Source organism: Phycodurus eques, chromosome 7 (genome assembly GCF_024500275.1).
Source record: "Phycodurus eques isolate BA_2022a chromosome 7, UOR_Pequ_1.1, whole genome shotgun sequence".
NCBI lineage: Eukaryota > Metazoa > Chordata > Actinopteri > Syngnathiformes > Syngnathidae > Phycodurus > Phycodurus eques.
This window is the reverse complement of record NC_084531.1, coordinates 5,565,186-5,853,543: the sequence shown is the minus strand read 5'-3', so window position 1 is coordinate 5,853,543 and position 288,358 is coordinate 5,565,186. Positions and strand designations below refer to the sequence as shown.

At 41.7% G+C, this 288,358-nt stretch overlaps 8 protein-coding genes across 15 annotated transcripts; 4 read left to right on the top strand and 4 right to left on the bottom strand.

Moving 5' to 3' along the window:
* Positions 1-6,915: 6,915 nt before the first annotated feature.
* Positions 6,916-60,939, bottom strand: LOC133404842 (ephrin type-A receptor 4-A-like). 3 transcript variants are annotated; one of them, XM_061681232.1, is made up of 18 exons: positions 60,625-60,939; positions 59,153-59,220; positions 56,341-57,004; positions 37,900-38,055; positions 33,126-33,461; positions 24,885-25,009; positions 24,638-24,797; positions 23,658-23,769; positions 22,297-22,355; positions 21,806-21,919; positions 21,184-21,369; positions 17,832-17,893; positions 16,344-16,553; positions 16,087-16,236; positions 12,764-12,960; positions 10,760-10,918; positions 9,014-10,157; positions 6,916-8,200 (listed from the first exon to the last, which is right to left on the bottom strand). In XM_061681232.1, the coding sequence occupies exons 1-17, from the start codon at positions 60,719-60,721 to the stop codon at positions 10,043-10,045; spliced, it is 2,970 nt and encodes a 989-aa protein (XP_061537216.1). In that variant the 5' UTR covers positions 60,722-60,939; the 3' UTR covers positions 6,916-8,200; positions 9,014-10,042. The 3 variants fall into 3 exon arrangements, with proteins under 3 accessions (XP_061537216.1, XP_061537217.1, XP_061537218.1); XM_061681233.1 differs by having other exon boundaries at positions 22,297-22,352; XM_061681234.1 differs by lacking the exon at positions 6,916-8,200 and having other exon boundaries at positions 10,105-10,157; positions 10,738-10,918.
* An 81,116-nt stretch (positions 60,940-142,055) lies between these two features.
* Positions 142,056-169,634, bottom strand: pax3b (paired box 3b). The gene is made up of 9 exons (XM_061681231.1): positions 169,517-169,634; positions 169,031-169,266; positions 168,801-168,927; positions 168,546-168,693; positions 153,792-153,987; positions 150,980-151,145; positions 150,466-150,674; positions 148,100-148,379; positions 142,056-142,154 (listed from the first exon to the last, which is right to left on the bottom strand). Exons 1-9 carry the CDS (start codon positions 169,572-169,574, stop codon positions 142,120-142,122), a joined length of 1,455 nt encoding a protein of 484 aa, XP_061537215.1. The 5' UTR covers positions 169,575-169,634; the 3' UTR covers positions 142,056-142,119.
* Positions 169,635-174,633: 4,999 nt separating this feature from the next.
* LOC133405257 (E3 ubiquitin-protein ligase RNF182) lies at positions 174,634-176,601 on the bottom strand. The gene has a single exon (XM_061682076.1). It carries the CDS (start codon positions 176,382-176,384, stop codon positions 175,590-175,592), a length of 795 nt encoding a protein of 264 aa, XP_061538060.1. The 5' UTR covers positions 176,385-176,601; the 3' UTR covers positions 174,634-175,589.
* Positions 176,602-178,724: 2,123 nt separating this feature from the next.
* Positions 178,725-198,892, top strand: sgpp2 (sphingosine-1-phosphate phosphatase 2). The gene is made up of 5 exons (XM_061682529.1): positions 178,725-178,991; positions 179,499-179,660; positions 189,172-189,351; positions 196,269-196,358; positions 197,979-198,892. Exons 1-5 carry the CDS (start codon positions 178,767-178,769, stop codon positions 198,519-198,521), a joined length of 1,200 nt encoding a protein of 399 aa, XP_061538513.1. The 5' UTR covers positions 178,725-178,766; the 3' UTR covers positions 198,522-198,892.
* A 790-nt stretch (positions 198,893-199,682) lies between these two features.
* farsb (phenylalanyl-tRNA synthetase subunit beta) lies at positions 199,683-217,949 on the bottom strand. 2 transcript variants are annotated; one of them, XM_061682448.1, is made up of 18 exons: positions 217,793-217,949; positions 217,206-217,261; positions 216,199-216,353; positions 216,015-216,087; positions 215,812-215,927; positions 214,978-215,128; positions 214,783-214,891; positions 213,046-213,116; positions 212,905-212,966; positions 212,147-212,198; positions 211,995-212,056; positions 211,647-211,854; positions 211,472-211,552; positions 211,297-211,389; positions 210,964-211,081; positions 210,380-210,532; positions 201,190-201,337; positions 199,683-200,870 (listed from the first exon to the last, which is right to left on the bottom strand). In XM_061682448.1, the coding sequence occupies exons 1-18, from the start codon at positions 217,911-217,913 to the stop codon at positions 200,105-200,107; spliced, it is 2,595 nt and encodes an 864-aa protein (XP_061538432.1). In that variant the 5' UTR covers positions 217,914-217,949; the 3' UTR covers positions 199,683-200,104. The 2 variants fall into 2 exon arrangements, with proteins under 2 accessions (XP_061538432.1, XP_061538433.1); XM_061682449.1 differs by lacking the exons at positions 212,147-212,198; positions 212,905-212,966; positions 213,046-213,116; ... (5 more) ...; positions 217,206-217,261; positions 217,793-217,949 and having other exon boundaries at positions 211,647-211,799.
* acsl3a (acyl-CoA synthetase long chain family member 3a) lies at positions 216,805-257,197 on the top strand. 5 transcript variants are annotated; one of them, XM_061682454.1, is made up of 17 exons: positions 216,805-216,929; positions 217,494-217,608; positions 218,376-218,582; positions 223,219-223,636; positions 228,014-228,191; positions 235,826-235,935; positions 236,171-236,309; positions 240,997-241,147; positions 243,164-243,287; positions 244,627-244,698; positions 245,680-245,819; positions 248,470-248,642; positions 249,191-249,265; positions 250,002-250,193; positions 251,349-251,463; positions 255,402-255,559; positions 255,637-257,197. In XM_061682454.1, the coding sequence occupies exons 4-17, from the start codon at positions 223,262-223,264 to the stop codon at positions 255,792-255,794; spliced, it is 2,160 nt and encodes a 719-aa protein (XP_061538438.1). In that variant the 5' UTR covers positions 216,805-216,929; positions 217,494-217,608; positions 218,376-218,582; positions 223,219-223,261; the 3' UTR covers positions 255,795-257,197. The 5 variants fall into 5 exon arrangements, with proteins under 5 accessions (XP_061538438.1, XP_061538434.1, XP_061538436.1 ...); XM_061682450.1 differs by having other exon boundaries at positions 217,494-218,315; positions 218,412-218,582; XM_061682452.1 differs by having other exon boundaries at positions 217,494-218,315.
* Positions 257,198-257,750: 553 nt separating this feature from the next.
* kcne4 (potassium voltage-gated channel, Isk-related family, member 4) lies at positions 257,751-260,407 on the top strand. The gene is made up of 2 exons (XM_061682006.1): positions 257,751-257,856; positions 258,606-260,407. Exon 2 carries the CDS (start codon positions 258,622-258,624, stop codon positions 259,153-259,155), a length of 534 nt encoding a protein of 177 aa, XP_061537990.1. The 5' UTR covers positions 257,751-257,856; positions 258,606-258,621; the 3' UTR covers positions 259,156-260,407.
* A 23,275-nt stretch (positions 260,408-283,682) lies between these two features.
* On the top strand, positions 283,683-287,404 carry scg2a (secretogranin II a). Its single transcript, XM_061681491.1, has 2 exons — positions 283,683-283,761; positions 284,888-287,404. The coding sequence occupies exon 2, from the start codon at positions 284,896-284,898 to the stop codon at positions 286,732-286,734; it is 1,839 nt and encodes a 612-aa protein (XP_061537475.1). The 5' UTR covers positions 283,683-283,761; positions 284,888-284,895; the 3' UTR covers positions 286,735-287,404.
* The last annotated feature ends 954 nt before the right edge of the window (positions 287,405-288,358 follow it).

Below are 288,358 nucleotides of genomic sequence, written 5' to 3'. Positions count from 1 at the left end.
AGCACTCAAACAATAATCTTCCAGTTCCAAAGCCCATGTACTTCTGGATGGGCAAAAAATGGATGAAAAACCTTTGTGAAAGTGACACTGCTGTGGCACCATTCGTGGAACAAAGCACTGTTGTACGATCGATCCATCCATCCATCCATCCGTCATCTATTGGCGCTATTGGTACTTGTCTATCAAACTGTATATTGAGTGCACAGCTACTCTTGTCATACCAAAGGCTGCTTTTAAAAATCATATAAACACAGAAGAACGTTATTCAAAAGTCATTTTCATCTGGTAGGACAAAAAGTCTTTAGATCTTTACAAAAGTGCTATTAGCAACCATTGGCCCACACATGGGTTGAAATGTTTTTTGCAGGTTTGAACTTGGATCACATTTTTGACTGCAAGCCAAACTTTTCAAAATGCAAAGACTAAAGGCATTCCCATGTATCTTATCTAACAGAAAGTGCAACTTGAATTTTGTGGGTGTTCCGTTTTCTTTTTTTTTTTTTTTAGGGATCTTACCTGCCGTCAGAAAAATCACTAATACCCACGGTTCATGCCAATATTTTAACGACAGATCTTAAATTGTGCCAGTTTCATCCATCCTTAAACAAAAAATAGAGATTCCTATTGATATCAATTTCTATATTTCAACTTTGATTACAGTGTCATACATATAATAAGGAGAAATTCAGACACAATATACCGTGTAATTGTATTTTAATCCCATTCTCCATCATGTGGAAAAACCAGGTTTAAGACTGGGGGGAATGCATGCCGGTGTACATATCTCAATGTAAGTGTGTGAGTGTGTCCCAGGTGCATGTGTCATAGCCCACATGAGAGCAGCGATTGGAATCTTACTGCTGTCATAGGACTGAAAGCAAAAGCTGCGCTGAACAGAGAAAATCCCTTAGCCTGACCCTCTCACCGACATTAACCAGCTCTCTCTCTTCTTTAATCTACTCTCCTTTTTCTCACCATTTCAAACCAGCAAATGATAGATGGCGCTTGTGATAAATATATAAAATAAAGCAGAAGAATATGTTTATCTTCCAAGTCTTCTGAATTCTCACAACTTCTCATCTCCAAATTTATTTCAGTTTTTCTTTTCCAAGTGTTCCTTGGAATTTCTATATATACCGTCCATATCTTTCAGTCTGTCCATCTCAGTCATGTCATTATCAGGGGGATGATCTTTCCCTGGGATAATCAGGGTTCTGCTTGAGCTGATAGCCTACTGGACCTTCATCAAGCAGCTGTCCAGAAATGGTTGGGGAGGAAGAGTCATTGATGGTGGTTGAGGGGGTTACTTGATTAACAATCTTGCCACCATGGAAGCCAATCCACATCACCCAAATACTTTCCATTTAGAAATGATGGAGCTTAAGGAATCAGCGCAAGAGCCCTGGAGACTTGTGAATACTTGCTTGCATGCTTTCTCTTAAGATTAACATGTTTATCTATGTATTTTTCGATATGTTCATGCACGAGCAAGGTCACGGGTCAGTGTATCAGGTGCAGCTGACAGTGTGGCCCGGGAATGTGGATGAGAAGCAATTGAGTGGTCGGGGAGGTGACCTCTCGTGGCCTTCATTTGGGGCAAGGCCCCCCGCTGGCACTCTTCAGCCTGGAGGTGAGATTAGTCTGGCGGGACTGATAAAGCTCTGCGTTATTCCAACAGGGAAACACTCAAGGAAGGATTATGCTCCTGGAGAGAAGCGCTTCTCACACAAAGCAGGTGGGGAGATGCGAAAACGTCTTTACTTTAAAGCTCCTGGTGGTGTTGGTTTGGTGTCTGTAGCCTGGAGCTTAAACATACCAATTTACAGACAAACAGCTGGGATAGTCATTGAGTGTTTGGCTGTTCAAACATAGTAGCATAGTTTGGCAACCAATTCCTGTGTTTCTCTCAATTTTGTGTTCTTGACCTTTAGACAGATGTTCGAGACCATCAAGTATTTGGAGAAAGATGTTTTATAAGGTGCAGAGTCATAAACTGTGTGGAAAAAAATGTCTGCTCTTCTCCCAGATCTCCCATCACATCCTTTTATTGTTCCTTTGTATTCTATCATAGTCATCTAGTGAGTGTAAAAGGACCAGAAACTTATTTATGACAAAAACCTTCGACAAACACCTGTTCATACACACAGTACAATCACTGGACACGTCATTAGGAGCAACCCCACAATGTAATGGGTGCCAATACTGGAGTTGTATCAAAATGTCAGGCTTTACAAAGAACAGACCTCCACCAAGTCTAAACAATGATCCCAGATTGTAGCCGATTTCTCCTTACTACTGTAAGAAAGAGAAATGCTTGCAGAACACTATTTTGTGGAAGGATCTCAGATTTCTCCCGTAAAATTCCCCATCACTGAACCAAGATGACAACATTGGCTTATTTGGGAGTTGTTCTTATTTTGTTATAAGCACAGTAATGCCACCAACTTTACCTTTGTCTTATTTACAACTGCATGCTAATATTCATTAACAGCCACACTCTTTATTTGCCAATCTTTGTCATGCACATTACCTCCAACTAATGGAATTGAACGGGACATTATTGATCAATATTGACGACTGTTGTAAATTGCAATCAGGTTTGTTTAGTGTGTGTGTGTATATATATATATATATATATATATATATATATATATATATAGAGAGAGAGAGAGAGAGAGAGAGAGAGAGAGAGAGAGAGAGAGAGAGAGAGAGAGAGAGAGAGAGAGAGAGAGAGAGAGAGCTGCAGCTTTCTGAATGAGCTGCAGCTGTTTCATGCCCTTTTGGGGGAGTCAAGTCAGAAGACCATTACAATAATCAAGTCAACTTGAGATAAAAGCATGGATGAGGTTCTCCTGGTCTGCCTGGCACATGCAAGCTTCACTCTGGATATGTTCTTGAGATGGTGGAAGGCAGTTTTAGTAATTGATTTGATATGACTATTGAAAGGCAGGTCGGAATCTATCAATTTACCAAGGTTTCAGACTTGGTCTTTGGTTTTTAAAGAGAGTAACTCCAGGTATTTATTCACAGCAATTCTCTTTTTTCTTTATTGCCAAAAACAATTATCTTATATTATATTGTTGTGGTTTAATTGACTTTTCTTTTGTCTCATCCAGTTATTCATCTGTTTTAGACAGTGACACAACACCTCAATTGAACTGTAGTCATCTGGAGACACTCTAGATATAACTGTGTGTCATCTGCATAGCTTTGATAGTCAAAATTAAAGTTCTGAAGAATTTGACCCAAGTGTAGCTTATACGGGCTAAACAGGAGGACCCTTGAGGGACTCCCTCAGTCATTTCCATTCGATGAGATTGAACACTTCCAATGGTTACAAAATAACTCCTTTCCTCCAGGTAGGACCTGAACCATTTAAGGACATTTTGTCCTACCCATGTTTCCAACCTGTTTAGCAGTATATTATGATCTCCCGTATCAAAAGCCGCACTGAGATCCAACAAGACCAGAATTTACACCTTTCCCGAGTCAGTATTCAACTTTATGTCATTTAGCACTTTGATAAGAGCAGATACTGTACTGTGATGAGTTCAGAAACCTGATTGAAATTTGTCAAAAAGTAAATTTAAGATCAATAAATTGCTGAGTTGATTAAAAATAACGTCCTCAACCATCTTGGCTATGACAGGGAGAGTTGAGATGGGTCTATAGCTTGCTAACATGGAAGCGTCCAGCGTCAAATTTTTTAGAAGAGGCTTAATGGCAGCTACTTTAAGAGCTTTAGGAAACTCGCCTGACTAAAGTGAGTAATTGAATATTTGCTGCAAATCAACTAGCACAGACTTGGTAATAGCTCTGAAAAAGTCAGATGGTATTGAGTCATGACAGCTCGTTGGTGGTTTCAGCTGCTGAATCGTTTTCTCTACAGTTTTATTGGTCAACTGTGTCAAATTATGACATGGTAAAAGAGTTTCTGCTGATAAGCACCGCATACTGTACATCTTTGATTCCTCAGTAAAGCTGTCAACGTGGTGCCTGGGGGCTTCTTAGTGTTTAACAATGTTTCCGCTGTGCTATATGCACATACCAATTGACAAGTGTAATTCGGTGGCTTGGTGATGAAGTGCCACCACGAGGACAAATAGAATCCATGCTGTTTTCTAAGATGCTTTAATGGGATTTGTAGTTTTGAGTCACTTATTTCGATTTGGGGCTTAAAGTGCAGCCATCCCCAGCTTCACCTCTTGTCATCATGGTAGCGAAATCTCCTTCGCCATTGGCCCTGAAGTATGTGGGGCGGGATGAGAGCTGGCTGACTTGCATGAAACAGCCTAATTTGAACAGGACAAAAAATTGGGGTTTTAAAATAGGCTAAATCTTGTTCCTTTGGGTATTTTGACAAAAGGTATGTCACAGTTATAAGCACACCTGGGAATTGTTTTAAATTGTGTCAAAAAATGTATAATGTCTCCTTGAAAGTTTTTGCTGACAAATACCATATAAAAACGATGTCGTTTCCAAACACCTTTTCTTGTCTTGTAAATTGTGTCTAAGACGTCTGCACTGTCTTCATAGTTGTCACTCATCCCTGACTTAACACAAAATGTTTGCGCTGCACCATTTCAGAACTCAGTTTTCCTTTGTTTGTTTAGTTCACTGACAGCCACCTGTCTCCTGTTCACGTCCATTACTCAATGGAGAAAATAAATGCCTTCACGCTGGGTTGCCACTAAGAGGTCTTCTGCATCCCCTTTCATATTACTGGGTGTTTTCAACCATAATCTCTGCCTTTAGTATTTGACGACAACAACCTCTGCGCTGAGCGATTTTACTTGGAGACATTGCATACATTCCTACTTTTTTTTTCCTACCCGTTCCTGCTCCTTTGCAGCTGCAGCAGGCTCCCGTTTCTGCTCCTCGGCAGCTGCGGCAGGTTCCCCTTCCGGCTCCGGCTCCTCGGCAGCCGCGCCAGGCTCCCGTTCCAGCTCCTCGGTAGCCGCGCCAAGCTCCCATTCCGCCAACCATCCTCGTTCCGGCGGCACTCGTCCAGCGGCCGCCACCAGACCCTATTGCCTGGCCCCTGTATTACCATTGGGTTCGGCACCGTGGCCGTCCGCCTGAATGGCCCTGTAAAGACCCTGGTGCTTGGCGTCCTGGACGACCTCCTGAACCGCTCATCCAAGCACCTCACCTCGGGTGGCCTGTACGGCCACCAGACTGACCTGAGGGGTGGACCTTTCCATGATCCTTGTTTTCGGAATTAAATATAATTTTTTTTATATACTCCTGCACTACTGCGTTGCCTCCCTGCTTCCCTGCACTTGGGTCCTCCATGTTTTTGCCTTGCCTTCCTCGCCTTTGACCACCCCGAACGTGACACAGATAGAGGTCTTTTATTGACACCTAAAGTTAGAAAAAAAGATCATGGCCAAACAGCCTTTTATTATTATGCCTCTATGCCTGTGGCTCAGCCTTGCTGAAAATCTGAGAGCAGCTACTCGTGCGAACATTTTTAAAGGCAAATTTAAGACTACATTTTTGAGACTGGCTTTGGATTAATTTTTATTTATAGTTTTTCATAAAACCATTTCCTCTTTTAATTCCTCTTTTTGTGCGTAATCAACTTCCGTATTCAGCAAAACAAGTCAGCTCGGGTAAATGGCATAGCCTGATAGCAGGTGACTGGGAGAAAATACCCGTTGGAAACTTTTACAATGTCTATTGATTTACACAAGATGTCTGCAACAGCTACCAAAGATGACAATATCCGATGTTTTGAATTTCATTTGTATTTACATATACCATATATTTGTATAAATAAATTATATGCATGTACTGTATGTAACTTTTGTCCGAGGACACCAGCCATAAAGATTGATTGATCGATGGTGCTACACTGAATGTTATCTTTATAAAGGCCGGTCTTGTGTTGGATCTTGTAGGTTGTGTACATGATGCTGAGCAGTGCAGTTTCTTTATAAAATACTGCTCTACCATGTTGCTCAAAATAAAGAACATATTTTCGACCTGATCTGATCAAGCAGTCATATTCCATTTAAGCTTGCCAAATCTCTGTAGAAGGTAGACATTTCCTGATAACTATCACACAAACTAACTAATATTAATTTATGTATGCTTTGTGCTGATGTTTTCAGAATAAATTTGCAAAACACAATTTAGTTGGACATTCAACTCAACTTTTTTTTTCAAAACAGTCCTATCCCCATAACCCCCTCTCTCTGCCCTTCTCGTCTCCCCTTATCAAATCAAAGACTGGACAATCAATTGTTTATCCTTGCTGGAAATGAGCACGGGAAGCAGATGTTTTTCTGATTAAAGACACATCCACACGTGAACTAAAAATTGGCACTGGGTGCCAAATCTATGGGACAGTCATAAAGATACTGAGGAAAACAAATCATTCAGACTGGCCACTTTTGTGTTCCAATGTTTAACAGCAGTACAAGTAAAAGCTAAGAAACTGCTTGTAGTTCTACGTTGACCTGTAGTTTTTGTTACATAACCCCTAATTTTTTTAATTCAATGCAGTAAGGCCCAGGTTTCAAACTCAAGGTCCAGCACACCACATCCTTTTATGAGGCCTGCTAAAGCAAATCACGTGCATCTACTTCATGTTTCTAGTAATAAGTCTTGTAATCGGTACCAAAATAGCAAATTGTCTTGAGCTTTTCCAATTGTTTTTACCCTACTCATTCTTAAAATAAATTTAACAATTTTTTTCTTGACATCTGATATCAAAACTGGCTATCCATCAGTTTTCTGTCCATACATAATATGATGAGGTGATTTATCATTTAGTGTATACAGTTTCATTGTCACAATGGCCCACTAATGTGGCCCACGACAAAAATAAATGTGTTATCCCTGTAGTCAGGCAATTTGTGTGTGTGTGTGTGTATGATTAAAATTCAGTGGGGACATCATATGGTTTCTACTTTATTAAGCGCGCTTTGGCACCACTTCATTTTCTTCACTTGAGGCTATTATTTTACAAACTAGATATAAAAGGACATAAATAAATGTCATAATTTACATGTACCTATATCTCCTTGACAAACAACAAACAAAAATGTGATCATGTCCAAAAAAAGAACAAACAATTAATGTTAGAGCTACATTGGAAGGTATACAATAACAAACATTAACCTATGTGTTGTGTTACTTTTTTGTTCATTTTCTGTTTTTTCAAATCATCAGACAATGAAGTAGACAAAAAATAGATTTTACAGTACATTCTGGTTTCCTTCCTAACATATCTTGCATATTTCCAAACAGGTCCTTTTAATTTGATCACAATAACCCAAAAATTACACATTGCCAAGAGGAATGAGCAACAGCGCTGTATTAAGGACGGAGGTGTTTCTGTGAAGTGTCACTTATATAAGTTAAAAACATTCACATAAGTATAGTTTAAAGAGAAGAAGGAACAGCGCAAGTGAAGTCTATTGGGTTATAACTATAGTTCTATGATGCGTTCTTGAATAAAAATGAAAAATAACAGTCTTCCCTTCTTTGACACCTTGTCCTATAACTCATTGTTGTTTACTGCATGGGTCGTCCCCTTTTCATATCCAGAGACTGTTTTATCATCACAAGCTTGACAAATCCAAACTTTAGTCAGAAGCTTTTAGTCACACTTGTCAGTGATCCTGTATCGTATTGTAATCTATGAATCAATGCCAAAGCACAAATACGTTTCTTTCCAGAAAACTGTAACAGAGTTGAGCCCACAAAAACAGGAGTAACATATTGTACAGCATGTTTTCTTTAGCAAACAAATGTATGTTGGTTTTTCACAGGGTCCACAGTGGCCTGTGAATGGACAAGGTTACTGTTTTTTCAAGTACGTAAACCACACACAACACTTGCATTCATTCACAAACTCAAATCAGACTCCTCTTATTTTACATGCAAACAAAGAAGAAAACAATGATTAAAAATACTGAAACATAAAGAAAAAAAACACATCCGAGCATCCACTGGAGCAGGACTTTCTAGATTATATTACATTCTCTATGTAGTCTTTTTCGATGCTCTTAATCATTCAAATTACTCCAGTACAGTGCTGGAAGTCCATGGTGGGAAGAACCTCATCTCAGTATCAGGAGAGGCTGCAGTAAGAAGAGGTGAGTGTCAGAAGAGAAGGAAGACAATGAGGAAGGAAAGGAATTCTGGGGGTGGCGAGTGGAGACAAGATCCTGAAGATGGACGACAGCAGCTGGGGAGCAAAAGAGAGAGAGGGGATGCATCAGTCATTGCGTTTGTCAAAATCAATGATTTTTTTTTTTATTGCCGGACAGCTTCAGACGACATTCAACTCAACTGAAACCAAAACTAGAGCATTCAGGGATGGTGAGTGGCCAAATTACTTTTGGGCACACAGCAATAGAAAGATAACAAGTTTGTTTATTGAAGTCTTTGAGTTATATATCCTGAACTCTGTAACATCTAAAATAAATGTCATTATATTAGTATTTTTTCCTTTAGCAGTATATCTAATCACATCATTAGATTAATCATGCCAGTGGTCGAAAATGTTTTGTTAGTGTCAAAACTAAAACATTACAAAAGTCATTATGAACTATGCCTTACATTTGGTTATTTTATCATTTTAATTGTACAAGTTTAAAGTCTTATTATTTGGGTTCTGGGCAGTCCTTGTTAATAACGCAACTATATGAAGGTAAAAGTTCCGGGAACTCTGTTTTCTTCTATTTCCCCTTCCTGTCAGTGTTTTTGTCCACATAGTGTATGCCACAACATTTTATGTTGCCCGGGAAAGCAAATCATGGGTTGTAATAAATAATAATGTTGAGATATTGTAAACATTTTATTGTTACCAAAACCTTTTTCACACTTCTTGAACAATAGTTGAACAAACTACTTTCCTTGACTTCTGATTTCAAAACTAGTGACGGAAACAATACACTACAATATGACCTGCAACAAAAATTAGTCTGACAATAATGTGACATTACATTATCACATTGCAATTACAGCAAAGGGAAGAATAACAAATGCCAATCCTCACCTTGATAACATCTTGAATAATCCTCAGTGGAGGTTGATGATTGTGAGTCACTCAATATCCATATTGCATTTGTCGCATACATCCTTTTGATTAAATCCCGCCATATGGTCCTTTGACTTGCTGCATGAATAAACCCAATTAAATCCAGCAAAACAATTGTCCACTGAGACTGGCGAGGGACGGTGAGAAAGTCCTGCAGCAAGATGTAGAGGCCGCAAGAGCTTTGATTCTGATAGAGAGATGCATGGGATGATCCACGCGGTGTGTTTGTCAGAGAGGAGAGAGGAAATTTTTTGGGGAAGACGGGGCATTTGCTCTGGAAGATCAAAAACATTCTTGGCAATGTCCTGAGGGCAACAACAAAAAAATGGAAGAAAAAAAAACAAGTCCATGATAGATGACGGAACATAATACATCCCCGCAAAATGAGCGCCCCCGCACCACCATCTTCCTGACAAAGCCAACACTGGACGTCTCTGAAAGCTGAGATCCTCAATTGTGTGTGTGGGCTATCAAACAGATCCAGCTGAGACAGAACAATAGCGGTGGGGACAGCGTGTGAGTCCCACGGAGACAATGCATGTACGATAAACACAGTCACAGGAAGGAAGATCTACGCTCTGCATCATTCCGCAACGAAAGTTCCCCCAAACAAAACAAAAAAACGCTTTGCCCATGAGAAGAACAAAAGGTTTTCCATCTGTCTTGCTTTTTCTTTCAATCCAATAAAGGCACTCCATATTGGCCTCTCGGAAGCACTTCCCGCTTCCATCTATACACAATTTTCTTCTTCACAGAAATAACAAAAAAGGGCAGAATAAACGTCTGAATTTTGAAGAAAAAGTGTCATCGTCCCCACTTTTTGCTTCATCTTTTCTTTCAGACCAAATTTAAAGTGCACATATGAGGTAAACTATTTCTTCATAGTTTGTCTCTTTTCAAAGGTACTCTTTTTTTTTTTTTTTTTTTTTTAATTTTCATAGGAAATGAAGTCATTTTGCTCCCTTTTCCTTCTCAGTTTTGAATCGCTCAGACAGGAACCATTCTGCCTTGCAACTGTTGCATCTGGGAGAGCATTCCCTGGACACTTGTCAGGATCTTGCTCTGGTGTGCTGCTGAGGAGATTCCAATGCGGGTCAGGTCGCTGTAAGGAGAGGAAGCACACACTTAGGACCAAGGACCCACAATAACAAAAACAAAAAAAGACTAATGATCCACATAATGGCTTTTTCAGCTTTCCAGTAGTCTGACAGTCAAATTGCTGAATCAGGAATCCAGCTGCCAACACGACAGTTCCAATCCTGTCATTTTAAGAGAGTTGATGAATGATTGGCATAACAGAGACGTAAATTAATTCCACAGACATGATTAAAGGAATGGCTTACACGAATACGTGTATGTGTCTTTGCGTACGTGTGTGCATTTATATGCACGTATGCAAAGACACTGTATATACTGTATGTGTGTGTGTGTATATATATAAAAAAAGAATGAGGGTTGAGTTTCTCAAAGCAACAGTTGCACACAAATTAAAAAAACACTTCAAAATCACTTTCCAAAGTTCTTTGCAAGTACAATATACTGAAATGAGACGAAACATCTCACATAATACACATAATCACATAAGATCCCATAATATCACTGGCCAGCCCAAACACCTATTATATTGTGTTAGCCCTACCACTTTTCCTTTCTTGCCCTGAAATATTTGTTTATTTTCTCACATGTGCTGTCCTTGCAACTCACTCTTGTGTCACGTGGATCACCGCCTCTGGATTTGTGTAGCTGGCGGCTGTGAAGTTGTCGATGTATCTTTCCATGCCAATGGCCTGAAGCCAGTCCTCTACTGTGCCCACGGCTGAGGACCCCTCAGGGCTCCCGGGATCCAGCAGGGTGGTGGTGGGCCTGATGAGTAGTGATAGGAGAGGAAGACATTAAAGAAAGTGGGAAAATATGATTTAATAACATTTCATCTGTTATTATTTTGATCTGGCACAATTCCAAAATAGAAGCTCATTTTGTGTTGACTTTAAATAATAATCACTATAATAACAATATAACAATTATTCTATACTATATATGAAATAGGACTTTTCACATTGATGATTATTTTAAAGAAAATGTGATATTGTACTGAACATGTTATTTACTGAGACACCATGGCATGTACCATTTCTTTCCACCCACTCAGTCAAGTCACCAATATTTCCTCTGAGGTGTGAGTATTTGAATAGTAGAATGCTTCTATTTGAAAGAAAAAAAAAACGTTTTTTTTTTGTTGTTGTTCTGTATTGTAGTAGTTCTATCAGCTCTATCAGCCATAAAACCTTTACACAAGCCCAGTTACATATGCATACACACACCTTTCCCTCATTTACAGTAACATTTAAAAGCTGCATTTCTAGAATTCAGTTGTGCTAATTACTCAACAAGGAACTACTTTCACTCAATTTGTGTCCCATTAGGTGAGCATGGGAATGTGTGCTCAAACACTCATTAAATTTAAACAGTCTTCCACTGGGCTGAGTCTGTTAACACATGTAGGTCATTTGTGACACATTTAGCCGCTTAAGAGTAATAGCGTAGGAGCTGTCGGGTCATATTTGTTTTTAACTTACCGTTACATCATAATTCTCCACACAGTTAAAACAGCAACATTCCAGAGCGTGCAGCACCATTAAAAATAATTTGAAGAGTAATCCATTATCTAGCGTCTTTGGGCTGCTCAACCGCACGTTAGTGGTAGATAATATTTAATGGTTAGTAATAGCAGGGTATGTAAAATGGTGTGTGATAATAAAATGTCACAGAAACAAAACTGTCAAGTATGAGGTGATGTTTCTATTTCTTTTTCTTTTAACTCATCATAGATACAAAAGTACAGACAGCTCTCCCAATACGGTACATTAATAATGTGCTTCACCAAAACAACAAAGGTCCAAAAAGACATGCTTGGATGACTTTGGAGAACCCCTCACCTCAAACCCCATCAAACACTTTTGAGATACGTGAGCCCGGCCGCCCCATTAAACACTCAACACCCCTGACCTCGAAAATGCTTTTCTGGATGAATGACCAAAACAGACACACTATAAAACTTGGAGAAAGTCACTATATTTTTATGATATTAAAAGATTGTCAGTTAGACATCCATCCATTTTCTGAGCCGCTTCTCCTCACTAGGGTCGCGGGCGTGCTGGAGCCTATCCCAGCTATCATCGGGCAGGAGGCGGGGTACACCCTGAACTGGTTGCTAGCCAATCGCAGGGCACATAGAAACAAACAACCATTCGCACTCACAGTCACACCTACGGGCAATTTTAGTCTCCAATTAATGCATGTTTTTGGGATGTGGGAGGAAACCGGAGTGCCCGGAGAAAACCCACGCAGGCACGGGGAGAACATGCAAACTCCACACAGGTGGGGCCTGGGATTGAACCCGGGTCCTCAGAACTGTGAGGCTGACGCTCTAACCAGTCGGCCGCCGTGCCGCCGTCAGTTAGACATTGGTGGAAATTTTCTCTATGGAGCCATGTTGCTTACAGTATTTTTGTTACTGAATCTCACAGTGCAATGGAGGTTATGATAGAGTCAAATATCAATGCATATTAATAATGTTGACTGGTGAATACCAATGGACTTGTCATTATTCACTGGTTCAAGTGACTATTAACAGTTGTCACTAGGCCATCATATACATCTATGGAACATACCTACAGATATAGACATGTATCATTGCCCCCTCCTCACCTGACAAAACTGTCTCCTCCAGTCTTCTTCAGAGTGTTGGGGTTGCGAATCAGCTTATCCAACATGTTTACAATCTGGCCAAACTTTGGTCGCTCTGCCCTTTCTCTCTGCCAGCAGTCCAACATGAGCTGGTGGAGCGCCACGGGACAGTCCATTGGTGGGGGCAGCCGATAACCCTCATCAATGGCTTTGATCACCTAGAAAACATAAAGCTACACGTCAAGTCATGGATGAAGAGATTTTAAGATAATTTTAAAACTCCTTGGTTAATTGTTGTTCACCTTACATCTGACCTGGGTCCTCAGAACGCCTGTGTGGAGTTTGCATGTTCTCCCCGTGCCTGCTTGGGTTTTCTCCGGGCACTCCGGTTTCATCCCACATCCCAAAAACATGCGTGGTAGGTTGATTGAAGACTCTAAATTTCCCATAGGTGTGAATGTGAGTGCGAATGGTTGTTTGTTTATATGTGCCCTGCGATTGGCTGGCGACCGGTTCAGGGTGTACCCCGCCTCTCGCCCGAAGATAGCTGGGATAGGCTCCGGCACGCCCGCTACCCATGTGACGACAATCGGTACAGAAAATGGATGGATTATTAGTAGTAGTAGTACTATGGGCCTGCTGCATAGCCAAGTAGTACCACTAACAGTGGCACTGCTTGTGAAGCAATATTACTGTCCTGAATACTTATTATTAACATAAATAAATAAATATATATTATTCTTTCTTATTCTGCTGGGTTTTTTTTCTGTCTCAAATTTCACGAGCACTGTTTTCCGTATCTGCACAAATTAGATACCCAAAGATGCGTCTCAACCGGACTCGAATCGTAAATATTTTTTTCAGAATTCTGTTCTGTTTTTTTGTTGTTGACAAGCATCTTTATTACAGTGTAGAACTTTTTTTCTGAACATGTACGCTAGCCCAGCTGTGTTGATTTAAAGAGGGTCAGTGAAATCGCAAATAAAGAGTGGATTTCCATTAGTGTGTATTGCGTTCACTAGAGTGAGGGTAAAAAGTAATGGCGAGGGTGGAAAAGTTATTTTAAAAATTCTAACTCGTCACCGTGGCCACAATATTTTCTCAATTTGGAGAATATTTGGAGATTATGTAGTCACAAGGGTTCTCTCTCAGAAAAAGCCACTTTTGTGTCACCCAAAATATTTTTTTTTACCTTTAATTTCACATGAAGTCAAGGAAAGTCAATGATTTCCCTCTATCGACAGCCACATTGACAGCCATGAAAATTTTGAAAGGTCGAATTCAGTCATTTTTTTTCACCTATTTAAACCCTTGCCGTTCTCACAAGAATTATGTGGAATTCATAACTTGAGCAGGTTGGTCGTGAGAGCGATTTGTTCAAGGTAAACATTCTGCGGTTAAAACAAAAACCAAAAAACACAGTAGCCAATTAACTGACCCACTAACAGGTGTGGCCAATCAGAAGAGCCACCGGTCACATGACAACAGCCCCTCTGCCTCCTGTTAAGGATGACACACTCACTGGTGCACTTCAGTCGCTTTTGACACAATGAACAGTCGTACTTTTTTTATTTACCTATAATTTCCACAGATGTTGACAGATTCACACCATTCCTACTTTAAACTGTTCAGCTTGTTCTTCTGCAACATTCTTCCCTAAAAAATCTAAATAAAAACCCAAAATCAAACTTTGGGGGGGAATTTGCTCTAATTTGACCATTTTTTGAGCAATTCAAACCATTCCAACTTTAAACTGCTCAGCTAATTCCTCTGCCATTTTTTTTCAATTTCAAAATAAAACCCCCAAAAATATTTCCTGTGAGATTTACCTGCAAGAGTCAGCAGCAATTTTTTGCTTGAATATTCTAGTTATATTATAAATATAATTATTAATTATTATTATTATATATGCCTGGTATATCACTTTACGATGAGAAAAGTGAAGTTGATCGTTCAGTGTTAAAAATATGTGGTAATAAATGTTTGTTATTCATGGGTCATTAACATAAAATGTGATCAACAATGGTAAACGTAAAAAAACAGCAATTTTTTTATGCTGCCATGCTTTTATATGGCAAAATGTCTCCCATGTTGAAACAGATACTATTTTCAAAAAGTTATTGATGAGTTAAAATTTTAAGTAAAGTAGTGGTAAATGGAATCCTTATTGACAGAGTAAATTGTGGTGGCCCACTGAAATAAACTTCTTGCATCACAGTAAAAACATCCACAGCTTCATAAAAATGTTGTGAGTTGCTCGTTTCTGATGTGTTGCCCTTCAAACTCTGCTGATACAAGTCCATAAATGAAACTAACTACTCATTAAACCCAGTAAATCCTTGTCTTTATACAATCGTGATTATGGTAAAGATATGCAATAGTTCTGACACATTCACAAATTCATACATATTTTAGAAATAAGGCAGCGTGGTGGATGACTAGCACATCTGTCTCACAGTTCTGAGGACCCAGGTTCAAATCTGGCCTCGCCAGTGTGTTGTTTGCATGTTCTTCCCTTGCCTGCGTGGGTTTTCTCCGGATACTCCGGTTTTCTCCCACATCCCAAAAGATGCATGGTAAGTTAATTGAAGGCTGTAAATTGCCCGTAGGAGTATGAGTGTGAATGTTTGGTTGTCTATATGTGCCCTGCGATTGGCTGGCGACCAGTTCAGGGTGTACCACGCCTCTCGACTGAAGCCAGCTGGGATAGGCTTGAGCACTAATTAGGATAAGCGGTATGGAAAATGGATGGATGGATTTCAGAAATAAACCATTTATTTTGGTGTCTGCAATTGTGTCAATGCAAAATGGCTTCCTCATCCTGGCACTTCAGCTCACAGATCCCGTTGGTCCTTTGGTTTATGGCAACAAAATATTGAGGCTCTATCCAATGGCATTAACGGTAAAAACAGCTTTTGAGACAAAGATGGACCAGTTGTAAAAGAACACAAAAAGGCACTCTGAAGACACTAAGATCCATTTGTGTTCATTTTCATGAAAAAGGCATATTAAGCAGGAGGAGAAAAATCCAATCCAATCCAATCTCTCCAAATATTTAATTAGCATCTTCAGAAAACATTGCAAATCATGATACACCTAACAGTAAAGACATTTTGGCATTCAAGGTTTGAAAAATATTAATTTAAAATATTGTTTTCTTAGAAACAGTTATCACCATTTGAATAATACCTTCCAAGAATTTAAATACTTATATTAGTAAAATTAATTTATTTTCAAAATTTAATTCACTGGGTTATGTCCGTACTGTTATTGATCAAATTACATGAAAATAACTCTTATAATTGTTAGTATTGTTCTCGACAAATGAGAGAAATGTGACTTACATCTTGGTTGCTCATGTCCCAATATGGCCGCTCGCCATATGACATCACCTCCCACATGACGATGCCGTAGCTCCACACATCACTAGATGAAGTGAACTTCCTGTAAGCGATGGCCTCAGGGGCCGTCCAGCGGATAGGGATCTTCCCTCCCTGTATTAATAAAAAATGGCCTTATAAACAAAGACTGACAAATCACACAATAGCAATGACACATAGTCAGGTCATTGTCACCCATAAACATACACACACTCACTCACCCTGGTAGTGTATGCAGCCTCGGGGTCGTCCTCCAGCACACGAGACATGCCGAAGTCAGACACCTTGCAAACCAAGTTGCAGTTGACAAGAATATTGCGAGCTGCCAGGTCACGGTGGACGTAGCTCATGTCTGACAAGTACTTCATGCCCGACGCAATACCACGTAGGATACCGACTAGCTGGATCACAGTGAAGTGGCCGTCATTCTTCTGTACACAAGAGGAACAATTTGTTGATAAATTCAACTGTGTTATTATTTAAAAACACATTTGTCTAAATAAAAAAAAATACAGTAATCCTTTGTTTATCACGCGGGTAGATCACCCTGCGCAGTGAACAATTTCTTGATAAATTTGACTGTCTTACCATTAAAAAAAACATTAAAAAAAAAAGAATCAGTACTGTAATCCCTCATGTATCACAGGGGTTACGGTCTAGATCACCCGCGCAGTAGACAAAACTTTGCAACGTAGCGACCAACTATTTAGGGTATTATCTATATGTATTTTAAAATTTCACCTCATCACCAACCATCAACACTGTATATGCACGTGAGGTGCAGGCCACACTGCTCTGTAGAGTGACGTGGAGGTGAATGTAAATGGATATAATATTGTTCGGCTATTTCCTGGCTATAGCATTAGCCACTGTGGTGTACAGTGACTTGCGGGTGTGCTAAGAATGTGCTTTTGATTACTGTCTGTTGTTACCCTTTGTTTAATAAAGCGATTGAAAGAGTACCAGCCAGTTTCCATCCTCCCTCTATCTACACCATCTGTGATGGATTTAAAAAAAATTCTAACTAGTGGTGGTAGGCTATATTTAATTAGCTGTTTACTTGACCACAGACGTGTGGCTGAGTAAATGTACTATACAGTACTACAATAAAAAAAAATTGCGATGCACTGAACCCTCAATAAGTGAACCGCGATATGACAAGGAACGACCGTAAATAAAAGCATGTTACTTTTTACCATTCTATTTTATATGGGTTGTGTAATTGCTACCAAGTCCATTTGGTTGATATCTACATGTTTGCGCCTGCATACACACCCCACAGTGGAAAGACAGATCAGGGTATAGTCTTTCAAACAATACTGGGTTTGCTGAACTGAACCGTACCATTTAGTGTAAACTGGACTGTTGATTAACCCCTAGACTTTGGCCAGGATGCTTGATGTGAGTAATGATCCTCTAAAGCCTTAAGTTTAGTGAACCTTGCTAACACAGAAGTGAAACAACCGTAAAATTCTTGTCACAAAGATGGTAAGTCGATCAAGTACGACGATAAAGATTAGGGTGAATGTTTGTGAACAAACGCTTGTAATTTGGGCGGATGACATTAGAGAGATAAGATCTGATCAGCATACTACAGCTGTATCTCACACGCGCGCACACACACACACACACACACACACACACACACACACCCAGACACACACATGCACACATATATATATACACTCACACAGAAACGCATGACTTACCCTCAGGAATGCATCCAGCGATCTGTTTTCCATGTACTCTGTGATAATCATCACTGGCTTACCTAGAGAGAGAGAGAGAGAGAGAGAGAATGAAAGATTGAGAGAATGAAAGGCTGATGATTATAGCGGCAAGTGATGCACATGACAGCCCAGCAGATTCTCAGTGGAATTTAAGTGTGTGTGTGTGTGCGTGTGTGTGTGTGTCACGGCATCTATCTCTGTCCTGCGGTGATTTAATTTGCTCAGAGAAACGGTTGCCCAGACATCCTCTTTCTTTCGCTGCACATGCAAAGGCACCTCCTCTGAAGCAAAACGTAACTGCACACTCCTCTCGTCTTAATGCAAATATGAGCAGACATAGGATACTTTATGTGAAGTGTCATCACAGTCACCCAGCCAGAGTCCATCTGACTCACTATTCATGCCACTTACTGTCCCTTTGACCTCTTTCTCCTCGCCAACATTTGACACATCTGTCAATCTACTGTGTTGCATATTTTCCTCTCATCTCCATATGTTATATCATTCCCTTTTCCCCATGACCCCAGCCATTCCTCTTTGGCCTTTTTCACCCCATCCTTCTATCTTGCCAACTCTTCTTCTCTTTGGGGAGCATCTGTGTCTTTATCTGAGCAGGGCAGGCGACGGGTAGGGTGGCCGTTCCCTGGCGGGTCTCTGTCTGTCTTTGTTTCCCAACTGATGAGGGGGATAGCAGGCAGGAGGAGTGAGGCATGAACGGAAGAAAGAAGGGAAGATGGCTTGTTTTTATCCCCAAACCACAGCAAGCAGATGTCTAACTGACCATAGCAGCAACCCATAGCTAAAAGTGTTACAATAAATTGCACAGTTTTGTGTTCCACTTCAAGTGGCACAGCTAAGGTGGCGTTGAGAAGTGCTGAGTTAAGGCCTTGGCTTTGAATGCAAAATCTCTAATGCGTTCTTGAAGAATACTCATAGTATCTGAGTAGCTGAGCCGTTGGCGGCTGAGGTCCTGAAGGTGACGTTCCCCTCCACAGCAGGCCGCTTGCCTTGCCAAGGGGCTGTCATTCACCCCTTCACCCGCTGTGTGACTGGCACTCCATTAATCATGAGGCACTCGGACGATGCCCCCGAAAGAGGAAGTGGATTTAAAGTTGGGGGATAGCAGGGGCCCTCTCTGTCAGCCATCTTTGTTCCCTTTGTTAAGCGCCTTTGCCCTTCGAGGCGCTAGTGATTGACAGCTCCCCAATCCAGTCTGAAGAGCGTCTGACCTGCGACCTTAAACGCTCGCCTTTTCAGCTCCGCCTTATTCCTCACATCTTATTTGCATGCTAATTCCATGTTTGATGAATACGCCCTGACGCCTTTGGCAATGAACCCGAGGCAGGGACCCTCGAAAGAGGGCTGATTATCACCTGCCAATGAAACCGGGTAGGGAAAATCGGGCAACAAAGGGGACAATATTTGAAAATCAACAGGCGAACGCTCCTCAGACTCCCACTCAAACTAAAAGACGAGCTTTTAATAACTCACCTGGCTTTCATTTAGAGGCTTGCTTTTTGTTGATTAGATATTTTAATGGAGACTGTATTGAAGTCTGAAGGCATCAAAATGGGCTGCACTCTGGCAGTCCTCCGTGAAAGGATTATATAAAATTATGTATTTCAGATGCCCATCGAGATGTATTCATAATTAATATGCCTTAACTGGCTCTGCTGGACATGCCAACAAGTTCATGCCACATTAAGAATTCCTTTTAACTTTATTGAAGTACAGAGGGGAGTACAATTCAAATAATGGGTTTTTAATAGATTCCACAGAGACACTCTAGTGTGAAGGACTCATTTGCCCAAACTTTGAGTTAAGATCTCAGAAGTGAGAGTGGAAAGCGGCCGAGTGCTAGTTACCTGGTGCCTTCCTTGCGACGGCTCACCAGCCTTTCATTTTGGCGGTTATCACTACGTACGGCTCATCTCTCTCCCTCATTTAACTCTTCAAATGCGTTGTCAATTTCTGCCTCTGGTTCAGTCGCTTTCTTGGCCTCGCTGTGTTCTTTTGTCGTTTTTCCTGTTGTTGTCTTCTGTCGTTCTTCCAATCCATCACCTTCTTACCGCCCGGCTTTCTTTTTCTTTCTGCTTCTCTATTTGCACCTTCCCTGGATTGTCTCCAATTTCTTTTCCTTCCGTTTATCCATCTGTCTACATTTTCTATGCCTGTCTCACGACTACTTGTTGAGGTCTGAGGGGTCATATAAGGGGTGATAGGTGTTGGAAGACATAAGGAATTCTGCCTGAGCTGCTGTTCACTTTCAGGACAGTCTAGGCCGTGCATGCATCTGTCTTGTGTGCATAAAAGGGTCAGAGACAGTGTTATCGAGTAGAGATAGGAGCAGGCTGCTGCTATGTCACGACACATTAAGGCACTTCATCCGTCTAACCTAAGCCGAGGCTGGCCATCGGCCCTCCCGGACACATGCACAGAACACAAAGTGCACAGACGTGTTGACAAGAGTTTCACACAAACACACAAGCACCTCAGTCTTAATAAACAGAATCAGGACAAGAAGTAAATGGTAGACCAAAGCTGGGCGGGCGAGACATGAGGGAGATAACACCAAGGGCAGAGGGAGGGAGATGTGACCAGTGTTTTGTGACCATGCAGCAGCAGATAGAGGAGGGATAGGGTATCACTCCCTAACCCCAAACACATTTAGAGCTGACACCATGATTAATGAGCCTAGTGCCGCACTACAGGGACTGTTCCTGGGCCATTAGGACCCCCTCACCATTTGCCCACCTTGCTCTATTTTCCTTTAGCCTTCCCACTGACAATGTAGCCCGTCCATCTGGAAAAAGGCCACCTGGTGACAAGCCTGACTGTGAATTGCACTCATAATGTTGGGATGCAATGGCATATGTAGTTTTAGTTCACACGATACGAGGGCACACTACTACAAACTCATATTTGTCTAGTAAAGTTCAATTAATGAAATAAATCAAACTATTTACCTATCTGCAGAAAGCCTGAACCTACTGAACCAGTCCAAAGCTAAGAGCTTGCAGGCAGACCTTCTGGCACCCAAAGAAGATATTTGTTTGAATCAACCTTCCACCAAAGTCACCCACAATGTAGGCTGGAATGATTTATTATTATACTTTAAGGTTGGGTGGGGGGCAATGTATATAGAAGTCCTTTTTGTGTATTAACATATATTGTGTATTGGACATGTTAACCAACTGTGTTTCCATACAAGTGTGTGTGTTTGAGGGACTTGGGAATAATTGGAACGCTGCAAATAAGTCAAAGTCACATGAATAAAAAATGACTAAAATCCGAGTTCTAACATCAAGAGAAAAGTCAAATAGAAACATACATTTGGTGACTACACCCTCAAGGTGGATGATGTTGGGATGGTCAAACTGGCCCATGATGCTGGCCTCAGCCAAGAAGTCCCTCCTCTGCTGGTCGGTGTATCCAGCCTTCAGCGTCTTTATTGCCACACAGATCTCTCTCTTGCCAGGCATTTTCAAACGTCCGCTGCAGACTTCACCAAACTCCCCTGAAACAAACATGGTACTATTAGAGTGGCGCCAGTGTTTGTTTGCTTGAATGTCTATGATGGGAGGGGTCCTCTTTAAACACTGATCAGGGTCGCTAATCCCTTATTTCTCCCACCCCGCAGCCAGTATTGCGGTGAGGTAGAGACAAGAAATGGATATTGATTCTTCTCCTTATTGTTTTGTCATTGGATGACTTCAGCTACAGGAACAGTACAAACAACATATTTAGCTTCTACCCAAAGACCTCAAAAGACAGACTAAATGTTATCGTCGAGGAAAGATTGTTTTCCTCTTGAAGAAAGACTGTATTTGCATGAAAACAAATATTACTGGTTCTCTCCAGAAAATATGTCTATGTATGGTGACACATCTCAGCAAGAAAAATATCTCATGTAACTTGTGAAAAACGAATAGTTTGAAATAATTTCTCCTTACCGACACCAATAACTTTCTCAATCTTGATACAGGATGCATCAATCTCTTTGGCAAACTCGCGTACAGCTTGGTTTGGATCCTCATAGGTAAAGGGGTCGACATATGTCCTCACTCCTTAAAAAAGAAAAAAAATGAAAAATTTAGTCTGGAAAGAATTCTTCATCTGGTCTTTATTTTCATTATGCTGCAGGCTAACCCCACATTTTCCCACGATCCTTTCTTCCCCCCATACATTGATTCACACTTTTGTGTTTCAGATCACTATGGCTGACTGATGAAGATGGAGCTTGTTAACTTGAAATGTTCATGGGACACCAATACCAATGGCCAGTTGATGAGCATTTTGGAGTAAGGTAGGGTGCAAACCTATTCCAAATTGTTTATACTCTCCATCTCATTTATAGGCTCCAGTTGTAGTTTATAGTGCATGTATGTCAACACATACCTAAAAGCACCAATGTTTTTTCATTTATAGAATGTGTAGGAGTTACCTTGATGTAAGTGCTTTTCTTCATCTGACTCCTGCTTTGCCTTGCTGTACTTACTCCTTCTGGGGACAGAACATAAGGACAGTTGGTGACATGTGTCATGTTAAAATAATGTGTTTGCTCCAAATGGCACTATTAAATATGTATGTCACTTAAATTGCGGTTCCCTTGATTTATGTTCTTATCAAATGGGTTTCTACCGTTGTGTCAATTGCAATTGCGTCTCTCTCTGAGGGACAAAACAGGAATTTAAAGTGGAGGATTGAGGAGGGGATATAAGATATAAATAAATTTTATAGAACAATGTGTTAAAACCCCTCAGGATTAGTATATTGATGCGCTGATGTCTGTGACCGCATGTGTGAGACATTGTCCTCCTCTGCAGTTGTGTAATGAGGGTTAACAGCTACGTGATTACAGTCCCTCCCCACAATCAACGCATGGCCGCAGCAACACAATGACGCTGGTCATACAGTATAAAGAAGGCAAAGACAACCACCTGCTTGCTTGTAAAAAGAACCAATCACACGGAAAGCCAAGACACATAAATACACACAATAAACCCAATTTAGTACCCAAAACACAGATTCACACCTGAAAACCAAAATTTGGTTGGATATAAAAATGGTCACACACCAATCAACAAGTGAAAGTAAAGTGCACACACATTACAATGAGTTTATTATAAATTAATGTTCAAATGCCACCAAAATTGCACTCACACACACACACACACACGCACACACACGTTCACACACGATGAGCATGGTTAGGACCCTGAGGTGAGGCAGCCCCATCTGCATGTAATCCCATCTGTGTGGCGGAGCTTTGTCCTGCTTGCTGGTTAACACCCTGAGATTGGGTCACCACAAATCCACCTGATGCCTCTCTGTCTGACTCTTTCTCAATTTTGCCTGCCACTTTTCATTTCTTGCTTATCTCATTGTCCACTGCCATTCTTCTTCCGCCTTTTCTTTTAACCCATTTCCCAGTCTCTCATTTTCTTCATGCTCGTAAGCAAAGCACAGCAGGAGACAATAAGCAGCGGCCCAGATTGTAGTCAATATGGGATAAGCAGAGGAAAGAGGACAAGAAGTGAGGATGGATGCAGAGGACAGGGATCGAGGGGTCGCTGATTGCATCTCTTCAGCTGTCGTGGCTGTCAGTCATGTCTCCTGTGTGGCGAGTCATCACTCATCTCGCATGAGCATGGTGCAATAGCTTTCTGACTCGGTGTGTGTGCGTATTTTGGTCTGACACCCGGCCCCTGACAGCTACTTTTCCTGGCGCTAAGCGAGACATCGCTCATCGCAGAGGAGACACGGACTGACAGAGAACAGAAGAGCCTGACAGATGAAGCCCACCTTCGGCTGATGATAAAAGCGCTGATGAGGAGAAGGAGGAGCACCACGCTGCCGACCACAGACACCAGTAACACTGTAGAGTTTGTTCCATCACCAATTATAGGAGCTGGCACTGAGAGAGGGAAGAGTGAAATGGTGAGTAAAAAAGAGCAATACATTTTGTGTCATTGACATTGTCATGGACTCCTCGTGCACTCTCTCGATAGCTCCCAAACTCTGTATACGCACACAGGCACACACGCGCGCACACACACGCGCACACACAAACACATTACTTTGTTTTACAATTCCACCATAAAGTCTACTGCTGTTGGCCTCATTGAAAGACAATGACAGTCCATCAGGTTGGGTGCTTGACCGTGTCATTATCATGCGCTGCTGTTTGGATCTGCATCACAAAGGGGACACCTGGTCCCTCTATCAGTTCTCTAACCATGCACACCATAATATGGCTTTCAGTTTTTCCCATTTTGCTTGCACTGTTAGCTCTAGGATTGCGATAACTGACATATTACATGTTGTCTCGACACATCTCACCCCAAAAAACAGTGGTATTCGCTATCGTTCAAAACATTTGGACCTGAAAGTCTTTCATGTGAGAGTGGTGTATATAAACACTATCAAACATCTTAGCGTAACCTTTTAGAGGCTTTAATATGATTAAATTTCATCCTGCTCCAAAAAACAGTGACCAACTGCATTTTAGTTGAAATGATACAATTATTCAAAAATTCATAAAGGTTAAATCTTTACTGGTATACCCACTGAGACCCATTGCACCATGAATAATGGCAACTCCTCAAGTTGCAAGTCAGGTGCTGCAATACTGATATTTCTCTTTTACACACAACAGCTATTTTGATAAATGGCCCTCAGAAAAAGTCACCAAAAGTCACCACCAGTCAGAATCCACTTTTGGAAAAAACAAAAAATTTATGGTCTTGAAGAGAGCACATAATACAGTATGTGGCTTCACTCACCGGAGTTTGTCATGAACTCAAAGGGGCCGCTACATTCACCGTAGCCGGCCGCTGTGCGTGCGCGCACATGGAAGACATAAGAAGTTAGGGGAGTGAGACCCTTGATGTCTGCATTCCTGGATGAGGTTTTTATGATCCTGTAGCTTTTTTCATTCTGGTCCTGCAGGGGAAAAAAGAGTAATAAGACAGGAGAAACAACTAGAAAACAATACTGGGCAATTTGCCAATGTTTCATTCAACCGCTTACCTTTTCATAGTATTTGACCTCATACTCAAGGATCACCCCATTGGCTCGTTCTGGAGGTTGCCACACCAGCGAGATGGTGTGTCTAGTGATGTTCTTTGCTTGGACAGATGTTACCGGCGAGGGAGCTATACAAAAGAAAAAGCAATTTAAGCCCGCTGTTTTCAACTTCTCTTTCATGCTGCAGCCTTGGAGACAATAAGTCTGTTTCTGCTTCCCTCTTAAATCTTCTGCTCTTTTATCCTGGACACCACAAGGCATTCACTTGTGTTTGGTTTTGTTTTTTATAGAAAAAGTGACGCTGTACAACCACATAGCTAGATTGAAAAAAATAATAATAATATATTGCACTACTGCTGGTTCGAATGCATGCAACTGACCCAATGTTCCCTTAGCTGACACTCACCCCTACGAGCGGCCAAAGTAATAACAACCTTGATTTTCTGCATATCTGCAGGTCACCTTGGGAAACCCTGTGATGCTACAAAGTAAGTCCCGGAAAAGAACAAAATTGAGCTCTAGGCTTTTGCCTTTTTTGTCTTCAAGAAAGCAAATCAATTGGTTTTCATTAAAGCGCCACTGAGCGATCTTATCCTGAGCCATTTCTGCAGCAGCTGATAATAAGGCCATAATTCAAGCACAAGAGCTACAGTATCTGCATTCAACCGCCTTTAACACGTGAAGGTTAAAGCAGAGATAATGGCTCACTCTCAAACCCACACTTCAGCATGGCACTGATGCACAAATCAAACTTCAATCTTCAGGGAGCGCGCCAACATTGAAACTGGGTCATACAGTGGCAATAAAAAGTCGATACACACATCTGTTCAAATGCTCGGTCTTTTTTTGTGATATAAAAAAAGGTTGATGATTTCACCAGTACCTGAGGAGGTTAAACTGCTTACAACATACAAGGCCTTCACAAAGAAACTGAAAATGTGGTTAGTTAACACCTATAGCTGCCAACACGAAAAGACAAGTATGTTATGATGTTTTTTTTTTTTTTTTTTGTTATGGTCAAATGATTTGTGGTTTTATTCTCTCTTAATAGTATAGTAAGTCTTTATGTATCCTGTATTATATTGTCTTGTAGATGTATTTTACTAATTTTTTACATCGTGGCCAGGGGACTACAGATGAAAACTAGCCTTCTGGCTAATTCTGGCTTTTTTAACCATGTGTATTTCATGTGTTTTATGAAATTGCATTGTCCCCTTTAAAATAAACTGATTAATAATAATAAATAGCTTTTTTTTATTATTTGACTGTAACCTGTATACCTCAATTGAAAAAAGATTATTTTTGAGAGGGGAATTAAAAATAAACAACTGAGATAATGTGGTTTGTTTTGCACACAAGTTTGCACACCACACCAATCACATTCAGCATCTGATTAACCCCAAATCACATTCAGCTGTTTTAGTAGGCTTTTCTTGACATTTTTGCAGTCACATCTTACAGCACAAGCCATTGTCCTCAGAGAGCTTTCACAGCATCAGAGGGATCTTATTGTTCAAAGTTACCAGTCAGAAAAGGCTATAAAAAATTTACAAGGGATTAAATACACCCTGGACGACAGTCACAATCAAGTGGAGAAAATATGGGACAACACTGACATTACCGGGAACTGGACATCACTCCAAAATTGATGAAAAGATGAAAAGTAAACTGGTCAAGGAGGCTGCGAAGAGACTGACAGCAACATTGAAGGCGCTACAGAAATTTCTGGCAAGTACTGGCTGTTTTTGAACATGTGACAACAATTCTCTGTGTTCTTCATAAGTCGGGGATAGGGTGGCAAGATAGGGAAGGGAAGATGGAAGCCTTTTCTTACAAAGAAACATGAACACAAAACAAATCTCCGGACGCATGTGGGAAAATGTGTTGTAGTCTGATGGAACTTTTTGGCCATATTTTTCTAAAAGGTATATTTGGTGCAAACACAACACCGCTCATCACCAAAAGAATACCATACCTACAGTGAAGGGTAGTGGTGTCATGCTTTGAGGTTGTTTTTCTTCAGATGGAACATGGCCTTAGATGGAATTATGAAACGAATACCTCTCAGTGTTTGAACAAAAACTTCAGGCTTCCGCTAGAAAGCAAAACATGACAGGAAAAGCCTACTAAAACAGCTGAAATTAATTTGAGTCAGTGGACTTGACTCAATTCGACTCGAGTTGCCAGTTTTATGACTTGCGACTTGGTTGCCAAATACTGCAGAAAGACTTGACTTTAGCCTATGGTAGCCAAGAGATTTGACTTGACTTTGACTTGAACTACATGACTTGACTAGTCATCTCGTTTAGAGTTGGAAATCTGTATTTTTAATTGAGACACTTTGCCTTTTTTTAAAATGATGAAACTTTTTGGGGGGTCATTGACGCCAAACTGGCAACACAGTCTGTGTTGTTGCGCACTTGCCAGTGGGACTTAGTCACCTGCATGAACAAGGATGGAAGAAGCTCCAAAGATAATACAATTTGGATTCAAGGATTATGTTGTCGATGAAATCTGCTAAAAGAGGATGTCAACCTGCATGGTTTGCGACTCGTGCATTAAAGAAACAACAAAAACGACGTGGAACTTCATCAATCACTACAAAACTCACAGACGGGTAAGCTAATTTAACAGTTTTGCTAGCTGATCAAACATTAAGTTTCATAGATAATTGTCCGAACATTTTGTCTTGGTTCATAAGGCACGCAAAGTCTTTCTCCCTTTTTTTTCTCTAGTAATGCCTAAAATATAATGCCAACCGTGGAATTCAGAAGCAGTGAAGCAGCATTGATAGTATTGTGGAGAACACACACAAAAAACAAAAAAAAAAGGTATAGAGACATTGGCGGGCATGACGAAAGTTGTCGGCGCTAGAAGATGCCAGGTGGTTACAGGTCTGCTGAATGGGATTCACGATCGAAGATGTTGACAAAAGTGCCTTCCACTATTAGTAAGTACCGTACAAATTGTGAGCGTGTGTATAATTTTCATACTACTCAAAGTGTTTATTGAAGTTTCACCATTAAAATGTCTTCTGTTTATGTAGGCTCTGTGATAAAGCTGTCTGCGCTGTTTTTAAAATTGAGACAACAGTGTCAGAAACATAACCTTTAATCTTATGACAATTGTCAGTTGTCCAGAGTCAGTGCTTCTAAATAAATTAACAAACTCGACTGAGGGATTTAATTAAAGTGCAGGACACAGGAGGAATACAGATTTTGTTCACATCACTTTTTTTTTGAAGGACTGCAAGATTTTTATGTCATGTATTATTTCCTTAATTATTAATCTCTTTCATGCTCCATTAGCCCATTAGGTACACATCTAATTATAATTGACCAACAGAAAACAGTTTTGGCTTTTGTTTAATGGTGTTCTCTTAAAAACCGTACGAGTTACAAGGCAGTCATCATAAAGTACACAGCATAGTTTGTTGAGAAATAAAGTTCTTCAATTGAGTTTGAAATACAACTTTAAAACAATTTGGTGCAATAAATTAAATCGATCATGATCTCAGTTGTTGTTCATTTAACTTGTATAAGGTGTGAATACTTTTTTTGTGTTATGATTTATGAAAAAAACCAAAACATTTTATTACCACTCCAATATATAATTTTTTCCCCCGCAGAGACTTGTGACTTACTTAAGACTTGAAGGTTATGACTTGAGACTTGCTTGTGACTTGCACATATGTGACTTACTCCCATCTCTGGGCAGGTGTGTGTTAAATCACATTTACCATGAGTTTGAATGGGACTGGTGAATTGTGAACACAGCAACATTGCTGGTTATAACAGGGTGTGCACACTTGTGCGACCACATTATCTCAGTTAATTTTTATTTCACCACTTTGAAAATATGGTAAAAAAAAAAGAATTTACTTATCTTGGTCTCATTCTTTATTTTTTTTGCATTTTATTTTTTTTGCATTTTAACAGTCGTGTATAGACTTTCCATATCCACTGTACATACCCAATGCTACAAAGGAAAATACATGAGTAGAGAAGAAAAGTTGCTGTACTCCATGTGTAGAATAGTTTCTGTGGAAACCTAAGAATCTTGGACACATTTAGACACTTTTGACCAACCAACTTTGCTGTCCTTTAATAAGACCTTAAAGTTTTACAGAGAATACTTTTTGGGACCTGTGCTCCTCAGCGACACTGTACCCTTCCTAATGTCTGTCTTTTAAAACATTACAGTGGAGTGATTAATGAGGGGTTCACCATCCACCGATCACGATTGGATTATCTATGACATTATATACATTCTCATCACTTTGACCATGAGCCCCAGGGAGCTGAGTATTTAAGCTTACGCTAACAAAACCCTGCTTTTAGCTGCAGATTGAGTTCAAACAGGCCTGGAATTTAAGCACCAGCCTGGGATTGAATTTCAGGCAGGCGACATAGAAGCAGGAGGGGGCATTTTCAGTGGGACTGGTAGGATCTGAGATGGAGATGAAGAGGTATGGGATTGCAGACATCTCTTGGTAAATGGATTAACCCAAGGTTGTGTTGGCCTAATGTGTTGCATCTCTGTTAAACAATTAGACGGCAGCCATTTGTATCTCTCGATCAATCTTGCCCAGCCGGAGAGAGCCAATTTGAAGCCCCCCTTGGGACTGAGAGAGGACACTCCAGCTACGAAAGAAAAAAAAAACAGAGGGTTCACTGACCTTCGTTCCACTCTCGTAATCCACACATCCATCTTTTCTCCAAAGATGACAGATATTGTGACTTAATTGTGTTCTGCTTCTCTTGTTGCATTTTTATTTCTCCCTCAACTAATGTGAGGATGAAGATGAGTGGACATTTGAGTGGTCCCTCCTGCGATTTCTTTCCATGAGACCGCAAGGTTACAAACACCCCTGACACAAAAGAGGTGATCCAAAAAGGCTGTGTTTCATGATGTACTGGAGAACGATTAAAAGGAGAAAGAAAAGAAAAAGAAAGCCAATATATGGACAAATTTTAAATATCGTTCAACCATATAACCAAACATGCCTTTCCTGAATAGAGAAACTTGATGTGAGGCAAAAATCGGGGCAGACATGCTAAGACTACTTAGACTACCTATAATGATCAATTACAGGTGACATTCTTGATGCGTTTGCATTTGTCATAAATTGTCTCTACATAAAACACAGTTTGTTGAGAGTTTGACTTTGCAGCCATTTTAATCGTTCACTATTTGTGCTGTGTGGAGCATATGTGGTCGGCACGAGCTGTTGTGCAAATATGCCTTCGACTACAGTTTGACATTAAAAACGAGAGCTGCTGGGTAGCACATGTGGTTGCCAGATTGAAGTCTGGCTGCCAGATTGGCGTCCCTCAGTTTTGGTGTCACCAAGGGAAAAAAAGCTGGGGAGGGAGCTATATTTCACAGTGTTAAGAAAATGGCTTCTGCTTACAAGATCCTTTCCCACCCCATGTAACGGCTGCTTCCATCTCCACAAACACATTTGCACATGTCCGTTTTGCCAGCAAGATGGAAATTTACACGCTGGTTCGCTGACAGGCAAGCCCCCCACACAGACACTTTCTCATGCTCTAATTCACATAAGGTTGCCAAGAATTTATTATCGAGACATAAACACCTTCATTTTAGATTTTAGATTTTTTTTGTTTCTCTCTCTCCGTGTCATAATACACACACACAAAGTGTTTGAAACCATAAAGGGGGGAAAACACTTCGCTTTACAGCCAGGGGTCAGTTCAAAGTTTGTCGCCCCCCCAACAACCGAACCCCCCCACGCCTCCCACTCCTCTTGCAGTTCGGGTGATGGGGTTACACTCCCACTGATTTATGCCACTGGAATCGAAGAATCTGACTGGGTCGTACACACACGCACACACACACACACACACACACACACACACGTTTAGTCACAGAATCATGCACATGCAATCAACAGTGCTAATGTGTTAATTTTCCTTTGGCGTGGTTCTCTGAAACACCTATATTACTTTTCCTCGTAGTCAGAAATCCACAAGTGTTCCTTCGTTCCAAGCTGCCTCCCTCACCTCTTCCTTTGCCCCTGAAATTCAAACTTTAATGGGGAGGCAGCAGAGGCTGGGCTGTCTTTTCCACAGCAGTTATAAATCCTAATAAATCTATCATAATAAATGCGTAATCCACCGTGTCTGGATGAAGGGAGGCAGCACGGGGAAAGGGACAGCCACAGATGACGAGCTCTATTACTAGAGGCTGAAACCAGAGATTCCAAAGCCTCTACAGAGCATTAGCAGAAAGAAATCCAATCATTCTAGAGATATCCTCTTTAATACACACACACAGGCACCAGCACAGGCACATACATATACTAAAAGAGACATGGACACACAGGCAACATTGTTTGAGGGGCAAATGTGGATGGTCTCTTAATGTATAAACAGTGTCTATATCTCACTTTTCACATCCGTTCAGACATACACACACTTCACGCTACAAGTACCTTCTAAATAATCCTTATGGAACAGTTGGGAAACATGCACCGGGGACAAGCCAAAGGCAACATCTGTATCGTAAAACCTGTAGCCTGCAGATTTGTCTACTTAAATCACAGAGGGACGTCACTCAGTCCAATTCCATGTGTGGGTGTGCACTTTTTGGACTGTTTTGTGCAACTGTGCGCCAGTGCGACCACCCTTTCATGCTATTGCAAACCCGCGGCCTTGACTCCGGGGTGCACTCCATTACAGCTCCTACACATGGCTGTCTGGCAGCGCTCTCAACGCTCCCACAGGCAGCACAGCCATTCATCTCTATTTTCCTGACCCCATCTGATAAATCAAGCCTCTGTGTCCTCAAATTGCCGGTCCAAACAGCATTCAAGACATTCACTTTTCCCAGGGATAGAAATTAGTGATAAAAAGTGACACAAAAAGGGCACTTAGCTTGCCACCCAAGAGCAAAGCAGTAAAGGAGATCCAAGTAATGATCAGCTTTAAGTGGTGGAGAGCAGGGAGGGATGACGAGAAAGCACCGGGGTCATAAAATCCATTTGCACAATAACCAGTTACAAAATGGCTGAATGGCAAAACAACGGGAGGGTTTGGATGCATCCTTGGGCCTACAGGGCTCTTCTCGAACTCAAGAGAAGATGTTGCATTCATGGACATATTATGCTTTAATAATTACACAAACAATTTCGATCAGCATTTATAATGACGCCTCAGTGGATCAACATAGCTCATCTAATCCATTAGCTCCAGCTCTAAAAATAGCACATTGCCACTTGTCTCTTCCTAGGCTTCACATGCATAATTATGCAAAACCCGTGAGAAATATTAAAGAAAATAATTTCACACTGAAAGGAATCCGTCATCCTCCACATCATCCAGCTGTCACCCAAATTATTCCCACCTTTAATAATAATGTTTTGTCAACGGACGAACACATATGTTACATAGTTACCAATCTCCCCTTCTGTGCACACAAATCAACACAATGGTACACTGCAAAAACTCAAAATCTTACCAAGAATATTTGTCTTATTACTCATCAAAACTAATTAGATTACACTTAAAATAAAACTCATCACCAACAAAGTAATTGGTTTTTAGACCATTTTCATTTGTTTCAAGCAAAATGTCACTTGCAATAAGTAGATACATTTGTCATTGTAATAAGAATTATTTTCTTATACTCCACTAAATTTTCATTCTGCTTGTTTCAAAATGATCTTGAAACAAGTGACTTTTTAGGTGTTGAGTCTTATTTTAAGTGCACCAGTAACCTGTTTAGTTTTGAGTAGAAATAAGACATCTTGGGAAGATTTTGCAGCACTTCCTCAGCAGAAAGAGCTACACACATGTAGAAATTTAGTAGGACAATCTTTGATCTCTACTCTGACATGTGAAATGTTTTCAAACAAATGTACGTTCTCCTATTTTAACGTCAGCCGTTTACTGACCTTCCTTGATGCATTTGTATTTCAATTTTGCAAATATGTCATTGAATCTACAAACACTACACTGGTCACTCAGTAAATCAGTGTTATCACTGTCCGTTGCGGGTGACATAATATTTTATTAATTTTCTAAGGATTTAGTCGAAACAATACTGGCTGCCTATGGGAAAACCTTTGTTTATACTGTACATGTTGACCTTACATTGAACTTACGGAAGATGCAGCATCCAAAAGCAGCAGGCTGAAGCATCATCTTACTTCCATTAATACAACACTTCCCTCAAGCTCACCTCCCACAAACTCAATCAAACCATGTCTGATTAGCTTACCGGCCTGGTTGGTGGTGACGGTCACAGACACCGCCTGTTCTGGCCCGGGGCTCTGTGGGGAGACGCCATTTACTGCCCACACCTCGAAGGTGTAGTTAGTGTGGGCCTGGAGCTCGTTGATGGACACTCTGGTTCCCTTCAGACTCAGCTGCTGGGGGCTAAAGTGGATGGCGTTGCCGCAAGGCTGACACCGTCGCCCATCGGGCCCACAGCGTTTACACACTACGTTGTACGTTAGATCCTGGCGTCCTCCTGAGCTCCTTGGCGCGGTCCATTCAAGATTGACAGAGGTCTCATTCACATTGGAGATGAGGTGGAGAGGCGCTGTTGGAGGCCCTACAGAGAATAATGGAAAAGTTGATGGTTAGAACAAACCAGGCTGGGGTAAATTCTAAGCAGGTACCAAGTTCCACTAAAATGTCCTTGTGATGAGGTTAGAGTGGAGAAGAAGACATTATTCTTATAACCCTAAATTTTATATTTCCTGAATCAAGATTACAGCAAATTGCTTGTGCTAACAACTGGGGAATATCTCTTTGGTAATAAATCAGCCTGCCAATTTGTAATAAAGGTACCTATATTTATATAATTGGATTGATTGTGAGATAAAATGCATAGTATCATACTGAGAAGTGTTTCTAATATTTTGTGTAACTAATGTTATTGTAACACCTTCAGCAAATTCAAATTGCACACTTTAATCACAGTAAAAACACAGGACTGTTTAGACAGTGTTACATCACATACAGGTGTACTTAATATCGTGAGCGAGTGAGTCTATATTAGAGCTGAAGCTTCTTAAATTGCCTTTTAATGCTCAGTCTATCAAAACATGCGAGGTTCCAATTTCACCTGTGCATCCTAACGGAAAGTCAATCAACCAACAGATTTTTTTTCATGTGTCAAATCAGCGGCAGACAGCAAAAAGCCAGTCTGTATCTAACAGACTGCCTTTATAGCTGCCAACAATAACTGCAGAGCACGTTTGTGTTGGACCTTGTTATTAAGCATCCCAACCCCACCACCACCACAACTGCTTTGATCTTAAGTCTACAAGCTCTGCTTTTTTATGCAAGAGGCAATGCAGATGTGACACAGACTCCCCTCATCATCAATTTCAATTTACATGTCAGCTCTACTTTAATGAATGCGTTTTTTGCGTGTTGCTTTCAAACATAAGATTCAGTAATTGACTTTACTCTCCCTGCCCTCTCTCCATTTTCCTTCTGACTAATGAAGCGCCGGCGAGCGTGCTGGGGGGGATCGATGCACGCTGAAATATGAAATCTAGTCAGTTGGCAGACTAATCATTTTGCAAAGGAAATTAATTATGTGTTATTTTTAGAGGAGCACAATGACAATGAAAGATGTCACTGAGACACAGAGAGGGGAAGACTGTAAATGCCCTGAGAGGGTGTATGTCTGCACAAATATTGCTGAATTACAAGACTTGGAAGAGCAGGTTTACCCATGGTGCATTTGGAAATGTCTGTGGACTGGGTGTGCATGTATTTGCACTTAAAACGTTTACAAAGTTAAGCAAATGTAGAGGAGGATGGGGTATGCTGTGAAGTAAGGATTTGGAAATTGATTAGTATGGTCGGACCATGCTTGGAGGAAAGAGATAGAAATTAATGGCATGCGTGAAAGTGCAAAGTACGACTGAGTACATGATCTTATTATAAGCCTTCAGCACCAACAAAATAGCAACCAATTCTTATTAAAGAAAATTACAATAAAGTCCTGCCCTCTCACCCTCCAGATACCCCTTTTATTTTCTCTTCATCCACTTTTCATCTGCAGGAGTTACAGATACGGTTTCTAAATGAAGTGCCTACACACTACTGTGATTATAATAGCACCTTTGTCAGCTTGTTAGGCTCAACTAACCACACTGTCCAATTCTATACGTAAAAGTGTGCCATCATTTCACTACCCATCTGTTTTTAAACACAAACGCACAATTATTTTGGTTGACACTACTCTAGTCAAAACTGAACATTATGACCAACTTTTCAAGTAGACAGATGTGTGGCGGTTCTTGCTTCACACGTCACTGCTTTTCAATGCTATTTCAACCAACTACACCTGTTGCTCTCCAAGAATGCACCAATGGGAGCAAGGGTGAGTGGGAGAGCTGCTGGCTGTGAGTGACAGTGTGTAATTAATCCCAAGAGAGTGTGTGGAGAGGGAAATGGGACTTTGCATGAACATCCAGTCAATAAGGCCTTAACATGCATAGTCACACATCCAAAAGTTTCTCCAAAATATAGTTTAAACTTAAAGCTTGCCCCTCCTCCCCTTTCCATCCATTTATGGGCAGGCAATTTGCTCTAAGCATTAGTTTGTTCTTTCCTGTCAGGCCATACTTCATCTGTCTTTCTCATTTTTACTCTTTAACGTCTCCCTTCACATGCCCACACCTCTCTTTTTCGTCTACCTTTTATCCTCCTGTCTCTTCCTATCAGCATTTGTTAGCTAATTGTTGTGCAGGTCCAAGGTAGAGGGCAGGCAAAATTGGCCTGAGCATCAAACGCCATTTGGGATATATTCAATGCCCATCTCTGGTCTTCCCGATTCCATCTGCATTCCTCTAAGTCAAACCACCGCTAAGAAAACTGGGACAAATCTGAGAAACACATCACCGGCCAAAAGAAACCCCAAATTGTAGAACACCCCCTCCTTGTAACCAGCAAGCAGCCGAGAAATCAACTCCCATGGGTGTCTGTCCACTGCCTTCATTACCGCCCTGTGCTGATTGTATGTGTAGTTTTATAAAAGTATGTACCGTATACTGTATATAAGCATTGCAATCACGGGCTACTCTCCCTGGAACATAATGTGGCTCAATCTTGCCTAAGCTTTACATTTTACTTCAGAGATGTCCTCTACCTGTTACAATTCTCAAAAGTAACCCGATCTTGTTTTTGGAGCGATGACTGATACAAAAAGGAAACATTATTGTTTCTTGTTATCTTGTTACATTTCCCATGGATGTCAAGAAAGAGTCTCATCAATAAAAGGAAAAAAACAGCATACATTTAAATTTGTTTCCCTTGGACAGCACAATACTAAAATGCTTCAAAAAAAAAAGAAAAAGCAGCAGGAATGCAGTGAGACAATACAGAACACACAAATGCTGGAAAAGAAACAATCAATGATTTATTTATTTATTTATTTATTTATTTATTTAGTACAGTTTGAACACCAGAAAAAAAATAAAACTATTCAAAATGTTTCTGAGTGGGTGTTGAGAGGAAGACACCAAATTGTGGGCTATAGAGGGGAGCATGAGTGACAGCTATAATTACACAGCCTGACCATCGGGTTGAGAAGTGAAAACAAAATGCACAAGGAAGGAAAAGAGCAGATGACAAACGATGGCTAGATGGTTCAAAGATCAAATGTTGAGCGGCAGACGAAGCGGGGGCCAAAGGTCAGTTGCAGTTTGGAACGCAGAAGATTGCGATGCACGGTCCAATAAAAGAAACCAACTAATGAGCTGTGGCAGCTGTCGCTTGCAGCAGCCACAGTTGAATGCCACACTGACTAACAGGACAATTGGGACGATGTCAGCCAGCAACTTAGTGTAAGTGATGCCACATAATTGGCTTTGGAGGACTTTGGATTTTATTAACCTACATTGGGATATAATTATATTGATATTTGTACAGTAATTGAAACCAAATATATTGGTGTATTTATGTATTTGTATTAAACACATTTAAAATAGTACACCCAAATGTGAATAAATCACATTAACTCCAAATGTGGTAAGGTATGGATGACTTTGGGCGTAACTCCATGTTCTCTGCTATTCAAATGTTTAATTGGACTATTAAAAACTGCCAATCTGGCTAATACAAAAATTTCCAACACTTCTTTGTTAGAAAAATATTTCACAAATCAAGCATTGTTTGATCACATATTTATCAAACTCTAAGGGTATGATTTAACCGTTTGGCTTTGTTTCAGCTTAGAGAGTCTAGGAATCTGCGTCTTGTCTGATCCAATAAACCGTTGAGCTGACTGATGAATCCACATGAACTTGACAGTTTATTTGGGCCTAATGGTGAGCCAGCTATGAGCAAAGCAACTTAACAGATGTTTTGGTTGGTAAAAATTGCTTTATGACACATACTCAGTCAGACATAAACACCTGTCACATGGAAGCAAAATTGCTGTTATTTCCTGTGGAGTAAGGGAAAAGGCCCTTTTGTTTTGTGCGTTCTTACTTTTTCTTAGGAAATTTCGACTAAAATGAACTCCAAGTACCAGTCCTCAGAAGGGAGTATCAGGAGAATGCATGATTCTCGGTAGTATTTGTTACACCAATCATTGTGAGTTTGGCATGGAATAATAGAATAACTGACTCATGCTGCTGGATCAAAAAAAATGAAGACCCAGAGAGGGACAAGAAGGGATTTATTGGACTTTGCTCTCTATTTGTCTTTCTCTCTCACACTCATCTTCCGTTTTGCAATGACTGCGGAAAAACGAATATCGAATGTATCAGTTTGTACCCAATTTGGATGCCGAGTACTGTGACTGATCACTAAATTCAACCTGAAATCAAAATACATCTAAAACAGCCCACGCAAGCGTTCTGTGTGTAGACTTTGTGTGAACGGCTGGCCCAGGTTAACATTGCATTGGATAATTCATTACTGTGGCAAAAGCAGTATTTGTGTGTATACCTTTAGACCCACTGTACTTGTTTCATGGTTTTTGTCAACATTTGCAGGTTTTACCGGAATTTATTTTATGTACTTACGGGTGCAGGGCATGGATGCCGGGTCCGTTTCAGAGCGGAAATATCCCTTGTCGCAAGCACAGGAGGTGGAGCCCTCCCTGACAGAGTAGCTATGGAGTGGACACTTGGAACAGCCACCATCAGTGGCCAGGGCACGGTAGTAACCAATCTTACAGGCTAAAAGAGAAAGAGCAGAATGTTTTTGGTTAGATGTGATCAATGGTATGCGGTAATTTTGCCTCTAAGAAGAGCAAACGTCATCGAAAGACAAGAGGATGGATATAGTTAGTTCAATAGCAAGGCGAGCTATGCAAATCTGCAAATGAGAACAGGAACCAATTGTTAAAGGGGACATATTTTGCCAAACCAACTTTTTCTAGTATTTAGAATGTAATATTGTCTCTATGGTGCCTTAGTAAAAATGTAAAATACGAATTAAAATCATCCATGCATTTCTGAGTTCCAGACATTTTTCTGTCGAGAGGTTTGAAATCAGGTCATTTGAATTTTTCAAGCTTATCTATGTCACTAGCGAATATTTCCGTCTACCTCTCCGCTCCCGAGCCAGCGCTGTCAACACAACAAACATGTGTGCTCTCACAAGTGGGTCTTCTACACAGAAGCAACCAATCAGAGGAAAGGGGGCAGGCTTACCCAAATATGGACAAAGCAGATAAAAAACTGGTTCTAACAGAAGTAGCTGTCAGAGGGACCTTTGCTGTACACTCGTATGACAAAACCAAGTTGGTTTTTGAAATGAAATTGACACTTTTATACTCAGTCCATGTTAGAGAGTCACTCTACGAAGGTCTAAATAGACAAAATACGGGACCTTTAAAGTGAGAAGATCAGCAAATAAGGATAAAATATTTTAAAAAGACACTCAGAGTGACCTGTGCTGCAACAGTTGCTATTGCATTGCACTTGACTCCACATATGTTGGTTGTTATTAAGCAGAGGAAAAGATTATCTGATTATGCTATTTTGATCTTATGACATTAAAATATATTCATAAGTATTGTCAATTCTTGCGATTAGTCAGTTTTCAGACTGCAGGCCTAACACACACACAAACACACACACACATACACACGCACGGACACACACGTACACGCGCAGATGCACGCACACACCTCCATCTGAAATGGTTAGCCAAGTAACACTCCTTTTGGCGACAGTGCTCCCCTTTCTCTTCAGTGACATTTTGATTGGGGGAGGGCTCTTCTTTCAAGGAGTTTCTCCATCCATCCATTTTGGTTTGTGTAATGTTCCGTGGCAGTCCACCGAGCTTATATTTCACCCGAGTGCTGTACCAGAGTAGGCGGACAAAGGACCAAGTCTCTGAAAGGTGCAGCACAGACGGTCACAACAGCGATTGGACCAAATAACCTGTCGATCTAGGAGGCTGCCATGTGTGAAGGTATTGAGAAAATAAGATTGCTGGTTTAGATTTGGGTAAATTGATCATTGATTGTACATCTGTCTGGGGGTGGTTTGTTGAATAGCATCGCTCCAACACGTAACTGCAAACTCTTTTCGCCCCCAGTGAGATTCAAATCGCGATCCTGTGGTCCCAAAGCCAAGTACTTACAGACTGAGCCACCACTGGCCTAAATCTAGATCAGGATCTACACCAAATTGTAATGAGTTCATCTTTAGCCCATGCTCCTCCCCCCAAAATGTTTTGAAGAAATCAGTTTTTGGTAATCCATCTGACTAACAAATGATGACAACCTAGTCGGCAGAATAAGTGAAATCAAATTGCTACACATGTGTAGTGGTACCCAACAAGTACTTAATACAAACCAACAGTCACTTTCCAACTTTTTACTGCCTTCCCTGGAAATGGTGCCTATGCTCATGCACTAGACTATAAACGCACATTCCACCAACCAACTGACATTGCTGTGGACAAAAATAGAAGAGGAAATCCACTAACCCAATAAAATAGTGGGAAATCCCTCTCTTGAAGGCGCAATAAAGTCTCTATTGGGCTGCTTCTCCTCTCCAGCTGCTGGATTAGCATAGCATGGTGAGCTGGGCTAGCTGCTACCTGCTGAGGCTTTCTTTGGAATGAACCCACTCAGTTCATCAGGAGTAAATCCCTGCTAACGCTTAGCTGAGGGCGTCTTTGATTAGGGCCTGCAGGGGTGCATGAAGCTGAAATTTATTTTCTTCACAGTTGCAAAAAAGAGGAGAGATTAGTCAGGAGGTGCTTTGTGTTATCTAGCTATCTTAACGCCCAGGCTCCAACACTAGCTTCAGCTATAAGGGCACTTTGGATTTGTGGTTTGTTTCAGGGGTTGTGACCGCTTCAGGTGACAAAAGCCATAGCTGCTTTCAGAGCTTGTACATGTGCGCTGACCAGAAAAGTGTCTTGAGTTGAGAGCTGGGTCAATCAGCTATTTGAGATGGTGCCCCTCAGCTAAAATCTGGAGAGAGAGTTAATTGACATGCTTCACAGTCTTCTGGTCTGAGCCTCTTTAAAATGACAAAGTTTTAGAGCAGGATGCCTCAAACTGTGCATGGTTGATGAGTTTTCTGCTCTTCAATTAAGCAATCCCAGGCTGATCCTTGAATCCCCACTGGCTATTTGAGAATACGTTGCCCAACTTCCAAATCTGTTTGCCATCGGACTTGTCTTGGCATCATGTTTCTGTGTTTTCTAAGTCCTGTATATTTTAAAATGTGTTTAAAAATATGATGTCAACATATGAAAGTTTGTTTACAACAGTGGCTGCCCTGCAGAAAGGAACAGTGGAGGAAGGAGAAAGCTTGACGTCCAAGTAAAGATGGGGAATTTGCTTTCTATTAGGAGAGGGCGCGTGTGTCAGGAAAAAGAACCGCAGCAGTGGGTGGTCTAAAAAAAAACTCTGGCTTTAAAGAAGAATCCCCCCAAAGAGCCGATGGATTTATTACTGTATGAGCCAATGTGACAAAGCTATACACAAGCACAAATACAAACGCTCAACAACAATCTCATTATGCAATTTTTTTCATTTTATTTTTTTTTATAAATCTGAACAAACAGATCACCATCAAGCCTTGACATACAGCTCTCGAAATCAAAAACATGTTTTCAAAATAAAACCTTTTGGCTCAGACATTGTCTAACTTTCTCAATATATATATTTCTCTCCTTTATGATTTATCTCTGCAGGATTGCTTTTAGATATAGATGGTTTGTCAGGTGCTAAATCCCTAAACTGAGAGATCAAAGGCAGACAAAAGACTGGTGACTTACTCTATTCTGAAAAGGCAAAAGATGGAATGCCTCATAGTGTGGGACATCACATGCTTTCCCCTTTCTCTCCTAGAAGCCTTTTCACTCCTCATCTTTTCTCTTTTGTCAGGCTTTCTCCCATCACATCCACATCCCAGTTGTTTGTAAAATAAAGCACATTTGGTAGAAAGGGGGGCCCTTGGTTTGTGGTATTTAATGAGTAGTTTTGTCCATGTGATAGGGGGGGCTTCTGCTTGTAATGAATTGCACTGCATGAGGAGAAGAATAATTTGATGAAAATGGTGCATGGACAAGAAAGACAAAGAAAAAGACAATGATAGCAATAGACAAACAAGTCAACTACATAACCCAGCTAAATTTTCCTTTATGGCACCAGCCTACACAGCACGCTTTGAACATTGATGCATGAAAAAATGAAATGTCAACCTACACACTCACCCACTGAAGCCCGAGATGAGTGGCCTGCATGCAAAGTAGAGGCAAACTTTTCTCCTGCCTACACAACAAAGTATTCAATACACCAGGGATTGGAAATGTGAGAGAAAACTCATGCAACGATCAAACTCAGGAATATATTACCCAGCACGTGACATTCCGTAACCTGTTTTGCAAAGCACAGCAATTGCCTCTGTTATGATAAAAAGAGAATTAAGTTGAAACTGCAGTGTTTACATTCTTTCTTCATGACCACGATTCATCTTCTTTTGGGTGTTGAAAACCTATTCACTGTTTTTTAGTTATAACAGACAATGAACGCTATTCAGAAAGGTAGTCAGAAGCATCTTCACACAAAGCTGCTCTTTCAAAAGATGTCGCGATCGGCTTTCACGACTCGAGGGCAAGGAAAGCCTCTGCTCTTGAGAATTCACCACTCTCTATTCAAGCTGACTTTATGCCATATTCTTCTGTGTCTTTGTGACTCTTCTACTCGTTTTTCTGCAGGTGGATAGCAGGTGAGACTCCTGTTCCAAAAGTGTTTTGTTTATCCTCCAGCGGCAATTCCCATCTGCGTTTAACCAATTGTACTAGATCTTGGAAGTATGGACTATTTCGACACAGATGGATAACATACAACAATCACACCCACCAACCTGAGCCACTGGTTGGTAGTGGGGATTAGCGAGGGTGACTAGCTGCTGAATGTTAGCATCTGTCACAGGAACAGCAGGAGAGTGGAGCATGTTAACTCATTAATTCTTTCAGAAGGGGTTATTAATTGCCTCCGGCCCTGACGGCGACTTGCAGCCACACGGCCAGTGAAACCCATCAGAGTGATGAATGAGGGACACACGGTCAGCGAAACTGATCAACATGATTGATGATACTTTCTACACACGTCTTAACCTTGACCCGGCGGCAGAAAAATGTCTACCGGTAGCAGCATCATCATGTAAGATACAAAATTAATGAGTCATTAATGTGGATGATATTAATAGCAGCGCTAATTTAGGCCAACAACAACAGACAGTGAGGTTATCAATGTAAATAATTGTCTGCTGGTAATTGCCAAAGTTGTGCTGATGGTGGGCAGTACCAGGATGGATGCCATATTATTTTTTTCTGTCAAATGATTTACATATTTTTGAAACAAGTGTTACCAAAGACCCTGATTAAAAAGTCTGCTTAAACGCAAATCACAGAACCCAATGAGTGTGTAAATAAAATTTGAAAACAAAAGTACAAAAAAATATTAAAATCAAGGGCATATTCTACACTATATTCAAATGTAACATGATGGACATACTTTGCAGTATGGCATTCTGTTTTTTGTAACATTTTCTTATCCCTCTCAAAACATTTGCATTTTATTACAAATGCACTGCGGAGCCACCTCATATTGTTATTGTTTGGATTGCATAAAGCTGGAAAAAATACATATATTGTTCGGAAGACTTCCTGTGTACCAAGCACTCCACCTTCGTATTGACACGCAGACCCTAACTTCCTCCCCAATTCCTCTATAGCCTTGCCCTAAGAATGAATATTAGTACAATAGTCTTATCATGAAAATCTTAAGTATTCCACCCGACCTCTTTAGAATGGTCAAGAGAGACCCCACCTTCAAATCTGAGGCATAGGTCATTGAAGGTAAATGTGAGAAAGAAACAGTTGAGGAGAAACATTTGGATTAAGAAGAAGAGAGCAGCCGTGTTGTTAAGGGAGATTAAGAGCTAGCAAACAGACACATAATTGTTTGAGTTCACATCTCTACCAATGCCAAACTTTCTAAGGGAGTAACCACCTAAAGCTGTCACACCAGCTAAAGAAGCACATTTTATGGACGGCAAAGTACACCGCGGGAGTCATAGGATTCTAATTCAAGACAAAGATAAGACCATGTATACAAACAGTGCCGACGACACACAGTCTACACACTTTCAAATTATCAGTGAGTGTGTAAGCCATCTACTATAAGTCCACTGATTGAGGGCAGTGGAGGGCACAGAAACTTAGTATTGTCTTTCGGCAATTTATCTGCAGCTAGATCTCCCGGGAGTGAAAGAATGGTGCACATGTGCATGCATGCTTGATTAGGCAGTACAGCTAAATGCTTTCCTGACATTGTTTACAATTAAAAAAGCTGCATTTTAATTCTTCATAAACAAACAAAACAGAGAGGCGGAAGGTAGATGAGTATGCAAATGTGGTTCTGCTCAGGGACGCACACATGAGGACACGCCACTAAACAATGGAGATAGCCAAACTGCTCGACTCACACCATTTCAAGGAGAATAGGACAGGAAAAGGGAGGATGTGTGAGAACACACAAACACACACTAAGAATAGGTCAGTGCAAGAGGAAGTGATAGCAAGCCACATTCAAAGGGGCCTCATATCCAGTTCTGTAAACAAATGTAAGCCACATGTTGAGCTGCAGCACAAATAACAAAACAAATCACTATAATGACCAAGGCCACATATGGGCTGAATTTTATTTTGGCCCCCAAAGAAACTTATAAATATACTTATACAACTTATCAAGCATTTAACCGTATAACATTCAAAAGATGACATTGACAATAAATAAAATACATACACATAATATAGCATTCATCCATCCATTTTCTGAGCCGCTTATCCTCACAAGGGTCGAGGGAGTGCTAGAGCCTATCCCAGCTATCATCGGGCAGGAGGCGGGGTACACCCTGAACTGGTTGCCAGCCAATCGCAGGGCACATACAAACAAACAACCATTCGCACTCACATTCACACCTACGGGCAATTTAGAGACTTCAATTAACCTACCATGCATGTTTTGGGGATGTGAGAGGAAACCAGAGTGCCCGGAGAAAACCCACGCAGGCACGGGGAGAACATGCAAATATTGATATACTGTGCGATTGGGGCATGTGACCTACCATATAATTGAGGTCGTGCAATAAAGTGGATGCCCAGCATGTTCATCCTTTTCCACTAGTTAACTAAGCAGGAAAACGAGAGTATGACATCATTGCCTGTCGTCAAATGATTTATTAATCCCAAAACAAACAACACAATCAATAACCTAATAACACATACGCTTAATAAAGTTTACAAAGTTATATTATACCGTTTGAAAACAAACACTTCACAATCATCCACATCTGTCACAACTAAAACCTGGCAAAACACATAAAATGTAACATTTATTTCTTGTCTGTTGTCTAAGGCAAAGGTTTAACAAAATGAGTCTCAGAGATGGGTAGATGTTTTTATGAAGGGGTAATCATAGGTTGATTTACAGATGAAAATGTGTATTTTTAAGATATATTTGTTTTGGTAATCTATGTGGAGCTCCCAGACGACAGCCTGTCTGGGGATTTAAAACACCTTCCGTTGTGCATGTGCGTGCGTGCATGATGGTGTGTGTGCACTTCGCAGTCCATTGTGGCTCTGTGACATATGCATTTGCATTTACATGCTTGCATGTGTGCGTTTGTGTATTCCTTATTGTACATCAAATTTCCTGGATCACTAGTTCCTCAAAAGTTTATGTCAACCCAAATGACAGTTCGCTGTCACTTCATTAACCTTTCACTCCTCCTGATGTCAACCAACACATCTTTCTTTTCCACTTCACAGGTTGAGGTCATTGCTGTTGTGGAAGCAATACTCCCTCTGACTCAAAATGGTGCCTGGTAATTGTTTTCATGACATGTTTGCAGTACTCAGTGGGTGTGTGCGTGCGCGCATGTGTGCATTCCAATGTTTACTGATAGTGCATGTCGCCATTAACCACTTGCCTGTGGGTCTATTCTTTCCCTCTCAAACTTCTGGTTAGTTGAGCCTGTCCTTGCAGTGAAGAAAAGTTCACAGGTACTGTTTATACTGAGTCACTTATTACTAATTACTCATGTGCTACAATGTGTGAGCCTTTAGCTTTAATGAGAGAAACACGAAGGGTAACTGTGTGGTCAGATAAAGTAGACAGTGAACACCACCAAAAGAAGACCAGAGTCAAGTTTAAATTTGTAGATTTGGGTGCTGAGATTATGGAATCATTAAAGATTATTGGAGTGTCACTGCCATTTTGGGGGAGGGGGGGAACATACCCTTGCTGAAAAGCAACATATGTTAAGTTAGTTGACTCAGTTGTGTGAATACCAGTGTGAATAGTTGCCTGCATCATGTCAACGCTTTGATTAATTGGTAAAAAAAAAAAAAAAAGTATATAACAGTAATAACAACTCAAACAACAAATTAAAGCGCAAAAGAGGATTGTGGTTGTAATTTAAATGTTTAGAGTGCAGCAAGGAGGAGAATAAAAAGAATAAGAGGAATACAAAGTTCCTTGTAAATGTACATTGAGTTATGGCAATTTGGTGGGAAGACAGAAAATGGATGGAGTAGTGTTATTAATGCTTGTCCAGTTTACTGTAAAAGTTTCAAGTAATGGTTGGCTTTTACTGTGACAACATACAAAATAAATGTCCAAATACATCCAAGGTGTGGATTAATCTAACACATGCGATGGGCATTTGACAAAATGTTCTCTGTCAATTATGGGGATAATCAATTATGAATTTATCTGTTAATTGTTATTTTCAATTGTTATTTTGAATTATTTGAAATATTTTGAGCAGAATAATACTTCCAGGACCTGGAAAAGTATGTGGATGCTGTTCTTCTTAAGACCTCAAACTAGCTGACACAAAATCAGCAGCACCCTTGATAGTTTCAGCCATTTAATGTGCTCCATTTTGTCACATTGTGTCCTGAGTCAATTAATCAACAATCAATTCTTCCTAATTGACACAATTCTTAAAAAGAAATTAATTAAGGACTTGATAATTGTGCTCATCCTAATAGTAACGCACACTGTCAATTCAAAGCTAAACGTGTAAATGACAGTTCAATGAGAACTAGCCAAACAAATTTTAAAAGATTTTGCTCAATCAATGCACTGTATATATCATCAGTGTCCATCTCAAATATGCACTTTATATTATCATTTATGTTGTTGTGTTCCACAGCACAGATTGCATATCTACTAAAAGTACCATCTTGGACCATCGTGTGTTTATTTCTACATAAACGGAAGTAGGAATATCATGTAAATTGGCAGGACCAAAACGACAAACATACTGTATATGCTTCGGTATCTCCCTTTGGTTTAAATTGAAATGTCTGGATTCACAGTACATTTATTTCTGATGTGAACTAAATATAGATGTCAATCCAGTTCAATTACCCTGCTAAAATTAAAATAAGAATATGTCGCATAATCTGCAGCTTGTGCGGTGTACACTATAAGGTACAGGTAGCGGTAGTGACCGTAATATCGGCCGCAGGCACAACAGGTCACGACCCAACTACAGCAGGCTTGTTCAGACAGCAATCAGCATCAATACCCATAACCCCCCACTTCACCTTTCACATCTCCAGCCATTTATCAGGCCAACTAGACAGAAGTCCATTCATCATGGTCTATTCTTCCTTCCACGCACTTCCTCCATCTCACACATTTATGTTTCTTCATGGATACATCTACAGTATATGCAAGTGTCGTATTTTCAGCAGCCTTCTTTTTTTCTTGACTTTCATCCACGTGCACTTTTTTCTTCTTTTCTTCATCACTTAGACTGTTGCATACTGTGTGCCTGCGAGGGATTGTGGCTTTCCTCTTCCCCTTCCAGCAGTATTTGACAGCTCACTGAGGATCAGAAGGGATCATGGTTTCTAATCCCAGAGACGTGCCCCTGCATGGACACACCTCTGCCTTTGGTCACTGAGCTGCAGCTTTGGATCCCCAGTGCTGAGAGCCCTACACATTTCCAAATGACATTTTCAGCTTTTCAGTAGAGCACTTCCACAGAAAAGGAGCCCCATCCTATGCATGTAAGTACAGGTATGGACAGTTTATAAACACATACTCATATTAAGAGTAACTCAATCAGCTTCAGCAGGATTCGTGGGTTTCGGTGTTTCATGTAATCGAGGGATTAAAATTCAGTTCCAATAACAAAGAGTACTTTCAGTATATTTGTTTGGGAAAAAGAAAAAGCATAAACCTTTTTTCACAGTTACATAAGCAGAGCTTGACTGTGTTACATTATGCGTGCCTGATGTTAGCTGGTTATTTTGGTTTAGATTGTTTTAGCTGATAATGTGAAACTGAAAATACTGACTGGTCTCTAGTGGGCAATTTTATCAATGTATGTATAATGGTAGCCTACAACATATGTCATAATTATAATAACGGTAGGTTAATTGAAGATTCTTAATTACCTTTAGGTATGCATGTGAGTGTGAGTGGTTGTTTGTTTATATGTGCCCTGCGATTGGCTGGTGACCAGTTCAGGGTGTACCCCGCTTCCTGCCCGATGACAGCTGGGATAGGCTAGTGAGGATAAGCAGTACAGAAAATGGATTATCAATATGATTTATCTGTCATTAGTTGGGGTAATTAGTTACAGTACAGCCTCATATTGTAAGTTAGGCAGGTGGTTCCGGTTGGAACGCCCACAAATATTACAAAATAATGTACCTTGCCTAATATAAGTTTAATGCAGCATCTCAACAAATGCACTTTGCACTCTAATTTAACAAGGTGATTAGATTGGGTTTTGAAATGTAGTCCTAACACAGCCTTGCATTTCAGAGCTTGGGATAATTAACCACTGTACCATTTCCAACTACTGCCATGATTAGAAATGGGGTCTGAGTTCATTAAAATGGATCCCGTATCCTGTGCCAGGGCCCATCAGATTACAGAGCAGTCCTTTATTGCAAGTTTTTTTTTTTTGTCATCAGACCTAACTGATTGGCACAGAGCAGTCTTTGATTTGGCCACTGAATCTGTGCCCTGAAGGGAAGCGAATGACAACGGAAGGGGAGCGAAGACCACCTTCTATCACCAGGGCAGGATGGGAAGAGCTTAAGATAGAAATCAGCAGAAGAAAGAGACAGTGAGCGATGTAAAAATTTCCAAGGTGTTTGCAATCACCCTCCTATTGTCAGACTTTGAGTGAAACTTGGCCATGCATCTGATGAGCTGCTGGGCTGCTTTGTCTCCAGCTCCACATCACACTGTGCCTGGGACACTAGTAGAAGTTATGATACAGCTTGTACTATGCCCGCTGCAACAAATGCATGGAACAAAGATAACATAGATGAGATAATGGCTTAGATGCAAACATTCCCTCTTCATACACACTTAAACTGGGCATACAGTTCACTATGCAAGTTAAGCTAGTTTGAAAGTAGATGAACAAAATGTAGACATGTTGTGCTATGTGTCTCTCTACAGTATATGCATCTATGTCTATGTCTTTCCTCTGCCCTGATTAAGACACAAATGACGAGAATCACGATAGTTAGCACTGTGAGCAATTTTTTGTTGTTGTTTTTTATTGCATTAGCACTGTAAATACACAGACGGCGAAACCATCTTCTTCATCTTTGTTTGAATGTCAGCAACAGGTTAAAACACACTTAACAGACATTGACGGGACTTAAGTAGAATGGCAATGACCCAAATGTACAGTGTGAGCAGTAAATTTGTGGCTCTCATTTGGTCTGTAGCTACTGTGTGAACACATCAATCGTTAGCTTTGATTTTCCGTCGCGGGTGATTTACTCATGCAGCGTGAGCTGAAACGCAAAACTGCTGCTCCGAAAATCGTACAGTGTGTGCTCAGCTTTACGTAGCACGTTGACCCTGACCACAGGGAATGCAGGTTTGATCGTCACAGAAGAAGTAGTTGTCAGACTGGAACTAAATCTCTTTCCACCTCACTTACTCTTGTGATTTTTGTTTCTCTTTGTCTCTCTTCCTGCTTCTCCATGTCAATCCTCCATCTTCTCAGCTCTTTTGGGCTAGAAAGAACTGTTCTTCCTCTTTCGCCCTATGTCTAAATTAATCCATGCCCATTTGATGGTTGTCCACTTCTTCCTCTCTTTCTATGCCTATACATAAGTCCATCTCCCTTTATAAACACCTCTCCTGCTTGCCATCTCTCAACTGAGGGAGAAAAGGGTTTAGCGGAGAAGGAGGTAGAGAAGCCTAACGTGAGCTAAAGAGAAAGGGCAAGAGAGCAAGGAGGAGAGTGTGCACAAGTGCGGCATAAAATGGAGGGAGAAGGAGGAAAACAGCCGGAGGAATGGGGGAACAGCATTGAAGGGGACTGAAAGAACTGCAGGGTTGTGATGGTACAGCCTAGGGTATTGATTCAGGGCCTTTTGACATGCTAATTTGCTTGCTGACTGCTTTAATCGCTACCCCTTCCCATCATGAGCTTCAAAGAGGATGCTTTTCAAAAAGACGGGCGAGAGGACAGGAGACGAGAGTGAAATTGTGCCGTATTTCTTCCTCAATCTGATGTTTTCACAGCATATGCAGAGCCAGCGCCTGAGTGAAAACATCCATCATGTAAGGTGTCAAATTTGTGATAATAAGTCTTTGGAGGCTGAACTATTTTACATAAAAATGCAATTTTGCCAATTAGTCTAGTTGACTGACTAAAAATTGTGCAAGCAAAAAGACTAATGAATGACAGTGAAACAGTGACTTGTTATTGGGTTATGATTAGATCTTCATGCTATACTTTTTGGGTGATTATTTTACAGGATGACCCAGAAGTGTCATCACTCTCCTTAATGTGATTGAATATTTATTTTTAATTGGATGTTGCACTTTTGGACAGCACTGTCTAACAACAGCACAATAAATTATGTATTATGTAAATGCTAATGATCTGCGTATGTGTTTTTTGTTATGGGCCCAAAAGCCCTATTAACGAATGATGTTTTGTAGTTAAGTTTTATACATTTATTTTATATATTTAGCAATGCGTTCAGATATGTTTGGAAATAAATGAGTTGCTGTGTAACAGACCCAGAAATGTTTATTATTAAAAAAAAATTTATTGCCAAAAGCAGTAGCCACCAGTGGTTATATTCACGACACCTTTTATTGTTTGTATGTTTAACTGTTAACAGTCGTTACATGGATATGTTTTTATTTTATTTTATGCTTAGATGGCAATTAACAATGCCAAAATATACCAAACCTTTATGGAAGGTGGATTGCCATTATTTCCCATGATATGGTTTAGTTTTGGTGGCACGGTGGACGACTGGTTAGAGCGTCAGCGTCACAGTTCTGAGGACCCGGGTTCAATCCCCGGCCCCGCCTGTGTGGAGTTTGCATGTTCTCCCCGTGCCTGCGTGGGTTTTCTCCGGGCACTCCGTTTTCTTCCCACATCTCAAAAACGTGCATTAATTGGAGACTCTAAATTGCCCGTAGGCATGACTGTGAGTGCGAATGGTTGTTAGTATCGATGTTCCCTGCGATTGGCTGGCAACCAGTTCAGGGTGTACCCCGCCTCCTGCCCGATGACAGCTGGGATAGGCTCCAGCACGCCCGCGAGAGGAGAACCGGCTCAGAAAATGGATCGATGGAAGGATGGTTTATTTTAAAACTGCAGAAATTGATTTTGTTCCACTTTGAAAAGTCCACCTCATTTTAATTGAATTGAAAAAAACAAATAAATAAAGGCCGGGGTCTAGGCACAGCATTCCAAAGACAGCCATTTGACTGGAACTCCTTTTTTGTACTACTGGCATAAAATAAGATAAATATGTTTATACTTGTGCCCTGTGATTGATTGGCTGGCGACCAGTTTAGGGTGTACCCCACCTCTCGTACGCCCAGAGTCAGCTGAGAAATGCACCACCACGGCCATGACCCTAGTGATAAGTGGTACGGAAAATGGATAGATGTTTATACTTGGCAGCATATACACATTCTAGGCTGCGTAGCAGGCGCTGTGGGAGCTGCAAAGCCATCAGCTCGGGTCACACTCCATCACCGATGGCTTCCTGCCCTTAACAGGGCACCGTGAGGAGAAAGAGAGGGTGGTGAGTGGCAGGAACTGTGAAGGAAACAAATGCTGCAGGACAGCATCCCATGCAGGAAAAACATTTCAGCACCTCAGCTAATGATAGCTGAATTACCACCACCACCCGTGCCACCCCTCCTCCTTTTGACCAGTCAAGGAAACACTGTATAACTGCATCAGGGATAAAGAGTTTTTTTTTCCTTTAGGAGCTAAACACGTTTCCAAAATACTTTTTTTTTCTGAATTAAGGGACAGTGGAGGATTATATGTGAAACATTCTGTCTCCCATTCAACATCTGTTGTTCTTTTCCTGCTGTCATTTGGTTGATCCCTTGTGTCTATTCAGCAGCACAAAATGAGCCTCTCTGGTGGCAGGGTGAGTGATGAGTACATTCACCTCCACTCTGCCGGGCTCCGTTCTGCTCTCAGTATCTTTGCGGGTGTGCTAACGCATACTAATGTGTGCATCTGCAGTGCATATTTGCAAATATGTGTCTACTTGACTATATTATACAACATGCCATTTTTAGATATGAGAGGATGGATGTTAGTTTGTACAAAAACATTTTTTCGCATGACTTGGCTGGAATTTGGATTATTGCACATGTTTTTGTGTCCACTGCTACATTGTGTTTGTGGAAACAATGACAGGTGATGTTCCAAACATCGAATGTAATCTGATAATTCAGCCCACTTCCATTTTACCAAACCTTAATCACCTGGACAGCCAGAAGAGAGAGATTGTAAAATCAAAGCAACCTAGAGGAAGAAAAAAAAAAGACCTAAATGTGTATCAAGAACTTAATTGGAGGGAGCTTGGAGGGAGAGACATAAAAAGAGAAAATGCAACAGGAGAGCAAAATAATACAAACAACCATACAAACTAGGATACAAATTGTTAATCCGTGCGAATGAAGAATACAGGATGGAAATAGATTAATTGAGGTTTTTATTTATTTATTTGTTTTACATAAAGCAACCAACTATCGGGCTAAATAGAAATATGAGGTGAATTTAGATTGATACTCCCAAATGCATATTTAACACTGTCAAGAGGAGGAGAGTGGGATTGGGGGTAATTCTCTGAGCACTGGGGAGCAACTCCATCCCTAAAATCGCTTAACAGCTGTTTAGGGTGATAATATCCTCTTAATACTTACAAATATTTTGTGGCTATAAGGCAGAATTCTACAATGTAACACTTAGCAACAAATATATTTTATTTGTATTTGTATTACGGATGAGCAATGTATCACCTTCGATATAATCGTGAATGTTGCTTTAATGATTTGCAATTTTACCTTGTCGAGGATTCATACTGTCTCGAAAGGAAACCAACCAAACAGGTGCGAGATGGGATAGGAGGAAAAGAGAAAGGAGGAAGTGCATAGTCCTTCATTCGTCGAATCAGCTGACATGATTCAGTCATGTGACTTAGTGGCTGGCAAAACAAACTCTCACTCTCAAACTAATGGGCAAATTCCGAGGAGCGTTTTCAGGAATTTAGCATCTTATCAATTGGGTGAATTGTCGCTATGGACCTCAATGGAACGCATGTTTATTTTTTTTGTTTTTTTTTTTTTATTATTTTTTTTGTTGCCCAACAGGAAAATGTGTTATCATAGGTCATAGGTAACTAGTAACTGTATCGGAATACACTTCTAAAGTAACCCTGTCAACCTTCTTCTTTACCTCTCTCACCAAGGCTCTTCTCCCCCGATTGCTCAGTTTGGCCGGACTGCCAGCTCTAGGAAGGGTTCTGGTCGTCCCAAACATCCTCCATTTAAGGATTATGGAGGCCACTGTGCTCTTAGGAACCTTATGTGATGCAGAATTTTTTTTGTAATCTTGCCCAGATCTGTGCCTTGCCACAATTCTGTCTCTGAGCTCTTCAGGCAGTTCCTTTGACCTTATGATTCTCCTTTGCTCCGACATGCACTGTGAGCTGTAAGGTCTTATATAGACAAGTGTGTGGCTTTCCTAATCAAGTCCAATCAGTAAAATCAAACACAGCTGTACTCCAATGAAGGTGTAGAACCATCTCAAGGATGTGTACATTAATGAGAAAAAAAAGTAGGATTTTATCAAATGGCTGTAAGATAACAAAGAGTGAAAAATTGAAGAGGGTCTGAAAACTTTCCGTACCCACTGCATATACAGTATGTGTTGACTGGAGGTGATGAGGGATTGTACAGTATTATGTGTTAGTGGGGTTGTGACAGCGCTGACTAAAGTGTCTGTCACCTTCACACCTTAACCGCACTTTGTCCACAACAAACACACTGAGCGACAAACGCAGTTTGGAGATGAACAGCTTCAATATAACCACAGAAAGCCTGATAATTTTCCTGAAAACAAACAGACAGAACATGATGACAATGATGATGATGATGATGGGGATGATGATGTCTGTGGTGCAGAAACCCAATTGCTGCCAGAGCACTATATCCTTCTCCTCTCCCTCCGTAACGAGACAAATTGTGACTCCCATCGCTCTCGAGTGACATATGTAGTCCACTAATCTCCCCTCACCCCACCGGCACATCAACATCCATCCAAAAGTATGAACCCCGTCACCAGATGAGGAGCGAGAGGACACCCTGACCCCTACCCTTCCACAACAGAGCAGGGAAAGGGATCCCAAATGCAAACATACAGACTCCTCTCTTTTTTAATCAGGGGCCCCTTGGACCTCCGTGCCCCGGTTCGCCCTCTTGCTTTAGCCTATAGGCGACACCCTCAGCCCTCTCGGCCCACCTCCAGCACAGACACACACTCTACACAGCTGTCAAAACCCTGATGTCTTAATCAATCCTGGATCCGCAACCCTGTCAGACACAGTGCTAAGATGGATGCACGAGGGGATCACCTCTGACCTCTGCCAGGGTTGGAGAATGCAACTCCTACATGCCCCCCCCCCTCGCTCTCTCTCTCTCTCTCACACACACACACACACACCCACACACAGACACACACATAAACACCCCAATGAGTACCACCAGCCACACCGGGCTCTGTGCTGTCCCCAAACAATGACAGAGGAGAGTCCATTCATCCTGCGGTGGGAACCAGAGGCCAAAGTACCGTCAATCTGGCGCACACACAAATAAAATAAAACCATGATTATGAATACACATTCACAAATATAAAATTCGTACTGAACCTGCAGCGAGATTTTAACTGCATTAACTTCACACTCTTTATATCTCAAACTGCTTCTGTTAAATAGAAGCGAAATTAATCTTTCATAAAACCTGTCACACTAGGCAGTGTTACACAACTCATCGATGGCATGTGATGACTAACATTTTTGTCACTTAAGCACAAGCAAGCAAGCTTACAAACAGCATAAGGTTACCTAAATAACGTGTTATTCGATAGTCATTAGGATTCCAAGGAAAGAATGGCACAGCTAACTTAAATATAATGAAAGCAATGCAGTGATATAGGCATTAATGGATGTGGTGCCTTGAAAAGCAATGCTGCCAGTAAAGAAACTGCACATACTGTACATGTATAATGACCCCACATGCGTCATATGATCATGGCTTCCAAATTATTTATTACCTTTTGTGAAGTGTATGGCATATTTTCGACTGAAATTAAAGAGATTTACAGTAGTATTTAGAGGCTGAGCAAAATGGGGCATTTAGGAATGGGGCCGAGGTTCTCGTTTTGATTGAATTGAACAAATTCCAGTGAAAGCCATTTAGCATTCATTTAAAGTGTGTAACGAAAGACCAGTCCAGGTCTCCTTTTTCCGACCCTCCATCTATCCATCACTCTGAGGAAAGAAACACAGCCTTTCTGACAACTCAAATCAATTTGTTTTTGTACGTGAGCACAAGCACATGTAGACACACAGAACCATCTGTGACCACTTGGATGGCTTTTCCAGGGCTCCCAAAGCAGCTCGCGCTGCCCCTAAATCACAAGTCCTGTTTGTCATGCAATTAGTCCAAGATAAAGGCTCCCCATAAATAAGGAGATGTGTCCTTGTCTGCCCCCTTGTTAATCACCCATGCTCAGCCTATGACCTCTCACTGCTGAGGCCCCTGTGCTTATTGAGCGTGTTAGTGGGTGTTGTGCGGACTGCACCAGTAGGAGTTGTGACAGAATTAGCAGTGGTTTGTCTTGTCAGCTGAAAACTGTGCCTCGACATGGCAACATGCGGCATACAATCTGCAAAGCAATTCTACTAAAAAGAAAACCAGTACAACAAACTTCAACATTAAAAAAGAACGTAAAAACTCAAATTGTAAAAAGAAAAGGTTCTCTGTAAAAATAAATAAAATGTTTAAAGGCTTGTGTGTGTGTAAGTTAGTCCATAAATTAATTGTCATGCATGCAGTTCTGCCCTTCTGATTAAAAACCTGAGGAGAGAATCGCTTCTCTGACCTTTGAACCCCATCAAACAGCCCATTATAGGATCACAGCTTGCTGGGCCAAGAATAATTGTCCTCGAAGGCCTGTTCCCTTACAACCAAATAGCACTAGTTCAACTCCATCTCAGACCTGTGTATTTTCACGACTCTTATACTTGCTCAAAATGATAAACTCTCAACTACATTTTTGTCTCAAGCTCTGATGTCCAAATGGAGCCTCCCATCAATTCTCAAGAGATGAATCCAATTGCACAACACAGTGGGCCCACTAATTACTTCATCTACTCTCATTACTGCATCTATTTCCCATGCAGATGTTGAGAAGAAAACGCCATTGAAAACGCTAGAGACAAAAGATATCTGCCAGAGTGAGAGGTCGAGCAAACGGTCTGGATCAAGACAAGCGATCAGATATAAAAGTAATGGCAGGCGCAAGAGACGCGAATATATTAAATGTATAAGCTTGAGTGGAGTGACTGATCAATAAATGGAGAATGTTTCAGTTTCTTACCTTGGCAGGCTGCATTTCGCTCCTCGCACCCAGGGTTGCATAGGCAGTTTCCAATGGGCACCAACCACTCTCCATCGGCTCCACAGTACATTTTGGGAATCTCTTTCTCTTCTGAATTATCCACGCATGATCCACGAACTTCCACAAGCGAGGATGTATCGGCTCCAGTGATGGTATCAGGAAACTGGGCCAAGTTACGCACCGCCAAAGGACATTTCTTGTAGAAGACCCTGACTGACACAAGTGCAATGCATGCTCCGACATCCTGAAAGGCCAAATAGAAGCCCTTCCGGGTCAGGGCACCTACATCGCGCACCTCTGTATTAAGCTTCATGATGCGATCACCGATGTCCACCTGGGTGAAGCTTTCATCAGCGGCAATAGTGTCAATTTTAGCAAACTGGTTTTCACGGATGTAGCGCTCTTTGTCGTTGTTGGACTCATAGTAGTAAAGATTGAAGGTTTCCTTGCAAGTTCCCATGAGCCCAGGAAGGCTGTTGCAGTCTCGGAGGGTGAACTTGATCTCGATGTAGATGCGCTGGGCACCTCCACGAGGAATCCAGTCTGTTCGGAGCCAGTTGTTCTGGTTTGGCTCCATGACATTACACACCTGGTACGTCCGGATGGGAATGTTCTTCTCATCCATGATGCTCACCTCCTCCCACTGGTTGAAGCACACAACGAATAAATGTCACGAGAGGGCTTTCACCAATACTCTAAAGTCATTTTCATTAACACTGCCATAAAATGTGTTAAATTTTATGGAAGTTTAAGAACATTAGTCAATTACTGTTCAACTAATTTAATTTATTATTCACGTATCACACATAACTACTGTGGAAGATGCTCAATGCCCAGAATTATAGATACTTTGCAAAAGAGCATACAGGGAAGATTAATCCATATTTCAGCCTCAGCATGGCTATTAATTGATGGCAAAACTTAATGCATATTTCATGAATTGCACCTAATAAACTTGTTAGGTTCTAACAGACACTCATTACAATATCCATATTCATGGATTTTGCTGCTTGACTGTGAGAGAGGAAATGTACATGTACATAAATACGTCAAGTGATGCTTCATAAACTCATAACACACGTAACAAAATGTACCGTATGTGGCTGGTCCCTGAAATAATAGTGATACTGTAATACGTGCCCTATTTTACATCTGTAGACATGATAGAAAGTTGGAGACCGAGACGCACGTCCACTGCTGCTGTTAGTATGAACTCATTGTAGGAGGAGACATGGATTAGGGCTGCTTGGATTACATTATTGAGCATGACTTATTTCCTCTAAGCAGGGAAAGTGTTTTTTTTGTTTTGTTTTCTTTTTTTTTTTTTAGGGATGATAAAAGTCTGTTCTTTAATTGCACTACCCAGGAACATGCAGGGATTCAAATGGGATGTTTTCTTGTGAGCTTGGCTGTCAGCATGAGCAGGTAGAACGTCTGCTGCTGTCTCTCCATCACTGAAAAACTAAGAAGGCAATAATCATAACAGAGGAGTGTAGGATAACCATCGTGCTGTCAGATTTGTGTGGTACCTTAACATAAACACACCGTATTTAAAGCTTCAGGATGGTTACTGCAAAACATACAGTAGCTGGGACTGTACGACTGCAGAAAATATCCATCATTCCCCGCTGCTCTGAGCTATTCCGCTCTCATCATTTTGGATGCTTTTGTTGTGGAAATCAAGCAGAACCGCGATAAGGCCACAGCTTTCCCCAATCGTACGGAGAAAGCAGAATTTGACCAATTGTCTGTCTCTGGCGAGAGGGAGAATACATGTTTGCTGAGGCTGCCAGGGCCCTGTCAGTCACTTGTTTGTGATCCAATGGCAGAGGGCGGAATATGAGCACAACGCTGGCCAAGTTCATTGAAAACAGCTTCGGAGCAGAGCCGGCAACAGCTGCACCATACGGAATTCTGTTTCCCCTGAGCTCATATTCATTAAATAACATAATAGATACTCATTTGTATTAATTTTCAGAAAACAAAGGATTCACTTGAGCTCATGGTCAAACATGAGTAGCGATTATATATTCTATTGAGAAGGAGGATATCCAATGAGAGGTTAAGCACGACATTTTATCCGTAAGCGGGCTATTTTCCAGCAATGTTGCCGTCACTGTGGATGCCCGATTTTTCCTCATTGAATTCCTTGTAGACATCTCATGAGAGCTGGGATCGTACATTTGGTTGACCCTCCCCCCTGTTGCGCAAAAGCAACCCTCTTCCTCTCATCCAGCGGCTATAGCTAAACCCCACTGTACTTTCTCCGATATTCATTCGTTCCAGAGAACCCAGTCTCCACTTGCAAGCCAACCCACCCCCTCTCCCTTCCATTCTGGTCGAAAAGGATATAAAGTTTCTCCACAAAGGGCGATTCAATTCCACGTCTATTCAGGAAACCTGACGCCCACTGCAGTATTGCCCCTCTGACCATTACAGAGGAGGGCAGCAAGGAGAAAGGGGCGCATGTCTGATGGGGTAACGACAGGGGGTGCTCCAGAAGGTCTTCATGAAGCATAAGGACTGTTTTTAATCATTGTGTTTTTTAGTACTCCAGACAATGCCTCTTGATCTGAATCTCAGCACAAACCTTACAATAAATAATCAGGGATTGCTGTGAAGGCTTCACCCTAATCCCTTTTTTGGGTTCACCTGGATCACAATTTCCAAAGAGTAATGTGTATTTGTAATATTTAGTGATCTACAGTAATTCAAGAGCCATTGCCAGTAGATGAATGTTGTTTTTCAGAGCAAAAAAAGTTCTGACAAAGGGACCGCTTGCTGCACTTACCCCTCCTTCTGTTGGGTTGGCGACCCATCCTAGCTCCCCTTGAGCAGCTCTGGAGTCCAATAACGTGACTAGAAAACAGGAATAGGAGAAATGAGTGTTCATTCTGAGTCTGGTCATATACATCAGCACTGGCATGTATAAGGTAAACCACTGAGTTCCAACAATGTAAGAGGAAATGTGCTCCTTCTCGGGAAAGAGCCTAAAACATGGTCGAAGAAAATGTAGCTTTAAAAAAACGAAAGTCGTAAGCAAGGAGCTCATGAATGCGAAAATGGCGAGTGCATGTATATCAAATGTTAAAATGATAGATAGATAGATAGATAGATAGATAGATAGATAGATAGATAGATAGATAGATAGATAGATAGATAGATAGATAGATAGATAGATAGATAGATAGATAGATAGATAGATACTATTCATTTAACGTTTGAATATTATTTAAAGATAAAATTAAATTTACACATAACAAATAACAGCCGCCCCTTTCTTTGAAATAACGATTTTTATTGAGTTCCTGCATCGAGAGTGTTTAATATAGTCAGAATCAATGGCCAAAACGTGGGAGCGCCACGATTAACGAGAGAAATTGACGTGTAAGACAAAATTATTATATAAATAAAATGACAAGGAAAAAATAATTCTGGTATTTTATTTGTTTTTAATCTAACGTCTAAATCTAAAACCCATTCAAATTAGGCACGCGCATATAGTTTAAGATGAACAACAGTATACATTTGTTTAAATTCTGCCCCGCGCGAAACACGTTTGCTTTGTTGCACAGGTTATTAGAAGTATAAAGAGAAACATGGGGGAAGAAAATCTCCCCACGACCGAAACAAGAATGTTTTTTTTTTTTTTTTTTGCGTTTCATATTTGCAGCGTGACGCATAGCCTTAAGACTTGAAAACTACATGCCAGACCCGCCGGACCCGTGCAAGTAGGCAGCGGACCAGTCGCGGACCTTAAAAACCTTACGAGCTGCGCTGAGTTTCATCCTCTAAATGTTTCATCTGGCGTTTACAGTGCGTGTGCACCTTACAATCTCTAAAATTAGTCAAACCACAGATGAAATGGTAGCCACCATAGAACCAGAACGTGAAGCCGAGGAGTAAAGACGCCGTCCCGTCGGATTTAAAAACAAATAATAAAATAAAAATACATAAATGCGCAGCAAATTACGCGTCAAATTCGCTTGGAATGATCCCTCAAAGTGTTTTGTTTAGGGAGGTTTTTGGGGTGCAAACAAGCATTCGTCATCGGGTCTCGATAGGGGGTCCGAGCCGAGCCGAAGCGCCCCCGTCGGAGAGCCGTTAGTTTGACTCTTGCGCAAGCAAAGCAGTGGGAAAGCAGTGGGAAAGTTGCAAACTAAGCGTGTCTGTGATTTGTCACCAATTCAACTAATCGCTCAGGTGAACGCGCGCAGAGAAGATGAGCGAAATGAAGACTTTTTATGCCTGCGGGTCTCTTACCTTCATTCGACGGGTATGTCCGTGACGGAGAAACAAGTGGAGAAATTCCAGAAACAAGAAAGGCAACCGTGAACAAGATCCCCGCCATGAGTGCCATTTGTGTCCCCTGTCTTCTGTTTCTTCTTCTTCTTTCTTTCTTTCTTTCTTTTTTAAAAGTTGTCCAGCTGTCTCTCTCTCTCTCTCGCTGTCTCTCTCTGTCTCTCTCCCTCACCTTCTTCCCCAGTGGAATAAGGGACAGAAGCGGACACGAGCGCACAGACGCACCACCCGGCGCACCACGGGCTGGAGGCGGGTCTTCACAGACTTGCACCTCCCGTCAATCCAAATGGAAAATGGAGAGAGAAGGTGGCGGTATGGAGGGGAAGGGGAGAAAGGGGGGGGTGTCCCAAATAACCCCCCCCCCCCCTCACAAATCACCCTCTTTTCACCAGTTGGCAGGGACGAGATGGAGATGGAGAGAGGTGACATTTCCACGCGACATTTGTCACACAATCATAAAATTCGGTGGGTCACCGGGTGACATTTAAGGATAAACTGCGCCGAGTGTTGTCCCGACGGTCAACAAAACATTTCAATGCACAATGCAGCCATCTCTGTCTGGCAACGTTACTTCCAGGTTGACAGTGAACGGAAAGTGTACCGCCATCACTCTATTAACTACAGAACACACGTTGGCCCGCGTAATCCTCATCCAGTGGAAGCGAGTCGCTTCATATGCAATGCAGGAGTTGACTGAGCTGATCCAGCTTGTTGTCTGGCTCCAGTCAAGCGCAGACGCCGGTCCAAGGTGAGCCGCATCGGATCAAGGTCGCCACCTAGCGGGGGATATTGACGCCTCTTCTGCCTGCAAAAATTGGATGCACCAACAGCATAAGCGTGACCTACACGAGACACCGCATTGCACTTTGTGGAATTGACAATGCCTATTTTGGGATGGATGATGCGCCTACATTGGATTACCATCACTTGCTGTTGTTTTAATATTTGATCAATCATTTGTGTTTATCCAAACTCCGTGGATGACGACATGACGCCAAAAAAAAGAGAAAATGTCATAAATCACCAGTGGTAGAGTAATAGGGGTTATGCGTTAGCAAACTCTGCTTTGGGCAAAACACTTCCTTCTGGCTCGGGTCAATGGCGAAGGCCGATGGCAACGGGCTGAGACAAAGCATCAGTAGGAACTTTGAACATCTACAATGTCTTTTGTTTAACACAAGAGCTACAAAAGACCACAATATCTGGTCTCGTGACGTTTCGCATACAGCATAGTAGATTGCTTTATGTTGTGTTGCCCACTTTCTGGAACTACCACACTGTTAATCAGTAGAACACAAACCACCTCATGAAGAGGTATGTTTGTGTTAGTCTGTCCATCTCTTCGTTGGAGTTTGTCCTCTTCAGTTTTTTAATGTGTCAAAATCCATCTATCCATTCATTTTCTATCCTGCTTGTACTCTTTAGGGTTAGAGGTGAGCTGGAGCTTATCCAAGTTGACTTTGGAAGAGTGGGATGGTACACCCTGGACTGGTCGCCAGTCAATATTCAATGTGTCAAAATCATTAAAAACAAATGGTGGCACAAGTGCGTGGGTTTCCTCCGGGCACTCCGGTTTCTTCCCACATCCCAAAAACATGCATGGTAGGTTAATTGTAAATTCTAAATTGCCCATATGTGTGAATGTGAGTGCGAATGGTTGTTTGTTTCGATGTGCCCTGCGATTGGCCGATTCAGGGTGTACCGCCGGAAGATAGCTGGGATATAGGCTCCAGCAGCCCGCGCCCCTAGTGAGGATAACCGGTAAAGAAAGTGGATGGATGGATGGATGTTTCCGTAATGGTCAATACATCAATCCTTCAGAAGATGTTTGTGATACGATATTTATTCTGCTGAAATGTAATTATTGTTATCCAGGAATTTTTAAATGTACTATATTAGGAAAAAAAAGTAAAGTGCAATATTATTTCTTCATTAAGATGCATTCCTAAACAGAAAAGATTGTGGTGGTTGATTCTTATGCTTGATTAATTTCTGACTTTTCTGAGAAGTCCAGCGAGGTGGTATACAAAGATAAATTCCGTTTGAAATACATTTTTCATTTGTTCAAAATAGTATAACATTGAAAGCTCAGTGAAAATGAAAAAGTCCAAATTTTAAGCACTTCATGATTCGTGATGGTCTGTGAGAAAACTAGGTGGTGGTGATCTAAAACATTTGTTAAGTACTGCATATAAATATAAGTAATTGGAGCACAATAGTTTAGCCTCTGATGTACAGTACATGTATGTAACTATTGCAGCTCTTCAAATACACAATTAAAGTACCTCTGTTTGTAAGAGTAGAGCGGTTCTGATGCTTTAAAGTACATTTGTACAATGTGCAGAAATTGAGAACAAACTGGTTTTATTTGGAGATATTTTCTACACAGGACAGTAGAGTTAACAATATACTGTAAAAAAACAGCTGTGCCCGGGTTGGGGAGCTTTGATGAGGAGTGCGCTCCCTCATTGATGTCCTCCTACACGGGTTGTCTGTTGCTCCCAGGAGGTGTGCCCATTGCAGCGAAGGGTGATGGTGTCACTGTGTGGCCAGGATACAAGGTTCTCCAAGGCTACATACTTCAGACTACAGATAATTTCCCATAACACCACATTCATGGGAATCGGGATTGTGTCTATTTAACACATAATGTGGCCTTTATAGAGATAATTATTCAGCTGGGGAAAAAAAATCACCTTGCGAGAATACCCTTGAGCAAGTCATTCGATATCATCTCCAAGGCATTAGCAAAGGTGTCAAACTATTTTTTGTTGCATGCCACATTGTGCTTACTGTTTCCCTCAGAGGTCCGTGATGACTGTGAAACCATAAAAATGTTTAAGCGCCTCATCATATTATTTCATATACACACCAAATTTATGAACTAATTTTGGAATCAAAATTCAAGGATAGTAGTTTGTTAAACAGTTGTTCAAATTACTGTAAAAATGAGTTTGGTAAAACAAAAAAATGCTTGCAATATTTCACCGATATCATTTATGACATACATACAGTATGACAATTTGAAATTTTGGTACAGATTTTAACAAGAAACATGGAAGTCGGCACAAATGATTTGCTGTCGCGGGCCACACTTTTACACATTACTGTAAATTCTACAGTTATTTACAACATATCTTACAGTAAAATACTTTAAAGTGATTTTGCAGTAATTAACTACAGTTCCCACTGCATCATGGGATTTTGGTTGACGTCACAAAGCGAGTTACTGTATTTTGCATGCAGCAGAATTGGTGAAGCCGTGTGCTCCCAGCATGAATTGCGCCATAAAATGTTGAGCTGTTGCCACAATAAAGATGTTAATCCTTAATATTCATGAACGATCAGGATTAATGTAACATTGATCATGTCTGTTTATTTTACCTGTAGTATGTTTAATTTGTATCAAATGTAACCCTTGCGTTACATGTATGTTGCACTTTTTTTGATGAAACCCTGACTGTGGGTTGAGTACAAAAGAGTGACATCGCTGTATGTTAAGTGAAGCTCAACTAAGTACTTCCTGCCTTTTTCTGCAAGCCAAAAGAGCTCTCACTTACCTTGTGTAACTCATCAGCACCACAGTGAATAGAAACATTGATTTCATAATCAGAATCATCTTTATTTTTCCAAATATGTCCAAAAAAACACAGAAGGAAATTTTCTCCGGCAGTTGGAGCTGCTCTAGTCTGACAAAAACAGTCAATTGACAGAGAACACTTTTGAGACATAAAGACATTGAGAAAAACAGTCACTGAGAAATAAAGGGTTGGTAGTTATCTGGTAATGCGACAATTACCAAGGAACAATTATTATTATTATTATTATTTATTTATTTATTGACAATTGTGCAAAAGGATGCAGAGTCCTCTAGCACTTAGAGCAGTTTGAATGACTAATAGAGCAAGAGTCCGGTGCAATGACCATTGTGCAAAGGGCGCCGAGACTTCAAGGAGTCTATGCAGTTTAAAGTGACTAGTAGTGCGATAATCTGGGACAATGTCGACTGTGCAAATGTTGCAGATACTACTCAGTTGATTGTGTAAATAGCGCAGATGCTACTCAGGCACATGATTGGTCAACAACAGCTATGCAAATAGAGACTACCACAGTGGGTCCACGAATGATGTATTATTGGCCCGACAGAAATGTGACAACAAACTAAGACAAAAAAGTTGGCAGCATGTTGCAATGGAATTGTAAATTAGCTGTTTAAGAAGTTGATGGCAAGAGGAAATAATCTGTTGGAATGTCTGCTAGTTCTAGTTTGCATTGATCGGTAGTGCCTACCTGAGGGAAGGAGCTGGAAGAGCTGGTGACCAGGATGTGGAGGGTCTGAGAGGATTTTGCACGCTCTTGTCTTAGTTCTGGCAGTGTGCAAGTCCTCAAGGGTGGGTAGGGGGGTACCGACAATGTTTTCAGCAGTTTTGATTGTCCGTTGCATTCGGAGTTTGTCCTTTTTTGTAGCAGCACCAAACCAGACTGTGATGGAAGAACACAGGACTGACTCGATGACCGCTGTGGAGAACTGCCTCAGCAGCTCCCATGGCATGCCGTGCTTCCTCAGAAGCCGCAGGAAGTACATCCTCTGCTGGGCATTTTGGGGACAGAGTTGATGTTGATTGCCCACTTCAGGTCCTGAGAGACTATAATTCCCAGGAACCTGAAGGTCTTGACGATCGACACAAGGCAGCTGGACAGCGTGAGGGGCAGCTGTGGCGAAGGATGCCTCCTGAAGTCACGATCATCTCTACAGTCTTGAGCGTGTTCAGCTCCAGGTTGTGTCGGCCTCCCCACAGCTCCAGCCGCTCCACTTCCGGAATCTTCATATTAAAATACATCTCTGTGCTGACTGTGGCAGACTTTATTTCGCTTCCAACTTGGGTAATGATAGTGAGAGAGCACGGGATACTGTGGCTTGCTGAAACTGAGCAGGTGACTGAAAGTCATTTTCTACGACAAACGATACAAGTGTAACTTTGTCTTTGTTGTGGGAAGCATCTGGCATCCAGATTCGGCACATCCAAACCTTCACAGTCCTGTGCCGTTTTGTACAGTAGTTGTTGCACCGGGCTTCCAAGATTTGGCTGTGTATTGCTTATTTCTACTGATTGTTTCATATGGGTGATGTTACTCCTAATAAAGCTGCCTTGACTGCAAAGCATCAACGGATAATGTGAAGCTTTGTCTTCTCTCTAAGATTCCTCACAGAGGCGGGATAGTTTGCATAAACATTTGTATTTCTCAGAAGGGGTGTTTGAATGTTTAGGTGCAGTCTCTGTGGGATCCTGGTCTCTTTAGCCCAATGTAGTCAAGAAATGTATTATTACAACATGGCAAAAGAAGCAACTTCAGTCAAAAAGTTTGACAGGTTTCTAGAAACTGTGCTTTTGATCTTTTCTTAGCTGCTAATAGTCATAGACCAATAATGCTGGAGGTTGGCTGATGCCCGGGTGTGGCCCTTGTGTGTGGTGGTCCTAACGGAGCGAGAGTGGGGAGGTTTGTGCCTCTTGTCTCCCTTTGTTTGTGTCACAGTGTTTTTGATTGATTACACTCTCGTCATTTCCTTTATCTTCGTTTCAACACAAAGCATCTTTTTTTTTTTATAAGAGGGGCACACGCTCATCTTTCCCTCCTTTCACTGGCCCACTCAGCTTTTTCCAGATGGCATCTGCTGCCCACACATCTGCATTGTGTGCCAATCACACACACTGACTCCCAATCCTTTGTTGGAAGTGACAGAAGCACACACGCCCTCTCAAATTAACTCACAAGCTTATTTTTTTCACGTTGCATGTCATGTGTGATGATATAATTTTGGGGAAAAAAGTATATTAAAAAAAATAATAGTTAAAACATTCAACATTTGCCTTGATTTTCTGCAGAAAATATAGATCAAATTATTTGTGTTGGCTCCTGTCGCTTGTGGACAGCTTCCAACTAAAATGCAGAGAGGTAGAGCACTACAGCTGATCTGAACAGCAATTCCCACTCACAGCAGTACTGCACCACAGACCTGCAATTGAATTGTTATGATTCAAATATTCCAGGACACCAGGCAATTTCCAATTCTTTTTCTCATCTGCTTTTCTCAAATCTGCTTCAGGGTCACCATCATTTACTGTGTTAACTCTACAGGGAATTTTAAGCAACATCCATCCATCCATTTTCCGTACCGCTTATCCTCGCGAGGGTCGCGGGCGTGTTGGAGCCTATCCCAGGTATCTTCGGGCGAGAGGCGGGGTGCACCCTGAACTGGTCGCCAGCCAATCGCAGGGCACATATAAACAAACAACCATTCGCACTCACATTCACACCTACGGGCAATTTAGAGTTTTCAATCAACCTACCACGCACGTTTTTGGGATGTGGGAGGAAACCGGTGTACCCGGAGAAAACCCACACATGTACGGGGAGAATATGCAAAGTCCACACAGGTGAGGCAGATTTCAACCCTGGTCCTCAGAACTGTGAGGCAGATGTGCTAACCAGTTGTCCACTGTAAGTTTAAGTAACATTTTAAGTTTATTACTTCACATAACTGCCCATGTATATTGCTATTTTCTTCTTTCATTCTTGTTCTAACCTTATTTAGGCATTGAGGGTTCTTTTCAAATTAGCGTTGCAAAAAAAAAAAAAAGTCCATCAAAGACAAGGAAAAAGCGAAACATGCATTCTTTTATTGCTTGCAAAGCTGAGGTCTCGTGAGTTACGCCAAAGTCTTGCTTCATGTCTTACTCAACACTTGTTCTACCTCTAAGGTTCTGTACGACATTAAAGGCAAGTTTTTCAAATATTCTGGTCAAATTCTGTAAATATGTGGGGCTGAATGTGATGTGATGTGAATGTGACAATTAAGACATTTAAGTGGAATATTTTTGTGTTCAGCTGGTGATATTGATCGAAACGTAAGCGCTGCAGGCAAAAAGCCGTCCCAATAATGTCAATAGCATATCGGCACAAGTCAAAAAGCACCTGGAATCTTATCCAATCAGTCACACAGCGTCACACATTGATTGCCAACTATGCAAGATCCACTTCATGCCCACCCCCTTGTCTTCATACAGTTTTAGTCATTGTCTTATGTAAGCCCCCTAACTCCCTCCTGCTGGCCTGTGACCCCCAGGCTGCTGACCCTCCCCACTACCTTCGGATCCCCGTCACACAGAGTTCCTGAGGCCACAGTGAGGACGGCGGTCCCCAGAAGTCAAAGCGAGTGGGAGTCAGTGAAGAAAAGGGAGAGATCAAAGCAACAGCAGGACAGCTACGGTTAACCAGAATGTTCAAGATGAGATCAGATCCACTGGACTGGAAATCAACACACATACGCAAATCAGCACACAAAGCCTTCTCCTTGTTTTGTGTATAACAGTGAGTCTATCGCTGCACGTAATCATCCAAATCTACTTACTTTTGCATTCCAATAAACGTTTTGTTCACTGGTCCGAGAAATTTAAAGACTGTGAACAATGTCGGTGTCATGATCCCTTTCACATTTTAATTCTTAAAACCTTCAAATTTTTATCCTGCACCAGTAAAGTATGCGCATGCGAACATAATCCATTGAGCTATAGTAAATAAGTCCATATGGGGTAAAATAAACATGACAAAGAAGAAGAAGAAGAAGAATCACCTTTTATTGTCATGAACATGCATGCATGTAAACGAAATTTGTTCTCTGCATTTAACCCATCACAGTGAACATATACATGTTAGTGGAACACACTGGAGCAGGGGGCAGCTGAAGCTGTAGGACGATCAGTCAGAAAATATAGCCATGCCATACACATTTTACATTCCATGTCTTCCGAGCTCTTTTTCTCAATACTTATTATCACTCCCAAGTTTCACTTATTGCACTTTTCCCGTTGTCCATTTTACTTTTTGTTTTCAACACGTTTGACTTACGCACACTATTTCATGAGCTGAGATCAACATGAATTGTAATATCTGCAATTCAAATCTTGTTTTTTTTGTTTTGTATTGGCTTCACAATGCTTAAAGAGGATTGTCCTTGCAAATGAAGCCCATGTATACCAAGTTACCTCATTTTAAATCGGGTAGCCTTCTGTAAGATGAATTGTCGGGCAGTGCTTAAGCATTAACTCAAAGTACACATCAGCTATCTCTGGGCAACTTTAACATTTCCCTGTAAAGGGTTGTGCACTGAAGTCATTTGGCAGCTGCCTAAGGGATGGGGGTTGGGGGTTGGTAGACGCAAGGAGATATTTTTATAGCATGGCGTCAGGCACTTTAGAGTACCTCTTAATTGTCACATTTATACAAGTATCGACAAGGAGGTGGACAGATGATAGTATGCAGAAGATATGGATGATATGTATCTCTGCATTGTATGTCTTTGCAAAAGAATGTCATAAAAACAAAGTCAAGTACGAGCTGTCCCTCTCTGATGTAAGTTACAGTTTCAAAAAAAGTGCATACAGACAATTAGGAGGACCATAGTGTGATTGCGTACGTGTAACGAGTGATGTCATAACCCAACTTTGTGAGAACCAAGAGGCATAGAAGGCAGTGGGAGTTTAAAAGTATCAATGAACATTTGGTCTTTCAGATGCTCCTCCCACAAAACTGTGTAACCAAAAGCTCCTGAAGAACAGTGGCCGTTTTCATTTTCGTCATTCAACAGGTTTCAATGCCCAATTACAATTTCATACTAATATCCAATTTTGTTGACTAATGTTAATTTACATCAATATTTAAGTGCAAGTCAATCCATATCCGATATCCTGTGTAACCAGCACCAGAGACAATCAAAATATACACACACCCAAAAAGAACTACTGACATCAAATATATAAATATATTGTGGTCACAACGTCAGCCTCATAGTCTGGAGACTATATTTGCATGTTCTCTCCATTGTTGTGTGGGTTTTCTCTGGTACTTGCACACCCCAAAAACATACTTTTTGTTGGATCCATGAGGACAGTATAGGAAGTATAGAAAATGGATGGATAGATGGATTACATGTCTTTTACAGTGGCCTAGACTCTTGATTAGATCATTAAACTTAACCATGTTGAAACTGATTGGATGGCAAGAAAAACAGTACTGTAGTTATAATCATTATGGGTGCAGAATTTCATAGTTTTCATCATTTAACAATGAATTGGTTAATCATTTCCACATGGCATTTCTTTGCAAATATAATGTTTAAATCTTGGCCTAACAATTAGTTGTGATGTATCAACTATTGAGATCGTGTTGTATTCCTTTTTTTTTCCCTTGACAAAATGCCAAAGGACTATTAAAGTCATTTTTCACATTCACTTGCAATTTTTGAGACATGTTCAATGCCTATTTAAAGGGGGAAGTTGGGAATTAAAAACAAACAAAAACAAAAACAAAAAACATGACTGGAAAAAGCATGACAGATGATGAGCCAATCTTTACTGTGCACTCATGGACACACTCATTGCGGGCACACCACTGCAGCCTCGTGCTCACCTGTTACCTTGGACTTCAGGAGATTTGCTGAAACTAAGGCAGAATATCCACCTTTGGAAATAAAAAAATGTCCATCTCTCGTTTGACGATAACTGGGCATAATACTAGAAAACAGAAGCAGATTGAAGAAGCAACAAAAGAAGGAATTTGGACAGATCCCCTAACAAAACAAGGGTCACCATAGAAGTTGCCTTTCAGAGGTGGAAGGAACTCAGGCAGTTGAGAAGATTCAGAAGCAACGGGGATTTGGCAACAGTTCCTCTCGACAGGTAATTTTATCACCTTTTTTTATTTTAAATTGAATGTACATTCCAAAAAATAGAACTCCTAAAATTCAGTGTTACGCTGTATTATGAATGAGTCAACGTAGCAGCCATGGGTAACAATGGAAAGAGAACTCTGCAGATACAGAAAAATCGTCTCACCAATAAAAAACAAATAGCGTTCAGTTGTAAATTTGCTCTGACACCGTGTCACACAGAAGGCAAGTACTGTACTGATGATTCTTAATAAAAGAAAGGATGACCTGGACTTTGCTTTTAAAATGAGGATTGACGGGTATGAATCTGTTATTTTTGCGTCGTCAAATTTGAGCAAATGTTCCAGGTGCAGTAAAGAAGGGCATCTTGTTAATGCGTGCCCTGATAAAGTTGTATCAAGAGATGAGAGCAGAAAGCAGGTTCCAAATTACAAGGAAACTGAACAAGTGAAGAACAATGACGTAAAAATCCAACAGAGAGCACAGTGAGAATTGAAAAAAAAGAGCAAACGGTCTTTGATGAAACAAGTAAGCCCAATGAAGTTAGTGAACTAAGTCGTTGAAAAGAATAAAGATACATAATGTGCCAAACAAGGGGTAACAAACAAAGGGGGGAATAAGACATGGCCAACAAAAGGAGAGCATGTGGCGACTGCTGTGTGGTGGAGACGGTGCTGCAAGAGGAAAATAATGTTGACATGGCAGAAGGTGAAGCATTGTTCAAAGTATCGCATTTAAAAAGAAAAACGAGAAACACTTCAAAGTGCTCAGGAAGAAAGAAAAGTGCAGTTGATAGAAATATTGAAGAGAATAGTGAACTAAAAAAAAAAAAGATGGGAGCTAGTCTAACTCAGAGTTTGGTTGTCATTTAGACTGAGCAGACTGCGATGGAAGAGCACAGAATTTAAAGGGACCGATATAATGTGTATATACAGGAAACACACAGTGAAAGCGAGAGTGGGCCGCTTTGTGCCAACGTAGCAGGCGTGGTTAACATCGGCTTGTTTACAGTGCTAATTCTAATTTTGCATTGCCAGCTATTTTGTTGAAGCTATTTATGCGTACTCTGTGTCTATTTATCACAGCTACGCACTCTCATGATCTCATGCCATCATGGCCATGTTTGAGAATGGTGCTCGTGCAGCTACTGTAAGTGAGAGGCATGGCTTTGGTCAGAGGCTTGAGGGAGGGGATAAGTGAAGTGAGGCTACATTCAACTCTTTTAACACTGCAAACTTCTCTTTTAATATTAGTCTGGGCTCATTGAAATAATATGACTCAAATTTAGTTGTGATTTTGTACAGAAGTACAACCTCAATTCCAACGAAGTTGGGACATTGTGTTAACCATGTTAACCATTGAACTTTAAATATCTTGTCTTTGTCGTGTATTCAATTAAATATAGGTCGAACATGATTTGCAAATCATTGTATTCTGTTTTTATTTATTTTTACACAACACCCCAACTTCATTGGAATTGGGGTTGTAGTTAGGGGACAAAAAAAACAACTATTTATGAAATCTGATATTTTACCCCAATGTCGGCAATAGGGACAATATACAAATCTGGCTTGATAGAGAAGCCATTTAATTGAACTCCTTCTCTTGTCTTCATCAACCTACGTTACCCTACTGCTGCTGCTGCGCCTCAATTTTTGATAGATGGGCTGACTGAGGTAGGGCTGAGTATGGTAATCACCTCCAGGTAGGAATGGTTGCTATGGAATCCCATTGCTGCACAGTGACAGCAGTGCGACCTTATTGAGTTGCACAGAGGGGGAGAGAACTGTCGAACTGTCGAGGGCACTGACAATTACACACAGGACACAACACACTATGGCTTACCATTCCTGGTAAGGGATTCTATTAGCTTAATTAGTCCTCACATGGCATTTCACCCAAACCTCACCTCTGATTTAAAGTGACCACATACATGAAACCAGATTTTTCTTGTGCAGCAAATTGGTGGGAAAAAAAATTACTTGATAACATATAACATTTTAGTATCATATATTAATTTTTACATAAAAATGTATCTGAATGGAAAGGAACTTTAAAATAAATAGATACATATCTTACACAGCTATGTTGACAGATAAAAAAATATCCATCCATCCATTTCAATACTACTTTTCCTCCTTAGGGTCACAGCAACTGCAGGCGATACAAGCTGAATTTGGGCAAGAGGTGGTGTACACACTGAACTAAGTCATTCCAAATCAAGCACACCCAATTGTCCATAGTTACTGACATCGGCCTCCATATTGTCTTGCAATAAGCTCATTCAATTACTGAAATTCACAGATGGGCAGCAAGAAGAGAACAGTGAGAAAAATGCAGTCACACCAACCATCAAAAACACACAGCAGCACACTTGCAGCATGTGTTGATTCCAAACTGTGGCAGACTCACACCAAACATCAAGCTGTTAGCCACAGATGTTGTGTGCTACCCCCAAATGACCCAAACTCATCTAAGCCTTCATCTACACGTGCAGCCAATAAGGGTAGAAAGCAGAAAACAGGTGAAATTTTTTTTACCTTTGCTATTCCTATTCTGATTGCCCTGCTCACCTACAAACACTTATACACATTTTACTCATGAACACACACACAAGTAGCAACTGTGTGCCAAAATAGCAATTACTATGTCGTTCTGTGAGATAGAAGCAGCTGGCCCCTGGAGCAGTCTGCTGCTATTACTTAGGTGTAATCACATTGCGGTGTCTCTATCCAATTTGGAAAAGAATGGCATCATGTATTTGTGGGCTGGGGAAGTTCATCTGCATTGGAGATGAAAGTACGAGTAGAGTGTGTGTTCTCGTGTGTCGAGTTGTGTGTGTGTTTGTGCACTGAATAGATTGAATGTCATTTTTTTTCTTGCAAAATAGACAAGATGGGATTGAAAATATCCTGCTGGGGTGGGATGGAGAGGCGAGCCACACATTTTGAATATAGAAATAGGTTCTGTCTTAAAAAAAAAGAGAAATGCATTCTCATCTGGTTTGACTGTGTTGACATTAATCACACTTGTACAGGAATATAAATATAAAAAACAAAAGGTAAGCAGAGCTGCATGGTTAGCACAGTTTAGCTTAAGATAGCAGCAGTAGTAGTTCTAGGGAGGTCCATTGGGGTACCAGTGTCCCCCCCGCCCCCAGCACTGGGCTTGGCCTCCCCTTGTGGTCTCCCCACACATTTTCAATCTAATGAAAGCCGGACTTGCAATTGGCACAGCTTTTTGTGGGCCAGGATGAAAAAATATGCTGTAAAATATATCATTCTTGATTTTCGGGGTATTTTGACAAAAGCATGTTATTAAGACGTGGGAATTGTTTTAAATTGTGAAGATGGATGCATCATATGTCTCATTGCGACCGCCAGTCGGCCTCTAGAATATACACAGTGTCTTGGAGTTGTTGAGCAGAACAAGGGAAAATAAAATGATCATCGCTGTTTGTGGGCATGCACACGTTTTTAATAACACCTGCTTCCAATGCCGGACTGTACGAAAAAAGAGCAGGCCTGGAGAATGGTGAGCAAGGAAGTTGGTGTATCTGGTAAGTAGATTTAAGTTACTCGTTTGCAGCTGGGCGGCACGGTGGCCGACTGGTTAGAGCGTCAGCCTCACAGTTCTGAGGACCCGGGTTCAATCCCCGGCCCCGCCTGTGTGGAGTTTGCATGTTCTCCCCGTGTCTGCGTGGGTTTTCTCCGGGCACTCCGGTTTCCTCCCACATCCCATAAACATGCATTAACTCTAAATTGCCCGTAGGCATGACTGTGACTGTGAGTGCGAATGGTTGTTTGTTTCTATGTGGCATGCGATTGGCTGGCAACCAGTTCAGTGTGTACCCCGCCTCCTGCCCGATGACAGCTGGGATAGGCTCCAGCACGCCCGCGACCCTAGTGAGGAGAAGCGGCTCAGAAAATGGATGGATGGATGAATGTTTACAGCTGCCAGTTGTACATGACTTTACTTGTACTTTATTTTACTAGCAATAGAATTCAGCACATATTATACTTTGTGTGTGTGTGGAATTTAGCGCTCCAGCAGATCAACCAGCTACTGCTGGTCAATCGACAGGAGGAAATGGAGTTGATTAAGCTCGCAATACGGCATGGCATTAAAATTATGCAAAACTTTCGTTGTTCGGTTGAACATTGCGTTTTGGGCATGAGCGCATTAAATCCACCACTAGAATGAATGGCAGGGTAGTTATTTTCATTGATTCTATCGATAAAGTCATCTCTCGCGTAGAAAGCAGAGTAGTTTGTAATGAACGGTAAAGGCAAAATACTTTTTTACTGTGAGAGAGAGAGGGGGGAGAGAGAGAGAGAGAGAGAGAGAAAGAGAACGATATCAGCATTTTGGGGAATGGAGGAGTATGGGAGAAATGTGCAAGAAATGGTCTAATAAATGGCATCATTGGAGTTGGGTCCAAGTAAACGGAAAAATCAAAGTGGCAGCTTTTAAGAATTTTTATTAGGAGAGGCTAAATTGTAAAAAGTAGGAAAAATAAAATACATAAAAGACATTTTCAGGGTGTTGTTCCTTTGTTTATTGCTTTAGTAAAGGGAAGATACATTTTACAAACTGATGGAGAATACAAAGGATTTAATTGAGAAATTGTGTTATAATGATGTACATTTTTCTATCATAGGAGTCTATCATAGGAGTTATTGTTTTTAGTCCTATTTTAACACAAATGTGTTGTGTTTGTTGTTGTTGTCGTTGTTTTTTGTCTGTTTTCTTATATTGAATAGAGTTTTCCTGAATTGTGTGTTTTGATATGATACTAAATATTTATTTTTCATGTTCCTTTTTTCTTCTTCGATGTATTTATGTCTTCTGAATGATATACTTTAGTTTGATGAACTACAAATATGTCAAATAAATGCACTTTTAAAAATAAAGCATCTCTCTCTCTCGCTCTCTTCGACACACACACACACACACACACACACACACACACACACACACACTCTCTTTATTAAGAAAGATAAATGGTGTTGGTATCTACCAGGGGAAGCTCCTCCTCTTCTCTGGTACTTGTGCTGCGAATGAAGCAAATTCACGTTTGGTGTGTACATAACTGCCGAGGCCAAGCAGGAACCTTTTTTTTACCTTGCAAATGATCATTAAGGTGATCATGCACAAATGTACATGTCTATTTTTAACAATTGGGGCATTATCTTGCACTCCTCCTTGAAATAACAATGGCAGATTAAGCCATTCATCCATCCATTTTCAGTATCGCTTATTCTCTCTAGGATCGCGGGTGTCCTGGAGCCTATCCCAGCTGTCATCGGGCAGGAGGCGGGGTACACCCCGAACTGGTCGCCAGCCAATAGCAGGACACATATAAACGAACAACCGTTCTCACTCACATTCACACCTACGGGCAATTTAGAGTCTTCAATTAATGTACCATGCATGTTTTGGGATGTGGGAGGAAACCGGAGTGCCCGGAGAAAACCCACGCAGGCACGCAAACTCCACATACGCGAGGCGGGATTTGAACCCTGATCCTCAGATCAGCCAAATGTGCTCACCAGTCGCCCACCGTGCCGCCAGTCTAAGCTACTTCAAGCATATTGAATCCACTCACAGCTAAAACCAAGTGGGGTTTTTCTACCCCATCCCCATGTATAGAGATATGCCATTGGAGTAGAATCCAATGTGTCCCCCTTGCAACCTAACCTCCGCTTCAGACCGACCCTCACACTCTCTCTCTCTCTCTCGAGTTCCCCCTCAAAGGTTGCAGGTAAATGGTGTAATCTCCTGGGCCATCGCCCCCTCTCTCTGCATGGATGGCACTCAAGCACCCCATCACAGCATTTAGACCCCCACACTCTTCAGCACTCCCCCAAATGCCCTAATCTCTCTCTCTCTCTCTCTCTCTCTCACTCTCTCTCTCTCTCTCTCTCCCTCTCTCTCTCTCTCAGTATCTAATCACAGTCCATTAGTCGGCCCATTAAAATTCTTTTGTCCAATTTGAGAGGAATGTTACCCTTGTGGAAAAATAGAGTGAAGCCACAATAGGGCCTTTAGAAATCAGGCTCGACTTTTATTACCCAGAGTCATACAGGAGTGCCACCCACTTCAAAACTGTTTTCCACTTCCTCTCCTGTTTGTGTTCCGTTTCGTCAATCTGGAAACAGAGTTAAGGAAAGGTCAGAGGAATCGTTCTTGCGTTTGCACAATGTAAGTGTCACTGACAAAGTAGGCATCGTCAGGTTTTGGCAGTGCTGTCCTACATGTTTCGAGGGTACGAACAGCACGCAATGCAGTAGGTTGCGCAGCATTGTAAGAATACGTCATCACGTGGCACAGGAGACACGTTCAGTTACTGCAGTACTTACTGTATTTCATTTGATTGATTTCAGCGGGGCGGAACGGTGGATGACTAGTTACAGTGTCTGCCGCACAGTTCTGAGGACCTGGGTTCAATCCCCGGCCCCGCCTGTGTGGAGTTGGATGTTCTCCCTGTGTCTGCGTGGGTTTTCTCCGGGCACTCCGGTTTCCTCCCACATCCGAAAAACATGCATGGTAGGTTAATTGAAGACTCTAAATTGTCCGTAGGTGTGATTGTGAGTGCGAATGGTTGTTTGTTTATATGTGCCCTGCGATTGGCTAGCCACCAGTTCAGGGTGTACCTCGCCACCTGCCCGATGATAGCTGGGATAGGCTCCAGCACTCCCGCGACCCTTGTGAGGAAAAGCGGCTCAGAAAATGGATGGATGATTTCTGCGGTGTCAAGTAATGAACTAAAATTACTTTGTTACGGTTCTTAAGTAGATTTTTCAGGTATTTGTACTTTACTTGAGTGTTTGTTTTTCTGGCTACTTTTTACTTTTACTCCTTACTTTTTAAGATAAATATCTGTACGTTCTACGACGATTTTAAAAAATGAGCACGTTACTTACGGAAAACAGCCAACCGGCTCCAGCGTTGGTTTTTTTAAATTTTTTTATTTTTTTATAATAGACCTTAATTCCTATAAAACGGGGAAATTCAAATGGCGGGCATCATCACGCAGCCATTTTTTCTCACATACGCCGCGGTCACAGTCGAGTTTCAGTATTAAGGTAGGTAGCTCCTGTTGTGATCATGTGACCATTGTAGGCCAATAAAATAGTTTAGCAGAAGAGAGTCGCGTGATTGAAGACACTGCCGGCCGGAATTGCTTGGTCTAAAGTTCCAAAAGCTGAATCAGAAAAGAAAGTTTTTAAAAATGAATGGATGGATGAGTACTTTTCTGTTCTTCCAGAAACCAGGTCAAAACCGTTGTGTCATGTTGAGAGACCATTAATTTATTCATAACACTAAGCCGCTCTTCTAAATGATAGACGATTCCTTCAATCAAACATCCAATGATGGATTTCTCAGTATGATGTATAACTCTTCTTTACCCCTGCAATCTAAAGTATTTATACATCCAATTTCTCCATCCATCCCATCTGCTTTTTCTGTTTAGGGTTAAGGGTGACCTGGAACGTATCCCAGCCGACTTTGGGCTACACCCTAGACTGGTCACCATTTAATCTAGGCACAAATCAGGTACAGAGGGACAAACAAGCGTTTACACTCACATTCACACTGTCACTGACTGGAAACTGAATCCACACCTCTGCAAACTGCAGCCACAATAATACATCCATCCATCCATCCATTTTCTGAGCCGCTTATCCTCACAAGAGTCGGGGAGTGCACACTTAAAGGAACAAAGGGGTCTTAATGGTTCATATTTCACTTTAACAAGTTGATTTTATGTATTTTTGCTCACGAAAATGAAACTGGCAGTCATTTCTAATAATATAGTATCAATCCATTTTGGAATAATTAGTAAATAACTAATTGCACTTGGAATGCCCCTTTTTTTCATGTCTTGGTGTGACGTCAGTGGGAGAAGCTAGAGACCAAATTCGCTACAAAGCCGGTGTGGGAAAAGGAATGTACTGTATAATTGGAAGAATAAACTCATATTTTATATATTGTCATTGTCAGGTGGAATCCAGACTCATCAACACAACTAATCATATACTATTTCTTTCCACTCTGACATGAATACAACAGCTATAGCACCCCAAAGTTATATTAAACTTGATACAATTTATGAAATTAGCGTTGGAAGCGACAAAAAATATATAAGCCATGCCGGTCTGAGATATGTCACCAGCAGGCCGGCAGCGAGACGTGGGTACCTCGGATCTTTTTGACGGTCGTTTGTCAACTGTAAATTTCAGGAAATGTTCAAGATTTGCAAGCATGCATGTGTACTTGATCGATACAAAAAGTCTAAAGCCTTGGACTCATGTGAGCGGTTAAAATTGTTTTTTTTTCCGGGTGAGTGATCAAAGCATGAACTTGCGCAATCTGCTCGTTGCGTGACAACTGCCAATACACAGACATCTGCGGCTACACACATGCATACAGCACATACAGCACTTACAAACACTTGAATGGAACAAGGGTAAAAGTGATGAGAAGTGTCCTTTTCATGATTAGGACATTAGTCAACTCATAAGAAAATTGTCAATTTAAGTTATTATCATTAAAATTATTATTATTGTCTGTATGAATTACTGCAGTATCAATTCGTTGTGAATCTTAGGTAAATTATGTGTTTGATGTTGGTTTTTTTTGTTTTTTTTTTCAAAAGCTGATACTTCATTATTTGTGCGTACACATGTTCTGAGGATGTTCTCAATTTGTTTGCAGAGTAGGAACAAAAACAAGAACAAACATATTGATAAATCACTGTTTTGTGAATCAAATATGCATACACACGATTCAAGCACAAATCTGTGCATATACATGGTTAGTAAATGAGGCCCAAAGTTTTTAATTCCTGAACAATGTCAGCGCCAATGTTCACAGCAACAGAGAGCGCCTTCAATTCCTTTGTCTTGCAAGCTTATGTCTGATTTCTTTTTAATGACTGTGATGCTGAATTGTCATTTGTGAGATTTTGAATAGTTTGTCATGCTGTGGGAAACCAGGAAAAGTGTGATATCCATTAAGTCTTCATCAATGTGACTGGCACAACCTCACAAGCAGTGTTATCAGTGAGCTTACTTCGACAGCGGCTGGAGATGACAGGCGGGTATGACAGGTCAAGACATCCTGATAACGGATGACATGTGAATGTTTGGCAGGCGGGGCTGCTCAGGGGAGAATTGATCTTATCCGTGTGTGCTGCAACATTGACAAAACTCACTCATGACTGTACAACTGTACAACCGTACACATGTGACTGCTTGTTTCTCTGAAGAAGTGTGGGGTAGTCCGTTTTACCTTCTCATTGATAATTATCAAAAAGAGTACAGCAGTCAAAGGAGGGACCTCTCCATTTCCACTTTATAGGTGTGTGTGTGTCTGTGAAATTATATGATAGGTGCTTTGGTGGGGCATCAGTAACGCTCCGTTCTTTCAGTATTTTTCTATTTGTCTACTGGCACTTCTAAATAAATTCTAACAAGTAGGTATTGAGTGGAAGAGAAAACAGCTAATGTGTGTTTACATGAATTACTGCAAGGCGTGCAAGTACTGTATTCATAAAAAATCCAAACTTTAACTTTCCCTTCATTTGCAATGTAATGATTTTTGATTGCGTATCAAGTACATGTGACCTTTTGAACTGATTTAAAAGATTTATTCTTTTTGTATCTTCTGTTCTTATAGTACATTTATTCATGATCACCTCAATTGCATTGTGATTATATATATCCACAACAGAACAAAAGAGTCAATATCAAGGGAAAATCTGACAAGAAAAGTCAGCGAATATGTGAGAAGTTGGGAAAGGTCAAAAAAGAGGAGAAAATTGTGTGTGTGGAGGTGTGCATGTTTCCGAGCGTGCGTGTGCTCTATATACAATATTAATCCTAGATGTAATCCTAAACAGGAAGTTGACCCATGCATTACAGTAGGTGTTAAGGCTCCACTGCACCCTGAAACGCTGATGTTGACTGTTTCACTCAGTGCCCGCTAATATGGAACCCTATTGGGTTTCTCTTCAACCGTCATCAGCAGTACAAATCCAGTCACCCTCAAGGGCACGTTGGGTAAAAAAAAATTGTCAGGTAGGTATTTTAAAGAAAGATATATGGTAGTTACAAGAAGGTGCAATGTTGAAACCCTACAATCCAGTTGGAACCTTTCTAGCTTTCTTTGTATAATAATGCATATGTAATCATTGTATAATATCCCCCACATTAGTGCACACACACTGGAATGGTATGGAGCATTTCCTCATGGGGGGACTGATCTGGAACACCTCAGTCACAGGGGTGGTATGCAGGGGAGAGTGGGTGCTGTTGGTGGGTTGGTTGGGGGGGTCGAGCAACAGTCCCATATGTTCCCTGCTTATGTTTTTCTGCTGGTAGGGTGACTCAAACCTAGGGCCAGTGGGCATGAGCTTAATTATAAGGGACCATTAGTACAACATTGTTTTTAACTAATGCAATTGACTGGGGACCTGTACGGGGCATACCATCCCTCTCATCCAAAATCAGCTGGGATAGGCTCCAGCCCACCCGTGATCCTGACGTGGATAAGCGGTATAGAAAATGGATGAATGTGTTTTACTGAAAAAAGATGTAACAGTGCTGTTTTGGTCATTTGATCAAATGACAATGGGGCCTGAAAATACAAATATTTCATAAAAGGCCTCGGAATATCCATCCATCCATTTTCTGAGCCACTTATCCTCACAAGGGTCACGGGAGCGCTGGAGCCTATCCCAGCTATCATCGACCAGGAGGCGGGGTGTACCCTGAAATGGCCGCCAACCAATCGCAGGGCACATACAAACAAACAACCATTCACATTCACACCTGTGGGCAATTTAGAGTCTTCAATCAACCTACCATGCATGTTTTTGGGATGTGGGAGGAAACCGGAGTGCTCAGAGAAAACCCACGCAAGCAAGGGGAGAACATGCAAACTCCACACAGGCGGGGCCGGGGATTGAAACCCAGTCCTCAGAACTGTGAGGCAGACGCTCTAACCAGTCGTCCACCGTGCCGCCTCAGAATATAAATCATTTAAAATGACATAATGTCAGACAGGAGGACAAGCAATTGGTGCACATGAGTGCTAATTTGCCATGTTTGTCGTTGGGCTTGTATCTCTGTTGGAAAATATCTGTGTGGCGTGTGTATGTTTTCCCCCTGTGTGGGTTTTCCTTGAGTACTCAAACTTTCACTTACATTCCAAAATCATGTTTCTCGGCTTATTGAGACTGTAAATTGCCCATTGGTGCGAATGTGAATATGAACATTTGTTTGTCTGTGTGTGCCATGAGACAGATTGGTGACCAGTTACCTGATGAGGACACATGTAATGGAAAATAGATGCATGGATAGTTTAAGTAAAAATACACCTCACACACAGAGAGTTGACATTTAAGTAGATTTTTCAGGTACTTGTTTCTTTCAAAGTGTGTCCTTTTTTCTTTTTTACTTAAGGTAAATGAGTTGAATCAGTGCTTCTTAGTTTATCCAAATAATTTCTTACACAAGTACCTGTAATTCTACTTCAGAACAGAGTGTGAGCACATTTGCCACCTCTGGAAGTTGTAAGAAATACTTCTTTACTCTCTGCGCCAACGACCATGACACAGGAACCGAGCTGTCTCTTCAAAGAACAAGACACGTCAACACTATTTCTTGAGCTGGCCTCCTGGACAAAGTCTGGCCCACTGGGCAACAACCTGTCAACAAGGCCTCGATCCTTTATCAAGCTCTCCCGCATTTGTTGGACCTCCCACCTCCCTCTTCATTTGCAGATAACCACCACAGAGTGGTGTGTTTTTCAGGTAGAGAACAACTACAGGCCCATGCTGCTAATTTTCACGCTCTCATTTTGGTGTTAACCTTATCTATTGTCTTCCTGTGTCTTCAGATTAGCATCGCACATTGCTATGAGCCACTTGTTACATTTGAATAATTAAAGGTTGTTTATTGAGTAATGTATAGCTGTTTTAGTTGCTTGATGACAGAGATTGTCACCTTTTAAATTTCCTCCCCAGAGAGCATATGATTTGATCACTGTGGATTTTTATATTTTTGTTTGGTTTTCTAACAAGAACTTTGAAGGCAAGAGGTCTTGCTTTGATTACCTTTGGCCATTTGCAAATTAGCAAGACCACACAAAAACTACAGAGCAGATCTGCAGGGGTGGTACATGTATCAAGGATATACCTATTACATCTGAGAGAAGGTCTTGATCAGTGATCACCAACCCGTTTGAAACTGAGAAGTACTTCACAAATTACCGTAATTTATCGTGTATAATGCGCATGAGTTCTACACAGTGGTTGTAATTCTAGTTGTCTTTGAATCCCTGTTGTCTTTTTAAATTCTTGGCTACAGAATGCAAAACTTTTTTTTTTCCAAGTAGTATTTTTTATTTATTTATTTTATTTTCGTGACATAATGAAAAAATATCATGACTCTAAATATCTACAGTATATTGTACAGTTGGGAGTTACCTAAAAAATTCATTCATATTTTCAATATGGTCCGTATTGTGCATTTTGCATTTTAAATAAATCATGGGAATTTTCGATTTAAATTAAGGTGATGCACTTAAATATTTGTCATATCTCATGAGATCGCTTTAGGTGTGTTGTTCTTTTGAAGATTCCTTAATGTAATATAGTAGAGTATATAGATATACTGTAGGTAGCTCTGAAAAAGACTCAGACTGCTGTTGAAGTCAGGGTTTATTGGAGACTGGGGGAGGATTTCCACAGAAGCTCTTGAAGAGCAGGAAGTACTAATGACTTGATAATGGCTTGAGGATTGGAGTTTGTGTGAGAGCAAAGAAGGGGACGTTGTAGGGAACTGACTGATGTGTGACTCTTTCTCTGGTGTTAAAGTAAATGATTGAACCAAAGAAGGTTAGCGATAAATATGCCGAAAAACAGAAAAACTACAGAAAAACAAAACATTTTTGAGCCATTCTTGTGAAAATGCATGTATAGTAACTCCTTGCACTCTCCTAACTGGTGCAAGGATCCAAGTTTCCCTGCAGGAGTAATTCAACTTTGCATTTATCCTATTGTGGATATGTATTGTTCATTAATTCTAAAAGAAAACCCATTAAAATACAACAATGCTTCCTGTAGACATATTCTGCCTACAGTACATATCCGAGGACTGTTCGTCCTTCATAATGTGGTTAAATATGAAAATAATATTAGAGATCTGTAATTAAACACAAGAATCGTCTGCCATGGAAATCTGACAGAAATGTCAAAAAGTTTGTTTTAGTGCAAATATTGTATTTGTTGTGGTAACTGAATCTTATTTTGCTTTTTATTAAGGAATAGTTTCGACTTACCATGTGTTTGTCAGGGGACACAATCATTTGTAGGTGGTATCCTCACCTAAGTGTCAGTACACACAAGTTGGCTGTCTGAGGTAGCAGGCGGCACACACACACACACACACACACACACACACACGTGCGCACACACACACACACACACACACACACACACACACACACACACATATACGCACGCACACAGTTGCCTTTACATACAATATTTGTTCCTGTGTATCCTTGCATACATCGTTTGTGTATTCTTCAATTGAAATGCAAACTTAGCCCACATGCCTACACTAGTATGTCTCTGTGTTTGGCTGTTACAACTAAAATCATTGTCGCCTTATCTTAAGAATGGAAAAGAACAAAACATCAAACAATTCTGAAGAGTACTGATCTAAATCCTGTTGAACAGGTGCACAAGTCTCATAAAGTGCTCTATTTTCATAGACTGCACAATTGCAGCAGAACACCAAAACTGCCATACCTTGATTTTTGTGCAAGCGCGAGGCTATCCACACGTGTTTGCCAATTTGGCAGGCGCAGCAAGGGTCTTTCCTTCAACATGGCACATTGACAATTTGGTACCAGACCAGTCAACCGGTCTAAACGTACGCCTTCTGAGACCACGTCTAACGGTCAGCACAGCTAGTCCAACGCGATTTTGGTGAATTGAATTCCTCTGAATCATTGTACAAATAATTTCATTCAACACATTATAGCTATTATCTTCATTATTATTATTATTTTTAAATCATCCCACTGGTTAACACGCTGCTATGGGCAGAGAAGTAATTTTTGTTCAAGCTAATTCCATGAGTTTGTTGGACCACAAAACCACTAAAATACAGCGCCGCCTACTTTTTATTAGTTCATTTTCATTACATCTTAGTTTTTATGACTTTTGCCAGATTTAAGTTATTTCAGTGACCATTGTTGTTCTTTTTCTTCTTTGAAGGGAAGGGTACCAACAACTTTGTCCACCTGTGTATGAAGCATAAAGCATACAAAATGAAGTAGATGTTTAAAATTAGTTTTTGTTATTGCTTAAGGATGAGAAGAAGAGCACATGCATTCCTTATTCAATCATACATATCCCACCCATGTTTCTCTCTGCTACACCACTTTCTGAGGGACAAATCCTCTCTAACTGTTCAAAGCACTTGTGTGTTTGGTTGTTTGTTTGGTTGATTTTTTAGAAAAGATCTTCAACATCTGGTGTTGACTTCAAATCCAATCCATGGGGTGGAAGAACCTCCTACTGCTGTCATAAATGTGAAAACAAATTGCAAATAAACTCACACTGACCCCAAGTTAGGAAGTCAGATTCTCAGTTTTGACAGGGTTAACAAGAAATATTTATTGACATTTTTTGTGTCAGACGTTAGAGACAAAGATAACATTAAAGATGAGGTCAGTGTTTTGACCTTTACGTGCCTATCTGTGGTGGCTCATCACTGACTTTGATCCGGGTCATGGTGGAGTGTCAGGAGATGTCAGAAGGCTGTTTACCTACCAAGATGGGTGAGAAAAGGGTCGCTAGGAATGAAAGCATTCCATCTCAAACCACCTCCGTCCTGCAAACACAAGCTTTCTCTCTATGTCGGTCTTCACCATCAAGCATAAAGCTAACGAGTAGCTCTTGATATTTTGTGTTATTATTTTGTGTGACTGGCGCACAACACCTTGGAATGGTCAGGTTAATCAAAAGGCACATATGGATAGACGACTATTAGCATTCGCTCTGACAGAACTCACATTCACTTTGTCACTGAGTGGGAAGTGAACCTACCCTGCCTGCATGGAAATAACCACTACACTACCACGAGCCCGTTTAACTGTGTCAAGAAATTTATATGGACCTAACCTTTAAAAATATAATGTGTGGCATTTCTGTGGCATGCCCACTTAATTTGTGGAGTCGGATGTATGGGACGTTTTTGAGTGTTGTTGCAGAGTTTTCTGTCCGTTTCTCTGCAAATTAAACATCACACAAAAACTGCTCCAATACCCTGAAAACACTCTGCAGACCAGAGGTACAGTTCTGAAGAAGCATTGAAATCCTTATCAATGAACAAGCAGTTTTGAGGTGTTGTTTGTTGTCTTTGTTGCTCAGATTTTGCTATAACAGACCTCAACAACACACACGCATGCCCATACAGTACAGAGCTTTTTTATTCACTGTCCCAGCTGGGTCCAGTTGAGTTAAACCTTGAGGGGTGAAATTCTCCGTGGGTGTTTGGCTTCAGGGACAATTGCAGTTACAGAAAATCTGAAAGGAGATCGCACCCTAAATCCTGTCAGCCACACCACACCACACACACACACGCACACACACACACACACACACACACCCACGCACACAAATATTCTCCTTTCATTGAACCAGGGCATGTTTTAATGACTGACACACCTGCACTTTCAAATAAGTCAGCTAAGACACGCTTAAGAATACAAATGTATAAGTCTATAGTAAATGTTGGGTTTTACAAGAACATGTTTGAAAACTATTGTACCATACCATGAAATTGTGCAGACACACGTGCCTATGGCCCCTAAGCCAGAACAAACTTTTAACTGAGGTCCAGATGCATGAATAGAGAGGTTTTTGAAGTTGGATTTCCCTTCAGAATTTCTGGAATTATTGTTCTTATTTTTAAAAATGCCAAAAAGAACAGATAACTTGAACTGGATGCAACAACTGTACTGTATACTTGCTTCTGTTCGTTTGTCGCTTCGCATATCTGTCTGCCAATTCATAAACAGTATGTATGCATTATGTACAGTATACAGTATGTTTGTCGTTTCACATACACACACTATGTTGCCAAAAGTATTCACTCATCTGCCTTGACTCACATACTGACGAGGGTGGACTGACATCATATAAAATCCTGTGGATTAAGAATTGTATGTCACTTAAATTCATTTGTGAGTCAAGGCAGGTGAGAGAATACTTTTGGCAATGTCGTGTATGTCTAAGAGTGAAAATACACAGGTGTGATCCTTGATGATCTCATAGCTGTCTACGATTGTGTGTCCTACTTTCTGTCGATGCATGTCTTTTGTATTTAATTTAATACGAACCAAGTTATGTGATTGAATTAACAGTTAAAAAATGGTTGTTAATTCAGTGGTATAGTTCTTAACTATGGTTCTGTTGTTGGCCAGCAGTTCAATCTGTTTTAGATGTAGCTTTGGATGAGTGTTAAGGTTATCTGTGACCAAAGGTTTGATGGCCCTGATTCGTACAATGTAGTGAATGAGCTATGCCACCCCCAGTCCCAACCCCCACACCCCTCCACCCCCCATTCTGCCTGCACTCACAGCTTGTGTGCCATTTTAAACAATGGTTTAAATTCCCCCAACTGTTCCCCTACGCCCCCTATTACCCACAACTAAACAAACCTGTAAGCCTACTGCTTTGTACAAATGTAGTCCAATATGTAGTGCAACTTACAAAAAAGTCGAACAGCAATTATTTATAATTTAATTTAAAGGATTATATGCCACAAAATTTCAAATGTAAAATAGAACATTTTCTTCATCACATTACTGTATAGTCTCTGCCAAACAAATCATGCAACTAACTTGCTATAACAACATCTAATGGGACAAACCAAAAGCAGCAGCAACTTAACCTCTCTGTCTCCCATTTTCACCCCTCATTTTTTCTTCACTGTGTTCTGGACAGTTTTGGTCATTTTGACATATTTCCAGAGTTTCTGGGGTCGCATCAATAAATTTGCCTCTACCCCAACCGAGAGTGAGCGGTATACCAATCGGCCAGACAGCAACTAAAACTGTGAAAATGCAATCAACAAAGGGATGTACGTAAACCCCAAGTGTAAATCCAACGCAAACAGTTCGTGAAAGTCCCTGCAGCAGAGCAACTCAGTTTTAGTTGGCACGTTAGGCAGTGACAGTGCAGAATTTCCACGCTCCTTGTGTGCAACATCCTGACAAGCAGGACTACCGCCGGAGTCGCATTTATCCAGAAGACATTACATCGAGCCTCTGCGTCAATCTTAGCTACTGTACATCCACTGAGTGCAGCTAGCAGCATATACAGTACAGTAAATCTCCTTCTAATAACAAAAGAAAGCATAGTACGTTTTTTTTATTCCCACAACTATGTACATGGATGTATTGAGTTGTTGTCCACACATGACAGATGCACCGCTGCATGTTGAACAGTAGATAATTTAGTTGGTCAGAAATTAAAAGGGACCCATTGGGTTCTAATTATATGTTATACTTTGGGACTCCACGGAGGCAGTTTTGTATAATTCACCATAGAGATACTATTTTTTTTTTCCTTGAAACATTCTCAGTTGGGACTCTAAGACATCCACTAAGAACAAAATGCCTCTTTTTCTGATGGGCTAACATTTACAAGCCTGCAGTATTGTTATTTCTCTTTAGTGGAATGTGGCTGGGACCAAATGTCAAGCAAATGTTCAGTGCAATGCAAAGTCTGTTGCCTGTTCTTTGACATTTAAAAAAAAAATATTTTGGATAATATTAATTTGATGTACTTTGGCCAAACAAATGGTTTGTCATGAGCTGCCCTGCAGTACTACCGTTGGAGCCTGGGTAACACTTTGCGCCCTCTCTCTCTCTCCCCTCCCCTCTCTCTTTCCAGCACCTTCCTTGGCCGTGCACCTGTCACCAATCAGCCCTCGTTACCACCTGCTTTTAAGCCTGTCTGATCCCGGAAATCCTCGCCAGAATATTGCAGCTTCTTCAAGTGGTACAACGGCTCTCCACTCGCCTAGTAAGCTATGTATTCCTTGTCTCCTTTCTGACCTCCGTGCCTCTCCTTGTCCTCGCCAAGTGAATTCCTGCACCCACGCCGCCAAGCCAGCCGCCTGTCCTCGTCACTGGCTGCCACGCATTCTCTGCCTCAACAACCCGCCAGGAGACCTCAAGGACCATCTACATTTCCCTTTGTTCCAATAAACTGTTCATCGCAATCTCTCAGCCTCCGCCTGCTCTTGGGTCCAGTCTCCATCCGTTCATGACAGGTTTATTCCTGCACAGACAGAGATCCAATCCAGAAGGTACTGTATGTAAAGCGATACGATTTGAATATAGTAAGATTAGAATGCTGGGATAGGCTCCAGCACGCCCGTGACCCTAGTGAGGAGAAGCGGCTCAGGAAATGGATGGATGGATGGATAAGATTACAATGCTCACTTTTGACAGTGGAAGAGACTTATTAATTTAACAAGATGTTTACTATGTTGTTTGTATTATGCAGTGGTATCAAAGTGCATTGCATCATATGTGTTTGTTAAAATGTACCTTAATTAAATACATGAGAGCAAAATATTAGAAACACTTCTCAGTACAATGCACTGCAAACTGCAACCAAAATAAGTATGCCAAATATGTCTCTGACAGTGTCAATCTCTTGTACAACAAATTGTTTTCTTATGTAACAGAGTAAAACAATAAGTATGCAGATTAACCACATAAGACAAGAAGGACGCAGACGTCACGGCTGTCTGTGCTGACACACATGCCGAATACACACTGTGCAGACAACATCACATTGAGCACATGTTTCTAGTCAGTTGGAGGAGAGGAGAGGAAGCTAGTCATCTGACACATATGACTGAACCAATGCATGTGCTAACTTTAGCTCTGAGCACCTAATACCAATGCTGGCTAGTAGTCTAAAGCATGTACTGTATGTACCCACAACAAAAGAGGTATGCACCATTATTACATCTCAACATCTGATAGCATTATTTATCTCTCCAACCATTATCATCCCATCATCTCATTTAGTAAGGACAGCATGAATAATAGGATTTTTAAAAACGTATTGTTTAAAATCAGTGTTGGTCAAAACGAACAAAACAAAATTTAATGCAATCTAGCTAAAAAACAAATCATCTTCAGTTTCTAAGAAAATATTGAATTATTAGCCCGTACATAGCACAGATCTAAAGTGAAGGTAACTCAAACAGCTCCAGCCAGAAATAATGTTTACAGTACTTTTGATTAGAGAATCCAACGAGTAAAACATTATCCAGTTTAAGAGGAACCATTTTTGTAAATTAACTGTTACCAAGTTTTGTTAGTTTCCACTGTTCTTGCTTGTGCAGCTATGCGGAACTAAATATGAAGCCCTGGTTTTAGTTTCTATTTCAAGCTCTTTTCCTACTTGGCATAACTATTTCTGTCACTTTTCACATGAACGAGCTGGGCGGCAAACGATGAATTCCTTCAAGCAGACAAACTGTCTGGAAATTGCCAGCCTCTGACAGCTGACTTTTAGCTGCATCAACATGGGTCACTTAGTGAACTAAGCATTCAGTGTCAAAATAACTGAAAAAGTCTTCTAAAATTGGTCATCTTAATCATTCAGAAAAGATCATTTTGTTTTGGTGTGTACAGTACACAGTATAATACATATTTACAACACTGTTTTGAATTAAACTACATAATATTGTAAATAGTGGTTTGTTAACATGACGTCAATTAGGAACCTAAAAATCCAAACATTTGATTGATTTTTGTGTTTGGTACTCAATCAGTACGCTTTAATGCTTAAAATATATATATTATTTGTATATAGTAGGGAAAGAAATTGATTAAACCAAAGTTTCAAAATGCATTTTAACATCTTAATCTGACGATCTATGATTTTTAAAAAGTTATTAAGATGCACTATTTGCATATGTATACTGGCCACTCATGCCAGAGTAGCATCTGCACCACTTGCACACTGACTGAGGAGTATCTGGAACATTTCCACAATCAACATTGTCCCAGATTATCGCACTACTAGTCACTTTAAACTGCATACATTCCTTGAAGTCTCAGTGTCCTTAGCACAATGGTCTTTGCACCGGACGATTGCTATATTAGTCATTAAAACGATTCTAATTGCTAGAGGACTATGCATCTTTTTGCACAGTTGTCAAAAAAAAAAAAATGTCATTACCAGATTACTAGCAACCTTTTATTGCTCAGTGTTTTTATCAATGTCTTAATGTCTCAAAGGTATTCTCTGTCAATTGACTGTCTGTTGTCGTACTAGAGTGGGTCCAACTACTGGAGACAAATTCCTCGTGTTTTTTGGACACAGCGTATTTTCATGACCATAAGGCGCATTTAAAAGTCTTACATTTTCTCCAATATGGACGGGGTGCCTTATATAGGTATTGAGTATATATGTGCATTGTGCAAAACAACATCAGTTTGGCTAAGGACCCCCGAAAATGGCACCTACGAAGAGACACGCTTACGAAGCACAGTTTAAACTGCAACCTATCAGTTACGCAGAGGAACATGGGAATCAAGCAGCCGCGAGAGAATTCAAGATCAACGAATCCATGGTTCACAGGTGGAGGAAGCAGGAAAACGAGCTTCGCCAAGTCAAGAAGACGGAAGCTGAGCCGCGGAAACAAGGCGAGGTGGCCCGAGTTGGAAGACCAAATCGAGCAATGGATTAATGAGCACAGAACAGCTGGGAAAAGCGACTCTACAGTCACCATTCGACTGAGGGCAATAACGGTTGCAGAAGAAATTAAAATCGAACATTTTCAAGGACGTCCGTCTTGGTGCTTTCGTTTTATGAAACGGTGCCATCTATCCAGTCAATCGTCGGGCGAGTTACGCCACCATATGTGAATGGATTGTGGATGCCTGGGCTAAGGTACCTGCTTTGACTGTCGTCCGAGCTTTTGCGAAAGCCGGCATCATTGCTGTAGTGTCACTATTTCAACATCAAATGGTTTTTCAGTAGCTAAGCTACTTTCGTGGTCACAGCGAGAGCAAAGTAGCGTTCACAGACGGTACACTTCCCCCGGCAGTTGTAAACACTGAATGCAATGTAACGTTACGTAACTTATCTCAAGTCCGCCTTCAACACTGAGACCAGTGGCAAAATGTCCACCACAGACTGTAACTATGCAGACAATATGGCAAAGGTGGGTACATCTTGGCAATTCCCATGGGGTATATACCTTGGCAAACTACAGCTTCTTCTCGAGCCCATTCAGTCCACTTATACGTTCCAGTGTTGGTACTTTGCAACCCCAGGAAGAAACTACCAAGAGGACACACAGCCAGCTATGTCCTGAAGCCAATCCACAGTCGAGCTAAGATAATCATCATGACTTCAAGTTCAAAAAGTCAGTCAGTACGCAGCAAGCAGTGCAATCGTTAAAATAAAAATAAAATAAGAATAATAAAACACTGCGTGTGTGCAGTGGCGCTCCTAGCTTGAATAGCACCGTGTGCTAGACCCCCCTTGGCTCTTAACTATTGTTTGTTTGTGCAGATTATTTTTTTCTACAAAATAAATTGTTGTGGTCTATTTAAATAATTCATTTATATGTGAAATTATAGATATATATTTTATTGTTTACTTTTTTTACAATGCCAAAAAGCAAGATGAGGTCTTTTACATGTTTGGAAAAAAAGGGTTAAATAAATGTCATTTTATAGAATTGGGTTAAGTCAACTCAAGGTTCTTTATGATTAACCTCTACATCAACAAATGTTAACTATTGCATTGTTTCCGCACCAAATCAAATCATATCGAAGAATCATATTGCTCCCATACTGAACTGTAGCGTATCATTCGGCCCTTAAAAATATCGTTTTTTTAATCTAATCATAACCTGTGTATCAAGATATGTATCGAATTGGCCTCGTGCCAGAGATTCCCAACAATACTGCGTACCACCAATGGTACTAGTACCACACTATAATCACGAGTATAAAGCATGGAAGAATGGGTGGATGGATGGATAGAGTGGTTAGCACATCCGCCTCCAAGTTCAGAAACTGCAGGTTTCGTATGGGGCCTTCCTGTTTAGATTTTGCATGTTCTCCTCTTGCTTGCATGGGTTATCTCGGGGGTTCTCTGGTTTCCGCCCATATTCCATAAATGTGCATGTTAAGTTAATTGAAGCCTTAGTCCGAAGGTGTGAATTTGAGTTTGAATGAATGTTTCTCTGTCTATATGTGCCCTGCGATTGCCTGGCAACCAGTCCAGGGTGTAGTCCGCCTCTCACCCGAAATTGGATGGGTTAGGCTCCAGCACACCCGCAACCCTAATTAGGGTAAGCGGTATAGAAAATGGATGGAAGGATGTTAACATGGCCTTTAAGAGAAGTGTGGAAAAATGGAGAGACCAAACTATTTCAGTGAACTGACTAATTTGTGTGCAACTACAATGTGTATACAGTTTAATCTCTTCTGATCCTGCAAAGAATTTATTATGAAAAAAAAATACATGCTTCATTTTCAGCAGAGCTGTCAAATGTCCCATCTGCTACTTAAAGCTTCTGAGATGATGGCCATAAAGAGATGACAGCCTCTTTGTGTCACTGAACAGCCTCTGTGTGATATCAATTCATAGAGCCATTAACGCAATTGTGTCACATGACATGTATAAAATACAAAACAATGCTGCCGCTGCCACAGCCTGTGTAGACTGTGACAGCTTGACAAAGTGTTGGAGGCTGGGGACAGACAAAAAGGAATCGGCAGGGAAGGGAGGGGGAAGACAATGGCGATGACACGTTTATTTATTAAATCTTAAACCTTCTCGAAGATAACTGCTAACACAAATACAATAATTAGTTTTAAATATACTGTAGAACTCACATTGGTCACTGATTGATCAAATGTGCATCAATTTTAATCCCAGTGTAGGGCTGGAGTTTTAGTATCTCCACTCCCATTACAGATACAGTTTTACCATCCCTGAACTGTTCTCCTTCCTCACAGAAGACCCGTTAAGGCAGGCAGTGTACATTTTCCAAGTTTTTTTTTGGGGGGGGGGGGGGGGGCACAAATCCTGTGGTTTTAGCATCTAGATTACATAAGTACCAGGTAGGCGCATGGTGCATTTTACCACATTGGAAATACAAGCATTGTCCCCTTCAGAACAGATATGTCTCTCGGGGGAGACTGACAAAGTGGGAGTGTGACTGAACACAAGCATGCTGTGATAACGTGAGAGACTGTGTGATTTCCGGAGACAAAAACATGGTGGCGCCTCTTGCATAAACCCAGAAAAAAGCAGCTACGACAAGATAAAGTCTTTTTCCTTTTTCAGCGGCGGTTTCTCGCTTTGTTTTTTTCTCTTCTACTTCAACAGCTTGGCTAACAGAGATAACAAGCAGAGAGCCATTTGAGATTCTCACCGACAGCTATGTCAACGTTAACCCGTCTGTTAAGGAGAATCCCAGTTCCTGTGCAGAGCAGCCACTGAAGAGGAAGAAGACAGTCGTCTACCTAGATCTTCTCGGTTCACTAGAAACACAGGCCAGTGTCCTCCTCTCAGTCGACAAGATGACAGACAGTTGTAAATTACAATTGCTTTGCCAAGAAATCACCAAGCTCAAAAACAGCTTGGAATCTACACAGCAACAGGTCAAGGATCTAAGATTAGATAATGTTGAGCTCTGATCAAACATGATGTCAACAACAGCGGAATTAAAAACTCTCAGACTGGAATATAAAATCATGAAAGAAACCACACTGGGGAAAAAACATTGAGACAAATCTGGTACCTCCAACAACATGATGCTTTAACACGTCCCTATTGAAAGACCCAGACTTTGATTCCTCTGTGAGGAAAGAATGGGACGAATTTTTGAAATTCAATGACTCACCAACCATATCCTCATCTTTGCTGTGGGAAACAGGGAAATCTGTAATGAGAGGTCAAATCATATGATACTCTTGGTACAAAAAAAAAAAAACGAACTAAAATTAGAAAATGAAATTGAGGGGGAAAAAATAAACATCTCTGTGCCCTGCGACTGACTGGTGACCAGTTCAGGGTGTAGTCCACCTTTCACCCGAATTCAGCTGGGATAGGCTCCAGTGCCCTGCGACCCTAACCGGGATAAGCGGTGTTGAGAATGGATGGATGGGTGGAATAAACATCTCACAGAAAAATATGCAATTAATCCGACAGATACACTGAGAAACCAACTTCAAAAGGCAAAACATCAATTAGACATCATCATATCAAAATGAACAGAATTTCTACAATGGTTAAGATACACTAACTTTGAGTACAATAAAAAATCAGACAAATTTCTCGCAAACGCACTTCCACGCAATAAAAAAAATCATTAATTATCGCCATTTAAGATTCAAATGGCAGCTTTACATAGTCACCGCTAGAAATAAATGAAATATTTTACAATTATTATAGCAGCTTATATGCATCTTCGAGCAACCCAGACCAAAAAGAAATTGAAACTTTTGTTAATGATCTAAAAATTCCTCAATTAAACACAAACTAAAGACAGTCCTGATGCTCCTTTAACCATCACAGAATTACATAATGTATTAAAAAAATATGCAATCAGAAAGAGCGCCTGGCCTGGACGGAAATTCGGTCGAATTTGTTACTTTTGGCCAGTCCTATTTTTCCAATTTTTCACAACAGTCAAGGTGATAAAAGATAAAGGCCAAATTAGTAGCCATATGAACACAGCTGCAATCAAATTACTACTAAAATCAGGCAAAGACCCCACTCTCCTGGCTAATTATAGGCCTTATCACTGATTAATGTAGATATCAAGATTATCTCAAAAGCCCTTGCAGCGAAACTTGAAAAAGTACTCCCGTTGATAATCCACTATGACCAGGGAGGTTTCATTAACGGTAGAAGTTTGACAATTAATGTCAGACGTCTTTTAAATTTAATAAGCATGTCACAGTGTAAAAATCTAAAAGCAATCATCATGTCACTTTGACGAAGAGAAAGCTTTCGAAAAAGTTAACTCGTCTTTCCTATTTGCAGTACTTTGCAAATTTGGCTTTGGAGACTCATTTATACATTGGATAGCAGTATTATACAACTCACCAAAAGCGACAGTCACCATGAATGGGATCCCATCACAAAGTTTTACTCTACAAAGAGGAACTTTCACCAATGCTATTTGCAATATTCATCGAACCACTTGCTACCCCTACACGTCAGAGTTTTAATATTAAAGGTATCTACTCACCAGTGACAGAACACAAAATTTGTATGCGGATGATATTCTTCTTTATTACAGAAACCCAAGTTATCTCTTCAAGCAGTCGTCAATCTCATTAAAACATTTTCACAATTATCAGATTACTCTATCAACAGGAGAAAATCAACAATACTCAATAACAGCAAATTTGTGAAACCTGCAGATCAAATCCCAGATTACCCCATTCCTATAGGAAATATTAAGTATTTAGATATTAATATTTCACCAAAACTCAAATAAATTTGGGGTTCGCTGGGGAGGGTGGCGTTGGGTCCCTGCGGCCTTCTCCGGGTGGCCGGTTTTCAGGGTGCCTCGGTGGGGCCGGTGGACCACCCTGGATCCCTCGGTGTGGGAGGTGTCCCGTCCACCGGGCCATCCTCGGGTGGATTCCTGGGCCCGACATCGCCTCTCAATTAGGCGGGGTGGGGTCCTCAGCCCCCGCGGTGCAGCCACAGCAATTACAGGACACTTCTGATGGTTATTGTGCATGCGAAAAAGTGTCAATTCACTTGCGTGTGTCTGCAGACACACACCCCTGGGACTTATTCGCTGGGTGTGGGGCCACTCAACTCATTGCCACAAATAACCTATAACTATGTAAATTTCTTTGTTATCCCCTCACTTATACTCTGGTCCTACAGATGTTTATAATTTACATAGCCACTCCCACCACACTTCAGTTGTACAGCCAGGTCCACAACCCCTGTGCCTGCCCTGTCCTATATTTTCCTGTCCTTCCCTCACAGGGTGTAGCACTACTGAACCATACAACACTCGAATCCAATGTGTCATTGTACTAGTTATATAATGCTTTACTCTCCTCATCTTGTTTACAGGTAGTGCTTTGTCTTTTGTTGTCTTTTCATATTTTTTTTTCTCACTCCCCTTTAAAAACTTTGTTCTGAACAACTATAATTATCAATAAATGTCCATCAGAATACAAAGAAACCACAGTGGCAGCTTAAGAAGTCCATTCTGACACAGTAAAACTGTTCCGGCATAAAAGGGATAAAAATCTTCCTTTATGCTTGACCTAAGATAGGTTGGTGAGGATGGAATTGTTGAGCATGTGTTTAGCATGTTTGGCTGACAGAATTAGAAAATGCTAAGTGGAGTGTATTTGTTCTGTCCAAACTTGCATACATGGGCTTTCTCCTTGTAATCCGATTACGCCTACATTCCAAAAACATACATTGTAGTTTAAAAAAATACAGTGGAAATGTCCATATCTTTGCATGATAATGTGATGATGAGATGATGAATGTTTTGTCTATATTAGCCCATGCAATTGACTGTCAACTGTCAATGGTGTACCATGCCTCTTACCCAAAGTCACCCCGTGTAGCTCAAAAGATAAAGCGATAGGAAAACGAATGAATAACTGACGGTGACTCTTTGACACTGGAACAGATTATTTCTATAGGCATTATTTCCAATGGAGAACAGATCAAATCAATTCAGATACAAAGCACAATGCATTGCAATTTAGTACTCACCTTACAAATACGTCAAATAATGATACACTCTGAACCAGTGACCTTAAAAAGTATATTGTATGTGTATTATAGTTAACTTTACTACCTGGCGAAAACATGGTTTATATTTGAAAATAATTTCCTCATTTAGGATTTCAAACTACATTGGAATAAATACAGAATTTGCCTTTGGCAGTAAGAACTACGAGAGCTGAGAAACACAAAACGACAAACAAACACAAAACGTATGTATGTGGTTATATGTCTGGATGTTTCTTTGAAGAGTGATACATGGTTCTAAAATGCCATGGACACAAATACATGATACATAAATCTAAATGGTACAAACATAAGAAAACTAGCCAACCGCACAGTTGAGCTGCCAACATGCAACCTAAATGCACAACTAACACATCTCATGTCCTTGTCACATATGCGAGAGCTCTGACAGCAGCGCTACGGTTTTCTCTGTTAATGATAACTCAGTTCTTTACCAGGGTTGAAGTCATTTGCCAGGCATGTTCTCTCTGGCCTCGATCCATCGTTACAAAGCACATAGATGCACTCACAAATGTCACACTAAACCTAAATGATAAGTCACTGAGGCTGCTTCACCAGCTACACACTGTACACGCGACTGCAGAAATATTGCTTCAAATGTAACATTCATGTGTCAATTTTATTTTTTCAAAAGGGAAGACAATACAGTCTCAAGAAAAATAAATAGTAAAAAGTGTATTGTTTTTATTTACACATTACATCCAGGTTTACTGGAGTGTTAAACGCGCAATGCATTGTCGGTTAATTATTCATAATGAGTGCGCGTTCATCAATCGGTCAAGGAGGGTAAGGACTGACTCACTGAAGCACTTACAATAATTAGCTTAAATAATATTTACAATAAAAAGTGAGAACTCTCACCTTCGTCTGTGAGCTGGTTGAACGCGCTGCACGGCTGACGTCACCTAGTAAGAAAAAAACTTTTCTCTGTCTTCACTTATCTGTTTATGTACACGCACGCACAAAGGCACACACAGTTGCTTTGATGGACCACAATCGGCAGAGGACTGAGAATGGTGTGCTTGTTTACATTTCGGAACTTACTATATTGTGTTGGCACAAGTCTGCACTAGGTTGCTGGTTTAATGTGGCTTCAACTACACGAATAATTAAGTTATTGGTTCATGTTGATAACATGATTCTGTAACTAGTGTGGCATACATTACCAAGTAATGGTTACGGTTAAGCTAATGCTTTGTTTGTACTGTGGATAAGTGATATTACTGCTAGCTGCTGAAAGTAACTAAAAAGTTACTTTTTTCTAACTTAGTTACTTTTGAAATCAAGTAATCAAGCATGTGACTAAAACGGACCAATCACGACTGATGATTTCCGCGACAATTTTTGCTGTGTGCGCGTCAAGTGACGCAGAGGGGCCGCACGGGCCAATGCGTCAGTCACGTGATGTAATGCGGGCATTGTTGGCCGTGCGAGCGCTTGAGTATAAAGAGGCCTTAAGGCTCAAGTCTTTACCCTCAAGTCCCGAGTCAAGTCCCAAATCGAGACATGCAAGTCCAGAGTCAAGTCCCAAGTCGAGACATACGAGTCCTGTGTCAAGTCGCAAGTCCTGGAAAGGAAAAGTCAAACATGGAATCTATTTTACTCGAACAAAAAACTGTGCCAAACCAAGAGTCAAACTTATCCATCACCTTTAAAGTTTGGCATCAATCTATTTTAGCACTGTGTATTCCTCTTTTCAAAGCTTTGTTAGCAGTAGTATAGTAGTGTGACAAGGTTTGCATGAGTGCATATGTGATCAGAACTCCCTATGAGCCACCCTGCCAATGTCAGACACAAAAGCAGGCATATCTTCCATGTCAAAAACCAAGTGTTCCTTATTGACATTTTGTGAGCCACATCCCCCACTTAGCTTTATTCCTGCCTTATTTAACATCTGAAAAGACTTGCCGTCTGCTCGGCGTTACCTCAAGTCTCATAAGCCCTCCCTAGTCATTTACCAAACACTTAATCACGTTTCGGGATGTCGTCCCACTCCATCCAAATAACTAATCCTTTCCAAGCCACATAGCTTTTGCCTTGTGCTCAGTCTCAAGCTTAAAGAGGTTTAGAGCCTTGCTGAGAGACCACGATTCTGCAGTCTCAGGTTTAGAGTGAGTCTTCTTATGGGATTGTTCATGACATTCCTAACTTGGAGAATTTCAGCTAAATCGGTCTACGAATTACTTCAGAAAGAACCCAGCTGTGTGTGTTTGTAAGGGAGTGCAATGTATAAGTCATCAGGAAAAATCTTTGGGTATGTTTGTGGGGGGGTTGGAGAGGTCTTCATCAGTAAAGTCTGACTTTTATTTGTTATTGTTTTCATTAATGACTTTATCCATCAGGCCTCGGAACACACTACCGAACTGTCTAACACATGGATAATGGATAATGTCCTTCTCAGTTCTGGTGTGCAAGAGAGGAGGGGAACTGGGGAAGTAAAGAGTTCTTCACATCAACTGTCTCTTTTGTTTCTCATGCAATATAATTGCGATTTGTTTAATAATTAGGACTGTCAATCTGCTTGCCATTAATGGGGAAAACTGAGATTTGAACCAAATATTCCAAGCAAACAGACAGTTATGAAACTTTAGCCAACTTCTTTCAAAACAATTTAAATCAAACAGGTCTCAATAATAGCTAAAAAAAAAAAAAAAACACAGCTTTTTGATTATCATGACAGTCATATGTTCAATAATTCCTCAACTGACTGACAGGACTTGACACTTTTAATGATCCTCAATAGGAAAAATGACTTTTTAAAGTGAAGCCAGTAGTCGATTGTTACTGCTTAGAGGACATTCCACTGTAAAATACTCAAGCAGGAGGGTTTTTAACTTTGTATGATACAGTCTCCCCAAAAGCACCTAATGATAAAAATATGGCCAATGCCACATTTAGGTCAGAAGTAGACATTATAACAACATTGTAACCACTAGTACAGTCTGATGACACTTAATAGGAGAATATTATTTAAGAAAATCTGCTTTGGGAAAGAAAATAGTGCCGAGTTTGATTATTTAAGTTCATTTCACACACAACCCCACCCCCCCACCCCCCCTTCTTCCACCTCGCTTTTGTATGAACACTGAAAGCCTGCTTCGACACTGTATTTTAATGTTGGTCACAATTTTTTGGAGATGGTATTTGGTGTAAAAGGTTAGAGAACCACCATTATAGGATATTTATGGTCTTTTTACAAAGTGTCTTTGCCAACAACTGGTCTGGCATGCAGATTGACATAGTTTCTTATTTTCACGGTCCCTGTCATAAAAACAAACAGTCCTTTTTCTATCACGTCTGACTCTGGGTGAAACACATTGGACTGGTCACAAGTTGCAGGACACATAAAATACAGAGAAACAACCATTCATACCTATTAATTCCTCTAACATCCATGTTTTGGGAATTTGGGAAAAAGCTAAAATACCTGGAGAAAACCCCCGCAAGCACTGGAAGAACATGCGACACTGCACAGGAAGGCTAGGGCTTGGAATCAAACCCTGAACCTCAAAGTTTGAGGCAATGTGCTAAAATGTGTTTCTCCCCAAACCTACCAGCAAAAACACACTGCCCACTGCTCTTATACACACACACACACACACGCACACACACACACACAGAGGCTTTATGCACACTGTGCCCCTTTGTTATTAAACAGCTCCCCCAGTCACACTCTCCATACTTTTCCTCACTACCACCCACGCACACACAAACACACTTTTCACCTATCCAGGCACTGGCTGGAAAGGCTGTTGGGTGGGAACAAAGTGAACAGAGGATGGTTATTGAGGTTGGGTGCCACTCAGTGTTTTCCTTCCTCTCTCCATGCACACGTACACAAAGAGCCATGAACACAATTTGCGTCTTACCCCTGAGGTGTCTTTATAGTCCCAGGAAGATGGGTGTAAGCCTTCTATTGATTGGCTTTTGTCTGTGTGTGTGCATTCCGTTCATTCAGAGAGATAAGAGTGCCACTTCATACATTCCCGCTGTCCCCCTGCCTTGCTTTTCTTTTCCTAAACTAAAATCCAGTTATTTCTGCCTCTTAGTCTTAGTCTTACTACACTACGCTTGGTTATGGCATTGGCATAATTTTCCATCTCTTTTTTGTTTCATCATCAATTTACACTACATTACAGTTTCCTTGATCCATTGGCCCTGGAGAAACACCATTTATCAAGGTTGACTGATGTTTGTGTCTCTTATTTAAACAGGAAAGTCACACCGTGACTGAAAAATGGCATTCCTTATGGAAGAGAGAGGAGTGTTTGTGTGCGTTTGGGAGCATGTTATGGCTGTTGTGTCATGATCCCATCAACCTTCTATTCCCCTGCAATCTGACCTGTGATATAAAAACACAAACTCCCAATGCCAGTCTCACTTTGAAGTATTTTCTTTAACGGGCTTAAAATAGTCTTATACGTTGGAAACATGCATATATACTTTTCCATTGGTCCATTCATACACACACATACACCCTGCCCAGTTTGCAGGTGCAGTCTCCCACTGATATAAGTAAGCCCAGCAGGTTCCAGGGTGTCTAGATGGACCTGGTTCTATCTAATGGATGCATGTGTTAACATGGGAAGTAACACAGCTGTATATGTAAACATTTACACAAGAAAGCACAGGAGAGATTGCTGCCAGGCTCTCGCCGGCCGGCGTGACTTTTCTGCATTCCACCGCGGAGGACAGCATCGCTGACACCAGCACCCGCCAGCGGGTCTTCCTGCTCACTCACCTTACTGTTATTGACATCTGATTAGTGGAAAGCGGCTTTCAGTGTCTTGAGAAGCGCTATATAAGTTTAATGCATTAATATTAGTATTAGTATAGTATTGTTATTATGAAATAATAAGCTTTAATAATCGCATTAGAGACACGGAGGGAACGATATGTATGTGCGCGTATATACATTTATTATTAATTTACATTTATTTTAAATATGTGTGCTTGTTTTCATCTGCTTGACTGACTCAACATTAGCCGTTAGCTTGAAGAAGCGGCTGCTAGTGAAAGCTATCCCCTCGAGGAGATCAGGACGGTTAAAATCACTCATGAGTACGTTGACCGCGTAGTACGTTGTTCCTTGCGCAAACGAATCACTCATCGTACTAGTACATCGCACCTTAGCGGATCACAAACGAAGAAGTTCATCGAACGAATGACTCGTGTCGAATGGATCACAAACGATAAGTTCAACGAACCAATCACTCTTCAGTTCTTCAGTTCCTCAGTACACCAGTACACCAGTTCACTGAACAAATCACTCTTCAGTTCTTCAGTACACCAGTACAGCAGTTCACTGAACGAATCACTCAGTTCACTTAAATCCTTCCCCCGCCTGCACGGGCCTGACGCTGGCTTCTCATTGGTCATTCGCCGAAGTGAGTGACAACGCTGGCGAATTGCAGATCACATGGCAGTATGTTTAATGAAGTCCCGCCCCCGCCTGCACACTGGCTGCACATTGGTCATTCGCCAAAGATTCAGAAGTGAGTGACAGAACGCTTCATTAGTTCCGTTTCCGCTCCCATCCATTTTCTGTACCTCTTATGCTCACTAGGGTCACGGACGTGCTGGAGCCTATCCCAGCTATCTTTGGGCAAGAGGCGGGGTACAGCCTGAACTGGTCGCTAGCCAACCGCAGGATATTACTGTTATTTTTGTTTTGGTTTTCTGTCTATTCATATTTATTGTATTAATGTTTTTGTGTACTGTTTAAAAATATAACTGGGCAAGAGGGGGGGTACACACACACATCTCTGAGCGGTGACGTTTTAACAATGTTGCCGCGATCGAGTGAGCTTTTTAGCTCCAGCCCTTCGCTCGCTAACTCGTTAACTCACAGGCTAGCGAATGTAATACACAGTTAACTTTCCATTTGTTCCAGTTGTGTGGCGCGGTTCTACCACTGGCTAGCTGCGTCGTGAACAACATTTGTTGTGCGATATTATTACATTTTCATTTTAATTCCCTTGCCCAGTGGTGAACATGAAAGAAATGAAGATGTATCTTCCCCACACTACGTTCCTGTTCTTTTTTACCTTAGAGACATAGAAATAGCTAGAACGTATTTGGTAAGTGATTCTTGTCAGCAGAAAAATGGAAACAAATATCTGAATGTAGCCCATAAGCAGCCTGCAATTTTGATTTGCATTTTGTGGATATCAGAAACACACATACTGTACACTCAAGGGCAACGTTAGGTACACATGTGCAATTTAATGGGAACCAATACAAAAACTGAAGTACAATCAATGCCGTAGACCAGTGGTCCCCAATTACAAGGCCGTGACCTGGCCACAGAAAATGTGATCACACAGCAAAAATTGTTGCTGCGCTAGAATGCCGCGGAGATCATCTCTCATGATTGGTCCGTTTTAGTCACATGCTGTGATGACGTACTCAGGGTGCCCCTTGGTTCTACAAAGCACCTACGCCGCCGCCTTCTTGATCGATTTTCCAGCACAATTAAACATATCATCTGGTCATCTAGGTCCATTTGCTCTAGTAGACACTGTTCCACGGTCGCCATTGTTGTTGCTTTCTTCCTTGTTATGGAAAAGAACGTCAAAACGGCTACCGGAAATGGCCAAAAAATGCTGGAGAAACTCCATCCTGTGGTGTCCTAGCCTATACCAGCCATAGCGACACCCCTGACTTGGAGGTGAACTGCAGTACATTTTCAAAACTGCGCGCCTGGGTTGCGCTCGAGTATAAAGGCAAACTGCGTGCGGTCAGGTAATCAAAACAAATCAAAACAAACACGAATATGGCACTCAACGAATTGCTTTTTCACATTTGTTAACAGGGCTCTATTGAGTTTTAATGTAGTTATATTTGTAAAGGCAATTGGATGTCATCACATACAAAGACACACAGACACACACACACACACACACACACACAGAGTGAAATAAGAGCAGGAACGGGAGACGGGATCATTGCCTTCAGTTGTTGTTGATTGTGTGACCTCCCTCTGAGCCCAAACTGCACCTGTTATTGCGGCTGTTGGTTGATGAGCCGCCTGATAAGAACATTTTCTGCATCTTATCCCTTGTTGGTAAGAAAGCGCCACTGTGCGCTTCTTTGCCTTTAGGCCCCCAATCACTGGCTGTATCACCCTTTCACCCCTGTCTCCAAAGGGACACTCGCCCACTCTGACCAACTGTTCATCCCTGTCTGAGTCTGGGGCGCTATTTAATTGACTGCAATGTCCATGAACAGTGGAAGCAGAAAGAAGCATTGCTCTCACCATCAATAATTTCGGATGCCTCGTATTATGTGCCATTGATTATGTGTGAATCATCATTTGAGGCCGGAGCTAACTCTTGATCCGATTGAGTTAGCCCATTGGTTTGGATGGAAGGCATCCATCCATCCATTTTCCTCCGCCTATCTGAGGTCGTGTCGTGGGGGAAGTAGCTTTAGCAGGGAAGCCCAGACTTCCCTTTGCCCAGCCACTTCATTTAGCTCTTCCGGGGGGATCCTAAGGCATTCCCTGGCCGTAGTCTTTCCAGTGTGTCCTGGGTCGTCCCTGGGGTCTCCTCCCAGTGGGACGTGCCCACAACACCTCACCAGGGAGGCGTCCAGGACGCATCCTAATCAGATGCCCGAGCCACCTCATCTGGCTCCTCTCAATGTGGAGGAGCAGCGGCTCTCCTCTGAGCCCCTCGCAGATGACCGAGCTTCTCACCCTATCTCTAAGGGAGAGCCCGGACACCCTGCGGAGGGAACTAATTTCGGTCGCTTGTATCCAGGATCTTGTTCTTTCAGTCACGACCCACAGCTTGTGACCATAGGTGAGGATAGGAACGTAGATCGACCGGTAAATTGAGAGCTTCGCCTTTCGGCTTAGCTCCTTCTTCACCACAACGGACCGATACAAAGTCTGCATCACTGCAGACAAAGCCCCGATCCGCCTCACTCGTGAACAAGACCCCAAGATACTTGAACTCCTCCACTTGGGGCAGGATCTCATCCCCAACCTGGAGAGGGCACGCCACCCTTTCCTCACTGAGGACCATGGTCTCAGATTTGGAGGTGCGGATTTTCATCCCAGCCGCTTCACACTCGGAACCGCTCCAGTGAGAGTTGGAGATCACGGCTTGATGAAGCCAACAGAACCACATCATCAGCAAAAAGCAGAGATGCAATACTGAGGCCACCAAACCGGACCCCCTCTGTGCCTCGGCTGTGCCTAGAAATTCTGTCCATATAAGTTATGAACAGAATTGGTGACACAGGGCAGCCTTGGCGGAGTCCAACCCTCGCCGGAAACAAGTCTGACTTAATGCCAGCAATGCGGACCAAACTCTGACACTGGTCGTACAGGGACCAAACAGCCCGTATCAGGGGGTTTTGGTTTGGTACCCCATACTCCCCCCACAGGACTCCCAGAGGGACACGGTCAAACGCCTTCTCCAAGTCCACAAAACATATGTTGACTGGTTGGGCGAAAACCACACTGCCGGATGCTGGACCAGAATTTCCTCGAAGCTGTCCGGAAGTCATTCTCCATGGCCTCACCGAACACCTCCCACGCCCGAGTTTTTGCGAGCGACCACTAAAGCTGCATTCCGCTTGGCCAGCCAGTACCCATCAGCTGCCTCAGGAGTCACACAGGCCAAAAAGGCCCAAGAAGACTCCTTGTTCATCTTGACAGCATCCCTCACCGCTGGTGTCGGGGATTGCTGCCACGACAGGCACCGACCACCTTACTGACACAGCTCCAGTCAGCTGGCTCAGTAATGGAGGCACGGAACATGGTCCACTCAGGCTCAATGACCCTCCCCCGGGACGTGGGTGACGTTCTGCCGGAGGTGGGAGTTGAAACTCCTTCTGACAGGGGATTCTGTCCCCGCCTCTGGCCACAGCCCAGCTCACATTCCCCCGACCACCTGTGGCCCCTCCCACAGGTGGTGAGCCCTTGGGAAGGGGGACCCACGTTACCCTTCCGGGCTGTGCCCGGCCAGACCCGGCCACCAGGCGCTCGCCTTCGAGCCCCACCTCCAGCTCGATGGAATGATGAATTACAAATCATTAGAAGCAGTTTGGGCGGCATGGTGGCCGACTGGTTAGAGCGTCAGCCTCACAGTTCTGAGGACCCGGGTTCAATCCCCGGCCCCGCCTGTGTGGAGTTTGCATGTTCTCCCCGTGCCTGCGTGGGTTTTCTCCGGGCACTCCGGTTTCCTCCCACATCCCAAAAAAAACATGCATTAATTGGAGACTCTAAATTGCCTGTAGGCATGACTGTGAGTTTGAATGGTTGTTTGTTTCTATGTGCCCTGCGATTGGCTGGCAACCAGTTCAGGGTGTACCCCGATGACAGCTGGGATAGGCTCCAGCACGCCCGCGACCCTAATGAGGATAAGCGGATCAGAAAATGGATGGATGGATAGAAGCAGTTTGATAAATCCCCACTTTGGAGAACAGTTCATGGGTCTTTTTTCCTTATACTTCTCGATGTAGAGATAAATCTCCCATTTCATAGGACACACATTCAAAGAAAAGAAAGCAAAGAAAGTAGAACAAATAAGATCAGAAATTGAGTGTGTAAAAATGTGAAATGTCACAGGGAAAGGTATTGAACACATGAAGAAAGGGAGGTGCAATAAGGCATGGAAAGCCAAGACAACACCTAACATCTATCAATAATCAAACAGTCAATCCAGCCCATTGTCATTGCAAATACATATCAGCTGGTTCAGTCATAATTGATAGGCTAAAAAAAGGTCTCATTACCAAGGTGTGAGTCAAGACACATTTCATGATGGGTAAGAGCAAAGAGTGTCTCAAGACCATCGCAAAGTAATTGTTGCAAATATAATGATGGCATTGGTTACTGGCGCATATCCAAGCTCCTGTACGTTCCAGTGAGCACGGTTGGGGCCATAATACTTAAGTGCAAAGCCACGATAAATTCATAAAATTAAGTGCTCCTCAAAAGATTTCTGACAGAGGAGTGCAAACAATAATCAGAAGAGTTGTCCCAGAGCCAAGGACCACCTGTGGAGAGCTTAAAAAAGACCTGGAATTACCAGGCACTATTGTCACAAGGAAAACATTGAGTAATGTACTCATGGCCTGTATGCACGCTCACCACACAAGACCCCATTGGTGATAAAAAAAAATAAAAATAAATAAAAAATAAAAAAATAAAAAACATGTCAACGGTAGTTTAAAGTTTGCAGAACGGCATTTGGATAAGCCAGTTAAGTACTGGGAGAATATGATCTGGTCGGGAGAGAGCAAAATTTAACTGTTTGGATGCTATAATTCATACCACGTTTGGAAGAGAAACGGCACTGCACATCACCCTAAAAACACCATACTAACAGTGAACTTCGGAGGTGGGAACATGATGGTGTTGGGTTGCTTTTCAGAAAATGGTACTGGTAAACTTCGCATTATTGAAGGAAGGATGAATGGGCAAATGTGCCAAGACATTCTTGACAAAAATCTACTGCTATCTACGACGATGATGAAAATGAAACGACGATGGACATTTCATTAGGATAATGATCCAAAACACACTCCCGAGGAAATTCTCAAATGGTTTCAAAGACAAAAAAAGGAAAATAAAGCTGCTAGAATGGCCCAGCCTATCACCTGGTTTGAATCCAATTGAAAATCTATGGAAAGAACTAAAACTCAAGGTCCATAAAAGAAGCCCACGGAACCTTCAACATTTGAAGATTGCTTGTGTGAAGGACCATATTGGACCAAAATCACACCAGAGTAATGCATGCGACTGTTTGTCCATACAGAAGGCGTATTGAAGCTGTCATTGCAAACAAAGGTACAAGTACAAAGTATTAAATAAGTACCATTTGGTGTGTTCAATACTTTTTTCCTTTTTTATTACACACAGCTTAATTTCTTAATGTGTTCTACTTTTTTTGTATATATATATATATATATATATATATATATATATATAATTAAATTACAGTAAACGAGCGGCGGAAGACCGACTTATGTTCTTTATCGCGCTGATAAAAATGTGAAATATAACCCAGGTGACATGTGAACAGCTTATTCATTTGGTTAAGTGAGCTGAAGATGAAGTCGTGTGGCAGAAGGACCCTGCCAGGGGCTCGCACTGCCCACCGGTTTACCCACAATACCTTTGCTTGATTAAGGTACCCCATCTTCTTTTATTACATTAGTTTGTGAACTATAGGCCCAATTAGAGAGATTAAAAATAATATAAGCACACCAAGCCATCCTTCTTTTAAATGTTGAAGCAAAATTACCTTGACCATTGGTGCAAATGCCCCCATTAAAACATGATAACATTAAAATTCTGGATGTCGCTTCCAAAGCAGTTCAGAAGGAGCTCCGGTCTCATCCATGTTCTTTCCTCCTCAAGGAGAGTCTGGCCCCAAAGCATGGAATCGTAATTATTCAGATGACTGCCGTAACCCTTAACACTGGAATAATCATTTTGCAGGTTGTCCCATTTATGCAATTTGTCACTGGTAATTACATTGTTATATTATGCTTGCCTTCGGATCCATGAAGCTGTATTTTCTACATGTGTGTGTGTTCAACGGGGAACAGGAAACATCCTTCCCAGCAGAAACAAAAAAAAGTAAACACACTCCAATCCGGGTGTGAACCAAAAGAATAATTTTCTCTCATAATCTTTTATTCATGTCTTTGTCAGCTGCCATGGTGTGTGCTGTGCACCACTCAGAGTGCGTGAGCCCATATTGCGGTCCCAATACATCACACACACCTTACAGCAGCATCATAAATGCCAAGAGATGCCAGGTGCCATGCTCAAGGGCCCAATCGGCGTTGCTTCCAGATCATGTTTCTGCCAGTCCCAATAATGTGTGGGCATGATTGCAACACTGCCAACCTGAATATACTTATTTGTCAATATGTTCTCAGTGTGCCAATGTTGCATTGTGAAGGCATGGAGGCACACAAAACATTGCTTTCATGCTCCAAGATCCCTATGAGGATGGTCATGTCTTTTCCAACCACTTGCATTTTTTTATTTTTTTTTATTAGGGTCCTGGCAAGCTGTCGGCAATTAAACAGTTGAACAATGGAGTGATGGGATATTTACATGATTGGCATGCTTCAGTACTTGCCTGTAAATTAAAAGTAAAGAATGCAAACATCTGCACTCCTCCTTTAAGTGCCCCCCATAGTTGTGGTTATGAAAGGGGTATTTGATTTCATAAGTAAACCCAAAAGCAATAAAACATGTTGTGATGCTTTACATCACTGGCTGCAAGTGGTAAGTGTGAGTATTTGAAGCCCACATCACACCAAATGTTTTCTTCCCTCTCAACGACCTTCCATCTGACCAGAGGCAGGATGCTGGTGACATAGAGTTGAGAAAAAGGGGACAAAAGGCTGTTACGGCGGCAATTACAAGTACTTTTCGAAGAAAATGTTAAGCCCACATTCTTGGGAGTTCTGACATTTTACAGACTGACATTTCAGAAAAAAAGATGTTAATTAACTCTGCAATATGAATGGAAAAAAAAAAAAGAACAGTCACTGTGTGCTACCATTGATAAACAGCACAGTTCATGACATAATTTGTCCAGGTGCATGAAAATGCATTTAAATTGTACTACCCAATTAATTGTATGCAAGGCCCAGGCCCCTTTAGTCTTATGCTGTTTAGATAGACACTGTACTTTCGCTTCTACATACAGTAGCTCAAGAAATTATTTTACTTATTGGTTCAAATTCCATGCAGGCATGTGTCGATCCCCATAGAGAAAAAAAATCTTTATATTGCATATTCGTTATTAAATGTACGTATACTAACTGAAAGCAGAAGTTGTTGGTGATTACCCCAAATCCACATCAAATATAAATGATGGTATAGAATATTGTATGGTTCGTCGACATTGAAGTTTTAACTCAAGTTATTTTTGGGGAGGGGTGGTGGTTTCTTTAACAATGCTGACAACACATTCAATTTGCAAAGCCATTAGAATGTGCAGTTCATCCTGATGACAAGATGTGCTGCCAAAAATGTATCTTCAGTTAATTGGACAGTCAGAGTTCGTAGGAAAGACAGGCAATGTTTGGTGTGTTATTAATATAATACTTCAATTGCTTTTTGCCCTCAAATATTACGTATGTAATTGCATGCTGCAATAACTATTTAGATAAAATGGGACAAAGTCCAAAAACTGGATTTGGAGGTTTAATCAATACAGAAACCCAAAGACGACAAGAACCATAAGCACTCTCGTCAATATACTCCACAAATCCATTAACACAATTACTATTGCTGCCATTTCCTTTTTCCCATTTAAGTGTTGCTCTTAGTTCCTCTTAAGTAGGCAACTGTGGGAAATGGGGACAAGCATGACTCACATTTTTCTGGTCATTCTAATGTCACCTTCCACTGGTTCACCTAAAAAGCAGCAGACGTACAACATTTGTCTTTCCTTTGTTTCCTCCTAGAAGCCATTCATGTTCCCCTGCACACTTGACATATGAAGCTGTAGAGATTGAAAAATAGTTGAGTGATATTACAATAGACTTTTACGCAGCCACTACCCTTAGATGGCTTAAACTTACATTAGCAACCAAATAGAAGTGAAAAGTCAAGATCAGGAGTCATCCAATATGGTTTCCTTGGGTAGCCCCCAAGGACCACATGAGGAGCCCGTGGGCCTGATTAAGAAATAGCTCACCAGTGAGCTGCATCTAACTTTTTTGTTGCCATTTTTTAATTCCCTCTTGCATTTGCATAAATCTGGAAATGACCGGTAAATCGAGAGCTTTGCCTTTCAGCTCAGCTCTTTCTTTACCACGACAGACCGATACAGACTCGACATCACTGGAGACGCTGCACCGATCCGTCTGTCGATCTCCCTCATCATTCTTCCCTCACTCACGAACAAGACCCCAAGACACTTGGAGGTGTTGACTTTCATCCCAGCCGCTTCACACTCCGAACTGCTCCAGCAGGAATTGAAGATCGCAGCTTGATGACGCCAACAGAACCACATCATCTGAAAATAGCAGAAACGTAACACTGAGGTCACCAAACTGGACCCCCTCAATGCCTCAGCTGTGCCTAGAAATTATGTTTATAAAGATAATGAATCTTTCTCTTTCTCTGAATAATTGATTTTGATTGTGGATGTGGTTTCTCTCTAGCTCGTAGAAATGCAGTTTTTTCTTTTGAACTCTCAGCTGCTTCGAGCTCTTGTTCATGACAGTACTTTGAGAAGCTACTGAGGAAATGTTCCAATGTTCCTCTTCCAGAGCAAGGAAGGCAGGAAGGTGTCTCGTTCTTTCTCCAAACATGGGGGTCTGCTGGGCTTGGTCAAGCATTATAGAAAGCTTTAACAAGGAACCGGACGAGGTAAATTTCTGCCTGCGTGATGTTAGCCCAAATAATTATACGCTGCAATATGCTTTCTCACCCTGACCACACTCCCTTCTGCCAGAGCACCATTCTAATGATGTGCACTTCTTCCACGCCTGCTTGGACCCATTCAAAAGTGTTGTCTTTCCTTGTCCGAGAGCTCGCTGACATGGGTCTTAAGGAAGTATCCTTACAGTGTCCATGGCTGTGGTACCCACTGGTGCCTTTTAACTTAGGCATGACTCTGCCATTTGATCAATCAGTCATTTACTCCTAATCCTCACCTCGATACCTGCTGATGACACCTTCTAGTCCCTATAGTCCCTGTACTGGAGTCCTTTTCTTGTTTGTGCCCTCATAAACTCTTCCCGGAAGCCACTGAATGGGAGTAGCAAGATGCTACTGTTCCCATACCATACTGCACTCGTGAGTCTGCTGGAGGCCTAGCCACTTGCAGAGAAACCCACTGATCTTCCTTTCAAGTGACCCCACCGTTGTTAGTGGAACAGCACAGGACTCTGGGCAGAATGGAGTGTTGATTCAAATGTGGCAGGCCTGACATTTGTAAGGCAGGCTTTCAGGTCTTTGTTGGACTTTTGAACAGCGACAGTCTTTCAGAGTTTAAATAAAGAGCTTCCCCTGGCTCTTGACCGGTTGCATTGTGATTATGGAGATAGTAGCTCCAGATATTGACAAGGTGAATTTGACAACTGCCTTCCTCTTCTTCAGCACCACTGACCTCAACTTTGTGTGCTTAAACTAATTTGTGCCCTGGTGAAGATTGTTTTTTTAATCCTTGTAGGATCCACCTGTTCCCTGCTCCCTGGGGTGGATGATATCATGATGGTAAGGTCATCCAAAAAAAAAAAACACCTTTTATCTGGGGCTTTCATGTACCTGAACATGGTTAAGGCCTCTGCATTCCACTTCAGGTAACTTAGCCACCATATCTATAACAAGGGCAAAAATAATATGGTAGTAGACTGTTAATGGTGCAGCCTGTTATTATTCCCTTTCCAAACCGCTGCCAGTCTGATGTATCTGACCCAGATGTGACCATCAACCTAAAACTCCAGGATCTTTATTTTATTTATTTCATTTTGTTTTTACTGGGGACATAGTGGCGGTGTAGTGCAAGATCAACCAGTTTGTGTGGTATGGACCCATGGGCATTGGTCACATCCAACCACAGAACAATTACAGTATGTTGCTTCTGTTCTCATGGGCTTCTCTGATGAGCTGTGTGACTAGACCAGTGTGTTTCAAGCAACCATGGAGCTCCAGGAATGTCCCTTATCTGCACTGAGAGGTCAAGATAACTGCTCTGGAGGATAAACTCAGCCAGTCTGTAAAAGGCAGCACTCAGCGGAAGTGAATGATGTTGCGACAATTGCTTGTAACGCAACAGGGGAGAAGTCTTTGTCAGGTGTTGAAGGTCCCGTATTTTGTCTATTTAGACCTCCTTAGTGTGAATCTCTAACATGGACTTGGTTTTGTCTTGCATGTGTTCAGAAAAGGCCCCTCTGACAGCTACTTCTATTTGATCCAGTTTTGTATCTGCTTTGGACACATTTGGCTAAGGCTGCCCCCTTTCCTCTGATTGGTTGCCTCCATGTAGAAGACCCACCTGTGAGAGCACACGTGTTTGTTATGTTGACAGTGCTGGCTCAGGGGCTGAAAGGGAAGGGAATCTTCGCTACTGAGTCACGTAGATCAGGTTGAGAAATTCGAATGACCTGATTTCAGGCCTCTCAGCAGAAAAAGGACCGCATGGACATTTTAATTCATATTTTACATGTTTACTGAGGCACCATTGAGACAATATTACATCCCAAATACAATAAAAAGTTGGTTTGGCAAAATAAGGCCCATTTAAACCTTACACTGTGGCACAGGATAAATGCCCTTAGACACAAGCACCATCAAGCTTCTGTTAAGGTTCTGATACTACCGGCGAAGACGGTCAGTGCTGCTTATACAGATCAGAGACACAGAAAAAAAGCCATAAAAACTGACAGACTTTACAAGTAGAGCAAATGGGGATTTCGTCTCGTTAGTTGTACGTTGAGGGTAGCAAATTTCAGCAAGAACCTCCCTCCAGCAATGGTGACTCTACAACAAATAAATGGCTGTCCATTCAAACCAGCAAGGTGATGCATCTGGAGGGATAAAACATTCATCAGAAGATGATTTTTCATTAAGCGCTACGACAGCACTTCCATCAATATTTCAGCGACCCCGCCTGCCCACAGTGTGTCAGCGAGTACGAACGACCCTGTGTTCTTGCAGTTTTTTAATAACCACATGTCTTCACAAGGAGAGCCTGGGGAATGATTTTTTTCTCTGTGAGAACTATAATGTGTTTTTTTTTTTTTCTATGGAATCAGATTGAGAAAATTTACTGCAGCGGAGATACACACATACACAGTGACATACGATTAAGAAGTATGACCTTGAATAGACATGAATGATAAACTAATGCCAATTAATGTCAAAATACACCTGCATTGTGAGTGTGTGACTAGACCCAATTGTCATGTTGGGACAATATGAACATTTTGTATATTTACATGATAATGACATGATATTGAAAATGGTGGCAGGGGTGGGGATTCCTTGCAGTTTTTCTTTTTTTTAGGAGACAGCCGTACTTTTAATGTACTTTTTAATTTCCCTTCATTATCAAAGGTTGCAAAGTAGGGAAGTGTGGTCTGAAGCGAAGGTAAATGTTTTGAAGGAAAATATGTGGTGTGCTTCCACTCGATCACGTGTGATCTCTCGTCACGTTCTACCAGTTCCTCAGTAGCAAATCTCGTTTTGCTTCTGCATGGCGGCTGCAAGTTTCCCCTCTGATCAGCTGTCACACCTTTTCAGACTTTGCAGCACTGCTTTTAGACCGTTTCATCAAATATTCATAGAGGAGAGACAGCAGAGGCTGGTCTGCTATCTACAGTACTTCTTTATCCTCCATCCATTTTACTTACGTACATGGCTCTCTTCATATGGCCCTTTTTCAAATTCAAATTCTTTATTTTTGGAAAGGGACAGTGTACATTAATTAACATTTTAATAAATGTAAATGACCCTAGTTAGCTGAATGGCTAGTTTTCATCGGCAGTCCATTCGCCTGATGTTACTGGGCATCCTAGACTTTAAAGAAATGTAAAAATAAACAAATACAACAAACATCCATCCATCCACTCATTTTCTACCGCTTATCCAACTCTTCCGGGGGGATCCCGAGGCGTTCCCAGGCGAGAGAGAGAGACAGCAGAGGCTGGTCTGCTATCTACAGTACCAGCCGAAGGATGTAGTCTCTCCAGTGTGTCCCGGGTCGTCCACGGGGTCTTCTCCCGGTGGGACGTGCCCGGAACACCTCACCAGGGAGGTGTCTGGGAGGCATCCGAATCAGATGCCCAAGCCACCTCATCTGGCTCCTCTCAATGTGGAGGAGCAGTGGCTCTACTCTGAGATCCTCCCGGATGACCGAGGTTCTCACCCTATCTCTAAGGGAGAGCCCGGACAACTCATTTCGGCCGCTTGTATCCGGGATCTTTCGGTCAGAACCCACAGCTCGTGACCATAGGTGAGGGTAGGAACGTATATCGACCGGTAAATCGAGAGCTTCGCCTTCCGGCTTAGCTCCTTCTTTACCACAACGGATCGATACAAAGTCCACATCACTGCAGACGCTGCACCGATCCGCCTGTCGATCTCCCGTTCCAATCTTCCCTCACTCGTGAACAAGACCCCAAGATACTTGAACTCCTCCACTTGGGGCAGGATCTCATCCCCGACCTGGAGAGGGCACGCCACCCTTTTCCGACTGAGGACCATGGTCTCAGATTTGGAGGTGCTGATTCTCATCCCAGCCGCTTCACACTCGGCTGCGACCCGCGGCAAAGCGCTGCATGGTCTGAAGGCTGCAATTACACAGTCCGAATGCTGGTTTGTGGTGTGATCTCTTCAAAAACTACCTACTGAGCAGATCAGTTTGGAATTGGACATTACATTTGCTGAAATGACATAACTATTGTACACATATAAACAAACAACTATTCATACTCACATTCACACCTACGGGCAATTTAAAATCTTCAATTAACCTACCATGCATGTTTTTGGGAGGAAACCGGAGTCCCCGGAGAAAACCCACACAGGCACGGGGAGAACATGCAAATTCCACACAGGCGAGGCCCGATTAGAACCCGGCTCCTCAGAACTGTGAGGCAAACGAGCTAACGAGTCGTCCACCATGCCGCCTAGCACCATGATGTGCTTTCAAAAAGACTGATCTGAAATGGCTAGCTCAAAGTCCTCTAATAATCATATATATCGAGACATGTAAACTTCCATGTTCAACCACCTGAACTTCCGTTCAACCACCTTTTATCTTAGTTGCATGAAGTGAAATACAGTGGTGACATTTTCTCACTAGTCTTTTCTAAATATAATCTACACTTGGCACATAGCCTTAGGTGACTCCTATAAAGTACATCAGTCAATAACATTTCAGCATGATCCAGTGGAGAAATATGGCTGCCATTGACCAAAAAGTCACGACTCAGTCAATTTCTGTGCAGTAACTCCTTAATTATTGTCCAATGTCATAAACATTTGTGAATACCTACAGAAGACATGTGTCCTCCCAAGCATTTTGAGTCCCAACACAAATGAAAATTCCGCTGCACACTTTCAAAATCAGTACTTAATTTTTTTAAACCTACACTAAAGTTACAAGATGCAAAAGAGACGTGGGAGGTAAAGTTTGGTCATGTGGCATGTAAGGGGAGTGAGAGAGCTACAAATTGTATAATGTGTGGTTGAACACATACGTTCTTGAGCAAAGAGGCTGGAGGGGAGGGTGATGGCAGGTCATATGAATATTTGATCTAGCTATGAGAGCATGTGGCAAGGGCTGTCCCAGAAGTCCTTGTGGCAAGTAGCGTTGTAAAAATATTTACTTAAAACATAGCATGCAGGGAGTAAGAAGAGAAGGATAAAGCACGTTTCTTTCCTCACAGTTTTCTATCCATCCTTTCTTTCTCTTTTGTTACTTATGCATCCCAATCCCATCAGTTAAAAGCGGGTCAGAAATGTAACTAAGCCTGCCGGAGGGAAGCAAGGAGGCGATTTAAGAGTGATCGAAGGGCATAACGGGAAGAGTGTAAACAGAAAAGTGGTGCCACGAAGGAGGGGTGAGATAGAATGACACAAAGAGAACAAATGGTCAATTGTGAAAGGTAAGGGGTATTTATGGAGAGATGAAGGAGAGGAGGGAAACAAGTTAAGCGCTGTGTGCAGAAAAAAAGCCAATGATTAATTCATCTTTCAGAGGTCCAAGCTCAGCGCAGGTCTGCTCAGCAGCAAGCCCTCAAGGGTTTTACATGATGGAGGGGCGGCCATCACCGTGTTTAAACTCGAGACTACCCTTCTCCCCCTCTTGCTCCTTTGTCCTTCTTCCATCCATCCCCTCTCACTCATTCCTCATTTAGGTCATTGTTTTATGAAGTTGTGTTTATATACTCAAAGTGAGGCAGATGATGAAATAATAGCAGAGGAGTAAGGTCAAATGGGAGAGTGGAGAGGAGGATTAGCTGGTGTATATGTGTCAGATGATGACCTTTGCTACATTTCCAGTTGATCTGAACTCATGTTTACTCTTTGCATTAGAGCTAAGGGTTAGAGGGGTCAAACATATCTGATTCAGACTTGCGTGACATTAGAGAATAGAATAATACAGTCACAAACTATCGCCCAAGTAAATAATCAAGTAATGGAAGATGTGGATGGTTTAAATGTGCTTTATCTTCAAAGTCACACATTAATCACATTACATTTGAGTTAAAAATGAAGAGTAATGGTGTAGTAATAGTGTACGGCTTCAAAAGAAGTGACTAAATGTGGCTGTGCAACAGACAGGTGAAGAAAAATCTCAAATCCTGTCGATTTATTCAGAAATTTTAATATAGTTGGCTAAACACCTTTCCAGTATTTTCTTTTAACCACAACATAGGTCCTCATTAGGGTCAAGGGTCAGGGTATGCAACCATGGCCTGATCACAAGACAATCGTAGGGTATATACTGTATAGTTCTGGGGTGTCCAAACCTTTTCTTCCGAGGGGTGCATACCAGAGGTGGACCAAATCATTGCTTTGCAAGTCACAAGCAACTCTCAAGTCTTTCCTCTCAAGTCCCAAGTCGAGACATGCAAGTCCTACACTTTGAGTTTCGAGTCCATTTGAGTCATACTTACTTTATTGCCCCTTCAAAACCGATCGATGGTACGTTTTCAATTATTCTATGAAAATGCTACAGTATGACTTTAATTTTTTCTCACGTTATTTCTGAAGTGACGTTTAACAGACCTGTCACAAATGAGAATTTGCATCCATTAGTGCTACAATTAGTTATCGAGTAGTCTACTTACAATTCTATCCGAATAATCAAGTATAAGGATAAAATATATTTTTGCTTGGTTAAAGAGCAATTATGAATACACAAGATAAAATCAAATATTTATTTATATATATTTAAATCCAGTGAAGCTTCATGAAGCTTTCAGGCTTTCCTTCAATTTGTGACGGAATAAATTATTCAGCGCTTCAGTGAGACCATTAGTGACATCTGGTGAATGAATGAAGTCACACAGCAACCTATGTCACTAAACTGTGTGAAACAAGACTCACTCGTTATCTTTCAGCAATAAAAGATTTGCCACTACAATCACACAATAAACTACTCGCCTGACTAACCCACATTGTTCAATAGCTCGGTAGTTCCTAAATACACAAGTTAGGCCAAACGAGCGGTCAAATCAAACAACACCAACCAATCCGGTTCGAGCTGTCGATACGCGTGGTGACGTATGAAGCGTCAAACTTAAACGGTCACATGATATTTGGGGGACGATACAAGCTTGGAACGAAGCACCATTTCGACGGAGTGTGATTCAGGAAGTCTGACACGAGCTTCGAGGCTTCGGGTTCATTTTAACATCACTAGTCAATTCCTGACGGCACGTTGGCCGACTGGTTAGAGCGTCAGCCTCACAGTTCTGAGAACCCGGGTTCAATCCCCGGCCCCGCCTGTGTGGAGTTTGCATGTTCTCCCCGTGCCTGCGTGGGTTTTCTCCGGGCACTCCGGTTTCCTCCCACATCCCAAAAACATGCATTAATTGGAGACTCTAAATTGCCCATAGGCATGACTGTGAGTGCGAATGGTTGTTTGTTTCTATGTGCCCTGCGATTGGCTGGCAACAAGTTCAGGGTGTACCCCGCCTCCTTCCCGATGACAGCTGGGATAGGCTCCAGCAAGCCCGCGACCCTAGTGAGGAGAAGCGGCTCAGAAAATGGATGGATGGATAGTCAATACCTCTGTCACAGCGTGCCCGACAGGGCAATAACTATTAAAAGAAAGTAAGAACCAGTTACACTTCAGCAACAATGGTGTGGGATGCTTTGACCTAATTAATAATAATTAAGACATTCAGTATTATTTTGTGACTCATCATATTATGCTGTAGTAAAATAGTGAATTGGACAAATAGTTATAGAAATAGAAAACTCCGAAGTGATGGTTTCTCCTTGCTTCGGTCAAAGCAGCAAGTCTTTTCAAGCCAATGGGTTCAAGTCTTTTAATATATTATCAAGTCGAGTCTAAAGTCATGAAAGTCAACAGTCATCATGACTCGAGTCTGCCTCGAGTCCAAGTCATGTGACTCAAGTCCATACCTCTGGTGCACACAGAAATATCAGTGGATGAATGGGCGCCTTGAAATTCACTGACTTTAAATTATTGGACACCCCAAAACCAATCATCACGCAGTTATTAAATTGTTTCGATTTTATAATTATGAATTTTTTTTTCGTGAAAGGTGATAAGGTAAACAGTTTAGGCTTTTCCAGGATATTTGGGGTTGCCCATGTCCCTTTATCCCGCAGGAATAATCCCTGCACATCTCCACATTCATAATCAAAATCAATCTACAGAATATAGTAAGATGACAATCTTTATCAAACAATAACCTTTATTTAAGCAGGTAAAAAAAAAAAAATCATTGATATTTGAAGCCTCTTTTGACCTGGCCAAGACGACAGCACAAAATCTAAATTGTTACACCATACACACGAGAAACAGATAAAATACAATCTCAAACATTAAAGGGGTGTTTACTTCATAGGATCGTGTCATGTTTTACAAATCTTGATACGGAGCAGAACAGCGAGTAATTTGCTTCTGAAATTCAATTATCTTTATTTATCAAGGCTTTATGAACAGAAATGTTATTTGAGTTGTCAACATTGTTTTGGCATCTTTGCAAATCTAGAAAATCTCTTTCAATGTTTTTTTTCTTTTTCTTATAATTATTAGTGGTCGTCGTAGAAGTTGTCAGGGACCTCACATCGATGTGTAAGGCTAGACGCACACCAAGCATTCCGTTTGGCCGAACACAAATGAAGTGGACCGTTCTGAAAATTTTTTTTTTTGGCCGCGCACCAAATGATTGAGCACTGCACATATACAGTATTAAGGCTTGGACTTGGGGTATATTTCCTCACTCACTATTTTTTATTGATTATCAAATCAATTCGATCTCTCTCTTACTCCTTGTACTATTCCAAAATAATAGTCTAAAATATGAAAATGTCAATTTGATTATTTGAAAATTATCTATAGGCCCCTGTTTAGGTACTGTTCGCAGTTGCGTAAGGGTCGGGGATGATTTTGAAAAAATATAACATAGATATGACATTTAGAATACATTGGTGCCTTGAGATATGAGTTTGATTCGTTCCTCGACCACGCTCGTAAATCAAAACGAGACAAATAGCACTCAATAATATTAAACTTTATAAAAACATACAGTAATTACAGAATTAAAAAGAATTGAAACAGTTTTTGCCACACTTTGTCCATCAATGCACATTGTGCTGCCACCTCAAGAGTGTCACAGGTCCCCTGCTGGACCCCCTGCAGTTTTCCTACCAAGCGAACAGGTCTGCGGATGATGCAGTCAACATGGGACTGCACTTCATCCTAGAACACCTCGACAGTGCAGGGACCTACGCGAGGATCCTGTTCGTGGACTTCAGCTCAGCGTTCAACACCATCATCCCTGAACTCCTTTCAACCAAGCTTCTCCAGCTCAGCGTCTCACCTGCCATCTGCCAGTGGATTTACAGCTTTCTGACGGGCAGGACACAGCAGGGCAGGCTGGGGGAGGCCACCTCATCCACACGCAGCATCAGCACTGGGGCGCCCCAAGGTTGTGTCCTCTCTCCGCTGCTCTTCTCTCTCTACACGAACGACTGCACCTCAGCGAACCCGACTGTCAAGCTCCTGAAGTTTGCAGATGACACCACTGTCATCGGCCTCATCAAGGACGGTGACGAGTCTGCATATCGACAGGAAGCGGAGCGGCTGGAGCTGTGGTGCGGGCGACACAACCTGGAGCTGAACACGCTCAAGACTGTAGAGATGATCGTGGACTTCAGGAGGCATCCTTCGCCACAGCTGCCCCTCACGTTGTCCAGCTGCCTTGTGTCAACCGTCGAGACCTTCAAGTTCCTGGGAATTACAATCTCTCAGGACCTGAAGTGGGCGAACAACATCAACTCCGTCCTCAAAAAGGCCCAGCAGAGGATGTACTTCCTGCGGCTTCTGAGAAAGCACGGCCTGCCACCGGAGCTGCTGAGACAGTTCTACACAGCGGTCATCGAATCGGTCCTGTGTTCTTCCATCACAGTCTGGTTTGGTGCTGCTACAAAAAAGGACAAACTCCGACTGCAACGGACAATCAAAACTGCTGAAAGGATTGTCGGTACCCCCCTACCCACCATTGAGGACTTGCACGCTGCCAGAACTAAGACAAGGGCGTGCAAAATCCTCTCGGACCGTCTGCACCCCGGTCACCGGCTCTTCCAGCTCCTTCCCTCAGGTAGGCGCTACCGATCAATGCAAACTAGAACTAGTAGATATTCCAACAGCTTCTTCCCTCTTGCGATCAACTTCTTAAACACCTAACCTATAATTCCATTACAACAAGCTGGCAATTTTTTGACTTGAGTTCGTTGTCACATTTCTGTGGGGCCAATTATTTATTACTTGTGCACTCACTGTAGTTGTCTCGCCATGCTGCACTATTTGCATATACTGGCCACTCATGCCAGAGTAGCATTTGCTCCATTTGCACACTGATTGAGGAGTATCTGTAACATTTGCACAACCGACATTGTCCCAGATGATCGCACTACTCGTCACTTTAAACCGCATACACTCCTTGAAGTCTCAGCGCCCTTTGCACAATGGTCATTGCACCGGACTATTGCAATATTAGTCGTTCGAACTGCTCTAAGTGCTAGAGGACTCTGCATCTTTTTGCACAATTGTTTTTTGTCAATGTCTTTATGTCCCCAAAGTGTTCTGTAAATTGACTGTTTGTTGTACTAGAGCGGCTCCAACTACCGGAGACAAATTCCTTGTGTGTTTTGGACATACTTGGCAAATAAAGATGATTCTGATTCTGATTCTGATTTTGGTGTGCATCCATTGGTCACATGGAGGCAGTATAAGACAGATACAGATATAGGGATATACTGTACTGGAGACTAAGCTACTCTCTCAGCTTCTCAGTATGGTAATAACATTAGTCGATCTTCGTAGAGGATGAAGAATATATGCCGTGGAGTATTGTTATACTATCTGCCTTCATGTGTTGCTGCACCATTTGTGTTCAGATATCAGTTGTTTAAAGGGTAACAGCACCGCTGAATAGATGCTAGTTTTGAGCCTCTGCGCCTATGGAGTTTCCCATTGTATGTTTGCATTAAGATAGCAGATGCGGTTGTCTTAAATAAGCAATGTGTAATTATGTTTGTTTTGTTTAATTTGACAATAACCTTCAGCTGAGAGTGGCAAAAAACAGCTTGAAGTCTCTTTTTTTTTTTAGTCTAATCATATGTGCCAATGAATGAGACGTGATTTGATTCACCTGCCACCACACAGCGCTCGTATCTCGTTTACACTTGCAAATCAAAGCAAAAAAATAAATAAAAAAATCGGCCCATCGACAGCTCAATTCTCGTAAAACGGAAAGGTTTGACATCTTAGGTTTAGTTCCTCTTTAAGTACAGCATGTGAGTATTTTTGCCACTTCTTACATTAGGAAGGTTTGCCCAGTCCACAGTAGGTGCTACTGAGAAGCAGGTTGGCCTTTCACAGTCAGGACAGGGTGGCCATGCAGAGCAAAACTATGCACACGCAAGCAAGAGTTGTTGTTCATGCATGTTTAAAAAAAAGATGAAGGGGAAAGACGTCCATCCATCTATTGATTTTGCATCCTGCTTTTCCTCACTAGGGTCAAGCACACGCTGAACTGGTCGCCAGGCAATCACAGGGCACATATAAACAATCAACCACGCCACCCTATAGTTACTTAGTATTCACCACCCACACAGTCATTGAGGTTTGGAGGTGACTGGGTTAATGCACTACGACAGGTAACCACTGCCATCTTGTGGTAAAACGGGTAAAGGCCGACCACTGTGATGGGGCTCACTGGATTAAAGTCATAGTACTTAAAGATGAACACAAGGCCATGTAGGAAATAAAACATTTGCTGAAGACACCAACATTTGGTCAGATCAATTTACGTATTAGCTGGGAATAAAGAATCTTATTTCAGATGTGTTGACGGTCTCTATTTCCATAAAGTGGTGCAACACGTTTTTGTGCCAATCCGCAGGGGTATAACCCAGTGAGGTCGAGCCTTATAAGCGAGCTAAACACCTGCTTAGGGCCCCGCAGCAACTCACACTTCCACATAATGCCAATCGATTAGTTCATGACTCCAGGCTCCAGCTCTCCCATAATCCTAATGTGTTGTTACTATTCCAGACAGCAGAGCAGCAAGAGATTTGGGACCATTGAAAAAAAAAACTTTAAAGATGTGCTGATGTTCTACTACAGGATTTTCCAAGCTGATGCTCGTGGGCAAGGTACCCCCCAAAGATCACATGTGGAGCCCACAGGCCTCTTCTAAAAATGGCTCACCAGTGATGGGACACTGTGACTGTGGTAACATTTTTCAATTCTTGTTGACAATTATTGTGAGAAATCAGTGTCTTCACATAGATCAGGTGTGTTAAAACTCATTTTTGTCGCGGGCCACATTGTAGATACGGTTTTCCTCAGGGGGCCGTTATGATTGTAAAACCATATAAATGTTTATTCACCACATCATATTATTACACATACACAACAAATTGATGGAGAACTAGTTTTGAAATCAGAAGTAGGTTAATAGTTTGTTCAACTGTTGTTCAAGTAATTGTAAAAGGGGTTTGGAGGTGAAACATTTCTACAATAGTTCGTTATTATTTATTACATATGACTATTATATGAAAATTTGGAACAGATTTTAGCAAAAACTTGGAGGTTGACACACATGATTTGATTTTGCGGGCCACCTAAGATGATGTAGCGGGCTGGATCTGCCACCCCCCCCCCCACCCCACCCCCCCGATCCCCCTCCCGGGCCTTGAGTTTGACACCTGTGATATAGATGAATGTCATTAAAAATTATTTACAACGTACAGGGCTTGACATCAATACCCAGCAACCAGCCAAATGTGGGTGAATATGATCAGTGGTGGGTAGCACTGCCACTCCCACTAGCCACTCAGGTACTAAATTTTAATCAGGAAATATTTATGCCACTTTGGAAACAGATTTAATTGTGTGCCGCAGAGTCTGTCCATGGATGCCAAGGTCTTTCAGCCGCCCGATGGTGAGTGGCGGTTTCTAATATGGGCAGTGTGGGCGGCATTCCGTGGGGCACGGCACTCAATAAATCTCATGAGGACAGATTAGTTGCTGGCCAATATCAAGGTGCATCCACCTTTCCCGGGCCCTGGCTAGCTGTCAGGCTTTTGGTTTGGTAGGAACATGATTGGGGTTTTTTTGTCCCTCTCGGATGAATGATGGTGCCATGATGGAATTGGTTGCTGTCAGGGGCAAGGAGTTGGTAGTGTTCCCCTTCCATTCAAGAGCTATTGCCAGACTCCTGAGGATCTGGTTGTACTTACAGGTGTAGCAACCTTTCTTCCCAGCTGGACATGCCCCACGATGTTGTTGTGCCTCAGGGCAGACATAGCATTTTGCACCACATTGGATGATGACCACTTCCAACCAGTTGTCAGGAGTGGTGCAGTACTGCTGATGGTCTGGTATCTGGAGTCCTTCAAAGTCATCTGGAGTCTTACTTTGGAAGAGCTGTAGTCTTGGGTGAGGCTTGTGATAGGTAGCCCCAGGACCCTTTGGTCATAGAGTTGGTCAGATTGCATGGGACATTGAGCCATTTCATCACATATGAAGCCATGGTTTGTTATTGGGGAGCTCGTAGATGGTGAGTGGACACATTTCTCCAGGGAGATGTCCAAACTGCAGGCAACAGAGCCTGGGCCTCTCTCATAGTAGATTCTTGTTGATTGACTGTTGGTGACATCCTGCCTTAGTTGCTGGACTTGGGCTTTGTCCCTGTGCCTTGCGTTGTACCGCACCTGCCTCAGGTTGCTCAAAAACTATAGATGTTGGGATGTCACCGATGCAGAACTTGATGTTTTGAAGCGTGCCCAAGAAAAAGCTGTTAATTTGAAAGAAAAAGGTTGGTGACCCCTGCTTTACTGTTTTCTAGTGCTTCTCTCAGTTATGGGCCCTTACCTTATAATAATAATAATAATAATAATAAAGTAGTAGTAGTAGTAGTAGTACAGATTACAATCCCCTTTTGTTCGAGTTCAATATCCCATAAAACAAATAACAATTATCCCAAAGGTTGAGGGCATCGTTTTTGTCCAGTATGGTTTCATGTTTTAGGGAATCTAGAGTGTGTTTTCCACAAAAGGCCAACAGAGGTCACTATGTAGCAATATGTGTCGTCTTGTGGCTTCTATAAAAATAATGAAAACACGGATTGTGTTTCTGATAACATAAATATCGATAATGATGGTGTGTCTTTTTTGTTTTGTTTGTTTTTTCCCCCTTCCAGTTCCAGTTTAGCTGCAGCTAATACTTTACACATGTATGCATGTTTTTTCCGTATGTATAAATCGCGCTTAACAAAGGTATCCGGCCATAAAACCAAGAGACCATCCTGCCTCACGACGAGTTTAACGCAGATTTATACGTAGTGGTGTATTAACAGTGACAGAAAAAAATATTTTTAGTACAGTTCCCAAACTCCAGTTTCTTTACCATGCATCATATTCGATATGACTTGGGGTGTGTGGATTGTGGAAGAGTTGAACAGAGTAGAAATGTAGTACATGCAACATACATGTTCAAAAGAACATGCACCCGAATTGGAATTTGCACAATGTGCATTAAATTTACACTTGTCGTATTTCCAAACAGTATTGCAATGCAGGTGACAAGTTACACTTTGATGTCAAACTCGTGATATGTTGATAAAATATATAGATACAATTTGTCATTTTTATTTTTAGTTAAATCACACTCAATTTATTTAGTAATATATTTTGAGGGCCATGCAGGGCCCTGAGGCCTAGTGCCCACTGCATGCCCACGTTAACAATAATGACTCAGCCCCATTTACTCTGTTTCTCATTCTATTCCTTAATTCTATATTCATCAGAATTTGACTGTAACACCACAAACATAAAATACTGTCCTGTATCGTGTCACTAGTGCTTACAATTAAAAGTTGGACTTTTGGTCAGATGTCCAAATGAATGTGAAAACCAGTCAGAAGGGGATATCTTTAAGTGATTCATTTTAAGCCATCCATCCATTTTCTGAGCCGCTTCTCCTCACTTGGGTCGCGGGCGTGCTGGAGCCTAATCCCAGCTATCATCGGGCAGGAGGCGGGGTACACCCTGAACTGGTTGCCAGCCAATCGCAGGGCACATACAAACATACAACCATTCGCACTCACATTCACACCTACGGGCAATTTAGAGTCTCCGATTCATGCATGTTTTTGGGATGTGGGAGGAAACCGGAGTGCCCGGAGAAAACTCACGCAGGCACGGGGAGAACATGCAAACTCCACACAGGGGACGCCGATGGTTGAACCCCAGTCCTCAGAACTGTGAGGCTGACGCTCTAACCAGTCGGCCACCGTGCCGCTCATTTTAAGCCATTCTACTTTAATATGGCAGTTTAAAAAAATAATAATAATAAATAAATAAATAAACATACAGAGCTTAGCAAAGATGAACACACAATGTAATTAACAACATTATTTTTTAATGCTGTAATGGTTAATTCATGGAGAAGCTCTTCAACCAAAATTATATTTTCATGCTAAAATATGCATTATATAAAACGTAATATATGATAATTTTCAAATTTACTGTTTTACCTCGGAAAATAGGAAAGTATATATTTTTTAAATTTCTGGAATGAGATATCAAATTTCAACATATAAGATGGATGGATTGGCCTTTCTTCTTCTTCTTCTTGTAAAAAAAGGGAATTCAGTTTGAAATTTCTCATTCTGTTAAAATGTCAAAAGTGGAATGAAATGAAGAGTCTGCATTTTGAGGACTTCCTGATTCTGAATGGTCTCTTCCCACGTTTTAGGGTAGGACAAAAAAAACACCGGATTGCATATAATTTAAGCCTTTCCATAGTATATATGGTCCACATGGTTCAATTGTTTAAAATAAAGTAGCTCTTCATCTTTCATCTTTCTTTTTCTTGAATCTTTGTGGGCTATAAAATCATATATGGGTTCACAGTGGTATGGAATCAGTCACACTTCATATAGGAATATAGGAAGCTATTCATCCCACTAAACATACACTTTTCAAACCAAAACATCTAAATTTCAAACAATTTCAAGCGCTGGAACTTTCAATTCATCTGCTTTAAGTAACCCGCTACAGTTTTTCATTTGCCTACTATTTTTTTCATTCAGAATGTTTTAGAGTTACAGTGTTTATTAGTAAAGTTGTTGTTAAGTGCGCAAACACTGAGCACCGTTCCCCCACTTGTCTGCATTTATACATATGAGACTTGATACTTTTTTTTTGGTAAGTGACAATTTATAAGCAAAAAAAAAAAAAAACATCCTTTGTTAGTTTGATTGCTTCATGAAATATATTTGATTCATGTCAGCCTTTGCATTCAGGAAGCCTGTCTTTATAGAAAATAACTTTTATGCACCTGTACTCCATGTGAGCAGCATTTTGTGGCTGCCCAATTAAAACATTTTTTTTTGTATAAATCAATAATTAAATAAGACTTTTCTTGTTCGGATGAAAAGTAAAAGGAAAATCACAAAACTTTCACTGGAACAATGACAATTTCTCAAAAATGTATTTTTTTGTCTTCAGGTTTTCTCAAACAACCACCAAACTTATCACTCACGTGAGTATGTGTCTGCGTGTGTGTGTGTGTGGGCCCACCTGGCTCCACTTCATGGTGCCTCACCCTGATTCATGAGCACTGGACAGCCTCAGCTGCTCTTCCACTTCAAGCCTCCTACATCACATTCTCTCCCCAAAAGTCTTCTGATACCTCCAATGGCTCAGTACTGACAGACAAGTTGAGTGAAGAGAGTTATTTTTCTCTGTAGGTAGACCTAACACATCACTGACATCTGCCTCTTTCCATGTTGAACTCAATTCCTGTTTGTTCTTTATGTGACTTTCTTTACAAAGCCACTTTCACCTTCTTATGGGACATGCGCGAATTTACACCCACTATTACCAGAACTACCACACAGCAAGCACACACGAGTCAGTCAGTCAAAGAATAATACAATTACTTTTTTTTTGCTACAAGATTTTCTAGTAGAGGTGTGAGGTCTAATTACATTTTAAGACTATCCATTTTCTCTACCGCTTGTCCTCATTAGGGTCGCAAGTGAGCTGGAACATATCCCAGCTGATTTTAGGTAGAAAAGGCAGCGTACACCCAAACTGGTCTCTGGTCAATCACAGTAAATATTAAGACACAACGGTTATGATAAATTTGTGTCAAAGATTTTTGGTTTAGCAACAAAGATATGTTCAGAAACTTAAAGCCAAGCTGATGATTGCAGTATATGCGAAAAAAAAGTCACAAAATGGGCATGTTTTACTGGCATGTGCACAGATAGCCCCCTTAAGTGGTGCTCCATTATCATGCAGCCCCTTGTGCCCTGGAAGAAAAAAAAGTGCCCTATCGGCTGCAGCCCATTTTTTTTTCTTCATTCATCAGTTTAAAAAAAACAAAACAAAAAAAACAATGACCCTCTCTGTCCTTAATTCCCCCTTCAAACTGTTTTGATATCTGACAGGCATTTAGTTGAGTCCTTGTGAGAATTGTGAATCTCACTGATCTTTTTTAAATAGTTTTATTATTGACTATACTGTTTGTGTGAACAGCAATAAATATATAACTTAAGCTAAATATATACTATTGTTTTTTTCTTCATTGTTTGAATAATAGCGGCACGGTGGCCGACTGGTTAGAGCGTCAGCCTCACAGTTCTGAGGACCCGGGTTCAATCCCTGGCCCCGCCTGTGTGGAGTTTGCATGTTCTCCCCGTGCCTGCGTGGGTTTTCTCCGGGCACTCCGTTTTCCTCCCACATCCCAAAAATATGCATTAATTGGAGACTCTAAATTGCCCGTAGGTGTGAATGGTTTGTTTGTATGTGCCCTGCGATTGGCTGGAAACCAGTTCAGGGTGTACCCCGCCTCCTACCCGATGACAGCTGGGATAGGCTCCAGCACGCCCGCGACTCTAGTGAGGAGAAGCGGCTCAGAAAATGGATGGATGGATGTTTGAATAATATTGGCTATGGGTGCTAATTTTTTTGGCTTGTCCACCTGTCCCCAAAAAAGTTTGTGCACTTTCCTGTGCAACCTCTTCAGTCTTGTTAAAGTGCTGTTAAGCAGCAACAAGAACTTCATTTGCTCCCGATACTGTGTTCACAATCACAATTTATTAGTTGTTGCACAACAGCACAACAAGATTAATAGCTCAACCTTAAAATGCAACCACATGGAAACAAGACACGTGATAAACAATAATAAACAATGACACTGAACATCAGTGCATGTGCAGAAATGGCTAGTAAGGGGCTGTCAGTTCATATTTACCTTCAGTATGTTATATTTTTTCTAATTTTCTGGCTACTTTTCTTCAATTACAAGTACTGTACATCATCACCTTTGTTTACATTTGCTAATGAGGTAACATTGTAAAACCTTCGTTATCTCCATTCTCAGATGTATGAAACATCTGGTATAAATACAGAGAAAATAGATCATTCAATAATATTATTCAAACTTGGTTAACTGAGTTCACGTAATGTTTTCTTTTTTTGTACTTTTTATTATTTGGTTTCTATTTTTTATACTTCATTGTGTGAGTGTCTTTGCTTTGCTTCAGCAATAGTTGCAGGATGATGGAGAATTTGAAAGCTATGTTGTGCAGCATCTCTTGATTAAATCATTCGAGACAGAAGTAAATCCAGAAAAAGCACGGCTTGCCGACAGATGTCTGGATGTTAGTCCAGATGACTGTCAAGAGAGATTACGGAGGAGAATTGAGTCCTGACAGGAAGTGTTTTTTTTTAAACATGTTCCCCAAGATCTCCTGTATACGCTTGTAATCAATGCTCCCTAGCATGAGCCAGTTTAATTAAAATTTATTTATGGCATGTGGCCATATGACCATGTCAATGTTTTTCTCCAACAGCATGAGACCTAGTGCACAAAAGAGGTCCTGAGGTCGTGTCAAACCCAACTCGTGTCCAAACACGTGCGTTTGCACCGCAGGCAAATGTCAGCTCTGAGAGCAGTGGAAGGCAATGTAGCCTTCCCATGAATGCAGTCACATTGCCGTTCTTCTGCAAACCATAATTTCCTTCGAAATGTCATGTTGATTTCATTCCACCAGCAGTCTCTCTCTGAACTGCGCAACTGTCTGCCAAATGTCTCCGTCTTTATTGAAAAACACATGCAAACGGAAAACACAAACATGCACAGTGATAAATAAACAAAACAAAACTAAATCTAAACTTGTTTGACCTTCAGTTTGCGTGGATATTGAAATAATCTTTCCCATATAAGAGAAGCAGACCCACAGTAACCCCTGCTGCATTTGGTGAAAAAAATAACAGAAATACAGTAATTGACCCCCCTCCAAATATGTTCGGAATTGCCTATATTAATACAACCCCAATTCCAATGAAGTTGGGACATCGTGTTAAACATAAATAAAAACAGAATACAATGATTTGCAAATCATGTTCAACCTATGTTTAATTGAATACACTACAAAGACAAGATATTTAATGTTCAAACTGATAAACTTTATTGTTTTTAGCAAATAATCATTAACTTAGAATTGTATGTCTACAACACGTTCCAAAAAAGTTGGGAAAGGGTCATGTTTACCACTGTGTTACATCACCTTTTCTTTTAACAACATTCAATAAACGTTTGGGAACTGAGGACACTAATTGTTGGAGCGTTGTAGGTATAATTCTTTCCCATTCTTGCTTGATGTACAGCTTCAGTTGTCGTATTTTACGCTTCAAAATGCGCCACACATTTTCAATGGGAGACAGGTCTGGACTGCAGGCAGGCTAGTTTAGTACCCGCACTCTTTTACTACGAAGCCACGCTGTTGTAACACGTGCAGAATGTGGTTTGGCATTGTCTTGCTGAAATAAGCAGGGGCATCCATGAAAAAGACGTTGCTTGGATGGCAGCATATGTTTCTCCAAAACCTGTATGTACCTTTCAGCATTAATGGTGCCTTCACAGATGTGTAAGTTACCCATGCCATTGGCACTAACACAGCCCCATACCATCACAGATGCTGGCTTTTGAACTTTGCGTCCATAACAGTCCAGATTGTTCTTTTCCTCTTTGGCCCAGAGGACACGACGTCCACAATTTCCCAAAACAATTTGAAACGTGGACTCGTCGGACCACAGAACACTTTTCCACTTTGCATCAGTCCATCTTAGATGAGCCCAGAGAAGCCGGTGGCGTTTCTGGGTGTTGTTGATAAATGGCTTTTGCTTTGCAAAGTAGAGTTTCAAGTTGCACTTACGGATGTAACGCCAAACTGTATTTACTGACATTGGTTTTCTGAAGTGTTCCTGAGCCCATGTGGTGATATCCTTTACACATTGATGTCGGTTTTTGTTCCATTTTGAGTTCCATGGTACTGTTTGTCCTCTTTGCCATCGCTGGTACCCTTCTGTGGTGGTGTTTGGAATGGAGAGAAACAACAACAAACAAAAGCCTTCAAAAGCTCACTGAACTGAGGTCTTGGGTAATGAGATCCATGCTGTTAATACTCTCGCCCAGCCTAAAAACTTTGGTCAAATGGCAAAGATTCCTCTATATAGTCTTTCATCTGGTCCATCTAGCTATCTAAAATGAAACCCTGTGTACTGGCTTGATAAGTAACTCGAAGATGCAGTTTCAAGTCAGTCACAAGACACTCAACAAACATGACTTACAGCTGACATGCTGAAAATGTTATGTTTTATCACAAAACCCATTTAAATCAAAATTACTTAAAAGTTGCTCGTTTGTTTGTTGCTTGGTACTATTTTCATTGGGTTCATAAAAGTAAAAAATTGTCGTTGACCCCCAAATTTATTATTACATCTGTGAGGAAGAAAGAAAACATCAATATTTAGTTGCACCATGACTGTGTAAATTTAATTCACATCCTCCATTTGTCATGAAAGGAATAATAATGTTGCTGCACATTTAGTTGATGTCCTAAATTGGCATTTACATTTGCATTATCCTCATAAGAATGTGTGTGTGTGTCTTGCTGTGTTTACAGCAAATTGGAGAGGAGCAATCGTGTGCACACTGGCAGCTTTTGTAGCACCAATGGCCCCAATAAAAGTAAAGTTCATGACTGGCGTTTCTCTGTGAACTGAACAAAGATGGGTTTCTACTTAGGATGATGAAAGAAACTCTTTATTTCTCATTGTGCCTCTTTGAGTTGTAATCAAATAAATCATGCCGCAGTGGTGCTGTACATTCATTGGAATCAGAGGATTGAAAGTATTCCTAAAAAAAAAGCACATCAAATCAAACAAATTTACAGCTCAAACAGTGATATATCATGGCTAGGTTTCTTGCTGGAAAGCCTGGTGCACATTTAATTCGTTCCTTGGTTTGCGACACTTTCCTTCCAGCACAAAGCAAAAGGAACATCAAAATATTTTAGAACAAGAAGTGTTCTGTCACCTTCTCCTCAGATGTCCTCTTTCTCCAGTGTCAGTATGTTTTTCCATCCAGGGGTCCGAGGGTTAAGTTGTGCCCAGCATGTGTTATGCTCAGGTCAGCAGCAGCCGCCGGGACCTGTGATGACAGAGTGTGTGAATGCAGGAGAGTGTCAGGGAGTTAAGTGTCTACAGGGGGTGCATGGTAAGTTGAAATATAAGGACACCCCAAACACTTCCTCCTGTTCCTCTAAATACACCCATCAGACACGAAAAATATGGCCTTTTTAAAGATGATCATCCTTAGTTTAGATTGACACTGCCAGTGTATTGTAATGAAAATCATGTTAATTATTGTGGGTGTATCTTGCACTGGTGTAAAACTGCACTGTAGCGTACTTACTGTAGCCTATGTACTGTAGCTGTAGTTGTTTCCATTTTATTTGTTTCTTATTTAACTACATAAAAGGTACAAAATACTAAATGAATAAAACTAAATGCATAAAAAATTAGAATTCCAGACATCTGTAAACTACGGTGTACAGTTGAAACCTGAAGTTTACATACACTATAGAAAAAGACATACACTTTTTCTTTTTTCTCACAGTCTGACATGAAATCAGACTAAACTTTTCCTGTTCTAGGTCAATTAGGATTACCAGGAATTTTGGCCCATTCCTTTGGACAGGACTGGTGTAACTGAACCAATTTTTTGGCCGCCTTGCTCACACACACCTTTTCTTGTCTACCTGCAAATTTTCAGTGTGATTGAGATCAGTGTTTTGCGATGCCCGCTCCAAAACATTGACTTTATCCTTAAGCTCCTTAGTAACAAGTTTGGCAATATGCTTTGGGTCGGCTTTCACTTCCTGCCTGATGTCTTGAGATGTTGCTTCAGTATTTCCACATGATGATCTTTCCTCGTGATGCCATCTATTTTGTGAAGTGCACCAGTCCCTCCTGGGGAAAAAACAACCCCACAACATGATGCTACCTACCCCATATTTCACAGTTTGGGTGGCGTTCTCAAGCTTGGAAGCTTCCCCCTTTTTCCTCCAACTTTAATGATGCTCGTTATGGCCAAACAGTTAAATTTTAGTTTCGTCAGATGAAAGGAATTGTCTTTGTCCCTGTGTGCATTTGTAAATTGTAATCTAGCTTTTTGTACGTTTCTTTAGGAGTAATAGCGTCTTCCTGGCTTGCTTACTTGCTTAATTCTCTTGTACAACTTTGTGCGTAGAGCCAGTCAGGTTCACGTGTCTTCTCCATTCAGGTCTGTCCATTGCCAGTTGTTGTGCTTAGTCAAGGGTCACATTTTGGGTCCTGATGTCCGGTGTTATCATGTCAAGCCAGCGTGTACGCAGAGCACCCCTAGGTCGTCTCCATCCAGCTCGCTGGGGATTGCAGTCCAGTATAGCCTGGGTTGGGTGTTCACGGGGGAGACATAGAATGCGGCCCATCCACCGGATTCTGCACATTGAAAAAGTCTGGAGGCGAAAGATTGTTTGGTCCACTCTTTGAGAGTCTCATTACTGACATGATGTAACCATCTGATGCCCTCGATTGTTCTGAGGCCTCGACTGTCAAAGCTTTTGATTCTCTCCACTAGGGTCTTTGTAAGCAGCCAGGTTTCCGATCTATTGAGGAGAACTGAGAGGACACTGGCATTGTAGATGCACAGCTTGGTCTGTCTGGAGATATTCTGGTGTCGCCCTAAGGGTCTCCACAGTGACTGCATGACAGAGGCTGCAGGGCACGTCGCCGGTCAATTTCCTAAGTAAGTAAAGGTGTTCACAAATTGCAGTGGAATGTTGTTGATGGTCAGTGGCGGTAGGTCCGGATCATTGCTGACAGGTCCGGGCCATTGCTGGCAGGTCCGGGCCATTGCCGTCATGCATAAGCTGTGTCTTGTTCCAGTTGATTCTGAGCCCAATGTTCCTGGCCTCACTTTCGTATATTATAATTGCTTTCTTGAGGTCATCAAGACTGGTGCTGAATAACGTGGTGTCGTCGGCGTATTCAAGGTTGGATAGAAATATTGGTCAAAGTTTACTGCAATTCACAGACTCTGTTCATCAGCTGGTCGATGACACAATTAAATACAATAGGTTGCCACACAGCCCTGTCGGACCCCACTTTTTATTGAGAACCAGTTGGAGTTGTTCCCACTTGCTCTTACACAACTTTCTGCATTATCGTACAGCTGCTGGAAGAAGGAGATGATTTTAGGTGGTGCTCCGATAGCTTTTAAGATTTTCCACAGTAAGAAATGAGCTACCGTGTCGAAAGCTGCTTTCAGGTCTATGAAGCCGATATATAAATGCCGGTGTTTTCTAAATTCACTGGCTTTTCCAACTAGTAGACGGAGGGCTGAGATTTGGTCAGTGGTTGATCTGTTTGGCATGAAGCCTGCTTGTTGTGGGCGTCGTTGGCTGCGAATGGTGGGAAGGGCCCTGGTGAGTAGGATCTGGGTGAAGAGTTTGCCTGGAGTGTGATGAAGTTGTAGACCACTTTGTCTCCTTTGTTCTTCCAAAACGGCAAGATAACTCCTCTTCTTCAGTCATCTGGGAGTCTTTCGGTTACCCAATCATTGTTTATAATCTGGGTAAGCCACTGAATGATAGTTTTTTCCCCCAACCTTTAGCATCTCCGGTTTGATGCTGCAGATACCTGAGTTGTTGCCATTTTTTAACTTCTTTAGGACGTCTTGTTACCTCTGCAGGGGTAACAAGTGATGTGTGGCAGTCAGGATTTGGTGTGTATGCTGTTGGCTTCTGCAGTGAAATTTGGGTCTTCAGGAATAGCAGGATGATTCAGGAGTTGACTGGTGTTCTTGCCTTATGATGAGAATATGTGAGAGCCTTGGTTGTCTTAAATTAAAAAGTTGCGTTTGTACGGACCTGATTTTACTTTTCTGGACAGAGGCCGTACTGATGGTTCAGGTTATTATTTTGTGAGGTTGGTTCTAGGTTTGTGGCCTGTGCATCCCAGAAGTTCTGTTAATCTTGTTTTATGGCGGCATTTCTAATTCTTTTGAGTCGGCGGTAGTCATCAACGTGACCTTGGAGGCGTGCTTCTCGCCGTTGGTTAATGATGTTTATAGTGTTTTGGGTTATCCGAGGTTGCTTCAGAGTAGATTCCATTGTCCCGACTGTCTCTTTTGCAGCTTGAAATACTTCGGTTTTGAAAAGTTTCCAATCAGAGGATTGTTGGTTGGTGAGTACAGTGTACCTATTTGTTATTGCACATGAGTATAGGTGTTCCATGGACGGATCTTCTAGGTGCTCTTAGTCTATTTTGATTGGCTTTTTGGTATTAGAGGCTGCAGTGAGCTTGAGTTTGATCTCTGCGACTTGCAGCCGATAGTCTGTGTTTCCCAATTTGGTTCCTTAGTAGGTATGGCGGTTTGTGACTGAAGATTTTCAGCAAGATGATATGAGAATGTGGTCCAAGCTTTTTTGGTGTGGCCATCTGGGGTGTATTGTGTCCAGTGGGGGATCTTCTCATGCGGGAACCTTGTGTCGGTGACTGTGAGATGTGTTAATCTACAGAGTTCGAAAAAGCGGGTACCATTATCATTAGTGTTTAGATCTACATATGCTGGGCAGGTGACTGGAGTTAAAGTAGGGTCGTGGCAGTCGGCAGCAAGTGTGGCATTGGCATCATTGAGAACAACAAGAATGTCATGAGGTGGCGCTTCTCAAAAGTGTTCTCTGTCAATTGACTGTCTGTTGTCATACTAGAGTGGCTCCAACTACCGGAGACAAATTCCTTGTGTGTTTTTTGGACATACTTGGCAAATAAAGATGATTCTGATTCTGGTATCTGTCTTTGATTGTGTTGTGGGCTATGTCAGTCGGAGTATAAGCTACAATGACTGTAATTTCCCCATGTTTATGACGAATGCGGGAGGTTAGTAAACTTTCGGTTATGGGTTTCCAACTGATCAGGGTTTTTCTGAGATGCGAGTGGATGGCTAAAGCAACACCACATAGGCCTGTCTTGGTCTCTGGGCCACTCCATATGAGGTGGGGGTTGCCTGCAATGATTTCTCCAGTTCCGCTCCAGCGACATTTGCAGAGATGGCTATGGAGATGCTGTATCTGGAGAGTTGTTGTCAAAGCAGGGAGGCGTAGCTGGGTCTTAGGAGTGTTTGTCCGTTCCACATGGCTATTCTGGTGTTTCCTCATAGGTACAGAAATCGTATTCCGGGGTCTTTCGTGAGGTCGTTACCATGAGAATCAGGCTGGTTATCTCTGGTTGGAATCACAACAATTTATTTAAGATGGTAAGGTAGTCAGTCTCACGTACCCTAGCCGGGATATACCGGGCTCTGTATAACTTTGGCGAAAACAGTGGAGACCATGGGTAGCTGTTGCGCAAGCATTTAGAAGGCAGAGGCTAAGTTGTCCTTAAGATTACCTTAAAACACAATTGCCTTAAGACACTTCCTGGTTGATTGGCCTTACAGCGGTACAGTACTTGTTTCACTGTGGATAATAACACACTCCTACACCAGCTTCAGCCAGCATCAGTTTTTTTTATTTTTTTTTATTTTCTTGTGTTGATATGCACATTTCTGACCAAAGCACATTCATCTATGGGACACAGAACCTGTCTCTTTCCTGTGAGGTATGAACAGATGAATGCGGCCACTTTAGACATCTGAAAATTGCACCCAAGGATGGACCAGACTTGTGCAAGTCCACACTTCTCTTCCTGATATCTTGGCTGATTTCTTTTGACTTTCTCATGGTGTTATACGAAGAAGCAGTGTGTTTCAGGTGTGTCTTTAAAAACATCCACAGGTTATGCCATGAGAAAATATGCTGAAAAATCAAGAGAGACAAGATATTTAATGTTCAAACTGATAAACTTTGTTGTTTTTAGCAAATAATCATTAACTTAGAATTGTATGTCTACAACACGTTCCAAAAAAGTTGGGAAAGGGTCATGTTTACCACTGTGTTACATCACCTTTTCTTTTAACAACATTCAATAAACGTTTGGGAACTGAGGACACTAATTGTTGGAGCGTTGTAGGTATAATTCTTTCCGATTCTTGCTTGATGTACAGCTTCAGCTGTTCAACAGTCCGGAGTCTCCGTTGTCGTATTTTACGCTTCATAATGCGCCACACATTTTCAATGGGAGACAGGTCTGGACTGCAGGCAGGCCAGTCTAGTACCCACACTCTTTTACTACGAAGCCACGCTGTTGTAACACGTGCAGAATGTGGTTTGGCATTGTCTTGCTGAAATAAGCAGGGGCGTCCATGAAAAAGACGTTGCTTGGATGGCAGCATATGTTTCTCCAAAACCTGTATGTACCTTTCAGCATCAATGGTGCCTTCACAGATGTGTAAGTTACCCATGCCATTGGCACTAACACAGCCCCATACCATCACAGATGCTGGCTTTTGAACTTTGCGTCTTGCATTTCTGGGTGTTGTTGATAAATGGCTTTTGTTTTGCATAGTAGAGTTTCAAGTTGCACTTACGGATGTAGCGACAAACTGTATTTACTGACATTGGTTTTCTGAAGTGTTCCTGAGCCCATGTGGTGATATCCTTTACACATTGATGTCGGTTTTTGATGCAGTGCCGCCTGAGGGATCGAAGGTCACGGGCATTCAATGTTGGTTTTTGGACTTGCCACTTTCATGCAGTGATTTCTCCAGATTCTCTGAACCTTTTGACGATATTATGGACCGTAGATGATGAAATCCCTAAATTCCTTGCAATTGTACATTGAGGAACATTATCCTTAAACTGTTCGACTATTTTCTCACGCACTTGTTCACAAAGAGGTGAACCTCACCCCATCTTTGCTTGTAAATGAAACTCCTTTTATACCCAATCATGGCACCCACCTGTTCCCAGTTAGCCTATTCACCTGTGGGATGTTCCAAACAGGTGTTTGATGAGCATTCCTCAACTTTCTCAGTCTTTTTTGCCACCTGCCCCAGCTTTTTTGGAACGTGTTGCAGCCATAAAATTCAAGGTTAATGATTATTTGCTAATAACAATAAAGTTCATCAGTTTGAACATTAAATATCTTGTCTTTGTAGTGTATCCATCCATTGTCAACACCGCTTATCCTGGTTAGGGTCGCGGGGCGCTGGAGCCTATCCCAGCTGACTCCAGGCGAAAGGCAGACTACACCCAGAACTGGTCGCCAGTCAGTCGCAGGGCACATATAGACACGGACAACCGTTTGCACTCACATTCACACCGTCACTGAGTGGGAACTGATCCCACGCTGCCCGCACCAAAGTCAGGCGAGTGCACCACTACACCATCAGTGACTTGTCTTTGTAGTGTATTCAATTAAATATAGGTTGAACATGATTAGCAAATTATTGTATTCTGTTTTTATTTATGTTTAACACAATGTCCCAACTTCATTGGAATTGGGGTTGTACAATTTGAATTTGAATTTGTACTGTTTGTACAATTTTAATTTTAATTTGTACTGTTTGTCCAAATTCATTCCAAGCAAAAATGTATAGCAGGCACACAGAGCAAAGTGTGGTAAATTGTGGTACAATGATTGCCTTTTCAGGACGGGAGTGAGGGGGTTCATTAGGGAAAACCTTAGGTTTGGAATTTTGCAGCTGTGATTTGTCTTCATTGATGGACTGGATAGCAAAACAATCATAGTGCGGGTACAGATGTGGTTGTATGGGAATCTGTACATACAGTGTGTGCACCTCTAAATGCATGAAGATGTTTGTGAATGGCGTAGGCGGATAAACATCGATCCTCAATTTTACTTCGTAAGCTTATGTGACAAAACTAAGCGTGATCTTGGAGTTGTTATTGACTTAGACCATGTTTACAAAGTGTGCAATGCACATTGCCCACCACTCTGAGGCCTGCTAGCAGAAACTATTAATCAGAAGGATGTTATAATTAGGCTCAACACCCTCAGGCTGCATGAACACACACACACACACACTGCACATGCCACACACACATACGGCGAACAACACTATATCTGACCATGAAAATAATATATGAATGCTTGTGGTACCCAAACACACAGAGGGGCCCTGTGCATGTAACGAGGGTGGATGTGTAGATTTGGGATTGGGTGCACTGTTTGTCCAAAACGCTTTAAGGCTTGTTCGCTTCGTCTTAAACGTTAAACAAAAGTCAGTTTGTTACTGTAGCAGGGGCCAGTGAGGGTATTAATATCCACTGATGCAGACGTCTGAATGTCAACAGTTATCCATAAGAAAGGCTGTTGTGTTCAATGTCAATATGGAAGTCTGGTGATCGACATTTGGTGGGCCTATTTTGGTTGGAGGGTTCACGAGTGCCTTCAAAAGTAAATGTTTGTCACTGAATGCGCTTGAACGCTCTCACTAAAGTGAATCACAGTCAGTTGCCTTGTTCATAATATGACCAAAATAAACACAAAGGACTGTTTAGTAATCCGAAGGAAGAAAACAATGAAGAAAACAGCAAGCATTTTCAGAATTTTTATTTCATTATAAATAATAATGATAATGTGCTTATACACATACATGGCCTGATGTCAAACCACTTCATAATACAAAAACATATGTATAATGACGAAAAGAATTGTTAGACTGAATGTCTAACAGATATTAAAACAACAGAGTGCTTGCATGTGGGCAACTTGTTTTTTCCTTTTTTTTTTTTTTTTTTGATTGGATGTGACAGATAAAATCTCCTTTTGCACTTTGGAATGGTTTGTGGCAAAAAAAAATGTTCGGAATGAATCTGACATATCTATATTTGTACTTCTGGAAAATTGTGACAGAATGATCCAACAATATAATAACATAATATTGGCTTGGTCCTTCCTAATGTATTTTGTCATGTTCCAATTGTGTGATGAAAGCACATGAGCTCTTTCTTAATTAATGAGCTTCCATAACACAGATATCATCAAAGTGGATCCTGTTCTCTTGAGAATTTGAGTGGGAATGAGCCCAAAAAAAGCGACATACTATAATTAGTTGAAAAACTGACATATTGTTGGGGTTACGCAATAATGATTTTTCAGAGAAGAATGTGTTATAATTACTGCTTAAAAATGAAAGTACAGTTTGAACATGATATTGTGCTTGATTTTTTTTTTTTTTTTTTTTTTTTTACTTTTCCCGATAAGAAAAATTATCGGAAAAACAGAATTTTCAAATAGGACAAATGTTTTCTCAGATGATGTGGCTGACTAGCGATATATGACATATTGCACTCCTGCTCAGCGGGGAAAATGCATGTCCGTCTTTTATCTAAACTTTGCTGCTCTTTTGCTTTCTCAAGTGTTTTGTGGTCGTGACTTGTGACCTGGTGGCTTTTTCCCGCAAGAGAAAGCTCTTTAAAAGGGTTTAAGCCTGTGATCGATCTTGCCTATCAACCACCCACCCCCTCCCCTTTTTGTTAAAACCACTTCTCTTCTACTGCTCTCTCATCTGTCACTTTCCCTAATGTCACCCCTGACCTCCCACAAGGCCTCTGGACCACTACAAAAGGCCAAGATCTGTGCCTCACCGTCCAAAACGTCATTGAGACACAGAGAGGAAGACAGAGGAGGCAGGCGAGTGCTTGGTTGGAGGTTTAAATGAACTTCCTCAGCAGTACAGCTGTGGTGTATGTTAGCATTTCTAATATATTTTAACCCACGTATTCATTTCCCTGTGTTTGCTTTCTTTACCTCTAGAATTTCTCTTCATGTTTGGCTTGTGTGGGACCTCAAACAAATGCCATATAGATAAAATCAAGCAAAGCCCGTTTCCTCCGCCCCCCACCCCCCCACGGGCAGAATTGATTTGGGAGATTAATTTGCCGTTATATGGAATTTCATACATCCTCATGTGGCTTTAAGATATGTAAACATGTTGCCTCAAGTCACATTAACAGCTGGCTGTCTTGCAGCAATAGATTTGGGTTTACTGTCATTTAAAAAAAAAAAAAAAAGACCCCACAGGGAGTGGGCCCACGATTGGTGGACGAACTGGAAGTCAAGATGGTCAGAGTGCCACATGTACAGAACTGACCAAATTAAGCGCTGAAATCTGGGCTGTCCATCTGAACTCCTGATGCAGAAATGTCCACAGTGGATGAACAGTTTTTGGTCTGATACTCCTTCTTGTGGTCCCTTCTTAGAGCTATCTGTTTGTCCTCCACAAGAAATAATCATGCAATATCGTGCATCAAAGAACATATTCCATTTCATTTTGGTCCTGCTGCTGAATGATCGTCTTCATTCGTTGTGGACTCGAGCTTTGGGTCAGGCGATCTCAGGCCTCAGATAAGGAAGGGGACCTGTAAAAATAAAAAGACCAAACAGGATGAGATGTGTTGATTCAAGAGACTGGGGATTTCAAATCAAATGTTGTAGAGAAAGACAATAAAAGACAGAGATTTATGGTTATTCTAAATTTAGGGGGTATGCTTTACAGGGGTGCTCATTTTTGTTGCCGGCCACATTGTAGTTACGGTTTCTTACAGAGGGCCGTTAGGACTGTTAAATCATATAAATGTTGAATCCCCTCCTTGTATTATTACACAGAAAACAAATCGATGGATGACTAGTTTTGGAATAAAAAGTCAAGGCTAATACTTCAACTATTTTTCAAATTACTGTACTGTAAAAACATGGTTGCAAAATCACAACCTTATCATTTATTATAGAAGAAGCAGAAGAATCATCTTTTATTGTCATGAACATGCATGCATGCACATGAAATTTGTTCTCTGCATTTAAACCATCACAGTGAACACATACACATGTTAGTGGAACACACTGGAGCAGGGGGCAGCTGAAGCACCCGGGGAGCATTTTGGGGTAACAGTGTCTTGCTCAAGGACACCACAGCCATGAGTCTGGGGGATGTTGGCGGGTGGGTGGGTGCCCAATGGTTAAGATCATTAAGATCATTAAGATATATATGACAATACATCTTTTTTGTACAGAGTTTCGCAAGAATCATGGTGGTTCAAGCACATGATTTGCTTTCATGGGCCACATAAAATGACGTGGTGGGCCAGATCTGGCCCCCATGCCTTGAGTTTGACACCGGTGCTTTAGCATGTACACTAACATATGACTGTTGTTAGTATAGTGTGGGCAAACAGGAGTTTTGAGCAGCATGTCTGGAGCCAGGCTGTGAGATCAAGTACATTCCCATACGCAGATAAAATGTGAAGAAGTAACATAGTAATTAATAATAATAATAATAATAATAATAATAATAATAATAATAATAATAATAATAATAATAATAATAATAATAATAAGAAGAAGAAGAAGAAGAAGAAGAAGAAGAAGAAGAAGAATAGTGGCACGGCAACTGGTTAGCACATCCGCGTCACAGTTCTGAGGACCCGGGTTCAAATCCAGCCTCGACTTTGTGGAGTTTGCATGTTCTCCCCATACCTGCGTGGGTTTTCTCCGGGTACTCCAGTTTCCTCCCACATCCCAAAAACATGCGTGGTAGGTTAATTGATGACTATAAATTGTCCCTGGGTATGAATGTGACTGCGAATGGTTGTTTGTTTATATGTGCCCTGCAAATTGGCTGGCAACCAGTTCAGGGTGTACCCTGCCTCCTGCCCACAATTAGCTGGAGCTGGAGCCTTTCAGCATACCTGTGACCCTAGTAAGCGGTGTAGAAAATGGAAGGATGGATAATAAGAGTAAGAATAAATAACATGATAGCTGTACATTAATAATATTTAATTGTTGATTGGACTCTGACTCGTTTCCGGTGAGGGTTGGACTCCGCCAAGGCTGCCCTTTGTCACAGATTCTGTTCATAACTTTTATGGACAGAATTTCTAGGTGCAGCAGAGGCGTAGAGGGGGTCCGGTTTGGTGACGTCAGTATTGAATCTCTGCTTTTTGCAGATGATGTGGTTCTGTTGGCTTCATCAAGCTGTGACCTCCAACTCTCACTGCAGCGGTTCGCAGCTGAGTGTGAAGCGGCTGGGATGAGAATCAGCACCTCCAAATCTGAGACCATGGTCCTCAGTCGGAAAAGGGTGGCGTGCCCTCTCCGGGTCGGGGATGAGATCCTGCCCCAAGTGGAGGAGTTCAAGTATCTTGGGGTCTTGTTCACGAGTGAGGGAAGAATGGAACGGGAGATCGACAGGCGGATCGGTGCAGCGTCTGCAGCGATGTGGACTTCGTATCGATCCGTTGTGGTAAAGAAGGAGCTAAGCCGAAAGGTGAAGCTCTCGATTTACCGGTCGATCTCCGTTCCTACCCTCACCTATGGTCACGAGCTGTGGGTCGTGACCGAAAGAACCAGATCCCGGATACAAGCGGCCGAAATTAGTGTCCTCCGCAGGGTGTCCGTGCTCTCCCTTAGAGATAGGGTGAAACGCCCGGTCATCCGGGAGGATCTCAGAGTCGAGCCGCTGCTCCTCCACATCGAGAGGAAACAGATGAGGTGGCTGGGGCATCTGATTCGGATGCCTCCCGGACGCCTCCCTGGTGAGGTGTTCCGGTATGTCCCACCGGGAGGAGACCCCGGGGACGACCCAGGACACGCTGGAGAGAGGGATCCCCCCGGAAGAGTTGGATGAAGTGGCTGTGGAGAGGGAAGTCTGGGCGTCCCTGCTAAAGCTACTGCCTCCGCGACCCGACCTTGGATAAGCGATAGAAAATGGATGGATGGATGAATAATTGTTGATTTAAAAAAGTCAGTGCTTGATGATCAGCCACTTCATCTTCTGAATCACACAGACAGTATAATCATGTAATTTTCTTTTGTTTGTACTTGTATACTTTAATTAACAAAACCATCTATATATAAAAGTTTAATGGAAGAAATTGTTTTAATTATTATTATTAACATAAAGCTGACGGCGGCACGGTGGTCGACTGGTTAGAGCGTCAGATTATGTTACGTTTGCACAATCAAACACTGAATGATGCAGGATTATTTGTAGGGTAACTTTGATTTTAAAAATCTATTCAAATCATAGGGCAACTGTGCTGTATGAAATATCAATATCACACACACACACACACACACACACACACAGACATACACACACAAGCTGGCATGGTGGGCGACTGGTTAGCACATCTGCCTCACAGTTCTGGGGGACCGGGGATGAAATCCAGGCCCCACCTGTGTGGAGTTTGCATGTTCTCCCCATGCCTGCGTGGGTTTTCTTCGGGCACTCCGGTTTCCTCCCACATCCCAAAAACATGCATTAATTGGAGACTCTAAATTGCCCGTAGGCATGACTGTGAGTGAGAATGGTTGTTTGTTTCGATGTGGCCTGCGATTGGCTGGCAACCAGTTCAGGGTGTACCCCGCCTCCTGCCCGATGACAGCTGGGATAGGCTCCAGCAAGCCCGCGACCCTAGTGAGGAGAAGCGGCTCAGAAAATGGATGGATGGATGGATAAAGCTGACATTCCTTAAGAGAGAGCTATGTGTTTGTGCTTCCTGAGCATCACTGAAGTGCAACGTAGCATCACAGGTCACCACACCGACAGGTAAAGGAGTGTTGGTTATCTCCGTCATGGTAACCTTGACTCACAGTGGTACCTTGACTTACGAGTTTAACTTTTCTGCGACAATGCTCGTATCTCAAATCACCTGGATCTCAAATCAACTTTCCCCACTGCAATGAATGGCAATGCATTAATCCATTCCACCCTTCCAGAAAACGATGTTTTGGGGAAAAAAATTAAAACAATCGCACAGTACAGTATTGTAATGTATAAAAATATTCAGTAATATCAAATAAAATAGAATGTAACGAAATAAATTGCTTTTAATTGCTACATTTTCCCACTTCACTTTCATTGTGATCTCAATTGGATCTCATCCCCGACCCGGAGAGGACATGCCACCCTTATTCACTGTTTTGTTTTGTTTTGCATTTTTGGCTTACTCCATCTTTTCATGCGCTACAGCTTAGAAATTATTTGACTACCCTTAGCCGGCATTATAGCTTTTATTGAGTCCTTCTCACTCACTTTCTGAGGACCCATGGTTAAAAAATCTTTTGGGGGCAAGACACCTACACACCGCTCCTTGAGCCGCGACCCGAGTGAGGAGAAGCGGCTCCGAAAATGGATGGATTTTCCATATCGCTTTTCCTCACTAGGGTCGCGGGCGTGCCGGAGCCTATCCCAGCTATCTTCGGGTGAGAGGCGAGGTACACCCTGAACTGGTTGCCAGCCAATCGCAGGCCACATAAAAACAAACAGCCATTCGCACTCACATTCACACCAACGGGCAAGTTAAGAGTCTTCACTTAACCTACCATGCATGTTTTTGGGATGTGGGAGGAAACCAGAGCACCCGGAGAAAACCCACGCAGGCACGGGGAGAACATGCAAACTCCACACAGGCGAGGCTGGAGTTGAACCCAGGTCCTCAGAACTGTGAGGCAGTCGTCCACCATGCTGCCATTATTATTATTAATATTATGAATTATTATTATTATTAGTAGTAGTAGTAGTAGTAGTAGTTGTAGTATTGACCACCAAGTAATAATAACATAAAATTATATCAGCAAGCCAGTGAACAATATCATGTGTGAATGATATAGTACTATGGATCGCACTGCCATCGCCAACACTGGAACCTGAAGCACCACTGCTAAATGTTGCCTTCCCAATTGACCTCAGTCCTCACACCTGTTTCTAATAGCCGCCCTGCCAGAGGCTATTAGGATCCGTCCACCTCCAGAAAAGACCTTTCTTCTGCAGTTCCGAGTCCAACTGCATGCTGGTTATGCAGTCCCACTGATTAATCACATCAAGATGGACCATTCGGGCTTGTGACAGTGCATGGGTGTATGAGAACATGTGTTGTCCTGGTCATAGCCTTTGCGCTTTTAGGAGTGTGCACAACACAAACAGGCTTAAAGGTCATTTACATGTGTAAATGTAATTCCTAATTTGGTCGAAGTTTTTTTTTTTACCAGAATACTTCATAACATGTTTTGGTATTCTCAGATAATAATGTTGATATCAATCTGATACTTGCGGCCACACCAAGGTTCAGATGTTCAGACTTTTTGGCTCATTTTCACGCTCTTCGAAGAGCCCTGTCCAGGGTTTGCAACAAGATTATTGGATGAGACTGATTGGTCAACCCCCTGTGGACCAAAATTGGAAACGCCGACTGCTGTAATCATACCATGATAGAAAACGACATTGGCCTGCAAATTTAGATTTGTTTGAAGTTGACTGCAAGACTTTCATTACAGTAATTTGAAGTGAAAATACCCTCTCATGACTTGACAAGTGAATATTCTTTCAGGGAAACATGCTAAGTTAGACTCTCAGGTCTTATTGGAGCTTTACTTTTTCTTGATGTGAGCTGACTCTACTGAATGACTGTGTCACAGTGTTGGGTGAATTACTTTTCAGTGGCAATCAGACAAGCCCAATTACCCCCAAAACCTGAGAGTGGGGTGGGGGCACACCTTAACAAGAAGGAGAGCAGCTACACTATATAGACACAATTGTATTTACACAAATGATAATTGGATATGAAAGAAAATGTGTTGTTGTTCTTCATAGCAATAACAACTTTCACATTGTTTTTCTATTCATCCAGACCTCATAATCTAAGGGTTTTTGATAGGGTTAAAGTCTGTGCTCTGTAAAGTAAGGTTCTTTCTTCAAACTCTTGCTTTGTATACTGGACAACAGTCATGCTGGGAAAAGAGCCTTTCCAAAACTCTCACAATGCCAGAAGCATTGAAATCACCAAAATGTCTAAAGAAGTATGAAGATTCAGGGTGACAAGAGGTTTATCCCAACTCCTGTTTGATTTAGTTCATCAATACAGAGGTGTGTCTCAACAACTTGTGGAGTGTTGTAATGGGTTTTAGAACCAGCGTACTATTGGCGTGACTTGGTTCAGACATTTTTTTATACCGGAAAGAAAAGAAAACCTCAAATGAGTATTGTGGCTTCATAGAAACAATCATGTTGCTTCCAAGCAGTCACATGTGTTTCAAGTAAGGACCTATTCTATCTTTTTTTTTTTTAATAAAAACATCTATTTTACTAACATTGTGACGTTTCTGGAAAATTCTAATTGAAATAACTGAAAGTATGTATGAGCTGATCTTTGCTTTAAGACTATAATCAGTCCAGCAAGCACAAGTTTGTTCTTTGAACCATGTCAAAAAAAAATGTTTGAATTTTTTTAAAAACTATTCAAGGGTGGCTACAAAATGCAGTGGTGAGGGGGGGTAAAAATTATAAAGTGAAGTCTATTGACCTTACTTTGTCCGTACTGGCCATACTGGTAGGACGCCACGTGGTCAACTGTGTAGCCCTGGGAGCTGTAGGACGGAGTGCAGTAGGACTGCGAGCTGGGCAGGGAAGGAAGAGCTGACATGGAGGGAACACTGGTCAGACCCTCCAGACCTTTGATGTGATCCATGCGTTGGCTGCAACTAGTGGCCATGCCGGTAGGTGGTTCGAGACCACCGGTTAGAGGTGAAATGGCATAGTCGCTTTGAGGTTGATGTGGAACACCACCATGATTGAGCAGACCCATCACCTGATGGAAAGACAGATAAGAGGAAACAGTTTGGAGAATCACGTCAGTCTATGTGAATATGAGAAACTCTGTTCATCATGTGTGGTGGCAGGTTTTCTGTTTTACAAAAGTTGACAAGTTCAGATAATTATGCAGTACATTCAAAATGCACTGTGTCCAACATGTTATCTTTAAACTGCGTACAGTAATCAGAAAGCATACTGAATCATCAGAGTTAGAATGAACTAATTTGTTAGAGATGCAGAGCCCCAATTATTCTTAAATTCCACTGCTCCCAAAAAAAAAAAAAAAACAGTTTACGATAACAGCGTATCTCTGATAAAGATTGTCTGATCTCAAAAGAGAGCTCTCTATGAGCTTCACTTTACTCAAACTTCAGAATACATTTGCAGCTTGAGAAAAGCATTAGCTCTTGATCTGGTCTTTATTAGCGACACAATAATCGAATTTGGAGGACTATTCTTTGGCCGGAAAAGAACGGAAAAGAGCTGCAGGCCAAACTAGTTCAACTGGTGTCCAAATGGACCTGATAGAACCAACCTCCTCAGATGCTCACTGAATATTCCAGTGAAAATTAATAATCTCTTATTGAGAAATTGAGGCTGTGGGCCTGTAACTGTAACTAAACCTGCAAGCTCTAAATGTATCATATCCACCCTACGTCTGATCAGAGCAAAGGCTCGAGGCTAGAGTCATCCTAATAAGAAGCAGGTATGCAGCACTATGTGTCCTCCTGGCCCTATAAGTGACATATTATTCTACATCCACTCACACACATGGTACTGCTTAAATCATTTCCAAGTAGGAGAGGAGGGACAACTACATGTTGACTTGGAGAGAGGAGCGGTGTTTCCTCTCATGCCCTGTAACATTTTCCTCAGAAAAAAAATGAAATTGTGTTTGGAAGGCTTGATGGACAGAAAAAGGGCAGGAACTGTTGCCAAAAATTGCTGCAGGATCCAATAATCCACAGCCACAGCCACTGCAACTGCAAAGTTCTACTCTGACTTGAATATGTGTGTTATAGCACTGCTTGTTACATGCCTTGATCTATCATGTCTCTGTCTTTCCCTCGAACTTTCTCTCTGCTTCATGAGAGGGCTGCTGACTTGCCATTCCAGGGTGTTTCATATTGGAGCGCTCCCGTTGCCAGCGGCCGAATCAGCCTATCCAGGAGTCCACGGAGAAAAATGTTGGGATGAGGGGAAAAATATCTGAGACTAAATATTCCTTTCCCGACATATGAAACACACAAATAAATAAGAACTTTGCTTTGACTAGAGGGAGTATTGAGGGAGGCATTTTAAGAATGCAATCACAGGACTTCCCACTGATAGACAAGGTCCAGTGTTTGCTGTGCTGGGTTTGTACTCACTTGTAACTATGGAAAACTGTGCTATCTATATCACTTAATGCGCAATATTATTATTATTATTATATTGTGGATTATATGTGTTGTGCATTCAGAAGTGTAACTAGATTTCAATGTGGGGAGTCCACTATTAGTGGTTATTTCCATTTAAAGGAAAATGTTTGTGAGGCGGCACGGTGGACGACTGGTTAGAGCGTCTGCCTCACAGTTCTGAGGACTGGGGTTCAATCCCCGGCCCCACCTGTGTGGAGTTTGCAAGTTCTCCCCGTGTGCGTGGGTTTTCTCCGGGCACTCCGGTTTCCTCCCACATCCCAAAAACATGCATGGTAGGTTCATTGAAGACTCTAAATTGACTCTAAGTGAATGTGAGTGCGAATGGTTGTTTGTTTATGTGTGCCCTGCGATTGGCTGGCAACCAGTTCAGGGTGTACCCCGCCTCCTGCCCAATGATAGCTGGGATGCGCTCCAGCACTCCCGCGACCCTTGTGAGGATAAGCGGCTCAGAAAATGGATGGATCGAAAATGTTCGTGCCAAAATTACGCACAAGGAAGCCAGTGACAAAATAGTGTCATAAAATGTTGCTTCACTCATTTCATGCCAATCTTTGCTGTTTCCTTGACAGCCTGAGGCACAGTGCTCCACTGCCTCATAAAGAACACAATCAATATTAGGTGGTCAAAGTCAGACCAGACAGGCTGAAGATGTTGACTCACCTGCGGAGAGAGTCCATTTCCGATGGCCGAGTTCATGGGATTGGCCGGGCCCACGGAGCTCACAAAGCTTTCCGAGTATCCTGAGAAGGAGTGGCGTCCGGAGGCGAGGCAGTAGGCAGAGCTTCCTTCACCTTGTCCTCCCCCACTGGGCACTTGGTGGCCCGAGGAGGGAGGCAGAGGCTGCGGTCGATGTAGTGTGTTGGGTGCCTCTAAGGTGAACAAGGTGAGAAAAGCTTTGGTATTTCTCTCAGGTACACCACACCCAGTATGTTGCAGTGTAGTTCTACACTACTTCAAGATCATATTGTTCAATCAATAGAAAATGAATGATGAAGGCTGACAGAGCTGTATGTGAATATATACTTACTGCTGTGGTAATAACACTGCAACTTTAGATAAAACGAAATGAAAATACATTCAAATACATTGCATTGAAATTACATGCTATGGTCTACCAATATTTCTTTAACAGATACTAATATTATCCTGTGTGTTGAGACCTGACCTTGTGTACCTTGTGTTAAGGATGAGGAGGCATAAGCGCTGTCAGAGAGCTGATAAGGAGTAAGGCTGGACATGGCTGAAGGTGGGAAACCCCCTGGGATCAAGTGATTAAAGGACATCAGTTGGTTGGCTCCAGCTTGCTTCCGCCACCTGGCCCTTCGGTTGCTGAACCATACCTAGTAATGTGGTGACGTTGTTAGTATATGTGAGTGTGTGTTATTCCATACTCAACTGATGCTGAAACAGAATGCACTGAATCCATATGCAATTTGTTAATTTCCCATTTGAAGAGTATGCAGGATAATGTCATTGATTCCAGAGAAAAAAATGCTAAAACCAAAGTTGAATGTTCTTTGTAAAAATTAAAACTGCTAACTCTGAGCTTCTGAAACCTTTTAAAATATCAACATGATAGCGAATAGACTGTGTAGATAAACTGAATGGGGTTAAATGAGAAACCAACTTCTGCATTCGGCAAAACAGGGCGAAGCACTTCCTTCCTGCTTGGGTAAATGGCGGCGCTCTATATCGGGAGAACGGAACAAAGCACCTGTAGGAACTTTAAACGTCTACAATGTCTTCAAGAGTGACCAAAGATGACAATAATCGATGTTTAGTCTTCATTTGTATTTACATATATCAGATCATATTTGTATATATAACTGATATCCATGTATTTAACTTTTGTCCCAAAGCACCAGCCATAAAGAAAACAAACTTTTAGCAAGTTCGTGTTCAAAGCATCAGGTAATCAACCCTTAGTTGTGCGAGTTATCGTAGGATGCACAGGAAGTCCGCTAACCTGTTTTCCGGGTTTGGTCATGTGATGTTGCGCATTTAGTGGTTTGCACAGTTTAATAAACCCCATTACACAAGTAGGCCTTCAGTAAAATACCGATACGATAAATTTTCATTGACAACATCAGCCAGGTATTAATTTAGCAAAATGAGTATATTTCCAGCATTGAAGTGCATTCAATTATACTTTTTTTCTTTTACATTTCACTCCTCTTACAGTCTTAGCTAAATAACCAGATTATTTGAAGCACCCTTTACTACAACCCCAATTCCAAAGAAGTTGGGACGTTGTGTTAAACATAAATAAAAATAGAATATAATGATTTGCAAATCATGTTCAACCTATATTTAATGGAATAAACTACAAAGACAAGATATTTAATGTTCAAACTGATAAACCTTATTGCTTTTGGCAAATAATCATTAACTTAGAATTTTATGGCTGCAACACGTTCCAAAAAAGCTGGGACAGGGTCATGTTTACCACTGTGTTACATCACCTTTTCTTTTAACAACATTCAATAAACGTTTGGGAACTGAGGACACTAATTGTTGAAGCTTTGGAGGTGGAATTCTTCCCCATTCTTGCTTTATGTACAGCTTCAGCTGTTCAACAGTCCGGGGTCTCCGTTGTCGTATTTTACGCTTCATAATGCGCCACACATTTTCAATGGGAGACAGCTCTGGACTGGAGGCAGGCCAGTCTAGTACCCACACTCTTTTACTACAAAGCCACGCTGCTGTAACACGTGCAGAATGTGGTTTGGCATTGTCTTGCTGAAATACGCAGGGGCGTCCATGAAAAAGACGTTGCTTGGATGGCAGCATATGTTTCTCCAAAACGTGTATGTACCTTTCAGCATTAATGGTGCCTTCACAGATGTGTAAATTACCCATGCCATTGGCACTAACACAGCCCCATACCATCACAGATGCTGGCTTTTGAACTTTGCGTCCATAACAGTCCGGATGGTTCTTTTCATCTTTGGCCCGGAGGACATGACGTCCACAATTTCCCAAAACAATTTGATATGTGGACTCGTCGGACCACAGAACAGTTTTCCACTTTGCATAAGTCCATCTTAGATGAGCTCGGGTCCAGAGAAGCCGGCGGCATTTCTGGGTGTTGTTGATAAATGGCTTTTGCTTTGCATAGTAGTTTCAAGTTGCAATTTGGGATTTAGCGCCGAACTGTATTTACTGACATTGGTTTTCTGAAGTGTTCCTGAGCCCATGTGGTGATATCCTTTACACATTGATGTCAGTTTTTGATGCAGTGCTGCCTTAGGGATCGAAGGTCACGGGCATTCAATGTTGGCTTTCGGCCTTGCCGCTTACATGCAGTGATTTCTCCAGATTCTCTGAACCTTTTGATGATATTATGGACCGTAGATGATAAAATCCATAAATTCCTTGCAATTGTACGTTGAGGAACATTGTCCTTAAACTGTTCGATTATTTTCTCACACACTTGTTCACAAAGATGTGAACCTCGCCCCATCTTTGCTTGTGAATGACTGAGCAATTCAGGGAAGCTCCTTTTATACCCAATCATGGCACCCACCTGTTCCCAATTAGCCTGTTCACCTGTGGGATGTTCCAAACAGGTGTTTGATGAGCATTCCTAAACTTTGTCTTTGTTTCTTTTTTTCCACCTGTCGCTGCTTTTTTGGAACGTGTTGCAGCCATAAAATTTTCAATTAATGATTATTTGTTAAAGATTTATCAGTTTGAACTTTAAATATCTTGTCTTTGTAGTGTATTCAATTAAACATAGGTTGAACATAATTTGCAAATGATCATATTCTGTTTTTATTTATGTTTAACACAACATCCCAACTTCATTGGAATTGGGGTTGTATGATGCAGTGCACACAACTGGAGACCAAAATAAACATATTGGTAAATGAATATATCTTGGTGACAATAGTCATAAAAAAGTAGTATTATCTCTGTAAAGGCAGATTTTTGATTAAGTACTGGATCTCATAAAATTCCACTCGTATATATGTGCTATCTCTTACTTGTACCCTGGCCTCAGTCAGTTTTGCCCTTTGGGCAAGCTCCTCCCTGGTGTAGATGTCTGGATAGTGGGTCCTCTCAAAGGCCCTCTCCAGCTCCTCCAGCTGCTCTGCCGTAAAAGTGGTCCGACTGCGCCGCTGTTTCCGTTTTAGTGGCAGATCAGGCTCTGATTCCACGTCTGAACCCTCATCTGAGTGACTCGCTATTCAACAGGAGAGAAAGAAAAAGCGCTCAATATTTTCTCCATGCAGCCACTGTTTAAACAGGCAAAAAGTTCTAAATTGTTGAAGAATCTTCCTCATCAAACAGCAATATACATTTCATTAAGCAGTTTATAGCAACGGCAAAGTCATAACGGAGTCCCAAAGACCACCTGACCTTACTGATGTACAGAATAAAACAATGTGATATATTTTCCTATTTGATGATACAACAGCTCCCTCCCCACGTGCACACACTTGCACTGTCAAGTGATAGTTTACCTTGTAGACTTGCGGTCAAACAGACTTCCATTCAGGAGAATTACTGTGAGTGAATAATCCCTATGGATGAAAATCCCGGGGCTCCACAGGGACACTGGTGGACTAAAAGCCACACAAAAGGCTAATTTGATTCTAGAGGCCATTCTTCTGCCTCTGCGCGCGTGTGTGTGTGTGTGTGTGTCTGCATGTGCGTGTGTGTGTTTGTGTATGCGTATGCTTGAGCGAGAGAGAGAGAGAGAGAGAAAGCATACTTCTTCGTCAGGTAACTTCTGACTTTACTAATGGAGTCACCAATCTGACCAATCAGTCACCAATCGCACTACTCGTCACTTTAAACCGCATACACTCCTTGAAGTCTCAGCGCCCTTTGCACAATGGTCATTGCACCGGACTATTGCAATATTAGTCATTCGAACTGCTCTCAGTGCTAGAGGACTCTGCATCTTTTTGCACAATTGTTATTGTCAATGTCTTTATGTCCCCAAAGTGTTCTGTAAATTGACTGTCTGTTGTACTAGAGCGGCTCCAACTACCGGAGACAAATTCTTTGTGTGTTTTGGACATACTTGGCAAATAAAGATGATTCTGATTCTGATTCTGAAATAGCAAATTGTAGTCATATTATTGAATTTAAACCACAAAATAAAAACGAAAAAAATCTGAATATTTACATATCTTATATTATCCACACTTTGTTAACAGTAATTGTAAATATAGTGTCAGAAGAATCATTCAAGAAAAACTGTCATCTCTACAAAATGAAATCTGACTATTTTCTAGTGATATGTGAAGTTCAGCCTGACTGAGCAGCAGTTACATTATTGGTCCTGGCAGCCCTAAATTCTCCTTTTTCTATCTCTACCACAGATCTCTGTTAATTCAATTCTGATTTATATGCTGTATTCCAGCAATGTGTTTTTATTCGGTACTTCAAACACACTTTTAACTCCCTTATTAATTCACCAAGGCCGGATCGGCCACTTTTTGAGTTACACTAATTAATTCCCCTTCAGCACAGGCAATGTTTTGTGAGCAACACTATATTAGTTCCCCCTCAGAAACAACTGTAAAATACAAGGGAATCCAATCAGATTAGGGCCCCCTATGTGAAACTGATTCTTGCCCCCCCCCCCCATCGGCAAATTTCTTCCCACAATACCAATAGCAGCGGGAGAAAACTTAACATGCATTCGGGGCAAATTGGTAAAGAAACATTCATGAGGGGGGCAATAAGTAAAATATTTTCTAAAGGGGGAGAAAGAGAAAAAGAGACATTGGTTTATGTCTTTCAGAATATCTTGCAATTTTGCCCTACCATTAATGTGTATTCCATCCACACTCTATTTCTTTTTTCTAATGGTGCCGAATCTAAAACAATAACAAAGCAGCCATAGACCGTTCAACTTACAGGGCCACCAAAAAAGTAACTGATACACTCGGCCTGCTGGAATTTGGGGTGCGGTAAGCAAGCGTTGGACAGGTTTTGGACAGGTTGGCAAAAAACCAAGAGATGAGGCCTTTGCACCCCCCACACACACACATGCACACAAACACACACTCGTTTCCTAGAGCAGGGCCACATGGAATTCTTTTTGGCTCCCCCCCCCCCGACTTTAGCAGCATGCACGTTCCTCAGCATTTCACAGGGATTTGGGCCATGGGAAAGTAGACGTAGCTGGGAAAATCCCTAATCATTTTGGAATTACCTATCAGTTATGACTGCTACCGTAGTTTCAAGAACTTAAAAAAAAAAAAAAAAAAACATAGTGACACCTCGTATCCACAGTGTTAACAATCCACAAACTGATCTTTCGTAGATGGCCCAAGTGGGATCATTTGTTTAGCTCTGGTATGTTGAATTGTTACGTGGACTCTCTACTTTTTCACACTTCTCTTTGAAGTCTCGGGTGCGTGCAAGGGGTTCAATTTGTTTATGTTTTTTTTTCAAAGTCTGCCAGCCTTCATTATGCTAGGTGGCGATGACATGGTGGCATATTCATTTCCCTTTCTTCTCAAACTGGAATATATTGAATGAAAAAAAATTTTAAAAGCAGTTTGGGTGTTAAAATATGTCTCTTTGATATCTTCTTAGTCATCATGTCACAGTATAAAATATAACATTTCATAGCTGTTTCAGCACTCCTTCCAGCCATATGCTTTGGAATATTGACTCCTTTAATCTGATTCATTTCTTTGTTGGTCCAAACACGACCCCCACCCGGCTCCCTGTTGCGGCCAGTCACAGAGACAGCATTCGCAGGACGATGGCTCCGAGTTGCAATCCGTGGAAGTCATGCAAGAAGAATTTGGTCCCCAATTGAGTAGTCTGGTTTTGGAAATCTAACTTTGAAAAAGTCAAACAAAGTCACAAATGGGTGTTTTCAATCGATTTAATGATATACTGTTGTTCCGTTGTAAAAGTCCTGTGTGGGGATGCTCACTAAAATGATACAATTTTAGGACCATTTGATTTACATCTCAGTTATTTATGGTGTACTGTTAATGATAAGTGCTGCATCAAAAGTTTAGAGAAAATACAACTTTGTAAACACGATGTTCACCCTCTTTAAACAAGTAATACCTACTCCTCCCTGTCCTCTTTCTCTTCACTGTTTCACTTTGTCTCCCCCAATCATTCTTTTCCACCCATATTTCTCTCTGACTCTCTGGCCCTTTGTTGCCGCAAAGAGCTGAACTCTTTGCCAGCAATTTCCACGCTCCATCTGTGGAATCCGTCATGGCTCCCTCTGCCCCTCACAGTAGAGGGTTGTCACCTGCCCCACTGGGGAGCTGGACAGGGAAGGGGGTGCATAAAGAGGAATGGGGGAAGATGGGGGCACAGCCAGGGACATTTTAGCCCTCCTCCTCAAACAAAACTCCTTCCTCCGGAGGAAACTGTACAAGCACCTAAGGGGGTAGCGGGGGCACTGGGGTCTGTTTTTGCTGATGTAAATGTACCCATGGGGATAGTCTGTCAGGGCATCTGTGTTGGTTTTTTGGAAGTAGTTGTTGTAAAAATGTAGCATATCAATTTGGGAGGATTTTTCTATCGCTCGCGTGTGGGTGGGAAAATTAATAGGCTTCCCAAAACGTCATGCGCCATGAAATAAGCGCAGCTAGTCTACAAAGCATGGCAATGTATATAATCAAATATGAAAATCCAATTAGACAAACACAATCTAGAGCGCATGGTTTAATTTGTTACTGCTTACCATACAACACACACGAACAGCTAAAATGAATTGCATTCTGAAGACACTATTTACTGAGATATTAAGGATTATGTTGAAAGTGTCTCCAATGTTAATACAAAAAGGTGCGTGATAAATCTTGTATTTACAGCTGTATGAAAATATAATACGTTGTTCAATGCCTTACACTTCCATCAAGTTGTGTTGGTTATAGTTTTTGCCAAACCCTGCAAGGTAGCAAATAATGAAAACATAACTCTCTTTTCGCAGCTATTGGTAAAGACATAGACTACTTGTTGTCTATCAAGCAGATGTGAGGTAATGTAAATAAAAACAACAGGGGGTGCCGATACATAGAGAGATCACATTTTGTATTTAGCTATTCCAAGAGATAGGACATCCTCCCAATCACAGTTCAAACTTGTTGCCACTCATAAAGCTTGACTCTGGAGCTCAATAAACATGCACACACTCTCTGCAGTAGCAAGCACATGAGTGTCTTTGTACATATGGGTCATTTTTACATAATAATAACAGTAAAGACACTTAAATAAATCTAATTTAGCATTTTTTTTTATGCTGCCTTGGTTTTATATGGGTGGAACGGTGAGCGACTGGTTAGCACATCTGCCTCACAGTTCTGAGGACCGGGGTTCAAATCCCGGCCCCGCCTGTGTGGAGTTTGCATGTTCTCCCCGTGCCTGTGTGGGTTTTCTCCGGACACTCCCGTTTCCTCCCACATCTCCAAAACATGCATTAATTGAAGACTTTAAATTGCCCGTAGGCGTGAATGAGAGTGCAAATGGTTGTTTGTTTCTGTGTCCTGTGATTGGTTGGCGACCAGTTCATGGTGTACCCCGCCTTTCGCCCGAAGATAGCTGGGATAGGCTCCAGCAGCCTGCGACCATTGTGAGGATAAGCGGAATGGAAGATGAATGAATGAATGGTTTTATATGGGTAAATATCTCCCGTGCTAAAACAGCCACGCTTTAAGTCCGATTTTTAAAAAGTTATTGATGATTTAAAATTTTAGACATTCATGGTAAAGGCAACCCTTCTTGACAGAGCAAATGGTGGTGGCCCATTGAAACACCCTTTTTGTTTTATAACAGTAAAGACGAAAGTGCATAATGGTGAAGACAAACAGCTTCATAAAAATTGCACAATTTATGTTACCCTTCAAACTCTGCAGATACGAGTGCAAAAATGATCCTAACTACTGATTAAACCCATTACACTCATCTTTGTATAATTGTCATAATGTTAAAGACATGCAATAGTTCAGACAATGACCCATATGCACAGCCTTCCCCAAATTGTGCTTCCATTTAATTGTGCTTGTCAGCCTCAAGATGTCCCTTCTTTGGCCGCCAGGTCAAGCAAAAACACACAGCCGTACCCACAATTAAAAAAAAAATAATAATAATTCTCATTGTAAATCAGCTTAGTCTTTATGAAGTCTTTGACTGAGACAAAGTGAAAGAGAATGACAATATCAAAAGTTTGAACTTTTCCCATTTCTAGGAACTTTTCCAACCTTGTGAGCAAGTGAGAGCCCCATTTGCCGTTATTGCCTTGCTAGCCTTAAGATTTGATGACCTGAATTTGGCCATGTCAAACAGAATTGGCCAATCAAACTATCCTCTCTAACCCACATATCGTTGCCTGCTAGTAATCATCTGGGAATGCTGCACTCTCAGCCCCAGTAAACACTTAACGTCTATTTGTATATGTTTACCCCACCTTCTACTGAAGGAGAAGGGGGCTGGCTCTGGTTCATGCATCAAAAGATGAAGAAAATATAATGCTTAAAAGAGTATCATCTCAGTGGAGATGACCCGACGAAGGAGCTGAGGAGCATTAAGCCTCAAAATAGGAGAGGCAGTTGGAGGGGTGGGTCGGGAGGGTCAGAGGAGAAAAGAAAACTGTTTAATTTAACCAAACTGAAGCCCCAAGAGACACAGTGCATGGGACCCCAAGCAAAACAACCTCTCTGGAGCCAAAAGAACCCAAAATGTCTCCTGCCACACCATGCCAGAGAAAACCAGAAGGAGCATTGAGGAGTTAGCTGGAACAGACTGTTGGAAGGACTTCAGTAATGCTGGTTATTTGGAGGGGTGGAGAATGGGGGGTGGACAAAGGCTTAAATATGCCCACTGAGACATGAGACAGTTCTGGTTGAACATATATGCATGCGTGCGTGAGAGGCAGAATGAGAGAAAAAGAGCAAAAGGCTCCAGCTAGGACTTGGGGGAATTGACTGGCCATATGTGGATTATTTACACCCCTTCTTCGCACGGCTCAGGAACACTTCTGGGGATTTAGTTAACGGTGAGGGGGTGACACTTTGGCCAACCCCTTTCTCTCCACCTTCCCCTCCCAAAATCACACAAAACAAAAGGCAGAGGAGACAAACGCAGCATTTATTTGGGCGGGACAACCATGCGGCTTCTATTCAGGCGCCAGGGGACTAAGTGACTGGCTGACTGCATTAAACAGTATATAGAAGTCAACGTAGGCAGATGCTGGGTTAGATAATGGCTTTACTGACAGCCTATGGGCCCATCTGTGACTCTCTCTGGCTGGTTTAGAAAAAGATGGTGTGTGTTTGTTCGGGGGCCACTTTTTGGGGAGGTGGCCTTGACTTGCTAAGAAGCAGTTGTGACCTTCACAAGTGTACCGTTTAAAGATACAAATTATGTGCATGGGTAGACAAGTGTCATCAATCACATCCTTGTTGCAAAAAGGGACGGTGACGGGTAAAAGGAGTGTGTGATCATGGAGTAGTTATGGAAGGGTGGGGGGTTTCAGGAAATGGTTACCTGTCAATTTTAACTAAACGTGTTTCTAACCTTGTTTCCTGTGTGCTAAGAGAGAGCGACCTCACACTGTCCTATGACCTTTCTGTTCCCTGTCTTTTAAATCCATCTCACCTCTCAGGTCATGGAGGGGAGGAGGGGTGGGGGCTACGTCAAGAGCCAACAAGGTGAACTCTTTACATGTTAACTGTCATTCTTAGTTATATAGGTACAGCAAGTTGAATCTCGCTCCCTACCACTGCCATAGGGGATGGGATCCGTGCATTTCATCTTTTCATATTTTCATCTCTTTTCCAAAATGAGATTAAATCAGAACTTTAAAATGATTCATCTTAGAGTGCTATTCGTTGTGCATAGAATCATTTAACTTGTGTTGAACATGTTCAAACTGAATCAGTAAAAAAAATTTTTCACAAAGTAAAATGAATGTTTGTAAATTTTGCTGGTCTGAGCAAATTTTTTTTTTTTTTCTCAGAGTACACAAAATGATTTCGTCATATACTGAACAGTACTCTGCACTTGTTGTATTAGAAATGCTACAATTACCACATATATATTTTCTAGAGGTTCGCATTGTCAAAAACGGCCGCAAACTTGATTGCTCACGCAAACAGATGTGCAAGCTGATCTACTAACGAGGCAACCAGGAATTCCTCTGCCAAATGTGTTAAATTACCGCACCGTTCATTTTGTGTTGTGTAACAGTATAACAGTATATGCAAATACATTAATTTAGCACGTGCAGTGAGATTTAGCAAACCTGAGACAAACTGCACAGGCTGATTTGAGGTCTTTGCGTTTTCCCTTGATGTAAACATTTTTGAAATCCCAACAGAAAAAACATATCGCTTCTTTGGCAATGCAGATTCTGAGCTTCTGAATGATTTAAGGGCTTACTTGGAGACAGTCAGAAGAAATAGTCATGCCATATCACCTAGGACAAAAGCAGAGCAGTTTTTCGGACGTGCTGTCCCAAGTTTTAAATGCAATGTTACGCAGGATGGGCAAACATCCAATACGCACACATTCGAGGTGAGTTAAATCAAACAAAACATGCTTTAGGCAGTTGCTGGCTTCCCAAAAATTATCAGCGCGGTACATTTCTGTAACTCAGTCAGTAATGTGCTTGTTTGTCTTCCATTAATACAGTGGTACTTCAATAAAACGGACCCCGATGTAAAGGATATCGGATAAAACGGACCGTCAGGGCTGAATAATGTGTCTAAAAATATTTTCCACTTTTCGCTTAAAATGCCATTGACAAAGTCTGTTAGTTCCAGAAATGGCCGCTGATGTTTACGGGCGCTGTGGCGCAATGCAGGCAGAGAATGGGACTGACGTATTTCCGGGTCACAGCTTTACAATATGACTTGATCCAATTCCAAAAGACGTGCCTCCCGTGCCTATGTGGCGGCCATGGTGAATGTGGCGCAATGACGTGGCGGCCATGTGATGATGGTTATATCTATTGTCTATTGTGAGTAGAGTGCAGCTCAGAGAGCGAGAGCGGCATTGCGGCGGTGTTAACTCTGAGGAATACAAAACAGTCTGGAACATACTATTTTGGGTACTGTAACAGGTTTTTTTTTTTTTTTTTGTAAAGCCATTCGCCTTTGGCAACAGATTTGGTACTAGGAAGTACACCAATTCGGAAGACATTAGCGCTGGCTGACTTTTTCGCACTGTTTGTTCACAATGCTCACCTGCAACTGTTAATAGCCACTGCATGCTTCCCGGAGGAGATATGGCATGGGACCTACCAAGGGGAGAGACCGCACACCAAAGTGAGAGTGAGGATCAAGAAAGACAGGAGGAGATTTAAACCATTCCTTCCATCAATCATTATGCAGAAAAATAAAGTCTAAATACCGGCTATAATGAACAGCCAGCAAGCTAACAGGGGATGTAGCCTCGTGTAGCCCCACTGAGGAATGGCTGCTTCACCCTGCATTTATCCCTCACTTTGTTGTGCACTGGCGTTTCCTGGATCCCATTGATGGCTGGCCGGTACCTGACACCAGCTCGTCTGAGGGACTCTGGAAATGCCGTCACTGCCCTCCTCAGGTTTCTCAACTATGTATAAACCTCAGGTGAAAACGAGTGTTTGACCGTTTTATTTTTGTTTGATTTTATTCATGTACAGCATTTTGTTTCAGCTGCGGTTGTTTTTTAACGTGCTCTATGAATCAACTTGAACTGAGTTGAGTTCATTCTGTGCTTGCGGTGCTGTACCAAATGTTCTATAACGAAAACCATCAGCACTACCTAAACTGCAAAACATCCTTTTAAATACAGCGGTCACCACCACTTTTACACCTCTCTTCAACAGCGCCTGCACATATCTGCTATCTGTCTGCTTCAGCCCCCTTAAAATAGGCCTAGCCTGCCCACACTCCTAATAACCTATACCATACATCTTTGTCATCTATGTCGTCCATATAACTCTTAAACATACAGTAATGCAAAGTAGTACTGTTCACTCTGTATATTTCATTCCCTGTAACATGTTTAAATGATTTTTTTCTTTTGTTTGTTTTTTACAGTTTTAATGTTTTACACTAGGAAGCTTTTATTTTACCACAAACATATTACAGCATACACTCAGAATACTGTGATATGGCGAATTATGCACGATATGAATATGGGGGGGGGGGGAGTCTGCAATGCGCTGAAGCCAAAATGGGTGAATAGCGATATAGCAAGGGAACACTGATAGTGTAGCGAGGTTCCACTACCTTAAGTGCTCCATTTATTCACATCACTGGAGCTGTGGAGACCCTGAAGCTCACTTGTGACTGGAGTCATGGTCGCAAGTCAAGGCAAACAAAATTGGCCAAGCAACTGCTCGTTTCTCAAAACCGCATAAGTCGGAGCACTCGTAAGTCAAGGTTCACTCGCCAAGAACCTGTGGTTTGTAACGTATCGGCATGAAACATTTCTACATTCATTCAAAAATTTTGGGACAAAGTCAAACATTTTCAGTACACAAATGCTTGCCTTGTTCTTTCGTAACAAAAGATGGGGTGGGTAAGCCAGGTCACAAAACTATTTGAGGCAATTAGCAATCAGGTGACTGACAGCTGCCGTTCCCCCATCAACAGCAAAGATGTTGCATTGACTGACTTCTGCCATCTTTGACTCTTGGCCTTTGGGCATTTAACCAACCCAAACAGACTTACGCATGTCAAAAGCAACCAATCAGACAGAGGTATTGAGGTTCCCACAGAAACACACATGCAAATTTTGCTTTACCTTCTGAGTAACACATCATACAAATATGCATGTTATAAAACAATTTATATCAACTGTACATGCCCAAGCTGCTGTGTCTATAGAGCAACGTTGCAGTGGATAAAGAGAGGCCTTATTCTAAGGCCAGCCATTCTACTTGACCTTCAGTGGGCCTTTTCACTCTTTCACTCCCTTCCACCCGTCTTTGGGCACACTCAGTAGCAGTTCAGTGTGGCTAGTGCATCACGGTGAAAGCTGGGGCACTCGAGCCGGTCTTGAAGAGGGGAATACCCCAAATACCCTTTGCCCCATCCCATCCCCACACACACACCACCCTCCCAAAAAGCACAGCCTGACTTCAAAGTCGGTGTGCATTCATTAATTGCTCTTTGAATTGATATCAGTGAGTCACAATAAAAGTGTGAAAGGAGAAAGGGGCTTTAATGAAGAATAGAGGAGCCATTCATTTGCGGATAACTATGTTTTCATGCTTGGATAGTCATCATGCATGGGCTTATTAGAAAAAACTCACGAGAGAGGGAGTACTGCGGGACGAGGAGAGTGGGCTAGAGAGCCCCCGGGGAAGAGGAGAGTGACTTGGTGCTCGCCACTTGGCCCTGGTGGCCCCCCTCCTTTGCCCTCCTGCCCAGATGCTCATGAGTGACACATTCATTCTTTCGACGGACAGACAGAGCCCTCTTCACCAGACACTTGGCTCTCGCCACTAATGGCCAAAAGCTATTATAAGATCCCCAGAAACCTTATTGGTCGTGTCTTTGTCACGTCGTGACGAGACAAAATCCGTTAGGCATGGCAGCATACTTCGTTGAGGAGAACACGTCTTGTTTAGTGTTTGGATTGAGTCATCATCATGACTAAAATACAATAATTGTGAAATCTGTTAAGTTGATCTTATGTAGATACGTACGTATTCATGTTACAATATGTGCAGTTTAAATCATTCGCACGTAACTGCACATGCTGTCTGCAAAGTGCATCGCTGTGCCTTCTGTGCTCCGGTTCTTCTCTTTCCAACTCTCCTCTCCCCTGGCACCGATCCAGCGTATGCCAAACTATAACACTCGCAGCACGGCAAACTTGGACCCGAGTCGTTTTTATACACCCACATTATTTGCACAAACAAAGTCCTGCTCAGTTTCTGTTACAAAGCCAGCTAAATCTTAATGGCTCTTTCATGTATTGTCTGCTCATGGTTCCCTTTTGTACCCCAGCCATTGGCCCACACCCTGGTTACAATGAGCCCAAGAGAATGGAGGCAGATTGAAGGAATGCGCCTCAATAAACCTAATTATGACATGATGACTGCGCTCACCATGGTAAGGGTTTTTTTCAAAGATCCTGGGCTTATTCAATTAGCCCTTTCCACGATCCTCTTTCGCCAAATAAAGTTATCCCTTTGACTGTTTGCATTGCAAAGAAGAATGCGTGCACGTGTGTGTGTGTGCGTGCGCGCGTGCGTATGCACGCAGACGACTAAATGGAAATGTATCAGCCCCTCAACAACGTTCCTCTGTATTATGTCGCTAATTTAACTTAACGAAGGATGGACTCTTAAAGACTCACTGTGAAAACTTGAAGCAGCAGTAAGTAGAAGATTGGCCCACTGTGACTACTTTGTCTCCAGGGTCAATGACTATGGCGCTTATATGCTTAGAACTGCAAAGCAAACCTTACTGCCAAATGCGTTCGTATTTGACAGAATCGTAGGTGATTCTTGACATTTCTTTGGAAACAGATCGTCTCTAAGTATCCCAGAAGAGACTGTTGGTGACTATCACATGATCTATAGTTCTTGCTGTATGCCATGTACATTAGATTAAGTATGAGGGTTCGAACGACAGCCAACAAGTGGAAACAAAGATGACTGCATGTCCGACGACAGCCAAAATCTATTCGACATGAATGTGCCATTTTCAATGCATGCTTTCATACATTTTTTTATATTTTCTATTGTTATGCATGTACTAGTGTAGGTATACTCTTGAGTACTCACTGGTACTCTCGTACTTTTCATACATAAAATTTCAATTAACACAATGACAGAGGATTGTAAACAAAGACCTTTCTTTTTTTTCTGACACACATAATGATTTGCCGATGTTTCAAACCGCTGCCTAGAGTATTAGTGGCTGGTACCCAAAATCTTAAAATAAGCCCAATACCGATACCCAGCATCAGTACTCACCCATTCCTATTTTTTTTCTTATTACACTCATCAATTTTGTGTTAAACTTGGGCACTTATATACTTGAAACGACAAATTTCAACTTTTTTGGTTTGTTTGTTTAAACATTACTATATCATAGATTTCTTTTAATTGTATTTATTTATTTCATTTCATGGTTGCTCTACTGGGGAGTCATGGTTCATTTACAACACCTTTAGTTAACATTCATGATTCCTTTTACACAAACAGATGTATTACATACTTACATATTTATTTTACAGGCAAGGGTTTCTCATCTTTATATGCTGCTAAATAAATGAGACGAAAAGTTTTGTAGAAGTGGACAAACTTTGCAGCTGACGCAGGGCTGACATCAGAAGGGAAAGAATAGAACACAGAGGGAGAGGGGAGGAGTTGCTCTCCAGATGAAAGTGGGATGAAATAAAAAGTCGATTTAATCTGCTTGAAGAGATTTGAGGAGCAAGCGGCAAGGAAGGGAGGGGGTCAGTGGGGACCGATGGCCGGCCCCAATGGTGATGCTATACGCTCCAGGGCCAGAGCTGGGCTCTCCGGGGAGAGAACATTGGTCGCTATTCACCAAACACACTCTTTAATACACTCCCTCCGTCATTAAATGTGTCATAGCACAATATCGACATCGTTTAAAAGACATTATTAATGTTCGGGGGAGAAAAAGCCTGTCATCCACCAAAGGAATCAATAATAGATCATAGGTTTTAGAGCACAGGTGTCAAACTTGTGGCCCAGGGGCCCGACCTGGCCCGCCACATCATTTTACGTGGCCCGCGACAGCAAATCAAAAATTGCTAATAAATTGCGTTCTATTGTAATAACATTGAGATATCGCAAGGATTTTTGTTACCAATCCTGTTTTGAAAAAAAATTGTAGTAGTTAAAAACATGTTTTATAGGCTTCTGATTTTAAAAGTAGTTATTGATCTTTTTTTTTTTTGTTTGTTTATATATATGATATGAGGTGATAATTACTTTATATGGGTTCACAGTCACAACGGCCCTCCGAGGGAAGTCATAACTAGATGTGGCCCGTGGGGAGGGGGGAAGGAGTTTAACAGCCATGTTTTAAGAGTGAAGATGTCTTCAGCCTCCCATGTGCAAGGGGCTTTGTTAGCGTCTGGATATGTGACAAATAGTAATTGATCCCTTGGGCACGAGTGGGTTTTTTTTCTTTCTTGAACAAATTACTATCACTACACAGTTTCTCAGAAAAAAAATGAACCTGACAAAAAAGATATAAGCAACAAATACAAGGCGTATGCTAATTGGAATTTGTGTTGTAGATCATATGTTTCATATTAATGGTCAATCTGAAACTTTTTGAGCGTTTTGAATTTGAAACCTACAATTATATCTTAGAATGAAGAGCTTTCTTTAATAGTGCGAGTTCGTGCGCCCATGCATGTGTGGGGAAGCAACGCGCTTATACGTGAGTGGATTTCTGAGGCTTCTATTGTAGTGACTGACTGGCAGCCGGCCTCTATAGAAAAGCCTAAAAGGGAAACATTTTGTTGGGAAAGTGGCCATTTTCTCTTGGTGAACGGCTCCTCCAAACAGGGCCGGAGCGCTCCCTGAATAATTCATCCTTCATAAAATGTTTTGTCGGGCTTTGCCGCGCACGGAAAAGCTGTCCTTTCCCATTTTTGAATGCTAAACAGGTTTCCCCTTTTCGTCTTGAGCAGCACCCAACCAAATGTGTTTCCAAGCTGGCTCTTTTGTCCGTGCACAGCCCAAGCGTGAGGCCCGAATAGACTCCGGCGCCTTTGTCTACCAAGTTCATCCCTGTTGTGCTCGCTGGCTCGTCTTTGTGCGCTGATGGAAACCGTTGAACAAATGTTTGATCAACTCATCTGGGCGACAATTGTGTCTCCTCGGACTGGGGCGCTTTATCTCTCGTCATCTACTTCACCCAACCTTGCGGGGACATGTTGACATTTCGATGTTGATACTTGACAAAAGTGGAAAGAGAAGCGATGCAAACTAAGGAACGCGGTATATTTGAACAAAAAGAGAAACTATTAGTTTCTCACACATAAAACCTGACAATAGAGGGCATGGAAAAAAAACGCCAAGGGGGGTAGGTACACTCGCAAACAAACGAAGTTTTCTCTATCGTCATCAGTAAAATTAATGATTTATTTCTAATTTCCATTGACCGGCAATCTGGGGAAGTACAGGCGCCTTCAAGTCTCAACAACAACAAAATAGCCAACAGAACCAGAAATTCATGACAAACTTGCAGAATCAAAGTACATCTCACCTAAAAAAAAAAAAAAAAAAAAAAATTCGATATTTTAATAAATGTTCCTGTGACTAATTTTATGAATAGAGTAGAGCAGGGGGGATAGAAATATTCGCAATATTTGAAACAAGTCATTTCCTTATTTGCCAAATGCACCGAGGCATCACGAGCACCCAACAAAAAAAGAAAAAAGAAAAAGAAAAATATGACATTAAAAACGTGAGCTATCCGATGTTTGTGTGCAAAGCGAATAAAGGAAAAACGCTGCAAACCCCCTTTGCGAGCACTAAAGCTGCATCACCTGCTGTGTGATTTACGGCCTGGCCTCATGGGGAAAGCATTAAGCGTGGAGACATGCTCGATAAAGAATTCAAAATACAACGCTCTGCACCCCACCTCGTCCAACAACGTCACGTGTGAAACAATACAATCCAGAGACAACTAACGGATCAGGAATATACTGTAGGTGTTCTTCGAAGGCCAATTTTTTTTTTTGGGGGGGGGGGAGAAAAATAAAAAAAAAAGTTTGGCGTCACATCATATTTGCGAAAGTGGGAAAAGGTTCACTTACATCTGTCTCCCAAGATGCCTTCAATGCTGTGCTTGGCCCTGCGCTCACTTTCCTCCAGCTCGCTCTTGTCCAGGTCATCCTCATCCTCCTCTTCGTCGTCTTTCCCCCCAAACTTGCTGCGTACGACGCGACTGATGGAGCTGACTGCAAAACCAGTGCGGTTCCATCTCAATTCAAAGAACATATCATCATAATAATAATAATCATCATCATCGACATCATCATAGCGCAAATGTTCCTGCCCCTTTTACCTGAAGGGACATTGTCGCGGTCACATATTCCATCCTTGAGTAATTTATCCCGAATCTCCCAGCTAAACATACCCGGGTGCTCCCGCTTGCATTCTTCGATTCTCTGCTCCACGTCCGGCGTCGCCGCCTGCTTGAAATGTCACAAAGGTTTCAGAGTTTATGGTCTGCTTTCCTGATCCTACCGCGTCGTCTTTTTTTGGGTGCAGCTCTCGTCTTTTTTGAGGATCTACCTTTGGTTTGCTGCCCCCGATGGCCCCGGGTCTGATGGAGCCGGTCTCCTGGTACCGACACAGGATTTTGGACACGCACCCGTGGGAGACCCGCAGCTGCCGGGAGATGACGCACGGTCTGATGCCGTGGTGGGCCATCTCCACGATCTTGTGTCGGATGTGGTTGGGCAAAGGCCTGCCGTTGATGAAAACCCCACCGAGCTGGTTTACTCGGCCTTGACCCAGCGGAGTTGACACTACGCAGTCAGATCGAACGACGAGTCAAGTCTTTGCACGCAAATCGCTCTTTGCGCGCTCACTTTTTGCTATTTATGTGAAAAGTTAGAATGCATATATTCTGTACGGAATTATAGCCCTACATTGCTGTTCACGCTGTGGCAGAGGTTGAGTCGAGTCCTCATTATTATTATTATTATTATTACTATTATTTTTTTATTATTATTTTTTTTTAAGTGGCTATAAAGCCTCAATGACAACTCGGTTTACCTTCCAGAGGGAAGCCGCTGCGAGGGTGGTAGTGCTGAGCCAGCGTGGGTCGCATCATCCTGGGACTAGACCCAGCCAGCCCGATGATAGACGGGCCCCTCCGAGCTGGGAGGCTGGTGCGCCGACGCCGAGATGGAAGAACGGGACGTCCGGGCACGGAAGACCAAAAAGCGGAAACGCGACTTCTCGAACGTTTCCACTATCCGCTGGGAAATGGATGTGTATAATTGCTGCGTCCAGAAGGCAAAATGTTGTTGTTATTTGTTGATATGGGTCAAAGTGAAAAGACCCGGTCAAAAAGTAGCAGAGCTCGTCACCCAGACAGTCAGCGCTCTCGATTCTGATTGGTCGAGGGGCCAGACCCGCAAATAAAAGGTTGGCGATGATAGGCTGCGTCGGAAAACTTTTCGCCTATCACAGACGTCGTTGCGGGTTTGCACCGACGACACCGTCTTTTCTTTGAAGCAACAGCTCAGGACAAAAGTCGAAAGAACTTCCAGCATGAAAAATGTGTTTTGGGCCGGGGGGGGGGCAAGACGAGGAGACACTTGTTGAACGAAACTTTTTGCTCCTATGGATTTTCCTTTTGACAGGATTTGTTTGAAAGGAAAGAAAAACATCCCAATTCAACTGGGCAGTAGGCTGACCCATGGAGCTCGCATGTTCGCAGACTCCAAATTTGAAAATACAGACGGTGAATGAAAGTATCATAAAGTACACGTATCGTTGATTTGAGATGGGAAATAAGTATTTAGGAAACGGTTGTAAACACATTTAGTGATAATACAAAAAAAACCCGTCTAAATTCAATTTAATACAGTATTATATTTTATTCGACAGTATCAGCTGTTGTTATGCCATACAAACAACGTTGAATGACGAGTGGCTTGTAACTGCACATCGCTGCACTGATTTTGGGTCTTTTAGGACAACTATTGAAACTTTCTGGTTCAATGTCTTACAGCAAAGTAAACCATCGAAAGGAGGGGGGGGGACAAAAGTGATATTTCACGCACAAAAATCTGTGATTTTACTGATTGACACGACTCATGTGCGTCATGTGAGCCATTAACGCCTGCTACCCAACACCGACTCGAATTTGTCTCCACCCCACGCCCTTGCATTTGACACAAATGGTGCTAAAGTGTGCCCAACTCGAGGAATTTATTGTGGTTTTCAGTCTGAGCTCCAACCAGGCGAGAAGGAGCCGAAAGCGGGGACGTGCGCCACAGCAGGATACGACGCCAGGGAGCTTGTAAAGACAGTCTGCGTGCATCCCAAAATGTCAAAGAACAACGTCAGTCGCATCCTCGAAATGGACAATAGAGTTGACACATGGTCATCCCAATGGCGTGTCTCAAATGATTAGAACCTCGTACCAATTCAGAATTATCTCTTTTCGTTTATCAAGCCGGCTCTTAAGACGAATACATTGAATGTATATGAATTGAATTCATCGCTATTATTCGGGACGCATGGTCTGCTTCCGTCGGTTGGGACTAGAACAACAAATTCAGGAGAATAAACAGCACATTCTCATGTCAGGCCTATGGGAAATTTCGCTCATGGAGACATTTAGTGTTTGTTCAAGGGGAGCGTACAAAGTTGGGGGGGGGGGGGGGGGGGTAAAAAAAAAAATCCCCAAACACCTGATCTGCCCTTTCATTCCGCCATTCTCAGTCACTTTAATTTGCACAAGGATTGGGTTCCCACTGACTTGAAGTCGCGTTCACATGTGCTTCTCACCGTGCCTTTCCCTTGAAACGCACTACGGATGTTGTCTTTGCTGCCAAAAAGGCGCACAGCGAAGGGTACGCGCAAAGTTGAAAATAAGCAGCGCTCATGGGGGTCTTTCACCTGCTGTGGGGGTCTTCTTATACCTTCGGGCAGAAGGAATAAAAGATAAGGAATGCTGCAAGGAAATGTGCGTTCGCTTTTGACTGGTTTTCCATTTGTCATCAAAGAAATGATGTTGGAAAAAGGCTTATTTTTTGTACTGCTGCCAATAAACTTGAACGCACTAAAAGCATTTTTTTAAAACTGTTTTTTTTTCTTTTTTCTTTTCATATTGTTTCCTTTACTAAGTAAAAGAAGGCAGGAGACCCCCAATTCGCGACGCTGGGAAACATGACGATTTGGGGGAGTCATTGGTCTTACTGAAATTGGATATTAAGAGTGAAGAAAACAGAGGGGGCAAATGGGAACCATGCGGCCTGATGCATACTTCGGACGGCTCTTTTAAAGCGACATCGTATCTCCGTGTCTAATCCATTAGCAGGGAGGGAGAAATTGCGGCTTGATGAGAAATAAATGAGTTACATCGCATGCACTGCATGGACACCAATTACAAGCACATTATTGTCCAATTAATTTCAATTGTAGTCATATCATGGAAAGCCTGTAAACTTTTGACTGCATTTCCCAAATTATTCGGACAAAGCAAATTTTATCAATGTATATATATATATATATATATATATATATATATATATATATATATATATATATATATATATATAGACAAGATAACTCATTGTGCTTTACAATGATTAAAAACGTTGAAAAATAAAGACGAAAAATTAAAAAAAAATTCAACATATTATATATATGTTTAATTTATATATATATATATATATATATATATATACATATATATACATACATGTATACATACATGTATATATATGTATATGTATATATATGTATATATATGTACATATTATATATATAATGTGTTTATAAAATAGGACCAAAGAGGATCAATGTTGTGTTGAGCAAACACTTTATGATTCCGACGTTCCTTAGATTTGTCTTATGTTTTTATTATTTTCTTGATTATTTGTGATGTATTTATTTCTCTTTAGTTTATGATTATTTTTTTATTACTGTTATTTTAGATCATGTTCAATGGAAAAGTAAAAATGACAGCGACGACCAAAACAAGTTGGTATTGCAATTTGCAGATGCATGTGCAGAATACTCATATTGTGGCAGCTACACGTGCAACAAAATGGGTGCATTACAATCAGTATTTCTACACGACTAAAAAGTACAACAGCAGTAATAAACGTATTTCTAAAGTAGGCCTAATAGCAAAATCAAAAACAGAGCCATACATGCTGGACCAAAAAAAACAAAAAACAAAAAAAGATCTTGTGTACGATTGGATTAGATGTCGCTAAACGATGCAAGTGTAATGTGTTGGATAATGGGGTATATGAGAGGAAATAGTCACATTTGTGAAACTCCGAGAATCTGATAGCGTGGATGGAATCATTCAAAATATGAGCGTTTTCTATTCCTGGTTTCTATTCGGTCCAGGGCTGATTTTCAAACCCATCCTGATCCATTTGACAGAAATCAGTGGGAGTGTAGCGAATTGATAGAAACAGCTTGGCGAACAGTGTGCTTCTGAACATGAGACTTGTTCACTTGTTTATGCTGCGCGGGTGAACGAATGGGGCAAGTAAGTACCGCGTGTGTGGTGGTTTCAATTTATGAGGTGTGCATTTTTTTTTTCAATCTGTATTTATTTGGTAGCCTTATTTTAGCTCGTCACTGACTTTCACAACTTTAACAGGTTGCGTTTTATAACTGGCTTAATCTACATGCACACTTGGTCACTACTAAGTAGAATTATGTTACTTTGAGAGCACATCCATTTGACGCATTCTTTAGAGCATGCCTTATCAAATTGTCCGGTAGGGGGCGTGTTTGATACACAGCAGGAATCTTAATCTCTCGATTTGGTTCTTGTTCCGTTATTACCAGCACACATGCAGAGCAAGCGTGATACAAAAAAATGAAGCCCTTTCGACGTAATATAGCTGTAAAAAAATATAAAATAAAAAAATAATAAACATGAATACGCAATAGAAAATATTGTCTGTTTGCTTTATTATTGAAATGTATTTATGTATGCAAAACATAACATAAAGAGCATTTCTCTGGGCAAATACATTTGATACTTTAACAACAACCACGTAGTCTCATAAAAGCCAACAATACCTTCGAGTTTCCTCGGAAATAAATACAATACGTTCACATTTGAAAATGTGCCCCATTACTTGTGGAAAAAAAAAAAGGGGAGAAAGTGCTTCATCAGTAATAAGAGTTGGGAGAAGGTTAAGCAGGACGATTGAAATCAGTGTTGGACTCGAATGTGTAGTTTGCAGAGCTTGTTTGATTCTTATCTGTGTCTCATATGGGAATTTCAGAGGTGCTACATTAAAACACTTTTATGTCCAAATGGTCATATTGAGAGCCTATCAGCACCCAATACTGAAACGGGGGGGGGGGGGGGGGTCAAAACATGTTTTAGAATTGCACTCCACATGCTCCATGTATTCCATCTGGGAAGTGCAAGAAGTACTGTATCTCAGTACCTCAAATCTGGTATCTGCCTCGTTGAGTGCCACATTACATGTAGCTGATTGTATAAGCAACAATTTAAAAAAAACCAAAAAAAAAACAGATCTCTGTTGATAGACATTCTCAAGATATGTAAATCAGTTTAAGCTTCTCACGACACATTGCATTTTTTTTTTTTTTTTTGCATGTAGAATGAACTTTTAGGTATATGGAAAAAGCCAGTTGACAACACAAAAATATCAATGCAGTGAAGCAACAACATGTTGCAAACATTTTATAACTGTGATGTATAAATGCTGGAATATAATAACAGCGGCCCCCGCATGCTCACGGTTAAGTGTCTGCACGTTCACCTATTGATGGATTTTTATGAATTTTCTTTCTTTCAAATATATTTTGGGGTGGTGGGGGGGAAAACCCGAAAGGCCTAATGGCAGTATTTTTGGAGTTAAAAAAAACACACACACACAACAATTTCAATACAATTATAATCGGCGTGAATTATCAACCAATTTTCGTTATTCACAGTCCCCTATCACCCGCGAATAGTGGGGGCCCACTGGACTCTACTAACAGTGCCAGTGGATGCTTTGTTGCAGTGGAACTGCACTTCATGTTGAGGATTGCAGTAAAGGTTGCTTCATTGAGCAACAAGGTGAGGCACAAGAGTCGGAGACACACGCGCCCCTGTCATTAAAAAAAAAAAGCCAAATCACAAAGCATGGTCTTGACCTTTCAGTCGTGTACATATATTGACAAACACAGAGTGAAAAAAATAAATCTAAATCTTTCGCTGAGTACATCCCTCTAAGCTTCACCAAATATAGCAAATCCTGCAGTCAGTGTTTTCATTGAGAAAAAAATAAATAAATAATTAAACAGTGCCATCCCGCGTGGAACAGTGACGAAAGCTGGAGGAGGTGGAAGGTGTGGATAAAGCGCTCATTACATCCAACCGCTACATCGCTTCTTTGCAATGCAATGGGCAGTGGAGTAGTGTGAAATTAAAAGGTGTCTTATGTTACAAGTTAGGGACGTTGGGCTGGAAAGAAGCACCGCACACTCACCAAATCAAGCATAGTTTAAGTCATGGTGTCAAACTCAAGGCCCGGAGGCCAGATCCGGCCCGCCACTTGATTTTATGTGGCCCGCGAAGGCAAATCATGTGTGTCAACTTCCATGATTCTTGTTCAAATCTGCACCGAAATTTCAAATAGTCATATATCATAAATGGTAATGTTGAGATACTGGAAGCATTTTTGTGTTACCAAACATGAACAATAGTTGAAAACCCATTCCCCTTGATTTCTGATTCCAAAACTAGTTCATAAATATCGTGTGTTAAGTATGATGAGGCGATTAAAGATTTTTATGGTTTCACGGTCATAACGGCCCTCTGAGGGAAACGGTAACTACAATATGGCCCGCGACAAAAATGAGTTTGACACCAATGGTTTAAGTCATCGGTTGTGGTCCAAATTCGTGATCAAGTCAAACACTCATTTAACTCGAGGTTGGGATGATTCAGGATCAGGATGGCCTATTGCTCCAAATAACAACAAAGGCCTTTGGGTGTTTGTTGCACTGATAGAAGGCCATTTCGGAGTACTTCAACCCTAGAAAAGGTAAAGGGTCAAAGGGCAACGTCAGTGTGTCGATCAAAACACAGCCAAGTAAGCTCGCACGAACAGTCCAAAGCAGCTCAGGCGTTTCTCCGCGAGTTACCGGCGCTAGATGAGCGGCCCGTCTCATGGTCCGGTCTGTATTTGAGCCAACAGATGAGCCAGGTGACCACCACGGAGAACATGGCCAGAATGCTGGCCACCGATAAGCAAATGGGTCCCGCTGGGGAGGGAGGGATGCTGTGACTGTGCACAAAGATCAGGCCCATGAACAGCAACACCAGCATGGAGAGGAAGGAGAAGATCACACACACGCAGCCGGTGGTTAAAGCCACTCTCTTGCAGCTCTGACAGCTGTCGTAGCGCACAGAGTCTTGAGAGATGGTCGTGGCCGTGGACACGGTCGTGGACGGGGTGGCTTGGCTTTGGCTTTGGCCGCCGGACGCCCCCGACGCCCCCGACGCCTCCTCCCGGCGGAGGGCTACGAGAGCCGGGTGCAGCGGGGGAGGGTAAGGCGGCAGAGCGTCCTGGGGCAGGGGGTCGGAGTCGATATAGAGCGGGAAATCCTCTGTCACCTTGGTGTTGTTGGGCAGGTTCTGGATCCGATAATCCGGCACCGGCGTCCGGTGGCGACACACGGGGCAGCTGATGCGCCATGGCCGCTCCTCCCGCAGATGCAGAGTGTTGAGGCACTCCTCGCAGAACGTGTGCAGGCACTCCAAGATCTTCGGCGCCCGGCGGTCGAGGTCGAAATAATTGTAGCAGATTTTGCATTCGTACTCCTCGTAGGGGACCGCGGAAGGGGGCCGCGGGCGGGGTTCCGCTCCGTTTGATGCCAAATCTACCTCTGCCATGTCATCTTTCGCCATTCGCATTCTCCGTTGAACACAAAGGGAGCTGGCCGACAGATGCTGACGTCTATCCTCCTCTCCCCCGCCTCTCCGCCGTGCTCAGGGAAAAGCCATCATCCCGGTGCACCGCTTGCTCATCATCCTGGATGCGGAGCGGTCAGGGCGTCGGCTGATCACACCGAAACGCTCGGGGTGGTTCTTCCATCCATCCATCCATCCATTTTCTCTACCGTGTGGGAACGGATGATGTAATGCTGCGTGCACCGAATGAATGACTACAAGAATCATCCGCCCACCGCGATGGGGGCGGCCGTGCGTCCTCTTTAAGTCCAGCTGAAGCCACGGTGTCGACAGAGGGTGCGCACGAACCGGCTGACAGTCACTCACTCCATCAACGTACAGTTTGTTCCTTGTGGGGGGACGCCGGAGGGCGCTGATCCACGTTTCTGTACAACTGAAGTCTTCAACTTTCCATTAAAACAAACAAAATGCACCAGAATTAAAAAAAAATGTTGGGACTTCCCAGGTCTCCTTCAAGGAAAATCCGATTTGAACACTGCTGAACATTTGGCCCTTGAAAATGCATCTTTGTCATGGAAATGTGTTTACCCCTTTGTCTGTTGCCATCTGTCGACTAGACTAGATCATAATCTGGGTGTATACACACCCTACTACAATCTACTGTAATAACACAATTGAATCCTCATTCTGTAAGTATAATGTTGAGCTTTGTTCAACCAAATTCACTGCAAATTCATTGCAGGCCCTATTTATGACCAAAATGTTCAAGCTACACTAAAAGCTGTACTCATTTGCTCGTGTACATCGGTTGCACATGATGAAACTGATGCAATTGTCCCTCTTCTCCAAGAAAATATTTGAATCATGTCAATTAATGGACATGTTTGAATTAGGTAAATTCAAAAGACTTTTTTTCCAGTGTCGTGATTCTTTAATATGCAGTTTCCAGTCATCAAACGTACATCTGGAACACATGTAAAATATACCGTACTGACAAAAGCGTGGAAACACATCCATCCATCCATTTTCTGAGCCGCTTCTCCTCACTCGAGTCGCGGGCATGCTGGAGCCTATCCCAGCTGTCATCGGGCAGGAAGCGGGATACACTCTGAACTGGTTGCTAGCCAATCGCAGGCCACATAGGAACAAACAACCATTCGCACTCACAGTCATGCCTACGGGTAATTTAGAGTCTCCAATTCATGCATGTTTTTGGGATGAAAGCGGAGTGCCCGGAGAAAACCCACGCAGGCGGGGCCGGGGATTGAACCCGGGTCCTCAGAACTGTGAGGCTGACGCTCTAACCAGTCGGCCACCGTGCCGCCGAAACACATTTATTATTCAATTAATAAACCATATGATTCAGTTGTTCCCCCAATAAATCCACTTTTTTTTTTCATACAAAAGACATTTATGGGAACATTTATTTGTGCGAATCCTTTATCAGCCCTTTTTGTCCCAGCACGCCTGCACAAAGGCATGGTTGGATGAATTTGGTGTGGAAGAACTTGACGACCTTTACCTCAATGCCATCATTTTTTTGTTTTGTTTTGTTAATTTGTGCTTTATTGTATTCCCCCCCAACCCCCAACCGCATTTGCTTTTTAAAACGTTTCGGCCCAGGATATGCTGTCGGGGAATGTTGATGCTATCACTTTTTTTTCTTTCTTGTTTCCAATGGTGAACCTATACAGCCACGATGATTTACTGCCTTGCCTCTATGGTGACGAATGCATCCGAGACGAGATCCGGAGAGGGACGAGAGCTGGCGCTTAAATCAAGTGAAGTGAGAAAGAGGACTAAATTGGACAGGAGATTTGAACCATGCCTTCCATTGGTCATTGTGGGGAATGTGGGCTTACTGTCCGACAACATGGACAAGCTAAGAGCTGGGCAGTTGTTTGTTTACATTCCTCCTTCATTTCCTGCAGCTAACGCAAGTGACGTCATCGTGAGATTAGGCGTCATTCAGTTTGCAAACTGCATACCGCACTTTTGAGTACAGGAGTAGAATCGGTTACGTAGGCTGTGACTTTAACAGTCTTTTGACACATTACATGTACTTCAACCTGAGTACAGAGTGTGAGGCTGTGAGCAAAGTACTTTTGCCACACCTTCTTCTAGAATAAATATCATCAGAACAAAACAAACTGCCTGAACAGGAAGAGTCGTCATGAGCCAACTAGTCACACACATTAAACACTCCCAGACGTTTGAAAATAGGTCAGACCGACTTTTACGACGACTCACCGGTTCTTCCCCAGTCTGCCAAGTACCGCCCAGCCGCGTGCCCACGTGACTCACATCAGCCGCACCTGTGCATCCGCCCCGCTTGCTCCAAGCAAGTGTAGTATTTTCTTTTCAAAGCCACTCGAACGCGCGCACATGACCTGTTCACCTGCCAAACTGGAGGCCCTGGTGTACCTGCAAGACTCGGAGCTTGTGGCGGCTTTCCAGAGACGATGTGGACTTTACCTGGTCGAAGCGACGCGTCGCAGTCAAGGGATGAAAGTCGCAGGAGCCCTCGACCCAATTGACCAATCATGTGGTTTAGACGAGACAACATGGGACCGCCAGGACAGAAATTCCAACTATAAATACAAGGAAGACGTACGTACTGAACTTTTGATAAGTGCTACTCGAATTGAGCTATCATTAACTTAATGTAGATAATCCATTCAAATAGAGCTCTTGAGTCATTATTTTCGAATAGGAAAAGAGATGAGGAAAGCAGTCCAAAAGAAATATTTATGTTTATCACGAATTGGTAAACAAACTGACTGGCTTTACTCGTTAGTCTTGCTTTTTCTGTTTGCAGCTAGGTCCTCTCCTCACCTGCACAGTGAGTGCAAGTGTTTACATTCGCCTGTCTGCCTTTTTGGCGGCACGCTGAGGATTTGTAGCAATGGTGGTGTCAAACTAAATAAAGGATTAAGTGTTCGCCATCAAAAGTGGTGGGAAGTAACCAAGTACAAAATTACTGCACGAAAGTAGAATTTTTTTGGTATCTGTAATTTGCATGAGCAGTTATTAAAAGGGCTTTTTTTGTTTCGACTCCCTACATTTGAAAACAGAAATTTGTACTGCTTTTTTTCATTCCTGTTTTGTGTGTGACAGGGTTGCAGCATACCTGAATATGAAGTGAGGAACTGGCTGCTGTATTTTCTTTTTCTGTTCTCGGCTGGCCTCGGGCACGAAGTCTTTTATATCACCTGTCTGCCATGTATACACTGGAACTTGGACCCCTTCCTCTGTCGACGCCTCGTCAACATGTGGACTGTGAGTCAAAATATAGTATAACCATGCATATGATACTGAGAGCTGTGTCTGATTGCCTCAGGGATATTAAGAACAACTTGTAGTATAATGTAATACTGTTCTTCACCACTGCAAACTACAACAGCAGTAATGAACATACAGTTGTGTTGAATTATTACTTCTCTGACAGTGTCACCAAAACTGAACTTTGTTATTGTTGTAAAGGCAGAATATTTGATACAGCTCTTGTATTAGGTATCATTTGATTGTGCAAAGGGCCATAATGTTGTGGCTGGTCAATGCACAGGTAAGAGATGTGTCAGAAATCTTGCAGCACTGGTGTCACAAAAAGATATATTTCAAATCCGGACTACATGTTTTCCCTTTCAAAGTTATCCTTCTGGAGTCTAACGTAGTTTCCCAGATTTCTCTGCCACGCCTTCATTTACTTCTAGAAATATTCTTCCGGGATCCTCCGTAGCTCCGTCGTCACGGCCATCTTGTGTGTCGTCCACATCTTCAACAAAGGTCCCATTGATGACCCCCTCCTGCTCGGGAAAGAGGAGGGGAAAAAGAATCACACAGAGCCATGTTGTGTGAGTAGGGCGGTTGCTCCAGCTCGGCGATGTTTTGATCAGGCAGGAACTGTCAGATGCTCACGGCATTGCGAACAAGTGCGTTGCCATGGTAAAGCAGCCATGAGTTGTCCTGCCACAACTATCTCCTCTTCTGGCGCATTGAATGAAAGCAAACGCCGCAGAATCTCTTTGTGGACGTGCTGGTTGATCGCGTTGCCCCTGTGGCAGGAACTTGCAGTGGACGATGCCGCTCTACGCTGGCCGAGACCGGTCACCACAACTGCAAACGCCGCAACACGTTAATGACACACCACAACAGCATAAGCACACAACGGAAATGCAAATCCCACAACATAACGACATTAGCGCGTCGGATTTATGACTTCAATGATGCTTCTCTTTGGATACAGGATGTTGTGTCCATTTTGTGGAGTGAATCTTAACCTTCCTGTTTTGTCCTACTGTGGTTCATGAGGAAGAGATGTTCATTTTTAAGGACTCTTCATGATGAATGTATGTTTTGTTTTAGGTAATGTTCTTGTAAAAGGTCACCACAGACATATTTTTAGGCGGTTTAGCACATGTTTTTTTTCAAAGGTGATTTGGGCCATTATTTTAGGACATTAATATAATGTATGTTATTATAACTAGGCTTTGTTCAAATTAAATCTGGTAATTTATTAATAAACATGACTTGCTGAATTTAATCTGAAATTATAAAGGCTGTCAGATTGTTTAATTGGTTCCTGTTTCCCATTTTCAAATGTACATTTTCATGGAATAGAATTATACCAATTTGTATTACCAGTCAATTGATTCTCATTTTAGTCTCACCCTATTCATACATTTTGTAGCTCAAAAACATCAGCACTTACAGTACATGCAAACTTTAAAATAATAATAATAATAACACATGAACTGTGAAGGGCAGCTTTTGGCATAATCCATAAAAGGATTTATTTCTTAGTTTAACTTTGAATCCTGTTGGCTCAAAGTGTTGTTTCGCAATCCCCCTTGTACTGGAGTCTCGAGACAACCAAAGTTGAAACATAAAAGCATGGCTTTGTCGATGGGATGCCTAGTTACGCTGTAGTTGCTCCTAGATTTCATGGGAATTAACTGTGGATTCCCAACATCATCACAAACCCTTCACCACTTACACAGCCAACTTCCAGCAACTCCTGGTGGAGATATACTGCAACCGGTTTTTGACGAAATGCAACGACAGTGAGGTCTGACAGCTCCTCTGCAGTGGGAACATGCTGTAGAGAACTACATAATACTGAAGGACTGAAGGTCTGCTTTTTAAAATCACCTCTGCTATCCAGTGAATATTTGAAGCGGTTAAATGATGTAGGATATAAAGAACAGGGAAACTTCAATAAAATTGTAAAATGTACCGTGTCATTCAGTTTTTGTAGACACTGTCATAATAGTTGTGATGAGTTGATGGGCACATCGGGTTTTTGCCAGCCCATTTGGCAGTAGTTTTTATTTCAATTTCAACAAATTTACATTTGCAATGCAATACCTTCAAGCACATAAAAACAATTAACACATCTAGTTAAAATGAACAGAATACTCTGGTAACATTTTGTTTGGCTTTCGAAATCTACAGAGAAACATAGAAGGCTACTGTTAAGAAGTCAATTGACTACAATTTACATTGTGCACCACAAATAACTGGCAAAATGCAATACCTGCAAGCTCACTGGCATACATCAGCAAAGAGAGGTTACATTCACGTCACTTTATTCAGCAGTGAAACTATATAAACTTAACCACATCTTGTATTATAGCTGCACGTCTGTTTGTAAGAAACTGATCGATGTCAAAATCGGTAACGAATTCAACGAGTTAGGATTAATTTATAGGAGCCAAACAGACATACAGTATCTCAATACAAGTGAATGGAAGAAATAGCGGCAAGATAGCCGACTGTCTTGGTTAAAGATGGCGGCTAGTGGTTCTATATCGCTTTACTTGAAGATCCAAGACTCATCACTGATGATGGCTCTCTCTAACAAGTCCGGTGTCATTGGTCTACTCATCACTCACTCTACTCATTGATTGATGACCTGACACAGAGGATATGTGTATAAAACCATGTAGAAAAATGTTCAATGACTTCAGAGAGCTGAAAGGAAAAACTACTTGTTGTGATGCCAGTCCTGGAACCTTTCTGACACACCTCGAATGCATTTGTACGGATCGGTTTGAGCACCTCAGTGGGCTCGTGTACCAGCCTTCAATCGGATGTCGCAGCTTTCACAAAGCATCCTCTCTTCACTCAGCAGTCTCATCTCCCTCTTCACCGTTCAACCTCCTTTCATCCTTGTACCCCCTTGCAGTGACCTGTCTATGACACCATGTATGTCCGTATATCCCCAGGCCAGGGTCTACTGGGGCCGGACTGATCAGGCCCCTGACTGAGAGTCCATACATGAGGACATCAGAAGGAGAAGGCCTTTACCCTTTTATAGATGTTTTACCTATTAGAAGAAGTCACAATACAAGAGATCCTCGAATCATATTGCTTGAAAAACAGATTTCGACATTTTGGAGAGCGAAAGTAAAGTGTGTGACAAGCAGTGTTTTTCTGCCCTTTCTGTCCCTGCCTCGAGCCCTCGGTGGGTGCACTGAGCCTGAACCCCTTGTTTGGCTCCCTCAGGGTAGGAGACAGCATTTTTTTTTGCCATCCTGACTACACCAGTCCCCTGTGTGAACTCTCCTCACACACACACACACATGCACGCGCGCACGCACGCACGCACGCACGCACGCACGCAAACACACGCACACTTCATCTTGCTGGCTAAACACACCAATTCTCCTCCCTCTAGTTAGCCATTACCAGCTTTCCTCTGTTCTCCTCCCCCCTTGTGTACCATCAGAGTGTTTTATAGGCCTCATCATGGGTCTGTGCTTTCTCTCATTATGTGTTGACCATTTGGGCTGTCATCCCCAGGGGCACATCACCATGCACTTCTAACAACGACCCACCATTGTCCTTATGGACTAATGTAATGTTCATGAGGGTCTTTGTATTGTGCTGTTCTTGCGCCCCCCTCCCCAATCACAAACAACTCAGGCCAACAACTGAAGTGCATCCACGCATTTTATGATTATGTTACGTGTGCACGATCAAACACTGAATGATGCAGGATTATTTGTAGGGTAACTTTGATTTTAAAAATCTATTCAAATCACAGGGCAACTGTGCTGTATGAAATATCAATATCAATATCACACACACACACACACACACAGACATACACACACAAGCTGGCATGGTGGGCGACTGGTTAGCACATCTGCCTCACAGTTCTGGGGGACCGGGGATGAAATCCAGGCACTGCCTGTGTGGAGTTTGCATGTTTTCCCCGTGCCTTGGTGGGTTTTCTCCGGACACTCCGGTCTCCTCCCACATCCCAAAAACATGCGTGGTAGGTTGAATGAAGACTCTAGATTGCCCGTAGGTGTGAATGTGAGTGCGACTGGTTGTTTTTTTCTATGTGCCCTGCGATTGGCTGGCGACTCGTTCAGGGTGTACCCCGCCTCTCGCCCGAAGATAGTTGGGATAGGTTCCAGCACGCCCGCGACCCTAGTGAGGAAATGGATGGATGGATGGATATACAACCCCAATTCTAATGAAGTTGGGACGTTGTGTTAAACACAAATAAAAACAGAATACAATGATTTGCAAATCACGTTCAACCTATATCTAATTGAATACACGACAAAGACAATATATTTAATGTTCAAACTGATAAACTTTATTGTTTTTAGCAAATAATCATGAACTTAGAATTTTATGGCTGCAACACGTTCCAAAAAAGCTGGGACAGGTGGCAAAAAAGACTGAGAAAGTTGCGGAATGCTCATCAAACACCTGTTTGGAACGTCCCACAGGTGAACAGGCTAATTGGGAACAGGTGGGCGTCATGATTGGGTGTAAAAGGAGCTTCACTGAATTGCTCAGTCATTCACAAGCAAAGATGGGGTGAGGTTCACCTCTTTGTGAACAATTGCGTGAGAAAATAGACAAACAATTTAAGGACGATGTTCCTCAACGTACAATTGCAAGGAATTTATGGATTTCATCATCTACGGTCCATAATATCATCAAAAGGTTTAGAGAATCTGCAGAAATCACTGCATGTAAGCGGCAAGGCCGAAAACCAACATTGAATGCCCGTGACCTTCGATCCCTCAGGCGGCACTGCATCAAAAACCGGCATCAATGTGAAAAGGATATCACCACATGGGCTCAGGAACACTTCAGAAAACCAATGTCAGTAAATACAGTTCGGCGCTACATCCGGAAGTGCAACTTGAAACTCTACTATGCGAAGCAAAACAACAACACCCAGAAACGCAGCCCGCTTCTCTGGGCCCGAGCTCATCTAAGATGGACTGTGGAGTCCACATTTCAAATTGTTTTTGGAAATTGTGGACACACACTTCCGTGTGTCTTGAACTCATTTCGCCTCATAATGTGACCAGACATTCCCTAGGTCAGCCTTTTAACGTGACTTCTACAAAGGTATCAATGAGAGGCTGGCATAGTGGCATTACTGAAGCAGCTGAATGTGATGTGTGGGTCGGTGGTGGGTGTAACGGGGCAAAGTGGGGGGTATCATATCATGCACGCAGTTGGGCTGCATTGTGTGCAGAGGAAGGGACATGGAGAATGACTGTGCACACAGTATGTGTTCTTGTATAAATGCAGCTACGATGAATAGATGGGGTCAGGCATGCTTAATGGGCTCAGCATTGCCTGGCCTCTGTTTATTGTCCGTATCATGGTACCATTTGTGTGTCTGTAAGTAGAGGTCGTGTTGTTAGATGCAAATATCGAAATAGAATCACATTATTTTAAGGCATGACCACAAAATGGGGAACGGAATAGATTTTGCATACATAGTTAATATTTCATTTGATGTTAATGCTGTGTGCTAACTGTAATGTAATTAAATGCAGAAGAGTGTGGTCATTAGTGGTTTGCCTTTTTATAAATATGCTGACCCCTTGTGCTATTTGATGAATGAAAATGAAACTTTAAAAACTTATAAGGATAAAATCAGGTCTTATTCTTGGTTAACAATCACTGAGAACCACTGAATACTTTATCACTGAAAATTCTGCTTTCTTCATAAAGTTGCCAAACCTTGAGTGGTGCTCTGAATATGCAAACATGTAATAATTTTTTATGTTGATTTTGTTGTCAGACTCTGTAAAGTCCTGATGGTATGTCTGTTGTTGTAATTAAATTCCTAAAGTTGTTTTTGATGAAGTGGTGAATTTCTCAGCATTGTTGCTCTTTAAATATTACGTGATTGTATGTTTATTTACCTAATCATAAGAAGTATCACTGGTTAAACATACACAGTTAATGTGTCAGAACCAAGGTGCGAGGACCATATTAAAGAACACTTCAATCCTTATCTGAGCATGAAGTGTGAAGGCCATCTTCACATTGCTTTTTTTGTTGTTATTCTTAGATAAATGACCATTTTGAGGGCATTTTTCCCATGCTCAAAAAGTCACCAATGAAATGTCAATATGATTTAATATTTAGTTATTATTGCCAAAACTTTGTTTTTCACGTTAGTTATACCTGTAACTCGTGTACAGTAGATGTAGTCTAATCCAGCTGTAAACACCTGAGAAACTCTGTAAAAGCTGAAACATTGGTGTTTTTTTTGTTTTTTTTGGTCCCATTCATCTTTTACAATCGAACCCAGTCAGCAAAAATGAAGAAATTGGCTTCACCGTACCAATACTTTTGGCTGGGAGTGTAGAAAAAGTAGTGCTTTTTGGGGGGGATTTGGTCAATTTCCTGGCCGGTTATTCCAACAAACAAACTCCTCCCAATCGCCACTAGAACTGAGTAAACTTGACAAATGGGCGACGTTTGATTGCAAACCTGAGTTTTTTTTTTTTAGCTTTACAGCAAAGTCGGACAATTTGCCATTGAACATGAAAATCTAATCTCTGCTCTTTAAATTCCAATCCAGACTAAAATTGCTGCGTATGAGTTTGTCACTGGCAATAACAGTTATTAACCTTCTCATGTGGTAATTATTGGATCGCTTCCATAATAAAAAAAAGGGGGATAGCAGAGAGATGGATGATGTTAAATTGTGAAGCATGTGAGTTAGTGTGTGTGTAAATTCAGTCTACACTGTTCCAAATTCAGAATCAGAATCAGAATCAGAATCATCTTTATTTTGCCAAGTATGTAAAAAAAACAGACAAGGAATTTGTCTCTGGTAGTTGGAGTCCGTTCACCATGTTTCATTCATATGGAAGCATATCCCGCCGCCTTTTGTTTTCCCTGATGATTCCATGACACGGTGAGAGCTTCACTTGGATGCCGGCTTGCTTCCCTCTGTGGCGTCGCCTTCGCTTCCATGCGCCATAGACCGCAGTCGCTACCCCGGTGAGTAACCCAGGGGAAAAAACTGAGCGGAATGGAGAAAGTTGGTGAAAGAAAGTCCAGGTTTCACTCCCTGATGTTTAGCAAGTCTTCCCTTGTGTAAGTGAGTCGCGTAATGTCTCCAAAGACGAACGAAAAACACAAAAACAGAGACAATACTGGAGAGTACGTAACCGAGACGTCCACACGGGTAGGCGCCATCTTGCATTCATTCCTAGCATATATGCTGTTTTTCTTAATTTTCCTAAATAGTCAATGCTGCATTAGAGGTCCTTATTTTTTAACTATCTTTACTCATCAAGCCCTGGATAGTTTCTGCCTGTACCTCATTTTCAGATGCAAGAATTGTCTCCCCGAGTTGCTGTTGGGAGCTATACTGCCAACCACCCAGCGTCCTTTTAAAGATACTCCAGGGTTTCTCAATCGGGTTGAGATCATCATTTTACAGTACAGTGATTTTATTGAAATGTCCATTGTGTGCATTCCTATCACAAGTCATTGGCCTATTCTGTGCGTTTCATCATCAGAAAGATCCTTCTTTTCCCCAACTATGCACAAATACTGAGTAATTTTCCTTTAATTAGGCTTACCTGGGAAATTAATTATCAAACCGGTCTGAGATTTATATCAGTGATCTAAATAGACAGCAGAGACAATGCAAAAAAAAAAATAATTCCCCAGAAAAAAACTAAAAATCATTTCTTTATTTACTTGTACATGCATAATCATTTGGAAGAAAAGTCACTGGTGTTTATAATCTTCGTTGCTATTAGATAACCTCATCTGCATTTTTCTCTCTCGTAATCCTGCACGATATCAGTAGGGTGGTAAACATTTTTTTTTTTCCATAGCAACAACCATTTTCATTTTCTCTTTTTCGCATAGCTAGTGATAACAACCTTTCTACTTTTTCTCTTTAAACACTCACATTAATTCCGTGTCCCCTCAGTCCACACACTGCGTTGCTGTCCCTCACTGTCAGCCATTTATTAAATATAAATGGAATGCTTTAAATAAAACTGGGCTGAGTGGGCTGCTCAACTGGGGAAGAGAAAAGTGAGGAGACGGCACATTTGCCAGGGCAAAAGCACATTCAAACTTTACCTACATACACCAGCCTGTGCACACAAGCACACAAAGAGACCTTACACAATTTGTGCGTTCATGTCGAGACATACAGTATAGAGTATGGCTGAACTCTGAAGCCATTGTGAAGAGTCTGTGGTGGCAAACCTCTCCCCCTTAATTCAGCATTATTCTGTACTTTACAACTGCAGCACCTGCGGTTTATACCATCTCTTTTTATGTCGAGATTGTAATCACTTATTCATGAGTGTGTGGTTAGTTTGAAAACATGGCCTGATTGAGATTTTTAGTTTTACTGTGCAGTCACGTCATCTTAAATTTTACAGCTTCCGTTTCCATTACAGTTATTTAACAGCGAGCAAATTAGACTCCATTGCATTACGAATGAATACTGCAGGAAATTAAATAGAGTATACCCTCATCAGACACTCCCTTAAGTAAGCCTACACAATCTAATAAGATCCAGCAACAGAAATTCTGCCTTTTTAAAATTCTGCCTTTTTAAAACATTAAGTTTCATTTTAATTGTGTGTTACTTTGTCATATGAGGTTGAAGTTTGCAATGTTGTGGAACTCTTTTAACATTATTGCCAAACATCATGACCACTTGCACAAGATGATGATATCCAATGAGAGCTTTAACAAAATTGTGAGTTTCAATTGACACTGTCAAAAAGGCATTCATTAAAAAAATATGTTTATTATTGTGGTTGTAGTTTACAGTGGTGTAGAAATGTACTGCACTGCGTTCTGTTTGTTTCACCTCAATTAGTTACACGAGAGCCAAAAACATTAACAACAGCTCTCAGTATATTGTGGTACGATTCTACGCCACTACAACGTCAATAAATTAACAGTGTCAATTACAATTAAGCATTATTAATATATATTATATATATTAATATATATAATGTGGGCGGCACGGTGGGCGACTGGTTACAGCGTCTGCCTCACAGTTCTGAGGACCGGGGTTCAATCCCCGGCCCCGCCTGTGTGGAGTTTGCGTGTTCTCCCCGTGCCTGTGTGGGTTTTCTCCGGGTACTCCGGTTTCCTCCCACATCCCCAAAACATGCATGGTAGGTTGATTGAAGACTCTAAATTGCCCTTAGGTGTGAATGTGAGTGCGGATGGTTGTTTTTTTGTATGTGCCCTGTGATTAGCTGGCAACCAGTTCAGGGTGTACCCCGCCTCCTGCCCGATGACAGCTGGGATAGGCTCCAGCACGCCCGCGACCCTAGTGAGGAGAAGCGGCTCAGAAAATGGATGGATGGATGGATGGATATAATGTGACTGGTCGGTGTGTGTGAGGATGTACCTAATAAAGTGTGTCAGCTGAGGGTATAATTTATGCAGAATTGTATCAGTTCTTGTATGTATGTAATATAATACCACACAGACTAAGAGATGTGTATTTCCTCACTTGCAGCTGGTGATGTACATTGGCCAGGTAATGAAGGACATGTTAAAGTTGCCCCGTCCTAGGTCACCTCCTGTGGTCAAGCTGGAGATGCGGGTTGATGCGGAGTATGGGCTGCCCTCGACCCATGCTATGGGTGCCACCGCGATCTCGTTTACATTGTTACTGAGCGCCCCTTCCAGAATCCAGGTGAGCATAATTCCTTTTCTTGGGCTTGTCCCGTTAGGGGTCGCCACAGTGTGTCATCCGTTCCATGTAAGCCTATCTCCTGCATCCTCCTCTCTAATAACAACTGCCCTCGTGTCTTCCCTCACTACATCTATCAACCTTCTCTTTGGTCTTCTTCTTGCTCTCTTACCTGGCAGCTCCATCCTCATCACTCTTCTACCAATATACTCACTATCTCGCCTCTGGACGTGTCCAAACCATCAAAATCTGCTCTCTCTAAACTTTGTCTCCAAAACATCTCATACATGTCTTGCACTATTCTCAAATACTTCTCTGCCGTCCAGACCTCCGCATGCAGTACCACAGTTGCTCTCTTTGTACTCTGTCATTGGCTTTCTCGAGATCTACAAAGACACAATGGAGCTCGTTCTGACATTCTCTGTACTTCTCCATCACCACCAACAAGGCAAATAATGCATCTGTGGTACACTTTCTAGGCATGAAACCATACTGTTGCTGATTGCTATAAAGAGAATTGTGAGCCAGACGTCCTTAAATAGAATGTACACACTAATTATGTTTAATATAGTGATAAAGTGTTGGGAAAGTTCATTTTCTACACAAACTAGTTCATTATTCAGCTAAAAAATGAAGTAGTTCCGTTCACAGTTCATAATTTTGAAGTAAATTCACCATTAATAATAATTTTCCTAGTAGGCTTAATACATTTTTACAATTATCTACTGTATTACAAAATAACCACCGAAGAACACATTCACTCCCATTTACGCCGTGCCACTGAACGCACCTCGCGTTCTCACCCAGCTGCAACGTGTCTGCCATGAATGGCGGCCGTGGCTGTACTGAATCGGTTGCCAAATACTAGGCTTTACACGATCAGGATTTTTGGGGCCGGTCGTATTTGAGTTGACAAGATAAAGCCCAATGATCGTAAAAACCGGGATGCGGTATTGCAGTAGTCTGACATACTGCAATCATGAAAGACCAAATTTGTCTTGTAGTCTGATCCACGCATTATGTGTTGTCTGTCTCAGACGTGTTGTCTGCCCCACACCGCCGACATGTTTTTTTTTTTTTTTATTAAATAACTTTATTGGCCGTCAGATATTTACTGTACTCGTCAAAAGACACGCGACAAGGCTAAAAATCAACTAGATTTTAGATTCAAATATACTGTGCACGATGGCGACCCGGAGTAAATGCCTTTTGTGGAGTTGATCAAAGACGTCATTTTTCGGATCGCCGAATTATGACAAAGCCGATCAATATAAAATGCTAAATATTGGCCGATACCAATCAGGCTGATCAGATTGGTGTAAAGTCTACCAAATAGATCGTTTATCCGCCGACATATGAAGGCTCATACTGTATCTAGTGTGTTCAGACAGTTTTTTTCTCCCTGGAAGGCCCTAAGATTTGACACCTTTGAATGAAAATGAACTTTAGTTAAACAAAAAACTTTCTTTGGCGTTGTACATCAGGCAGAAATGAACTAAATTCACTTCACATTCACACTAAATATGAATTAGTTCATGTACCTTTGTTCCATGAACTCGTTCAGGTACAACACTGTAGCTATGTAGTTTCATGCTTTTGCTCTTGAAGATGAAAAGAAAAATCAGCTGCATACAGTAAATGAGAATATATGAAATATTGTTTTTCTGAATGGCCAAGAGTTGCTTGGCAACACTTGATTATCCTCTCCCTATACTAACCAGCTGAAAAGTTTAGTGATGTTAAATTACACATAGAAAACAGTAGGCGTTATGCATCACTGTTGACTCATTCAAATAGGGAATCAGAGCAAGTTGAATGATTTTAGCTATCCTATGATATTTTTGTAGTTTGCAGTTGAGGATGAAATACACTTGCTGGCCATAATATTACACAATTGCATTACCTAAAAATGAATGACAAGAGCAATTCATTGACACTGATTATTGCGATTGTGTTTTTCATCTTCCGAGAGCCCCTGCTACTAGAAATGGTAAACAAAACATTAGAAACAGCTCTCAGTATGATCCAGTGCAGTTATACTCAACTGATGTCTTAGCAAGTATTGTACAGTTGAAACCAGAAGTTTACATACACTATAAAAAGACGCATACACATTTTTCTCACTGTTTCACATGAAATCAGACATAATTTTTTCCTATTTTAGGCCAATTAGGATTACCAAAATTATTTCTATTTGCTAAGGGCCAGAAAAATGAGTAGAGGACTTTTTTTATTTTTTGACAATTTTTCATTACTTTCTTCAATCAGAAGTTTACACATATTTCATTAGTATTTGGTACCATTGTCTTTAAACTATATGACTGCGGTCAAACGTTTTGGATATCTTTCCACAAGCTTCTCACAATAGTTGGCAGGAAATTTGGTCCATTCTTCCTGACAGAACTGGTGTAACTAAGTCAAGTTTGTATAGGCCGACTTGCTTACACATGCCTTTTCAGGTCTGCCAATTAATTTTCAATAGGATTGAGATCATGGCTTTGCAATGGCCACTCAAAAACATTTCCTTTGTTATCCTTAAGCCACTATGTGACCAGTTTGGCTGAATATTTCTGGTCACTGTCCATTTGGAATACCCATTTGCAGCCAAGTTTGAACTTCTTGGCTGATATCTTGAGATGTTGCTTCAGTATTTCCACAATGTTTTTTCCTCATGATGTCAGCAATTTTGTGAAGTGCTCCAGTCTCTCTAGCAGCAAAACAATCTCACAACATGATGCTGTCACCACCGTATTGCGAAGTTGGGATGTTGTTGTCCTCCAAATATTACGTTGCTCATTGTGGCCAAACAGTTCAATTTTAGTTTCCATAGACCAGAAGACAACTGTCCAAAAATGAAGGTCTTTGTCCCTGTGTGCATTGAGAAACTGTAATCTGATGTTACATTTGAAGTAATGGCTTCTTCCTGGCAGAGTGGCCTTTCAGCCCATGTTGGTACAGTACTCAATTCACTGTGACTAATGACACACGCTTACCAGCTTCAGACACCATCTTCACCAGGTCTTTTGCCTTTGTTTTGGGGTTGATTTGCAGATTTTAGACAAAAGTACCCTCATCTGTGGTACAAAGAACCAGTCTCCTTCCTGAGCGGTTTGTCAAAATAGCCTCATTACTTTTTTTAACCTCTGCAGATGAACGACATGACGTAAAAAGCAGAAACGCCCAATTTTCCTCTAACCAGTCACTTTGTCCAGCTCTTCCAGGGCGCTCCTGAGACGTTCCCAGGCAAGCTGGGAGTCAGTCACTCCAGTGTCCTGGGTCTTTCCTGGGACGTCCTCCCAGTGGTAGATGCCCAGAACACCTTACCAGCGAGGCATCCAGGAAATATCCTACTTAGATGCCAGAGCCACCTCTTATGGCTCCTCTTGATGTGGAGGAGCAGCGGCTCCACTCTGAGCCTTTCTAGAGGACCCAGATCTTGGTTGATTGAATGACTCACATCTTGGGGACTTATAAAGGGAAAAAAACAAGGGCAGCAGTGACATGGAAGAAACGTGAACAAGGAAGCATCAACAACGATGGCGTAACATTCAGAGAAGCAAGATGTTCACTGTCCAGGGCCTTGTGTAAGACAATTGTTCGTCGCTGTTGGCTACAGAATTATGCGTTGGTTCTAGTTCTGGCCTAAGAACAACCAGCTTCTGACATTCGAAAGAATTGTCCGTCTAATCTGAAAATACAAACACAGGTACTTACTTTTGTACTTGAGTACATTTCTGTCTGTACTTTTTTGAGTTGAATCTGTAATTAAAAAATGTTTTTAAGGAAGCATCTGTATTTCCATGGCGGGACGGTAGTAGTTTGCATGTTCTCTCTGTGGCTGTGTCAGTTTTCTCCGGGTACTCCGGTTTCCTCCCACATCCCAAAAACATGCATGGTAGGTTAATTGGCAACTCTAAATTGCCCATAGGTGTGAATGTGCGAGTGGTTGTTTGTTTATATGTGCCCTGCGATTGGCTGGCGACCAGTTCAGGGTGTACCCCGCCTCTCGCCCGAAGATAGCTGGGATAGGCTCCAGCACGCCTGCGACCCTTGTGAAGATAAGCGGTACAGAAAAATGGATGGATGGATGTATTTCCATTTAAGTACAGAGTGTAAGTACTCTTAGCATCTGTTGAATTTTTCTTTTTTTTACATAAATTAAAACAAGTACTTTTCACATCAATATACAGTTGTCCCTCGCTATATCGTGGTTCAGTGCATCAAATATTTTTTTATTTTACAGTAGAGTACAGTTGCTCAATTGTACATCTCCGGTAAAGTAAACATCATTAGCTAATTGAATGTAGTCTACCACTGCTAGTTAGAATGAATTGTAATTCATCAGAGGTGGTTTGGATCGAGAGAGGATGGAAACAGCCTCTGGTGCTCTTTCAATCACTTTATTAAAAGAACGGTAACAAAATACAGTAATCAAAAGTGGATTCTTAGCACACCTGCTGGTAGCCTGCACTGACACCATCATTGAACACCTCAGTGGCTAATGCTATATCCTGGAACTAGCCCGCCAACAGTATGTCTTCATACATTTACGGTGGAACCTCGATGAAATGGACCCTGATATAACAGATATCGGATAAAACATATGGTCGCGACAGAGCAATGTGTCCAAAAACAGTTTCCATTTGTCACTTAAACTGCCGGTGACAAAGTCTGTTCGTTCCAGACTTGGCAGCTGTTGTTTACTAGCGCTGTGGGGCAATATAGGTAAAGACTAGGAGACGTGTTTCGTGTCACAGATATACAGTATGACTACAGGTAGATTCAACTAACTGCCTACGGTGCTCAGGTGGCAGGAATGTTGAATGTGACAACGTTTCCAGGCCATCTATTAACTTGGCGGACATGATGGCAGGAGTTATATTATAGTAGCATATCTAGCATAGTGCTTTGCAGAGAGAGTGAGTGCACATGGCTGGCTACGGCATTAGTTCAAAGAGGAATACAACACACAAGTCTCTGGACTCTGGAACATGCTATTTTTTTTTGTGAAGCCGTTCGTCTATGGCAACGGATTTGGTGCAAAGAAGCACACTAATTCCTCGCGGCTCATGAAAGCGACTCACCTATGACGTAAACAATGTCTACATAAAGCACATCAGCATGGTAAGTTTGGATAAAATTTTGATCTTTTTAAACATTTTCAGTTTTTTTTTACATTTACTTCGTAAACTTAGTGTACTGGGCGTTTTAGGCCATGAAAAAAGTGCAAAACCAATTTTGTACTGTAGCGTAATATGGGTAAATATGGCCACAAAAAAGTGCTTCAATGAAACGGACAATTGGCTGTAAGGGACAATCCCCCGCCCCTATTCGTCCATTATACCGAGGTTCCACTGTACATCAACGTCACTCAATAGACTACACCCACCTTTTAAAGGCATATACATATTTGCAGTCATAGTTACTATAGTGTAGAATGTTTGGATGGCGACCCCAAGTGGACATAAAATACTACTTGCACCTCACAAATGTATGCATGAAACTTTAAAATACAGTATATACAGTAGCTCTAGATAAAACCATAAATACATGATCGTTACTTCACGGATTTCGTCTATTGATCTGGAACATAACCCCCACGATAAACGAGGAATTACTGTAGTTGAGATTCATTTTAAAGACATGCTGGTATTGTAACAGCAGTCTTACTAGAGTTTTAGAGTTCCATATTGAGTTGGGTCTGGGGGAGGGATACTATTGGGGCCAGTGGATGGCAGCTTCCTCACTGTTAGGCAAGTGGGAAGATGGGGAGCGACCCCACTGTCTATCAAACAGTCCTAACTGGGAGACTGGACAAAGGGCCAGGAGGGGCGGGGCCTGAATTTGCCATCAGTCTCCATCTACTACACCCGTCAGGCTACTGTTTGGTCTTTTGATGGACTCAGGGGAGTCAATGACTGTCAGTCCATATCCACACCTCCCGCTTCCTCCTCTTCACAACTCATTTGCTTCTTTATCGCTCTCACTTCACCAACGTGTCAATAAAACACTTTGTGGCTCAACCATGGACTTCCTTAATTAAGATCAATGTTTTAAATGAAGAACCATTGTAATGAAGATTTGAGTGCCAGGGAATCATTTGGTTAGGTTATGGGCTCTTGAGCCATGAAGGTAATTTATGGATTATTGCAGCTAATGGCAGCTGCAATTTTGTACAGGGCCATGGTTGGTGAAATCTTCTCAAAAGCTCAACACACCCATGTACAGTTCAGCGTTTAACTTTGGCCTTAAACACCCGCAGGATTCCCCTGAAACACTGAGCATGCATTGCTATAGATGAGTAGTGAACTGTTCAGATGGTTCTGAATAACTATTAGGCCTTAGGGCAACTTCCCGGAACAGGTCAGAGGTCACCACAGTCAATCACAGGGCGACCCCCTCCTGTTCCTGGCGTCCTTTGTAGCCATTGAAAAAAAAATACTCTCTTCATGAACTACCATTGAATAGGCTTCCAGCTGCTTCCAGAGAGGAAAAGACACAGGGAGAAAAGGCAGTGGAGAAGTGAAGGGGGTGCACAGGAGCGGAGGGTGGAGGAGGTGGATGAATGCATGAGGCTTCTCACTGTTATTGAAATGGAGGAGAAACAAAACCTGCGGCCTTAGGTAAGGGAGGCAAGGAAGAGAGGACGAAGACGGAGGAATGACACTTAATGATGGCCACATCATCATGCTGCTGAATGGACTAGTGGCAGAGAGGACTCGAATGACACATTTGAACAGGATGGACGTACAGTATGGAAGATTTGATCCCAAACTAACAAGGAAGGCCAAATGGTTAAAGCAAATACCTTACTCCTGCCTTTACAAGACACCTGCAACACAACAATCTGTCCTTACCTCATAATGTCCACACACTTCTCATTTACTGTCATCATGTGTTTTGCATTTTTTGTGTGCCAGATCCAGTTCGAGGTGGGTCTACTGATAGCTGTGACACTGTCGACAATGGTGTGCTTGAGCCGTCTCTACACTGGCATGCACTCAGTTTTGGTAAGCTTGTCGTCATCACACTCGCTCTGTCTCTCATGCACGCAGCATTAAACATTCAAGCTCAATGCAAAATACATTATTCATTTGTATCTAGTTAAACTGTCTGGCAAGGTTTTAAATACATCATCATTCACTGTTTTCTAAATAGCCCATAAAATGTTGGCTGTTAACAGATAACCGGGAATGTTAAAAGAGGATCTCAGAGATGTGTTGCTGATGGGATGAACGGACAAAAATTCCCAGACACTCAAAAATGTTGAAGCAAGTCTTTGTAGAAGAGTGGCACTTGTGATAAAGTTAGTGTAAAATTCTGCCCCCGTTGAAAATTTGCTTTGAGGCAAAAATACAAACTTCAATAGAAAGTAAAAAAATAAAATAAAATACTATTTCACTTGGTAAACAACTGATATTCACCAAATGGTGAGTTTGAATTGTTGTTTGTATGTGCCTCTCACCCAGTCATAGGCTCCAGCTCACCCGGGACCTCTTCTGCCTTTTGTACACAGAGATCCTGCAAAATCGCCACATCAGAGCTGAAACAGTGTACCTGCCGGCATCTATCTGTCTGTGCTTCTCTGTAGACAACCCAGAAAACTTTGTGCGATTTCAAATCGCGACACCACGGCTCGCAGTCAGAAAACTAGATGCGTGACGAGTTCAGTGCCAGCATCTGGTGTGAAGCTGAAGGCGGTCCTCGGTTCATGACAGTAACAACATATTATATGACATTTTGCTAAGCATGCACATACACGATACAGAATACACAATACAATAGAGTACCTGTACATCTCAACAATTCTGGTGACAATGATAAAGAATTACTGCAGCCGTGCAGTCCAGTGTAAAAAAAAACAAAAAAAACAAAAAACAAAAAAAACTTTTGACGGCACAGCAAAGCGCAGAAATAACATCGAAGTGAGTGACTTTGCGTCGCGGCCTGTGCTCGTGGGAAATTGTAAAGCATCTTTGAGTGCCTAAAAAGCGCTATATAAGTGTAATGCATTATTATTATTAAAAGTCTGCTGCTTCGCTGGCCGCTGGCTCTACAACGGTTAGGGCTTTGATGTATACAGAACCAAAACAGCACTGGCTTTGATGCCTTGTTTAGTCCTAATTTGGAAAAACTATCACGAGCCAAAGCAGGAGGCATGGGTGCCGCCATCTTATCTATCCACTCCAGCTGATTTTATTCTTATGGCCGACATTAACTGTTCATTTCCTTTAAAGTGACACGTCAATAGAATAAATTTCAAACATACTACAGACAGCATTATGCCACAAAAAAAAATCTGAATATGAAAATTTTTCTGCAAATACTGTAAGACTCCCCCTCCCAAAACAAAAACAAACAAAACGAGTAGGTATTTGCAAATGCTGAACCGCAAATATGTGGGGGTCACTGTACAGTTGGAATGTTAAAAGCAGTTTAATAAAAATTGGGAATAAGCAAACAGTCGGGGGAGGACAGTAATTACTATTAGTCAAGAACATCATCTTTCTATCATTTCAAAGTGCAAGTATAAGAGTTCAATTATAAAGTGTCTTTACAATTAACCATTGCAAGTACTAGTTTATTTATAAAGTGTCTTTACAATTAACCATTCATTACTACTGTTATAGGATGTCATCTGTGGTGTTTTGATCTCAGCCCTCCTAATGTTTCTCACTCACCCCTACTGGGAAGCCTTCGACCAGTTCCAGCTCACCAGCAGCATGTCACCAATCCTGGCATTGGTGCTGCCCCTCTTCCTCAGCTACACGTACCCAGAGCTGGACCATTACAGCACCACACGGGGAGACACCACCACCATCCTTGGAGTCGGGGCGGGCTGCTCTGTTGGATATTGGGTGAACAAACAATTGGGGGAGACGTTTGAGCCCCAAGGGGTGCTGCCTGTGCCTTTACCCACAGTGACAACATACACACTGGTGTCCGGCACTGCCCGCTTCCTCGTTGGAGTGGTAGCGTTAGTGGGTACTCGGCAGGTTATGAAAGCAGTCAGCCTGCATTTGTTGTACTGGTGGTACAAAGTTCCAAAATACGATCAGAGTGCCAGGATGAGGAAAGAGATTGAAGTCCCAAGCAAGTTTGCCACATATACAGCTGTTGGACTTGTTAATTCTATCCTGGTCAATAGGGTCTTCATTCTACTGGGACTATGATTAATAGAACATGTAAGAGCAAACACGTTTATAATCTGCATTTGCAATGACAAATTTAGTGAACTGTATATTAGAGTGGAATAAATATTTTTCATGTTTTTCTTGATGGGCTTTTTTGACTCAACCCCCCCACCATGATTGGGTATAAAAGGAGCTAGAAAATACTAGAAAAAGGTGGTTTGGCAAAATATGTTCTTTAAAAAGCTGCATTTTCCCTAAAACAGGACAATTACCACCAACTCTGAAGTAACTTAAAAGTATAGCATTGCTTGTGGTAGTACTTTCAGCAATGTTTTTTTTACGTGCGTTGTGTCCCGACATTGAGTGCATTTCTATGGGAGTTGGCGTGTGGATGTTAAAGTTTGAAAAATTTGTGCAAAACTGTCTACGTTTCATGATTTCTTAATTACTATTAAGATACACCACTTACGACATTTTCATTGCAATGCTTTGAACAGCCAGTCAGTCATGCTTCCAGTAAGAGATTGTCTGGAACTTAGGAATGCATGGATGACTTTAATTCCTATTACAAGTTTTCTGAGGCACCATAGTCTACATCCCAAATACTTGAAAAAGTTGGTTTGGTGAAATATGTTCCCTTTAAAAAGCTGCATTTTCCCTAAAACAGGACAATTACCACCAACTCTGAAGTAACTTCAAAGTATAGCATTGCTTGAGGTAGTACTTTCAGCAATGTTTTTTAAGTGCGTTGTGGCATGACATTAGTGCATTTCTATGAGAGTTGGCGTGTGGATGTTAAAGTTAGAAAAATGTGTGCAAAACTGTCGTCTCATGATTTCTTAATTAGAATTAAGATACACCACTTATGACATTTTCATTGCAATGCTTTGAACAGTCAGTCACTGTGATGCTTCCAATAAGAGAACCTCGCCCAAAATCGCATTAAACTGTAACAGTAACTTGTTTCAGAGGGAATTTTACCACATTATCCTGCAAGTTTCAACGTCATCAGCTATTTTGCCAATACCCATTTGAATAGTTCATTTTGAAGGAATGCTGGTGTACCTGTCACACTTAATTTGCAAGACTGCTGCACAGCACGCTTTCCTAGGTCAACTTTGCACGGAAGGAGAGGAAAAACCCCTAGCGTCAGATCACAGGTATGACAAACAAACTTACTTCAAAGCGTTCAAAGTTGAGAGCTTTATTGGCTTGTTTGCAGACAAGTGTGTGTGTGTGTTGACGCTTGCAATTTTGGTGTCTAGTATGGACCAAAACGGAAAAATGGTCAAATGCATTCTGCCTCACACATTTGGCCCTGGTTCACTTAGTGTTGGTGTTATTTTACCAGCTGATTTGGCATGACGAGTTAAAACAACAACAACAACAAAAAAAGCATTACAGGGTGAACTGATCTGAACCACAATAGAGGACTAAGATTGCTCAGAGGTGGGTTAGCACATAGATAAGCATTCGCACACAACAAAACAAACTGTACAAGTGTCTGTTTTAATTGAAAGAAATTAGTCTCGTATGAACACACCCTGAGCAGCAGGTTCTTCTGCATGGTTGATCCTTGTTTTATCAGTGTGAAGACAGGGCTAGCCAAGCGTGCCTATCATTCATATCTTGTTAAAGGCAGCCACGTCCACAGACTGAACATATTCCTCAAAGGCGGTGATAGCTTCCTCGAGTATATCAGTGCCCACTTTGTCATCCTCCACCACACATCCTATTAGGAGCTTCTTGATTCCGTAACCCACTGGGACCAGCTTGGACTGCCCCCACAACAGCCCGTCCATGCCGACACTGCGGACGCACGCCTCCATCTTGGTCATGTCAGTCTCGTCATCCCAGGGCTTGACGTCAAGAAGGATGGAAGATTTGGCGATGACTGCTGGTTTCTTGGATTTCTTGGTTGCGTACTCGGCGAGTCGCTGCGCTTTGATTTTTGCTGCCTCTGCGCTGTCACCCTCATTTTCTGACCCAAACAGGTCTATGTCTTCGTCACTGTCAGTGTCAGTAGAGGTGGGAGGAGTATCTGGCAGCACAAACTGCTTGTTGACGACAGGGAGGTCAGCTCTTTCCCCATGGAAGGATTTGATGTGGGTGTACCAGCGCAGGAGATGGCACAAAGTTGGTGAGGGAGCAGTGGCGATGGAATCAAAGATGGCCGTGTCAGCCTGAGAGGCAACAAAGCCTTCGACGTAGCTTTTGTCTACCAGGAAACCATTGAGGGCATTGAGAGCCTCGGGTGTGCTCAAATCTCCAAACACTGTTTTTGAGGAGGCGGTAGCGTGTGTGGATTTTACTTCAGTGGGGAACTTGTGTATGACAACTTCCTGCATGGGAACCTCATGCGTGAGGCGGGTTTCAGCCGTGTGGCCACTAGAAAAACCAAAAGCAACAAAACAGGATGAGCTTAGAATAGAGGCACATACAACCCATGAAAAAGAGCACACATGCAAGTTAATTGACAGGCACACACAGTCACAAAGTTACTTCCATTCACCCAAGTCAATGAAAGTGGAAGTAAACAGGCTCCCTGGTAGTGTTTATATATAAAACAAAATGGCTCAAGACTCTGCTGCTGGTTCTTTTATTGTTATCATTAATTGGCATACTTCCAATTCCAAACATCTTTTCTACTAGTAATTAATTGCATTGCCTAATGTGTTTTCTTAAGAGCAGAAGAAGAGGAATTCACAGAAAAGGCTCGATGTCCATCTCAAGGGCAGAGCAGGGCATCGTCAGTTCGAAGCTGTTAATGACATGTGGATGGAGGACCCCGAGATGTCCAACGCTTTTTCCATGGGAAAAGATCTCTGCACAGCGGCCCGGGAAAAAGGTAGAATCTGAAAAAGACAAAGATTGACGACTGAGGAGAAATAATTGATGAAAATGGTCAGTTTTGCCTTGATTTCAAGGTTTGAAACGACAGTGAACTGCTGTTTATGGCAGAGGCTAGTGTATGTTCTGCGATAGACTGAGTTACTGTTTTATTGAGAGTTTTACCCCTCCCACATGCTTTTAACTTATTAAAGCATATAAAAACAAACAAACAAAATAATCATAACATGCATAGAAAATACATATTGTAATGTTCGCGTACATACACATCAGCAAGTCGGTGTGTGTTCAGCTGAAAAGTGCACCAGCAACTGTGTATCTCCTTTTCACACATTTTGTCTAAAACTCTGTGGCCGTTCTCTCTCTTGCTCGCACTTCTCCAAATAAGAGGGAAAGCATACTTTGGTTCAAGTTCTTTGTCACTCCCAGTTGAAGTTGGCTATAAAAGTGATTCATAAAACAAGAGAATAAAACATTGTCTATTTAAACCGCAAAATTATGAACCAAGTTGTTCTACTCTGCGGGAACAAAAGTGTGGCTTAAAGGAAGCTTCTCTGACTCTTGTTCTTAATTACGTTGCATCTCTTCCAGTAGACGAAAAGTTTCGCCTTGCATGTAGCGGCACAATGTGGTACTACACTGAAGGTGTGCAAATCCAAAACTTTCCTGTACAAAACTCACATAAATAACAATCACTTAAAAATCTGCGAGGTATTCGCCACGAAAGATGAACCACGATATAGTGGGCTTCTCTGTCTTGTTATTAGGTGGCTAAATGTTTCATTTGCAAAGCATTTTCTGCCTTCAAGGTTTGCACTTTTTTTTTTTTTTTCTGCAGTATTTTCTAATTCACCAATTCAAACAATGATGAAAACCGAAAACGGGGAAACCAAGGCCAAAACACAGACATTTTGCCAATTTATAGTAAAATTGCAGTTATGGCTATGACTCTGGATGAACCTAGGGCTGGGTAATATGGCACAAAAAATGATCATATTTTTTTCCCCTTTTCAAACAGAAAACTGACTTTCAACTCCCTCCAAAGATTTTCTATGGGGTTGAGATCTGGAGACTGGCTAGGCCACTCCAGGACCTTGAAATGCTTCTTACGAAGCCGCTCCTTTGTTGCCTGGGCAGTGTATTTGGGCTCACTGTCATGCTGAAAGACCCAGCCACGTTTCATCTTCAATGCCCTTGCTGATGGAAGGAGGCTTTCACTCAAAATCTCACGATACATGGGCCTATTCATTCTTTCCTTTACACGGATCAGTTGCCCTGGTCACTTTGCAGAAAAACAGCCCCGAAGCATGGGGGTGGAAACATCATGCTTGATAGTAGGTATGTGTTCTTTGGATGCAACTCAGCATTCTTTCTCCTCCAAACACAAGTTGAGTTTTTACCCAAAAGTTCTATTTTGGTTTCATTTGACCATATAACATTCTCCCAATCCTCTTCTGGATCACCCAAATGCTCTCAAGCAAACTTCAGACGGGCCTGGACATGTACTGGCTTAAGCAGGGGGGACACGTTTGGCACTGCAGGATTTGAGGCCCTGGCAGCGTAGTGTGTTACTGATGGTAGCCTTTGTTGCTTTGGTCCCAGCTCTCTGCAGGTCATTCACTTCGTCCCCTCGTATGGTTCTGGGATTTTTGCTCAACGTTCTTGTGATCAATTTTGACCCTACGGGGTGAGATCTTGCTTGGAGCCCCAGATCGAGGGAGATTATCAGTGGTCTTGTATGGCTTCAATTTTCTAATTGCTCCCACAGTTGATTTCTTCACACCAAGCTGCTTACCTATTGCAGATTCAGTCTCCCAAGCCTGGTGCAGGTCTACTATTTTGTTTCTGTCTTTGGTCTTGGCCATAGTGGAGTTTGGAGTGCGACTGTTTGAGGTTGTGGGCAGGTGTCTTTTATACTGATGGACGAATTCAAACAGATGCCATTAATACACGTAACGAGTGAAGGACAGAGGAGCCTCTTAAAGACGAAGTTACAGGTATGTGAGAGCCAGAAATCTTTGTAGGTGACCAAATACTTATTTTCCACCATAATTTGCTAATAAATTATTTAAAAATCAGATGACGTGATTTTCTGGATTTATGTTTTCTAATTTTGTCTCTCATAGGTGAGGTATACCTATGATGAAAATTACAGGCCTTTCATCTTTTTAGGTGGGAGAACTTGCACAATTGGTGGCTGACTAAATACTTTTTTCTCCACTGTAGCTGTACCTAATGTTGAATATTTTATATTTATGGCCTAGAAGTGTCATTATACAAATACTGCAATTATGACTTTAATACAGTGTTAATGTAGGTTACTGATGGACTATAGCACGTTCCAGCTTACTTCCGATTTCTGGTTAGGTCATCGCTGTACAGCGGGAATTCCGTTGCAAACGGAACCTTACAATTATTTGCGGCCAGCACTTTATTATTTTAATGACCATTCATATGGCAGACATTCTGACACCATTTCTTGTTGCAATGCTTTTGCTCCTGTAGTACACTTTGTTTCCAACTTATTTTGGGGGAAAATGCAACATGTATTTTCATGAATTGTAATTCTTATCAAACTAAAACATGCTGAAGGGGATCAGGTGTTGTGGATATTCTCAGTGAGTCAGTCTATTTCGGGATGAAGATGCAAAGTCAGTCACAGTGTCGGTGGTGGTGCCCTACTGTTTCTCGTTACCTTGATTTTCCCTCATCGGTCAATCATTTTCCCACATTAGCTTTCACTGCTCAGTTCTCCACTAACCTATTTGAAACTGAAGCAAACCATTAAAGTCAAGAGATCTGAGCGCAGGGGAATCACTTCCAGACATTTGACAATTAGAGCAGTAGAGATTTGGCAGGCTGGGTAGTACAGTAGATGTCTTTTGTTCAACATCACTGAGCAGCAAGCTACAAAAACAAAAAAAGTCACAGACCATTACTCTACAGCAAATACCTCTGAGGCCATTGAACCATAATTGGATTTCATACCTTGTCACTTTCACAAAGATGTCTTTTTGCGATTCAAATCTGAGGGTACAATTTCTATTGGTGCCAATGTCATCTTCCATTAACAGACCAACAATTGGCCCAACTAGCTTTAAAAATAGTGATGAGCAGACAGATTTGTGATGGATTTCACAAGATATGGGAGTTGCTATGACAACATCCCCACGTACAGAGACATGGCATTCTACAATGGTGCCCTATTCCGCTAATGAGTTTCCAGAGCCCCCTAGTTATATTAAAAGAGATGCTATCAAAATGGTTGCATTTATTCATACGCTGAGCAGAATGCAATGGCAATGGAAGTAGCTCTGCAAACTCTTCAATAGCCAATTAGTCCAAAATAAAAAGAAATAAACAAAAAAAAATCGAACCAGGCTAACTTCCACCCACTCTCCTACAGGCTGTGCTCGCAGTTGCAAGAGGACGACTTAATCGGAGGCTGACATTGCAGATAGTTGAGACAACTGTCCAAAGAAAGACAAGACAATTAGTTGAAAATAAAATATTGACATAAATTCTTCATAAGCATACAAATATGAAAAGCTAAGATCGCACGACAACGAGACCCTTGCAAAGATACATTTTCGGAAAGTACAGCTGAAGCTAGTATGGCTCTATTTACACCACAGGGCCAAGTGCTGAATTACGATTTATAATGCCTATTAACTGTACGTCATTCAATGTGACACGATCCGATATGATTGCTTACACTGTCATGAACGAACCTGAACATGCAGACCAAAACTTCACACAACTCCACAAGCATTAATAAGTAAACAATAATACATATATTTAGTTGGCCAGGATTGACCCTATTGAGGGTAACCTCAGCACTGGCACCATCTGCAATAATTTTGCATAATAAAATAAAACAAAACGAGACGCGATGTCGTCGCCATTGTAACGAGTGTATCCGGTCGCGCTTGATTTGACAAGATAAAGCCTAGTGATCGTAAAAGACGGGATGCGGTTGTATCGGAATACAAGAATTTATTGCAGTCGTCTGACAGTGCAATTGTTAAAGACCTAATTTGTCATCGTGTGATCCAGCCATTACGTGTTGTCTGTCTCAGACATGTTGTCTGTCCCACACCGCCACGTTTATAAAAAACTATTGGTTGACAGATATTTACAGTACTACGTCAAAAGACAAGGCTAAAAATAAACTAGCTTTTGGATTCAAATATACTGTACACGATGGCAGCGCGGAGTAAATGTCTTTTGCGATCAGCATAAAATTGAGGAAGTACTGGAGAGTGCTCCCGCTGGGGACTATATCGTTCGGCTGGGGGACTTCAATACTCACGTGGGCAATGACAGTGAGACCTGGAAGGGCGTAATTGGGAGGAACGGCCCCCATGATCAGAACCTTAGTGGTGTTCTGTTATTGGACTTCTGTGTTCATCACGGATTGTCCATAACGAACACCATGATCAAGCATAAGGGTGTCGACGTGCACTTGGCACCAGGACACCCTAGGTCGCAGTTAGATGATCGACTTTGTGGTCGTGTCATCGGATTTGCGGCCGCATGTCTTGGACACTCGGGTGAAGAGAGGGGCGGAGCTGTCAACTGATTACCACCTGGTGGTGATTTGGCTCCAAGGTTGGGGGAAGATGCTGGTCCGACCTGGCAGGCCCAAACGTATTTTGAGGATCTGCTGGGAAAGTCTGGCAGAATCCCGTCAGAAGGAGTTTCAACTCCCACCTCCGGCAGAACTTCACCCACATCCTGGGAGAGGCGGGGGACATTGAGTCCGAGTGGACCATGTTCCGCACCTCTATTGCTGAGGCGGCCGACCACAGCTGTGGCCGTAAGGTGGTTGGTGCCTGTCGTGGCGAAAATCCCTGAACCTGTTGGTGGACACCAGCGATGAGGGATGCGTCAAGCTGAAGAAGGAGTCCTATAGGGCCTTTTTGGCCTGTGGGACTCCTGAGGCAGTTGATGGGTACCGGCTGGCCAAGCTTTGGTGGTCGCTGAGGCAAAAACTCAGGCATGGGAGGAGATTGGTGAGGCCATGGAGAACGACTTCGGATGGCTTTGAGGAAATTCTGGTCCGCCATCCGGCATCTCAGGAAGGGGAAGCAGGACACCATAAACAATGTGTATAGTGGGGATGGGGCCCTGCTAACCTAGACTCGGGACGTTGTGACTCGATGGAGAGAATACTTCGAAGACCTCCTCGATTCCACCGACGCGCCTTCTCATGAGGGGGTGTCTCATGAAGTTTGGAGTCTCTGAGGCAGGCTCTCCTACCTTTGGGATTGAGGTCACCGAGGTGGTAAAAGCTGCTTAGTGGCAAGGACCCAGGGGTGGATGAGATTCGCCCAGAGTTCCTAAAGGCTCTGGATGTTGTGGGGCTGTCCTGGTTGACACGCCTCTGCAACATCGCATGGACATCAGGGAAAGTGCCTTTGGATTGGCAGAATGGGGTGGTGATCCCCCTTTTTATGAAAGGGGACCGGAGGGTGTGTTCCAACTACAGGGGGAAATCACACTCCTCAGCCTCTTCGGTAAGGTCTATTCAGGGGTGCTGGACACGAGGGTCCATTGGGAAGTCAAATCTAAGATTCAGGAGCAGCAGTGTGGTGTTCGTCCTGGCCATGGAAAAAGTGGACCAGCTCTACACCCTTGGCAGAGTCCGGGAGATGTGGACTTGGCGTTCGACCGTGTCTCTCGAGGAGTCCTGTGAGGGGTGCTTCTGGGGTATGGGGTACTCAACCCCCTGATACGGGCTGTCCGGTCCCCGTACGACCAGTGTCAAGAGTTTGGTCCGCCAAGGCTGCCCTTTGTCATCGATTCTGTTTATAACTTTGATGGACAGAACGAGAGGGGGTCCGGTTTGGTGGCCTCAGTGTTGCTTTTTGTATATGATGTGGTTTTGTTGGCTTGATCAAACCGTGATCAACTCTCACTGGAGTAGTTTACAGCAGAGTGTGAAGCGGCTTGGATGAAAAATCGGCACCTCCAAATCGGAGAACATGGTCCTTAGTGGGAAAAGGGTGGAGTACCCTCTCCAGGTCTGGGATGATATCATTCCCAAAGTGGAGGAGTTAAAGCATCTTGGAGTCTTCTTCAGGAGGGAGGGAAGAATGGAACGGGAGATCGACAGGCAGATCGGTGCAGCGTCTGCAGTAATGGGGACTTTATATTTGTCTGTTGTGGTGAAGAAGGAGCTCAGCCGAAAGGCGAAGCTTTCAAGTTACACCAATTGATCTGCGTTCCTACCCTCACCTATGGTCACGAGCTGTGGGTCGTGACCGAAAGAACAAGATCCTGGATACAAGCGGCCGAAATGATTCTCTTCCTTAGAGATAAGGGAGAAGCTCAGAGTCAAGCCGCTGCTCCTCCACATTGAGCGGAGCCAGATGAAGTGGTTCGGGCATATGATTAGGATGCCTCCTGGACGCCTCCCTGTAGCGGTGTTCCGGGCATGTCCCATCGGGAGGAGACCCCGGAGGTGAGCCAGGACACAATGGAGAGACTATGTTTCCCGGCTGGCCTGGGAATGCCTTGGGATCCCCCCTGAAGAGCTGGATGAAGTGGCTGGGAAGTCTGGGCGTCCCTGCTAAAGCTACTGCCAGCGCAACCAGACATCGGATAAGTGGAAGAAAAATGGATGGATGGCTGGACATTCTCTAAAAAAAAAAACAGAATATTGGAAGTTTTCATCTACTTTTTTAAGACTGTCACAATAAGGAGAGACCTACAGTAACTAATCACTTATAAGGCAGCATACAGTAGTTGTTAGCCTCACAGCAAGACAGTTTCCAAGTTCAAATCTGCATCACCCAGCTCGAAACAATGTTGATTCTGCATGTTCTCCTGGGACCTGCATGGGTATTCCCATTTCATATTAACCCCAATTTGTACCCGAGTCGGAACACACCATAGTGTATCACTAAAAAACAATCAAACATCATCATAATTACAGTAAATAGTTATTTGAAATGTAAAAGAGAGAGAGTGTGTATATTTAAATGGTACATGCACACAAATGAAACTTTGTGTGTGACTTTGTGTGTGTTTTGGCTTGATTACAATTCATAAAACCAGTTAATATCTTTAAATTCTCTTCTATTATGTTTTGTGACTAACAATATTCTGCTACTTCACTTTTTTTTCTTTTTAAATTGTTTTTTTAGGGGAGAGGAACAGATTAACTGCATTTTCATGTATTCTAATTGGGAAATATGTTTTGAGATAAGAGCATGTTCACTGAACGAAATAAACTTGTATCTCAAGGCACCACTGTACTAATGTTGCACAAGGTGATGAAGTCAAAGAGGATCTTGGACACTGATGGACTGTAAGCATATGTAGGTGGGTCATGTCTGTGTTGCTGCTTGCCACTGCAGTAGGTGACGTGACGCCTATAGTTTCTCCCACACTGCAGGACTGACTATTCTCAATAGCACCTTCCGCTTCACTGACAGCAACCCTTCTGGTTTGTTTTTTTCACCTCGTGCATGCTGCTCTTCCTCGAATTCCATCTGCATTTCCCTCTGCTCACTTCGATACCTGAGCCCAATTGATTTTCTGTGCAGATATCCTACAGTGCGCCCTTGGAGCATCAAGGGGAGCAGCGATAAATGACAAGTGGGTGGGAGAGATTGTGTGTGGAAACAAGGACTAGCAGAGGCAGGCCGAAACTGAAAGTATGTGTCGATAAGAACCAAAATACACTATATTGCCAAAAGTATTCGCTCACCTGCCTTGACTCATATATGATCTGAAGTGACATCCCCTTCTCAATCAATAGGGTTTAATATGACATCGATTCACCGTTTACAGCTATAACCGCTTTACATTTTCTAAAAAGGCTTTCGACAAGCTTCAGGAGTGTGCATAGAGAATTTCTGACCACTCTGCAAGCAGCACATTTGTGAGGTCACACAGTGATGTTGGACGAGAAGGCCTGACTCTCAGTCTGCACTATAATTCATCCCACAGGTCTTCTGTCAGGTTGGTGTCAGGACTTTGTGAAGGCCAGTTATGTTCACACCAAACTCCTGTCATCCATGTGTTTATATACATTGCTTTGTGCACAGTCATTGTGGAACAGAAATGGGCCATCCCCAAACTGTTCCCACAAAGTTGGGATAAATTCTCCAAAATCTCTCGGTATGCTGAAACCTTCAGAGTTCCTCTCACTGAAACTAAGGAACCCATATTTTGGACAATTCCATGCTCCCAACTTTGTGGGAACAGTTCTTCCATTTCTAACATGGCTGTGCACCAGTGCACCAAGCAAGGTCCATAAAGACATGAATGAGAGAGCTTGGTGTGTACGAACTTGACTGGTCTGCACAGAGACCTGACGTGGGTTGAATTAGAGCAGCGAGTGAGAGCCAGACCTTCTCGTCCGACATCAGTGTGTGACCTCACAAATATGCTCCTGGAAGAATAGGCAAAAAATTCCCATAAACACACTCTTAAACCTTTAGGACAGCCTTCCCAGAAGAGTTTAGACTGTTATAGCTGCAAATAGTGGACAGACGTCATATTGAACCCTATGAATTAGGAATGGGATGTTACTTAAGTTCATACATGAGTCAAGGAAGGTGAGCGAATACTGTTGGCAATATAGTCTATGTTCAGCTGGCGTATGCATGAACTTCAGACCTGCAAGCGGAACATGCCTGAACTCTCACAAGATCAGATCAGTCTTGTCATGTCAAGGTGAAGCAAACCTCAGTCGAAACCTCAGTCGGTCAGCTTACTACTGTAAATCTACAAAAACAGGTTACAAAGCAGGGTTGCCATTTCTCAAACAATGTGCACAGGAAAGTTAACTGTTTATTGACCATAACCATTAGTGCACACGTTCAGCAAGTAGCTGACTACAGCGAATATATTTCACTGACAGCTGAAGGGCTCATCTCCAGTGCATTCAGTGGACACGCCCACACTATCAAGGGCCAGCCTGGTTTTTCGGATTTCAGAGCCTTATTTTACAGGTACGTGCTAAAAAAATTTGAATAACAAAGAATATCAAATGTGGGAGGAAGATGTACAAAACACACTCACACGTTCCTTACCATCTGCAGCCTGGATGTGGTAGCCCTCTCCCCGGGCGGGTTTCACTGAAAGCAGTTGCATGGTACGGTCTAGAAGGCCATGGATCACTTCGAACCCTGGACTCTTGTTGTAGTACACAGCACAAATATGTCGGCTGTTCCTCGCCCCAACATCTGGTAGTTGGGACGATTGTCAGTAAGTTGAAGTGTAATTATATTTTGTTACCTAAAAATATACTTAAATTTAATTGTACATTTTCCATTTACTATTTTTCTTAGCTGGCTCCATAGGAGAAATCTTGCAGTTCTTTTGCCTCATAGTGAGGTGTGAAGTGTCAATTCTCATGGTTCTAAATAAGCCTTTAATTTAATATGTAACTGCAACCTGTAGTTTCATTAGCTGGGAATCAGTACAATGACAAACTGACTACAATCTCTCTTGTAATTATGTCTCTTTACTTTACAAAACTACTGTATGAATCTACTGAGTTTAGTTATAATTAAAACACAAACAACCTAACTCAAAAAAAGGCAACTGGTTTTCTGTAACATGGCCAGTTGTTCACCATGACTATGTTAATCACTTCACACATTCAGATGCCTACCTTTGATCTCATCCTTCAGCACGACATCAGATATCTCAAACAGCTTCAGGGGCAGGGGCATCTTCCTGTTTGCTGCAATTGTTTTCAACAGGCCTGGCAGCAGGGTGGTACGCGCCACCTAGTGGAGCAATAAAATAGTGTGATTCATTCTTTTTTTTTTTTTTTAAACGCGACAATCATTTCAAACGTAGGAGAGGGCCCTCTTGTGGAGGAAAAACGACCCAACGTCAAAACACACGGCGCTGGAGTCGTTATTTTCAGGTATGGTGGGGCTGTTCAAAACTGTGTGTAATCTCTTATAACAGCTAAAGATTTATGTTCACTGTCAATCACCTGGAACTCTGTGGTCTTGGGATTAGAGATGTGAATTGCCCTGGTAGCTGAGATCTTTTTACCAAGCTTCTCCGCTATATCTTCTTGGGAGCACTAGAAGGGAAGTTGAGAGATTGTATTCCTATTTTTCCCAAATAAGGGCTAACTTGTATTTCTGAATCGTTTTGTGTTTTACCAGAGCAAAGTTGAGGGCTTCTGTGAAACCAGCAGCTGCCAGGTCGTGTCTTAACAGCTCTGTCAGCTTATTCAGTGGAAACTATTACCGTACAGAGAAGAACACAAATATATGATATAATTGCTATTAGATATGCCCATATTTATTATTGTACACGTAGGGTAAACTTGCACACCTGGTTGGCTATGGTGTAGGTGTGTGGTGTAGTACGGGTGATGTTGTTAAACCCAAATGCCATTGCTGCATCTTCCATGATATCACAGGCATGGATGACATCTGAGCGGGTGGGTGGGATCTCAACCTCTATTTCATCACCAACACCTGTAGCCTGAGAGCGCAGGCACATCCGAGTTAGCAGCTGCGCAATCTTCTCTGTCGACTCGCTTTCAAGAAAAAGCCAAACACATACACAAGTCACCTTTCAGAAAAGAGGTTCTCATTTTTCAGGCAAACATGATGAAATGTTGAGTTAGGAAATAGAAAAAAAAAAACATTGTTGTGAGCCTGCCTGTGAATGTCTTACTTGATGCCAACTTTTTGATTTACAAACTTGCTAGACAGCTTCTCCTTCCTGTAAGCCAGTTCCTAAAACATACAGCAAACAACAAGCGCAGGAAATTTAGAGGGTGCTGCGGGTAACGTGTGCATGGATGATAACTGCAATGAGTGCAGTACTGGATATTTGCAGGTCGTGCCATCAGCATTCACCACTTCAGCCTCTTCTACACTGAAAGAGCACAAGGGAGAAATTAAGGACCTGCATTAGTATAAAAAAATTCCACAGATCTGCTATTTAATGAGATTCAAGAGGGTTTCCAAAGTCCGACTTCCACTAAGCAGTACAATTTGGTCATATTGGTATTCAGTAACCGGCAACAAAGGGACAGATCCCTGCCACCAATAGCAAATAATTGACAACACTCCCCCCATTAACAATGATAAAAGTTTAATTGCCACACGTTTTGCCCATCTTCCTACCCATCACTTGGTTCACACCAGTTATGCCTCAGATGTACATATGGTGGATTTAATGTACTCTGTATAAATGCTACCATTTAAAAGTTTGGGCAGTTTGTCATTTAATAGCAGAAGAAAGTGTCTCCAAACCTTCGACTGGTAGTGTATTTAGAGACATACGAGACATCTTTAGGAGGTGGCAGTGACCACAGCAGTGATGTCATGTTCAGGACAGTAATGGAAACGGGGAGATTATAAATTAAAGTACAAAGTACATTAAATAGTGGGTTTAGAGGAAGTTAAGACTGCTTATGATGAGGTCCAGCTGACAGTTGATGGGGAGCAGCTGCTGTGATGTCACTGAATAGGGTGTTGAGGTTAATGACTGACTGAATCAAACATTTGCATTTCCAGCTCTATTCATCATATTCCACCATAAAATATTAAGTTTCCATTTGCTAAGAGATTAAACTTACGTGAAAGGCTCTGAACAATACTCGCTGAACATGGTCACCATCATGTCCAACACAATTTTTGCCTGGAGAAGAGGAGACACATTTTAGTTGGTGTCAGAAAGCTGAATGAACAACAGAATTTCTCTGGGGACTCAGTTATACCTTGGTCAGGTCTGTGGCTGTGCACTCAACAAAGACATTCTTTGTCTTCAGGGTAATTTTTGAGTGATCCCCTGCAAAAATAAATGGAAAACTACAATTTAAAGCTGAACAAACAAATGCAATGAAAACTGTTTTTGTCACATTGTTTTTCCCTCACAAGCAAGAAAAAAATAATTGTTATACGGATGTTTTTTCATATTGGAAATACTTCTAGTTGTAGATATACTCTATGCAGGCAAAATCCATATGAGAATCTGAGTGTAGACAATCGGCATTATTCATTGTTTGAGTAACCAAGGTAAGAGGGCATGCCTGAGCAATAAAACAACTGTTAGTCACATGTTCCAATACTTTTTAGTCACATGAAAATTGGGGCAGGGTGTAAAATCCCTGGAAACAAAAGGTCAAATGTTAATCTCATTTCTCAGATTTAATTTTTGGGGCTCCATTTTCCTGACTAGCACAAACCCGGTGTGGCACGTGGCATCACTGCGAGGGGGCGGGTTAGACCGAGTTGTACATTTGCAGACATACGCAGCGGTGTATTTAACCAAAGGGTCTGTCTGCACCCGCGGGCGGAAAAACTGCCGACTTTATTCGCCGCCAATCAAAGTTCTTAATTCTTTCATTTCCTTTAAGTCGGACGGTCTCGCATGCACGGAGAGAGTGATCCGTGTGTGAGCATTGTCACTTGGCCGGTGTGGCAAAAGACAGCATCATGAATTTCAGCATGAGCTTGTTGTAACCGCTGGCCACTTAAAATTACGTCTGCAGACCTCTTGATCCATCACCATCCATGCACGATCGTTGGACTTCCGACGATCGTGCCATTATGTCACTCCACCAAGCACGGCACACCCTTGCTACGCTTACATCGCCCACCTTGGCACAGACGGATTTGCCCACACGCAGCGGGTCTTGCAGGAAAATGAAGCTGCATCACTGAAAATAAAGCCCTCAGTCACCCAAAAAGTCACATGCTCAGCCCAGAGCTGAACCCCCCCCCAACACTCCTCATCTTGGCGCAGACCAGTCTGCCAAATAAGCCAACATGCGCAGCGAGCCATGCGTATCATTTGCTCATGTTGCGCAGTCTATGAATATAGAGCCCTTGACATCAAAGCCAAAATTTTTCAGGCTACAGCAAAAACATTTGCTCATTGTTCCAATAGTACATGCAAATTTTAATGTTCTCAAGTTTTAAAGTGGGCATACTCATAACAGCTGCATCAGTGTAATAAATATTCTATGATGAGCAGATATTTGGGAGTCATCTAGTAATGAAGTATAGCAAGGTTAAAACAATGTTTCCACGAAGCTCACAATTATCATGAAGACAATCCATTTATTTGTAAATGAGCACAATCCATACTTAAATTCTGAATTTAACAACACGCTTTGAGCATTGTCTTTGCTCATCTGAAATACAAAGTGAATGGGGAAGGTGTGTTCTAGTAATAGTTACAGGTGTCATGCCAAAGAGGACATGCAGGAAAACAATGCAAAAAAGTAAAAATCACAGCAGAGAGATGCAGGATTTTAATGGGACTGTGACTTTTTGTTTGTTTGTTTGTCTGTTTTTTTTAATCAAAGATCAAAACTTCACATTTTACAAGATGGCATTTTTCCATGCTAGCATAAATACTTGATATCAAAATATAATAGACCTTGGTCACAATGGGTTTTTATTTTGTAGTTAAATGTTTGATTGCTTGCTTGATTGATTGATTGACTCACCATTGATGATGGGAGGCATTGACAAGACAATGCCATTGCTGTCATAAATAATGGGGTACACAGGCTTGTCTTCAATAATATGAAGGTAATGTCTCAGGTGGCTGTCGGTCTAAGTCAAGAGAGGAGAAAAAGCAAGTCAACAAAGCAAGGGAAAAAAAACAAACAAAAGAAAAGCTACTCAAGCAGCTAGTTAACCTTGTAGATGCTCATTAGTTGGGTGGCATTGTATTCTTTGGCCTGGTTGAGGGGCCTGAAGCTGATGTCTCCGGGTGGTTTAGCGGTGTACGTGAAAGGACCTGAGATAGTGTTCAGGTCATGAGTCCCGATCGCCACCAGGCTCCTTTTTCTGCACAAGGATTGTTATAAAGGTTCACTTGTGGAATGACTGACCAATTAATGAAGACATTCAAAACATAAGTCTAATTTGTAATGCATTATTTTGTATTATGGGGTAATGTTGTCAAGATATCAAAATTCTGACTTTGATATGACACAATAAAATATATCGTTCCCATATTAAAACGATGCCAATGCAAAAACCTAAAGCATTGCACTGGAATCAAAGATGACAAAACATGCAATTTAAAATTGTTTGTATTAATTCAAAAGAATATTGAGTAATGGATGATATTAAAGATTACATATTCCCTCTTGAGAAAAAAAAAATTGACACAGTAGTGCCACTATTTTAACATTTTTAAACAAAAACAATTATTCTCGCAGCTAATAACATTTGTAGCTTTGTTTAAAATATAAAAATTGATCACAGAAAAAGGATTGTTGTCACAAAACAAGACGTGTGAGAAGCAGCACACGTTTCTCTTTTTTCCTGACTTATTGTTTGGACTGTTTATTGCCCAAGTATAAAAGTAGACAATGTGCCCAGTCGAGCACAGATGTGTACTGCGCATTTGTGTTAATTCTCTAATTTAGCACCCTCTATTGCTGCAGTTATAGGAGTGACAAGTTGCCTGAAAGTTATTTTAAAAATAATAAATAAGTGCTGTATGGTGTAACAGCCCACCTCACCTGCAGATGTTCTGATGGAGTTTCTCCTGCAGCTCAATGAAGCTATCATAGCGCTCCTGTGTAAATGTGATGTTCCTCAAAACTGCTGCCACAGCATAGGGACGCACTACCGCTGTCTGCACATGGCAATGACATGCAACATAGAACCCCATGAAATATTTTGAATCACTGTTTGTATAAAAATGATAGCAATTTCAACACACCTCCTTGGTGATAACTAGCTTCTGAGGATCCCCACTGATGGGGCTGACACGTCTGTACCGAGGTGCCTCCAACCTGAAAAACAAATATCTGTATGTCGTGTGTACACCGAAAACTAACTTTTGACTGAGAAATGGAAAATAGAACGTGGGCCTAATATGATACTTGCACTAGAATAAGTCATACTTATTTTTGAAGACCTGCAGTCCACGGACCAAACCTTCCAAACAAAGAAGGTCATAGCGGTTTGCTGGTACATCGATCTTGTAAAGGACGACGTCTGATGCTCCTGTTGCCTTTATATCACCTTGCTCACGACTAATTATCTCCTTCTCTGAGGTCTGCATTAGGATCAGTAACACACATTTTAATCACTTTTAAGGCACTTTTTTAAGCTGTACTTGTGGTAAAAGACACGTTTGCTGTTGACGAGGTAAATTACTAAAATTTTCAAAATATTTTTATCAAAATATAGGATATCATTGGATAGAGGAGTGTTGCATGAAAAACATGAGCCCTAATTTGTAAGAATCGGAAAAGGACTTTACATCGAAAATTTCCAAAATGTTCTTCCCATAAATCATTAGGAAACTTTTGACAGAAACATTGACTCTTTGGTAGACAATTGCATGGATGTTAGTCTTATAAGTTGAAAATGAGATTTTTAAGCAGGCCATTTTCAGATTTTTCCAATGGCGTCCGCTCGAACCATCTCATTTTACGGGTCAAACTGAGAGCAACCGCATCGCGGTAATTACATCAAACGTCAAAGAAAACAAGAAGAATAAGAGTGAATCGAGGACATGTAGGTTGCGATCATGGACGAATCCTATGTTGGTGTGATTTTTCGACACCGAAATCGAGGAACATTTTCTTCTTTGGCAGAACCAAAGAAGATCTCATCTGAATCGAAAAAGGTTTATGCGCAACGATCATACATACATACCTATCTAACAAATAACTACTCAGTTACTTTTGTATGTTTGTCAATGATTTGTGACAAGTGATTTAAAGCAAATTATTGAATCACTAAGTTGATCATGCAAGTATTTTCAAAAACATTTAATGTGTGGGTATCTGGGACATAGTTATTGTCATTCTTTGTGGTGATAAGGAGATACCACAGAAAAAAGTGTAGCCTATTCAGTCAACACACATCATAGAAATGAAAGTGGGTGCAATACACTACTTACAATTTCATCCAGCTCCAGTCCAAATTCAAAACACAGTTCGTCAAACTCTTCATCAGCTAAAGGAGGAAACCAGGCATTGTTCAGACCGGGGTTATTAATTTATTATTTTCAGAGTGAATATAAATGGGGGGGGGGGAAGTTCAATATGGTATAACATATACCTCATTCCGATGCTTAAATGCTTAAGAAAATTCAGGACTTTTCAGTGTTTCAATTTAAAAACTATTTTGTAAACAAGACATTAAATAACTGTTTAATGGGTCTTTCGCCCTTTCATCTGTGATGCAGCCTGGCTCATGACGTGCAGAGGATGACGCAATGACGTTGACATTCAATGGAGACGTGTCGACAAAGTAATCAAACGACTTTGTTGTCAAATAACCGGGACGCTTTGGTTTGGAAGGTACGGTTCATGTAACATATTCTTGGAACGTTAATTAGTTAATTTGAAACAGATTAACCTAATTCAGTTAGCTAGACAGCCGGGCTAGAGCTCATCGTATTCGTGCTAATGTGTGGTATAGCAGAAAACATGGAAAACGACAGATTGTTGTCCTTCGCTTAAGTAAGACATGAGCGTTACTTACTATACGTTCTTCCCAACGCTTTAAAGAGAAGATCCCTTTTTACCCCGACAGTCGGCATGTTTTCTGCCAAGCTTCCGATCCTCAACCAGTGCCGCGGCGAAAAGGACCCAAGCAGACACATTTAGCTGCCTGTAGAGGTGCCTGATTCCACACTCGCACGCCTTTGTTTTAATCTGATTGCACACTCGCACGCTTTTGTTTTGATTGAACCAGTAGTTCATGTTGGACGAGAGTGAAAAGTGGAAACCACCCAATCAAAACCAAACAGCCATTCATTCTGCTGGATTGGCATTATCTCTAAAGGTCCAATGATTCAGAACTATTGGTAAAGTGAAAAAAAGGTAAAAGTGAGTGGGAAATGTCAAAATCTGTTGTCTTGTCCTCATCTTGTTGACAAACAACGCATTGCGGTCATACTGCACCCTGGTTGAGCACCCCACATGCAGACCGAGGTGGTACATTTTTATCCTGCCTTTGAATGGAGGGGACGACGACAACATAAAATTGAGTCGATCCTTGACAGGTAAATGAAAATATTTTGAAAATGGAATTCGGGCTAACGTCGTGGCTCTTGTGACCGTAGGTAACCCGTGCATTCCTCCGGTTCTCCTCCTTTCAGTCAGCACGCGCCACTTCTACAAGTCCAATCATAGCACGACGAAAGCCGCTCTCCCTCCCCTTCGCTCCGTCCATACCCGTTTGGCAACACCAAGTGAAAGAATTTAACGTGTGGTGCTGGTTGGCAGACAGAGTCTGAACTGGAGACTGCGTTAAGTGCCACAGTCAAAAGGTGAGTTTTGTTTGGTCAGCGTTGCTCATCATTTATCCGCAGATGTGCGTTCAGGTGTAGGTGCGTCAAGTTGCCAAGAAAACGTAAATATCATCCTCCCGGTTCCCGTGTGTGCGCGCTGTTTCATGCTACGGACTCTGCTTTTGGGCTAGTCTATGATATCAAATGAAAATTTAAACAACAGCTCTACATGAAGCCGTAAAATTAATGAACCGTTCTCACGAGTAAGACAAGAATTGCTTAAATTGAGATGTTTTATTCCAAAAAGAGAAACCGGAAACCAGCGTTCGCCTTGTATCCGCTGTCTTGATTTGTCACTACAGCAGGGGTCGCCACACTTTTTGAAACTAAGGCAGTTATTGGGTTCTGATAAATGCGAAGGGCTACAAGTTTGATAAACAAATGCTGTAATACAGTTGCTATGAATGTTATTTAAAAGTTATTAATAATTAATGGTATTCATCCATGTGAAGAAGATACTAAGGTTGGAAACATAACTATCAATATGCATCACCAGTTATATAAATCTCTGCAAGTTTACATTTTCAAATGAGCACACCTACAACATTCCTTGGAAATCACAATGTTCCATCACTGGTGAGCTATTATTACAACAGGCCCCCAGGCCACTCATGTGGTCCTTAGGGGTGAGCTGGTGCCCATGGGCATGTTGCAGGTGACCCCTGCTATACAGTATTTTCTTTAGAACTGTACACACAGTTCTTTAAGTTCTTAGTTGACACATTAATACAATTAGGCTATGCAGAATACTGTAGTAGGACGCATTTAAAAACACCAACGTTTTTACCTTTGGATGTGAATAGGGGTGGTGCCATTTCCCAAACAGTTTGCAAATTACTAGTTATGAAAGTTGAACTCTGGTGTAATTTACAAACTTAACACTTTCTCACATATTGACGAAAGAGCTATGCCAATACTGTACTGCATAATTATGGCTATATTCAGGGTTGCTGCAAGGGAATTGGGATCCCGTGAGGAAATATCAACTTCAATGCCACAAAGTGAAAATAGGCTGTCATGGCCCCTTAAAATTGTCATCACTTGTTTCCCCACTATGGAACCTCTGGCAATATTAACATACTTTTAGTAGTAGTAGTAGTATGTTTAGTTTTCAATTAAAAAAAAATGTTGTGTGTTAATTTCTATATTCTTTGTTTAGTCAATATTTTTGTGATCTGGATTTAGCTGAGTCACCCTAATGTAAATTTTCTTTGACAACCCCAGTGGGATGTTTGGGGTCAAATTGTGTGTTATGTCATTTTGCAACTTTGACCACCATTTTCACAGTTCTACAAGACTTGCTGAATGGGTATGGCACAATGATGCATAGAACACCACAGTCAGACAATAGGAAACAGTATTCCCTCACTCACAAACACACATGCTTGCACACCCCCTCCTTTTTTTGAGTCCGTGTCACAATATTTCTCATTAAGCCATTAAGAGGGTGCATAAAGCCGCCCATTGAGTGAACACATCTTGCACATTGAGGATTGTTACAAAAGCTAAAAGATTAGGGTCAAACTTTCGTATGTGTTCTTGTGGTGCAATTTTGTGTTCTGATCTTTAGTCAAGCAGCTTGTTTGTCTGAAATAAGCCACATATTTTGCTTTTCTACTAAAAGTGCTAAAGTGGCTAATCATAATTGCAGTCCACTTACAATACCGGTTCTTCCATAGCTTTGTAACTACTATGATAAGAACAAGACATGCTCCAGTCACAACTTCTTTCTGGTGCCTGTAAAATCCATCCATCCATTTTCTGAGCCGCTTCTCCTCAATAGGGTCGCGGGCGTGCTGGAGCCTATCCCAGCTATCATCGGGCAGGAGGTGGGGTACACCCTGAACTGGTTGCCAGCCAATCGCAAGGCACATATAAAGAACAACCATTCGCACTCACATTCACACCTACGGGCAATTTAGAGTCACCAATTCATGCATGTTTTTGGGATGTGGGAGGAAACCGGAGTGCCCGGAGAAAACCCACGCAGGCACGGGGAGAACATGCAAACTCCACACAGGCGCGGCCAGGGATTGAACCCCGGTCCTCAGAACTGAGAGGCTGATGCTCTAACCAGTAGGCCACCTGCAAAATGAAAATTAAAAAAAAATTAAATAAAGTGATATGAATGGATATAAAAAGTCTACTCACCCTGTTCAAATTCCAGGTTTTTGTGGTATAAAAAACAAGATAAATCATTTCAAATCTTTAGCCACCATTATTGTGACCTATAACCTGTCCAACTCGATTGAATTATTTTTTTGGTGTATCTTTTTGAGAAGAGAATCAAGAATAAACAACTGAAATAATGTGGATGCACAATTGTGCACATCCTGTTCTAACTGGGATGTGGCTGTGTTCAGAATTAACCAATCACATTCAAGCTCATTAAATGGGAGTCAGCACACAACTGCCATCATTTAAAGTGCCTCTGATTAACCCCAATACATTTCAGAGGTTCTAGTAGGCTTTTCCTGACTTTTTTGGGGGGGCTTTTTTGGGGGAAGGCTTTTCTACCTTCTAGCTGAAGCCTGAAGACTTTGACTGCTATTTCAACTGTCCATAATTCCGTCCACCTTGTCTCAGGCCCCAGTTCCCGCTGAATAAAAACAGGCCCAAAGCAAGATGCTACCACACCACCATGCTTAACTGTAGGTATGGTATTCTTTTGATGATGAACAGTGTTGTGTTTTGTGCCAAATATACAACATGCATATGAAATTATGGCCCAAAAACTAAATTTCCAAAAATTCCATATCACATTTTCCCATGTGTTTTAAGGGTGAAGCCTGGTGGTGGCAGCAGCATCATGCTCCAAACGTCATGGAATGCCTGCTAGATTATCCATCCATCTTCTGAACCGCTTACCCTCACTAGGGTCGCGGGTGTGCTGGGGCCTATCTCAGCTCACTTTGGGCGAGAGGCGGCGTACACCCTAAACTGGTAGCTAGCCAGTCGTGCCGCACATACTGTATAAACAAACAACCATTGACACTGGCATTCACACCTAGGGACAAACTAGAGTCTTCAGTTACCCTACTGTCCATGTTTTTGGAATGTGTGTGGAAACTGACGTACCTGGAGAAAACCCACGCAGGCACGTGGAGAATAAAAACTCCACACATGGCAGGCCGGATTTGGACCTCACCATGCCGCTCCTACTAGAACAGCTGAAGTTAATTTGGGGTGAATCACAGGCTCTTTAAAAGGTGGTGTGTGCTGACTCCTGTTGACCATGAGTTGGAATGTGATTGGTTAATTCTGAATACAGCCACATCCCACTTATGAGAGTGTGCACACGTGTGCAACCACATTATTTCAGTTTAATTTTACTTTCCCTCTCGAAATATTTTTTTTTCTTTCAATCGAGTTGTACATGTTATAGGTTGTATTAATGGTAAAAAGTTTTGAAATGATCTATTCTGGTTTAATTTTTTATTTTGAAAAAAAAAAACGGCGGCATGGTCGACGAGTGGTTAGCACATCTGCCTCACAGTTCTGAGCACCCGGGTTCAAATCCGGCCTCGCCTGTGTGGAATTTGCATGTTCTCCCTGTGCCTGCGTGGGTTTTCTCTGGGTGCTACGGTTTCCTCCCACATCCCAAAAGAATGCATGGTAGGTTGATTGAAGACTCTAAATTGCCCGTAGGTGTGAATGTGAGTGAATGGTTGCTTGTTTATATGTGCCCTGCGATTGGCTGGCGACCAGCTCAGGTTGTACCCCGCCTCTCGCCCGAAGTCAGCTGAGACAGGCGCCAGCACAGCCGCGACCCTAGTGAGGAAAAGTGCTTCGGAAACTGGATGTTTGCATTTGAATTTGAACAGGGGTGCGTCAACTATTCATATCCACTGTATATCAAAACAAGGATTTCACCATAGCAGCAGTTTTATAATCACTAGTGCATACAACATTTAAAGCAATAGCATAGACTATATTGTTACATAGAGTACTTAACAACACAACATCTCTGTTCAGAGCACTGGCCAACTCTCTCATACGCAGAAAGACCAAACCCATCATATTTCTGGCAAGGGTGTGGTCCAAACATTGTTGAATACTAATGAAAATACACACACCTATCAGAAAGCAGCAGTTGCTTTGTTGTTCCATCCTTGTGGCACTCTAAATTATACATGCCAACTCGACCTGTTGCATTCATCTGTTCGTCTCTTCCGTGTCAGAAACGCCCGATTCTAAACCTCTTTGACGTGTTACGCTTTTTCTCCTCTTTTATGTCTCGCGTTACACTTTTTCTCCTCTTTGATGTCTTTTTGGACCTTGATTTATTTCACATCTTTCATGTCTTAGAGTTTGTTTTTTGCACAACAGTTGAAGGCATAATGCACTTTATCCCTCATGGGGATACTAGATGGAAGTACTGTGAAATACCAAACAGACCTTCTCTTCTTTTTGATGAATGCTACAAAAAGGTATGAGCCATGGTTAAGTTTGACTTTTTGTAACAAGTAAAACCTTATGGAAAGTAAAACTACAAGAGCTCCGTCATTTTGAGTATGAACAGTAAAGAAATGTGATCCTAAATGTTTTTTTTTTTTTTAATGGTATAAAGAATGAGAGTTGTTCTGGTATGGACTAATTACCACCTATTTTCTAGGCTTGGTCTACACCTACTTTAGCTGCTACACCCCCTAACCAAGATGAAACAAAAAAATGATCTGAACCCCGTGCTACTGCTCCTTTTCCACCTCATGGTGTGGATTTACTCCTCCTTCGTCTTCATTCCCTACTACATTTTCACTTGGGTCTCCAGACCTGAAGGGGTCCTTTATGGATCTGAGCAGGAGCGTGCAATGAGAGCAAAGGCTCACTCAGTGCTAGGACGACCTGAGGGACCTTATCGAGCAGTGAAAGCCACCAAGGGACTTGTAAGAACGCTGTACCCGGGACTGGACACCCTGGCGAAGATTTTTGAGTGTTCCGCCATGAGATTCCCCCACAGAGATTGTCTCGGTACAAGAGAGGTGATCAGTGAGGAAGATGAGCAGCAGACCAACGGCAAGAAGTTCAAGAAGGTAAGTCATATGGAATGAATATAACAGTTGTACAGTTTTAAAGTGATGCCATATACTTAATCTAACAGTATCTTATTTTATACTAGGAACATCATCCATCCATTTTCCGTACCGCTTTATCCTCACAGGGGTCACGGGCACTAGGAACATATATTATGAAATATGTCTGCGAACAAAATATACATAAAAGTATTAGTTTTTAATTTTATACTATAAATGCCCACTGTTCCAACCATTCGTCTCCAACCTTTTGGATCCATGACTTGGGTAGCCACTTCACATTTGGAGTAAAAGTAAAGTAAATAATACTCATGATACAGAATAAGTTTTTTTTTTTTTTTTTTTTTTTTTTTTTTAAGCTTGGTCTCCATGTGGTTAAGCAGTTTAAATGCATTGTGGCATCACTGCTTCAAAGCACTGCTGAAATGTAAAGTTATGAGAGTTACGTAAGAGAAACAGTAGTATGGAATAAAAAGATCTGGAAAATGAATAGCAATGTGTGAACTCCACTTTAAAACAACCACCGCTGGAAAGCGCTGCACATATACAGGTATAATAAAAATGACATGACAACAATGACACATCAAACAATCATGAAAGGATTAATATAACAATAAAATTTGTATCAGGTTTTACAGTAACAACAACAATAATAATAGTAATAGTCATTCATTTTCTGTACCGCTTATCCTCACTAGGGTTGTGGGCATGCTGGAGCCTACCCTGAACTGGTTGCCAGGCAATCGCAGGGCACATACAAACAAAGAAACATTCGCACTTAACATTCACACCTACGGGCAATTTAGACTCTTCAGTTAACCTACCATGCATGTTTTTGGGATGTGGAAGGAAACCAGAGTACACAGAGAAACTCCACCCAAGCACAGGGAGAACATCTAAACTCCACACAGACTAGGCCAGATTTGTACCCGTGGCCTCAGAACTGTGAGGCAGATGTGCTAACCAGTTGACCACCGTGCCACCATAATAATAATAACTAAATAAAATACTAAAATAGTCATTTTTCATTGTTATGTTTAATTTTATACATATATATATATATATATATATATATATATATATATATATATATATATAGATATATGTGTGTGTGTATGTATATGTATGTAGACTGAACAAAAATATAAACGCAACACTTTTGTTTTTGCTCTCATTTTTCGTGAGCTGGACTCCCAAGATCTAAAACCTTTTCTACATACATACATTTCGCTCAAATATTGTTCACAAACCTGTCTAAATCTGTGTTAATGAGCATTTCTCCTTTGTCGAGAATCCATCCCACCTCACAGGCGTAGCATATCAAGATGCTGATAAGACAGCATGACTATTGCACAGGTGTGCCTTAGGCTGGCCACAATAAAAGGCCACTCTGAAATGTGCAGTTTTATCACACAGCACAATGCCACACATGTCGCAAGTTCTGAGGGAGCGTGCAATTGGCATGCTGACTGCAGGAATGTCCACCAGAGCTCTTGCCCGTGAATTGAATGTTCATTTCCCTAGCATAAGCCGTCTCAAAAGGCGTTTCAGACAATTTGGCAGTACATCCAACCGACCTCACACCGTAGACTACGTGTAACCAGACCAGCCCAGGACCTCCACATCCAGCACGTTGGCCTCCAAGATTGTCTGAGACTAGCCACCCGGACAGTTGCTGCAACAATCGGTTTGCATAACCAGAGAATTTCGGCACAAACTGTCAGAAACCGTCTCAGGGAAGCTCATATGCATCCTCGTCGTCCTCATCGGGGTCTCGACCTGACTGCAGTTCGTCGTCGTAACCGACTTGAGTGGGCGAATGCTCACATTCGATGGCGTCTGGCACGTTGGAGAGGTGTTCGCTTCACGGTTGAATCCCGGTTTTCACTGTTCAGGGCAGGTGGCAGACTGTGTGTGTGGCGTCGTGTGGGTGAGCGGTTTGCTGACATGAACGTGGATCGAGTGGCCCATGGTGGCGGAGGGGTTATGGTATGGGCAGGCGTATCTTATGGGCAACGAACCCAGGTATATTTTATTGATGGCATTTTGAATGCACAGAGATACCGTGACGAGATCCTGAGGCCCATTGTTGTGCCATTCATCCACGACCATCACCTCATGTTGCAGCATGATAATGCACGGCCCCATGTTGCAAGGATCTGTACCCAATTCCTAGAAGCTGAAAATATCCCAGTTCTTGCATGGCTAGCATACTCCCCGGACATGTCACCCATTGAGCATGTTTGGGATGCTCTGTATCGGTGTATACGACGGCGTGTTCCAGTTTTACAGCCATTGAAGAAGAGTGGACCAACATTCCACAGGCCACAATCAACAACCTGATCAACTCAATGCGCAGGAGATGTGTTGCACTGCATGAGACAAATGGTGGTCAAATGGATAGGTGCCGGCCATCCGTTAATCGTAAATAAAAATGGTAAGTATTTGTTTTTAAGTGCATATCAGTTGGCATAGTTACATTGCCACTGATTTAACACACTAACTTAATGTTTTACAATATTTGAAATATGTGTTGCTGCAACGAGGACAACACTATTTTTTTAGTTGACAACTGGCAGAAGACTCCCATCGTTACTACCGTGTCCTTTGGTTGCACTACCCCAATATCAACCGTTAGAGGCCACTGTTGTCTCAACATGTGCTGCATGTCTCCTGTGCTGCTGGATGGGTGTCATTATGCCAGAAATGAGAATATGTCATCGAGTCCCCTCCAAAGGTATTGGAACGGCAAGGTCAATTCATTTGTTTTTGTTGTATACTGAAGACATTTGGGTTTCAGATCAAAGTTCAGAATTCCAGCTTATATTTCATGGTATTTACATTGAGATGTGTTTAACAACTCAGGACACAGCACCTTTTGTTTGAAGCCACCCACTTTTCAAGTGAGCAAAAGTATTGGAACAGGCATGATTAACTTAGTCTGGCAATTTACAGAAAAATGCATCCAATCTAATCGGTAGAAGCTTCATCATACAAGACAATGACCCAAAACACTGCCAACACAACAAAGGACTTCATCAGCGGGGAAAAGTCTTAAGGTTTTATTTAGACTGGCCAAGTCAATCACCGGACTTTAACTCAACCGAGCACGCATTTTACCTCCTGAAGAGGAGACTGAAGGGAGAACCCCCCAGAAACAAACAAGAAATGAAAGGAGCTCCAGTAAAGCCTTGGAAAAGGATTTCAAATGAAGAATGCAACAGTCTGGTGAAGTCAATGGGTCTCAGGCTTGATGCAGTTATTGCAAGTAAGGGTTATGCCACCAAATATTAAATGTTATTCACTTTTAAGTAAAATTTTATGATGTCTGTTCCAATACTTTTGCTCACTTGAAAAGTGGGTGGCTTCAAACAAAAGGTGCTCCGTCCTGAGTTGTTTAACACATCTAGATGTAAATACCAAATTCTGAACGTTTGTCTCATATTCATCTTTTGATATGAAACCCAAATGTCTTCAGTATACAACAAAAACAAAGGAATTGACCTTGTTGTTACGATACTTTTGGACGGTCTCAAATTTTAACCTTCAAGTTACTGTGGCAAAAATCAAGCTTGCTCCACTAAATTTCAAGCAAGTCAAGTCATTACTTGGGTTAAGCAAATCAAGTTATACGTTCTTGTTCAGTCACAACTTAATTTTCATATTATCCACTTTGTACTCAGTATCTATACTTGTGTTAGTTGTACTAATGCGTTCACAATCTGAAACTGAAGCTATTGTTGTTTTTGTGGGTTTTATAGTGACGGATGAAGTTAAATATAGTTGTCTTTCTTAGGTTGTAAATCTTAATGTTGTCAAATGTTGTCATTTCCTCTATAATGTGTTTCAAGAGCTGGCCTTTGCATTCCGCATCATAGCATGCTGGTGGGTTGCCAATTTCACCCGCACTACACATTTTATTTCAAACCAAAATGAGTGGCTAACTGTCTTGAAAATGCAGATTTTCAAATATGAATGGGCAAGACCTGTCAAGTCATATAGTTTAAACATAAATTAAGTTGTGTCCCATGAATACCAAGTCAAAGTAAAGTTGAGTCTTTTCATAATTTCTATTAAAAATAAGTACCCGGTCTGAAAATTGGTGACCTAAGGCTGAGAGTCGATTCCCCGCCTCTGCATTATACGTGTGTTGCAATGTTTGCATTTGTATAGAGTTTCTAATAGCGAAGGAATCTCCTATCTTGTCCCTTGATTATTGAGGGTAATGATGGAAACCAATGTATTATCCTCCAAAATGTTACATTTAGTCCTTTCATATCCCCTCTCCTCATCTTTGGACCACAAGCATTTTACTGCATCAAATTGACAGTGCATATCTTTGTCTCTCTTCTTACACTTCCTGACTTGCTCCTGTAGGTTGTTCTAGGGGAGTACCACTGGCTGTCCTATAGGGAGACCCTCTCTGCAGCATGCCAGTTTGGCTGTGGTCTGGCATCACTGGGGCAGAAGCCGAAACACAACATTGCCATATTCTGTGAGACACGAGCCGAATGGATGATCGCCGCTTTGGCCTGCTTCATGCACAATTACCCACGTAAGTCGTGTGTCTGTACAGGTATTGTACAGTAGTTTTGCTGGTTTAATCGCAGGTTATGCGACTTTTGAAAGGTACGGATACGGTATGAGGACAGAGTATAGACAGAGTAAGGTTAGCGTCCTGTTAAATTTTATGTTAGCCTTTTATTACATTTTAAATTGGTTAGTCTTACCCCTATAATAAAGTAGTTTGTGAGTAAATGAGTAAAACATAACCGTAGACAATTGTAGTTCTGTACTTTTCATTTTAGATTGTTCTGTAAAGCCCACAATGTGTTTTCTGATGGATTTTCCCACTGAGCATGTTCCACATTAACTGAAATGTATTTCTAGTTCTGTAGAATCTTGTTCCCTGCCATTGACAGCTATACGTCGAATTTGCATGTTAACTGGGAGGGCTGGCAGTAAATGAGTTTGATTTTGTAAGAAAAGTAATGCATTGTGTTTCTTTCTGCATTGTTTTTTTTTTCATTTTATGAAAACATTCGGTTAACTACTTTATCATATCATGCATATAGTGTCAAACTCCAAGCCCACGGGCCAGATTCAGCCAGCCACATAATTTTATGTGGCCTGCAAAAGCAAATCATGTGCTTCAACTTCCAGGATTCTTGCTAAACTACCAAAATGTTTTAATTGTCCGAGGTAAGAAAATAATTACGTTGAGATGTAAGCATTTGTTTTGATACCAAAACCTTTTTTTACAATAACTTGAACAATAGTTGAACAAACTACTATCCTTGACTTCTGATTTGACATCCCTGATATAATGTTAGGGGTTTAGGCAGAGAATTTTACTGAACTGATGGTGTAAGAATTCACTCGCTTGACTTACGTGCAGGCACCATGGGTTCAGTTCCCATGTTTCCAGAGTGCTTGCAAACTTACCATAGTATTTTTTAATCATTTCCCACTACATGGTAACTGGGTTACACGTATGTACCGCTTTAACTACACCATCACTGTGCCCAAAGCACTTTACAGATGCTCACACATTCACCTATTTACGTACACATTAATAGGCCAGTGGACAGCTGATGCCGTGCAAGGTGCGGCCAGGCCTACTTGTTGCAATTTAGTGTCTTGCCCAAGGACACTTCGATCGCGGACAGTCAAGAGGCGGGCTTCCAACCATCGACCCCTAGGTCACTGGACGACCCACTCAACCAATTGTGCCGAAGCCGCCCGCCTACGTGCCTGCCACTGCCTGCCTCTGTGAGTGCTTGCACAGATTGTGGTTATATGCGTGCAAGCAAATGACAAGACAGAATGAGGTCAATTTGTCCCCTTCGGTTACACTGTTATATACAGTGGGTACGGAAAGTTTTCAGACCCCCTTAAATTTTGACCCTTTGTAATATTGCAGCCATTTGTTAAAATCATTGAAGTTAATTTTGTTCCTCATTAATGTACACACTGTACACACAGCACCCCATATTGACAGAAAAAAAGTAATTGTTGAAATTTTTGCTGATTTATTAAATAAGAAAAACTGAAATATCACACGCGGCGCGGTGCGCAACTGGTTAGAGCGTCTGCCTCTCAGTTCTGAGGACCGAGGTTCAAATCCCGGCCCGCCTGTGTGGAGTTTGCATGTTCTCCCCGTGCCTGCCTGGGTTTTCTCCGGGCACTCCGGTTTCCTCCCACATCCCAAAAACATGCATGGTAGATTGATTGAAGACTCTAAATTGCCCGTAGGTGTGAATGTGAGTGTGGATAGTTGTTTGTTTGTATGTGCCTTGCGATTGGCTGGCAACCAGTTTAGGGTGTACCCCGCCTCCTGCCCGAAGATAGCTGGGATAGGCTCCAGCACTCCTGCGACACAGGTGAGGATAAGCGGCTCAGAAAATGGATGGATGAAATATCACACAGCCATAACTATTCAGACCCTTTGCTGTGACACTCATATATTTAACTCGGGTGCTGTCCATTTCTTTTGATCATCCTTAAGATGGTTCTACACCTTCATTGATTACTGATTGGACTTAGGAAAGCCACACACCTGTCTATAGAAGACCTTACAGCTCACAGTGCATGTCAGAGCAAATGAGAATCGTGAAGTCAAAGGAACTGCCTGAAGAGCTCAGAGACAGAATTGTGGCAAGGCACAGATCTGGCCAAGGTTCCAAAAATAATTCTGCTGCACTTAAGGTTCCTAAGAGCACAGTGGCCTCCATAATCCTGAAATGGAACACGTCTGGGACGACCTTCCTAGAGCTGGCCGTCCGGCCAACCTGAGCCATCGGGGTAGAAGAGCCTTTGTGAGAGAGGTAAAAAAGAACCCAAAGATCACTGTGGCTGAGCTGCAGAGATGCAGTCGGGAGATGGCAGAAAGTTCTAGAAAGTCAACTATCACTGCAGCCCTCCACCAGTCGGAGCTTTATGGCAGAGTGGCCCGACGGAAGCCTCTCCTCAGTGCAAGACACATGAAAGCCCGCATGGAGTTTGCTAAAAAAAAAAAAAAAAAAAAAAAAAACACCTGAAGGACTCCAAAGATGGTGATAAATAAGATTCTCTGGTCTGATGAGACCAATATATAACTTTTTGGCCTTAATTCTAAGCGGTATGTGAGGAGAAAACCAGGCACTGCTCATCACGGTGAAGCATGGTGGTGGCAGCATCATGCTGTGGGGGTGTTTTTCAGCTGCAGGGACAGGACGACCGGTTGCAATCGAAGGAAAGATGAATGCGGCCAAGTACAGGGATATCCTGGATGAAATTCTTCTCCAGAGTGCTCAGGACCTCAGACAGGGTTGAAGGTTCACCTTACAACAAGACAATGACCCTAAGCACACAGCTAAAATAACGAAGGAGTGGCTTCAGAACAACTCTGTGACTGTTTTTGAATGGCCCAGCCAGAGCCCTGACTTAAACCCAATTGAGCATATCTGGAAAGACCTGAAAATGGCTGCCCACCAACGTTCATCATCCAACCTGACAGAATTGGAGAAGATCTGCAAGGAGGAATGGCAGAGGATCCCCAAATCCAGGTGTGAAAAACTCATTATTCCCAAAAAGACTCATGGCTGTATTAGCTCAAAAGGGTGCTTCTACTAAATGCTGAGCAAAGGGTCTGAATGCTTGTGTGATATTTCAGTTTTTCTTTTTTAATAAATCTGCAAAAATTTGAACAATCCGTTTTTTTTTCTGTCAATATGGGGTGCGGTGGAACGGTGGACGACTGGTTAGAGCGTCTGCCTCACAGTTCTGAGGACCAGGGTTCAATCCCTAGCTCCGCCCGTGTGGAATTTGCATGTTCTCACCGTGCCTGCGTGGGTTTTCTCCGTGCACTCTGGATTCCTCCCACATCCCAAAAACATGCCGCCCCGCCTCCTGCCCGATGATAGCTGGGATAGGCTCCAGCACGGCCGCGACCCTAGTGAGGAGAAGCGGCTCAGAAAATGGATGGATGGATGAAATATGGGGTGCTCTGTGTACTTTGTGGAAAAAAAAAAAAACTTATTTTAGCCAATGGCTGCAATATTTAAAAAAAAAAAAAAATATTTAGAGGGTCTGAATACCTACCGTACCCACTGTAAGTGACCAGTATTTCCCATTCGGCCACCGTAAATCCTCTTTATTTTGTGATGGAAACCTGCTGTTTTGTTAGTTGTAACTTGCACTTAGGCAGTGGTCAAATAGAACGAACTATTCTGTGGTTATACCATCCGTTCTGTATTAGACATGCATAATAAGATTAATAGGTAATGAAATGTGTGAATATTTAAACTTAAAACTCCAGAAGAATGTTTTAAAAATACTTGTTTTTGCATTTTAAGGACTCGGCACTTCTTTACTCTTTAATATCTGATGAAAATAGTTTTTATTTATTTAAGTATTCCCAGCTGCACTTTTTAATTCTCTTAGAAGAATCCTTGATTTTTTTTCTGCGCCATTTAGTTTATGCTCCATTAGACTGTCACACTGAAAATATGCTGCATGCACAAGCCAGTAAAGCATCTTTAGAGAGCATCTTTTGCGCTTACACACACAAACACTTCTACCCCAGTGGAAAGTGAACATGTTGAGAGGAGTTAAAGGTTGGCGAGGGGGTGAGTGAGGAAGAAACAGCAGGGAGGAAAGAGGGGCAAACAAGTGAAGGCTAATGGCGTCATAGTCAGTGTGAGTGAGTCTACGTGAGCATCTGATGTTGACAGAGCCACAGAGTCAGCCAAAGGTCCCCCAGTGAACTCAGTGTGAGTGTGTGTTCGTGTGTTTCTGTGCATGTGCGCTCTCGTCGCGATATAGTGGAGTGTTAAGTGATGAAAATGTGTTCATACTCTGGATTATTTTATAAATTAATGACATTAGATTAAAATATCGCAGTTGCAGCATCATTTACTCTGAATGTTGTTGGCATTCAGTAAAGCACACGCTGTATTTCTCTCAAGGCTAATACATTGATAAAAAGAGACATTAAGCTGCAACAAATTGAAAATAACCTCACAGTTAAAGGTCCTGTATTTTGGCGATTTAGACCTCCATATAGTGACACACTAACATGGACTTAATATAAAAGTGTAAATTTCATTTTTTTTTTTTTTAAACATCGTTTTTGTCATACCAGTCTCCAGAAAAGGCCCCTCGAACAGCTACTTCTGTTTGACCCAGTTTTGTATCCGCTTTGTAAATATCTCCATGTAGAAGACCCACTTGTGAGATGTTGACAGCGCTAGCTCGGGAGCGGAAAGGGAAGGCGGAGCTCTTCGCTATTGACGTAGATAAGCTCGAGAAATTCAGCCTCTCACCAGAAAACATCTGGAACTCAGGAATGCGTAGACAATTTTAATTCATATTTCACGTTTACATGCTTACCATCGAGACAATATTACATACCAAATACTAGAAAAAGTTGGTTTGGCAAAAATGTCCCCTTGAAAACATGCCATTTCCAAGAAGAAAAAGTCCCATACAAGCAGCTTTGCTTCTCGATCTCACGGCTGGACGTGTCATGGTCTCATACACAGTGTCGCAGAGCAGGAAATATTGTTGCTCCATGACGCAAGACTGTGATCTCACCAAGTCTGGCTGTCCCTTAAATCTCAGCGCACATATACAGCGTCTCTGTCTCTCTCTCTCTCTCTCTCTCACTGTTGTCCCTATAAATACTGTATATCCTTTTTAATTGGCGTGTCACTAGGTTTTATGGATAAAGGGGCTTAGCACCCAGGAGACGCAGAGGATGTGAGTGAATGTAGCGTACGAGCACAGACTTTCACAAACAGCAAACGAAGACTCAGTAGTTGCTTTTCAATGTTTTTGGACACATTTTAAAACTAATACTAAGTAAAAGTTTAAAGTCACTGTTAGATTTGTAGTTACAGTATTTCAGTCTATTTTTTAATACAGTACACAAACACAGGAAGTATGTTTATAGCATTAACCACAAAAAAAGAGAGAGATATTTGCATATTGTGAAAAATATTACTTAATTACTTTTAAATTAAATAATAAAATAATAATTAAGTAGTCTTGAAAATATCTGGAACATGTTAATTTGGCTTGTATTTATCTCTTGGCTCACCACTTTCTAATTACTCTCCTAAAAAAAAAAGTGAAGTTAAAGAAGTCTTATACGATGCATCTTGACTGAAATGATATTTTTGATATATTTTTTTTTTTTTATATTTCATATCCGTATTGGGTTCCATTGGCTTTATTCTGTGAAATCCTGTAGATTCACATTTCCAGTAGATGTCGCTCCCTTGTTATGCTCTGTACTCATCTGTCCTAATTCCTACAGTTCAATATGGGTGGAGGAGTTAGTAGTAGTAGTTGTAGTAGTAGTAGTAGCGCGGCACGGTGCACAACTGGTTAGCACATCTGCCTCACATTTTCTGAGGACTGGGGTTGAAATTCCGGCCCGCCTGTGGGGAGTTTGGATGTTCTACCCGTGCCTGCGTGGGTTTTCTCCGAGTACTCCGGTTTCCTCCCACATCCCAAACACATGCATGGTAGGTTAATTGAAGACTCTAAATTGCCCATAGGTGTGAATGTGAGTGTGAATGTTTGTTTATATGTGCCCTCCAATTGGCTGGCAACCAGTTCAGGCTGTACCCAGCCTCTCGCTTGAAGATAGCTGGGATAGGCTCCAGCATGCCCATGACCCTCGTGAGGATAAGCGGTACAGAAAATGAAGGGATATTATTATTAGTAGTAGTATTAATATGGGTGGATCTCATGGATGTCACTCCGCTGTTACTCTCTGTATTCAACCGTCCTAATTCCTACAGTTCGATATAGGTGGAGGAGTTATTATTATTGTTATTATTATTTTTTATTGATTGATTTATTAAACATATAAACATGAAAGAAGACATTATAATGGAAAGTAAAAGGAAAAAAAAATAACAAAAGATCAATAGTCATTGTTAAGAACAGATTACATATTCAAAGGCAGTATGAAGAAGTAGGAAACGTATCAATTCCTAACCCCTGGAGTAATAAAACTTTTATTTATGTCAGATTGACACGGATAATCCTGTGACTGATAATCATATGGTTATGATCATCAAATACAAGCATACAGTCCTGCTCACCATTATTGGCACCTCTTCATTTTTTGCATCGCCAGTATAATCAGAAATAAATGGAAAGATACCAAAATATTATCAACACTGTCTTTTAACTGGAGGTCCAAAGTAATTTTTAATATTTTTTAAAATTATTTTATTTCTGGGGTGGGGGAGGGCAATCCCAAGAAGTCTTTTTGGTGGTTTATCCCTGCTTATTCAATATTTTTTATTGTGAGAAAAAGAAAATGTAAAAAAAAATTGAAAATTAAACTACAATAATCATTTTATTTTAGGGGGGCTTATTAGGCCTAATGACACCACTGGGCTAATTGGAGTGTTGCCACACTTCTAAAATCTTCCATAATAAAACAAAAACATGATTATGAAACTACATGACCTGTTCTACTGCCATACTGCTCTTCTGGAATAATGTTCCATTTGCGCTATTTAAGTGAAGTGACCCTTGACTTTTGAAACATCACTTTAATTTTGACACGTCGACCTGGAGAACGGCTTGCAATTTTGGCCATTACCAGCTTATTGGCGGATTATTATTTTTTTTACTGAAACTAAGCCAATCGAGGAGGTTGATACAGTATGTTGAGAAATAATGAAGTTATGTAGTTATAGTTGCAGTTCTAATTTAAAAACTTTGTGTCAATTAATGCTGATTAGGACCTTTAAGTGACCATCTTCATAAGAAATAAGTTAAAATCTAATTCAGCATGGCCAACTACATTCGTGTGTGAATTTTTGCAGAGATGGGAAATAATGAAGTTGTACTTTTTTACTCTAACTTGAAGGTGTTTTTTAGGATCAGATTTTCAAAAGGCTTTCTCACACACAAAGAAAAACAAAATTTCTCATCTGATTTTCAAAATTCCTGGTGCATTGTACTCAGGTTGAAGGAGCTATTCTAACCAGACTCAGCATTTTAAAATATTTTTGGGGAAATCTTGTCTCGTTGCTTATTAAACTTCTGAAATTGAATAAGGGACACGATATGATGCAGTAGTTTATTGATCGATTCTAAACCACTCAATTTAGTAAAATAATGAAATATCTATGAGGAGGAGAGAGAAATGATTCATTGTGTTATTCTTAATCTATGTTGCAGTGGCTACTTTCTATTCGACACTGGGGGGTCCAGCCATTGCTCACGGATTGAATGAGACAGAAGTTACGCACATCATTAGCAGCCGAGAGCTCCTGGAGACCAGACTCAAGGTTAGAAAACCGTACCATCACCACTCATTCAGGTAATGCATGGTAGTTTCATGCAGGACACAAAATGCTCCCAAAGAAATGTAAAAGTAATGTTAAGTTATACTACGTACTGTGTATATTCCTTTTACAACAAAAATAATTCTCTCATTTATCTGGATATTACATGAACATCTCATTATTTTTCTCTGAACAATATATACTGTACAATACATATAACCATACCCATTTGTGTTAGGCTATTCTAGCTAAAGTTCCAAAGCTGCAGTGCATCATAGTGGTGGACAACACTCCAACCTCATGGCCAGGCTTTCCCAGTGGCATTAGTATCCACAACATGGCCGAGGTGCAGAAGCTGGGCGTCAGACCAAAAAATGGTAAGTATACAGGTTTAACTTTTTGGTTGTGGTACAATATTTATTTGTAGTGTCAATTCCCCATTAATAAATCGGGTCAAACACTGGCCTCCTCTGAACTCTATAATTATTTTCATTGCTTTACACTAATCCTGGATCCAGTTCCCGTGACAAGACTGAGTTTGCAGTCGGCGCAAAGACCAATTGCCTTAAACCCCGTAAATAGCACTTCAGGAGTACAATGCCTAGTCATACCACAAGTCTATTGAGTAAAGTAATCTAGTTGTGGTTCCAGACATCCCTCCCACATCTTTGCAGTCTTACTTAGAATCAGAATAATCTTTATTTGCCAAGTATGTCCAAAAAACACACAAGGAATTTGTCTCCGGTAGTTGGAGCTACTCTTGGAGTTGCAGTCGGAGTTTGTCCTTTTTTGTAGCAGCACCAAACTTGACTGTGATGGAGGAACACAGGACTGATTTGATGACCACTGTGTAGAACTGCCTCAGCAGCTCCTGTGGCAGGCCATGCTTTCTCAGAAGCCGCAGGAAGTACATCCTCTTCTGGGCCTTTTTGAAGATTGAGTTTATGTTGATCGCCCACTTCAGGTTCTGAGAGACTATAGTTACCAGGAACTTGAAGGTCTCGACGGTTGACACAAGGCAGCTGGACAGCGCGGGGGCAGCTGTGGTGAAGGATGCCTCCTGAAGTCCACGAGCATCTCTACAGTCTTGAGCATGTTCCGCTCCAGGTTGTGTTCCGCTCCAGCCGCTCCACTTCCTGTCTATATGCAGACTCGTCACCATCTTTGATTAGGCCGATGACAGTGGTGTGATCTGCAAACTTCAGAGTTTGACAGCCGGGTGCGTTGAGGTGCAGTCGTTGTGTAGAGAGAGAAGAGCAGCGGAGAGAGGACAACCCTGGAGTGCCCCAGTGCTGATGCTGCGACTGGATGAGGTGGTCTCCCCCATCCTCACCTAATGTGTCCTGCCTGTCAGAAAGTTCTAAATCCACTGGCAGGCGATACGCTGAGTTGGGGAAGCTTGGAGGAAAGGAGTTCAGGGATGATGGAGTTGAATGCTGAACTGAAGTCCACGAACAGGATCCTCGCCTAGGTCCCTGCACTGTCGAGGTGTTCTAGGATGAAGTGCAGTCCCATGTAGACTGCATCATCCGCAGACCTGTTCGCTCGGTAGGCAAACTGTAGGGGGTCCAGCAGGGGACCTGTGATGCTCTTGAGGTGGTCCAGCACGAGACGTTCAAAGGACTTCATGACCACAGATGTCAAGGTGACAGGCCTGTAGTCATTTAGACCCAAGATTGTAGGTTTCTTGGGGATTGGAATGATGATGGTGGAGCTTTTGAAACATGATGCTATTATTGGACCTTCCTTACTTTTGTAGTTGCTTAGAATACTTTTCTCAGTGTTTGCTTTCAAAGTGCTAATATGGATTCCAGGTATTTCTTTATTACTGATGCTCGCTGTACACACACTTTATTGCTCTGTTTACAGCAGGTCTAGTCAAAGTGGGAATTAGTCTTGGGATGGATTGGTGTCTGTCCCAGTTGGTCATGTGAATTAGGAAGTATACACATCTGTGTCAGATGAAGGGAGATATGGACGGCTAAGGAAATACTCATTTTTTTTCCTTTTCTTGTAGACATTCCATTGGATTTGTACTTTTATGCTGTGTAGGATAGAAAAGAGGAGATAGTGTCAGTTAATGTGGCTAGAGCACAGGATTGGAGGGCAGTTACGTTGACACTCTGGACTGTTCACTTCACGACATCAGTTTGTGACATCTTTTTTATGGCTAGCTCTGGACATGTATTATTTTGATTTGTGTATCAAACTGCAACAATATTGCCAAGATAAGTGTCTGGAAGGATCGCACAAGAATCATGGGAATTGTTGGCTTTGCTTTCCACCATTTGTTCCTTTTTGATTATTGAATCCATCCTGTCATGTTTCACGAAAAGTAAACAGGATTAAACAAATTCCAGTTTTTATCTTATATAGTTAAAATAAGTACTCAAAATCCATCCATCCATCCATTTTCTTCCGCTTATCCGAGGTCAGGTCACGGGGGCAGTAGCTTTAGCAGGTAAGCTCAGACTTCCCTCTCTCCAACCACTTCATCCAGCTCTTCCGGGGACATCCCGAGGCGTTCCCGGGCCAGCCGGGAGACATAGTCTCTCCTGCGCCCAGGAGGCATCCTAATCAGATGCCAGAGCCACCTCATCTGGCTCCTCTCAATGCAGACGAGCAGCTGCTGTGTACTCTTGAGTACCTCCCAGAAGACTGAGCTTCTCACCCTATCTCTAAGGGAGAGCCCGGACACCCTGCGGACGAAATTCATTTTGGCCGCTTGTATCTGGGAACTTGTTATTTTGGTCATGATCCACAGCTCGTGACCATAGGTGAGGGTAGGAACGTAGATCCACCGGTAAATTGAGAGCTTTGACTTTCGGCTTAGATCCTTCTTCACCACAATGGACCAATACAAAGTCTGCATCACTGCAGACGCTGCACCAATCCGCCTGTCGATCTCCCGTTCTATTCTTCCCTCACTCGTGAACAAGACCCCAAGATACTTGAACTCCTCCACTTGGGGCAGGATCTCATGCCTGAGTCGTAGAGGGCACTCCACCCTTTTCTGACAGAGGACCATGGTCTCAGATTTGGAGGTGCTGATTTTCATCCCAACCGCTTCACACTCTGCTGCGAACCGCTCCAGTGAGAGTTGGAGATCACGGCTTGATGAAGCCAACAGAACTAAATCGTCTGCAAAAAGTAGTGATGATATACTGAAGCCACCAAACCCTCTACGCCTCGGCTGCACCTAGAAATTCACTCCATAAGAGTTATGAACAGAATCGGTAACAAAGGGCAATCTTGGCAGAATCACAACCCTCACCGGAAATAAATCTAACTTACTGGCGGGAACGCGAACCAAACACTGACACCAGTCGTGTAGGGACCGATCAGCCCGTATCAGTGGCTTTGGTACCCCATATTCCCGAAGCACCCCCCACAGTATTCTCCCCACCTACGTCTCAAGTTGAGGTGAGCAGCGCCTCATCCCCACTATACAGTGTTGATGGTGCACTGCTTCCCCCTCCTGAGACGTCGGATGATCGACCAGAATTTCCTCGAATGCGTCAGGAAGTCTTTCTCCATGGCCTCACCAAACTCCTCCAACGCTAGAGTTTTTGTCTTAACGACCACAAAGCTGTATTCCGCTTGGCCAGCCGGTACCCATCAGCTGCCTCAGGAGTCCCGCAGGCCAAAAAGGCCCAATAAGACTCCTTCTTCAGCTTGGCAGCATCCCTCAGTGCTGGTGTCCACCAACAGGTTCGGGGGTTGCCGCCACGACAGGCACCAACCACTTTACAGCCACAGCTCTGGTCATCCGCCTCAGCAATGGAGGTGCGGAACATTGTCCACTCGGACTCAATGTCCCCGCCATCCCCCGAACCGTGGATGAAGTTCTGCCGGAGGTGGGAGTTGAAACTCATTCTGATTGGGGATTCTGCCACCGGGATCTTCCCCCACCATCGGAGCCAACTCACCACCAGGTGGTGATCAGTTGACAGCTCCGCCCCTCTCTATCAGTGTGTCCAGAACATGCAGCCGCAAGTCTGATAACACGACAATAAAGTTGATCATCGAACTGTGGCCTGCCTAGGGTGTCCTGGTGCCAAGTGCACGTGTGGACACCCTTATGCTTGAACATGATGTTCGTTATGGACAATCCGTGCTGAGCACAGAAGTCCAATAACAGAACACTCGGGTTCTGATCGGGGGGGGCATTCCTCCAAATCACGCCCTTCCAGGTCTCACTGTTATTGCCCACGTGAGCATTGAAGTCCCCCAGCAGGACAATGGAGTCCCCAGCAGTGTCCCAATTCAGAGGCGCAGAGCCTCTAAATTGGCGCAGAACCCACACCTGCTCGGCACCTCTCACCATGGGCAACTCCAGACTGGAAGAGAGTCCACTCCCTCTCAAGAGGACTGGTACCAGAGCCCAAGCCTTGTGTGGAAGCGAGCCCGACTATATCTAGTCACAATTTCTGTCACCGCCCAGCTCATAATGCACCCAACCCCTCTGGCCCCTCCCTCAGGTGGTGAGCACATGGGAAGGGGGACCCATGTTACCCTTTTGGGCTGTGGCCGGCCAGGTCCCATGGGTGCAGGCCCGGCCACCAGGTGCTCGCCTTCGAGCCCCACCTCTGAGTCCATTGTTTGTCGTCATCATAAGGGGTCTTTGAGCCGTGCTTTGTCTGGTCCCTCAGCTTTGTTTGTCATGGGTGACCCTGCCAGGGGCATAAAGCCCCAGACAACTTAACTCCTAGGATCATTGGGACAGACACATCCTCCAGCACAATAAGGTGACGGCTCAAGGAGGGGGAACTCAAAATCAAGAAAATCTAAAACTGATAACAGTATTTTGGATTTGTTTTGGAACATTTACTATGTAATTTTTTTTTCAACTGAATGTAAGGATCTAAATTGAATGCTAAATTACTTAAACTGATCACACCTTCTTTTACATACACAGTGTCGTGTCAAAACAGTGAAAGAATTAATAATCTCATGATGACATGGAGTGCACACCAGTGTTACTACTTTGAGAGTGAGAGTTTTCTTAATGTATCTCTTTCCATTCCCTTGAATGTTCTGTTTATGTTTCTATTTTTAATACAGAAATTTCTGAGCAAAATCAGCCTCTAGCTTCTGACATTGCAGTCATCATGTATACAAGTGGATCCACAGGTACTCCCAAAGGTGCCCTGATCTCTCATAGCAACATTATCGCTGCCTTCACAGGAGTGGCCGAACGGATACCTAACTTGAGGTGAACAGTTTCATGTACCGTTGTGTTTGTGTGTCAATACTGTCTCAGTGCTATTGCCTGTGACTATTAGTTAGACTAATATTTAATTAGTCCTCCCTTGCTTGCGATTTCTGATACCTTGTCTTCTATTGTTTGACTGGGAACATTCTCAAAATACAGTGTCCTCCAAAGGTATTGGAACAGTGAGGCCAATTCCTTAATTTTTGCCGTAGAATGAAAACATTTGGCTTTGACATTAAAATATATCGGAGAGATTTACATTTAAGCTTATATTTCCAGGTGTTTTGGTCTGATACATAACCCTTTTAAACCCACTGATTTTTTTGGTTTTCCTAATATCAGAACATGTGACTAACATGTCTGTTATATTGACTAAAGAGCACTGAATGTCTCAGCTTGGTTTCAGATTAGGGTTTTGCATGGCTACATTTACAGTAATAGGTGTAACCCCCATTAAAAAATAGATAGCTGTAAATCGGTGGAAAAACAAGCATTTGTGAAGCTGAAAACCAATCAGAGCAATTGTACAAATGCAGCAATAGCCAGTATAACCATGGTGTTCATATCCTGAAGAAGAAGAAACAGATGTCAAACAGACCAAGAAACACAAGAGCAGTTGACAACAGAGACATTTTAATGGTTGTAAAGAAAAACCCTAAAACAACTGTTAGTGACAACAACCTCCACTGGGATGGAGGCTGCAGTCAAAAGGTGGAAAAGCATCACATAATACCCCCAAACCTGAAGACAGAAACACGAGGCAAAATGTGGCGGTGCCCTACGTGGCTGGTTTGTCAAAAAAACTCGAAGGATTTTATCCAAACATGATATATAAATACATTTCAAACCCATCAACACCCACAGACAAAAACTGGTTCACCCCAAGGACAAAATCCCAAGAAGCAAACTCAGCCATGTTGTTTAAGTGGTGCAATGCAGTGAGGACTGCAACGACCTCTACGCTGGATAGACACGCAACCGCTTCACAGGCGTAGCGTCAACGGCCGCCTTCTTCGGCCCCAGAATCATTGGTTCATTTGCATCTCAAGAAGAACGAACATTCCTTTGAAGACAGCAAAGTCAAAATTCTGGATAGGGAGGACCGCTGGTTTGAAAGAGGTGTAAGAGAAGCCATCTATGTCGAACTAGAAAAGCCATCTCGAAACAGAGGAGGTTTGCGACATCACCTATCATCTGCAGTATAACAACCTCCTGACATTCTCCCTCCAAAAGTCGCCTCATTCAACTGGAAAAGTGACTGCACTTTTGCCTCCACTTTTGCCCTACTGTTACAAAACAGTGGGTATAATTTAACATAATAACCACCCCCACACATTTTCTCTACCAATGACATGTTTATCAAAGCTGGACAAAGAGGAGAGCAACAGCGTTAGCACAGATTTGCCAACAGTGCCAGCATTACCTTCTGATGATAATGTTTGGAGCAGGGGGGAGTGTTTGTGACGCAGCGTTGCATTTTGAACGGCATAAACACAGCATTCACAATGCAGTGTAAAAAGGCTTTTACGGATACACACTGTGTGTGTCGAGCCCTCCGTTGAACCCCAGCGACTGTCTCACCGAACCCAGGTTAAGAACTAAAACCTGCTGATCTCACCATGACAAGAAATATGCTGTAAAAATATGCGTATAATTCTTGATCCTTGCGGTATTTTGATGAAAGTATGTCACAGACATGTTATTAGAATAGCCCGGAATTGTTTTAAATTGTGTCTTTAGGTCTATTTTTCTTTTGTCTATTTTAATTCTGTTCCAACTGTTTTGATCACCTAACAATGTGGTTGGTGTTTTGTTACACATTTTTTTGTATCAGATCCAGATGTAAATACCTGGAAATAAAAGCTGAAATGTTGATCTCTTGCCCCATACTTAGCTTAAGATGTAAAACCCAAAGCATTTCAGTCAACAGAAGATGTCAACGCCTCGCTGTTCCAATACCTTTTTGGGGATGGTATTAAACAGAACAACGTGAGCTAAATATTGGTCTGTTTACAGTGAGAAAGACACTTACGTTGGCTACCTTCCCCTGGCCCATGTACTGGAGCTGAGTGCTGAGCTTGTGTGCATTTCTCACGGTTGTAGGATTGGCTATTCTTCACCTCAAACTCTCTCTGACCAGGTATGGTCATGTGTCATGTATTTGATCATTGACTTGTGAATATCATTAAGCAAATAAAAAAAGAAATGTTAATTTATAAAGGATGATGTTTTATGCGTATGAGAACTGAGAGATCAGCTATGTTTCAAAAGATGTAGTCTACACAAAATAGACAAAAAGTATTTAGATACCTGGCCACAACACTATAGAAGAACAAATAGAAGAACATATGGTTTCCATTTTAAAACAAAAACTTTGTAGATACAGTAATTTTCTGTGTGGCTGTGGGCTGTGGGAATTTTCTCCAGTCCATCAGAAGATCGTTGGTGAAGTCAGGGTCATAAAAAGGGCCCAGCTCACAATTTAGTTCATCCCACTGGTGTTTCATCTTTGAGGGCTCTTCCATAACAAGCTCATTCAACTATGACCTTACTTTGATCAGTCCCCACAAAGTATGAAGCATAATTGTCCAAAAAGTTTTTAAGATGAAGAATGAAAAATTTGGGTGAACTAAAGGGTGTATAGCTTAACCGCTTAATGTAACTACCGGATTTGAGGGCTTTGTCATGAAAATTATCTCCATATATACATTCCTAGTCAAAGGTTTTACAACACCCCAATTTTTCCTTTTTTTTTTTTGGAAAGTTGAGCAGATTAAGTCCAATGGATAGCTTTAAATTGGTAAGAAGCTGTGAACTGTCAGAATTAGTAGAAGGGGGGGACGGGGGACGGTAATGGTTAGCCCAAAATAATTGTACATTTCAGAATTGTACGAAAAGGTCGTCTCCAGACTTGACTCCCCATCCAGCTAGCTTGGGATGAACTAGGCAAAAGTGTGAAAGCAAAGCAAACTACAAGTGCCTCACATTTCTGACAACTTTGCAACAAAGTTGGTAGGAACTTTCTGAAGAATATTTGATTTGCATTGTAGAGTGAATGCCACGAGTGTGTTCAGCTTTTGTATCTTTCTGAGGTGTCTATTTTAATGAGTCAAAGGTTTAGAATACATTTTTGTTGATGGATTCAATTTATTTCGTAACGTGTACTGTTGTTATATTGTTTTTTTTCAGAGTACAATGAGACATTGGACTCTGCGAAATTCTTTCTTTTTCTTCTTTTTGAAAAATTGGGGTGTTCTAAAACGTTTGACAGGTAGGGTCAATGTGTACAATGTGAAAGACTGTCATAGCTGGCAGAAAATACAGCAGCATGACAGACCTTGGCAGGAATTTACTGTACATTTAAAAAATTCTCAAGCACACCATTGGCAGGCTATTATCACGCTGACATGTTCATGAATGTTAAGAATTTTTAATGGATTTGTATGGTTTGTTTTTCTGTTTTTTCTTGCACTCATTAGTCAACTAAGATTAAGAAAGGCACCAAAGGAGATGTCAGTGTCCTGCAGCCCACTCTGATGGCAGCTGTCCCTGTAAGTATAGAACACCTTGTCTTATGCCATATAATGCAGGTCAAGCTGAAATATTTCCACATTCCCAGTCAAAACTTTAAAAAATGTTTGTGCATGGTATAATCTCTTTATCAGTTGAAATTTATAGCAGATGCTTAAAAGCTAACAACTCTTAAGTACTGTAAGTGATATTTGGACCCATCTACAGTGATGAGGGGCCTCTTACTCTAAACTGATTGCGAACTGAAAACTACCAGTGAAGCAGATGTTATACTGTATTGTTAGAAAATGATTTCAGTAGTAGGTCTTTAGTGTAGTCAGCATTGATTCAGTTCCCACTCAGTGACCGTGTGAATGGTTGTCTGTGTATGTCCTGTGATTGGATAAGCTATATAGAAAATTGATTTATGGATGATTGGTAGTTTCAATAGCATTTCTACACTAAGGCAAGTTTCAGGCGGTATGCTTTTCCCCAATGTATTCTCAGCACACTCATATGCACAAGAAACCTCCCCCCCCCATCTCCCTGTGGTCGCAGAGCAAAGGGCAGAGGCCCCCAGTCTCTAGAACCATTCACAGCTGTGAACAGAACGTGAGAAAGCCCCATGTGGTCATCCCCATGAAATGCACTCTTGCACACACGCATACTCACAAACACTCATCCGGAATTGTTTGCTGTTATATGACAACGGGCTGCTCCAGGAATCTTGTACAGACTTCCTCTCCCACTGCCATTGCTTTGCACGCAAACACAACATACACACACATACGAAATTGTTTGCCGTGATATGACAACGAGCTGCTGAAGGAATCTTTTACAGACTTCCTCTCCCACTGCGATTGCTTTGCACGCAAACACAACACACACACCCATAAGGACCAGCTGTTTTGCCTTTTTGTCTGTGTCTTCTAAATCATTCTCACATTAACTCATGATCATAATCACTCATCACATCTCTGTTCTCCATGTCTAAACTCCATCCCTACACCACTTGACGACAGGAGATCATGGATCGCATTTTTAAGAATGTGATGGCCAAGGTTGAGGAGATGAACTTTTTCCAGCAAACACTCTTCACTCTTGCCTACAACTATAAATTGGATCAGCTCACCAAAGGTTACGGCACGCCTCTGTGTGACAAGTATGTATATGAGTTGCTTCAGAAGCATGGCTTTCTAATTACGTACATACTCACTGGTCACTTTATTTGATACACTTGCAGAATCTAATCTAAAACAATGAGAGCTACAGTTGAAACCAGAAGTTTACATACACGATATAAAAAGACATATACACTTTCTTTTTCCTCTCATTTTCTGTCATGAAATGTATTAGGTCAATTAGGATTACCAAAATTAGAATCTACTACTGTATGCCAGAATAATGATAAAATGATTCTTTGACAATTTTTCCATTACTTTCTTCAGCGTCAGACGTTTACAGATAGTGAGACTATGACTTTAAACAATTTGGGGAAACCCAGATGATGTCATGTCTTGTCATAGTTGTATTGACAACATTTTGAGTTAATTAGTAACATAACCTGTGGATTTATTTAAAGGCACACCTGAAACACACCATGGGAAATTCAGAAAAAATTAGTCAAGATATCAGGAAGAAATTGTGGACTTGCAGAAGTCTGGTTCATCCGTGGGTGCAATTTCCACCCAGCCTGAGGCTGCCACATTTGTTAAAACAATTATACGCAAGTATAAACACCATGGGAATGTACAGCCATCACCTCCCAGGAAGAAAACGGGTTCTGTGTCCCAGAGATGAACGTGCTTTGGTCTGAAATGGGCATATTAACCCAAGAACAAAAACAAAAGACCTTGTGAAGAGGCTGGCTGAAGCTGGTAAGTGTCATTATCTACAGTGAAATGAGTACTGTACCGACATGGGCTGTAGGTCCAGGAAGAAGCCATTTATGCAGTTACAATTTGAAAATGACACAGGGAAAAATACCTTAATTTTTGGAGATATGTCCTGTGGTCTAACGAAAATCAAATTGAACTGTTTGCCCATAATGAGCATCGTTTCGTTTGGAGGGGAAAGGGGGAAGCTTGTAGGTCTCAGAACACCATCCCAACTTTGAAATGCGTGGGTGGCAGTATCATATTGTGGGGTTGATTTGCTACAGGAGGGACTCTAAATATCATGAGGTAAGAACATTATGTAGGAATACTTAAGCAACATCTCAAGACATTAGCCAGGAAGTTAAAGCAAATGAGCAATGATCTGATGCATGCTCCCAAACTGAATACAAAGTGTCTTAAGGATAACAAGGTAAAAGTTTTGGAGTGGCCATCACAAAGCCCTGATCTGAATCCTTTTAAAAAATTATTGGCAGACCTGTGTACTGTATATTGGCGTTTAGATAAAACGTAATTTCTTTAAGAAATAAATTCGAAGCAGCGACGCCCGTGTTGCTTCCGGTTCAGCGTGACTTGATGCTTAGCGTTATAAATCAAGCTATTTTGTCTCGTAAAGGGCACCGCGTCACTTTTTATACGTATAGAATTTAGGAGAACGCGACAACAAACCTTTATTCAGTCTCATAATCTAAAGGTTACTACATTTTATGAAATACGAGTCCGAGATGAGAGAGGTCTCCTTGTTAAACTCAAAACACAACGAGTGGAATTTTATAGAATATTTAATGAAATCTACAAGGGATCAATAGGGAAACGCAAAGAGGCTAGCTACAGGAAGAAAATAACACTAATACTGGTGAAAGAAAGATAGGCGCAGAAAAAGAGAAATAGAACATCGTGTGTTGTTGCTCGGCCAAAAATTAGAGTGAATAGGTTGCAGCGTGTCGAACTATTACAAAGTTGGGATTTGTGTGGAGATAGTATTTTACCCCAAATTATAAGGCACTAATCTTGTACAGTCTGGCAACCACTGCAAACTCACAAACGTAGATCAGCTGGTCTTTGGGTGTGGTCTTTCTGCACATTTCTCAGGAGGTGTTGAGGTCGGTTTGGGTGGAAAAAGTTGCATAAAAATAAAAACAGGCGGAAAAAGGGAAAGAAGTTGTTCTTCACCCGTTCTGTGGGAGATTGGGACTGTTGGACTCTTTGATGACTGTAAACCAAGATTTCGAGGGGACCTGCTAATTAATTTAGGGTCCAGTAGGCGTCTTCGTGTGGTTGTCTCGAACAGCAGAGCCGCAGGGAAGAATGCATCTTATCAAGCTGTGGGGGAGTTTTTGGCAACTGGGTCAGAGTCAGTACACCTGAAAAGGCATGTGCGAGGAAGGTAGCCTATTAGTTACACCAGTTCTGTGAGGAGAAATGGGCCAATTCCTGCCAACCTTTGTGAAAAGCTTGTGGAAGGATATCCAAAACGTTTGACCCAAGTCATGCGGTTTAAATGCAGTTGGTACCAAACACTGATGAAATATATGTTAAATTCAGACTTTGAAGAAAGTGTCCAAAAAAAATCCATCTAATTATTCAGGCATTGAGCAAATAGAAATAATTTTGCTAATCCTAATTGACCTAAAGCAGGAAACGTTTAGTCTGATTTTACGTCAGTGAGAAGAAAAAGTGTATTTTTATAAACACTTGGTTTAAACTCTTGTCAAATATTCTGCCTTTACAGATAATAATGCTCACTTTTGACTGACACGTGCACTGTATCCTACTAAGAGATGTAACCTTGCTTAGCTAAATGATAGCGACAACAAATAAGAAACACCCCACTGCATTTCATTGCCAATTCTACATACTGATACTACATACTTTTAGTATATTTTAAAATATATTTTTTTCTATATGCCCATTTAGATTGGTCTTCAGTAAAGTTTGTGCTCTTCTCGGAGGCCATTTACGAGTGTTATTTTCGGGTGGAGCCCCGCTCTCCACTGCCACCCAACGCTTTATGAATGTATGTTTCTGCTGCCCTGTGGGTCAGGGATACGGCCTGACAGAGACCTGTGGCGCTGGAACAGTTAGTGAAGGTAAGCAAAATTGAAAATGGATAGCTGTGAAGCTGATCATATCAAAGGTAAACCATAAGAGAATAAAACAATTCACTGCAAATGCATATATTTCCGGGTTTATACGACATGATTACTAAATACATAATAAGTTTTGGAAGAAAAGACTACATTGTAACTGAATGAAGGGAATGATGTTGAGGGATGAAAATCTACAACAGAAAAATTGTCCAAGTAATGAAAGACAAAACAAAAACAAAGGTAGTGAATCGGTGAACATTTTGTTCAGTGGCACAAAGGAAATTGCTTAAAACTGTCACCACAGTTGAGTCATATCTTTCTGAATGCCTGTCCTTACCTATTTATTTTGAAATTGCATGTTGAAATATGCCTAGCTTTTCCCAGATGGACAGTAATCATAAATCAGCCTGCAGCCCACTGGTTTGGACATTCCTCTGGGATGGGGCTACCATAAGGCCAAAGGGTCATGTAGCCATGGTATTAAATATTGTTGCTTGATGCGAGTGCACTTCCTGATTGTGTGTACGTGTGTGTATGCTATGTTTCAGTGTGGGATTACAGCTCTGGGCGAGTGGGAGGACCGCTAGTGTGCTGTGAGATCAAGCTGAAAGACTGGGTAGAGGGTGAGTGAGGCTGTGTGGGTCAGAAAATACCCCCCACCCACACAGACATACACAGTGTCGCTGTCCTTTCTTTCATCTCACTCGAAACAACACGCAAATTGTGGTCAGAAGTTACAAAACTGCCCACATGGCGATAAAGTGGAATCTCCCAGAGTCAATGCCTTGCGGGTTATACAACTTGGAATTTGACCAAATAATATATAATAAAATAAATAAAAAATACAGTCACACAAAAACTTCCAGGTTGAACTGACTTTCGATTTCAATTCATGACAGCTGTTAAAATGTAAAATGTTGCACTGCCTGTGGAGTTAAAGGTTTTATAATCACAACAATTTGAACAGATTATTTCAATTATAATTGCTTGAAAACAAAATTCTCAATAAGGGCAATATTAGGCCATCAGTGATGACTTCATTTTCCTGCCCAGGATTACTGTACAACTTGCATTTTAGCTAAAAAAAAAACCATTTTTTCCCACTTTGCCAATCCCGGCATTATTCCAGCAGCCTATATAAAATGTGGGCTTCAAAGATAAATGGAATGTGACCTTGTAAGAAAACCGTAGAACCTTTTTTTCCACATTCTTGTGGAAATTGAACAGATTACTCGATGTAAAATCTGCGAAATATCGATAGTGACTCTATGGCTCACTTTCTTTATGGTTAGGATTGTATCTATGTTGTCGTTATGTATTTCTTTCACACAAAAAAAATGTTTTACATTGTGTTCTCAGCGGGCTACCTTCACACTGACAAGCCGCACCCACGAGGAGAGATTCTAATTGGTGGACCCAACGTAACTATGGGATATTACAAGAACCGTGCGGAAAATCAAAGTGATTTTTTTGTTGACGAGAGTGGTCAACGCTGGTTCTGCACTGGCGACATTGGGGAGATTCATGAAGATGGATGCCTCAAGATCATTGGTGAGCTAAAGGGAGGGTAAGAGTGGAGCTGGAAATTTTGAAGTTGTCTTCTTAAGTGGTAAATAGTCATTTCCTTTAGGGTTCTTTTGAAAACCTCATTGTCAAGACAGGCAGACTAATAATAATGGTAATAATATAAATCTTCAGTATATACTATCTCTCGAGACCCAAGGATGTTTGTATACAGCACTGCTGATATATAACAAATGACTTGCAATGTACTGTATATATCAGCGGTTTCATTTTTGTCACATTTTTATGGTTCCTTCAGAGGGCCGTTATGACTGTGGACCCATGTATCCACATATTATTACATGCACACAACAAATTGATGAGTAACTATTTTTTGAAATCAGAAGTCAATAATACATTGTTTTTCCAACTATAATGCGATTTATTTTAAAAGTGGGATTGGTAACAACAAATGTTTGCAATATCTCTAAAGCTATTAAAAGTGAAGAGTGTAGCACCCTACGGATGTAGCGTAAGCACGACACGAGGTTTCGCAAAACACAGGGTTTATTCTTCAGCTTGACAACCCGTGAGAACTGGTCACAAACATAAAGCACAAATAAAATACATGTTGCCCTTATGAAACAATAAAATAAACATTTTGAAAGAAAGTATTAAAACAAAAGATTAGTCTAATTTGTGCCTTTCTTTCTACTTTGTAGTAAATAGTTATTAATTCTCTGGCGTTATCTTAGTCGTATATATTCAATGCTGCGTAGGACTAACAAAGTAGTCGACTTGAGTGTGTGCTGGCTGACGAATGCGCTCATATAATTGGCGTCGGGTGGAACCCTTCCGGTTAACAGTTGGTTCCTACTAATAATCACCACTAGATGACGTAGAAGCAAAAGGGAATGAGAAAACAAATAATGACAGACTGTAATACAGAGAATTTGCAATTTTAGTATTTCAGCAAGAAACATGAAGTTGACGCGCAGGACCTTCTTTCGCGGGCCACATAAAATGATGTGGTGGGGCAAATCTGGCCCTCAGGCCTTGAGTTTGACACCTGTGGTATCATTTAAGAAATGAAAATATTTATGTATCACTGGGTCAAAAAATAAGTAAAACGTGTTGCGAAGCGGTGACATATACGCCAGCGTCCTCACATATATGATGTTGCTGTCTTTCCTGTAATTCCAGATCGTAAGAAAGACCTTGTGAAGCTGCAAGGAGGAGAGTACGTCTCCCTGGGAAAGGTGGAAGCTGTATTGAAGAATTGCCCTCTGGTTGACAACATCTGTACCTATGCCAAAAGGTGAGCTGTGATGCATTGCTTGTACACCAACATAAATACTGTATTGTATTGTGGCAGCCACGCAAGTAGCATTTAGAAGGGCAGTATTGAGCCGTGCTTCTTCAGGAGTTTTTTCCTCTGCCACTTAGGCATTACAAAGACTTAATGGACACGTAATTAGGTACACTTGTACACTCTAATATGATGCAATAAATGACCTGTATCACCAAATATTGCTCAGTTTTGATTGACACTGTTAGAGGGGTTTTGATTGGGGGTTTATTGTGGTTGTAAATTGCATTGGTGTTGAACTGCCCTGCAATGTTTCTATGATGCAGTGCAGTTCTACTGTACACCACTGCAAAATTCAACCACAACAAGCAAACCTACTGGGCCAAATGTGAGCACTGTGGATACATTTTGTCTGTAGATATGTTTTGTGCATAGAACACAACTTTTGTCTGTAGATATGTTTTTTGCATAGAACACAAGTCACAGTCCTATATCATACTTCCAGCTGTTTCTACAGTACAGTTCTATACCACCGCAAACTTCAAATGTTTGTACAAATAAAATAAATAAACAAGTTAAATTAATACCTCTCTTACAGTGTCAATCCAGAGTGAGCATCATTTTAATTTAATTCATTATGTTACATGCATCTTATTCAATTGTCAAGGTGGTCATAATGTTGTGACCTGTCAAGTGTACAGGTAAGAAGAAAGCAATAAGTTGTGTTGAGTGGCAAAAGTGTCCCAAAGCAGTCCTATAGTCCAATCAATCTTCAAAGAGTTGCCCTTACGCAACGGCATAGACGTGTAACTGATGAATACATTTTATTTAATGGCCTTTGCCACAGTATTATTTAAATCTGAACATTTTCACTCCAGAGACCCAACTATTTGTATATAATCAGTTACAAAGTATGTTGCACGTATGTCATCATTAAGTCAATAACCACTAAGTATTGTTGCCACACTCCAGGAGTGATGTGATGTTATTTTTTTTCTTCTCCCCCATTCGTGAGTGCCACCATAAGAGCCAAGGCATTGTACAAAAAGATCAAATGTTACCGCTCATATGAGTAAAGTTGTCCCCTTAATTTGTACCATTCAGCAACTAGCGAGTAGTAACCAACCCACTAATTCCTTTGAACAATTCCCACAGCTCAATGAAATAAAAGGAGCATTGTGGTAAACGCAGGTATTCCTTGGCTAAAGTTCTACTTATATAAAGGGTGTATGAAAACTAATTCCTTTTTAAAAAATACTCATAAATCATTTACCTATTGTATTTTTTCCCAAGATTGTTGTGTTCTTTATAACAAATGGACAAAATTTGATATGGGGTCCAGGATTCGCTCCCAGCTTTTCTCAAGTCGCCAAGGAACTGTGTCAATTGATACCAGGATCTCTTGTGGCACAGAAGGCGTGACTTTTCGTATTTGCCCATCAAGTTCCTCCGAAATCTTTGGTGTCAAGCAGAAGACTTTTTCCTTTAGCCAACCCTAAAGTAAAAAGTCACATAGTGGTAAGTTGAGACTCTTGGCTGGCCACTCATTCTGACCACGATACCATTTATAGACGGCAATAAAAAAATGAGGAGGGTCCACATCTCGCATGAAAATCAAATCTTCAACATTCTCCCAAACACTGATTTCATCTTACAGCATTGGTAAGGTACCTTTTAGCATTTTTTGTATTGCGAAGAATGAAGGGACCCACAAACTTGTCAATCAATCTACTTGAATAGAACCCATCCATTTTCAACACCGCTTATCCTGGTTAGGGTCGCGGGGCGCTGGAGCCTATCCCAGCTGACTTCGGGCGAAAGGCGGACTACACCCTGAACTGGTCGCCAGTCAGTCGCAGGGCACATATAGACACGGACAACCATTCGCACTCACATTCACACCGTCACTGAGTGGGAACTGAACCCACGCTGCCTGCACCAAAGTCAGGCGAGTGTACCACTACACCATCAGTGACTTTGAATAGAACCTGTCTGACAAAATGAAGTCATCCAAAAGATCTTAAAAAGCTGCAACAACATGCCACGAGCCAAAGAATTTCAAGAACAGATGAGAAATAGTGTAATTGACATCTATTAGTCTGGAAAGGGTTACAAAGCTATTTCTAAAGCTTTAGGACTCCAGTGAACCACATTGAGAGCCATTATCCACAAATGGAGAAAACATGGAACAGTGGTGATGGTGAACTTTCCCAGGAGTGGCCGGACTACAAAAATTACCCCAAAACCACAGTAATGAGTCATCTAGGAGGTCACAAAGAAAGCCTGGACACCATCTAAAGAACTGCAAGCCTTCCTTTCCTCAGTTAAGGTCAGTGTTCGTGACTCAACATAAGGTAGAGACTTGGCAAAAAGGGCATCCATGGTAGAGTTCCAAGGCAAAAACCACTGCTGACCAAAAATAACATAAATGTGTTTCTGGCTGCATCGCTGGCCCTGCGGGTTGGGGGGGGGCGTCTGGCTCTCCTGGGGGTGGCGTGTGGGGCGGTGAGTGGGGTGGTTGGCTGGGGGGATGGCATTGGGTCCCTGCGGCTCCCGCTGGGTGGTCGGTTGTCGGGGCGCCTCGGTGTGGCCGGCAGACTACCCTGGGTGCCTCGGTGTGGGACGTGTCCCGTCCACCGGGCTGCTCTCGGGCGGACCCCTGGGCCTGATCTCGCCCCTCAAATGATTGGGTGGGGTCCTCAGCCACCGCAGTGCGGCCACAGCATTTACAGGACACTTTTGTCAGTCTTTGTGCATGTAAAACGGTGTCAATTCACTTGCATGTATCTGCAGGAACACACCCCTAGGACTCTTTCACTGAGTGTGGGGTCACGCACTTACTGCAGCAAATAACTCATGAATATGCAAATCGCTTGTGTATCCCCTCATTTATACACCCGTCCTTTAGACTTTTATAATTTACATAATTAATGCCACCACACTTCAGTTGTACAGCCGGGTTCACGACCCTTGTCCTGCATGCGTCTTCTCCTGTCCTTGTCCTGTTCTATCTTGTCCTGTCCTTCCCTCACAGGGTGAAGCACTACAGCCCCATGCAACACTCATATTTAATGTTTCATTGTTGTAGATAATGTAATGATTTACTTCTCTCATCCTGTTTAGAATTAGTGCTTTGTCTTTTGTCTTTGTTTCTCTCTCCCTGCTTGAAACTTCGTTCTGTTGGACTGATCAAGTCTGATTCTCAATAAACCTCAATTACAATACCACAGCGGAAGCTTAAAAACTCCGTGACACAGTGAAACTGTTCCGGCATAAAAGGGATACAGATTTTCCATTCTGCTTGACCGAACAGCCAAACAGGACAAAAAAAAAAAAAACTTTTTCACACAGGGCCAGTTTGAATATTAATATTTCCTTGATTTAAAAAAACAAAACAAAAAAAAACACCATTTTAAAAGTGAATTCTATGTTTAGTTGGGTTATATATACATTTGTTTGATGATCTTAAACATTAAAGTGGGGAAACAATGCAAAAACAAATGAATTTGAGAAGGGGGCAAATATATTTCCTATATATGTATCCTAATGAGGACAAGCAGTATAAAATGGTCATTCCCAACCAGTGTACCGTAAGAGATCATCCGGCGTGCCTTGGAAATTATCCAGTTTCACTTAATTTGTCTTTTTTAGTCATTTACAACCATACATGTATTTTTACTCATCCAACAATGCCAGTGAGGAATTAATTAAATGCTCTTTCAGTTGTAATTAAATTGTGTAGCACTTTTTATGACATACTGTACATATTGTTTGGTGGTGTGCAGTGAGATTGTTTCAAAAGAAAAAGGTGCTTGAGCGCAATAAAGGGTTGGAAACCCTTGTATAAACTAATGGCTGGAAGTAGAACGACCTCTGTCCATAACCCGATTAATGTCTGCATGTAAATGGATTGTATTTGTCTTTGACTTGTTCTGCTGCTGCTGCAGTGATGAGACGTACGCTATCGCCTTTATGGTGCCAAATGAGAAGCAGCTGCAAACTCTGGCTGATCAATATGGCATCAGTGGCTCAAGGGAGGAGCTTTGCAACAACAAGGTCATGGAAGAGCTGGTGCTCAAGGTCATCAATGAGGCCGCTCTAGCAGGTAGGAAGACTCCTGACTTCTGAAAAGTTGGTTTTCTCATGATGTGCGCTTTGTGCTGATCTATTGTCTTCCTTCAGCCCAACTGGAGCGCTTTGAGATCCCCCGCAAGATCCATCTGAGTCCAGACATGTGGACTCCTGAGACAGGACTAGTAACTGACGCATTCAAGCTCAAGCGAAAGGAGCTGGAAATCCATTACCGGAATGAGATTGCAAAGATGTACAATGGGAAATGATGACATGGACAATTGACAGTCCACAAACAAAGCAGAAATGTACAAAGTTCCGAAATTTGTGGGTTGTGTTTTCCCTTTGGACTGTTACCCAGCTTCCACGTTGGTTGTTTCTACTTGAATTTGTAGCTGAACCAAAGTAGAATGATTACATAGTACTGGATACGTGAAGTTTGCAGGAAGTGCAATCAATGTGTCTGCTGCTGCCTTTTCTTCTCTTGTCCATGTGTATGACCCCTGTCTCAAGTGGTTTATTGTTCCAGATGGAACTTATGAAACAAGACTGTGGTGTGTTTAGCTGTGTTCTGTTCAACTCGCCTGAGTTCACAGCAAGAAGCTTTGGATTGCATTTGATTGCACACTTTACTTTACTTTGTTTACTTTTGTCGCAGAGTTGTTTCTTTATTCGTAATCTTAAGGATAATTATACTTTTATCTGTCCTGCAGGTCTGGAGACACTTGGCTCTTTTGTTCTTTTGGCCTGAACATTGATTTGATATGTTCAAAGTTGATTATTCATGGTATGTAGTATGTTAATTTCAAAATCACAGAATAATTTCACATTTTAATTGTGAGTATTTTGTCAACTTTTAATGGCACATTTTTATCAGTGTATATGAAGTACCCAGATTTGCCCTGAATGGGATTATTTTAACGTTGGAAACAGATGGTCTGTTGTTTAGTTTGCTCAGCTGCTGTACAATGACACTACTTTCCAATGTGCTGAACACACACTCCAGAAATAATTTATTTATGTATTTTACAGTAGTCTGTAAAGCGTTATTTTGATGAACAGGGCAAACTTAAAAATGTCTGATCACTAAGCAAGAAAGGTAGTTGATTACAAAAAATGTTGAAACACCAATAACAAGCTAAGGACAGTCTGAGACTTAAACTTAACCAGCACATGTAGGGAACATGATAGTTTAATTTTGGGGGAAAATGATAGTTTAATTTTGGGGGGTGTTTTGTTTGTGTGTCTGATCCAGAGTGAAATAAAATGAGTTAAGACTACGCAGCACGATATGCCATTGTAAATGGAGACGGTGCCTTCTAGAATGGTCTGTATTCTGTCGTGGTGGAAAGTGAATTGGGACAAAATAAGCAATGACACACAACAAAGAAACTGAAGTTAAGACTTTAGTTTCCTGATTTACACTTTGTAGCTTCTAGAGCCTTTTGAAGCAGGATTATAGCTCTTTCCTGTCATGTAAATGAACCGGGGGGGGGGAGTCACTGGAGAATATCGTTTTTTGATGGAACCAGGCTGGGTACGCTGGCAGACTTCCACAGTCCAGAAGCATGTATCGTTTGTTTCACTGAAGAAATTCAATTGTATTACATTTTGAGTCTTGAGTTATTGCCTTGTGTTTCATTGAAAAGAATAAACACTGCTGTTTAATTGATTTAATGCACTCACTGTATCTTTGGAATTGCATGGACATACAGGACATGACCAAAATCTACTATAATGATCATTTTGTATAAAATATTGTCATATTACTGTTAAATGAAATACAAATACTTATGTGCATTTAGCGGAAGAATATTCATTAATTTCAAAAGACAACTTCTACATTTAAAATCCATTGTTTGTGCTGAATCACTTTGTATTCTAAATTGGCATTGCTAGACAATCGGATTTAGTTAATACACCTAAAAATTCTTGTCTTCATTAAGATTAAAGATGTACTGATTTAACAATATGTGCAGTGTTTTTTAGTGGTATAGAACATTCTAAGACCTGTTTCTGTGTTTCATCCTCGTGGAGCTAAATAATGTGATGAAAATTCTGAAACTATGTGTGATTGAAAGTTGTGGATGGTCGTTTTCTAATCCAACAGCTGTATAAATAAATTGACAAATGTTTTGTTAAGATTTCCACAGATTGAAGCCTTATTCTTACACATGCAGTCAGCCCCCTCCACGTGACTCGCAGTCGGGGTAGGGGGTGGTGACTGTATAAATAATTGAATCCTTGGAGACCTTCTGCCAAAATCCAGAAGAGCTGCACGAAGTTACAAGCTCGCCGTTCGTGCCACAGGAAGTTTGACCCCTCGTTTTGGTGAGTTAAAAATTACTCGACGTGTTTAAAGATAATTTGGTTTCTATGGAAAAAATCTATAATCTATTAATAGACTTTTTTTTTTTTTAATATTAGGATATTTTCGTTCACATATACCTACTGTACAATCGATTGATGACTGTCCACGTGATCCAGTGATTTCTTTACGTACGTCATATTTAATAGGGAATTGCAGAATGTGTCTGCCCATTTCTATCCAACCATTTATACGCATACATTAATCTAAAAAAAGATTAGAATATCAAACCTATTTTCAGGAAGTATAGATGAATAATAATAATACATTGTATTTCTATTGCAGTTTACATTTCATGATCTCAAAGCGCTACAGAGAACAAGTTTAAAAACTAAATAGATGAAGAAAATTGGATACAATTATAAATGATCGGAAACCAGGAGTGATTCGAGGAGAACCCAGAGTGAAATATTTCAGGACTTTTATTTGATGAATATAGCTTCGAAATCCCCAAATTCACCATCTTGAGAGATGATTTGAGAAGCAGTTCACTTGATTTTTAATTAGCCTTCGGAGATTTTGTGCTTTAATCAATAGATTTTTTTTTTAATTGAACTACTTGAGATTTTCTATGATATTAGGCTGTAGGCAGCCTACCTAGGCTCCCTTGATTTTTTGGGCAAAATTGTGTTTTTTGTTCTTTGTTTGCTTCTATTTGTGAGGGTGGGAAGCGCACAGTATCCCAATGGGTTAAAGGTCATTTTCTTTGCAGATTAATAAGTGACAAGATGGCGCACCTGGATAACTGCACCCAGCCTTCCACACCCTCCCCACTTCGCGCACAGGCGGCGCAAAGCGGCGGGAACGCATACTTGTACATTTTAATGGTCGTCACTTTCTACGGAGTCTTCCTGTGCGGCATCATGCTGGGCTACTTCCACTCCAAGAGAAAGGAGAAGAGGAGGACCAACATCTTCACCCGCCTCGTGCACGAGGAGGAGCAGCGGGAGTGGGGGGCGCTCCCCAAGAAGCACAGCCTCTCCTTCACGGCGGAGGCCGCCGCGGGAGCGCGCTCGCTGAACCTGGCCTTGCCTTTCTGCGGTAACCACGGCAACCGCTTCGGTCATCTTCGCCGCGAGGGCGCGCTGCCCTCTCCGCTCGCGTGCGCGCTCTGCACGGAGCAAAGCAGCGTCAGCTCCCTGTGCTCCTCCGCGGACACGCGCTTGGCCATCGAGGAGGAGGAGTCGGACAGCGTCAGCGGGGAGGGGCCGGAGGAGACCCCCAAGGGGCGAGTGCAGAACAGTGGGGAGGACTCCGGGTGAAAAAAAAAAAAAAAACAACAACAAGGAAGGAAGCGCAACAAGCCCCGTCAGAAGTGATGCTTAAAAAGCAGAGGTGGAACAAAAGCTGCTCACACTTTGTACTTAAGTTGAATTACAGGTAATTGTGTACCAAAAAAAAAAAAAAAAAGAGAGACTGTGTTTTAAAAGGGGCCTTCTGATTCAACTCGTGGACTTAAAGTCAATTCAGATCCTGAAAAAGTAGAGAATTTAAAAGTACAAATACACTTTTCCTCTCAATTGCATACAACACATTTGATACTTGGCACAGCAACAAAAACACTGCTCACAAAATAGTGAACCTCTGATCAACTTGCATCATGCTCGTTCAAGGAGAAAAGGGGAAAAAAACAAAAACAAGACCGAGCTTGCACTAAGATAATCGGGACTGAACAATTGTTCTGACACATTCACAAATGTATCTATACTGCAGAAATAACATCGTCTGTTTTGTTTTGCTGTCTGCTATTGTGTGGATGCAAAATGGCTGCCATATCCCGGCACTTCAGATCACAGTCGTTATCCAGGAAAATGGCGCTGTGTGGGAACTGCTTTTGTTTTCTATACATATGCTTTATTTAATACAGATTGGTGATTCAATTGCTTCATTGTCTTAATAATGCAGTTTTGGAGTAGTGAACAGGAAAAACAATCTCAAGCAGTCTTGCTTTGCTTTGTAAAACGCCATTTCACTTGTGATAGAGATTGTATATATTCTTTTTCTGTGCTGTTTAGTGCATTTACATTGAAATAGCTCGAAAATACGGACACCAATTTGCCTTGATATGGAATGCATTAGTATCTGGTGGCTTTTCTGAAAAAAAAAAAAAAAAAAAGACCACTTAGCTGGATACATTTGTATTATATCCTGAAGAATCTCCGCCTTGCCTCATTGCAAAGGGGTTGATGACTCATCCTGCAGGTATCTGAGGAAACCGCCGTCGTTTTTTTTTGGGGGGGGGGGCTTGCTGGACTGAAACAAATATTTTTGCCTTTACTCTGTTATGCTCTAGTGACAACATGCACCTGGGACACACTTGAAAGACTGTTAATAGGCCTGTCTGTCTGTCAACAAATGTATGTTTTAGCTCCCTGACATGCACTCTGGTAATCTGTGGTGTAAATTTGCATGATCAATATACGTAGTGCACATTGTGAATGGTATTATTTATCACCATGTGTGGCTTAATTTAAGAGGTAGTGAGAAAAATAAATGGTTTACTTTGTACTTACAGTCCTAATGCTCCCGTTTTGTTGTTATACACCATGGCACCAATAAGAGGCAGTCTTGTAGCGGTTAGTCAATGAACCAAGGGAATAGAATGAGGGTCAAATGAGATTAAGAGGGAAGAAGAAATTGCGTCCATGTTATTTTTGGAACTAACCTTCCTCATGTCATAATTGTGTCCAAGGCAGAGAAGAAATATACAATCCAGTCCACTTTGTAAAGTAATTAGAAAGAGCAATCAGAATCAGTTGAACACTTCCCGGTCTAGTTTCGTAGTCGAATGCACAGTTTACACCGCAACAAAGATAGCAAGCTCTGTTCGAAATAACTTTGAAAGATGTATTTATTTGACGAAATGTTGATTTCATTTTGCATTATTCTGGTTGTAGTGGGATGTAGTAAAGTACGTTTGCCTCATAATCAGAGGCGATACTTCTATAATTGTACCCCTCTCATAAGGTAATCAAATAGAAACATGAAATATGAAATATGATGCAGTGTAGTTCTCCAGCACTCCCAACCTCAACTACATAAAACTAATTCTTCAACTTGAGAATGTCATTTCAATTGCATGTGAATGCTTAAGAGCTGAAACTGGACTGCAATGCTGTAGAATTGATTGAAATGTAAGAAATGTAGACTGCGTGACTAGTAAAAAAAAAATATGGGTTATAGTTCTGAGAATTGAAGTGCTAAGCCAGATTCAGTTATTAAAAATATGCATAATAGAATTCATCCATCCATTTTCCGTCCCGCTTATTCTCACTCGGGTCTCAGGCATGCTGGAGCCTATCACAGCTATCTCATAAATTAAAAAAATTGGGAAAACAGATTTGCCTAATTGCCCCATGGGTCTAAAAAAAAGGTTTCTGAATCTGAATATACATATTTTCCCATATTCAGGTACTATTTCTAATGGGAAGCAATAAAATGCTAAGTTGCTAATAGTAGTTGTGCTAAAATACTGTACAGCAAGATAGCGACCTGAGTATATAAAGTGGAAAGAAAAACCAATAAGGATTTTATGTCTTGCCTTGCATTCGGATATTTCTCGTGAAAAACTTGTCAAATGCTAATATGATAACATTTAGTGTGCAAATATTTGGCAAGACCTGAGTCGTGAAAGTGCAAAGGCCACTTGATGTGACTTTTACATCCCGCCTTCTATTAATTTCACATCCTATTTCTAATTGATCAAATGTTAACATGCTAACAGTTGGTATGCCAACATAGTTTTCCTGTGACGTCACGCAGCAGCATGTTGGATGTCGACGCCTTGTTTTGTTCCAGTGTTTGTTGAGTGACATAGTTGTAATTGTGCAGGCAAATCGAATGTTGCGGCCAGTGAGTGTATCGGTCGTCAGCATCCCTGCAGGCTCTCGGGTAAACAGGTGGGTGTTTACTATTTTGGTTACAGTTGTAGTACACCCCCCACTTCAGGCACAGATCTCTAAAAACTAAAACATTTTAAAAGTCATTTCTATTTTATTTCATCATAATAGCTATTTTTGTCTTAATAAATAATAATGTTGAGTTCTTTATCATAAAGACATGATTTTGTTCGATTAATGGGAATCTACACTGCGCAAGCCTGTCACGGCCTCATGGCACATAATCACATTAATATTGAATGATACCAGCCAAAACTTGAAATGTTAAACATAAGCGAGTCATGTAATGCACTCGGCGTGCTTTTTACGTCTACCGAATCAGCAGTAACGAAAGCCAGACTTCCAGATCTACAGTATCTGGACATACTGTACTGTACGCAACGGTAGTACCTCATTTACTTTCTGTCGTCCTACTCTGGAGAATCTTTGAAAACCTACAAAAGTCTGGAGGGGTACAAATGGATGACAGCCGGATTCATAATGAACCTTCAGCTTTGGTTTCTACCTGCCATCACTGGCAGGATACGTTTTCCTTCATGTAACTCTTGGTAAGCATTAGCATTTAGTTAAGAGTACCATTTAGCAACAGGCAGGGTAATGTGGGTAACTTACAAATGCTATAAGCAAGTGTTTGACATTGCTTCTATAATTTATTGCTTTGAATTATGAGGACTGGAGGTGTAGGCTATGGCTGGTAATGTGATGATTACGTGCGGCAATGCTGTTGTATTTAACTTTTAAGTATAATTGATTGCATGAAAGCATTTACAATTGCTTGTTTTCATGAATAATGAATACTGGTTTACTTTTTTATATTTAAATGCAGTGTTAATGTTCAAACTGCACAATGTTACGCTGGCTAATAAAAATATTGAAATATTGTTTTTAGGAATAAAACATGTCTCATTTTTGATTAGAGCCCGATTTTGGCACCATAAGGGCCAATTTATTCGGCCGATATTAGCCCCTTTTCAAATTGGCAAAATAATATCATATTATGATTGTCAATAACATGTCCGCCTCACCGTTTTGAGGTTCGAATCTCGGCTCTGACCTTCCTGTGTGGAGTTTGCATATTCACCCCGTGATTGCCGAGATTTTCTTTGGGTACTCCAGCTCCCTCCCACGTTCTAAAAATGTGTGTGTTTGGTTAAATGAAGGCTCCGAATTGTTCGCAAGTGTGAATGTGAGTGTGAATGGTTGCTTGTCTAGTATGTGCCCAGCAATTTCTTGCCGACCATTCCTATGTGTACCATAGCTCTTTCCCAAAGTCAGCCGGGATAGGCTCCAGCTCACCTGGGACCCTAATGAGGACAAGAGCTATGGAAAACAGGTGGGTGTTTAATATTTTGGTTGTAGTTGTAGTACACCAAGGTAATAATGATGTAATTAATGAAAGGTAGAGACACTGCACATGTTCCTAATTTTGTGGTCACTGAGTGTGTTTACCTGCATCTTGTTGGCAACCCGCCACTTTGCTGTATTTGCTGAGCTAATATGAACCTATAGAAAGGAAGAACATTTCACAGCCTTAATCAAATTAAAGGTGTCTTCCCCCACTTCCTCCCGTCACCTGTCTTCCATCATTACAGTCTGACAAGCTGATCACGTTTAGGCTGTCAAGTGAACATCTGTTCTCTCGTATCTGTGATGAACACGCTGCTACTCTCAGACCTATTGTCAAGTTCCCCTGGGGACAATCTCCTTCACATCAGAAGTGTGACAAAATGCGCTGCCATACTGTGATCTTCCTGTTTACATGTCCTCTCTTATAATATGAACAATGCCACTGCAGAGCACACTAAGAGGAGCAAAGAAGAGGGAATCCTGTCTTCTATGCGTCTTTTAGTCACCCAGGCACACACACACAACCACAGAAGAACATTCCATCATTTTCTACAATGAAGCTGAGGCTGATGCACTGCTAAGTTTGTAGCTGGAAGAATTTGTTCACACAGCCGTGTCGTCTTTTATACAACAACAGCTGTGAGTGTGTGTGAGAGAGAGGCGCGTTGGATGTTGGACACAGACAAAAAAAAAAAAGTACAAGATTTTTTTTTTCAGGACAAAGTGCACAAGAGCAAGAAGGGTGAGAGTAATGAAGCTGACTGGACACGCACAGCGCCTCCTACGCTGTGGCGCAGGATCCTTGTTATTAATGCCCCCAGCGGGAATTGGTGAGGGGAGTCTGAGTCTTCCCTGTCGAGCCACCCCCTCCACACACACACACACACACACACACAAAATGCACACATCAACATGCATATGCCCACAGTACAAGTTGTTGCTGTTTCACTTTATACGCTTTTGCTTGTTTTCTCCCTCAGGAGTAACATGAGCTTATATAATAATTCTATTTTTAAAAAGTAGTTGAAGCCCACATATCCAGATGAATTAAAAGTATCGTGAATAGTGCCACAATGCCGGTAATTCTGGGTGTACCTTGCCTCTTGCCCAGAGTTAGGATAGATTCTCAGCTCACCTGTGACCCTAATGAGGATGGATGGATGGATGGATGAATGCATAGTGGCAATGTTTCACTCTTCCAATGATAATACAGTGTATCAATGCATATTCACTCCTATGGACAATTTAGTCTTCAATGAACCAGATATGTATGTCTTTGGACTATGTTCTGATGCTGGAGTACTGGCCAGAGAAAACTCACAGAAAGATGGGGAACTTCACAAACAAGGGCCAAAACTGAGATTCTAACCAAGAACTTCACAACCATGAGGTACAAGCGCAAACCCCCTCTGGTGCTCCCTCTTGGATCGTTGGGAGTGTGGGTAGTGCCGGGGAGGTTGTCTAGCGGTCCTCAGGTGTGTGGCTTGCCTGAGTGGGTTGGGACTGTGGCAGGTGTTTGGTGCTGGCGTCACTGCGCCAACTGCTAGGCCTCAAGCTTGCCCCCCTCATAGTAGTGGCCTCGGTAGTGTGGCATCGGGGCTGCCCTGTTGGTCCCTACCTGCTCCTGGGTATTCTGGTCTCATGGGTGCTACTTGACCCAATGGGGATTGTGGATGTGTGTTTGGGGGCTGGGTGAGGTTGGCTGGGGTGAGGAGGTGGTTTCTGGCTGCACCTGCACTTCCGTGGCACCAGATGGGTCAGGTTCCTGGGCACCTGTGGCTTCTCAGTGCTGGGGTTCCGGTGGTTTATTGGCTTATGTATCTTGGAGGCTTGCCGAGCACGGGGACAGCTTGGGCTGAGCAACTTGCTGCCCAGCTTAGAGGTTGTTTGTATGATCTTAGCTCAATACAACAGTAACCACAGAGACAATCTTCAGTACTATTCGGGCCCAGAATTGGTGCGGCTTAAGTGTTTGTGTTTTGGAGTGGGAGGTGCATGTACCATAGTAAAAATTAGTCTACTGCTCAGATTCTTGCCTTTGTCTTTTCCCGTCATAGCTCGCTTCACAGATTTGGCGTTGGCCAAAAGACCACAACTTGGATTTTGTCTGGATCAGCTCTCAATTGACCCTTCTCCACAATGAACCCCAAAACCTGTACGGCCATAGGGTGGAATTTACACTTCTCAGCCTTAACATATAAACGGTTCTCTAAAAAACTTTGTTGAATGAGCTCAACATGCTGGGTGTCTTCCTAGGGATTTCTGGAAAGGCTCATACTGTATCATCAAGATAAACAAAGCAGAATCTGTTTATAATATCCTGCAGTACATCATAAATATGTCCAGATATTCAAAATGGCCCAATAGCTGTCTTCCACGATCTCCCTTTGTGGTGGTAAGCATTACAAATGTCAGGTTTGGTAAAGATAGTGGCACACTGAAAGGAAGTAAATGGTGAATCCATAAGTAGAAGTGGAAACTTGTTCTTCGTAGTGATATCATTAAGACTCCTGAAATTTACGTATGGATGGTGTGTCTTGTTCTTTTTCTCTGTGAGGGACAAAGGAAGAATGAGCCCTGCCGTGAGCGATGACGAGATGCATTCCTTTAAGAGTCTCTTGTTCAGGTTGGGAAACATTATATAGTTATATTATAACTAACCGGAGTCTTCCAGTTAATGTTTGGGTTGTGGAGTTTGAGCTAAGTCAAACCTAGAACTACTGGAGCTGATTGCAAATGCACTGATTTGTGATGATTTCCACACAGATGTAACGATATTATCTCAATCTTTTGAGTGCCTATAAAATGCCCACAGAGATCATTTACCTACTTCGGAGGATTGAGTTTAAATACCAGGCAATTAAGTAACTTAATAGCCGCTGTGACGGCAAAACACCCATTAGCCTTGGAGTCAATGAGAGCTGTAATATTAACACTGGAACCATAACCAGAGATTACACCTCACAATTGAAGTCTCTTACTGTTTGAGCTACTAGTTGTCGAGTGGATGACAGATGAGAAGATGGAGTCGATAAGTTCATTGGATGGGTAGGAAAGGTGCTGGAACTGTATAATGGTCTCGTCGGGCTTCTCCTCTGCTGAAGTCACCACGTTCAAGTGCGAAGAGCTGCTAATGTTAACAAATGTTTTTGGGCTGGGGGAGGAAACCTGAGTGCCCGGAGAAGAACCCACTTAGGCACGGGGAGAACATCAAAACACTACACAGGCGGGGCCTGGATTTGAACCCTGGTCCCCAGAACTGTGAGGCAGATGCGCTAACCAGCATTTCTAACAACACAAATTGAGAGAGGAATTTAACCACAAATGTTAAGGAACTAAGAAGGAAAACTACAACCCCAATTCCAATGAAGTTAGGATGTTGTGTTAAACATAAATAAAAACAGAATACAATTATTTGTAAATCATGTTCAACCTACATTTAATTGAATACACCACAAAATACAAGATATTTTATGTTCAAACTGATAAACTTTATTGTTTTTAGCAAATGATCATTAACTTAGAATTGTATGGCTGCAACATGTTCCCAAAAAAGTTGGGACAGGGTCATGTTTACCACTGTGTTACATCACCTATTCTTTTAACAACATTTAATAACGTTTGGGAACTGTGGGGCGGCACGGTGGACGACTGGTTAGAGCATCAGCCTCGCAGTTCTGAGGACCCGGGTTCAATGCCTGGCCCCGCCTGTGTGGAGTTTGCATGTTCTCCCCGTGCCTGCGTGGGTTTTCTCCGGGCACTCCGGTTTCCTCCCACATCCCCAAAACATGCATTCATTGGAAACTCTAAATTGCCCGTAGGTGTGACTGTGAGTGCGAATGGTTGTTTGTTTCTATGTGCCCTGCGATTGGCTGGCAACCAGTTCAGGGTGTACCCCGCCTCCTGCCCGATGACAGCTGGGATAGGCTCCAGCATGCCCGCGACCCTAGTGAAGAGAAGCGGCTCAGAAAATGGATGGATGGATGGGAACTGTGGACACTAATTGTTAAAGCTTTGTAGGTGGAATTCTTTCCCATTCCTGCTTGATGTACAGCCTCTGCTGTTCAACAGTCCAGGTTGTATTTTACACTTCATAATGCACGACACATTTTCAATGGGAGACAGGTCTGGACTGCATGCAGGCCAGTCTAGTACCCACACTCTTTTACTACAAAGCCACGCTGTTGTAACACATGCAGAAAGTGGTTTGGCATTGTCTTGCTGAAATAAGCAGGGGCGTCCATGAAAATGTTTATACAAAACCTGTATGTGCCTTTCAGCATTGATGGTGCCTTTACAGATGTGTAAGTTATTGACACTAACACAGCCCCATACCATCACAGATTCTGGCTTTTGAACTTTACGTCCATAACAGTCCGGATGGTTCTTTTCCTCTTTGGCCCGGAGGACACGACGTCCACAATTTCCAAAAACAATTTGAAATGTGGACTCGTCGGACAACAGAACACTTTTCCACTTTGCATCAGTCCAAATTCGATGAGCTCAGGCCCAGAGAAGCCGGCGGCTTTTCTGGGTGTTGTTGATAAATGGCTTTTGCTTTGCATATTAGAGTTCAAGTTGCACTTATGGATGTAGCGCCGAACTGTATTTACTGACATTGGTTTTCTGAAGTGTTCCTGAGCCCATGTGGTGATATCCTTTACACATTGATGCGGTTTTTGATGCAGTGCCGCCTGAGGGATCGAAGGTCACGGGCATTCAATGTTGGTTTTTGGCTTTGCCGCTTACATGCAGTGATTTCTCCAGATTCTCTGAACCTTTTGATGATATTACGGACCATCGATGATGAAATCCCGAAATTCCTTGCAATTGTACGTTGAGGAACATTCTCCTGAAACTGTTCGACTATTTTCTCACGCACCTGTTCACAAAGAGGTGAACTTCGCCCCATCTTTGCTTGTGAATCATGGCACCCACCTGTTCCCAATTAGCCTGTTCACCTGTGGGATGTTCCAAACAGGTGTTTGATGAGCATTCCTCAACTTTCTCAGTCTTTTTTGCCACATGTCCCAGCTTTTTTGGAATGTGTTGCAGCCATAAAATTCCAAGTTAATGATTACTTGCTAAAAACAATCAAGTTTATCAGTTTGAACATTAAATATCTTGTCTTTGTAGTGTATTCAATTAACTATAGGTTGAACATGATTTGCAAATCATTGTATTCTGTTTTTATTTATGTTTAACACAACATTCCAACTTCATTGGAATTGGGGTTGTACTTACATATATGTGTTAATGAGAAAAGTAAGAAGCCCGAAAAAATAATGTGACTGCCTTTGTGCTGCCTTTGTTGGTACATTACTGCTATGTTGCAATAATCCGGTTCTACCATATATGGTCATCATTGCACTTGCTCTTTGCCATTGCTAATACACTTCTGTGATGTCATCACACACACACACACACACACACAAAGAACTGGGAGGACATTTGTGGTTCACAATGATGTTTATGAATTATGCTTAAAGGAGACTTACTGCGCTTTTTCAGAGCAAGGTCTGCGATAGAATATATATATATATTATATATATATATGCCTCTGCTCCCACATTGTTACATGATAAAATAAATATATATATATATATATATATATATATATATATATATATATATATATATATATCCTACATTCTGTGGAATACTCTCTTTTTCTGAGTACAGAAATGCACAAATGTTTTCATGAATACTTCGCGACCAACTGTTGCTGGGAAGGATGTCATTAATTTTCATAGCACTCTAATGCACTTTCTCACATTGCACTGGAGATCAGCAATAAACTGCAAGTCTCATTAAAGAGAGCCTAAAGCAATGTGATCGTCATCTGCCTAATTAGCACCAAGCAGGTAGCAGACTATAAAAGTGTAACTCGGTCGCTAGGGAGTTAGTGTCCAAGATTATTTATGTTATTTATATGAACAACGCCTCCACAGAATGTATGTATGTGTGTCTACTGCCTCTGCTCCCACATTGTTACATGATAAAATAAATCAATCGAAATTCAAAAGCATGGTTTCATGAACTTTGGGTGAGAGGCAGTGTGCACCCCAGACTGGTTGCCAGCCCTTCTTAGTTTCATCATATAATATGAAACGTTTCAGAATAAATGGGCATGAGATGACATTTGCGCCTTTAAAACTAGAGTGTATGCTTCTTATCATCCACTGCAACTGCCATCGAGTCTGATTTGAGAATCTAGACGATTGCTGTTACAGCGTTGAACTCTATTGTCATCTCAGCTTAATACTGCAAATAAAAACTGATTAACCTCCATTGTATTCAGGCCAGACAGAAAAGATACTTTCATCAAATGTGAATTGAAAAAGTTTTGTTCCTCATGCAGAAATGTCTGCAAATCCAAACACAGATCGTGAGATACAAACTTTGTGGTGGTAAAAGGCAGACAGGAGGTAAGACAAGTTGACCGTGACATTTTTGCATGATTGCAAGTGAGACACTGACCTTTCAGTAGGGAAAAAAATATTGCTCCTTGCTCCTTTTCACTAATACAATTGCTCTGCCTGGTGCATAAAAGAACAACTCATTCTCTATCCGCTCCATCCTGTCTGTAAGATCTTCTTCACAAGTACTCCTGCAGAAAACACTAAGGAACCTGCTCAGAAAAAAAGAGCGTCAGCCTCGCAGTTCAGAGGACCCGGGTTCAATCCCCGGCCCCGCCTGTGTGGAGTTTGCATGTTCTCCCTGTGCCTGCGTGGGTTTTCTCCGGGCACTCCGGTTTCCTCCCACATCCCAAAAACATGCATGAATTGGAGACTCTAAATTGCCCGTAGGTGTGAGTGCAAATGGTTGTTTGTTTGTATGTGCCCTACAATTGGCTGGCAACCAGTTCAGGGTGTACCCCGCCTCCTGCCCGATGATAGCTGGGATAGGCTCCAGCACGCCAATTACCCGAGTTTCAAAGCCGAAATTGAAATAAATTTAAGTGTATCCACATGGCTGGTCATTGTATTTAATTAAATACAATGTATTTGTTGTTTGGACACATTAATAAGATATAAATTAAATTGTTCACACAGAAAGATTTATTGACAACAGTGATGAAGAACACGGGACTATAGTGGATACGTAGGCCGAGGGGGGAACCACTATTGTCGGGGTGACATTTTCTCATGGAGTCAATCCAGCTGCTGGCATCGCTGCCGAGTAGTCAATCAGTGCAGAGGCCGAGATGGTAACCACCATTGTCGGGGCGAAGTGCAGATGGTGGTGCAGTTGGTCCAGCTGGGATAGTTTGCATGGCACTACTTTCAGCACCACCACACAAGGGGAAAAACGGTGGAGCCATCAAAAATTGCAGGCAGTGAAAAAAAATCTCTTTAATTGTTCAGGCAAAGCATGACTATGAGAGGTGTTTACTGGCTGAACCAACTCTTAAGACCCAGTGTTAAAGTCTACATTTACAACTGAATTTTAGCCAGAAAATGGACAATGTAATCTGAATAGTGTGAAACAATGTCAACAAAAGTTGTATTCAATGCAAGTTCAGTGAGCAGTACAGTTGCCGATAATACATTACTCCAAAATGACTGGCATTTTGAGTGACAAGCAATGTAACATGTTACTGTATCCAGGAAAGTAACCAGATTACAGTTACATCATCAAACCAATAACAGTTGTAACTATCTCTTAACAAGCAATCATTTGTGGATAGTGCCATGAAGAAGAAGCAGCCCATTTGTACAACAGCATTTTAACAATTAGGTAGAAGCAACAAAAAAAATGCACGGCTTCACAGTCGCTAAACTATTTTTGTTATTTTTCTTAGTAAAAAGTGTATTTGATTATTTTTATTTAAACGTTAAAAATAGAGTTTCACTGGCGTGTTAAGCGCACAATGCATTGTGGGTTAATTAGCAATACCAAAGTGGGGGGTCAGCAATTGTCATGGAGGTAAGGACTGACTCACTGAAGGACTTACAATACTTAGCTTTAACAATATTTAAGAGATTTCAACTTCGTCTGGAGTCCTTGTGTCATAATTGTGTCATAATTAATTGTGTCATAATTAAAGCATAAGTTTCAAAATAATATATATATATATATAAATGAACGAAAACTTGCCTGACGGGCAGAACAATGCCCACGGAGCGGATTGGACCCCCTGACGGCCTAGTTCTGGCCTGCAGGCCGTATGTTTGACACCTCTGCTTGACACCACCTGCTGCAATTGTGTTCTTCATTGGCTACCAGTCAAGTGGATCAGTATTGCAGGTATACAACTTTTTTCCTTCATCACCACATACGGTCCCCACAAAATGGATCACTGCACCTCAGCTTTCCCCAATTAAAAAAGTATTTGCCTTACAACGCCAAGCCGCAAGGACACGGACAATGGTGGCATGCAAATTTTGACAGAATCTGACAAAATATATTTTTCAAGGGCAATCTGTGTCTCCTGAACTCTAAACACATACTGATTGATATCTTTAAAATGGTGCGTCACTCAGAATTGGGAACATAGTGTCTCTGATGTGTTCAGCTCTACAAGCTGTATCATTGAGTTCAGAACACAGAGAACCAGAGCCGATTTTAATACTTGATATATTCGATATATAATATTTGCCACTAAGAATCCCAAGGTGTGAAGTGTTGAAGGTAATGAGGTCATGATCAACTGCACCGAGTAGAAACCTGAATCAGTGATGGTGTAGTGGTTTCCCCGCCTGACTTCCAAGCAAGCCGTGTGGGTTCAGTTTCCACTCATTGATGATGTGAACAAGAGTGTAAAAGGTTGGCTGTCTTTACATGTGGCCTGAGATGTGCTGGTAACCAGTCCAGGGTTTAGTCTGCCTTTTGCCCAAAATCAGCTCCCTAACGGATAGGGATGATAGATTAAGCTATATAGAAAATGGATGTATAGTAGAATTAGCAGGCGGCCGACTGGTTAGAGCATCTGCCTCACAGTTAGGAGGACCGGGGTTCAATCCCTGGCCCCGCCTGTGTGGAGTTTTCATGTTCTCCCCGTGCCTACGTGGGTTTTCTCCACCTTCATCCCAAAAACATGCATGGTAGGTTCATTGACGTCTCTAAATTGCTCGTAGGTGTGAATGTGAGTGCGGATGATTGTTTGTTTGTATGTGCCCTGCGATTGGCTGGCAACCAGTTCAGGGTGTACCCCGCCTCCTGCCTGATGATAGCTGGGATAAGCTCCAGCACGCCCGCGACCCTTGTGAGGAGAAACGGCTCGGAAAATGGATGGATGGAGTAAAATTAGCATATTACTGTCACAGAGCTCATCACAGAGGAATGACATTTTAAAACATCACAGACGTAGAGACAACTTTACATAATGTATTGTACTAGTGCACAAATGGGGTAATACCTGCAGGTACACATTGAAACAGTACCTACGCAGTGCACTGAAAATGATTGTTCTCATACACATAATACGACCTATGAGTCACGCTGGCTGCACTTCCGGAAGCTGTCTGGCCACTGGATGACAGGATGGATGCAGCCGACGGCTGCAGTCTTAGTGCTGCTTCCTGTCTCTCTCTGGGCACTTAGCAACCACTGGGCTCAGGCTGAGTCTAAGGGACAATTTAAGAAATAATTCGTCATCATCCACCATTGACGACAATGTAGGTAATTGGATTAACGAAAACATGATGATCAATGAAATCCTGTGTGGTTAAGCCACTTCTTACACAACAGAGGTGATCATTTTGAAACCTAGATTGCCTTTATTAGAGAATGGCAGCTGTGATGAGACCATACTGCCTGAGAGGTACTAGATGGGGCCGATTTGTTTTTTTACACTCTAAAATACTATTATCTGTGTGCAGGTCTCCATTTTACTGATGTTATGTTAATTATGCTTATGAGGTAAAATACACAAATACAAATTGAAAAGTTACAAATTTAGACTAGCCAAAGCTGAAGTACCTGGAAAAAAAACCCCACACAAGCATGGGGAGAACATGCAAACTGAACACAAGAAGGCCAGAGCCTCGTACCCACAACCTCAGAACTGTGAGGTGGATGTGCTGCTAACCGCTCGTCCAAAGTGTCACCCACATTTGAGTTTATTTTGATAAAATCTGATGAAATCTGTTATTTTGAATTTGGAAGCAAATGTGTAATGCTCTTGCAATTTCGATCTCTTTAAACGCAATATGACTTAAAGTTGAACCAAAGAAGTAAAAAAAGTGTCTTCTAAATTTGACAGCGTACACAATAGAGAAGCTTGTTAATCTAGAATTACTAGGTGACGCGCTATTCCAGCAAATTGCTATAGATAGCGCTCGTTACTTATTCAGTATCGCGAGGGAGGGCCTCATGCCAGGAAGCATATACGCCTCAACCCGTTGTCGTCATGGGGCTAGTTTTAAGCCCTGCCCACAAAGATTTGACCAAGTGAGATAGAGAAAGAGTTTGAAGCTATATATCAATGGTTTAGTACTAAATTGTTGTCAGTCTTTGCTCACCACTTCAGCACTTACCTTCAAACATATTTAATTTTACTTCGAAGCAAAACGCGACAATGACTTTGGTTCAACTTTCATATGAGATATTACAAACACATTTGAAAAATACTTTACACAATTGCTATTTAACATTTAAAACTGTTCATCTGAGGCCAAACCATAAACACTTTGATGTCACCAGTCTGACAACTCTGTTCCATGGAGGAGGACATTTAAGCTAATTACGAAACAGCTGTTTTCAAGGGAATGGATTGAGTTGAACCGGTAAAATCCTAGGGCAGATACTGTACAACATCCAAAGTTGAAAGCCCCTGAAATTGTACAATTCGAAATCTGAACAAAGTTTTGGGGCAACTCACAACAACTATATTTGTCATCATATTTGTAATGAACTTATTTTTGACATGCCTTTGACAACTAACAAAAGTTGGGTACTTCATTACCTGTATTGTTAGCAAAGGTTTTATAATTGCAAAAGTGGGGCACTATAACATCTACAAAAATAGAGCCCAGTGTGTTCAACTTTAAAGGTCACTCTGGTGCCAAAAACATCACCCTTAGTTCCAAGGCGAGGAATGTGGCGAGCCAACTGGTAAAATCTTTCCAGCAATTCATGTCAATTGCAGCATCAATTTCATTTAGCTTTGGATTACAGTGAAAGGGTACACCCAGGGTCCCAGTAACTGGGAGAAAAGCGATGACGATTCTAAGGACTCAAGATTGAGCGGGGCCTGAGAAAAAAAATGGTTATTGTAAAGGTTCTCACTACTACCTGATATTTGCATCAGAAAATAATTTTTACAAAAATATTATAGCATGCCCATCTTCAGCATGAGTCATTGTCACATTTATTCTGTCTTATGCCAAAATAGATATCACCTTTGAGGTCATTGTTAATTGGTTGTTTTCATGCTGATAATAATGTTGAGCTGGTTAGTGTTAGCGCACGAGCTCTGATAAACATCACGATGCCACAACCAAATCACTAAGCCTTGTATTGAATAATAATATTGCCACTACATGAACATGCAAACAAAACGTACAGTATGGGTGAAATGTGAGCTATCAAGTGACAAGGCAGTGAATGCTTTGAAGCATCAAGTTCTAACGTTCCTAGAACATCGGCTGTCAGAGCGTTCCTTCTTCTTTTCCACCAGATCGAGCGCAAAGCTATTTTGGCCTCAGCGACATGCGCCAAGCTTGACCCAACATTGCTATAGGAAGAGATCGGAATTTAAAAAAAACAACATATCAGACAGGAAGTGTGATTACTTGATTATTCCTGTTATGTAGCCTACCTTAGTGATTGATGTGCTATTGCGCTATCACAAAATGGACTACAGATGTAGCGTATTGATGAATTAGGTTAAATATAATCATAATTAGGCGGCACGGTGGCCGACTGGTTAGAGCGTCAGCCTCACAGTTCTGAGGACCCGGGTTCAATCCGCGGCCCCGCCTGTGTGGAGTTTGCATGTTCTCCCCGTGCCTGCGTGGGTTTTCTCCGGGCACTCCGGTTTCCTCCCACATCCCAAAAACATGCATTAATTGGAGACTCTAAATTGCCCGTAGGCATGACTGTGAGTGAGAATGGTTGTTTGTTACTATGTGCCCTGCGATTGGCTGGCAACCAGTTCAGGGTGTACCCCGCCTCCTGCCCGATGACAGCTGGGATAGGCTCCAGCATGCCCGCGACCCTAATGAGGAGAAGCGGTTCAGAAAATGGATGGATGGATAATCATAATTAATTAATATTCCAGTATTTGGTGGTTTGTTCCCACCTCTATCATCTTTATTGATCCCTCAATGAGGAAGCATGGCTTTCTGAACCATGGCAAAGTACACAGTCAGAGCAAGGAGGGGCTAGTTTATTTTGGGAGGTAAACAGAAGAAGGGGGGGGGGGGGGGGAGTCCTTCCACTGTAGCATCAAAAAAATATGTTAATTCAAGGGTCCTCCCATGGGCAGTTTCCCAGTTCAAAGCCATGGACCATAAAATTCATCAAATTAGTGTATTTTAGATAGATAGATAGATAGATAGATAGATAGATAGATAGATAGATAGATAGATAGATAGATAGATAGACAGACAGACAGACAGACAGACACACAGACAGACAGACACACAGACAGACAGACAGACAGATAGATAGATAGATAGATAGATAGATAGATAGATAGATAGATAGATAGATAGATAGATCGATAGATCGATCGATCGATCGATCGATAGATAGATAGATAGATAGATAGATAGATAGATAGATAGATAGATAGATAGATAGATAGATAGATAGATAGATAGACCCTGCCCCCATTAGTTGCTCTTGCTAAGTCAAAAAAGCTTTCAAGAAAATGGAAAATGGAAATTTCAGACAGAAGCAGGTAGAAGGGTGAGCAGTAATGGCTTTGAAGGTTACATCAACAATCAAAGTGACACGAGGGAAAAATGCAAAACAAATGAAAGGAAGCCAATGCATAAAGAGCGCAAGTACACCCCGAACACTCGGAAGCTGGACCTGCCTGCCTCAATCGTGTTCAAGACACGTAAGTCCAACATTGCGGCCTACTGAAAGTACAGAATAGTGCATCTTTGGGTTTAAATTAACGAGAACAGGAATCCCCAGCTTTATGCATTCACTACACGCTCATTCTACCAATCTCACATCACAAGTCAGTTTCCTTTGCCAATGTTCGTCTGTACTTTGTTTGTTTTGTGTTTTTCTGTATTGTTTCCCTGTAGATTCCCCATGTTAGATCGTTCAATTCCCCATAAAATTCACTACCTGTATTGCTGTGTGTGTTTGGGTTCGAGGAAAGAAACCTCTGGCCATCTAGAACTCTTATCAAAATTTCATAAAGTGTAGCAACCTTCAGATTACGAGACTGAAAAAGAAATAGGTTTCTCGTCACTTTTCCTCAATTTCATCCACGTAAAAAGCAACGTGGTGCACCCTTTATAGAATGAACTAGCTTGATTTATAACGCTGTAATTTCAAATTACGCTAAAGCGGAAGTAACGCAGGCGTTGCTTCTTTTCTCCTAAATTAATTACATTTTCATGTAACCCGTATACGCTACAACACTAAAATGTAGCATATGTTCTAACCAGACAACCTTTGGAGTGCAAGTCCATTCTTTCTTTTGGTTATTGGTTCCGAACATTAGTCACACAATGTTTTAACGGTAGCTCACTTTATTCACCGAGGTCATACCGGCACTAAGTCTTCAAAATGTATTAGAGGAAGAGTGGTCTCACCAAGTTCATTTTCCAAAACAACCAAAGTGCTCAGATTGTTTGTGGTATATTCTCCTCACAAAGCATCAGCAAGTGAGTCATGCTCACAAATCAGTTATTCCTGCAGGCAGGATGTCTTCTTTTCATTAGAACGGCAAAACAACATGTAAATGGATGCTGAGCGTGCAGTTACACAAGCTGAACTTCTGTACATTTTCATTTTAAAATGATTGAATTGAATAACATTTAAAAGAAATTGTTGAGCTCTACTGTCTTGCCTCACAAATTCTTTTTGGACATATTGGAGGGAAACAGAACACATGGAATCTTTTTCGATATATATAATTTTAGGCAACAGTGACATATCCAGTGTTGTTACCATTTTGTCTGTCCTCCCGGATGGATGATAAATGACCTGAAGAGACTCTTACCCAATCTGTTTCTGCACGTCACATTTCACAAAAGAGCAAAAATTGATGCGGCACACCTTTTGCCGTACACACACGAGAGAAAAGAGTCTGACGTCAAATGCTTCAGACCCATTCAGAGCCTCTATCCCTCCTCCTTCTACATTATGGTTGCCAAGCCTCTGAAAACCTGCGTTAAGGAGCAGAATTATTGGCTGTCAAGGCTGGTGGTAATGAATGGGGAGCAGCTGGCCAGTTGCCAGGGGACAAACGCACATCACGGAGCAGCAAGGAGAGGAGAGCCCAGTGCCCTCCATTACGAGAGATGAGAGTTGATGTGTAGGTAGATAATATCTATGTCCATCTACAGTATCTACTGCATGCCAGCGAGGTATAGTGACATGCAGAACAATTAAATGATCTTCCATTCGATGGCAGAAGGCACATAATTACGTTACGAATCCACTTTTTTGTGACACATTTTTTTGGGTGGTGTACTGGAAGATGTTTTTCTCATGTAAACTATGTGCCTTGGATCAACACACGGAAAACTCTGCCCTCACGAATGGACATCACGACAATGTAAACACAATACAACGGCGCACTGCAACAAACTGGACTATTTGGTGGAAATAGGGTGTATTGTATTCTGTGATGTCACAGTTTATGTGTTGGATCCTAATGCTGGAAACGAAACTCCTTTGAATGAGAAGCCACACGCACTTAAAAGAAACTCGACAGGAAATAAGCACTTTTGTCCGCACTTACACTATTATGGATGCTTGAAACATCAGCATTTACACATTAATTATTGGCCCGCATCTTACAGAGATCAGTTACATGAAAAATGCCTCCATCAGAAGAACCTTCCAAGAATGCTAATCTCCACGTGTGCTTGGCATCGACTACACGTGGGACCACAGCGTGTTTTCACCTTCTCAAAGATGAAGCCAGATTGGGAGTTTGTTTCGAAGAACTCCGATGTTGAGAAAGGGAAAAAGGTTCGGTGAGATGGTCAGCAGGAAACTGAATGGTTCAACGCAAAAGGAAGGAACCCATTGTGCTATTCTTAAGCTAACGTCTTATTTGTATTGAAGCGTTGTTGGACTCATGGACAAAGTCATCAGACTTTTACTTGCAACCCTCTCAACCTGACAAGTGGTGAGTAATAAAGCATTTAAAACAGTATTTCAAACAACAGAATAACTTTGCATCAAAGTCCCTCGTTTAATGCTTGCACGTAATGCGAATTGGGCTAACGCATAGTATTTTGGGGGCAGTGAAACAACACTTTCAGCAATGGATATTTGAACACAGGCGGTACAGCGACACATGTCGAACAGAAAATATAACAATGCTAATAGTCACGAGCATATATTCTTTATGGGGGGGAAATACAGCATCTTACTGGTTCACTTACAGTAGTTCTTTTTCGTTATTCTGTATTATACTGCCACCGGTGGCCAAGTTGCGCACACCAGAAGGATCAACAAGAAATGTATTATGATGCACAAACTGTTTAATTATTTATGTTCTATTTTACAATAATTATGTCATTGCTATATATTTTACAAAGTAGAATATTAGAGTACTTCTTTCCCTATTAAAAATACTCTCATTTTTTTTTGAGTTGCATTTTTGTGGAGGCTGGAACAGATTATTACTAGCATTTCCATTATAATAGGGAAAGAAGATTTGCGATACAACTGTTTTCATTTACGAACGTGGTCACGGCGGATTAAACTCATATCTGAAGGCGCCACTGTAATGGGGAGTTAGTTTGCACTGCAGACCAATAAAGCTTTGTTGGCACAGCACCGGCATAACAGACACGGGTAACAAGTGGGAAGTCTGCTTGACTGTGCAGCTTAAATTGTAATACAAAACATCTAACAGGGCTGATCTACTTGCACTGTACTTACCTGTGAGTGCTATTGTCTCCTGCCTACACAGTCCTGCAATATCACTTGGAATTCCATCGGCACAAAATCCCATCACTACCATAATGTTGGGTCTCCATGAGGGATCTGATTGAAATAATTAGTCAATCTCATGTATTGTAAATTCAGCAGCGCAAACAGGGTCCAACCTATTCCAAAAAAGTTATTATCCTGTGAGTGTGCCAAGTTGTCTGCAGTACAAAGTGAAATGGGATGACATGGGAGTGAGGGTCAAATGTATAATTTGTGTGTCAGCATTTCCACCCGATGATTGATCTCAGAGCGAATCCGCAATCACACAGTGAGGAATACATCCTGTCATCTGCATTCATTTTTGTTTATGTTAGGTCTTATATTTCTGCAGAGGAAGTCTGCATTAGTATTGACAGAAAAGAGTGCATGTCCAACAGAGAGTCCCACTAGTGCATTATAATAAGAATGGGACATAAAGTGACAGCGAATGCATCACTTCCGGCACTGAATTGGACTCTCGAATAAAGTTTTCCTATGGGAGCCGCGACCTATCAAACTGTCTCACCACACTCGTCGTCAGTGTGGGAAAGGAATTTAGGAGTGCCTTAAAAAACTTCTTGCTTGAGCAGAGAAGGCCGGTGACTTTTATTGCGCAGCCAGTGGGAGAGGAAGTGAGTTGATGATTGATTTCTGTTTACCAGTAATCCCGCCACAAGCACAACCACAAGCAATTAGCCGGACAGCTCCAGCTTGATCTGCACATAACAATGTGAGTGTGTGGAGGTGTTAGTGGACATATTGTGGGAAAGTGTGCGTGTAGACAAATACTTTGCTATCTTGAGTGCCTCCCCACTCATTAAGTGTGAAATTAAACAAAGGAAGTACATTTTTTGTTCTTTTTCTGAAACTATGTTTGTGAGCAAGCTATTCCAAATTGTGACATCACTATGTGGCTAATTTCCAAAATAACCGCCCCCACACCATGACATTAACAGCTAGACCGGGAAAAGATCCACAGCCACTTTTATCGGACTACACCAGGGGTGTCCGAACGATGGCTCAGGGGCCGTTTGCGGCACACTATCCATATTTAAGTGCCCCCCGCAGCAGATACTAAAATTGACAAGTTTGCTTGCATTGTACTACTTACTTTCTACATTCGGTGGCAAGGCAGGAGAAAAGAAGAAATTCGTTGTCACCTCTCACCTCGTTGTTTTCCAGCAATCACACATCATTCAGTGACTCTGTATCGCAATTGTTTGCTCGACTTCAGCGTTCAGTGTCGAATGTGAAGATGTGTTTCTTCTGCTGCTCAATACAGGGGCTGATATACTGTATTCTAGTGGCAAACAGCTCTTCCTAAAAAAAAAATCCTTCACTTTTATTCTTTTTCATCTAAATAAAATGTATATTTCCCCTGAACAACGTCGTTACTCATTATTACTCAATAAAATCCCAACAGAAACAATACCACAAGTTTTCCAGGCCCATCGGAGCAGATTCCCTGATGTGAGAGGACAATAGACAATAGTCACCAAAACTGTATTTTATCATCATCCTATTGTAGGCAACTATAGCTTTGAGTTCAACAATCGGTCATGAAATCAAGACAAGAGTTTCTTGTTTCTTTCTATTTATGATGTAGCATATTTGCACTACACGAGTGACAATCGTACTGATCAATAAAACTGTTCAATATTGCAACATTCTGTCATACAAGCATGAAAACTTCCATTCTCTCTATGATGTAATATACTTGTATTATGTTGTTTGCCACACTACCACAGCACCTTTGTTATGAAACAAATTTCAATTTTATTTTGTTGTGCGACTGTGCAATTTTAAATGGTATAATTTCTGTAAAAAATGAGTTATTCATTCAAATTTCAAAGGCCTTGTGTAAACTCTAGATATTTCATGGACAATTCACAATATTGCAGTGTGTTTTTATTGATATCCTAACACATTTACGGGGTCTGAGTTGAACATTTCCCAATTTTTTAACCCATATAAGGACCACCCTACTGCACACCGCTGACGTTAACTAAGTAAAATTCAGATACAGTAAATACAAACATACATAATTCTAACAACTCACTTTTTAATAATGATTAACTTTTGTTTCCAATACTTGAATACATTCGAGATCAGAAAACAACTTTGATACTTAAGTGCAGATAAGAATTTTTTTTTTTGGTATTGGTGGTTCACTTGATCATCGGTGCTGTGGTGGGCTCTATCTTCTTTCCAAAGTCTCCATGAGATGTGCTATGTGTGGCTGATTATGGGGATTTCGACATAAAAATGTTCGACATTCTACTGCAAAATAACTATTGCAGGCATTGTGTACTTTGAGAATTGTTATGCTCATATAGAGAACGCGATGGTATTAATGCCTAGGTCTTCATATGTTGATTTCATTTGAAAGTTAAAAAAAAGTCTATTTTTCAATTCCAAACACCTGTGACTTAGTTTCTTTGGCTTATAATACAATCACTGTGATCAGTTATTACGCAAACATGTAGTTGACAAACTGAAGCAACATTTTTTTCATGAAATTCGAGGTTGTAAAATAATAGGAAAAAAAGTCATTCAATCTAAAGATTTTCTTGATATACTTGTAACTGTTGTTATTTATTATTATATTAAGTATGATATGATTTTAATGCCCTGGCCCCTTTTACATCAAATTAGGCTGTATGTGGCCCCAGAACTACAATGAGCTTGATACCCCGTGTTCTAAATTGGCCATAGGTGTGAAAGATTGTGACTGGTACTGTATATTTGTCTGTATGAAATTGCCTGGTGACAAGTATAGGTTGGATCCTGCCTATCGCCCGAGGTCAGTTGGGATAGGCTCCAGTTCACCCAAGACCCCCTCATGAGGACAAAGCAGGTAGGCTATAGAAAATGGATGGACGGATGGACTGGTCGCGAATAAAAACATAAGGAATTTAGTATTTTGCTTATCTTTGCAAGCTTAACATGTTGTTCTGACCACTGTATAACAGTCAAAATGGCTATTTTCTAGTATTGCTTAATTGCAAAGTGTTTTTTGTGAGCACCCTCATGATTAAAAATTATATTCAGCATATGAGGCTGACGTCAATTGATGTCTTCTAACTTATTGATTCTGAAAGCTATTCAAGATGCTTGTGGTTGCTGTTTGTGAGCTTTTGCAAGGAGAAATCTAAAGATAAAATACAGGAAGAGCCCTTTTCATCTCAGGCCTATTTTTCTAATCCATCTCTGAACAAGCTCAAGATAGAATAAGCTTGCATCAAAAATTAGACGAGCAGGTCATTGAGGGAAAACTAGCGCTCACATCAAAGGCGGCGAGGAGGCGAATTTATGAATGAAAGTGTAAGCGACTCACAGTGATACAGAGCAGAGAAGCCTTGACAGGGTGCCAGAAATAGAGGCCGGAGTGTGTGCGTGCTTACAAGTAAAGGGCTCTCTCTCTTTCTTTTTACACACACACACGCACTGCAGTCTGCCCCACACCCCCCTCCCGCCCATCGGATTCTTTGGTGGAGTTGGGAACATGAGTCATCGCTAGACTTTTAACTGCATCTGTCCCTCACTCCTGCAGCAGAGCTCCAGCACATGTCGGTAGCAGCAGCAGTTCAAATCGCAAATAAACATTAAGAGGAGCGATTGAGGAGGCACAGACCTCTGTCAAGGCATACAAAGGTAAAGGTAAAAGTTTATGCAAATTTGGATTGTAATCTGGATCCATAAAATGTTATAAAATTCAACATAAAACCAATACAATGATGTAAGCATCTGAAAATGTTGACTATTTATAGAGTGAGGAACCATTTAGAGTATAGCAAAAGTGGGTGTTCAAAATGGACTCTGTATTAGATAAAAAGGCTTCAACATTTTATCAAGTCACAAAGTACAAAATAGGCGTGACTATGTAGTCCAGTGAGGGAAGAATTGTTGAACTTCTGGCTTTTGCCTCAAATTTGAACTGACATTACAGCTTCTGATTTACACAAATATTGTTAGAATGAATTTTGCAGACACTGTATAGATATTGTTGGAGGCACAGTGGTTTTCTCCAGTACTCCAACTTCCCCCCACATTCCAAAAACGTCTAGGTCAGGTTCACTGAAGACTCGAAATAGTCGGTAGTTGTTAATGGGAGTGTGAATGCTTGTTGTCTAAATGTCCCTTGGGATTGACTGACGACCAGCGCAAAGCCTCTCGCCTCTCGACCACGTCACCCTAATGAGGATCAGCGGCATGGTGGATGGATCTATGGAGATTGCTGACGTCAACAAAGTAAATAAGTTTGGAAGAGACCAATCATTAAATAAAGAAAATCAACGATAATATTTATCCTAAGGCAGTATAGCTTAATAGAAATGTTTTTTTAGTCTCGGCCCTAAATTCAAAAATAGAAGCAGTTTGATGCTGCAGACATGAAAAAAACGTGTGCAGTGTGCCCACTGCCTTGTCTGACGTACGAGTCACGTGGTGTGTGTCTCACAACATGAGGAGCTGTCCGCGGTGCTGAGCGCACACTCGCACCGGAGACGGTGATGCTCACACCACTCAACAAGACCGTCCACGCAAACTAAGCCGAAAAAGGTAAGAATTATTCCGAGTTCATTCGTAGCATAGCTGAGCCCACACATGAATCCCACCACATGACGAGACTCTGTGCGATTTATTTTAATTTCTATTTTCAGGCTTTTTGTTCAGCAGTTGTTCACCAACCTGATGCTCTGATGTTGTGTGCGTGTCTTTGTCGGCACGCGTGCACGTCTTGTTAGATATTTTCATTTTATCACTCGCCGTGATCGTTGTTTACGGCTTTTCTTTTCCTGGGTAGCAATTTACATAGGATGGCTGTTCAGACAAACCTGCAAAAATGTGAATATAGAATACCATGACTAACTGCTGATTTGAAATAGGTTGTTGTTAAAAGCACAACTTCACATCTTTCTTAAACTGGCACCTCTGAAATAGAGACATTTCATATAGACACATGAGGCATTACTTATTTATTCAAATTGCTATGTGCTGGCAATAGCGAGTGATAATTGCTGTTTAAAAGGGTTTGCGCCTAAATGTGGCTTCTGTGGGAACATTAGTCTTACCGGGTTGCCTTGACAACGGGGCCGTGACTCATGGTGAGCATCAATTTAACGACTAATGAGATTTGTCGGGGAGCTGAATGCTGCTATGCTGCTGCAGGATGTGATGCTCGGATAAGAAGCAACAGGCGGCAGCGATGGCATCACCGCAGCGCCGACCAATCCTCATAATGCTTAATAATCATTACTTTTGAGCAGTGCACAGAAAATGACGAATAAATACAACAAATATTCCCGCACATTCAATTGTAATGCTGCCGTTGAGTGACGAACTTTGACTCCAAAACATAAGTGAAATGAAGGGAAAAAATCAATTGCACATTTCATCAGCCCACCAGTCATATCACTGCAACAATAAAAGTTGTCCCAAATATTTTGACTTTCCAAATGCAATCATGTTTAGCTTTGATTGACACTATTGTAGTTATTAAATACCCCCTTTCCTCAATTTTTGTTTTTTTGTATTTCCTTTTTTTACGCAAGCAAGCTAACTATGCTTTTATTAACATGTAAAGTGATTTTTGAGACCATGGCCCTTACTGTATAAGATCAGACCCATTGATTGCGTTATCTTAAAGGTCAGCGCTGATTTGTGCATCTTGGACTATCCTCTGCAGGTGTCACAATGCTGTCGTTCTCCTGCAACTCCACTAGGGGCAAACCTTCCCTCCTCTGTTTGGCACAGCTTCTCTTTGTCACTCTGTGTCTCCGCTCCATTCACGGAGCTACTCTCCGAGCACATCGACTGCGGGAGAGTGAATCAGACCCGTCCCAGTCACCTAATGCTGACATGATCAAAGCCTTGGAGTACATCGAGAGCCTTCGTCAGAAAACAGACTCACAGGAGAAGAAGCCCCTTCCCCCCACAGGGAACGATGGTCGCCACTTGGATGACGCTCAGAAGATGCGGGCCATGCTGAGAATAGCTCCCAACCCGACGAGTGCAGAAAATGACGACGAGGAAGACGACATGGATGAGGAGAGGAGTGAGGACAAGAGCGAGGAGCTGCTCCAGGCCGTACTCAGCACGCTACAGCAGACCGAAAAGGCCTCCAAGCCCACTTTGTTGCGTCCTTCCTCGCTGGTGGGGACTAACGTGAAGGATGGCATGTACCCCAGAGTGCAGAAGCAACGGGGCAGTATTCCTCACAAGAAGATGCCCTTGATGTTTGAGGACGATGAGGAAGGTGAGGGAGATGAAGAGGAGGAGGAGGATCACAAAAGCCCCTTTAAACGCACCAATGAGAATGTCGAGGAGAAGTACACGCCTCAAAACCTAGCAACACTGCAGTCAGTCTTTGACGAACTGGACAAGTTTTCCAATGATAAGCCAGCGCACAAACGACGGGATGAGGAGGATGGTGTGGATGAGGAAGAGGAAGAAGAAGGGGAAGATTTGTTCAGTCTGAGAAATGTGGTATACGACGATGAAGGTGAGGACCTTACAGACTGGGGTCCGCTCGAACAGCAAGGGGAGGACGAGGAGGAAGACGAGGATGACAAACGAGAGTTGGACCGGAGCCTCGATTATGTTGATGAGGAGGAGGAGCAGGATGAGGATGGGGACGAAAGGTATCCGGTTACAAGGTCAGATGATCCAGACCAGGTCGACTATTACCTTTTCAAGGTGTTGGAGAAAACAGAGGAGGAGGAGCAGAAGCGAGCAATAGAAGAAGAGGAGAGGAAGAGGGCTGAGAGGCGAGTAGCTCAGTACAGAGATAACATTGACCCACAAGTTATTTTTCAGCTCATTCAGATCTCCCAGAAATACCAGATTCCGCCTGAAGATCTTCTGGATATGCTCAAGACAGGAGAAACAACTAGTCAGGGAAAGACACAACAGAGCAGAGATCAAAACAAACTCTGGCAGATGTCCTCAAAGAACACCTACAAGATTCCTCCAACGAAATTCTACAACAGACGCCTCCCTGCCAGAAAGAGCAGCCCCAAAAACCTGCAGACGGAGGCAATCCTCAACATCCTAGGCTTGAGGAACACGCAGAACCGAGATCAAACCCCCGTCAGGAAGCCATACGGGAGCTCGGCATCACAACTTCACACTCTGGCAGCGGGGCGCACGGGAGACGTCGCTCCCACGCAGCGACGTTTCCCTCCCGGCATGTCAAAGGACTATGACGACACGGCAGACGGCGAGCTGGCGGCGTATCTGGCGGCTCAGATGTTGGCGCGGTACCCCGGCCCCGCGTACCGCTACGGGAATGCCGGCCAGAAGCGGGACGAGGCGGGGCAGAGCGCAGTGGGGTCGTTTGAACAGACCATGCAAGATTATTTGGCTCAAACGGACTCAGATGAGGAGCGGAACAAAAAGAGACGGTCTGAGGAGGGCGAGAGAGGCGGCAACACACAAGCCAATGATAACGAGGCTGTGATGAAACTGATGAGGTACCTCAACCCAGAAATTGAGGACAGTGAGAGCGAAGCCAAAGCTGGCCATGGCATATAAATCGAGCTGCAGATGTATACAGTATACAGGTGGCTCTCAATAGCTTTGAATATTGTAGAAACGTTCATTTCATTTCATTAGTTCAAATCAAAATGGGAAACTCGTGTATTATATAGGATACATGGGAAAACACTTTTCGGAAGGCCAATTCCTACCTAATTTCTATACAGAAAATCATCTTCATTCTTTCTTGAGATGGTGAATTTTGGGTTGTATTCATCAGAGCACTATAAAAACGTATAGTTTCCAGCAATATTCTTATTTATTGAGATGCACCTGTATGTATGTAGGTGCAGGTGGTGAGAGACAAAAATGAAGTATTTTCAAAGATATAAACATGCAGTCCACTGTGGTTCCGCTGTAGATTTACTGAACATATTTCTTATTAGCAGAAATATGAGTATTCTGACATTAATTTGAGTTCGTTACTCAACATCCCGTACATGTGACTCATCAGCCGTGACACACAAGCATGCACGCATGCACACGCACACACACACACACACACACACACACACGTATGCGCACGCACGCACACACACACACACGCAAGCACACATCTACACGCACACAAACACACACACACAGATAAGCATATCAGTGTTGAACCAATTAGATTCAGTTGTGTTTGTCGGTAATTCTTTCTTAAATGTGGTCATATGTGACATACTTGAGGTTAATAAAGCATTGACTTTATTTTTTCCTTACCGAGTCCTGTTCTTTTTTCTTTCATCGACAACATATAGATAAACAATCAAAAAGCTTCTAAAAAAAAAAAAGATTTATTCTGAGAAACTGAGACGATTGTCTGGCGACCAGTTAAGGGTGTACCCCGCCTCTCGCCCGAAGATAGCTGGGATAGGCTCCGGCGCGCCCGCGACTCTCGTGCCCTCGTGAGGATAAGCGGTACAGAAAATGGATGGATGAAACTGAGATGTAATGTTGTTATGTACAAATCCTAATTCCAATGACGTTGGAATGTTGTGCAAAACATGAATACAAACGGAATACAATGATTTGCAAATTATTTTCAACCTATATTCAATGTAATACACTACAAAGATAAGATATTTCATGTTCAAATTGATGAATGTTATTGGTGGTTTTTTTTGTTTTGGTTTTTCGACTATTCCCTCATTTTGATTTTGATGTTTGCAACATGTTCCAAAAAAATCTGGGACAGAGGCAACAAAAGAATGGGAAAGTCGAGTAATACTAAAAATCACCTGTTTGGAACATTCCACAGGTGAACAGGTTAACTGGAAACAGCTCAGTACAGATATAATGATTGGTTATGAAAGGAGCATCCCCAAAAGGTTTAAGAACGATGTTTCTTAACATTTAGTTGCAAGGAATGTAGGGATTTCGTCATCAACGGTCCATGATATTATCAAAAGATTTGGAGAATCTGCAGAAATCTCTGTACGTAAACAACATTGAATGCCCGTGACCTTCTAACCCTCGGGTGTAACTGTATTAAAAATCTGCATCATAGTGTGAAGCATATTGCCACATGGGGTCAAGAATACTTCAGAAAACCATTGTACGTTAACACAGTTTGTCGCTACATCTACAATTGCAAGTTAAAACTCTACAATGCAAAACGAAAGCCATATATCAACAA

What these genes read in the sequence shown, in the direction of transcription:
- scg2a (XM_061681491.1), top strand. Translation starts at nt 284,896, where the DNA reads ATGCTGTCGTTCTCCTGCAACTCCACTAGGGGCAAACCTTCCCTCCTC.
- farsb (XM_061682448.1), bottom strand. Translation starts at nt 217,913, where the DNA reads ATGTGTCTGCTTGGGTCCTTTTCGCCGCGGCACTGGTTGAGGATCGGA. An exon ending in CAGCCACAGACCTGACCAAG is followed by an intron (nt 212,967 to 213,045) that starts GTATAACTGAGT and finishes CCTCTTCTCCAG; the next exon opens with GCAAAAATTGTGTTGGACAT. An exon ending in CCACATCCAGGCTGCAGATG is followed by an intron (nt 201,338 to 210,379) that starts GTAAGGAACGTG and finishes TGTCTTTTTCAG; the next exon opens with ATTCTACCTTTTTCCCGGGC.
- LOC133405257 (XM_061682076.1), bottom strand. Translation starts at nt 176,384, where the DNA reads ATGCGAATGGCGAAAGATGACATGGCAGAGGTAGATTTGGCATCAAAC.
- acsl3a (XM_061682454.1), top strand. Translation starts at nt 223,262, where the DNA reads ATGAAACAAAAAAATGATCTGAACCCCGTGCTACTGCTCCTTTTCCAC. An exon ending in CTCAAACTCTCTCTGACCAG is followed by an intron (nt 243,288 to 244,626) that starts GTATGGTCATGT and finishes TGCACTCATTAG; the next exon opens with TCAACTAAGATTAAGAAAGG. An exon ending in CTCTGATGGCAGCTGTCCCT is followed by an intron (nt 244,699 to 245,679) that starts GTAAGTATAGAA and finishes ACTTGACGACAG; the next exon opens with GAGATCATGGATCGCATTTT.
- LOC133404842 (XM_061681232.1), bottom strand. Translation starts at nt 60,721, where the DNA reads ATGGCACTCATGGCGGGGATCTTGTTCACGGTTGCCTTTCTTGTTTCT. An exon ending in GACATACCCGTCGAATGAAG is followed by an intron (nt 59,221 to 60,624) that starts GTAAGAGACCCG and finishes CCTGTTTTCTAG; the next exon opens with TCACGTTATTGGACTCCAGA. An exon ending in GCGAAATGCAGCCTGCCAAG is followed by an intron (nt 38,056 to 56,340) that starts GTAAGAAACTGA and finishes TTTCTCTTTTAG; the next exon opens with CCTGTAAGATTGGTTACTAC.
- kcne4 (XM_061682006.1), top strand. Translation starts at nt 258,622, where the DNA reads ATGGCGCACCTGGATAACTGCACCCAGCCTTCCACACCCTCCCCACTT.
- sgpp2 (XM_061682529.1), top strand. Translation starts at nt 178,767, where the DNA reads ATGACCTGTTCACCTGCCAAACTGGAGGCCCTGGTGTACCTGCAAGAC. An exon ending in GCGCCCCTTCCAGAATCCAG is followed by an intron (nt 189,352 to 196,268) that starts GTGAGCATAATT and finishes TTTGTGTGCCAG; the next exon opens with ATCCAGTTCGAGGTGGGTCT. An exon ending in CTGGCATGCACTCAGTTTTG is followed by an intron (nt 196,359 to 197,978) that starts GTAAGCTTGTCG and finishes CTACTGTTATAG; the next exon opens with GATGTCATCTGTGGTGTTTT.
- pax3b (XM_061681231.1), bottom strand. Translation starts at nt 169,574, where the DNA reads ATGATGCGACCCACGCTGGCTCAGCACTACCACCCTCGCAGCGGCTTC. An exon ending in CAGCGGCTTCCCTCTGGAAG is followed by an intron (nt 169,267 to 169,516) that starts GTAAACCGAGTT and finishes CTGACTGCGTAG; the next exon opens with TGTCAACTCCGCTGGGTCAA. An exon ending in TGACTGAGGCCAGGGTACAA is followed by an intron (nt 151,146 to 153,791) that starts GTAAGAGATAGC and finishes CCACATTACTAG; the next exon opens with GTATGGTTCAGCAACCGAAG.